Here is a 288,358-nt window from a genome sequence, read left to right as displayed (position 1 = left end):
GTATGGCGACTGGGCATGCGTGGAGGCAATGCTCTAGGTTTGCGTAAGGTCAAGGGCAGTTGGGGCAGGCTGGGACAGCTCGGAGATGATGTAGGTAGGACCGGGCGGGGGTGTGTAATGTGGTTAGCTGTGTTTTGCAGAGTATGCGTAGAGACGGTCTTGGTAGCGCTGGATGAGGGAAGGCCTCCCTGACGTGGTCATAGTGGGTGTTAATATCGCGCTTGTATTCAAGGCTATCTTCCCATGTCGGTTGGAAAGGCCAGGGGACTGCAGATGCCCGGTGACCGAGGGCGCGGGCGAGCAGGTGTACCAGCTCGTTTCCGGCAATTCCAGCGTGGCCAGGGACCCACCGGAGCATGACAGTGTGAGGTCGTAGGTATTCTAGCGCAGTGTGCAGGAAGAGAGGAGGGTATGTGTCTATTCTGGAGAGCCCTTATGGCCGCTGTAGAATCTGTGCACAGTGTACAACCATGTGTGGTGCGATGGCTGTGAAGTCTTCTATGCTCGCCACAATGGGAAGGAGTTCAAGATTGGGTGTTCGAGGGGTAGAAGAGAAAGGTCCAAGAGCTTGCGTAATGACGGCGTTTGTATTGTTTGGGTGGGGGGGATTATCGCGTATGCCGCTGCCCCTGTGGAGGAGCGGGCGGCATCTGTGGCTTAGATGGGCACTGGGAGTTGCTCTGGTCCTTTTCACTAGTAAATCGAGGCACGTCAGAAACGAAAACACGTGGGCACGCAAAGCGCGTAGCCGGGAAGCACCAAAACATTCCGAAAATCAGCTGGCTGCCTGTTGCGTCACCAAGTATAGGTTTTGTTTGGATTCCGACATCCCGGTTGTCTTTTTTTCCGTCTTTCTCGTGTGATAAAAGTGCAGCAGTGGTTTCAAAGCAAATCTTACATGCTTCAGTTTTGATCCATTACGTAACCTTCATGCACGTTTGTCAGCCTCACTAGTAAGTGGTTTTTATTAAAATAATAATAAAAAGTAAGGAAAGATTTTTCCCAGCACCGGCATCTGCCATTGATACTAAAGCATCTGAGCTCGGGCAGCGGAAGTAAAGGATAGCAGGCAGAACGGAGAAATGAAATGAAAGAGGTGAGGGGACAGCAAGAGGATAGGGGGAGAGGTAATATACACAAACTATTTACACAATAAGGAATGTGTACAAGTTATGCGCGTGGTTAGTTCATGATGGAGCAGCAGCCTCAAAGATAGGTTGCGTTTTTCGGCTATTTCGTCATTGTGCTTGTACTTGCGAGATTGCCCAGTAGCGGCGATGCCTGTATTTTTAGTTCTTGCTATTTTATACCTTACAAGAACTTTTTCGTTTCGGTGGAGTGGTCATTTTGTGATAAGGGGCTGGTATTCTTTCGATACTAACCAGCTTCAATTTCTCCTCAGTGTCTCTTTTAGTGTATTTTTCTTTTACTTTTCAGCCTCTTGGTTTTAACAACGGGGAAGGAGTGATGTCTGTAAGTGGGAATCCCGCTGTAATGACATACATTAGGGTACACGTTGGCAATCACGGGATCTGATTTCAACGCTGTCAGGTTCGTGCGAGCAGTATGCTCTAAAATTTGTCCGTATCTTGGTGCGCCTATCATCGGGCGTACCTTAGGCTGCCATCACATTTTGAAGAAATCTGAAGAAGTCGGCGCTGTGACACGTGCCTGCGGGGCTCAGCTGCTGAGCGAAAAGTCGCGCAGGAATCCTGGCCACGGCAACCGCATTTGCCAAAAATGCTCGTGTGGTGTGTGATGCCCGTGCACGTTAAATGAGAACGGCGACCGCACTTTGTTTAAATTGTTTTCCCTATTCATTCCTTTGCCCTGATGCTATTTGAAGCCGCGGCTTGTGACATCGTCGTGAGTGACAGATAAGCGAGAAGCGCCAGTCGTCGGCTCAGGTATCGAAGTCGGGTCTGACCTTTCGCAAGAAAACAGAAGAAATAATTGCTGCAAGAATCGTTACAGAATATGCCCCTAAGTGTGCGAAATTAATCCGGAGCCCTACTCTATGGCTTCTCTCACAGCCCGCAAGCAAGTTTGGGATGCTGAACCCCATATACTTATACCATATCCACCTAATGTTATGACTAGACATTTGGCATTTGCAAATATGTTAAAAAGGCTATGTATAGGACTGTGGCCGTCGCTTCCGCTTTAGAGCCTCTACACTAACCCTGTGCGGCGAATTCCGTGCTGAAATAAGCTTCAGTTGAGACCTCGCCTTATTTTTTCATTCACTAAATAGTCAAGGGTCTTCACGAAAGTGAAACAGTCTAGGACAAAGACTTGTCTGATGACCAGAGGTGAGCAACTGCCCTCATTTTTACTTTTCCTCCCTCACCCTCACTTTTGAATCCATCGCCCTCACTTTGAAAAGTTATCCGGCCGCTTCGCCCTCACCCTCACCTCGTCGGACCCCCCTCACCCTCAGTAATAGTAATTTTAAAATTCGAGTTGTATTTTCTAGTCTGCAACTTCTGCTGATATTACTGAGTAATAAACGTACAAGACAAGCCCTCAAGGCTATGTTGAACGAGAGGCTAGATGCTTATACTGTTGTGTGTGTGCGGGTACTTGTGTGTGTGAGCTGATTGAGCTAATACGGGAGACAAAACCGAGACAGTTACGACTAGGGCAACCACCGGCGCAAAACGCCGCGAAAAAGATCCAAGAAGAGAACGGGGTGGTAAAAGCCCTAAGAGACGAGAACGAGAAGCTAAAGCGGAGAATCGCCGAACAGGACGCAACCATCAAGGAAATCAGCGAGAAGCTAACGACATTAGTTGCGATGCAGCAACAGCAGCAGCTGCTGCCGAAGCCCGCACAAGAGAGGAAACAAGAAGAGATAACCGAGGACGAACCGGAGGTAGAGGTGGACCCGAGAGCCACGAAAGCGCCGGAACCGGCTCCCAAGAGGAGAGCCATAGAGGGCGCCAAGGAACGAATAACGGAGAGAATAAAAAAACAGGACGACAAACTCGACCATCTTGAGGCGACTAGCCAGATAACCAACGACCGCCTCACTGCGCTTGCGCAAACGGTTCAGCAGCTGACAACGAACATACAGAGCACGATCCAGAACATGGTGGCGCAGATGCAGGCATAGCTGCAGACGCAGATAGGGGCACAACTACAAGGTATGGAAGCACAGATCATCGCCAAACTGCAGTAATCATGGACGGGACACCACATACAGCAGCATCCACACCGCCAGTGAGAGACCTCTTGGTCTGGCACTGGAACTGCAACGGCTTTACCGGCAAGAGAGCGGTGCTGCAGCAACACTTGCAGCAACTAACGAGGAAACCAGACGTCATAATGATTAAAGAAACACACAGCGAAGAGACGCCGAGACTACCGGGCTACCGGTCGCATGACTGTCCGCCGAGCAAAAGGGACACGTCCAAGGGCAGAGGGGTCTGCACCTTCGTCAGGAAAGGGATCACTTTCATGGAACACGAAATGATCTGCAGAAGCGGCATCGAACACTGCACGGTGGAAGTAATCACAGGCAAGAAGAGGAAGGAGAGCCCTTTCCTGGTGTACGTCTAAAGCAATCCGTCCCACGGACAACAGATGTTCAAGGCACTATTCCACAAGGCGACTTCAGGCGCGGGGAACAGAACGCTCCTAGGGTGCGGAGACTTTAACGCTCCGAGCCAAGACTGGGGCTACCACAGAACGACGGCCAAGAGGAGAGAGCGGATGCAAGATGCCACCGACGTGGGACTGAACCTAATCACGGATCCGGCATTTCCCACCAGGATCGGCACATCGGTTACGAGAGACACCACTCCGGACCTTACCTTCGTCAAAACCGATGGAGGATCGAGAGAAGCGAAATGGAGAAACACGGGCCAAGAGCTGGGCAGCGATCACTACATCGTGGAGGTCGTCGTACCGCTCGAAGGCCAAGGCAACACCGGCATAAGGAAGCATCGCATTACGGACTGGGACGCCTTTCGAAAGGCGCTACCCGCGGTGCAACTGGACATTACGGAAATCGAGCAATGGGCGGCTAACGTCGTTGAGACGACGGAAGGAGCCACCAAAGAGCTGGAGACAGACGAACAGATAGATAAGATGGACAGTCAGCTGGCCCATTTGATAGAAGCCAAGCAGTCCATAAAGGCGAGGTGGCAGAAGCGACGAACTAACCGAAGTCTAAGGAAGAAGATCGCCGAGCTCAACAGGCAGATCGAGGTTCACTGCAGGGTGCTATGCACCCACCCAACAACCTGGCCAGAATCCTACAGAAGGCAATCTGCGAACACGTGGAGGACAAGGTCAAGCGACACTTGGACGCCAAGTACCTACCGGCCACACCCACGGAAAGACACCCGGATTACCAAGGCAACGAAAACGAGACGCTAGATCGCGACATCCAGACGTGGGAAGTCAGAGTTTCGCTGCAGGATCTCAATAGCAGGTCCGCCGCGGGTTCTGATCGAGTGACCAACAGAGCACTCAAGAACCTCGACGAAGCGGCCATCGAAACACTCACGAACTTCTACAAGTGCTGGCAAGAAGGAAGCCTGCCAAAGCAATGGAAAGCAGCCAAGACGATCCTCATCCCCAAGCCTGGCAGGCCACCCAACGTAGAGAACCTCAGGCCGATCTCACTCACTTCGTGCGTGGGAAAGGTCCTCGAGCACGTTTTCATGAACAGGTTGCAGCGTTACCTGGAAGAATCAGAGCTTTACCAAAATTCCATCATCGGGTTTCAGAACAAGCTCGGGACGCAAGACCCCATGATTTTACTGAAGAACGAGATCATCGGCGATACGACGGGCACCAAGGACAAAAGAGCCATACTCGGACTGGACTTGCAGAGTGCCTTCGATAAAGTAAGGCACTCGGCTATCCTGGCCCAAGTATCCAGGCTAAACATGGGCAGGAGGACATACCAGTACATCAAAGACTTCCTGATGGAACGGACCACCGATATCTGCGCGGGAGACCTGCAGCTCGAAGAGAAGCAGCTGGGCAGCGTCGGAACTCCGCAGGGCTCGGTGATCTCCCCGCTACTCTTCAACCTCGTGATGATCGGGGTGGCCAACCGGCTAGAAAGAGTACCGGGCGTCCGGCACACCATCTACGCCGACGACGTTACGCTATGTGTACCGGGAGGAAGCGACGGACACATCGAGACAACGCTGCAAGAAGTGGTCAACGCCATCGAGGAGCAGCTCGACGGGTCTGGACTCGTTTGCTCTCCGGCCAAGTCAGAACAGCTGGTGATTCCACCGAAAGGAGCGGGCAGGAAAAGAAAGAATATGGAAGTCAAGTACAAGCGTCCCAAGATCACGGTCAAGCCGGTGGGAGGCCAAGTAATACCGGAGGTCGAGAAGATTCCAGTGCTCGGGCTGCTCATCCAGCGAAACCGAGTCAACGGTGAAACGGTTAACAAGCTCGCGGGCAAAGCGACCACGGCAATAAGACTCATCAGGAGAGTGTCCAACAGAAAAGCGGGGATGAAGGAGGAGAGCCTGACTAGGCTCGTTCAATCCTTCGCAGTTAGCCACATGACGTACGTGGCCGCCTTCCACAACTGGAGGCCGAGCGAACGTAACAAGACAGACGCCACCATACGCAAGGCGTATAAGGCGGCACTCGGTCTCCTCGGGAGCGCGAGCACCGAAAAGTTCATGGCGCTGGGAGTACACAACACGCTGGACGAAATAGCCGAAGCACAGAGAACGGCGCTACTCGAGCGTCTCTCTGAAACGAGAACCGGAAGACAGATACTGGGGGACCTTGGCCTCGAGCCGAGGGAAGGCACGCAGCAGAAAGGCGTACCTATACCAGATAGCATCAACAGAAAGCTAAGGGTCTGTCCGATCCCGAGGAAGGTGAACCCCGAGCACAACAAAGAGCGGAGGCTGGCGAGGGCCAGGGCTCTCGTGGTCCTCCACGCCAGAGAAGAAGGCGCCGTCTACGTGGACGCGGCGGAGTATCGAGGGAGCAGCAACGCATACGCGGCGGTGGCTGTCGGGGCATCGACGGGTGCAACGAAGACCACGGCGAGCGTCCGGACTCGAGAAGCGCACCGGGCGGAGGAGGTGGCCATCGCCTTGGCCGTCTCCGACCCCGGATGCACTACAGTGTTGTGTGACTCCAGAACGGCCGTGAAGAACTACGCCAAGGGTAGGGTATGTAGTGAGGCCGCGCGCATACTGCGCAAGGCCGAAGACATCGGACGCAAAAGTGCTGTGGTGATCAAGTGGTTTCCGGCCCACATGGGCAGTGACGTGTCGGAACGCGGGAACGTGTACCACAACGAGACGGCCAACTCGGCCGCGCGAGGACTAACCATCCGCGCGGCTGCAAGCACGACCGACTCGGAGTGTTGGTAGCGGTGCAGTGCCAAAGACAAGATGACCACCTTCAACGAAATAGTGAAATGGTACAGACTTAACTGACAGACTATGCCACCACCTCACCCGGGGCTTACCCGGAAGGAGGCAGTGTTATACAGACAGTTACAGACGGGGTCCCTGCTCACCCCGGTGTTAGCTAAGCACGCGTGTCCGAGTGTGTACGCGAGTGACGTGTGTAGACTGTGCACGAAGGAGAGAGCCACCGCGGCTCACATCCTTTGGGACTGTAGCGTAAATCCGCGAGAAGCCAGCGAGAAGACGACGATCCCGCCGCAGCTAGAGGCTGCAACGAGGAGCTATGATCAAGAGACAGAACTCAAGGCCGTCCAGCAGGTCTCGGCAGCTCTAGAAAGGCAGCGACCGAGCGAAACCGAGGAGAAGGGGGGAAGCACCCCCAGGAAGGGGCCGGCGGCCCTCTCGGACCCGCGGAAGTAGCGAGGGACCAAGAGCTCGAGGAGCACAACGCACGAGACTGACGTAGTGGCCGCGTCGCGGTAAAAGCTTGTCCTCCCTGCGTGGAGGAAGCCTAACCGATTCTACAGGCATTTTCATTAAAGTTGTTCTCTCTCTCTCTCTACGACTAGGGCCCTAAAAATCACTCTGGATTTACTTCTGGCACGCACTGCATGCATACATGTGCCCTGCACTTATAACATTTCATTGTTGTCGATATTTATTTTGCTTATACTGCAATCCCCATTGGGGATTTTAGCAAGGTGGGATACAAAAGAAGTAAACACAACGAATAACACAGACAATGAACACAAGAAAAAAGTAGAATAACGTAGCTTGAAAATTTCAGAAAATAAGCATACACAACAGATTGTTATACAATACTGGAAAGAAATGTCGACATAGATGACTTCGAAACGTGGTCATTGGTTGGTTAAGAGATTCCCTTCAATTACTGTTCGTGGAAAGAATACTTAAAACGGTTATTACGCGTGGTAAATGGCCTTACTGTGCGTGTTTGCCTAGTGGCGTAACCAGATGAAAAATAAATTATTCTCGTCAAATCTGTCTTACAGTGGCCGTAATAAATTGAAAGACAAATTTTAGCCGTGACACACGGTTTCATTGCCTTAATGAAGGCAAGTCCGTTTTGGTTAACAGTTCTGTCACTTACGTACGTCCAAATCTATTTTAAATGAAACGAGCTGCTTTTCTTGGCACCATTTCTATCTTATTAGTGTAAGTTTAAGTGAAAGTGTCCCAAATAACGCATGCATAGTCTAGTATCGGCAGATGTATGTTTTTGTATGCGAGCAGTCGGACAGAAGCAGTAGGAAGTCTCAAAGCTCCCCTCAGAAAGAACAACTTGCGCTTAAAATTCGCCATTATATAGTCAATGTGCTTTGTCCAAGTGACGTCATTAGTGATCAAGAGTCCAAGATACTTATAATGTATCTCAAGAAAAGTTTCGATGGAATGAATGTTAAGGCTTCTTATCTAAAGCGGCGTCTTCAGTAGTGAGCAGTACAGCTTTGTGGTCCGATATTCTATCTACTATCTGGATATTTGCTTTGGCAGTAATTGATCCGCTAACAAAAAAGAGGTCGAGCATTGATTGAAAATTGCCCTGAAATATTGTATTTTCTTCTACAATCTGCAAGTCGAAGCCAAAAGCACTGCCCAACATAGCTTCGCCTTGGGGGTCGTGCTTTTTAACTGAAAAATTTGACCAGTCTACTTCAGGCAAATTAAAATATCCTGACAGTATAATACGATTATCAGGTTTAACATTCGTGCACAAATATTCTTTAGTTCCTATAATACGGCAAACGGTAGAGTTGCGGGGGGGGGGGGGGGGGGGCTGTACATATCTCCAATAATATAACTAACGTTTCCATAGTACGTTTTGCAAAAAAAAATGCACTCTACATTGAGTACATCAGGCATTGGTAATAGAATTCACAGGGGTGATTTAAACCGAATGCTGACATCTACACCTCTACCATCGCGATCCTTTCGGTACAAACTGTAGCCAGGGGTAACGAACTCGCTTCAAACACTGTATTGTTAAGCCAAGTTTCTGTCAAAACTACTTTTTCAGGGTCGTGCAAAAGCAAAAGTGCCTCAAACTCAGTTGTCTTGTTTATGACACTTCTGCAGTTAACATTGAGTATTTTCAGGTTCAGAAGTCTTTTGTTTGATTTCTTTCTAAGCCTAAAGCAAGGAGCTGTTGTTTCATCCCAGCCATACGGCACGCTATTAGCGCTTAGCTTATTGTAGATTAGTTTAAAAGATTGGCGCCCTCTTTCCTTTCTTCCTCACAGCTTTTCCACACATGTTTTCGTATTTCCATAACTCGTTTAGAAAAGTCCTCAGCTAATGATTTTGAGCTTTTTGGTGTTTGGATATTGAGCCGATTTAGGTGTTTTTCAGTAAATAGCATGATTGTAATATTGAAATTTTTTCACAGAAGTCGAGGAGTTTCAAAACGACTGGTCACGCTTTATTTATTTCTTTTTACCCACCCTGTGGCATCTTTCGGCACCACTCACTGTTAAACCTTGTTCCAGAAAAAAAACAACATCAATTACTTCCTTGCCCAGTTCCTCGCTAGTCTCCTCGCTACGCTATTGTATTCCGTAAATGATCAGATTATTTCTTATGGCTATGTTTTCTAAATCTTCTATCTGGTTCCTGACTTTACTAAGCCGCTCCCGAAGTTCCGATATTGCCGATTCCATGTCTTTTACCTTCGTGGCTAAGCCATTTAGGCACGACAACCGCTTCTCAGTGCCATCAATTCGCAGAGTTAAACAGGAAAGTTTATTCTCAGTTATGTTTTAAGACGCCTTCAGGCTCCCCATTGTTGAATTAATCTTGCTTCGGTCTTCTAGCAATTCCGATAGCATTTCTTTTTCAATCAGGCCAGGATTTGTTTCAACACCGCCACAAGACAGCAAATCTTTTGATAACGCGATCACGCAAGAATGGAAACGCTGAACACACAGTGGGCAGGGCAGCAGCACTAGAAAGCGATCGTCACTCCTGCAGCAATGTGCAGATTTCGAATCACTAATCTGGATGGCAAAGCAAAAAGGATTCCTTAGCATGCTGCCCCGTTTGCTGCTGCCATGCCCACTTTGCTAAAATAGACTGCTAAAAGCAGTCTGTGCGTTGTTGTGTATATATGTGTACAAAACTAATGCACGCCTAGAGAAGTTAGAAAACAATTCAGTAGCGTTCACCACGATAACTACAATAAGTGCTAAGCACAGAATAGACTCAGAACGAGCAAATTTTGTGGGTCGCTAAATTACCATTACCCGATGACACTGCGATTGCACTAGGTCTTTTCAATTTCGCTGCTTCTAATCTTCCGCATTTCGTGCGGTTTGCTACATGTTCGCCTGATGACGCTTCCACGCGCGCACGGACGGAAAATGATGAGGACCCCGCTTTCAAACTACAGCGTGAAAGACTGGCACTTTCAACAACTCTCGTGAACGCAGCTATGTGACGAAGACGACGACATTGCAAGCACAGCTCGAGAGCTTGGCAGTTCGTACAGGCAGGATGTTAGGATTTCTTCCAACTGATTTTTCAAATTAGGGAAATGTATGAACCGGCCGACTTAAAAACGGAGTGGCAATCCTACTTGGTGATGCGCACAGCCTATACCTCGCGTCTACTGCTCTGTTGCTGTATTTTTGCGATGTGTTTCGTGGCGTATCCTAAAAGCTTTGTAAATAATTTAGTTAATGTGAATAGAATATATTTTCATTCTTACAAATGTCATACTTAAAAAAAAGTTGTGGTGACGGCGCAATGGTCTGAAGTAATGGCCAGCGGAACTGATTTTTTAGTGCCGCCGCGAGTTCGCATCCCGCTCCCCGAGCTTTAACTTTTTTTATTACTTTAGTGTCTTTCCCCGGTGCGGTGGCGGCTTTCCGCTGCAGTGAGACCCTTATGCAGTCGCTTAAAATAAAACATTATTGAGGCCACTCGAAAATCAAACGGCTCGCTAAAATGCAGCATTTGGGCTGAACAATAGTAATCACTAACTCCCCGAGTCTGGAGTGAACGATTCCTGTGGTTGCCATTTTAGTGCTCTATTGCTTCCAATCCGTTGAAAAGTGGTTGTCTGTCTGTCCGAAGCCTTCTTCTAGCACGTGAGCCACTCTGGTCACGTGATGTTGTGACGTCATAACAAGCCCATCGAATTGTGAGCAAACTGCCCACCGTGGCAGTTCAATTTATTGATTAGTCGCGAGACATTTTTCAGAAACAACATAGGTCTCACAATCCCCACCGATTGCAGCACCTGCCATCGCAGGGCAGTGGCGCGTAGCTTAACCGCTGCACCTCTGCGCCTGGAGTGGAGTTAGGACTCCCAGGTATCTATGAATGTAAAGAATGACCAATTCTACCACAGCACAAGTCTAAAATGATGCAATAACACGCAAACTTATATCATATGATATATCAACCAAAGTAGGCATGTTCAGGCAGAGCAACAGCATAGAAAGTCAAGCTAAACCATGCGAAACAGGACTAATGGCGCTAGCGCACGATAATTCATGGTCAACCCCAAGCGAAACCGCCCGTGATTTTTTCGCTTGCACATCTACGCCTTACTAAAACGCTGAGTGTCAATTACCTACCATGTCTGCCAGAAATTTGGTTCATAATATCAGGCGCGCGATTACGTGGTCACAGGTCTTACCAGCGACAAGAGATGTTGACGGTATTCGGATTGGATTGGAAAACATTTAATTCTTCAGAAAAGGCAGAATGCAGACGATCCGTGCTAGGTGGCTATCAGTCCACGGCTGACAGCGACCTGGGTAGCCCATTCAATGACCCGGGTTTGAACTCCCAAGTCTGAGCTGACCAACACGGCCTCCCACTGCTCGAGAGTAGGAATCTGTATTAGAGATTTCGGGGGCGGCTCCTCTTTACAATTCCACAATAGGTGATCATAAGTGGCTAAATCACCACATAATGTACATGCAGGGTCGTATTCACCGGGGTAGAATTTTGACAACAGGTAAGGCGTCATGAAGGATCGCGTCTGGAGTCGCCTCCAAGTGGTCTCCTGCTCCTTATTGAAGGCTTTGTCTGGAGGAGGGAATATCCTCCTTTCAAGTTTAAAATGATTAGTAATATCGTGAAAAGATGATAGGCCGTCCTTCGAAAAACTCTCAGCAACGACAGCGTCCCCTGCTCGGCTGACGAATCCTCGAGCTGTTATGTGTGCCGCTTCGTTACTAGGGTTCCCTGAGTGAGCCGGGACCCATATCAATTCAATAATTCTGTCTAAGTCTTTGGTTTGACCCAATATGCTCGTTGCTGCCTGAGAAATTCTGCCCCTCGCATAATTGCGTATGGCAAATTTAGAGTCGCTGAGTATGGTAGTAGCTTCTGTGTTAATGATAGCAAGGGCAATTGTCGCCTCTTCTACTGTTTCCGAGGATTTCGTTATGGTAGTGCCGGAGACTATCAGTCTACCTTGCGTATCCACCGCCGTTAGTGCGAACGCTTGTTTCTGGGGATATTCTGCGGCATCTACATATACTGCATGTTCATCTTGGTTGTATATGTTGTGTAAAGCTTTTGCCCTAGCCCTTCTTCTCCCCTCGTGGTGAGCAGGATGCATATTCTTAGCTAGTGGCTTAACTCTTATTACCTTAGCGATGCGTTTAGGTATCTGTGTTTTGGTATCTTGGGGTGGCAACTGTATGCCTAGTCCTAAACGATCAAGTATGGTTCTTCCTGCTTTGGTGCGGGAAAGCCGGCCTCTCTGCATTAAGTGTGCCTCTGTAAGCTCGTCTAAGGTGTTGTGTACTCCCAAGCCCAGAAAACTTTCGGTGGGGGTACAGTTCGGTAGCCCTAATGCTACCTTGTATGCTGATCTAATCATAGACTCTACTTTGGCTTTTTCACTACTGTCTAATTTTAAGTATGGGAGTGCGTAGACAAGCCTGCTTATTACAAATGCTTGTACTATTTTGCAAAGTTCTGTCTCCTTCACTCCCTTCCGTTTGCTTGCAATTTGTCTAATTAGTCTTACCGTCATATTGACGGTTGTCTGGAGTTTTTCTAGTGTTTCCTTGTTCTTCAGGTTCGAATGAAGGAAGAGTCCTAGGATTCTTATAGTTTGAACTTCCTTTACAGGGAGCCCTTCCACCCAGATTTCAGTGGAGGCGGAGGTTTGTAATTTTTTGCTCGAGGGCCCTTTGGTTTGTATCTGATTAGAAATAATTCGGACTTGGAGGGCGAGCAGGTGAGCCCTGCTTTACCTGCCAGGTCTTGTATTATGTCTACAGCTTGTCGCGGGGTATCCTCGGGTTAATGACATCCTAGTCGAAATCAAGAGAAAGAAATGGGCTTGGGCAGGGCATGTAATGCGAAGGAGAGATAACCGCTGGTCCTTAAGGGTAACGGAGTGGATTCCAAGAGAAAGTAAGCGTAGCAGGGGGCGGCAGAAGGTTAGGTGGACGGATGAGATCAAGAAGTTTGCAGGCAAAGGGTGGATGCAGCTGGCAAAGGATAGGGTTAATTGGAGAGACATGGGAGAGGCCTTTGCCCTGCAGTGGGTGTAGTAAGGCTGATGATGATGATGATGATCCTCTATCTGACCATCGCTGCCAGTTGTGGTCTATAAAGTGATATCATCTGCGTAGAATGTGTGTTGCAGCCCCGGGATGGCTGCTAATTTAGAAGGAATTTTATTAATTAGTGAGAGATTAAAAAGGAAGGGTGACAGGACTGAGCCCTGTGGCGTTCCTTTACCTCCAAGTGAGATAGAGTCTGATTTAATCTCTCCCACTGCTATCTCTGCCGTTCTGTGGCGTTCCTTTACCTCCAAGTGAGATAGAGTCTGATTTAATCTCTCCCACTGCTATCTCTGCCGTTCTGTTACTGAGAAATGACTTGATGTACTGGAAAGTTCTTTCCCCTGGGTTGATGTCCGAGAGATTCCTTAAGATATCATCGTGCGTGACATTATCAAACGCCTTGTTCAAATCTAAGCCTAATATGGCTTTAGTTCCTCTGCTGCGTTCCATGTCTATTATGTCTGCCTTGAGTTGCAGCATAACATCTTGGGTAGAAAGATTAGCCCTGAAGCCTAGCATGGAGTTAGGGAGTAAGTTATTGTCCTCAGCGTATTGTTGTAGCCGATTGAGAATTATATGTTCCATTAACTTTCCTAAGCAGGATGTTAAAGAGATTGGGCGTAGATTCTCTATACACAATTTCTTGCCTGGCTTTGGAATGAATGTAATCTTTGCATGTTTCCATTCTTGTGGAATGTTTCCGTCTGTCCAGTATTTGTTCATGAGATCAGTGAGTGCTGTCGCGGTATTTGGAGAGCAGTGCAACTATTTCTTTTTTAGCACATCGTACAACGCAAGGCGGAGCGAGCGATAATTCAGACCAAGGTGGTTAAGGTGCTGCTTTATTATCATGGTAAGTCTACAGTGATCGCCTTTTCCCACCACATTGCGGCACCGCTTTCCTATACAGGCTTTGCAGCGCGGTACCATGGGGCTGCCATCCTTGATCACGTGATCACGTCGCCATTAGACGCCTCCTGACTGCTCGAAGCGCGCCTCTCGGCGACGGCTCCTGCGCCCGATGGTTCGGTTTTGACGGGCAGTGTTTCGGCTGTAAAGGAGTGGGCAGACGACACTGGGGTTTGGACAAAGCTTCGAAGGACATGTGAGAGCCCTAGTTTGATCCCTTGAGGCGTGAAAACGTGATCGGGCTTCATGTCGCGGGGAGCCGCTCAGCTCTCCCTCCACGAGCCAAGGGATGGATCGCCTAAATGCTTGTCTTTGCATCCGCTGAAAGCTATTCTGAATGTTTTTTATTGTTATTATCTAAAACGGCAAGGTTTATTGCTCGCAGATCGTTGTCGTGTTGTGTACATGCATGCAGACACCGCTCTAAAACGCTCACATATACCTCGTACGCATACGCATTTGTTTGCAACCTGTTAAAGGTGCTTAGGAAACCTAAAATATTTTGCTACTGGTTTGTTAAACAAAGAAAGGAGACAAAAATAAATAGACACAGAAATGTTAACAACCATGGCGGCAGCACCATGCATCGAGCAGTCTCCACGAGCCGGGGTGCGTTTCGAAGGATTCCGAGATATTGTTGTTAGAAAGGGCGCATGGAAACGCGTTAATACTACACGAAGTTCAGAATTATGTCAGCCTGACATATAAAATTGTGCTACGTTCTACGCTCGATAGACAGACAATAAAATGATAGAGGTCTCGTTGGTGGTAAGTAATCAGCTTTACTCTGTGCGCTGGCCTGCGGAGTCACTTTTAGTGACTGTCCCGCATAGACCGCGAGGAAGTGACAACCACCCAGCACACCAGCCGCAATGCAAATGCTTTATTCCGAATATGGTCCACGAAAACCGCGCTACTTGGACCGAAGATCAACAGTAGCACAAAGACGTCATTTAACACACGGACTTACGGTAAGCGTTGTCCGCTCGCGCGGCTGTGCACTGCATAATCTTCAGTAGCGGTATGTTTGATCGTAATTCATCTTTCCTTTCCGTTCCTAATTCGTCCTCGGGCTCTCCTGTTACTAATGGTCGCATACGAGCAATCGCGTCTTGCTACACACGCAGCCGCAACTGCACAGCATCTGAAAGCACGAAGTGACGGCATGGGTGGCTGAACACCTTGCTCATGCGGCTATGTAGTGCACTTACCACTGCAGATTTTCTAAGATCGAAACCTTTCTTCCTATATTGGATATCTAGCTCCGGCGAACGTATTTGCTGCGTTCGCCCGCTCGGAAAGGGTGCGTGCCGAACGGGCGCTATAGGGGCAGTACGTCTTTGTGCAGCTCAGATCCATGGTCGCAAAATATCGCATGCCGCACCTCTAACTCTCTCTCTCTCGCAATTCTTGTAATCCAGAGCACAGCACGTATTTCTTCTGCCTTTCCGCATATTCGTAGAAAGAACACGTTCGGCAGCCACCCGCAATATTTATTTATTTATTTATTTATTCATTTATTCACGTTGCCTCACAGGCTCCAAGCATGGAGTATTGTGTGAGGGGGGGATTACATAAATAGGGGTAATAACAGGAGCATGAATGACATGATTATATAATGCTGATTGACTGTTAGTACTCATTAAACAGTAAGAACATCATTATACAATAGTTATTGACGCGTCAGTAATTAGAAAAAATGGCTGTTATTTCGGTCCTAAAAGAAGCTGGATCATGAATGAGCATGAATGACATGATTATATAATGCTGATTGACTGTTAGTACTCATTAAACAGTAAGAACATCATTATACAATAGTTATTGACGCGTCAGTAATTAGAAAAAATGGCTGTTATTTCGGTCCTAAAAGAAGCTGGATCACGAATATTGACGATGTGTTCCGGAAGACCATTCCAGTGAACAATAGCCTGCGGCAAAGCGGATGAATTGAATGCAACGGTTTTACCTGAAAGGCGTTTGAAGCTGAGATGGTTGTTTAAACGGCGCGAGGTGCGGTGAGGTTGGGCAAGAGGGAGAGTCGAAAGATTAGTGCTATAGACTATCTTGTGAAATAAGCAGATTAGGGCAATTAATCTTCGTGATTGCAAGGTACAAAGAGAGAGCGATAATTTAATGTTTGTGACGCTTGAGTGACGGTCATAGTTTCTGGAGATGAAACGCGCAGCACGATTTTGGACTGATTCAAGGGAGTTAATTAAATAAGCCTGGTGAGGTGACCAAATGGATGATGCATACTCGAGTTGCGGACGAACAAATGTTTGATAGGCGAGCTTACGGGTAGTAGCAGGACTTCCATGAAGATTCCGTTTTAGGTATCCTAAGGTCCGGGATGCTTTAGCTGTTATTTTCTGTATATGAGTGGACCAGGACAAGTTACATGAAAAATGGACACCGAGGTATTTGTAAGAAGACACCTGAGAGACTAAGCTGTTATCGAGCATGTAATTGAACGAAGAGTTAGATTTTTTGCGGCTGAATGTCATTAACTTGCATTTTTCAGTGTTAAGTGACATTTGCCATGATGAACACCAAGCGGTTACATGATCGAGGTCCCTTTGAAGTGCAAGAAGGTCTGCAGGTGATCGGATTTTGCGGTAAATTATGCAGTCATCTGCGAACAAGCGAATGGTTGATGTAATGTTAGATGGCAGATCATTAATGTAAATCAGGAACAGCAACGGGCCCAGGACGCTTCCTTGAGGAACACCAGATAGAACATCGCTAAACGGAGATGAGTGGCCGTTAACAACCGTGAACTGTTTACGAAAAGACAAGAAATTCCTTAGCCATGAGGTTGTTAGTGAGTCTAGGTTGAGGGAAGTAATTTTACCTATTAAGCGTGAGTGCGCAACGCGGTCGAATGCTTTTGAGAAATCTAAGAATATGCAGTCTGTTTGGAAGTTCTCGTCCATGTTGTGTAGTAGCTAGTTAGTAAATTCCAGTAGTTGGGTCTCACAAGAGAAGCCTTTCCTGAACCCGTGCTGGTTAGAAAAAAAGAAATTATTACTATCTAGATGCTGCGCCACTGCTGATACGATGATGTGTTCGAGGATCTTACATGGGACAGATGTCAATGATATGGGGCGATAATTTTGCGCGTTCGTTTTATCACCTGATTTGAAGATGGGGATGATTTTACCAATTTTCCAATCCCTTGGAATTTCACCAGTTGATAGCGACTGACGAAATATATGGAAGAGAATATTGCTTGAATGGATCACTGTGCTTTTGAGAATTTTTGTATTAATATCATCAATGCCAGCAGAAGTCGAAATCTTAAGATTGTTTATTAATGCTGCAATACCGGAGACACTTATTTCTATGGGACTCATGTACTGGTAATCGGCATCTACTAATGGTGGAGTAGTGGAATGGTCTTCCTGTGTGAACACTGAAGAAAAATAATTATTAAATATAAGTGGGCATTCTTCTTCTATAGCTGGAGCACCAGTGTTATCCAACAACGAAACATGAACCGGAGTGTCAATAGGTGATATCGTTTTCCAAAATTTTTTAGGGTTGTGTGTCATAAGGGATTGAAGGTCATGGGAATAATATTTAAGCTTTGCTTTGCGGATGGCACTACAATATGTTTTTTCGGCGGTTTTGTGTTTCTGCCATGAAGCCGGTGTGCCAAGGCGTTTGGCAGCTTTGAATAGTCGCTTTTTCTTGTTTTTTAATGCATGTAACATCCTGTTGAACCATGGTTTAGACGCGTTCGTGCGGAGGGTGAGCAGTGGTATATGACGGTGTACTAATTCCAGTAAACTATTTTTGAACAAAACCCAGTTATCGTTGGCCGAACGCTGAGAAAAAGTCGGAAGATATGTGTCACAAAAGGATTGTAACCCGATATTAATGGCATTGTAGTCAGCGCGGTTATAATCAAAAATACGTTTATGTGTTTGTGCACGTGCGCATGAAGGCAAGGAAATCGTGAAATTAAGCAGTTCGTGATCACTGAAGCCATCAGAATAAGAGATAGGGCTTATATTGTCTGGGACTGACGAGAAGACGAGGTCAAGCTTATTGTTTCCTCGGGTAGGTTTTTCGACTAATTGTACCAAAGAGAAATCGAGAGTTAGTTGAACAAAATTAGTGCCATCACGTGTTCTCGAACTTAAGCTCTGCCAGTCAATTTCGGGAAAGTTGAAGTCACCAAGTAGACAAATACTTGCTTTTGGAAATTTAGCTTTTGCTTCAGTTAGGTTATCATGTAGATCAGAGACGAATGATTGCGGACTATCTGGTGGTCTGTAACAAACTCCAAGAAGATGCTTGGAAGATGGCGATGTGATGCAAACCCACAAAATTTCTAATTTACTAGGAATATCAATGGGAAAAGAAGTTATATGCTTTTTAGCAGCAATCAACACCCCTCCTCCCCTTCTGTCGCTCCTATCGTTTCTGTAGATAGTGAAACTGTCCATATCAGGCAAGATTTCATCGTTCCTAATATCTTTATGGAGCCACGTTTCGGTTAGTATTAAAATGTCGCATTCACAATTGTCAAGGTATGAACAAAGTTCGATGCGCTTAGGAAGAATGCTGCGTATGTTAGTGAAAAGTAAGGAGAGCTGCGATTGCGCGGTGTTATTGCGGTAAGATGTTTGTTCATTCCTGATGACACGTGTAGCCGAGCAACACCTTACCTATGCGGAAGATAGTTTTACGGTGTCAGTAGCGGCGTCGTACACGTAAACACTATCGTTTATTCTCAGCTTATCGACATTCCACTGCTGCGTCGAGGCGTACACGCAGCACTTACGAGGCCCTTAATGACGCAGTGTTCCTATCTCACCTGTGGCGCCATCTGGTCTGAAACGGAAGAACCGCGCGCTGTAAATGGTCTATACCGCAGTTAAAGCGAAAATAGAAGATAGAAAGAAAATATGACTGCATTGAACTACTCGCAGCATAAAAAAAAGCTTCCCCACCACCGCCGCCAACAGGCTTTGATTTGACAGTGGAATTTCTCAAAAGCATTTTTTGCGCTGCAGCCAATTCTGTGAAACCTCACTGAGCTGAAATCTGACGGCGTTCCGGCAAAGAAGGCCTAGAACTTGGGAATTCAACAGCCTTACTAGGTATAATTTCTACGTGTTTTGCTCTACACTCTGATCGTCCGACAGACTCGGGGCTGATAATGAAAATGTTCACTGCGGTACCATGGTTCCCATTGGACTGGCAGCCAACCGCACGGTCCCGCCAGTGGCCCCTTGTTATCGCACTATGAAGAGTGTTTCACCGAATGCTTTACACAATTTTTTGAAAAAAGGTTTGAGTTAGAAGAGCGCTTTTTTTCGGTGGTGTACTACATCAAGACAACAAAGAAGGTGTGCTGCACCTGCGTTTCGTGCTCACCTCGTGTACCTCCAGAATGCAGAAACTACGTCTTCCCCAGGATCTTCCCCCTAAGAAGTAGCGCTTTAAAATGGGAATTTATAACGGGCGGCACAGGCAAAAGCGTTAGCCCGGAGTACGGTTTGGGCCACCACCCTCGCCCTTGAATAGTGAATTCTGCCCTCCCTCACCCTCTCCTAACGTATTTGCATCCGCCAAACCTCCCTCACCCTCACCTTACCGAGTGAAATCTTCATGAGGTGAGGGTGAGAACGCCCTCATGAGGGTTCGCCCTCGTAAGGATGCCCATCTCTGCTAATGACACATTTTTGAGGAATCTAAGCGTACTCGTGTCGGCGAGTGAGTTGTGTACTTAAGTATTCGTGCCCGCATTCTGCAATTAAGCAGCTCTAGAGTGCAGAAACAGCTAAGAACAAGGTCATTTTAAGCGTAAGCAAGGCAGCAATGTGGGCTAGTTGGTTGTATATTTAGTGTGAATAACACGACACACTAACAAAAACGACAACTGGAACGGGGGGCACAGGACAAGCGCGCACCACGAACTTCCCTGTTTTATCCGAAAGTAGCAACGCTAAGTTGTTTAACTTCAAAAAGTCAAGCGTCTCCTTGGTGGCGCACCTTCTCATGTTTGGAGTTGAGTACCTCATGACACACCGCACACCTTCAGCCGCACAAGCCAAGGAGACGCTTGACTTTTTGAAGTCAAACAACTTAGCTTTACTACTGGCGGATAAAACAGGGAAGTTCGTGGTGCACGCTTGTCGTGTGTCCCCCGTTCCAGTTGTCGTTTTTGTTAGTGTGTAGCGGGTTATTCACACCAAAGGTAATTTTCTCGCATTACTGTTTTGCCTGCAATAAAGCGAGTTTGAAGGCCAGAAACAATCGGGTTGAACAAGTACCCACTGCCCAGCTGCGCTGAGCAGTGGCCGCTCCTCCAAGAAAAACGAGTGACTTTCTCACAGAACTGGAATGCCTTGGAGAGGAAGCCCAGTCTCATCTACGTGCAGACAGCTCCCGTAGAGAAAGCAGAAAGGAATTGTTCATTCACGCACTCACTCTTCTGCTCTTTTTCCTGCCACCGCTGTCTACCTCTGTCGGTGGTTCCCACTCAGCCTCACAGAGGGCGTCACGGGTCACGAACTCGTAGGGTGCCTCGATGTCAACGGCGGTGCTGGCATCGAGGCACTCTACGCATTCGCAAAGACGCGTTCCGCGCTCTCATTTCTCAGCGGGAGCTACGATGCTATTGTACGGGGCGTCGAGACTGCTTTTTCGAGGTTTCGAGTTACAACAGGGTGACTCGTGCTTATTGCCGTACGGCAGAACACAAACCACAAAAAGCGAGAGAATGAACAGTTTCTTCATACTCGCCCCAAAATGAGCTTCAGATCATTCGTGGGTAGTCTCCATGGGGTACAACTGGATAGGTCTTCTGAGGACGGTTTCACCAGGTAGGCGGACCGTGCAGGCTCTAACGAGCCCATCTTGCCCGGCGAGCACATCGAACACTTTCCCTGTTCGCCACAGTTGTCTTCGCGGAGTAGGCTGATGAAGTAACGCGAGTGTTCCGTTCTTCAAGGCACAGGATGAGCTTGGCGCCGCAAAACGTGCAGAACAGAGAACGATGAGATATTCTTGGTACCAGCTACGCCAGAAGCGATTAGGCATGAAGACAGAAATCTGGGCTAGTTGGTGGTTCATGATTAATTAAAAAGACTAGCGCATATAGAACCAAACGGCCTCTGTCTTGAGGTCTTTGGCACACACTCATCTTGTCGGCAGGTCGGCGGCATTGTCTCCTCTAGGACACTGATTTAAGAGTTTTGGATGCGCCCGCTGTTGAATTTCTAGCGTCTGATTGGTCACAAATGGTTTCCACTGCTGCGTAGACGGACGAATCCAGTGTAGTGCAATGTAGAATCACTCCACAAATATCATTCGGAAACTGGTAGATCCAGTGACTGCATCAAATATTCCGTCAGTTTTGCGCCTACCAGCAATCCAATGAACTCCAATCTAGGAAGCGCGAGGATTTTAATCTGTTCCACTCGGCCGTGACTTTGATAAGACCAGAGCCATGGCTGGTGCGCACCGTAAGCCTTCGAGCTTGCGTTCATGAAAATCTGAACCTCCATGATAACATCGTTGGGGAGACCGTCGTATCTTCTGGGTACGGTTACCTCAGGGAAATGGCAGAGCTGTGAATGCCGTTGCTTCCAAGCTAATTGGACCTCTTCAGGCAGCGTGCATCCCGTTCCACACCCAGTTCCTAGAGGGTTGAAATACCAACTTCGATGTCGGTGAACTGGTGAGACAGCCCAAGCGGATCGTATAATCGCGCCGACGCCTGGAGGATGAAGCCTGTTGTTTTGCTGTTTTGGTTCAAAATGTCCAATACGGCTTTCAAGGAAAATCCCAAGTTGCCGTCATGCTTGTTGTCGTCCTGCCCAGCACTCTTGACACGTTGCTGTCGACATTCTACCGGACTTAGGGCGCACTTTGTCCCTTCGCCGTCGAACAGCTGCTGAAATTTCTGCGAATTATAGTTCCACTTGCGCAGTGACATGCTGGCCAGATTCATATCTTCCAGTGCCTATCGTTAAATGTCTTGTGCCTCTTGTTGAGAGTGTGTTCCGGTGATTAGAGGATACACGTAGAGATTATCTGGCCTTGTTGACGTTGACTTGAAATGACCACCTGTTGTCGCCAAGTGGTGATTTTGGGTAGCGGCGCGAAGAAACGAACTGCTCGTCGCTAAGGGCACCCTTGTCATTATCCAGATCTGAACCGGTTGTCTTCAGTCTTGCATTGTCGGCATGTGTTCACATCACAAGAACCTCAGCGCACCGCGGTCGTCGGGATGGACCGATACCTGATGGATTTTTTTTTATGTCGGTGGTTATGCCGATAAAATAGAACATGAAGTTCAACAGACACAACAACTGCGCTATCCATTTCTTGTCCTTGTCCGTCGTCTGCAAGCGCTGCATTTCTAAGAGCTTTAATGGGGGTACTCACGTGTCTTGTTAAGGCGAAAACAGAAGCTAGTTAGAAAGCATCAGGTACCACACCATCACATTGTTCATCATCTCTCAGCTTCTTCATGAGGTTCACCAAACACCTCTCTGCAATTACCTTGTTATGGTCAAGGTCGAGTTAAATCTGCCTCCATGCTAAGGCAGTTTCATATCCCCTGTCAACGAGCTTGACGGATGATGAAAAATATCGAATAACGTCCATCTTCTTCGTTTTGTTGGGAAGCAGGCTCGACAGTGCCCATACTCTCAGCTCCCAGAATGACATAAGGTCAGCAGAAAGACACTGCGTCTCTTCACCCACGCTGGCTCACAGCACAGCCAGAAACGAATGGCTGGCGGACACTAACTGAAGGTTTATCTTGGCCCTTGCAACGTCCATCAAAATTTTTTCTTGAATTCCCCTCATGAGTCTCGCAATTCCCGCGCATTGCCAGGTGTGGGATTCCAATAATAATAATAATCGATCCAATAAGGACGTCGATCTCTTTTATCGTTTGGGGAGCTAGTGGCGCAGTTAGATCATCAAGGTCTGTTATCTTCCCTTGAAAAACTTGAATTACCTTTCTGGAAGAATCACCTGATTGTAGCAGATCTCGGGTATCTCTAGAGCTTCGATTTAGTTCACCTTTTAGTTGTGTTGGCTTCTGAACCAAATATGTGCACGCTTTCGTGTCTGCTTAATAATGTTTCGGGATCCTCAGAAATGGCTAAATGGTGATGTCCTCTTCCCTCACACGCTCTAATTCAGAGCTCTTCGATCACAAAGCTGCACTGGCTACCCCAACCCAGCAGCGCATGAGTGAGAGTACTTCGCTGCTGTCCCTAAACCCATGCTTGGCGCGCGCACGCACGTGCGATGACGTTACAAGGTGACGTAACCTATGTGGAAGGTGGGCCGCCTACTTTTTCGTTCACAACGTCGCCAACGACGACGCGGGAGTTTCTTCAGAACGGAAGCCGTGGATGATATGCATAGATATAACGACTGTAATCATCATTTTGTGATGCGTATACTGTCCTTCATTCATACCATGCAAACACACACAGAACAAACTTATATACCACTTCAATCACATGCCAATATAACATCCCCCTCGTCCTTTCACAATTTCTCTGAACTAGTATCCCCCCCCCCCCCCATTCCCATGTTTTCTCTTTTCCCTTCATTTTTCCTTCCGGTATTTCGTTCCACCAAACTGCCTAATTATTTTGTCTGAGTTTTTCAGGTCAACGCAGCCAGTCATGCCAATCCATCTGTCGCAGATTCACAAGATTCACACTCCCTATCCTAGCACCCTTCCCACTTCACACCCTCCTTCCCCCCAGCGGTCCTTTCTCCTCGGACTGAAGACCCTATATAAGCCCCGCCAATGATGAACGCTCTGCCCAGACGAAGACAAGTCTTCTTGTCGAAGCAGCACCCTGAGGCTTTCCCCTTCCTTGTTCACTTGCTGATTAGTTTCAGTTTCAGTTTGTTTCATTTTGATTTACAGAAACCGGAGCAAAGGCAAAAGGCGAGAAGCCTGACAAAGGCCTCTGCTTCGTACGCAGTCAGCAGACAGACATCAGAAACATACAATTGATTCCCTTTTTAGGGGAAAAAAGGGATAATACAAGCACCGTTACAAGCACCGTGGCTACAAGCGCCGTTTCTTGGCTAAGTTCGAGGTGGTTCTGGTATACTGTAAATCCTATCAAAAACCATTCTTTATCATGGGTGATATTAACATTAATACAGTGCCTCAAGAGATTTATTCACACGACTTCAACAATCTTGTTGCATCGTACGGATGTGAAAACACTATACCAGGGCCAACTCGAATCACCCCCAGTTGCTCTACATCTATTGACGTTTGTGTCACCAACCACAACACTTCAGAGTTCGTTTCTGGCACGATCTCCTGTGACATCAGTGATCACCTCCCTCCTTTTTTCGCCACGCATCGGCTATCCCATGAGGCTCATAACGGCAATTGTTTTTAACATAGAAGTATCAATGAGGTATCAATGAATAATTTCAAAGCTTTAATCCAGCAAGCGGACTGGCATCCCGTATACCTAGAATATGAAGCAAACAGAGCATATGAAACGTTCTTAAAAATATTCAGAAATTGCTATGATTCTGCGTTTCCCCTTGAGAAATAAAAAAAACGTAACAAGAAAATAAAGAAACCATGGATTAATAATGCACCATACAAAAGAATTGCAGCTAAGAACAAAATGTTTCACAGATTTCTTGCCACTAAAGACGGAAACATTTTTGCTGATTTCAAGAAAATCCGAAATAAATTAAATGCCGACATCAAACAGGCTAAGTTAAAATATTATGAAACTATGTTTTCAAAAATAAAGAGCAATCCAGCAAAAATATGGAAACAAGTCAACGCCCTCAGAGGAAAAGGCCTAAATTCCGACCCAGTAGAACAGATGTTTGTGAATAATGCTGTTCTCCGCGGGAAAGAGTTAGCAGATGAAATGAATAAGTACTTCATAAATACAGCATTGTGCCTTCAATCCCTAGCCAACAAAAGAACACAGGTAGGCTCACAAACAAACTCTATAGTCCTAAGTGCCGTCACACCTCCAGAAATTGACAAAATCATAAAGCAACTGAAGCCAAATGCGGCGAGCGGTTATGATGACATCCAAGTCTCAACTGTCAAGTATGTGTCATCTGAAATAAGTCCTCTATTGTCACATTTAATAAACATATCTCTATCAACAGTAACTTTTCCTGACCAGCTTAAAATAGCTAAAGTGGTACCTATACACAAAGGAGGAACACGAAATGATTTTCTTAATTATAGGCCAATTTCAGTGTTACCGGTTTTCTCAAAGGTATACGAAAAGTCTATAAATAATCGGTTGACTATGTTCCTGCAAAAATATAATATAATCTCACCATTTCAATTTGGGTTCCAAAAAAACAAGACACCTGAAGAGGCCCTGCTTAATGTAAAATCATTAATTATAAAGAATTTTGAAGCAAAAATGTTTACTTCGGGAATTTTTCTTGATTTAAGGAAGGCCTTTGATTATGTCAACCATGAAATTTTGCTTCACAAACTTCACGGGTATGGAATTCGAGGCGTTGCACCAGACCTTATAAAGAGCTATTTGTCATTAAGATACCAGTTCATAAACCTCAATGGAGAGCACTCTGAAAACTTGTAAATAAAACTCAAGGTTCCATACTAGGTCCCACGCTCTTTTTGTTGTATATAAATGATATCAGAGGTGTTAAGTACACACCTGATATAACTGTCTTTGCTGATGAAACTAGTTTATTTTTTACAAGTAAACACGCAAATGACCTAGAAAAAGCAGCTCATATTTACCTGTCTCAGCTATCTATTTGGCTCGAGGACAATAGTCCGCAACTAAATACGCGTAAAACAAAGTTCATACTTTTCAAACCAGTCAACAAAGTTACTAAAGAAAGCCTCACACTTAAATTCAGAATGGAACATATTGAACAGGTACATTTTCAGAAATTTCTAGGTGTCTGGTTCAGTGAAGATCTATCCTGAACTCCACATATTAATCACCTTCTAACTGATCTTTCCCTTGCTGTGGGCTGTATGAGCCGTATAGCTCCACTTATCCCTCTCTGGCTTAAAAAGACCTTGTATTATACGTTATTTTACTCATGGCTACTTTACGCAATATTAGTGTGGGGCACTACAACTAAAGGAAATTGCGACAGGCTGCTTGTACTGCAAAAACCCGTTCTACGTCTATTTAAGCATTGTAGAGGTAGAATACGTGACCTACCAACCCAGCCACTCTTGTTAAGATATGATATATTACCGGCCAACAAAGTGTATTACTCTCAACTGATGCAATTAATCCATAAAAAAACTTTACACTAGATTTACAGATATATCGCCACACTATAGCTTTCGAACCGATACACATAAAACAAGAAAAGTGAGAACAAATTATGGGAGACCGGATGCTGATTAACAAGCAACAAAGTTATTTAACCATCATGAGTCCTACATTGATATTACGCTACCCTTTAAGCCCTTCAAATTACAGTACAAAGGATTCCTAATGATCACTGATGATATCTTATGTATATAGCTGAACTCATATGCCCATGCAAATTACCACTCTTGCGAAAAAGTTTTTATTTTCCATGTTTCTGTCAACATGTTATCCAGCGGTTTCTTTTTTTCGCCAGTGTGTTGTCGCGGATCCTCTGGTGTTCTTTCGAAAGTTGCGTTAATCGACAGCCAGCATTTTATGTTCAAATGTACATTATATTTTATGTCTTTGTGTACCCCGTTTCATCAGGAGAAATCCCTGCTAATGTATTGAAGTTTTGCCTCCTCCGAACTAAAGATGGGAGTCGAGGCCTTGTCAGGCTCCATGCTTTTGCCTCGTCTTCCACTTTCAACTGAAAGGAAATAAAATGGTCTGAATCTGAAAACACTGAAAGGCTATAAATGCTAGCCAAAAATTAACAAGAACTACATATAGAACTACAAATAGAACAAGAACTATATATAGAACTAAAATTTCGAACAATTGATTCCCTCTTTAGGGGACAAAAAGGATAAAACAAGCAACACTGAAAGGCCATAAATGCTAGCAAAAAACAAGAAAATAAATCAAATGAATTCAATTGTTTCTTTCAATATTACATTCTTAAGGAACTTTTTGGGAATTGGCTTGCTGAAATCAGGTAGTTTTTCAGTGCGATTTAGTAGAGACGGTATTTTGAACTGTACGTGTTGCCTACCGTAGTTAGTCCTGACTATAGGGATTTTTCTGCTATGTGACGGAAGCAGTACTCTGCAGCAGGGATTGCTGCGCTGTAAAGTTTCTGGTTCTGAACATGTTGCAAGAGCCTATAACAGTATAATTGGTTAGCCTTTATGAGGGAATACATTCTGAATAATGGATCTGTCGGTAAATATTGTGGTTTCCCGTGGTAGTTTTCAAACATGCGCAGGACTCGTTTCTGTGCAGTAATTAGCTTATGAAAATTGCCCTGCGTGGTTGTTCCTCAGATTAGCGAGCAATAAGACATTCTGAAGTAGAAAATCGTATAATATAGCGAGGTTTCAAGCCATTGTGGTACCAATGGGCTTAGTTTATGCTTAACCCGGCCGACAGTTTCGACACGTGAAAGTTCTATGAAAAGGTGTCCTGAAACCACACACCCAAAAATTTTTGTATCTTAACCCACTCTAGACGGACAGCATGAAAATTAAGCTGAATATTAGTGGTGATTGGTTTATTTATGGGTGCAAATATAATATACTTTGTCTTGCTTGTATTCAGCTGCAAGTTATTCTTGTTAAGCCAGCCCGAAATGAGTTTCAAGTAATAATTAACATCATATTGAAGTTGAATAAGTAAATCACTCAAGAAAAAGATGTTAGTGTCGTCTGCGTACATAATTATTTTCGGGGAGTTTAGTATGCTGCAAAGATTATTTACATAGATTAAAAACAACAGCGGTCCGATAATGGACCCCTGGGGAACACCATTCTTTACTTTGGCATATGAAGAAGATTCTTGATTAACGCTGACGTATTGATACCGGTCGGACAAGTAGCTGTGCAAGAAACCTAGAGCGATTCCGCGCACCCCATAGTATTTAGTTTACATAAGAGAATGGTGTGAGACACAGAATCGAATGCTTTCTTGAAGTCAAGAAATAAGCCAAGTGTATAAAGTCTACGCTCGAAATTACTGATTATGTCATGTTTGATGTCTAGTAATGCTAGTTCTGACGATCGTTTCTTTCGAAACCTGTATTGCATGTCATTTACTACATTATATTTACTGAAAAAACCTTCCAGCCTATTGTTCAAAGCACTTTCAAACACTTTGGAAATGACGAGCAATACAGATATAGGTCTGTAGTTATTGACTGCTTGTTTATTACCACCTTTAAAAATCAGACAAACGCGTGTTTTTTTTTAAATATTCAGGAAAAACTCCAACTTCAAATATTCTGTTGATAATATGAGATAAAATTGGAGATATTATATATCAGACATATTTTATAGGTACAGGTTTTATGTCGTCGAAACCAGCAGCAACATTGTTTTTTCTTGCTTATCAATCGTTCTACTTCAACTGGAGTGACGGTGATTAAATGTATAGAATTTGCAACACCAGGCTCCTGCAGCACAAGTTATTCCGCGTGATCTACATTCGTGCCGATGTTCTCACAACTATTCAGGAAATAATCGTTCAGTGCAGATGCGGCTTCCTTCCCGCTTACCAAACCTGACGGCGTTATAACGCTTACAATTGGACTTGTATTTCCACGACTAATGTTTTTAACCTCATCCCAAATCTTTCTGGGATCGTTTCTTACTCTTGCGAACAGTTTTTCAATATAGGTTAGTCTTGCTTTCCTAACCTCGCTGTTAACTTCATTTCTGTATTTCTTGAAAGCAGCGAACGTGCTCAAATCCCGCGATTTTAAAAAAGCGTGATACATATTGTTTTTCATTGTTATCTTTTTAACAGGGAAGAAGTAATCCATGGTTTATGATTTTTTTTCCCAGGTCTATTTTGCCTTAACGGAAATGCTTCAACATAACATAGGATAATATCAAAAAACAAGTTGTACGCGCTGTTTGGGTTGCATTAATGCAGTACAGGACTCCTCTCAGTGGCCTCGACAAGGGAACGAAAATTCTGTAGCGCTCGGCCGCTGATAGCGCGGTAACAACGTTTATCTTGCAGTTTACGGTTTCTGCATGTGTGCTGGATGAGCAGAAAGTCGGAAGATAATCGCTTATCTCTAGCGATAGCAGTCCATTGATACTGTCAGGCATAATCGTGATACAAATATCAAGCAATGTTGCAGTTTGTGCTGTTAACCTTATAGGTTTCGTGATGACATTTTCACATGCAAATGAAGCTACGAGCTCATTCAGTTTTTTGCATGGAACATCATCAGATAACATGATGTTTATGTCACCCATTACCACAAACGGGAAACCTGAACTGCTTAGGTAAGAGAGCATGTCGGCCAGGAAGTCAAAGAAATGCAGTTTGTTGCCTGTTGGAGGCCTATAAATGGCAACGACAAAAGCTGCATCTAGACGAACCAATTTACTTTCGAAATGGCTATTTATTATGGAGAATTCTTGAATTACCATACTTTGCTGGCTGCTTAACATAGCCACACCGCCTCCTCGGCCACAAGACAGCACTAACTCGTTTTACACATAATTTTAAAAAAATAAGGAGGATTATCATCTTTCGTGAGCCATGTTTCCGTGAATCGCAGGATGTCAAATCCAGGTAGGTAGGTAGGAAAAACTTTATTGAAAATGCCGGCAACCGACGGTTTGACGCGTCGTGACGTTGACCAAGCGTCGACCCGGGGTTATGCCCTCCTCTGCACTACCCCCGTTCGGCCCGTTTGTGGTGGGTCGTGAGGCTTGTGCTTTTCGAGCGCACCCCGGGCCTGCTGGACGGCCCATAGTTGAATGTCCTTGTCTGCAGACTGCACTGCACTTTGAAGTTCGGGCGGGTATATCCTGGAGGTAGCCTCGGTCGGGAACCTGGCACAGTCCCACATGATGTGCCATTGGTCCGCCGGACCAGCTGCACAAACATTGCACACATCGCTCGGATATAGTTCTGGGTGAAGTACGTGTAGCACTGCCGGGGCGAGGAGTGACCCGGTCTGTATCTGTCTTAGGATGACGGCCTCCTCCCGACTGAGTGCCGGGTGGGGAGGCGGCATTGTCCGTCGAGCTAGGCGGTAACACATGGTAACTTCGCCATAACTGGTTACGCGGTCCTTGGTTTCGAACCACCACACGGAACGGTCACTCTCGGGGGCGCGGAGGGTAAGCGCTCGCGCCGCCGAATGGGCCGTCTCGTTGTGGTTCGGCGAGGATGCACACTCGCCCGCGTGCGCCGGGAACCACTTGATACGGATGGTGCTGCGGCGGTCTTGGGGCTGGAGCTTGCCGATGATGGCGGCCGCCGGCGCGCTCACTCGCCCCTTGGCAAAGTTGCGCACGGCGTTCCTCGAGTCACTGAGCACGGTGTGACACTCGGCCTCGGAGATCGCCAGAGCGATGGCAACCTCCTCGGCGTCTGTGGCGTCCGTGCACCGCACGCTCGCTGCCGTTGTCGTGGTGCCGGTAGCCGCCGCAACGACCACTGCCGCGAAGCCTTCTCGTTTGTATTCCGCTGCGTCCACGTACCGGGCGTGCGGGTCTTGGGCGTGTTTCTCGATGAGGGCCTGGGCCCGTGCCTGCCGCCGTTCTTGGTTGTATTCGGGGTGCACGTTCTTCGGGATGGGGTCCACATGGATGTGAGCCCGCGCCTCCTCGCTGATCTCGCATGGTTGCCGGCTGGGGGTTCGGGGGTTGTAACCCAGGGATGTCAGTATACTGCGCCCCGTCTTGGTGGTAGAGAGGCGCTCCATTTGCGCGGTGAGCTGCGCCTCGGCTATTTCTTCTAGGGTGTTATGGACGCCGAGCTGCAGGAGCCGAGCCGTACTCGTGGTCTCCGTTAAGCCCAGCGCCGTCTTGTAAGCCCGTCTGATCAGCGTGTTGATCTTGTTCCTGTCAGTGACCTGCCAGTTGAGGTAGGCCGCAACGTAGGCGATGTGACTGATCACGAACGACTGGACGAGGCGCACGAGACTGTCTTCACGCATGCCCGCCCGTCGTGTCGAGACTCGGTGTATGAGCCGGATGGCGTCCATTGCCTTGGTGGTAAGTTTGTTGATGGTCTTGTCGTTGCGACCGCTCTTGTTTAGCAGCAGGCCCAGGACTCTGATCTTGGGAACTTCGGGGATGCGTTGCCCCGATGCGGTCATGATCTTGATGTGATCGCACTCCCGAGGGGGAGCGCGTTTCCGTCCCGGTCGTAATGGTGTGAGGACGAACAGCTCGGATTTGGCGGGCGAGCACACTAGGCCGGTGCCGTCAAGGTGCTGCTCGATGGCGGTAACCGCGGCTTGTAGCTGTTGCTCGATGCTGGCGTCGGTGCCGCCGGCCGCCCACAGGGTAATGTCGTCGGCGTAGATCGTATGCCGGACGCCGGTCCCCGCTACTGCCCTCGCTACCCCGATCATAACGAGGTTGAAGAGCAACGGCGAGATGACCGAACCCTGCGGGGTACCCGTGCTACCGAGCTTGCGTTCGGGGAGTCTGAGGTCTCCGGCGTGCAGTTCCACCGTGCGGTTGGTCAAGAAGTCTTGGATGTAATTGTAGCTCGTTACCCCCATGTTGAGTCGTGATACTTGTGCTAATATGGCTGAGTGTTTGACTTTGTCGAATGCGCTTTGTAGATCGAGCCCCAGAATTACTTTGCTGTCTTGTGTCTTGTTGTCGATGATTTCTTGTTTTAGTTGTAGCATGGCGTCTTGTGTGCTGAGTCTGTGTCGGAAGCCGATCATCGTGTCCGGATAGAGGCCTTCCTTCTCCAGGTATTCCTGCCACCGGTTGGCCACCACGTGCTCCAGCACCTTGCCCACGCAGGATGTAAGCGAGATGGGACGCAGGTTGCCGATGTCCGGTGGTTTGCCCGGTTTCGGGATCAGGATTGTTCTTGCCGTTTTCCACTGCCCGGGGAGCTTGCCCGAACGCCAGCATTCGTTGAAGTAACGGGTTAGTGCCTCGATCGATGCATTGTCGAGGTTTCGTAGCATCTTGTTGGTAACGAGATCGGGGCCGGCTGCTGAGCGGGTGTTGAGCTCGTGCAGCGCTACTCGTACCTCTGACACGGTAATGTCTCGGTCGAGCCACGCGTTGGGCAGCCCCCCGTACGGCGGGTGGATTTCCGTTGGCGTGTCCGGCAGATACTTGGCTTCCAGGCTCTTGATAACGGCGTCTTTTCCTTGTTGTTGTGTGGTGGTGTGCAGGAGGCGGGCGAGGCGGTCGCGCTGGTGTGACTTGGTCTTGGTTTCGTTTAGGAGGTGCCGAAATAGATTCCAGGTGCAACCGCGATGCAGTTGCCTGTCAGCTCGGTTGCAGATTTCGTTCCATTGCTGACGGCACAGGACCTTGCAGTGGTGTTCAATGGCCCTGTTTAGGTCGGCTACCTTCTTTCTCAATTTGCGATTCCACCGTTGCCGCTTCCAGCGCGCCTGTATCGAACGTTTGGCCTCGAACAGATGGGCCAGGCGGCTATCCATGGCGATGACGTCCTCGTCCGTTTCGATGGTTTTGGTGGCCGAGTGCACAGCATCGCAAAGCTCTTCCGTCCAGGTTTCGATGTCTGTGATGTCTTGTGCTGTGGTGGGACGTCCCTTACGGAAGCCGTCCCAGTCCGTCCACTTGTGCATAATGGTGTTGCCCCGAAATTGGTTCGGTATCGTAATTTCGAGGATGTAGTGGTCGCTGCCCAGGTCGACGCCGGTGTTGTGCCACGTTACTTTGCACGTGTGGTCGTTCTTGATGAACGTAAGGTCTGGTGTGGTGTCTCGTGCTACGGAGTTGCCGATGCGGGTGGGACGAGCGGGGTCCGTGATCAGGGCACAGTTGTGGTCCAGGATATCTTGTAATAGGTCCCGTCCCTTGGCTGTATCCTTCACGTAACCCCACGCTCGATGGGCGGCGTTGAAGTCCCCTCCGATCAGCAACGTGTTGTCTTTGGCTTGGGTGCTGGCTGTGTGTAGTAGGGTCTTGAATTTCTGTGTTTGGTGCTTGGGGTTACTGTAGATGTTGGCGATGAACAGGCTGCCTTTCCGTTGTTTGTTTGGGATGATTTCGGTGAAGGTATATTCCACCCTGCTGCGGCCGTGTTTGAGTTGGTGCTCGATGAACGTGAGCCCTTTGCGGACGAACGTGCAGACGCCCCGTCCCTCCGCCGGGCTAACATGAGCGCGATACCCAGGGAGGGTGGGGGTCACCGTCACCGTTTCTTGCAGCAGGATGTCGGGTTTCTTGGTTACTGTGGTGATGTGTTGTTGCAGCACTGCTCTCTTGCTGTTGTAACTGTTGCAGTTCCACTGCCAGACCGTAAGGCCCGGTAGCGATCCTATTGTGGCTTGGGGCTGGGACATGATTGTGTCGGAGTTGGGGCTTGCGTCTCTTCTTGAAGGTATGGGTGGTTGGAGAATTGCGCCACAAAGGTGGGGCTGCGTACTATGGGCTTAAGGGTCTGTTCAATGAAGGCGAAACGCTCTTGTATGGTGCAGAAGGACGTGGTGATCAGCTCCTCCAGCCGCGCCAGGCGTTGGTCGGTGACGGCAGCCGTGCTGGCGTAGGTGTTGGCGAACGCTTCGATTTTTGCTTCGAGCTGAGTTTCCAATTGGGTCAGGTCCTTGTACTGTCGTGATGAGGTGCGTGCTCGTTTCTTGGGGGTTGGGTCAGTGGTCTGCTCCGGCTGGGGCTCGTCTTGGGTTATATCCATTGATTGTGTGCCTTGGTGTGATAGCGTGTCGGTTTTCTGCTCGGTGATAACGGCGGGTGTACGTGTCTCGGATGACTGAGCTGGGACAGTGGCTGGCTGGGCTCGCTGTGCTTGGAGTTCTTTCTTGGCCTCGGCTAGTTCTTGGGCGAGCCGGCGCGTGGTTTCTACCAGCGTCGCGTTGGTTGCGCGGAGTTGTTCGAGTTCCTTGTAGTAGGGGCTGGTAATCCACGCCTGCCAGCTGCTCGGCGTGGTTCGGCCACTAGTGGCGCTGCTGGAGCTAGCGCTGCTGCTTTTAACTCCGCCCTTTGCGGCGTCGGCCCAGCTGACTCTGTCACGGGAGCGCGATCGCTGAACGCCGAAGCTGTTCCCGTCAGATGAGTCACGGCCGCGGGATGCGCTGCGCGAGGCATGACGGGAAGCGTGGCGTGAGGCATGGCGCGACGCGCTGCGGGATCCACTACGGGACGCACTGCGCGAGCGGGAGCGTCCGAGGCGTGGAAACGAGCTTGATTCGAGTGCTTGCTTTTGCTCTTCTTCGGCGTTACGGCGTTCCCATCGCCGTCGCCGTACGACGTATGGAACCTTGTATTTGGCTCTGCAGAGGCGGTCCCTGGTGGGGTGTTCTTCGCCGCAGAGCTTGCACTTGGGGACACACTTGTGGCCCTCTCTTGGATTAGAAACACCGCAGGCAAGGCAAACGCGAACGCGAACGTCCGGTATGGGGCACACGTCGCGCCTGTGGCCGACCTTGCCGCATACCTTGCAAACTTCTATTTGCGTCCTGTAGAGACTGCACGGGTAGAGCGTGGATCCGTAACGCACATACTTGGGAACCTTGATACCGTTGAACACTACGATTACTGTCGTCGTGTTTCCGATACGCTTCGCCCCCGTGGCGAGGGGGTTGTACTTGGTAACAATCTGCTGCATTATTTCGGCTTCGCTGTCCTCGAGTGCTATGCCCCTGATCACGCCCTTGACTGTGTCGTGGGCGGTCGTTCCGTACGCGCGCACCTCGTATATTTTGCCTCGGACGTTGATAGCTTGAATTCGAGCATACTTCTCCGCTCGTTCCTCGCTCGGAGTGCTGAGCACCATAATGTTCTGCTGGGTATTGGGACACGCCATATCCTCAGCTCGGTCTGCCGTCTCAATTCCCGCTGCCGCCATGATGGCATTAGCCACGCATGCAGCTCCTGCCTTGAAAATATCGAGCCCATCGCGGGGCCGCACGACGATCTTAATTTCTTCTACAGGCATGGCGGGCATGCGAGCCGCCCGAATAACTGCGCTCCTAACGTTCTTGTTGAATTTAGGCTTCTGTCGAGAGCTCAAAGTATCGGCACGAGAAGTCGACTCACCCTGCGTTCCTTGCAGGCGTGTTCGGCTCGTGTGCCCGCCGATGTGCAGCCATCCGGGCGAGCGTCGAAATTCCTCGGGCGTGATTTCTTCTCCTTCTACTTGCACGCACATTTGGGAAACCTGGGAACCGTGCGTCAAAGCGGCGGCGGAACCCTCCATGTTGTGGCAGAAGAACAGCTGGCTAGGCCTAGCGAGCCCTGGGTTCGCTTCGGCCTAGCGTCTCCTCTTGGCGGTGAACCAGGAAAAGTCCGATGAATCGATGAAAAACGCACCTTGGATGGAAAGTCGGGTATCGGATGATAGCGGATACCTTCACGAACACAGTGGTAATAAAATCTTCGTAATCCAAACTAATCAGCACTGCCAAAGCGGGCATTAACGACGGAGCCGATATGAGCACCGATGTCAAATCCAATTTCCAGTGATTGGAATAAGTCTCTTATATCATCTTGCTTGTTTCGTATACTACGCGTGTTCATGTGAAATATGGCGAAATGCTTGTGGGCGTCCTTCGCTAATTTGTTAAAACTGCAGTTGTCATGGTAGTTGCATCCATTGTGAGCAAAAATTTTCGCTTTTAAGCTATCTGGGTTTGAGCCTTGGTTTCAGCAATTCAATCTCCTCCGACAGTCATTTTGTTCAGATCATCTTTGCTTGTGAGCTTGAGGACCGTTGACTGCTCATCTTGTTTTGCGAAGATCTTGCCACCGTTTGTCCAAACAAACATCCATTGCATTTCCTTTTTTTTTTGCTATGGCCGCACCATGGAGTTGTTTTCCGAGTCTAGTAAGGTGCTCGTTAACGTAGACAGTGTCCGACACCTCAAAACCAAATTGCTAAGCGTTCATCCTAACCATTCTGGCCATGGTTAGCACGGCGTTCCTCTTGGCCCTACGGGCAAACTGGACGATTATGTTGGATTCATTGTGCCGAGCAGTGGAAACCCTGTGCAGATGTCGATGTTAGCATCGGTGACCTCTTCTTCAATTATCTCCCCAATTTTCTAAATCACAGTTATTGGTTCGAGCGCTGGTACTGCTCTAACTCTTCAATCTTACGCGACGGCTTTGCGTTTTCCACTTTTAGCTCACGATTTTCTTTTATCAGCTCCTCCTGGTTTTTATGGTTTTATGGGGGTTTAACGTCCCAAAGCGACACAGGTTGTGAGAGACGCCGTAGTGAAGGGCTCCGGGAATTTCGGCCACCTGGGGTTCTTTAGCGTGCACTGACATCGCACAGTACACGGGCCTCTAGAATTTCGCCTCCATCGAAATTCGACCGCCGCGGCCGGGATCGAACCCGTGTCTTTCGGGCCAGCAGCCGAGCGCCATAACCACTCAGCCACCGCGGCGGCCTTATCAGCTCCTCAATGTTATCTTTCAGTTGCTTCCCATCATTAAGACCGTCTTTTATACTTCTAAGTTCTGCCCTTAGTACTCGCCGAAGGTCTTCAATTGCTTTGGCAGTTTCACGCCCCTCTCCCGGCAGCGTGTATTCAGGCAAATGTTTCACAGATTACAAGAAGCACAAAACTAGAGAAATAACCAGTACCGTTCGGCAACGGTGCACAGTTCGCAGGAGGAAAGCGCAGTATCAAATTTTCTTACCTGCAAAAGCAGTTCACTTAGCACATGTGAAGCGATGGTGCACTGCTGCCGAAATGCAGTCGTCGGTGGTTCCGCAGGCGCTTTTAACAAGGCGGATGACGCTTGCAGCCCTCTGGCGGTTACAGGCGGAGTGTTGCTGCCGGTGATATCGCGTCCAGGCGATGGCGTCCAGGTGATAGCGTCCAAGAAACGACGTGAGCGGCACAGTGGGCTTCAAAAGCAGTTCACTTAGCACATGTGAAGCGATAGTGCACTGCTGCTTAAAGCTTAATCATGGCAAACAATGCAAAACTAAGATAAACAATGCAAGACAATAGTCACACAGTGTTGGCGCACCTAATTTGCATTTAGCCGAACTACGCAAATCGGCAGTCAATTTTTTTTGCACTGTAGATCTTTTATTCAGATCTTTGTCGCATCATATTTTTTATGTGTATCCTTTTAAAGAACATCACAGACATCGATAAGCTTTACGGGGTGCTCTTTTCTTTTCTTCGACAGATATCGACGTCTGGCAGCCCTTGGTCACATGATCCTTAGCTGCACCGAAAATGCACAGGTCTCATTCTACTTCAAATTACTTGTGGAAAAGAGCGAAGCCGCTGATGCCTTCGAAGCTCTGGACTTTCCGTTCTCGAGGCGGGGTTTTGTACTGGAGCTCTTGCCTTCTCGTTGACCAGTCTGCACGCCTTCTCCCTACCTTTCACTTTGTTATTTAGATAACCTTCCAGATTCGCTTTGCAAAGGCTGTTTTCGTCTTTGTCTGCTGGCAACGCTTGTGGTGCTCAATGGCAAGGTACCTTGACAGCAATCATAGCAGTTGCTCCGTAGCTGTCTGTTTCAACGCCAAGCGCCGTGAAAGCGCCCGTGTTGCGCAGCACGTGGTCATAGAAGCAACGTAGACCTCTTACCACCTTTCCGCTTCGTACCGTCGGCGAGTCCAGCAGTTGATCAGGTGCTCCTAGGCTAGCACATCAGTAGGTCCGAAAAGTTCCTTCAGAAGATCCATGGCGGTGTTGCAATTTTCTCCTCTTTCCCCAATACTTGTCACCACAGATGCAACCGTGCCAGTAAGCGCAGACTGCAGATATAGAAACTTTACCCTGTTGGACAGGGCTTTCGCGGCCGTGGATGGCTTGATGGTACAATTGCGAATCGAATGTTCTTCTATTCGATTCGCTTATTTAATCAAATTGTGCATGTTTCAAATTATTCGAAACGAATCGAATCGATTCGCAAGTTTCGAATAGTTTTTCAATAAGTGGCTCGAAATTCGAATAGGGCGCGCCGTAGTTTTTTTCGACAACTGTATCAAAAACACTTTCCACTGTGACACTGTACAGAATGCTGCCGCGATCAGTCGATGCAGAAAGGACGGTTCAGCACCGCGACGCGGTCCATTCGTGTGGCGGCGTTCTGCTCATAGATATGACCTCAAAGATTGGACGATGCGAGTGTGGTGCAGCCAAATTTAACAAACTCTACCTTCAAGTCTAGAGTCTGACGGAAACCCGTCTGGTCGGGATGGTACATGACGAAAGAAGAAGGCGCCGACCAAAAGAAAAAGATTGGATGACGTTTCGACTCCCCCACGGGAGCCTTGTTCACAGTGAGGCATAACGTAGCTTCGTCCTTTATTTATACACGGCGCATGAGCGACCCCAGACACCTGGCGTAGATTGGGGGCAAGTTCCCGTCATTTGAATTGAGCGTGTGCGCTGTCGTCTGAATAATCAGTGATTCCAGATAGAGCCGTGACTTGCTGTCCCTTTCTTTTGCAATCACACGTGCCTCGGCCCAGTCTATGTTGTGTGCGGCGGAAACCGAGTGCTCGGCAAGCGCATTTTGACCTGTGCGCCGGTTTCTGACGTCACTCTGGTGATCCCGTATTCTTCGTTCAAAGTCACCCGACTCGCCGATATACACAGATGGACAGTCCGCACAGGGTATCGAATACACGACACCTGGGAACTTCTCTTTCTTTAGCTTGTCTTTGACGTGCACAGGCTGACTCCTCAGTTTTCGAGCTGGCACATGCGCGGTCTTAACTTCGTAGGACCGTAATATGCGCGCCAAAGGTTCGCTGATGCCAGGAACGTAGGGAATCGCGGCTCGTTTCTGGGTAGCGGGACTAGCTTGAAGCCCAGGACGTTCCATTTGGCGCTGTACGGAGTCCATCACGTGTACAGGACAGCCAAATGTGGACAAGTCACGCCGTACACGCACATCTTCAGCAATCTGGTCTTCTCCTCTGGAACACATTTCTTTTCGTCGGAGGAGCGATGACACCACAGAACGTTTCTGGCAATCAGGGTGAACGGACTTAAAATGTAGGTACCGGCCGGTGTGCGTGGGTTTTCTGTAAATGGTGAAATTTAGACGTGAGGACTGTCTGGAAACAAGTATATCTAAAAATGGGAGGCGGCCGTTGATTTCCTCTTCAACGGTGAACTGTATGCTAGGCTCCAAACTGTTGAGGTGAGTAGTAAAGTCATGCAATGCTTCTTTCTTCAGGATGCAAAAGCAGTCGTCCACGTACCTCAGGAATACTTTTGGGGCAGGCGTGAAGGACGCAAGAGCACGGCCTTCGATTTCTTCCATGGCCAAGTTCGCAACTGTCACAGAAATCGATGCACCCATGGCGGCTCCGTGAATCTGCCTGAACGGGACATCCTCAAAAGTGAAGTACGTGTTTGACAGGCAAAATCTCAGAAGGCGGGTCAGGTCATGCACATCTATCGGGGTTCTTTCTGGCAGTGATGGGTCTGATTCAAGGGCAGCGGTGCATGCTTCCACGGTAAGGTCAGTCGGCACACTTGTGAAGAGTGACTTTACGTCGAATGAAACCATGATTTCTCCGGCGTTGATTTTAAGGCTTTGAACCTTTTCGATGAAGTGCTGGGTGTTGCGCAGGTGCGTAGGGCTCCTGCCGACGAGAGGAGAGATAACTCTGTGCAGAAACTTGGACAGATTCTGAAGCGGCGAGCGCGTAACATCCACTATAGGGCGCAGAGGGACGTCAAGCTTGTGAATCTTTGGCAGGCCGTAGATCGCCGGGGTTGAACCATTGTGGCACAATAGGTAGAAATACAGCGACCTGTGCTGCGGGGGCACTACTCGAAAAACGTCGGCCAGCAATTTTTGTAGTTCTCTCTGCACCTTGGCCGTCGGATCTCGAGCGAGACGAGAGTAAGTATTAGCGTCTTCCAAGAGGATCAGCACTTTCTTTTTGTAATCTACGCCCTCAATCTACGCCAGGTGTCTGGGGTCGCTCATGCGCCGTGTATAAATAAAGGACGAAGCTACGTGATGCCTCATTGTGAACAAGGCTCCCGTGGGGGAGCCGAAACGTCATCCCATCTTTTTCTTTTTGTCGGCGCCTTCTTCTTACGTCAAACTCTACCTTCATGCCCAATATCGGAGGCCAAGGTTCAAACTATCGTCCCTCTCATCAAACGAGACTGGGCGCTAGTTAATTCGTTGCCATCAGCAGCAAAGACAAATATTTCCTGGGCGCATGGCTTGACAGTCATAGAATTGATGCACTTTCGTGCTGCATGCCCCCTCGTAGAGATCTGTGTCGGGTCTTACAACGGCTGCAGCTTCAAATTCCATCACTTATAGCGGCTCCGCTAGGCAGTTAGCTGTTTAGATGCATATTTGTTTTGTGCGAATATTTATACAAGTAGGGAATGAGCACAGCATATTCGATTCGCATTGAATTCGGTTCTTTATACATTGGATTCGTATTCAGTTCAACTTTTTACTTCACTCTTCATATTCGATTAGGTAGCAAACTCTAGCCTCTTAGTATTCGAGTATCGAAAATTTACTATTTTCGCATCCTTACGTGCTGGTACTGCTCCCACAAGGGCTCCGTGGCCTCACCGTTATGTAGCTGCAGGTTGACCCTCGCCAACTTGACCTTTTGAGCCGGCAGTGCTCCGCTTGCCATCGCGAGGAGGTCGCGTAGCATCCGCTCTTGGACCGGCGTTCGGAAAATCAAGTGATTCACCCCCCCCCCCCCCCCCCCCCCCCCCCTGCCCCTTCAGGTGGCGCCTCTAGTTCGGGGCCGCATATGTGTCGTGGCCACCGCCACCATACACCGCACCAGCCATTGCTGACCAGTGGCCGTGGGGTCCAGCAGCCTCTTCTTCAAATGGAATGGGAGGTCAGGAATGGTCTGGTATTGCAAGATTGTATGGCAGATGGAGGGATGCTGTCCGCGCTGAGAGCACCGCGGTGGGCCAAGTGTAGGGTGGACGTAGGAATGCAGTTATTGGATTGGGAAAGATAGTCTGCAGCAGTCGCCTCAAGACAGCCTCTTTACGGGTAAGGTTGCGATGAGTGGGCAGTTTATGAATAGTGCGTGTACGCTTACGTACGCTAAAAGCAAGCATTTTGCAGTGCGTTGCGCTCTTTGTCACATCTGTGTCTTTAATGCGAAACCATTTTTGTCTCATGAGTGGCGTGTACAAGACCTATCAGCAGAGCGTGTCATCAGAGCGCGTCCGCTCACGTGACCTCATTCGAAAAAAGAAATCTGCCGGCATTGTGGTTCGAACCCAGATAGAGCCCTGCACGGGCTCGGGCCGGAAATTGTGCGGTTTCGCCGCCGGGCCTGGGCCGGGTCCAAGCTTGAAGTCACGGGCCTGGGCCAGGCCCGAGCTTGAAGACCCGGGCCGGGCTCGGTCCCGTACATAGAGGGGCTGCGTACGGCTTTTCATTCATTATTGTAGGGTAAAATACACTCCTAATGTTCTCGCAACGACAGAGATGAAATCGGGCCGTGGTGCTAATTGAGCAAAAGATTACTCGACCCTTACTTACTTATTTTTGAATCTACTATGGTCATGTTCTTCACACGAAAAAAATTAAAGTAATTTCGATTTTTTCGACTGTTCCCTGAAGCATCTCGAAAATTAAAGAATCCGAAGCTAAAATCTCTCCAATGGTTTATTGAAAACCACTGCTATTACTTTTGTTCCGCCCACGCGGAATGAGGAAAAGCTCAGCTCATTTGTACACCGACTTTAAACGTCACTCGCTGTGCTATTAATAATTTCATAAAGAGATATTTGTCCGTACATAGATATTTGAATCACGGTATTATCATACCCACAGAGTGGCTGCCGTTCTGCAGCTTAGTGGCTCCGAAAATTAATGTTTAATGTTTTCGGAATACTATACTAAAACTTTCTATGGGGATAAGTTGCTTTCGTCACGCTAACGCAATTTCCCCCAGGTCTGCTATCCTGCTAATGCTGTACTGAAACTCTCTAATAAAGGTAATTTATCGCTCATACTTTTTGTCGCATACAAGATGAGACAAAGCGAAGGCCCGGTGCCCATTTATAGTCAGCGAACGTGCACTGAAAATCGCTGTCACGACAAATTCACCCCGAAGCGAAGGGGTCCTGAATCCAAGCGCGCCGCTATGTTGGAAACTATTTTTGCGTACGCAAGAGCAACGCGCGTTAAACGCAGGCAGTAGCGTACATAACGGGAGTGCACTGTAAGGCTCCATATAAAACATCGTCTGGGACGTGGGCATGACAAAGAACGCTATTTTTTTTTCTTTTTGCGAAGGACGCAATCCCTTTGCCTATGCGGAATCTCGGCCAACTGGACGGAGGAGAAAGGCTCCATCAGAGGTGAGCCGCGTGCGTGCACGGCAGCCCGGTACGAGTACTCTTGGCCAAGCGCGTGAGCGCGCTCGTTAGCTGGGGCGTCCACATGGCCGGGCACACAGGCGACCGGAAAAAAAACATTAGAGATAGAGGGGGAGAAAAAACATTTTTTTTTCAAGATTACTAACGCGTGGTGACCCTGAGTCGATGAACTGGAGAAGGGCTCTAGAAGAGAGGCAGTAGAGACAGAGAGAGTGTTCGGAGGTGTGGGGATTGCCCCGCAGCATCCCCTTGTGGTTTGCTTTCCCGCGGTGCACCTTCCCACGGCTTCGCCTCAGGAGGGGCGCGCCACGGGACTTTCTTTGGTTAGTTACCTTAACCACGGCCGGTCTCGAGAGGGGCGCGCGCGCTCTTTCATACGGCCGTCGCATTCGCCGCGGAAGCAATGCGAGTTTTTCTCCGGGAGTTATGCCCTCCGCAGCCGCAAGAGGCGCGACGACCCTACCTCTGGCCCCACGCTTGCATCTGCGGCGGCGGGTGGCTTTTGTCTGGTTTTGCGCTGTAGCCAGCTGGTTCATGGTGCGCGCAGCACCGAAATCAAAGAAAACAAAATGCAGATGCTTAAAGCCGCGTATCATCAACACAGTCCACATGTGCACAGATTATTCTTCACGAACTTTGCTCGATGAAAACATTTAAAATGGGGCACCACTCTCCGCTCTTTCCGCTTTTGTTTGTCAAACCAGAGTTCTCTGGAATGACTGTAGCCGCGCGCAAGTCTCTCTTCATGTTCAAAACAGTCGTAAGCGCATTAGGCGTCTGTTTCAAGTTCATTGCCACCTTCAAATTTTGCAAGGCCGAGAGCGACCGTTCTTCTGACTTGCGTTGACCGAGCACATGTTTTATCGTTGCGCCGCCGAGCTGCTTTCTGTTTAAGGACACGAGTTCGCCCCAATAAATAGTTTTCGAGTTGGACGCACGCTTCCTTGTCGTTGTTCTGGGCTGACTAACCTTACCAGAACGTAACAAAAGCAACCAGTACTAGCTAAATATGCTGGCATAGATATTGACGCGTAGTGAATATTGCAATTTCAGAAATTATGTATGTCCAATGAGTGGCTTCAGCTACCATAAAGAGCGCCATTTTTTGTTGTCCACGTATTTTCCAGCTGCGACGTGTCCGGAAGCTAACTAAACATATTTGGTTTAAATTTCTTTGCAAAAGATCTCAGATTATGCAGTTGAATGTCCAATGCCCTCTATTTTCTTCAATTAAGGGACATTTATTAACACGTGAGCATCGCAAATCTTAATTTCTAGTTCCTTACATTGTAAGCTAATTAAGCCAGCTGTATCGCGCATTGCTGTGAGGTGTAGTGGAGCTCCGTTAGATAGCGGAAAACTTTTTTGGGGTGCTACTTCGTTTCCTGAATGACGTGAGAAAAGTTAATGCTCTCGGGAGGCTTATCGAAAGCGATGACGAGGCTGCAGAAATGCAGGAGAATAATGCAAAGCTGGTAGTCATCGCCTCTCAGATAAGTCTGTTCGCTAGTGAAGGCTGAATTTATTGAGACAGAGCGCTGTTCAGAACTAATTTTGCTTTGCTGGCAGTTAATTCGTGCTTACAGTTACTGTTAACAACTTCATTTATGCGTTGCCATCGGTTAAGATGGGGGTCGTGAGACGCCGCCAAACTTAAAAATGATTTTCCAAGAGGACATCTTAGAGGTCGCGTGCGTGCAACGTGCTCTACTGCTGCGGCCAGGGTTGGTTTCCGTCTATACCCGTTCATTTCGCGAATGATACGTTTTCCTGGGGAGCATCATGATTTCTTGCTAGTTCCACTGTTGTGCAAAACTAAAACAACTGCGCTTGAAATTTTCGGAGATATATTTAGGCTGCAGAATCCTTTACTCTTTAAAACTTGCCATCCAAGTGTTACACGTAGCATATCATTCTACACACTGATTCACACCTGCCGGAAGATGAACTGCAGAGGCTGATTGCATTGCTTTATAGCCATATATAAGGGCAGAACGCGTTGTCATGTGTTCTCGAAGCATACATTCGACCATACACAGTCGGGCTAAAAGAGAGAGGGCGCAAATGTGAATCTGTGTTTTCAGATTTCTGCCTAGGCAAATGGGCTGACTATGCGGTCTTTACGTAAAGCGTAAGAGGTAAAATATAAAGGCTTGACGGTTACCACTGGCGCGGGCCGAACTGGAACCGAGCGCGCGTTCTCCTTCCGTTCAACGGCGGTCGCAGCGATGGAGCGGTGAAGCAGTGGCGACCCCACCTAGGTGCGGCGGGAGGCGGAAACACACCCCTTTGCGAAGGCCGTAAGAAGAAAAGCGCGCGCTCGCCTCGATATCGGCCGTGCCTTAACTAACAAGAGAGGGCGCTAGAGTTGCAGCGGCAGAGACTACGCGCGCGCGGGACGTAGTTTACAGCATTAGGCTCTTCGGCTGGGATCATCGGCGTCAGCGAACGTTTCGCACGCGGCTCCGCTCTTCGCCAGCGGGGCGAGGAAGTGGCGGGGAGACAGGCTCCCGTATCTCGTCCCGTCCGGCCTCGGAGTATCCCTTGCCGTAGAGTGGGCGAACATTCGCTCGTAACCTTGCTGGTAAGTCGGACGACCTCGATTCATTAGCGTATTTTGTTGCTAGCTGACTTTATCGTTGTAGCAATAAATGCCTGTTTGTGTCAGCCAGTGTGTCGTTCCTTTGTTCCCTCAGAGCAGGGCCCGCCGTGGTCGGTGTGCCCTCAGGAGCGTACGCGATCACAGGGTGGGGTCCAGGCGGCTTTGAACTCTGTCAGCCGCGGTTAAGTGGGGAAACGTATTTATCTTCCCCAATCAAAACCCCACAGCAGAAAGTGTCTCACGCCGCCAGCGAGTTCGAGAGAACGTGGAACATTTGAGGCGGAATGAAGGTGGCAGTAGAAAGGATGGCTAGAGCGACTGCGCGAATTCCAACGTCGCTAAGAGTGAATGTGCGAAGCTCGGTAGCCATGTGTACGGAACAACGGCTTGTGTTGTGTACTTCTCATTCATCGTACTGACCCTTGTTTGCGCTGTGTTTTTTTCCTTCAAAATGCGCGTCAATCGCTGCGGAAACGCCTTTGCCCTTGGGACTCAGACCGGCGCCGTATACAGGACCTACAGGCCAGTGGCTTCGGCGCAGTAGATGCGTTGGAGGAGGTGCGCGGTGATCGTGCAAAGCTTAATGGCGGTTATAGGGTTCATATTGCGGGGTAGGGGAGTGTAAAACACGTGCCACCGTGCTTGGTGTGAAGGAGATGTAGGGGGTTCGAAGAGAAGCGAGGAATTCGGTGGCCTAGTTTGGCGATATTCACTGGCCCTGAGTGGTGGTACAGAGGCATGCAAGCTGTGCTGCCCGATGCGTCCCATTGAGCTCCTCGAGGCTGCTGGTGACAAGGAGTTCAAGGAGTCTTTGGCCGGAAGTGCGGAGGGGAGGCCTAGAGCAAGTTTGTTCGCATGACGCAAGAGAGTGGAAATTCGGGCCCTCTCGGTCCGCGTGAGGTTGATGTAAGTGATATGGTAGAGCAGGTGAGGGCCTATCAGGGCTCACTGACAAAAAGTGCCGGCTTTGCGAAGACCACGTCACAGATACGTTACGCGAGCAAACATCTGCAGCACTTGAATGCACTGGTTGATGAGCGCGTGCACGGTATGGTAGGTTGACCCGTGTACCCAGGATGCGTATGGAAGACCGAGCAGGGACGGATTGACCGCTGAAGGAGACTGAGACGGGAGGAGACGGAGGCCCGCGGCCGCACCTGTACACCACAAGAAACTCCGACTTCGCAGGGAGCCGGTAAGACCCCCACGCAAGACATCTATCTCTATGCTGGAGGTGGCCTGTCGCAGTTGGGTTTTAATGTGACCGACCGAGCTTCGAGCGATCCACATTGTGATGTCGGCTTAAATCGCGTGGCGAATGTCCTCGATCCCACCAAGGAGGGGTGGAAGTGTGCGTAGTGCGAGGTTGAAGAGTGGGGAGAGGGCCGATCCTTATTATAGTGTACGCGATTGGAAAGCGAGTTACTGTTCGAGCGGGGATGGCCGAGTGTCAAGGAAGTGGCGCGGTTGCGCACGAAGCTGTGAACATAGTTGCACATCTTTTCGCCGCAGCTCGCAGGGGCCAACTGCTAAAGAACCAGGCCGCGCGACAGGTTTTGAACGGGGCCGTTCAGGAACTTGCCGAATAACCTGGTGGATCACGAGAACGACGCGAAGTTGGGCTGAGTTCGGAGAGTCAAGAATTTCAAAGTGGAGTTGAAGTAGAATGTTCTGCATGGAGATACCCGCCCGGTATCCGTATAGGGTGTCAGGTGAGGCGTGAGTATCGCGCAGGAATTTGAGAAGGTGGGGTTGTACAACCTTTTCCATCTGTTTGCCGATGCAAGACTTAAATGAGATTGGACAGAGGTTTTCTAGAGAAAGGGCTTTACCAGGCTTGGGAATGAGAATCACGGTGGCCTCCTTCCAAGTAGAAGGGAGGACCCCCGTTTTCCAAACCTCATTCAGGAAGGCAATGAGTTGCTGGAGGTCGCGTTCGGTAAAATTGCGGATGAGGGGTAACGGACTGAATCGGGGCCCGGAGCGGTGTTGTGCTGGCTGTTCTGAACCACGGCCTGATCCTCGGGAAGATTAATAGGAGAGTTCAGGTGCTCGAGGTGGTTGTAAGCGCCTGAGTAATCCGTAGTTCGGGGTATCGAGGGAAGGGAGGTAGTGGTTTGCAAGCTGTGCAAGGCACTTGTCGTCGGTGAAGGCAGTGGTGTGCCGGAGACAGTCTACCTCGTGGCCTCGGACTGCTTCGACCTGACCCGGTTTTAATAGGTGGCTCAGAAAGTGCCGCGTGTGGGCAGTGCTTAGCGTGCTGTTGAGTTGTCGCAGAGAGAATGCCAATTGCTGCAGGTAAGTTGGTTGACATATCAAGTAGACTAGCGGTAAGGAGGGTGATACATTTATTGAGCCGCATATGGCGTCGCTGACGGCGTTTGGTTAGCCCCTGCCTCGCCTCCCACAAGTGGAGTAGATGGAGAACCATGTTTGGAGTTTCCGGTGCAGCCTTAGCAGTCTGAGTGTGCACAGAAAGTTTACGGGTAAGGTCTCACATCTAATCGTACAGGCAGTCGGCTGGCGGCGGAGTAGCGTGCCCTGGGAACGCCAGCCAGTTGGTCAGTTTAAGGGAGTATTCATCTCAAAAGAAGTCGCGAGTGTGGAGGGTATACAGTAGTTAAAATACTGTGGTCACTACCCAGCTGCTCCGGGCAGTTCGTCCTCGCACACGTATGGGGTCACCAATGCAGGGTTATGTCTGGGCAGGTGTCGCGGACCACGCTATCACCGATTCGAGCTAGGGGGAGGGGATTAGTGAGGAGTGCTAGGTGTTGGGTCTGAATGAGAGTACTGAAAAGTCTGCGATTGCGGTCTGCCGCCGTGTACCGTTTGCAGGCCGGTACGCAGACCGCTTTGCTGTACGCAGGATGAGGGGCGTTGAAGTCGCCACAGAAGAGGTGCGTGCGGCCTCTGCAACGCGCGGCCCCGAAAACGACGTTAAACATCGTTATTCTAGAGGCAGGGCACTTGCCCCTGCACGGCGACCGATAGCGAAGAGGAGTTCCAGAAGGACATGGGGGATTGTCAAAAAATTCGGCGCACATTCGGAAGACCGGTAGCGCGGAAGCAATCTCGCCAGTGCGCGCCGTAGAAAATTCTCGAACAGTGGAAGAAAGAACCCCGAAGAGCGCCTAACCTTGTGTGTTTTGCGGCCTTTCCACTTCGCTCGCCGGCGCGGCGCCAACGGAAACATGTCCGCGCACGCCATCCAAAACTCGAGACGGTTGGACAAATTGCTAGTCATTGTCGACGGAGAGGGCGTAGCCTTAAGCATGCTGAGTGATGACCGCTCCACTCCACTCAAGCTCCGGCAGCGGCGCAACGCAAGAAAGAACCAGGATGTTCTGGAAGCCGGTCTCCGTGCACGCCTCACCAACGGGGACGCGCGCCCAGTGCGAGAATGAGGAGGGCATTGTACCGCTAATACTGTGTGTATGTGCGCACATACCTTGGCGCGAAGAACGAACAGACGCGGAGCGCGCCTATATACGAAGGGCGTTGACCGCTGTCTGTCAGACCGTGCCCCCGTTTAAGCTTCAGAGAAGCGCGCCAGTACGACTCCCGGGTAAGCAACACTCGCCCAGCCACGGGCCAGCGAGACAGCGTGCGCCAGTCTTCGGGACGGTTCTGTCGTCATTCTCCGGTCGTCGGACTGTCGCAGTGCCCGGTGAACAAATTTTGTTTTGTTTATCTCTATCTTGTGTTAGTGCACTTTAGGTGGAAGGTTTTGGTTGTATGTAATTTCTCGAGCGTCACTTTGCATGCGTTGCATTGTATTGTAAATCATGTTGTATGTGCTCATACGGGTGATTAGGGAATCCTCTGTGTCATCTCTTGGCTTTATAAAGTTTGTTTTGTTTGTAAACCTTTGGCTCCGACTCATTCTCTGGCCTGCGACCGGGGAAAGCTGGGCACCAAACCACCACCCTCCTTGTCACTTGGTAGCTGGTTTCTGGCGGAGCTGTCCACGCCGAGTCGAGGCCATCTCCTCTGTGACCGAGACCGCTACCCCCACACGCTCCAAGGGTGTCTGGGTGCGCACGCACAAGTGTGCGACAAGGTGACAGGGACCTACTGGCCGTCGAGAATAAGCTCGACCACAACATAAGATTTTCGGATCAAGGTGGCTTGAGAGATGGTCCCTCTTAGGGTTGGTGTGGGCGATGTACGCTACATGGCTAGGTAGGGTGATTAGCATGTGGTGCTATTGCAAGTGGACTGCATCGGGCAGCACAGCGCAGAAGGAAAGATATTGAAGAAGGCTACTTCTCTTTTGGCGGAAGCTCTGGCAGTTACACTGCCAGACGACCAGGCCCCGCTCACAAACGAGTCGAAGGAGAGGCGGCGACGGGAGAATTAGTGCCCGTCATATTCAGGGAGAGGACGGGCTGCGTTTGACGAGGAGATGCTGATACTTTCAACTGTGCAGCGTCGCTCGTGGGCTCGAGCCGTCGCTTTGTTCGCGGCCTCCTGCACCAGGCAGGTAGGACCCGCGGTGCTGTGCGCACCATCAAAGTTGGTACAAGGGAGTGCACACAGATTCTGTGCATTGGCTTGCGGTAAGGTGGCACTGCATGTGAAGCAGGGGATGGTTTTCAGTCGTCGGACCGGTGACCCATGCGCAGCAAGATGGTAAATTTCTGCGCCCTTGGGCCATGGACCTGGCACCGGTGCACAGATTGGCTGTAAAGGATGTGGATATGACGACGAACAGCCGAAGTGCGGCGAGGATGGTTTCCGTTCGGCCCATCATATGAGCCCCGAGGATTGCACAATCGGAGGCTTCGAAATAGGGAGAGCAGTTCTTGAGGTGGGGTGCACAACTTGTACGATGCACGACTTCCTTGCAGAATCAGGTGGGCTGGCTTCTTAGATGGATACTTAGCGGGTAATGCTTTGGATGGTGAGGTCCTGAAGTGCAGTTAACCTCTCTAACACACATGCGCGGTCGGTGCATAATGGCTGCTAGGAAAAAGACATTCCGTACTAATCCGTCCTGTGGGCGAAGGATGATCTTCCGGCCTTTGAAGCACGACAGCTGGCTCGAGGGGGAACGAGGGATGGCGTTGGCCGGTTTGTGGCGGCGGCTGACGGGTCTCCAGCTGGCTGAGTCAGAGGTAAAAATTCTTGCTAGGCGTGGCTTTATCAAACTATGGGGTCAAGACGTGGTGCTATGATAAAGGCGCGACGAGGCAGACAGCTCACGGAGCAATCACGACGGGGCGAGCCAGCTGAGCCGGGAGGCAGCACATTGGCCAGGAATTCAGGGCTCGCCATGTACGGTGCGGCGCCTAGGGATGCCCATTTTGGGGGCTTCGCGGTCGACGTTCAGTGCGTCCTGAGAATGGTCAATAGGCACGTCTGGTCTGCAGCCCGGCTGAGAGGAGACTCCCGCTTGCTGGCAAAGTCATGCGGCGATGCACCGTGTGACCAACCGTGCACCCGACAAGAGTGGTGCCACACGAAGGAAGAGCTAGCCGGGGGCTTGCCGCGCTTCGCTCGACGCAAGAGTCCTTGGAGAGGGGCGCCCGGTGATGGCGGTGGACTGTCGTACTCAGGAAAGAGCGGCCGTTCTAAAGAAGAAGGGAACCGGGCCATAACGCCATCACACGACCCCTCCCCCCCCCCCCCCCCCCCCCCCGCTTTCGAGGGCAATCCTCCTGCACCACCATTGCTGCACTACAGCAACCGGCGCAGAGAGAAATAAAGAAGAAAGGACGTGTGTGTTGTCCGTTTTATTCTTTGTCCCTGCGCTGGTTGCCTGAATAATCACTTATGCTGCTGCTACGCTGTGCTTGACTGGCGGCCGTCTTGGAGGGAGGTGTGCTGTTTGATTGGCTACCATCCCCGTAGGAGGGATGAACATGATGTGTTTTAAGGACGATGCTAGGAAAGAAACGGCACTCTCGGACCTGGGAAAGAGTATCATCCAGCCGATCACTGCAGTGAACTCTTAGCTCTTGCCGATTGTTCTTGAAACTTTTCATTGCTCATGTAAATTAGTTCCCGTAGCGGCGCCACTAAACCTTCTTTTCGTTTTCTCAATTTCAAAGTTTGTTTTTCCTCAACCCGAAGACTCAGACGAACAACCAAATGGAGCCCCGCTTTGAACTACCCTGAGCACCACGACACGACGCAAGGGACAATTCGGTCGTTGTACTCGACTGTACGCGTGTAGCTCTCCTCGGCTTCATCAGGCAGAAGCGGCTCGATAGCAGCGTCCATATCCTTAAGCTGTGCTTGCAGGGCGCTAAATTTGATTGACAGTATACCTACAGTATTTTAGTTCGCGTGTGTTTCTAGCGATGAATCTGCCCTAGAAACCAGTTTATTCACCTTAGATCTCAAAGCACCTCGATTCTTCTCTAGCCGATCCATTGCAGTCCCGTCGTAGTGTCAGTCATGGTCGTAGCGTCAAGCTTGGCTTCGGGTTTGACGTCTCTAGACTTCGTCCGTTGAGCGTCGGGAGCGGCTTCTCTAGGCTGCATGCTTTCATGGAACCGTTCAAATTATTATTATTATTATTAGTAGAGAACAACGTGGGAGGTCATCTGGCGCATTGTGGTAAGAAGTGTGAAGGGAAGGGTAAGTGCAAGAAAAAAGTTTCTTCCACCGAAGTTTGACGCAACACTACTTTTTTCTTTAATCAAGAGACAAGACGGAAAGGGAGGTCGCAGAAGCCTTTCATATCACAAAAAAAAAAAATGTGTCAGCACTCCGTCTATTTCGCTTTCAATGAGTGAAATCGCGTTTTTAGAGGGCCACCTACAAGTTTAAGACGCCGCGGTGGCTCAGTGGTTATGGCGCTCGGCTGCTGACCCGAAATACACGGGTTTGATCCCGGCCGCGACGGTCGAATTTCGATGGAGGCAAAATTCTAGAGGCCCGTGTACTGTGCTATGTCAGTGCACGTTAAAAAACCCTAAGTGGTCGAAATTTCCGGAGCCCTTCACTACGGCGTCCCTCATAGCCTGAGTTGCTTTGGGACGTTAAACCCCCCAAAACCAAACCAAATCCTATAAGTGTATCTCTACTGTGTCCCAATGTTATTCGCAAGCTGTACTTTAAGGCTCGAAATGTATTTTTATCTTGTTTTATGATCACCTTTACACTTGTTCTTCGTTGTTTTTCATCACGTCATGGTTGTTTTTTCATAGCTGATTTCGTTCTTTTATCTGGTTTTAATGTTCACCTTCACACTTTTCTTTGTTGTTTCTGACCTCTCATGCCTGTTTTCCCATACGTCACATGATGATTTTATCGCATTTTCTTCCCTTTTTACCCCTGTTGTCTGTTGGGTTGCCTGCATTGCCACTTCGTTTATTTTCCACCTCATCTGTACTCAGATTTATTGTTAGGTTCCTTGCTTTTTTTTTAATCGTTTTCTTGACATGAAGTTTCTGGGGAAATGCTGACTGAGTGCTCTCTGGTTTATCGACCCTTCCACAGCGTAAAAGTTTGGTCACTATGTTCTAGATTTTATCAGGTCTTGTGTGAATGACAGTGATGGTTATGAGCATGGTTAATCGCTTATGTAGCGTGTGCTTTTTGGTCTTGAATAAATAGTTGAAAGTCTGCGCCAGTGTTTGTCCTTTTCGTTCCTCTCTCACCTGTCCTGTCCCATTCGCGCAGTCATACCTTTTTTTCTGTAGACAAGCAGTCTGGCAAAGAGTGAAACAAAAATTCAGGCCAAAGGGTTTGCTGCAAACCGCTTTAAGAGGATTTTTGTAAGGGGTGCTCTTTCTTTCGGCCTGCATGAGAACAAGATACAAGGGTTCCAAGCGGTGTTCCTTGGTTGGTAGATGAGGTTGAAGCAGGAGGAGGTGTGCCCTGCTGTTACCGCGATGGAAACCAGGTTGTATCCGCTCTCCGAAAGCCTAGATATGCACCAAGAGGGAAGTGTGAATCCTGAATCCAATTAGGGAGGGTAGGCAACGTCTCCGTATGGCCTTTGCAGTGATTAAAACAGGGTAAACGCAATGCGTCTTCTAGTATTGCTGCGAGTGCTTTCAGCCGCATCTGCCGCTATCCTCTTCCGTGCCACACCTGCTGCTAGAAGCAACAGGAGCTGCTTCATTAGTGAAGTTATGTTAACCGAAAGTCCACTTAGAAAATCACTTCCTTCACAGCTTTGAAACTCTAGACTGAACCCTGATACTTAGCGATGGCTCAAGTGATATGAGCCCGTATGAAAGCGGATTTCAGCTCTTCAGGCTTGAACTTTTCTGCTTCTTAATAAGATGAAAAGGCACACCTATTGCTGTTGCTTTTCAATGTCCGGTTCTTCTGAGTTACTTTTTGCTAACAAATCAAAAAATCTCGCATCCTCGCCTTCCAGCGAGGCGAAGAACTGCCAACGGTAACTGTACATACCACATCCTTGCCACCAGAAGTGCAGACATTTACGGGCCCGCCTGGGCAGCAGCCTCTCTGGGCAGCAAGTGAAACTGGGAACAAACGTCATACTACTACGCAGACGCCATTTGCCTCTTTAGAAAGTTCTTCATAGCGCTATCGCTGCAACAATTTATTGTACAAAAATGAAACTGGTGGACGCTCTCGTGAGAAAAAGGTGTGGGTGCGCACACATGTGCATCTCACAACCGGCACCAAAAGCGCTAGGCTCTTTTGCGTTCCTCATTTTTGGCCCCGTTAGTTTTAACCTTCGCAGGGACGCATATCGGCACCGCGTTCTCAGACCACCGGTCGCCCAAGCAGAGGAGCCTCTCGATGCGAGGTTGCAGCTCTGTCCCGTTCTTGCAGGAGAGCGTGATGCTGTCGCCCAGGTCGTAGGATTCCTTGCGCCCTTCCAATGCGGGTCCGCCCGGTCCAGCGTCAAAGTTCCCGCAGGCTTCGATACCTGCGGGTAGAATATCGATTGCGCATAAGGCACAGAATATGCAACGACATACAACATACATTGCATACAACAGATACTTTGCGGATTCCAGGAAAACTGCAACAAGAACGCGCCACCCATTTTTATCGAGTGGTACGTATTTCAAGTAACCAAGCGACGTTAACCGCAGCTGGCTTGGGAGGTAGGACAATTTATGACAAAAAGTTTCAGCGGAAAGTTCGAAGGGAGCTTTTGCTCGAGTCTCGAGCCAGAGTTTGACGTCTTGACGCAAGTTTCTGTGCAGAGTTCCAAGGAGTAATTAAACAATAGAGCTAAGGCGTCCCATGCTTTGAATTAGGCGAGAGTGAGTTAATGCGCCAGGAAGAAATGACACCACCGAGAAGTGCACGTAACACAGGACACAACAGGCAACGCATCTTTCTCAACAAAAAATATCGCTAAGCAGATCTCGGATAAGAGCATGCTAGAAACGTTTTTGTAGCGATAGCTACACTACGACACCTCCACCTCTTCGACCGTTCAGAGTGGAACCACTTGAGCTCCATGGCGGTGCCGCTGGTCACGTGGATGATGACGTGGTGCGGCCGTTGGTCACGTAGGTTGGTCAAATGGTGCGGAGCAGCGGCAGCTGCCGGCGGCGCGGCGCGCAACAGCTGCAACAGCTGTGCGCATGCGTCGTGTCAAATGGGACGAAGATGAAGAAAGAACGCCCAGCGAAACGGAGCGGCGAAAGACTGACTTTGAAATTTGACTGAGCGAGTTGCACTCGGCCAGATGTAGCCACCACGTCACTCCAAGTTTAACCAGAGCAAAACCACAGCTATTTTTTTTGTACTGAGTTTTGTGCTGTGTAGGTACACATTACTCAAGGTGTAAAGTTGATTAAAGCACACTAAAGAATGCCGTGCTCTTTAGAACAGCCTTTTCGGTCCTGGGTTCCATTTTCTAGGTGTATACAACACTGAAGGCGCGCAGTTTATTAAAAACCGAGTAAATATACGCTGTGCTGCTTATGTATGTAGCTGGCCACTTCATACCTGCGAATTATGAATGAAGTCAGAAGAAGCGAGAAAAAAATGAACTTTTGTCACGAGGACGCAGAAAAAGAGTTGTCTCCAGAAACAAGCTTTTATGCAGAGATATTAAAGAGTCATAAGAGTGCTCGACTAAAGTGGTATTGGTGCCTGACGGAACAGTCAAATCAGGAAGAGTTACCAATTAAGAAGTATGAAGTCTGAAGTCATCAATGGAGTATGCTGTGCCCTGCCTCAAACCACGCACTGGCACTTGTATATTAACTATAAGCTTCACAACACTGCATAAAGTTTGACTACCTACTGATGATTAGAATAGATCTGCCATGCGCTGAGTGCGTACTTTCTCATTCTAGAATATGCTCCACTTATGAACAAGGAAAACTACGACCGAGACGAACTCGCCCAACGTTTCTGGGCAACACGTATACAAATCGCTTCCTGAGTCCCATGCTCTTCCTTTGTTTGTCCTTGCTAACTATACGACGAAAAGGCAGTGTCTATTTAGTTTCCAAAGCAACAGTTTTCAAAAAAAATTCGAACGATTAGACACCTGATGTTCCCATTTTTTGAAAGCAGTTGGATTTACTCTCGATGATGACTTCGATGCTCTGATGGCTCATTCGCACACGCACACACGCGCAGGCACACGCGCGCGCACTGTTGTGCTCGCGCTCCCTTCCTGCTGTTGAGTTCGGCGAAGTTGGACATAGGGGAGTATTCCCTGAAAACCACCGCGAATGTGAATGAGCCCTCTGGAAGAAACGTGGCTGCAGGAACATCGGGTGCAGCGACGATAATAGCGTCCCCATGTATTCCGGTCATCAGACGACGAAGTACAAGATCAGTGTTGCCCTCTTGAGTCATGCTGGGGTTGAACAATTGCCGAGTGCCGCGCCTTCGACAGAGGTTCCGCGTTCCGGTCATCAGTACAAGATCTTTCAACCCCTGCTGGGAGACAGCCTGCGTTCCTGTGTCACGCAGGCGGCTTCCGGGTCCACATGGGCGCAGTCCGGACACACGTGCGCGCCTACCTGGAGGCCGCGTTGACGACAACGTGACCGGATCCTCTTCCCTTTCCCTCGACCGAGCTTCGAGAGAACATCAGGACCACCCTGCCGTGGGTGGTACCACCAGCGCCATCGTGTGATTGGACATCATACTTCGAATTGTATTCCCCAGCTAGGGATCTGGGGAATCATCATCATCATCAGCCTTACTACACCCACTGCAGGGCAAAGGCCTCTCCAATGTCTCTTCAATTAAGGCTTGCAGCGATGGCGTAGAGGTAGAACATCCGCATCGCGTGCAAGAGGACCGGGGCTCAAATCCTGGTGCCGCGCAATTCTCCACCGTGTTAAAAAAATCCGCGTGTCAATGGAATTGCATAACCAGGCATGGAGGGCGGCCTGCTCTTGGTAACCAGAACCGACAACGCACTCTCTCACCAGAGCAGGATTTGGCCACCCTGGTGTAGTACTTGGCCACAACCTTCTATGATCAAACCAATTAACTGGGGAATACGAAGAGTATTTAACGAGCTGCTGGCTTGGTACCAAGGAGAGCCCCCCTCTTGAGAGATACACTTTGCTGGGAGAGACTCCCGACTGTTAAGAAGCTCCCTTTACTGAGAGGCACTCTCAGTTGCCCTTACTTATACATTATGTAAATAGTCTTTGTTTAAAGTTTTCCAAGATTTCTTCCTCCGATCGTCCTCGTCTCTTCTCCGGCCCAGTCACGCTACCTGAATCCCAACAACTGGATGGCAACGGTGGGACGTCCACGTGAAGTTACCGGCTCCAACGGACCTCGCCAGCTACGGGACTGACAGGCGTCAGCTATACCTTGGCCGGGGGAGTGCCCAAAGTTTTCCGTTCATTTCGCCAGACCGTACTAGCACAGGCAGATGCTAGATGCGGATTCCTGTTGTCTGGGAAATTGATTTAGGGAAAGTGTTCTGTTCCCTTCAAGCTAGGGCTTTTGTTTTAGTGGGCTTGCTAACGCATGGTGGAACTCACGATGTAGAAGTTAAAAGTGCAAGAGCTGCTCGAAATTTCCCAGGATCTGGGGATTTCGCTACGTTCTGCGAAAAGAAAAATAGAAATTCTCGAGGTTATGCGGCAGGAGGAGGTGACTACTGAGGAGGTCGACGAGGCTAGGGAAACGATCGTTGGACGCAAAGAAGAGCAGAAAAGACGGGAGTTGTGCGAGCAGAAAGAAAAAGAAGAGCTTCGGTTGGCTCAAGAAAGACGGGTATCGTTCGAGCAGAAAGAAAAAGAACTTCGGTTGGCTCAATAGAGACGCTTTCTGAGGTCAAGGAACAGGCTGCCACCGCCTAACAACATTCCCTCTAATGTGCTGCCTCCAGTAGAGCTTGCCAGGTCATTAGAAGAAATTGGCAAAGGCTTGAAACACCGTTTTTCGGCTGCGCTCTCTCGCCCACAACTGCTTGGGAATCACTATGATGGTTTCCTTAATGTCTCGGTTTCTGAGCTCTCCCAGGTGATAAATCGGTTACCTTCTGCAGCTCCTGGTCCTGACCGTGTCACCTCTGCGATGATTAAAATACTGTTCGACGAATCCCCCAATGCTATATTGGAGCTGGTAAATTACTCTATTAGAACCCCATGGATCCCGGATGTATGGCGTGTTTCCAAAATTATCCCGGTGCTTAAAAAGCCAGGCGAAGGGTTGGTCTTAGACAACATTCGACCAATTTCATTGACATCGAATCTGGTGAAATTGGTTGAACGCGTGCTGTATGGACGAATCATGCCCATTATTACTGAAAAGGGACTACTTAACCCCTGTCAGATTGGTTTCAAGCCTGGGTGCTCTATATGGTGTGCGCATACTGACCTCGAAAGCCGTGTCCGACTAGCGCGCCGGCGTCGACAGTATGCTGCGCTGGTAACTCTAGACATCTCGAAACCATATGACAGTGTCGAACATGGGCCTCTGATGTACAGACTACGGGCTCTGGGCTTGCCAAGTTATTTTGTGGAATGGGTGTCAGCTTTCCTGGCTGACAGAGAATTTTATTGTTGTCAACGCGGAGTTTCTACAAGGAAATTTCATCAATCTAGAGGTATGCCTCAAGGTGCAGTCCTCTCCCCTGTTCTATTCAACCTCTTACTCAGTTCGATTCCGACTTCCCCTGACGTGACTACGTACGTGTATGCAGACGATATAGCTTTCTTTGCTGCTGCGAGTGATTTACATTCTGTGTATATGGTTTTACAGTCATATTTAAATTCCCTTGACCGATGGTTATCTGAATTACACTTAAGTCTTAATGTAAACAAGTGCGCTTTGTTACCTTTTCCGGTTACTCAACAGGTACATATTTCATTGTCTTATCGTCATCATGTCATTCCTCAGGTATGTTCCCTAAAGTATCTAGGGGTAACTTATGACTCCTCTCTCTCTTGGCGGTCACATATAGATCAGGTTGCTGCGAAAGGGATTCGGGCGGTAGGCCTTCTGCGAAGGATGAGTAGCCCTCGCTGCGGTATGCGCAGACATGCTCTTCTGCTGATTTACAAAATGTATATCCGGCCAATCTTGGAATTCGGTTGCGTTTTGTTTTCTGGAGCTGCTGCATACAAACTGCGCCCACTTCTGCTCTTAGAGCGAGAAGCTCTGCGCCTGTGTTTGGGTCTCCCTAAATACGTGGCAAACAATGTTTTGTATCTGGAAGCGCGGGTGCCGTCTCTTACTGCAAGGTTTCGCCTTTTGACAGTACAAACGTTTTCAAAGTTTTGCAACTCGGAGCAGCATGCATCCGAGTTGATCTTCCTAGGGAAGCGAGCGGAGTTCTTGGGTGTCGGATGGTCTCGCCTTCAAACTCCCCAAATCTGTTTCGTTGAATCTTTGCTGGGCCCACTCAACGTGCGAATACCTGAAATTGTTCCGGTGCGGTCCATCCCTGCAAATGTGTCTATCATCTACGATGACATTTATCTATGTAATGCAAAATTACTGCCTTTCTCATGGTTAAATGGTATGTTGCAGGATTATTTGTCGATCTTCAGCTCACATGTTGCAATTGCGACTGATGGCTCGGTGTGTGCAGAAAAGGCAGGTGTAGGTATTTACTCCCAGTCCCTTGACTGGTCTTTTTCTCTCCGTCTCCAAGATTTCACTCCTATCTATCTGGCTGAGTTTCTAGCAGTGGTTCTCGCTCTGCGCAAGGTACCAATTTCTTTATCAGCAGAAATAATAATTACGGACTCGTTATCTTTATGCACTTCCCTCTCGGCGTCCACTGAATCGCAGCTCTTTCGGATACTAAAATTCCTGATTCCTCCACACATCACATCAATTCGACTTCTTTGGGTTCCTGGGCACAGGGGTCTTCTATTAAATGAATCAGCTGATGCTTTAGCGAAGGCAGCCCTGCGTGGACCGATTGTTGACCCGCTTCCAACAACTGCTTGCATCACGGCGGCACGCTTTCGACGGTACACTGTAATGAACGAGTTGGGCGCATCAGCGCTTACTTCCTTGGACGACTTCCAGCACCTACTGTTCCCATGGAGAAGCTCAGTCTGGCGATCGCGCAATCTTGAAGTTTCCTTCACGAGGCTTCGTTGCCGGGTGCCGCATATAAATTTTTACCTATACAGGCCTGGTCTGGCGTTCTCCCCATTGTGTCCGTATTGTGCGGAGCCGGAGACAATAGAGCACTTTCTTCTTTTTTGCTGTCGCTACTCATCGATTAGGAGGCGACTATTAGAAGTTCCAATACAGAATCTCAGTTTGCGCCCGTCTTCTGCGGTTGTTCTGTCTCTTGGCGCTTCTATGCTTGGCCATACCAATGGGAATGTTTGCTCTGCCGTTCAAAATTATCTCCTAGAATAAAAACGTCTACCATCATGAACTTTCGTCCTGCCCATCCCATTATCAGCTTCTCTATTTCGGTTTTTACAACCACTTATAGTAATCCCTACCCCTTCTTTGCCTAAATTTTAGTTTGTATGACCCCCCTAACCTCCTGCAACCACCTCGGCTACGGAAACTGTGCGATCCAAATTTTGGTAGGTAATACCATGCTTGCCACATGCAACTGGTCATTTAAATAGTCACCGCCTGGTTATGGCCAATCCCCCTTGTGGGTATGTGCCATTGTGTGAGGTCAACAACAACAACAAAGAGAGCCGGGAGGTCCGTGGGGCTGAGGAAAAAGCGAGAGAACATGCTGGAAAAAATGAACGAGCTCGAAATCGCGTCGAACGGAGGGAATTTGGCGCGTCTTAGCCCTGTAGGTTCGGTAGAGGAGCAAGGGAGGCAGAGATTGCAGGATCTCGTCTCACCATACCGCGTGGGAGGCGATATTGCACTCCTTTTGGTAAATTTCGAACGTGCATGCGGGAAGGTGCACATCGACAAGAGCGCTTGGTCGGAGAAGTTACTTCTTCTCCTTCCGTGTGAGGCGGCCGAAGTGGTGGCTCGCCTCTCACGGGAAGAGTGTGATGACTACGACAAGGTAAAGAGCGCACTGCATAGGAAGTCCCGGCTTTTTTGCTGAAGCCTTTAGGCAGCAATTCAGGCAGGCAAAGAAAGGCGGATAGTCGCGTACTGACTTCGCGTACCGGCTTAAAGTCAACTTAAAAGAGTGGCTTAAGACCGCTGAGGTGCACGGAAGTCGTGACAAGGTACTGGAGTGCATCGCCCTAGAGCAGTACTATAGCGCGATTCCAGAAGATCTGAGGATATGGCTGCAAGATAAGCTAACAGATATAGACCTAGACACAGCGGCACAGCTCGCAGACAAGTATTACGATCGCCGAAACCTCCAAAGCAAGGCAGGGTACGATAACTGGTTAGGAAAGGGAGAAACCTATTTACAGAGAATCCCCGAAAGAAGGATGCCACCAGCACGCCGGGATCACCGAGCAGAGGATGCGGGATCAAAAGGAGGAGGTAGCGAAAAAAAGATTGGGTCATCCAAATCTGCTGATTCGCCGAAACAGCAGGCACCTGGAGCTCGCGCATTTTAGCGCGAAAGCCCATTTTCTGCTATAATTCCAACAAGGGTGGTCACATCTCATTGAACTGCAAACAGCAAAAGATGGCGCTCGCGTGCATGCTAGAGTCGGAGGAAAACCTTAAATTGCTGGAGCCATATATGCGGGACGTGGTGATAAATGGCAAGAAATTCAGAGCACTGCGGGATTCAGCGGCTACAATGGATGTTGCTCACCCGTCTTGTGTTTCCTCCACGGATTACACCAGCGAATGCGCCTGGAATAAGCAGGTCGCCGAAGAACAGAGTGCATGCTTGCCTATAGCGAAGGTGACTATAAAGGGGACTTTTGTCAGGCTAGACACAGAAGCGGCAGTTAGCGCAAACTTGCAGACACAGTTGCCCTACCTGTTTTCGAACAAATCCGAGCAGCTGCTGAAAGAGAAAGGTCTCCATTTCACCTCAGGCTTGGCTTGCATGGCGCTAACACGTTCTCGAGCGCGAGAGCTCGCAAAGAAACTCGACTACGCTCCGATAAATGAGCAGGCACCGAACCATTCTCCCGACCAGCCGGGGGATCCTTGCAGGAAAACTGATCCGTCTAATCCACATGAGCATGATCATGATAGTGTTCCCGAACCAGCGGTAACTCATGAAATGCAAGGAACTGCCGATTCCGTAGAAAATGCGGCAACAGGAACCAACGCGAAAGGTTCGACATTAACACCTGCTTCTACTAGTTGGGAGGATTTGACTAACGTTGATAGGAAAGCACTCATTGCAGAGCAGAAAAGCGACCCATCGTTAAGCGAGAGAGGGAGTCGCCAGAAAGAACTTCAGCTTTCATGAAAAATCTGGAAATATTGCGACTCAAAGGGACGCGCATATGAGCAACTCCTGGTGCCTGAGAAGTACCGGCGGCAGCTTCTAGAGCTCGCGCGCGCGCGCGCGCGCGCGCGCGCGCCACACACACACACACACACACACACACACACACACACACACACACACACACACACACACACACACACACACACACACACACACACACACACACACACACACACACACACACACACACACACACACACACACACACACACACACACACACACACACACACACACACACACACACACACACACACACACACACACACACACACACACACACACACACACACACACACACACACACACACACACACACACACACACACACACACACACACACACACACACACACACACACACACACACACACACACACACACACACACACACACACACACACACACACACACACACACACACACACACACACACACACACACACACACACACACACACACACACACACACACACACACACACACACACACACACACACACACACACACACACACACACACACACACACACACACACACACACACACACACACACACACACACACACACACACACACACACACACACACACACACACACACACACACACACACACACACACACACACACACACACACACACACACACACACACACACACACACACACACACACACACACACACACACACACACACACACACACACACACACACACACACACACACACACACACACACACACACACACACACACACACACACACACACACACACACACACACACACACACACACACACACACACACACACACACACACACACACACACACACACACACACACACACACACACACACACACACACACACACACACACACACACACACACACACACACACACACACACACACACACACACACACACACACACACACACACACACACACACACACACACACACACACACACACACACACACACACACACACACACACACACACACACACACACACACACACACACACACACACACACACACACACACACACACACACACACACACACACACACACACACACACACACACACACACACACACACACACACACACACACACACACACACACACACACACACACACACACACACACACACACACACACACACACACACACACACACACACACACACACACACACACACACACACACACACACACACACACACACACACACACACACACACACACACACACACACACACACACACACACACACACACACACACACACACACACACACACACGCCATTTTACGGGACGTTGCGCCGTTACTCACATTAGCGCTTTTAGTTGAACGCATGCAAAGCGTCTCGGCTGCTGACGTGGAAGACGCGGGCTCAATCCCGGCCGTGGCGGTCGCATTTCGATGGAGGCGAAATACTAGAACCCTACGTATTGTGCGATTTCAGTGCACGTTAAGGAGCCCCAGGTGGTCCAAATTATCCAGAGTCCTCTACTACGGCGTCCCTCATTGACTGAATTTTTGGGACGTTAAACCCCGTAAACTAAACTAAACTATGCAAACAGAGACGCAGCGATAAGCTCAGCTTTTTTGCAGCTACTGGTTTTCGGAATGGCAGCCATCGTTGTCAACAAACTGACACTCTTGTTCAGGCTAGAAGCGCCGGAATTGTCACTGTGAATAAAAAATAAAATTTATAAATAAAAAATTATCGCTACACGTTTTGTTACAGGCGAGGTGAAAGAAAACGAAAGTCCTATGCCCCAGTTACCGCCAATCAACGTACTCAAAATGGCAGTATCGATGAATTCAGCTCACTTTTATGCCCTGAGGCAATAAATATCGCTTAAAAATACAGTCAAAAGCTAGGGGTCGTGCTTCAATGGGCGCTGCCATGGATGTCACCGCGGGAACGCAGATCGCTCCTTCCTGTCCTATTGGCCGATCGGTCCTGGTCCGATCGTACTTCCCGCTGGGTATTTCGGCGCAATTTCTGCCGCAGCGGCCGATTCCGCTCGCTCTCGTAGCCGAATGCCGAAGTTTGGATGAGCCATCGCTGTAATGAATGCTTTTATCTTATTTATTTATTTATTTGGGAGATACTGCAGTCTCAGAAGACCAAGCAGGTGGGAGCATACAGATACAAATTTTATTATAGAAGTGCTTTCAGAAGCATACCTGAAACGTGAGCTTGGTTCAAGAGAAGCAGGCACTAAAAAAATGGCATGCACAACGGTTTATCAAAGGCACCAAAAACACATCAAAAGTGTAAAATTATGATAACATTATACATTCGTAACAAACGGTTACGAACAAAAACGATAAACACAGTAAAAAGTTGAACACGGAACTGTGCTTGCGCAAAATAATCACAGTTGTATCACAAAGAAACCTAAAGCATGCATCAAGATTGAAACACAGTGGTTAAAGCACACTCATAATTTTCCGAAGAAAAAACTGTTGGATGCAGATCATTACACTCGGTTATTGTTCGTGGAAAGAATGAAGACTTGAACAAATTTGTGGGCGTGGCATATGGGAGCAAATTGCGGACGTGAGACGTGACTATGCCTGGATCAACGCGATGGAAACGGCATGATGTAAGTGTTTGAGTTAAGATTTTGGCGCTTTGTGTAAATGGCAAATAAGAACTTAAGTCCCGCAATTTTCCTTCTGATTTCAAGAGTTTGGACGTTATTGTCTGCGAGGACCTCTGATATAGAATGCGTAGTCTCATATTTATTAAATACTAAACTAACTGCGCGTCTTTGAACCATTTCCAGCATTTTCTTGTCTTTTATGCAGAAGAAATCCCATACCACTGAAGCGTACTTGAGTTTTTGTAATATAAATGTTTATAGGCTTGGAGTATTTATTTCGAGGGTGCCTGTTTTAACTCATGTCGCAGAAAGCCAAGTCTGCGTGTAGCAGAAGCACAAATGTTACTAATATGTGTAGATTAAGAAAGGATGTTATTAAGTGTAATCCCCAGGTATTTGTATTCGTTAACTTTCTTTGCAGGGCTGCTATTAACTTGGCATGAAAAGAGATAGGGACCTTTTTTCTTTGTGACACGAAGCATCACTATTTTTTGGAGTTTAACGTTATACCCGACTTCACACACCATTCATTAATTTTTCTCAAACTGGTCAATAGGCGTTTTGATAATTTTTTATCATTTTCGCATGTTATGTGCTTATAAATACGCCAATAATCTGTAAACAGGCGGATGTTGACATCAGGATGAATTTCAGTAGTAATGTCGTTAACGTATACTAGGAAAAGAATAGGCCCTAATACACTTCCCCGAGAAACTCCCGATGAAACTGGTAACGTTTTTTCAGCTACGTACAGATATTCCGCTTGTGACGTGGAGTAAGACCACAAGGAAGAGGCAATAAATCACAACCATTATAATCATCGAGAGTGTAATTGAAGCAAGAGGTATGGTAGCTAGGGAGGATGCTGGCAAGCTCTAGCAAGAAGCAAATGATCCCATTAAAAATTGCTAGAGCATGGAAGGCTCAAGTCGCGCAAATAAAATAGGGCTAGCGGTACTGTCAAAATTTTCCTATGAGCATAAAGGGACCCAGAAAGGGGGTCTAAAAAAAATGTGATATTTTAATGCGTTTTGTGGAAGCTGAGTTATATGCAGACAAAATTTGAACTTCTGCGTCCTCGCGCCTTTTCCTCTCCTCTCGCACGCCAAAACGGCGGTGCTCCTCCGCCGGCCCCACGCACTCGGCCCCTCTCCTACCTCCGCCGGCTGCGGCGCGCGCGGAGTGGCCACGGCCGCAGTAGCGCGTGACGTCTGGAAGAGTTTGGCGCTGTGAACCAATGATAACCCCCCGCTGCTGACGTCATTTGTAAGACATGACGTCGTCTGCCAGGTTTCCGTGTGAAAGCCCGGCACCGCGCGTCACCGCGAGGTGCGAAAGCGGGAATTTTTAAAAATGTTTTGTAAATTTCCCGCGCCCGCTTCTGAGGTCTCGTGCGCGGCATTTACGCTCGGTGGCCTGTACTCTACATAGTGCAAGCATTTTAAAGCCAAGCTCAAACACCCCTTTCTGTGGCCCTTTAAGGTTGCCTGCATAAGAAAGAATAATACGGGCGGGCACTAAAGTATAAACTATAAGCACTGAAGTATTCACGTACTAAAGTAAAGGGCACTGAAGCATGGGCGAACACTAGATTACGGAAGAAGCATGAGAGCAGTAAACAGGAATCAGGCACGGAGGGAAACCACATGGGCCGTCTTTGCCAAAAGTATGCTACACAACGCTTTGAATTCCAGCCGTATGGTGGAGCACCTACAGCCCCCCTGAAGAGCAAACGGTCTTGAAAGGTGCAGGAAATGGTTACTGCTTACTTGAGACAGATATATAGCTTAAGAGGTTCCATGCGTGCTCCACCATATGGCTAAGAAACAAACCCTGTTGCCTGGTTGCTTTAGGAAAGACAGTGCGTCATACGTGCCAACGTGGCTAATGCCGTTGGCACTTCTGGGTAAAATATAGTCAAACTATTTTGTAGACAACCGACATATCCATGTCACGATGGGTGAAAGTAGTGGCGTAGAGTAAATAGAAATTCCAGTGGTAACGACAGAAAGTAAAGAAAGCCATAAAAGCTATGAGAGTTGAAAAACGGCACGTCAAAACGAAGTAACAGCAGATCTGTTGAAGGACACCGGAGGCGGTGCGATAAAACAAAAAAAGCTCGCAGCCTAGTGCGAACGATGTCTCTTAACTTTTGAAGAGTACCAGAACCATAGAAGATTGCTAACACATAGATAATCCACAAGATAGGAGGCACCAAAATCTTGAAAAATTATATTCCGATTAACTCACTGTCCGTTTATACAAGGTATAAGCGATTGCTGATACGAGTAGCATCAGAACGGGATAGGTTAGTTCCCCGAGAAGGTCTTAAAATATAAACTGGGGCACCACACCGTGCTATGGAAACAAAAATAATATGTGTAGGCTTGAGAAGTAGAAACAGCAACGTGGATAAGGGGCACAACTCCAATTCATGATATCCTAGCTGGAATCAAGGCGAACAAAAAGTGGCGGAGACAGGACATAACAGATCGATTGTGAGGGTAAAAAAATGGATTCATGGAAAGCAAAACATTTTCGAGGGCGGCCGAAATCCGGGTATTGAGATAAGGTGAGGAAGCTGGCTGAGATAGAATGACTGTGTTTAGCGTAGGTAACAGATAATTGGAGATGACTGGTAGAGGCGCTATCACGCATTGGACGTGATGCAGCTGATCATGACGGCGATGATAGCAAACCAAAACTTCAGTGACATTTAGCCATCTGTGCCGAACTCGACTTCCTTCTTGACAAGCGGACCTGGAGGCTTAAAACGCAGAGAAAGGATTAAGACTGTGTAAACCTGAACAATTTTGAATGAAGTTTTACTTCCTCTACCCGGATGCGGGCACTGCGCGGTAAACCATGAGCATAAGCGGCAGCGTAAGTGGCATATTGCGCAAAAAACAGCTGCAGTGACTTACATGTAATGTTCGGCGGAAGGCTCCAAGTGCCGTCGTGGAGGCAGCTTACGGCGGTCACATTTCCCACCAAGGTAAAGCCGTCGTCGCAGAACGCCCAGAAGGTGCTGTTTTCCGGTACTTGAGTCTCGTTCAGAGCAATGACTAGCCCAGGAGGGGCGATTTCAAAAAACTTTTTCCCCAAGCAGTACTTTTCTGAAAAAAAGCGAAGACTCTGCTCAGAAAACCTACAAACGTGTAGCCTCAACTTTCCTCGCCCTAGCGCAGGTGACCGGCGCAGTCTTTAGACCTTCTGACTGACTTGGCACCCGCAGTAGCGTCCCGCATGCGCCGCCACTGAGTGCAGAGACAACACTATTTTTGTTGTGAGACGTGGCCAGGCATCACTGCGCTATCAGGCGCTGGCTCTGCCAGGCGCTCTTTGGCCGTCGCGGTGAAAATAGAAAAAAAAAGACGTTCTTTTTTCCAAGATTGCGGAGAAAGACGGGTTTGGTTCCATTCCGATTCCGGGCAAAATACTGGTGCGGTTCCGATCCTCGGTTGGTTCCGGTTCCAGGGCGGTACCCTGGTTGATTTGATTTGAAAGCGACTCACGCTATGAGGGACGCTGTAGTAGAGGGCTGCTGATAATTTATACCACCTGGGGTTCCTTAGCATGCACTGAAGTTCCACAATATACGGGTCTCTAGCATTCAGCCTCCATCGAAATGCGACCGCTGCGGCCGGGATCGGACTAGCATCTTTCGGGTCAGTAACCGAGCACCATGACCACTGAGCCACCATGGTGGCGGAAAGAAAGAGTAATTTACTCATTGCTTATTGCAATTCACAGGACAGGATATAGACGAGGTGTTATAAATGATAGAAAAATATAGCCTCACCCTTGTTGACAGTCGCTTCGTTCAAGTAGGATTGCTTTTTTTACGAATGCACATATTTAACGAAAAGGTTAGATGGAACGATGTCCATTTGAGTCGCTGAAAACAGGCGAAAATATTACAGCTGGAAATCAGGAGAACATCCAAGAAAGCCACCAGTGGGGCTGTTTTCGTTTTCGCAAAGGCAGTTTTATTTACAAGACTTTACAAAGCAGGAATGCAAGGTTTACGTAGTACCGGAATCAATTTAGACTCCTGCACTTGGCATTGGTTGTGCCTTTGTATAAGCGCACCATGTTGACGCAGCCACAGTCACAGCCATGGTGTAGGTACCAGCGCTCACTAGAGAGCTTGATTTCGCATCACTGAATAGTTTTATGCGCCTTTGGCAGGGCGTGCAAGTTTTTTAAATAAAGAAGTGCAAGTTCAGAATTACGATATATTTTCAGCTATTACGCCAATCCATGCTTCTTATGATGCCCTACAATTCTGCCTTTTAAACTATAAGCACATCTTTGGAGCAATGGTAGGCGACGCTGGCCAGTGGCACCCTGGAAGACCAGAGGGCACTAGTCGTCATTGCTAAAGCGTTGGCGGACGCTACTGGAGTCCTGGACTGAGGACCCCGCCCACAATCCGCTCCGGTCTCCTTTTACATAATAAATGTTTATTCTCTCTCGCTCTACCCTACTGAAAATGTATATAGGTTTGAACGGGTCAGCAAATAGGATTATGGCACATTTGGTTTGGCTTTATAGGATGGACGTCCCAAAGCGGCTCACTCTATGAGGGACGCCGTAGTGGAGGGCTCCGGATAATTTCGACCACCTGGGGGTTCTTAACGGGCACTAACAATGCACAGTACGCTAAATTTTCACTATTTTCCCTCCATCGAAGTGATACCGTAGTGGGCGGGTTCGAAACCACGACTTGCATGTACTGTGTGATGTAAGTGCACGGTAATTAACCCCGGGTAATAGTAGTTATACGGAGCCCTCCACTAAGGAGTCACTCAAAGGCTGAATCGGTTTGGAAGCTTCATCCTATAATGTTAAACGAAATGTGCCATAATCATATTTGTCTCCTATTCAAACCTGTGCACATTTTTCAATAGGGTAACGAAAGAAAATCTGCTAATAATAAGCAATTTGCAGGATAAAAAATGAATACACTACAGTTTGCAGGATGCGCTGTACACCGTAACGACGCGACAGCTAATAGAAATGTCCAGCTTTGTTCTTGTATTGTATTAATCATGATAATCAGCCTGACTGCGCCCATTGCAGGGCAAAGACCTCTCTTTTACCCCTCCAATTAACCCAGACCTGTGCCAACTGCGGCCGCCTATCTCTGCAAACTTCTTAATCTCATCCGCCACCTAACCTTCTGCCGCCCCCTGCTGCGCCTGCCTTCTGTTGGAATCCACTCCGTTACCCTTGATGGCCAGCGGTTGCCCTGCCCAAGCCCAATTCTTCCTCTTGATTTCGACTAGGATATCATCAACCCGCGTTTGTTTCCTCACTCACTCCGCGCGCTTCCGGTCTCTTAACGTTACACATATCATTATACTTTACATAGCTCGCTGCATTCTCCATAACTTAAGTTGAACCCTTTTGGTTAGCGTCCACGCAGCTGCCACATAGGTGAGTACCGTAAGGTACAGCTGTTATAGTATACTTTTCTCTTTATGGATATTAGTCAACTGCCATTCATGATCTGAGGAGAACCTTCCCAATGCGCTCCACCCCATTCTTACTCTTCTGGTTATTTCACTATCGAGATCCGGATCAGCGGTCGCTGCCTGCCCTAAGGAGACGTATTCCCTTACCACTTACAGCCACTAGCTACCAATTCTAAACTGCGCTTTCCTTCCGAGAATGTTGAACATTACTTTGGTTTTCTGCATATAAACTGTTAGACCGACCGTTCTGCTCTGCTTGTCTGGGTCATTGATCATGCTTTGCAGTTCAACTCCTTAGTGACATAGCAAGGCAATGTCAGGACCGAATCGCAGATTACTAAGGTATTTTTCATTAACTCTTATCACCAATTGCTCTCCATCCAGGCATCTGAATAGCTTCTGCAAACAAGCGGTGAATAGAATTGTCGAGATTGTGTCTCCCTGCCTGGCACCATTCTTTATTGAGCGTACAAGTGAAGGGAAAATAGGTGCTCGTTATGGCATACATGACGGAAGCCAACAGCCACCGACCATGTTTCTACGTGGCACTCGCAGTAATGCAGGACGTACTACGTCCGCCGCTATGGACGAGCGTGGCGCTGGTGAACACTCTCAAGGTTCGCTTATACTACACATAAACCCCCGAAAGCAGCAGATTGGACCGTCGTTGCCGTAGCTCAGTTGGTAGAGCACCGGACGCGAAATTCGAAGGTCGTGGGTTCGGATTCCACCTGCGGTATCTAGTTGTTTTTTTCTCATGCTTTGATTAATCTCCGACTGATGAAATACTACAAATGAAAAAAAATACGTCTCCTATGCTCTTTGGTTTCGGTGGCTGTTGGCTTCCGTCATGTGTACCATTCCTTACTGGGTTTTTATCGCTACTTTATGGACGACTTTGGTGGCTGTGCAGGAGTTATATATATATTCCAGTGTTTTTGCATGAGGTCTTTTTACCCCTTGATTCCTCAATGACTACATGAATGGTAACTTCAACGGAAGCTGCTCTACACATGGTTCAAGCAGAACGCGCGTACGACCCCGAAGCAGCACGGATATATGTGCGGAAGTGCCACGGATTTGCAGTGTGCATAGAGCGATCCAGTACCACGTTTCCTGGCACAGCTGCATGCCCACCAGCAGGCCCAAACCCCTACCCCGGCACCAGCGACCCCGGCCGCTCCTACCCCCACTCTTCCACCGCCACCTCTCCCTACTCGCGAACCGCCGGCTAAGAATCGGGCCGCAACATTCACTACCTCCCTGACCACACCAACCCCGACCAAGGGAACGCCAGCCATGCCTCCCAATTGCGAACAACTCATGGAGGCGAGAATTCAGGCGGCGGTGCAGACGGCCATCCAGGCCTTCACAATTCAATTCGCCAACCTCACTACCTGTCTAGACGAATTTGCTCGCCAAATTGACGAGCGATTTAAGGAGCAAGAGGCTCGCCACGCGACAGCCTGTGCTGCCGTGCGGCCTAAAAAGAAAGCCCGGCTCCACTCCGTCTCCAACTCCTCCACGGCAAACGACAGCTTCAGTGATGGCGAGACCACGCACTAGCCTCACCATCTGGCAGTGGAACTGTCGAGGCTTTGATTCCAAGCGGGGGCTGCTTCACCAGTTCCTAGCTCGGGCAGACGGCCCCGACGTGCTCGCGCTGCAAGAGTCCTATAATCCCCTCACCCTAACCAACTACGTACCCATCGTCCCGTTTTCTCCTATACCCCCTCGGATTGCATTTCTTGTACGCCGTGCGCTCACTACTATATCCCACCCCTTAGACGTCCCCGAAATAGATCATCTCCTCATCGAACTCGTGTCGCAGCGCACTCGAGACACTAGTCTCTTCATCCTCAACATATACAGCCACTTGAAGTGCCTGCAGCACAACTTCGACCGACCATTCAAGCTTGCCAAGCGAGCCGCACACAAATACCCGCTCCTGATTGTAGGGGACTTCAATACCCCGCACACGGCCTGGGGCTACACAGCCGACACCTCCAAGGTGCACAGGGTATGGCTCGCAGCTCAGCAAGCCGGCTTCTCCCTCCTCACAGACCCCACCACCCCTACTCGCACAGGAAACAGCGTCTGCGCACACACTACTCCTGACCTCACCTTCACCCACCGCCTCCTTCACGCTGCGTGGTGTAACACCCAGGAGAATTTGGGTAGTGATCACTACATTATCGAGATTCTCCTGCAAGCAGGCCCAACACGTAGACCCTCTCGTGATACTACCATCGCGAAGTGGGACTCGTTGCGCACCTCCCGAGCAGCTCACACTCTACACACTATCTTAGGCATAGCTACTTGGTGCGACCAACTCCAGCGTGACGTCCGTGCCGTGACTTGCCAACTCCCAGAGGACTGCACTGCAGACACGATGGATTCCCATCTCCTGTACCTATGGGAGGCCAAGGCGGGTCTCGAACGGAGGTGGCGGCGTCAGCGCTGGAATAGAATACTCAGACGCCGGCTGGCCCGGCTCAACAAGAATATTGAGACGCATGCTGCAACTCTGTCTCGCCAAAATTGGGAATCCCCCTGTAACAGGCTGGACGGCAACATGAGCCTGCTCCAGACTTGGATCCTAATCTGCCACCGCATTGAATCGACTCAGTCTAAGACACACCAGAAACACAACCTCATGAAGCTCATAAACACATCCGAGGCCTCCCTGCAGGAACTCCTCGAGGAGCTTCGTGATCTCAACTTCCCCGCATATCCCACCGCAGACTACGCTGACTACACAGGCTCCCCCAACGACCTTGTCGACCAACCCATCCCCGAGGCGGAATTGAGGGCAGAACTTCAACGCCTCAACGTGTCCTCAGCGCCTGGCCCCGACGGAGTGCTAAACAAGGCACTCCGCAACCTCGATTCTTCCTCCGTCAAAGCCCTAACAGACTACGTCAACGAATGCTTGCTGCGCGGCGCCCTCCAACCTCAGTGCAAAGACGCTACGTAAGTCTTTATTCCCAAATCCGGCAAACCACTTCTCCCCGCTAACCTCCGTTCCATCTCTCTTACGTCGTGTGTGGGCAAGCTCATGGAGCACGTCCTCCAGACCCGGCCGAGCCGGTATTTGGAGAACAACAACCTTATGCCTTCGTGCATGTTTGATTTCCGCCTGGGTTTATCCACCCAGGACGTCGTTCTACAACACAAGCAACACATCCTTGGCTCCCCCGCGGGCGACACCAATGCTATCCTCGGCGTCGACCTAACAAAAGCATTCGACAACGTTACCCACGCAGCCATCCTAGAAGGCCTCCACGCCCTAGGCGTAGGCCCGGGGATGTACAATTACTTCCGCGATTTCCTCTCCGAACGCACAGCCACACTCACTATGGGCGACCGCCGGCTGTCCGGTGTCTCATTGGGAGCACGGGGAACTCCTCAGGGTGCTGTACTGTCTCCTGTCCTCTTTCCTTCTCCAACTCCCCCACCAACTCGCCCAAATACCCGACATATATTTCAGCCTCTATGCTGACGACATCACTGTCCGGGTTAATCGAGGCCGTGATGCCGACATAGAACACAACCTACAGTCGGCCCTCAGCATCATCGACTCATACGCTCGCGCGCGCGGCCTAGTCTGCTCCCCTTCTAAATCAGAACTATTCTTCTATAGTCCCAGGCCATACGACCCCGCCAACCCTCCCATTTCACTCACTCTAGGGAACCACCCCATTCCCCTGGTCTCCAAGATTCGCATCCTGGGCCTCGTCCTTCACTCCCACGGCGCGCATGGCAACGTTATCCAAACTCTCCAGACCCAAGCCCAGCAAGCCACCCGTCTCATTCAGTGCGTGGCGAACTTGGCCACGGGTCTGCGAAAGCGGAACTCTCCGCCTCACCCAAGCCTACTTATTCCCCTACCTCCCTCTAAAGCAGAAGGAGCGGGACCACATCAACGCGCTCCTCAGGAGCTGCACGAAGGTCGCCCTCCGCCTACCCCCAGCACCACTACTGCCCGGCTCCTCAACCTCGGTACCCACAACACGTTTGAGGAGCTGACAGAAGCCACCCTAACAGCACAGTTGACTCGACTGTCGAGTACCGCGGCAGGCCGCACTCTACTTTGTCAGCTAGGCATCGTCCCGATCACCCATCCTACCGAGGGGGTTCCCCTACCTCCAGACCTACCCTCCCGTCTCATCATTCTTCTAAACCGTAAGAACATGCACTCCGAGCACGATGGAGAACGCAGGGCAGCCCGCGCCAAAGCCCTGCACAAGCTCTATGGTAACAGTTCCGAGGTAGCCTACGTGGACGCGGCAGCATACTCGTCGGGCTCCCGCATGGTTCTCGTCGTCGCTAATAATTAGGCCCGATTAATCGCATCAGGATCCGTCGCCACAGACTAATCGGAAATTGCAGAGGAAGCGGCAATTGCACTCGCTCTCATCTCCACCTCTGCCACCAAAATTCTCTCCGACTCAAAATCCGCCCTATCCAATTTCGTCACAGGCCTGATATCCCGCATCGCGGCTCGGCTTCTACGCTTCTGGCACCCCACCCAGCCCGTAACCCTTATCTGGACCCCCGCACACGCAGGCTCTCGGGTAACGAGGAGGTCCACTCCCTCGCCCGAGGTCTCACTTTCCGGGCCGGAGTTGGACCTCCTCCGCCATCCCAGGAGCGTCTGCTTACGCTCAAAGTTATTCTTACCTGCTACCGAGATAGCCGGCGAGTTTACGCACCGCCGACTCCCTCCCTAACCTTAACCCAGGCCTCCCACTGCCGCCGACTCCGGAACCCAACTGCTCCCTACCCTATTCTCCTTCATGCCTGCTACCCCGATCAGTTCTTCGCTTCCTGTAAGCTCTGCGGGAAACCGGGAGACTTTCTTCACGTCCTCCTCTCAAGTCCTACACTCCCACACCCTCCATCCCCAACCACGGCGGAGTCATACTGGGAGACTCTCCTGGCCAGCTCCGCTGCTGTTGACCAGCGCTGGATAATTACCGACGCCCTGAAGCGGATAGCCCTCCAAGGGCTGTCCTTTGCCCTGTAAGGGCAGCTCCCTAAGGGTTGCCTCATGCCATGTTAAGGGGTTTTGCCCCCATTTGTTTTGGCAATAAATGTTTCCACCACCACTACCACGTTTCCTGCATTCCAGAGGTGGGCATTTGACCTCAAAATCTGGACCTCACCTCAACCTCAAAAAGAATTTGTCGACCTCACTCAACCTCAACCTCAACTGATGAGGTTGAGGTCTCCTTAAACGCCCTCACCTCACTTTTCCTGAGGCCACTGCTGACCTCACTCAACATCACCTCAACCTCAAATTGTGAGGTTGAGGTCGGCTGCTCGACCTCAGAAAGCAAACGAAAACAAAAGGAAATGCGATTAAGAAGTTTTTCAGTTAAAAACAATTCTTGTGAGTGAGACAGGAAAGCCAAAATAATTATGGTATTATTTAATAAGGTGTGTACAGACACTATTGATGTGCACGCAAAAGGAGAAGCTTATAATCCGGGATGAACCCTCAGAGAGTATATGGCCTGCGGGCAGGGGTGTCCCATACGCGGTTACCCCCAGTACGTCGGTGAGTACTTCATATGTGTCAATATTTGGCAACCTGCTTTGTGTATACTTGTTCGCATTGGAAGCCTCAAGCTCATTTACGCACGAACTGGCAATTGACAAACACGGACCTTCTACACCATCTACCAGAAATTGGTAGGAGTGGAGGGGGGGGGGGACGTATTCACGGTACCCTTTTCAGGCGTGAGAATAGTTACCGAATATAAAGAAACTGGTCGTCGATGTACTTTCCAGTGCGACGGTTATACAGACGCATATCAGTATATTTCGATTTTCTAGCTCTACCCGGAATAGCGAGAATGCTCTTTTCATGCCTCTGTATGTTGCCTTCGAAAACACTTAACAACCTGCGACTGCAGTGCACCAACAGAGGCACGTTGTATTTATGTCTGTGTAGACGCGAGCAGCTTCTTTTAATAATGCGAAAACATTAGATGGCTCACTTTCAAGGTCATATACGCAAAAAAGTGTCCGCAAGAAACGGCACAATGTGACGTCACGAGCCGACGAGTCACGCGACGAAGATTATGACGTCACATAATTAGTCCATGCTAATTAATATAATTAGGTAACGCTAAGGCTAATTAGTATAATTCGTGACGACATCATATGAATGTGACGTCATACCAGGTCACGTGACAGCGATATAATGTGCCATAAACCTATTCACGTGACGACGCTGTAATATGACATCACGCTTACTCACGTGACAACGATGTAATTTTCGTCATACGAGGCCCCCATCCACCCCGCTTCCACCCCCCTTGCAAGATCGATATGAATCCCACGTTACTACACATATGCGCATCACGCATATGTGACGCATATGGCTCTCGAGATGATGGCGATGATGGTGATGTTAACAGTGTATTCTTATGAGCCCAGGGAAGTGTGATATACTGCTAGCAAATTTAAAGTTGCCAGAATATTGATTAAATAATGTACATTACCCAGCAACCGACGAAAATTATTGTTCGGGAAAATAAGAATACCCGCAGCTAATAATTAATGATGATGGTGTTGACGTTCCTGGGAGGTCAAGACCCTCCCCCGTTTCCGCCACTTCCCTGCAGGCGGCGATGGTAATGGTTTCGAAATCCTGGGAATTCTCCGATGACTCGGTGATCCCGCGACATTTTGCAAGAAAGGGCTAAATTACGTCTTCGAACACTGTGCCAACTATTAAAATCACACGGGTCAAAAACAACTGGTCTAGAGTGGGCAGCATGAACACCGCTCTCTCTGTAAAGAGCACCATGGCTCTCCTCTCAAATTTCCCCGCAGCGAAATCTTTTTCCGAGCCCCCCCCCCCCCCCCGACACCGAGGGGAAAAAAACCACCAAAATACTCATGCGCCTCAAGAGATTCTGGGTACATTTCGTCAACCAGTCTAAGACAAGCTGCTTTAAGTCAATCCCTTGTTTTCCTTCAAAACTGAACTAATCAATGGTACGCCAGCATCCTCGACGTTTTTTTACCGACGAGCACCGCGCGAGCATTCTGCGAAGCCGTTTAAGGTGAACGATAGGTCTGTGCAAAATAGTTAAAGGAAAGATAACGTGTAGTGCCTGGTCGTCTGCAAGGCAGGCGTCTCAACCTGACTGATCCCATACAGAGAAAAAATAGAGATGATTAGAACGATACAAAAAAAAATCGCACATTAAAAACAGAAGTGAACAACAGTGTCATATTAGAACGATTGAAACATCGACTCGGCAGCACAGCACGATCATGTAATCAGTTCTATTCGCACATCTTCATAAAAAAGCAAAGGAATCAGGCTACCACATCACCATACATCCATTATAGTTTTCATTTTTCGCCGCTGTAACACATTATGCTGGTGCGTTCGCCTCGTGTTGTGGTGTTTCGCATAATAAGCGAATTTCCGAGAAGGAACAAGGAACCGGAGACAGAAGAGAGGTTATTCGGAAGAATAAAGAGTGAAATTATATTTGCGTCTGCTTTCATTACGGAACGGGAATATACAGAAGTAGTGTGAGATTCGAAAGGGGAAGACACCGATCAAAAGCTTCGAAGATGTTATGCAGGTTTTTCTGGCTTCGTGCTTTTTTTAATCAAATGAGCAGGTGTCCCTTGTTAGGAACGGCCTGAATCACATTCTCTCGCTTCTGCCGACTACTACAGTTTCTGTTAAGTCAGCTTGTAATGTTCAGCACGATCCTCTTTATTCGACTGTAAGGCAAGAGCCATGACGTCAGCGCCGGCAACGAGCATGAACACGAAGTGGTCCTCCTTGGGATCATCCGCGCTGCGACGAATTTATTGCGTGCCTGTTGGACTGAACTTGTTTGTTTGCGACATCAAACAAAGCTACTCCGGGTCAACGTGAGTTACGTGCTTTGCGCGCTCCCGGGAGTTTGAGCCGGCCGGCAGGCAGCTACGGGTGCTACGCCAGCGGGGCAAGGGGGAGGGAGAGTGGCGTGCTGTGACAGCAGCACTCCATTCAGGAAGACCACAGAGGTGCGTCTTCCTGTAGGCTCGGACTGGACGGACATTACGTCGCAGCACCAAAAGCTAAGAGGGAACTGTGGCATCCGGTTGTCCAAACAGGAGAAACCGAACACCAAGCGTCATTGCATGAACACTGCGGTGATGCGCTGCAACGCCGCTTCGGAAGCGGAACTTGTCCGAGTAAGACGTGGCAACTGCAAAAAGCCTCGACCTCAAAACTTCGATCTCACTGAATGACGACCTCACTCAACCTCAAACTCATGCGTGAGGTTGAGGTCTAATTTGTTGACCTCACTCACAAAATTTCGAGCCGTCGCCGACCTCACCTCACGACGTGAGTTTGAGGTCATTTTGAGGTTGAGGTCGACCTCATGTGGTTGCCCACCTCTTCTGCATTGAGATAATGGCTGTCTGGTCACCTTAGCAAGTTTTGTTCCATTGAAATTAGCAGAGCAAAATATTTGTTGCGATTTTTGGGAGAGAGTTAGTGGTCAGCGAGCCGTCTATGTTTCTATACTGAGGAAGGAGAGAGCAGCGGCTGCGAGAAGTGCAATCCGAACCAAGCCCAAAGGATTAAAAAAGCAGGAAAGGAAGCTCACTTTATGGCGGCATGACAAATATTCCAACCATAAACCCAAGGTATATTGCCGACAAGATGAGAAAAAATATGACATACTCATCCACTGCAATCTAGGCAGTTGTGTGATACGCAATAAAAAGCAGAGAACCGGAAACGTTAGTATATACTGTGCGGTTCGCGAATCCTTGACGATCGTAATGAACCGATATCTCAGATAAGCTATGTTGAATTCTAGCGTGTTAAATGCCACCAAGGAATACTGCTCACGCGTAGCAAAGCGAAATACGTCGTGCCCCAGACAACACAGGCTGTATTATTCTGCCATAGAATTCAGAAAAACAGGTGTGACGGCGTGCTTTTTTCCGTCGGTTAGGGCTGAGCGCACTTACCATTGGATGACAAAGGCATTGTGGCTTCAGTCGAACTGCTCATGGTAGGTTTGACAGTAGTCGTTGTAGAGGTAGAGAGGTACTGCTCCTCGTGTGGCTCCTGGCGATTGGAAAGCTTCCCAGGTACTTGTGCTGGCGGCGCAGTCGTGTTTGCGTCTTGCCACGGTCCACCCGTTGAGTGCTCATGGTCAGTTGCTCTGCTGCCTGAGGCGTCCCTTGTGCTTTCTTTGTCACGCTTTCTAGTAGCGCTTGCATTATTAGCAGTAATACTTTCGGCTATCGGGGGTTCTTCGTCACAACCTTCACAGCTTTCCACTGGTGGGCCATTCCTGTTTCCAAGATCTGTACAGCTGTCTGAAGTGGTATTTTGCCTACAAGTTTGTGAGTTCATGCGCTTAGAATGAGATGTTTGGTTGACGTCCTGCGGTGGCGCCCGAGCTCTCTGTCCAGGAATTGGTTTGGGTTCCATCGTCGAACCATTGTTGCTACCAGCATTTAAATCTTTACTCACACCGCTTTGTGTGCCTATTTGCTCTTGCGTAGAATATCGAGGATTCAAAACAGGACTATCAGTCGCTCTGTTTCCATGCTCTCCTTCAGTTTTCGGCGCTTCGTTTTCGTTAACTACATGTGGAGGTGATGGATCGGCGGCAACTTTGGCGGTTGAATGCGGAGTTTCAGCTGGCGCACGTTCCGTAGACTGAGAGTCTGCAAACAAACAAACAAACAAACAAACAAACAAACAAACAAACAAAACAAAACAAACAAACAAACTAACTAACTAACTAACTAGCTAACTAAATTTAATTAAAACGTAAATGGCACAAAAACAGTTGTTCACGCTTTCGCAAAAATTAATTTGTGGGGTCTGCGAATATTCGAAATTATTGAATACAGTATATTCGAAATTATTGAATACAGTATTGAATATCCTCCCATTGGATTAGATAAACAAACCGAATACTGTAAGGTTTATGGTTTATGGGGGTTTAACGTCCCAAAGCGAAAAGGAAAAGAATCGAGTTATTCGAAGGCTTATAGTGTAGCGCAATCCCCTACCGTGATCCGCTTTAGTGGGGACTCTGCTACACCTATGCAGTGGCAGCCAGGTGTGTGCTCCTCGGAGCCATCTGCGCATGCGCGGATGGCTCCGAGGAAACGGAAGCGGTTCATCGTGGCAGAACGCGCATCACGCTATCCTAAACTGTGCTTTTAAAATGTTATCCCACGGGGAAAATGACAATAGTCTCGCAACAGTCGCGCTCCGCTGCCGGATCCAGTAGAGTCATATTCTCTAAAGTTTTGATTTCTGCGTCCTATTTTCATGCCGTTTCGTGCGTCGTGCGTTGTTTTCAACGTGACACCAGCAGCGAGGCGAAACTACCGAGCAGAACTGAAGTTACGTGCCGTTGAATATGAGCTGCAGAATGGGAACCGGGTAGCTGGGATATAGTTCGACGCGAGTGAAAAAACTAACCGGTACTGGCGCAAGCCCGCAAGAATGATCCTGTCGATGAAGCCAACAAAAAAGGATAGCCTGAGGAAGAAGTGAGGCGCGCTTTTCAGAGCTCGAGGATCATCTGCGCACAGCAGCTGCCGCACGCGCGCGTCTATTTTCGTTACGCTCACTGCGTCTTCATAACGCTCACCGAATTTTGTACACACTCATTTTTTTCACGCGGATCACAGAGGCTGCACTCACCCGCCACTCCCGTCAAATCGGTGGCAACCGGTTCTCTTAGTTAAGGACGTCCGAAGTTTGAATCGACTGGCGGGAGCAATTTTAAATACAATTTTGTCGGCGATAAATGTGTCTTTTGCTCCCGGACAAATGCATAGCCAGAAAGAGGCACATAATCCATTCATTTTTTTTTACTGGTAAAAATAATTGCATGGTGTTGTTCTCAGTGTCCATTCAAGTTGGCTTTCCGTCATTGCACACATGCACGCCACACACGGCTTAACCGCCTCTTTTTGATGGGGCAGCGAAGTGAACCCCAAAACCGACGCCCAGTGGGAACTTCGCGGTCGCGTGCTGCTTCCCCACTTCGGCCGACGAAGGACCTGAGAGTGAAAAGCGGCGCCGTTTGTGAATGCCTGTGTGCTGCACTTTTTCCGTCACGCCACGGGATGACCAGAGTAAATCCCTGCACGCGGAAGGCCTGTTTCCACGGCAAAGCCGGCGTCGGCGTTGCCGTCGTTGTCACCGAAAAATCCCGATTGGTCGAAAGGTGACTGTTAAAAGAGGCGCCAGCCACACCAGTGACGCATCGGATCTTCAGCGATCGGAGCAACCGCGAGCAACGCGCAAAGCGCACGGGCCGTCGGCCGCCGTCTTCCTCCTTGCCCTCATATAAATAACACGTAGTAGACACGACTCACGTTACCAGCGTCGCCTCTCAGCCTGCTACTCAGCCGACCCACCTCTGTACCCCCTGACCTTTGGGTTGGCAGTGAGACACGCTATACCGTTAGGCCACGCGGGCACGTTCGTACGACTTGGTTAAAGCGGGCATCTATAGACCGTTTACAGCGCGCAGTTCTTCCGTTTGAGACCAGATGGCGCCACAGACGCGCTCGGAACACGGCGCCATTACGGACCTCGTAAGTCGCCGGAGTGTACGCCTCGATGCAGTAATGGAAATATCGCGGGTGGCTGCCGAAGTGTTCTTTCTGCGAAGATGGGGAAAGGCAGAGGAAATACGTGCTTTATTGTGGATTGCAAGAATTGCGACAGAGAGTTAAAGGTGCAGGATGCGATCGTTTGCGAGCCTCACGGAACCGAACTGCACAAGGAAGTACTGCCCCTGTTCGCGCCCGTTTGCCATGCATCATTTCCGAACGGGCGAACGCGACAAACACGTCCGCCAGTGCTAGATGGCCAATATAGAAAGAAAGGTTACGATCTTGGAAAATCTGCGAGGGTAAGTGCGCAACATTGCTTCATGATCAAAGTGTTCCGCCACCGAAACCGTCACTTCGTGCTTTCAGTTGCTGTGCAGTTGCGCCTACGTGTGTAGTGAGGCCCCATTGCTCGTAAGTTAAGGTGTTCGGCAATTGTAGTAACAGCAGCGCCGGAGGCCAGATCAGGTACGGAAAAGAAGGACGACTTATGCTCCTACATGCCGCTACTGTAGATCGTGCGCTGCACAGCCGTACGAACGGACAACGCTTACCGTCCGTGTATTGTATGCCGTCTTGGTGCTACTCTTGAACTTCGCTCCAAGTAGAGCGCTTTTCGTGGACCAGATTCGGAATACAGCATTTGCGTTACGGCTGCTGGGCTGGATGATTGCCACTTCCTCGCGGTCCATGCGAGACAGCCACTAAAAGTTACCCCGCAGGCCAGCGCTCAGAGAGAAGCTGATTACTTACCACCAACGAGACCTCGAGCATTTTCATGTCCGCATATCGAGAGTGGAGCGTACCGCAATTTCATATGTGAGACTGACATAATTATGAACTTCGTGTAGTGTGAATGCGTTGCTGTGCGCGTTATAACAATTATATCGCGGAATCCTTCGAAACAATTGCGCGCCAGATTGTGAAGGCTGCTTGATGAATGGTACTGCTATACATGGTAGTTAACATTTGTGTGTCTATTTATTTTTGTCACCTTTGTGTGCTTAACAAACCAATAGAAAATATTTTCGGTTTCCTAAGCACCGTTAACAGGTTGCAAACAAATGCGTACGATGTGCATGCGAGCGTTTTAGAGCGGTGTCTGCGTGCATGTACAGAATACTACAACGACCTGCGCTGCCGCAGAAGCATTAAACCTTGCCGTTTAAGATAACAATAAAAAAACATTCAGCAAAGCCTTCTGCGGACGCAAAGACAAGTATCAGGAAATCCATCCATTGGCTGGCTATGAAACCGGACACCGTTTTCAAGGCCACAAGAGATCAAATTAGAGTTCTCACGTGTCCTTAGAATCTTTGGCCAAACCATACTGTCTCCTTCCCACTATTTTACAACCGTATCAGCCGAAACACAGCCTGTTGGAACCGAACCATCAGACGCGGCAGCCGTCGCGACGAGGCGCGCTCGGAGCAGTCAGGAGGCGTGCAATGGCGGCGTGCTCACGTGACCAAAGATGGCAACCCCCATGATACGGCGCTGTAAAGCGTCTATATGCACGTCGTGTAGTCTTTCACGTAATGATTGTGAAAGAGGAAAAAATATCTGCGTCTGCGCAACACACCCTTACAGGTGGAGTCTAAATGTCCCCATATTTTCATTACAAGTCCAATGCTTAGAAGGATCCCCCAACGTGGAGATTTGTAATATGGGAGAAATTACTGATTGGCGTCCACTCAAGCGCAGCCGTACGGCTACAGAGGAAAGCAATACACATTCCGCAGAAACTTCGTACTTTTAAAGAAAAAGTCGTCTTGGCCCGGGATCCGAATCCGGGACCATCGCTTCACCTAAGCATCGCTCTACAAACTCAGCTAACGCGCACTGCTGCATATACTTGGGCGAGAGAGAATTGATCAATAACTCGAAGTGGAAACAGTGTTGATCCAATATTTAGGGGAATCCCCCGAGGTGCGTTATATTTATAATAAAGGAGTAATTACTTACTGGCATCCACCGAAGCGCAGATATATGGCTACAAAGGAAAGCTACCCTTTGTAGCTGTACGACTGCGCTTGGGTGGATACCAATGGGCAATTACTCTCTGATTACAGTTTTCATTATGCCGGCTTACAAACAGCCCGGCCAGCATGCATGATGCTCGACCGCATATATCTACATGCTAAAGGATGCATGACTGAAGGATTCCCAGCAAAATTAAGTTTTTCGCTAGTGCCGCTCCTAACGCAGAAGTAGGATTACGCGCGGCCACCGAGTACTTTATTCTCAAGGAAATGCGGACTTCTGGCACAGGCTTGGCGAAGATTACTCGTATTTTGTAATAATGTAGCAGCATGTAGCAGGCTTTGCCTTTTGGCGCGGTTTGGCGCAATTGGCCCGGAAATCATATCCCTGCATACGTATGTACGGAAGTGCATGCATTCTCTGAATGGTACACATTCAGAACCTTTGCTCAAGCAGGCCGTTTTTTTCGTGCAGCACAACATGCGAGCTCTTTATTTACTTTCAGAGGAATCTGGGACGGAACTAGTTGGCGTGAGATGCGGGTCACGGGTGAGTGTTTCGCCTAAGGCTTTATACAGTTTTTAAAAATGGCTTTTTGAGTTAAAAGAGCACTTTTTTCCGCATAACGTTGTTAGCGGTATAGCACGCCAGAATACAGCTAAGACGTGCTAACTAGCAGGCTACTTAACTAATATTCAAAAGTTAAGTTTTTAACTATTACTGTTGGGCTTATTAATTATTGGGGGGCGTGTAGGTCACCGTAAGTAATACACGTATCAGTTTTTCGAACTTCGAAAATGCGGTTACCCTCAGTGCTGTAGAACAACAAATTTTGGCTATTTCGACGAGTTACATCAACTGGAGAGGTTTCTTTGCCTGCAAGCTTCTCGACAGTGTATGCATTTTGGCGTGATGTAGGCCGAATTTGTTGGGTCACAGCGCCGAGGGTAACCGCGCTTTCGAAGTTATAAAAGCTGATATGGATATTGCTTACGGTGGGCTACACGCCTCTCAATGATCAAGGAGCGTACCAGCAATAGTTAAAAAGGCAACTATTCAATATTAGTTAACCAGCCTGATAGCTGACACATAATTGCTGATTTGTGATGTACTACGCTGCTTACAATGCTATGGCGAAAAAAGTGCTCTTCTAATTAAACAAACTCCGCTGCATGAGAAAAGCGAACAAAATAAACAACCCCGAACTCATGGAGGAAGGTAAGAATTCAGAAGAGGCCGCTAAGTAACATTTTTTTGAAGCCAGACGTGAAGACACTGGCATACGCTTCGTCTCAGAAAAGAGAACTCCAACGACTTATAGGAAGGTATGCGCAGACGTAATATTTCAGACAAGCCATATACTGCCGGAAGTAGAAGCCATTATCTCAATATCTACAGCAGTCACAAAGGGATAATATTAATTGTGCTGTCTGCTGAGCAATGAATGGAACGCCGTGGCTCAGTCATTTGATGTGCTGGCCTCCAGTTTTGGAATAGCCTACGCATGCTTACGTACCTTAAATGCAAGCATTTTGTGGGACATTACGCTGTTTGTACGATCCACACCTTTAGTTAAACGTGCTTCTGCTCATGCTAACAGAGACGCAACGGTAACTTCTACCTGGTGGCTTTATCTGGTTGTTAGAAAGGCAGCAATCTTTGTAAACAAACCGAGGCTCCTTTTTAAGCCTAGTAGTGGTAGAATGGTCACTGAAAATAAAAAAATAAAACAGTTTTCATTCACACGTTTTGTTATAGGAGAGATGCGAAGCAGCGAAAGCCCGGCGCCGCACGCATGGTCTGCGAATGTACCTAAGACTCAGTGACAGCGACGAATTGACGAATTACTCCGAAGCGAGGAGCCCTGCTTCGAGGCCCGCCGCCATGTTGGAAGCGCTATTTTACCGTACGCAAGAGATAGCACGCTAAATTTGGGACGTGGCCTACGTAGCGCGAGCGTACGGCAAGGCTCTTGGCACATGCGCACAACGAAGAACGCTGTTAAGCGTACGCTACCACTTTCTGTAAGTCTGTGTGCACTATGCTAAAACTGCCGACTGTGTGAAAGAGAATTCGCGCTCGTTGTGATTTCCATCAGCGGTGCTTGAGCGACGGAAGCCATACAGTTGCGGCCTCTGTTGGCATGGCACATACCAACGGTGTGGAATTATACTGGGTGACTGCGATATAATAAAATTCACTGCAACCCTTACGCCAGCCTGGCCCAAGAGCCGAAAGGACAGCAAATGAACCAGCAGCATTATGATTGCTCCCAAATGCGAGGCGGATGCTCCAGCACATGGCCACCGCTTCGGTGTCGCAAGTGGCTTCTACCGCACGAGGCGGATTGAGAGTTGCTTGACGGTAGAACGAATCACTCACCCGTCAACGCAACGGTTTGGTGCAAAACCCGTTTCACAAGCATCTCTCGCCAGAAGAGCCGAGCACCTGGCCGGGAGAAATCTTGTAACCACTCGAAAACCGGTGTGTGCCCGGCGGCACTGGGGATCGAGCCCAGCACCTCCCAAATGCTAGGCGGATCCTCCAACACATGCATGGCCACCGCTTCGATGCCGCAAGTGGGCTTCTACCGCACGAGGCGGATTGAGAGTTGCTTGACGGTGGAACGAATCACTCACCCGCCAACGCAACGGTTTGGTGCTAAACCCTATTCACAAGCATTTCACGCCAGAAGAGCCGAGCACCTGGCCGGGAGAAATCTTGTACCCATTAGAAAACCGGTGGGTGCCCGGCGGCACTGGGGATCAAGCCCAGCACCTCCAAAATGCGAGGCGGATCCTCCAACACATGCATGGCCACCGCTTCGATGCCGCAAGTGGGCTTCTACCGCACGAGGCGGATTGAGAGTTGCTTGACGGTGGAACGAATCACTCACCCGTCAACGCAACGGTTTCGTGCTAAACCCTATTCACAAGCATCTCACGCCAGAAGAGCCGAGCACCTGGCCGGTAGAAATCTTGTACCCATTAGAAAACCGGTGGGTGCCCGGCGGCACTGGGGATCGAGCCCAGCACCTCCAAAATGCGAGGCGGATCCTCCAACACATGCATGGCGACCGCTTCGATGCCGCAAGTGGGCTTCTACCGCACGAGGCGGATTGAGAGTTGCTTGACGGTGGAACGAATCACTCACCCCCGTCAACGCAACGGTTTGGTGCTAAACCCTATTCACAAGCATCTCACGCCAGAAGAGCCGAGCACCTGGCCGGGAGAAATCTTGTACCCATTAGAAAACCGGTGGGTGCCCGGCGGCACTGGGGATCGAGCCCAGCACCTCCAAAATGCGAGGCGGATCCTCCAACACATGCATGACCACCGCTTCGATGCCGCAAGTGGGCTTCTACCGCACGAGGCGGATTGAGAGTTGCTTGACGGTGGAACGAATCACTCACCCGCCAACGCAACGGTTTGGTGCTAAACCCTATTCACAAGCATTTCACGCCAGAAGAGCCGAGCACCTGGCCGGGAGAAATCTTGTACCCATTAGAAAACCGGTGGGTGCCCGGCGGCACTGGGGATCAAGCCCAGCACCTCCAAAATGCGAGGCGGATCCTCCAACACATGCATGGCCACCGCTTCGATGCCGCAAGTGGGCTTCTACCGCACGAGGCGGATTGAGAGTTGCTTGACGGTGGAACGAATCACTCACCCGTCAACGCAACGGTTTCGTGCTAAACCCTATTCACAAGCATCTCACGCCAGAAGAGCCGAGCACCTGGCCGGTAGAAATCTTGTACCCATTAGAAAACCGGTGGGTGCCCGGCGGCACTGGGGATCGAGCCCAGCACCTCCAAAATGCGAGGCGGATCCTCCAACACATGCATGGCGACCGCTTCGATGCCGCAAGTGGGCTTCTACCGCACGAGGCGGATTGAGAGTTGCTTGACGGTGGAACGAATCACTCACCCCCGTCAACGCAACGGTTTGGTGCTAAACCCTTTTCACAAGCATCTCACGCCAGAAGAGCCGAGCACCTGGCCGGGAGAAATCTTGTACCCATTAGAAAACCGGTGGGTGCCCGGCGGCACTGGGGATCGAGCCCAGCACCTCCAAAATGCGAGGCGGATCCTCCAACACATGCATGACCACCGCTTCGATGCCGCAAGTGGGCTTCTACCGCACGAGGCGGATTGAGAGTTGCTTGACGGTGGAACGAATCACTCACCCGTCAACGCAACGGTTTCGTGCTAAACCCTATTCACAAGCATCTCACGCCAGAAGAGCCGAGCACCTGGCCGGTAGAAATCTTGTACTCATTAGAAAACCGGTTGGTGCCCGGCGGCACTGGGGATCGAGCCCAGCACCTCCAAAATGCGAGGTGGATCCTCCAACACATCCATGGCCACAGCTTCGGTGCCGTAAGTGGGCTTCTACAGCACGAGGCGAGTGTTGCTTGACGGTGGAGCGAATCACTCACCCGCCAACGCAATGGTTTGGGGCAAAACCCGTTTTCCAAGCATGTCACCCCAGAAGAGCCGAGCACCTGGCTGGGGGAAATCTTATACCCATTAGAAAACCGGTGGGTGCCCGGCGGAACTGGGGATCGAGTCAAGCAACTCCCGAATGCGAGGCGGACACTCTACCACGCTGCCACCGCTTCGGTGCCACCGCATCCAGTCTGGCTGAGTCACCCGGATCCGGTTTCTTTTCCGAGGCTGAATTAGCGTCGAGAAAGATCGTCAGGCGACTTGTCGCCGTTCTTTGGCACTCGTAGGCGGCAAAGCCGGCGAGAGCGATATGGGTTCGATAGGCGTTAATTCAAGCAGGTGGCATCTTGGGCGTGAGCCTGTCGCGGCAAGCGTGAGTTCTGAACAGCGACCAATGGCACTAGACAAATTGGGTTTGAGAGGAAATGGATGATTACAGAACACGGCCCCAGGCCGAGGTATGCCGCGATTCGAACCCACTTTATGATGCCAGAACATGGGGGCATGTTCTTGAGCCTCGGCATAACGAACGACGACAGAAGAAAAGCGGCTCAGATATATCACAGCTGGCCCCCAGGAACTCCAGCAAGTGGAATACCATATTCCGCAGCTGTGGCACACGAAGAGAAACTGGTACCGTCAGGAAAGTGGAAGTCAGCGCAGTATACGAGGGTCAGCCTAAGAAGCGACGAAAACAGCTATTCTGGCTTTCAAGGCACTCATTTCCATGTAAGCACGCGTGACGTGACCACCCATACAAGATTTTCGTCGACAAAGCTAGCGCTTGATTAGAGCTGAAGAGCGTACCTCGGGCAATATACGCATTTGAAGACAGGGATCTCCTTACCCGCCTTGACCACTTGTATTAGATCTTCACAGACAGGAGAGCAGTCTGGCTTCCTGAAAACGCAATCTGGTAAGGCTAAGGGAGCTTTTCCCGCCCTGCTCAAGTCAATCTTCACAATGCCAACTAGCAGTGTGCCTCAGCGTCAGGTACCCTTCGCTGCATCGCGTGCGGCTGCGACTCGTTGCAATATACCTTATGTGGCCTATTACATGGATTTTTTTTCCCGCTAATGAACTAAAAAGCCATGAAGTGTCATTTCGCGATTTCTGTGGTGCCGGCAATACAGAAGGTATGAGAAAAGGGGGCCTCGGTTTTTTGGAAAACTTGCAGAACCATGGAGCGTACTTCTTGTCACGCACTAAGCCTACATTTAAAAAGAAAAGATTTCGCTGGGGTACAGCGGCCTCTGTAAATAAGGGCGCCCTTTGTTAATCAAAGTCGCTGTGAACTCATTAAGGAGGGGCACATCTCAAGAACGAAGAGATTGTTCCCGGAGCGACTCTAATGAGAGGCCGTATTACGGCTGCGTGTACGGTTCTTTATTATCCATGACAAGTGGGGTTGAGTGATATGATTCCGTTTCAATCTGATTTGTTTTGCACACCGTTATTGTCGCATGCCCACGCTGCGAGTGGAATTAGTCAGTCAGAACGGTGGATGATAGGATGGAATCGAACAAAAACTAACGGCTAAACAAGGCGACGGCCTTTCCAAACGATCGGCGTTAGCCGGCGGAGGCAGCGGCCGCAGCTCCGCGCTGACGCTTCCGACGCTGTCGCTCCGGCGCGGCCTTCCTATAGCCCGTACCTCGTCCGAAACGGCAGTTGCGGAAGTTGAAGGTTCGCATTGCCGCCGGCGCCGCTCTCGCTACTGCCAGGACTTCGTCATCCGCAGTTCCTCGGTCTGCCTATCACCGATCGGCTTCTCGTTAGGCGGCGAGAACCGGAGGGGGGGTCTTGTGGAAGGCGAGTTTCGCGAGCATGAGTGTGATGAGGGTCCTTTTCCTTTATTTTGTATTGATTTTCAGCCTGGAAAGGCTCAGTTGGTCCTGGTTTCCTCTTTCTCTCAGGCTGGTAATAAAAGGGTAATAAGTGGGCTGCTGCTGCGCCATCCACGCGCGCTGGTTTTTTGTATATTTTGTTTCTACGGCCAACGCAGAGGGAATTTTGGAGGGAATTCCGCAGCAAGGACCTCGCTTCCGAGCTGTAGCCGCTCAGGGAGAGAGAAAACGCAAAACCCATTAGACAGGGTCACATAGGCCCATTGCATTCGATGCTCCGATATTGAGTCGTGTGCGGCATCACTGCGTTTATCTCTTCTTTCACTATCTCTGTCGGCAACAGCGTCCCTCCCTTTTCTACACCTACTTCTTCCCTCCTTCTCCAATCGTTGCCCCTCCAATCGATGTCTTTTTTTTTTCCTGGCCGCTAAGATCCGTGGTCTTGGGAGGGCTTCATCCATGCGAAGGCTCGAGGTCGGCTTATGACGGCTCCCATTGTAAAAAATGCGCTATAGTAGCTTCACATTCATTACATGCCCTCCATCAACTGCTTACAAATTGAAAATAAAAGGTGAAGTTAATTTCTCCGAGATAACAGCGCGCGGAAAAGGCGATCTCATTGTTCTAGCCTTACATACGATTGCACCAATATATTTGTATTGAAAGTAGCATGTGGTAAATACAATTTTCTAAACGCAAGTGGGCGCACCTTTGAAATGAAATCTCGAGCTACGATGAATGGAAACTCTTCAGCTTCGTTTCAAGCAGCCCATGACAGTCGCTGGGTCTTACTTACCAATAGTGCTAAATGCAGAAAATTGGACGTATGTAGCTCTGCCGTTGCCCAAGAGTCTTCACGGTTGATGTCGATTTAAATGCTTTCTGAACCGCGCGTGGACAGTCTGCCACTCCGCTTTCCCGGCGGCTGTTTAGAAACGCCAGACAGCGGTTTTCTCCCTTGTCTCTCGTTTACTCTTTCACATTCTCGAGAAACAGAAGAGTAGCTTACACGAGGTTTTCACCGTCGACAAGCAAGCGCCAGTTTATTCAGAAATTTAAAGCAAACACGATTCAACATATAGGCTGCCCATACGAGGAGCCCTCCATAACGCCGCAATATCGGATTACTCGAAGCAAGCCTTCTAGGCTGTGGAAATCGCCAATATGTAGTACACGTATGGGCATAGTCAGAAAGAAGCATCATGCTCGGCAGGAAGTTGCACGCCAGCAGGGAGGGGGAGGGGGGGGCGCAGAGACCGCAAATGGAAGGATGAACGCGCTCGGAACACTGGCCGCAACCGCGCAGCGCGGTACTCTGCTGCATATTCGAATATCCAAATCTATCTGAAGCCCACATCTAAGCAAGGCGACGTGGGCGTGGACATTCAGCCCTGCGTGCCGCCGAATCTGTCGCGGCAATTCACGTTATAGGTGGGAACCGTTCTGTGAGTTCTTTTGCTGGCAGTGACGGCCAACTTGGAATCGTTGTTGTACAGCTGTTAATCCGATCGCGGATGTGAGTGGCTTTCCGTGAGGGCATAGACGCTGAGCAGGTGCGGAAACGAAGAAAGGTTCAACGTGCTGCCGTGCACAGCCGCTGCTCCGTCCAAACTCCAAGGCACTCACCGCTGGACCTCTGTTCCTCAAGCGCGTGGTCTGCTTTGGCTGTGAAGTAATTAATAAACATCTTTTTCTATGCAAACTGTCTAGCTCTGCACTGCCGGTGGCCGATTTTTTCGCCTGGCTGCGCGGGCGCGTCGCCCGCCTCACAGCTTGTTTCACCGGCATTCCAGAGGGAAGACATCGCGCTTCTCGGAAAGCGGAGGAAGCGAACACCGCGGGTGATAGATTCGCAGCTCACCGTCACTGGAGCCAGACATGGCTGTTGTGTGTGCGAGACCTTCGTACCGGGACCAGGCCGGCGAGGGAGTTCTCCTGGTACTGTATACTGGTGCCGACATCCCTATAGACACGCGTCGGGCCGTGACGTGAAGGAGATGCGGTGGCGCTGGCGTCAGTGGTGACTTTCCTTGTGTATACGAAAGGCGGGACCGTCTGCATTGGGCTCGCAACGCTTCAGTCTTTTTTGGGCATAATTCACGGCATGCCGATAAATTGTGGTGCGGTTGCTTGAGCCGCAATGCAGAAGAAAGGAAGCGGTTTAGGTTTGCTCAAGTTTATTGCAGTCAGGCGCGAAAGCAACGGGCAGCGGCCGACAAGCAGGACAAGTTCGGGGACAGATCGGCTTCATGGCTACCATTGCGTTTCTGCATTGAAATCTAATCAGTTAGTTCGCGTCTCTTAATCTGCATCGTTGCCCGGTCACGTGACGAACAGTGCAAGAATCGAGTAACGCCTGCAACTCGTTCACATTCTGTCGTGCTGTCGGCCTAAGTTTAGGCGCGATATTCCGCTTGCTTCTGATGGTAAGTTGAACGCAGGGGGCCATTTTCAGTTGCTTATCGTCCGGACATCGTCCCGAGCACCACTTCGCGCAAAAAAAGACAAAAAATTGCTGTGGCTCAACTCAGCTGAGACAGGTTACAGGGAGCGGTAGCTCGGATAAACGAGGTTACACACAGTTAGGCCTGCGCTCATGTTTATTGCAGCACATAGTTATTCTTTACTGCTTACACTTGGCAAGTCTTGGTTTTTTCTGCAAAGTAAGGTAAAGACAGTCTTATGGTGCTCGAAGTAGTTTCCCAGAGTTTCAATTCGGGAAACTTAATTTCCAGGTCACTTGAAGGCGGAAACTTGTAGAACACCAAGTCTAAGGCAGTGTTCCACTCAGTGGTTGACACCGCAAGGTCGGAGGCGAGAGGCAGACCAAAGTCGAATTCTTCCATCTTAAATGGGAAACTAGGCTCAGTTTTGTTGGTCTCCGAAGAGTAGTATAGGGCAGTCTCTGTGCTGGTAGTAGTGCATACACGTAGCCACAACATCCAGGGTGTCCACGACGAAGGTGTTAGGTGCTATGTATAACCCTGTTGTTATTGCACGGGCCTTCCAACTGGCTCTATGTTGAGCTTCCTCCGCTGTCTCTTGCGGATAGAGAAGTTAGAAAATAGGGGAGCGAGGGGAAAGAGAGGAGGAAAGAGAAAGGAGACGCGCCTCGCAACAGCGATCGTCCAGATGGCGAAAGCGGCAAGGGCGACGACGGCATGAACAACAGATACACCTGGTTGCAAGAGGACCCCCGCCACAAGCAGCGCGGGCTCTCCAAGTTCCCAGCCCCGTAGGGCCAGGAGCAGCAGCCCTCCCCGATTGTCCCTCTCGCGTTATCTAGGCGGTGAGCGTTGCCCTTTTATCTAGCAAGAGCTAGTCAGCGGGTGAACCACGTGACACAACTGGCAAGAGCGAACCGTTGGAGCGACGGTCGGCGTAGCCGCGGACGTGACTGCGAAGCGCACAGCTGTGGCGGCGGCGCGCTTCCCGTTCGAGGTCATTTCAGGAACAGATTTGACCTTCAGCTCTGCATGCGAGAAGTGGTGCTTCGCTCCAAGAGCTGTCAACAGTCGCCTTCGGCGTTCACAGCGTGCCGCTAAACGCACGACGTTTGAAGCAGCACCAGACTCAGGTAGAAGTAGCACGCACGACGCGTACTTTTTCACTTGTGTCGTTTTAAAACGAAGTGTTATTTCGCAGATTATTTTAATTTTCCCACTGTACCTCGATCATAAACTGGCGAACACAGCAAATATACCCCACCAAATGCCACTCCTATCAAGCGGAATGGGCACATATGAATGTAAATTCTAAAACAAGGAGCAAGTTGATTTATTTATAGCTTAGCAGAGTAAGCGTAAATTTCGGTTAGAGCTCGACGAAAACGTCTATGCATGCGGTTGTGCAGCTTTCGGATCGCATTCGTATTATTCCAAGCAGCTATATGACTTACGTGTTAATTTTTGTGGTCTCCGAAGTGACGCCGCTCGGTGAAAATAGGTTCGCCATGTGGAAAAGCTGCATCGCGTCGTGCATCGCGTCGTTTTTATCTTGCACTAACAATCGGATGTGCTGTACCGGCCCAGAAGTTGCGAACTGTAGATGATTATAGTTTCTCCCCATACCTCGCGCTTTCGCCCGCCGTAGCCGCTCTGTTACTTGTCGCCAACCAGCTAGGAGCGGAGGAGCACCGAATGCAGCGCGGCGCCTATTAATTCCTTCTGGCGAATAGCTTGGAAAAGTGGAGAACTACTCTCCGGGCATCAACAAAACTGTTTATAACCTCAAGCGACGCGCAGGCTTTGAAATATTCGCATTCGCGAGTTGTTTGTCTATACCCCGCGAGGCTCTGGAAGCTGTTTTATTTTGGAAAAAGTGTTGCAGAAAGAAGCGGAGTACCACGTCTGTCAAGCGGCGATGGGGCACATTCAGAACCTAATAAGCCGACCGAGGTGTGGTAATTTGTTTTCTTTAACTTGACGTCGCATCCATCATCCGAGATGGCCTCATCGAGACCCTCTTGCAGACGTTGCTATTCGCGCCGTTCAATCTCACACAGTCAATCCACATAGCGGTCCCACCAGCTAGGGCTTGAACCAGCTATAACTGGTACGCAAGCCCTTGCTAATAAATGACATTTTTTTCTACCCTGCGATCTGTACCACGTACGAAATATGTGTAGGATGTCACATGCGCATGTCCCATCGCTTTTCCTCGCCTGTGTGCTGTCATTTGTTTCTTTTGCGCTTCGTCTCCTCTAAGCTATGCACCGATTTGCACCTCAGGTCGTTTGATTAAAGAGGATGCGCCTGTAATACTTGCGAACATCATTACCACGGCCACCTGTCAGTCACGTGTACTGGCGTGCGCTACAGCGAGTCATGTGGGTGTTTGCGGTTTTGGTTATTTCTTTCCCCTGCGTATACCGCTGCCTGGCATGTCACTCACCAGTTCTTTCCGGAGTCGATAAGGTTGCACCCGATGGTCCTGCCGGGTGCGCCGTCTGGGCCACAGTCTGCTCAGTTTGGTGCGAGGCGCCATTAATATTTGAGGCTCCGGATATGGGCTCGCATTTCGGAATGGGATCGCTCCATCCGTGCTTTTGACAGTGCAGGTCAGGTTCTCCCACTATTTGGTACCCCTCCATACATGTGAAGTAGTAGCTGCGTTCAGTCCTTCGCTTCATTCGCAGGCCTTGAGAATTGCTTGAGAGGGGGGGACACCAAAATTGTGCTGGCGTAATAGAGAAAAAGAAAAGAAAGAAATAAAGGTCTCAGAAACATAACCTCATAAAGAAATAACGCGGTAGTTTGGGCCTGCTTGTTTGTCATGACGGAAGAGTACAGCGCACCAAGGGGACGAGGACACAAGGAAGACACAAGAGACACACGAGCGCTGTCTTACAAATGCCGCTGTAAGTCAGCGCTCGTGTGTCTCTTGTGTCTTCCTTACTTGTGTCTTCGTCCCTTTGATGCACTGTACGCGCCCGTCACAAAAGCAGCTTTGATTTAGATCATCATTATACAAAGATACGCCTCAATTCCAGATCTGCTCTCAGTACTCCACTGCTAACGCTGTCTGGAAAGAAGCATTGCACTCAACAGTGAAATGAGAGCGGTGTGTGACGCAATAGACCTAGTGCTAATGCTGACGAGCGATCAAAATTTTGCTGATCGTTTACACTTGGGCTGCTGTGTGTGAATTACCGAAAAAAAAAAATGTTGGTTCATTGCCATGTGCAGTATCGGTATAGTTAAAGGGACACGAGAATCCGGCTCTTAACACGAGGAAAAGTCGGTTTCACTGTGGAGCGGAAAAAAGGAGCGAGAGCTCGAAAGGAGGAGCCTGAAGCTGCAATCCTACTCCTCGGTAAAACCTCCTTTTCTCCGCGTTAAGAGCCGGTTTAAAGGGGCTCTCGGAAAGGTGCGGTATTCGTGGGATGTTAAGGGACGGAACTTCACGAATATTATTTAGCAAGAATTTCTTTAATGCGTTTTGTAGAAGCTTAGATATCTGCAGTTAAAATTTTAGCGTCAGCGTCCTCGCGCCTTTCCATCGCCTCTCGTCACTTTTGCATGCTCAAAGGTCGGCGTTGCTGGTGCCGGGATTCCCGGAGAGCAGAGCTTCCTGACCCACCGAAGCGTCGCTGCATGCAGACTGGACGCCGCCATGGTAGCTGCGTGGCGCCTGAAACAATCTAACCAATGGCCATATCTGAGCAGAATTACGCAGGAGCATGCGACAGAGGAGGGCGCGAGCATGAAAGAGTAGCCGGGAAGGACTCGCCTACTTTCGCGTGCGATTGCCGATTCTCAGTTGCGTGTAGAGGTGTATTGTTTGGCTCAGGCGTTCATGAGGAGAGAACGTAAAGATTGAGAGATTTATACACTCTCTGCAGAAGATGTTCCGGAGCGCTTCGAACCACTTCTCGTGTTTCCATAAAGTATGACACGTAATCTACACATACTGCAGAAATTTAACCCATAAAGACTAAAAGTTAGCAGTTTTATGTCGTCGGCTATGTTTTTCTTCGTCTCTTTATGCGCTTGCGCTAGCATGATATAGTCTGAGCGCAAACGGACTGCTTGCCACTCTTGTCGGAAGCACAGGAAACGCGATATCTGAAGCTAATAGGAGGGTAGCAAGATGGAGGGAGCAACGTTGTAGCATTTGGCTGAAAAGGTGGATTCCGACCAAGGCGGTCGTTTTGTGCGGAGCGAGCAAGCTGCAGCAATGAGAGCGCAACGGAGTCGGAGCCCCATAAATTAATACTGCGGCGGCCATCATATGGGCTGTTTCTGCGTAGGTGACCCAGAATATTTAAATATAAGCTTTCCGACGTATAGAGATGACATCTGCGGCATTGTAATACCTGTACTGTCGCGAGTGAAAAAAATTTAGCACAGTGACGTCACGGGAGGGGTGAAAATAAGACCTCGCGGCTGGCGCGGCGCCGTGCTTTGCGAACACACCTGGCACTTTTGTTATCGGCGTGTTCGCAACCGCAGCGCCGAGCGGTGCTATCTACCGCTCCAGTGGTACGTCACTAGTGCTAATCTTTTTTACTCGCGACGGTACTTGTGGACGAAAACAGAAAACTCACTTGACTAATTTCTAATAGTCAACTTTTTAACGATAACATTTCGGTTCATGTTTTCAATTAGAGTTGTGTAGCTGGCAGTTTGTAAGAGCGATATCACTTTATTGAATTAGAAAAACGCCATTACCTTTGGTACTGTAACTAACAAAAATAATGGCCTTTGCGTGCGTGCTTCAAGCGTTGCACGTCGTTGGCCCCCAATGCTTTTTCCTACCCGTGCAGCTGCAGTGCCCGCCTCTGCCCGCTGCTGCTGAGCAGACGGGAGATAGAAGGCCACGTGACGCTTGCGTCACGTGGCCTTTTACATTAAGAGCCCAGAGCCTTGTCCACGAGCGCGGGGATTTCCTATGACGCCCGTCGGTCCTGCTTCTGGTTGAATGACAACTGCATACGCGGAGCCGTGTCCACGCGTCTGCACGCTTCATGCGCCCCTTCCGGCTGTCGCGGTACCGCCTTGCCCGCCACGGAGCTGCCAGGGCTGCCACCGCCTCCGCTGATCGCGTGGTGCATCACGTAACGCCCTGGCATTTTTTCGGACTGTCGACGCCGGCTTATTTCTGCGATGAGACTTCGATGCTATCGGATAAAAAGCGCTATGAACGAAACGCGCGCGCGAAAGGCAAATTTTTTTGAGCCACAGAGCCGAAGGTATTCGCGTTTTCGAAATTCTAAAAAGGGGTGGGCCATTATTATGCCTACAGCCAGCTATCTGCAATTGCTACCAAGTCCCTATATGTAATAGTTTAAAAGTTGCCCACTAGAAGCTAGTTCACATGATTATACTAAATCCGATTCACCTGTTTTCCGATGTCCGCCGACAATAGTACTACAAGGCTTCAGGCGGCCATGGCTACACTTTAAAAAAGCCTATTATTAAATATTAATCCGGGTGCGTTACTTGGCTCATTGTGCGAAAACCCCGCCGTCGACAGATACCCGTGGCCGAAACGCGGCCCGCAAATGACGCCATTCACCCCTCCTGGAGCAATAGGCCGCCAGCGACCCCATCGCCACGACCCCCAAAGCGCGACTGAAGTGTCTACTTACCCATGGAGCCTGTTATGCGCCTTTCTTTTCCTCAAAATCAACGCAGTCTAAACGATTCGCTGGTTTTGAGATAAAGAAAGGTCGCCGCCACTTCCTACTCATAGCGCGATTGAGGTGTTCATTGACTCAGTGAACCAGTGACAATTGCTCCCGCATTTACACGTCATAAGAATTGCTTAGGGTCCCCCATAATTTTTCTGGTTCACCTTCGATGAAACAGCTTGCATACCTTCTAATTTGGCTCTAGGACGTTCATTTCATTGCACTGCTACAAATATTTTGATGCGAAAAACATCTGCCACCGCATGTTGCACAGCCGGCGACAAAATAATATGGGCCACGCGACCGCTCGCAACAACTGGTAAAACTGCATCGCCGCGCCATCTAATGCTGCCCTTGCTCGCATACGTATTTTTTCCTGGCTTCCGGCGAACGCGCTGGCGATATGCAATGCTAAGCGTGAGGGGTGGCTGTTTCTTAACCATCATGTTGTGCGCGCTGTTCGGCGGGCACGACGGGCGACGAAGCTGGCGCTGCAAAGTGTTGATTAGGCAGAACACGCATCTCACCTGTCTCGGCAACGAACGGTTGCAGCATGCATTATTGCCTCTCCTCACTGCCGTTTACGTGGGCTTAAAAAGAGCGTCTTATCTGCAAATGAGAGCGAGTGCCCCGAAAAGAAGCCATAAAGGCGAAAATCATTTTTTTTTCCTCTCGAATAGTCTTATATATTACTGACGCTGTCACACGTGAACGCGATTCCTTCAGAGTAAGTGGACCGTGTCTGGCGAAAATGAACTGCAATGCGTCCCGTGTGGCTAACAAAAAAAAAAGATATGGCCGCTTGCGAGCGACGACAAATACTAGCGGCAGTGAAGGGAGAAATGTCAGAAAACGGGATTTAGTTCGAGAGTGGTGTGGGAGAGAGATGACGATGTGTAGTGTGTTCGATGTCCTTGACTAATTCTCGCCGTCTGGAATTCGTGTGACGTAGACACGGTCTCTGCTGGGGAGAGTGGGTCTTCTGCGGGAGGGGGGGGGGGGTGCTGTTTACCTGCAGACGATCTGCACCATAAAACTGGGGTAAAGGGAGTGACGGGTGGTGTGCAATAACAGGTAGGGGGAGTGAAGAGTAGTGGAGGGAGCGGGGAGTGCTTATGTGTTCAATTTGCTTGACTAACTCTCGATGTCATGACTGCAAACTCTCAAGACGTGGCGACGGCTTCTGCGGGACGGTGCAGGGGTGGTCCGTTCATCATTTTCAGCTGGCCTGCGCTGTAAAACTGGCGTGAAATCTATAAACAAAGGCGGACGCTGTAGAACATAGGACAGTCTGGCGACAATATACTATATAATCTACTGTTGTGAGCCGGGTCAGCAGTGGTTACCCCGCAGAATAGGATGATAAGAAAAGGGAGGCTCAGAAGTAAATCAACAAGACATATCTATTTACACTAATTACATCATTGACCAAATAAAAAGGCTGTACAGGATCAAACAACACGATGAGGGAAGTACGACGGGTGAAGCAGTCGGGCGCTCTTAAATAGCCTTTTTGTCTGCAGTTCCTGCCTTCTCCGCCAATGAGCAGGGCTTCTTCGTGGGCGTTGCCTTTGGGTCGTGACGTTGAAAATTATCCCAGAGCTGTAGCTTGGGGGCCTTCCTTTTTCCCCTTGACCTTCGCGAACATCAGACGCGAGCGCGGTTGTTCTTGGAACCGCCTCGAGCCTCCAGGCAGCACCACGTTGGTTATCGAAGAAAGGCCATGCTTGGTTCGACGAAACCACAGCGTAGGATGCTCACGTGACGGCAGGCTCTCGCGGGGGTGGGGGGGGGGGAGGGGGGGAGTTGACGTGTCTACCTAACCTGGACAGACGTAGTGCGGCACGGTGTGCGCTGCTCTGAGGTGAGAGAAGTGAAATGAAAAGAGGGACTCGTTGTGACATACATGACTCAAGCCAAGTCACCGAGATCAAGGAGCATAGGAGACGTTAGTGCGCTAACACTTATAGTGGGTATTCTCGCATTTGGGCGTTGTGTGTTTAACTGTCTGCCTGAAGCCCGTTTTTTTGGCAGGCTGCTCACCTGCCCGCCGTGTAATGCGACAGCCATTTTGATCGTGAGAGGCTACTCGGGGAGAGCAGCCTGGGTCGCAACCCAACCCATGCAACCCAAGTCCCAACGATGGCAACACCTGCCACAGCACCTATCCACCGGGTGGCTTACTTGCCAAGGTGTAGCCGGTGGTCGCCAGGCGAAAACCTGGGTCGCTAATTAGGCGACACCGCTGCTAAGCGCACCAAGCTAAGCGGAATGAGCAGCAGCGGTTAGGGGGAGAACGTGATGCGAATGATGCTTTCACAGTAGTTAAACGGAAGGAGAAGTTGGGGTGGTAATTAGGTGGCAGCCTTGCACCACCTAGTAGGTCGTAGCTCCAACCGACAATTGACGTCATGCTAGCGCTCATATCCGCATTCGGCCTAGTTACCTAAATCGACTGCCATTTTCAAAATTTTACTTCATTTTCAATATTTTTTATTTGTGGTGCTCATCTGTGAGAGATTAAAACAACCACATGCCGCCGGCGTGAATCCGGCGGCATGATATAAAATAAAACAAAATCCCCCATGTTCCTTGGTCTCGGTGTCTGCCGGTCTGAGATGGGCTCTCGTGGCTATTTTGTGGCACTCCGCAGGTGCAGAAATCTCTCGCACGGGGGTGACAAGCGGGTTTTTCTGTAGAAGCGGTGCCCCGTGACTCACCAGTCGTCGGCTAAGTGGGTATATTGTCTTTTCATACGATAAGGCAACCCGGGCGAAGGCAGTGTCACAACACTACCTACTCACCACAAAGCGAACAGCGCACGCGTCACCACTCGTCTTGCCTTGTCGAATTGCGCCAATGAAATGGCGGTTAATAAACAGCAACTCCTCGCGTTTAGCGCTGAATATCAACAACTTGCCCGCTGGAAGCGAAGAAACAGTCACTGCTATGAGCCCGAAAGGGCGTGCATGCGTACACGAAGTACTCAACGCCACAAGTGCACCGTTAGAAGCGCGGCGATGCAGTTCGGCCTGTTTTAGCCAGCTCTCGCGTACCCTGCCTTATTTTGTCGCCGGTAGTATAATGTTTTCTGCTTAGATGTCGCAGATAAACTCTGGTTTCTTGTTACCTTCTCGCGCGAATCCAGCGCGAATCCAGCGCGCACCATGTATATTGGAATGCTTCAAAAAAAAAAAAACATTTCGAGACATCATTTCCAGACTCATTTCGGTATCGCGCGAAAGAGGTGCACAGACCACAATCGGTACGTCCCTACTAGAGAGCAGGTAGATGTGAAGAAAGACATGTCCTGTGCTCGCCGAGCTGGTTTCGCCGACTGCTTGTAAATCCGGAAAACAAGTGCTCTGAACGTAACTAATCCTGCGCCTGTAAGTTGTTACAAACCCACGAAGTCTGGAGTTCCTCCAAACTTACCTGAGCACGCCTTCTCGCAACACAGATGCGTCGCCACCACATGTCTGCGTGCCTGCCTGGGGCTTTTTTGAGCTCACCGTAAACCACCGAACCAGTACGGCAGGGCTACTGCGCAGCCTGTTGCATCTCTGCAGTTGTCGGGGGTGCTTACAGACCCACCACTGACCCTTGTTATAGAGGCGTAATTAATAAACAACTATCACATCACTTTGCGCCCTTGGCATGTCGTTGCGCGCTCGAGCTACCCCTCCTGCACGGTTTTTCCACCCGGCATGACACAGCCACCGCGCTCCCCTCAGCTCTCACTTCTTCCCTCACGCGATCTGTGCCGCCGTACTTTGCGACGCCACGTCGGCAGTGATCCGCTGCTTGAGTGTGCCTGTTACGGGTTAATATTTATCATCATCACCAGCCTGACTACATTCACGGCAAGGCAAAAGCCGCTCCCACTGATCTTAAATAATCCCGTCCTGCGAAAGCTGTGGTCGCCTCATTCCAGCCACGCAAACTTCCGTATCTCGTCCGCCGAGTATTGCCTACGACGATTCAGGTTGCCTGGTGCGTTTCTGCTCAAACGACTGTCTGGTTGGCACGTCGTCCTCTGAAAGCTGTCGTCCTGTGGACAAAGTGTGTAGCAAGGTGTAAAATGATGCGCATACTTACGCTGGCCTCGCACAATGATAGACCGTGGATTGTCCGGTGTTACTTGACGGCGGCAGATGACGCTAGCCGACTTGCCCAGGGCAAGCCAGAATTTCATCCGCATGAAATTTTGTCGAATCCGGGTTGACGAGATAACTAGGAGAAGTAAGTTTGTGCAAGCATAAGCAACCACTTCAGAACGAAAAGAGCAAAGTCATATCACTAATTTTTTCTCTTTTCAGGCAGATAAGCACAGATGAACGTCGCTATAACGAGCTTATGGGAAAGTATCTTCGTTTTTTCGTTGTGACCGTATCTTGCTCACTGCTGGCAGGGTGCTGATCGCCGCACGTAGTTGATTTCTTGCATTTTAGATATGACTTCAAAGTTAGGAATAGTCTCACTGTCACTCTCGGTTATCATGATTTTAATATTCGCGTGTGTTATCGACCACCCTGTACCTCTATGACAGTTGGTTCGGAGCTACACGGTTTATTAAATGAGCTAAATGTCCGGTTGCCTTGAACTTGCCTTCTTTTTTCATCGTTATTTTATTTTGCTGCCATTAACTTGAATGACTCTTCTCCGAAATCCGATGGCTAATCCAAGGGCTTTTTCTTCATTAACATTTGCCTGGATTTTAATTTCAAGTATCTTGTCTTCACTCTAGACGATCTACACTTCAATCTGCTAGCGCCCTTTACCTCATTCTCTTTACCACACCTCAGCTTGTTTCCTGCGTTTATGATATATGACCGGTTTAAGTGATCATTGCCTCATTTATTTCGAACTGGACACTTCAGTTCCCGCTACCAAAACGTAACAAAGTTATCCGTGATTACAAAACAGACTAACTCTATAAGCCGTAAACTTCTGGCTTCATTCAGTTTCCAAACTTGCTGTGCTGCCGAAAATGGGGCTTTGTTAAAGGAAAAATTTGATTTCTTAATTAATGAGCTGATCCCTCAGAAACGCAATATAGCAAGCTCTCATGCTCCGTGGGTTAACGCGCGCCTCTGATGCCTGCTGAACAGATAGAAAAGGCTATATCGGCGGCCCAAGGCAAGAGAAGCATCCGAAAGCAGGCACGCTTACGTTACTGTCACCACTGAGTACCAAAATGTTATGTCCGAGACAGATAATTAATTCTATGAGCTCATGCTCCCATCTATTCTTAGAGATACCTATTCCGAGAAAAAATTGGAATGTGGTCGACGGGGATAAGCCGATTACAGTAGATCTCTCCGATGGTAGCAACCTTCCAATAAATACACCAGAGTGACTGTTGCAAAGTGTTGAATGAATTTTTCGCCTGGTGTCTTTCTTCCACTTTGCCGACCTCTTGCCCTAATCCTTGTACTTTTGACGTTCTTTCCATGGATGAGACAATCATTTATTCCACTGGTGTATTATTCTTAACTGAAAAAAGGATATTTCAGCTTGCTCCGGTATCGACGACATAACAACGCTGTTCTCTAAACATGCATCTACCTGTTCGTCACAGACTCTTCGTGAAATGTTTGTGCAGCTATTACACAGTTCTTGCATTCGAAATGAATGCAAGCTTATTGCAGTGGGAATGTTTGGCCCATTTCAGTACCCAGAGCACCCTACAAACTTCTTGAGCACATAATTAAATTTCACCTTGTTGCTTTCCGCGAACCTAGCAATTTTTTCAATTCATCAACAAGGATCCATAGTTTTTTATCGTGCGAAACGTACCTCCTATCTTCAACTAATTATGTATTTAGCGATGAAAAATGCTAACATAGTTGTGGACTATTTTTTTTTATTTTGCTAAGGCGTTTGACACTGTTTGTAATCACTTGCTGCTATTTAAACTCAGTGCTCTCAAAATTTACGACCAGGTATTAGGCCGAAACAAATATTTCCATTCCAACGGTAGCCAGTATTTCCCAGTCAATGATTATGATTTCCATAACATCTGGAGTACTTCAAGGTTCTGTGTTAGTAAAACACGTCGTTCGGCTAGTTGCTGCATTGCATTAAGGGAAATAGCCCCAGCCAAAAGGACACGCACACTGGGAACTGGGAACAAGACAGGACAGAGGCTGTACGGAGAACTGCTTATTTAAGATCGGGGGTCAAATATATACAGGGCACTAAGTCCCATGATCATCCCACAATCACCACACTACTCAACCTTTCGTTGTGAAAGAAATAATTTTTTTATTACCAAGACCGCAATCACCTTCTGTCTTCCATGGTACTCCACAGCTACTTTGCCTAATCTCAGTGCAGAAAATCTTTGCATAATCAGGTAATCAATGCAAAAGTAGAGTCGTTACTGAAACAAGAAAAAAAGCAAAAACGAAAACTTTCCCGCCTAACAAACCCAACATCAAGCAGAAATGAATTTCACTCTTCGAAAGGAAACGTGACTGTTTCCTATCAAGGCCCTCATGATTATGAGAGAGATTGCATGAAGGCAGCTTCCTTTCTTCGAAGAGTACCACAGCAGTCGTTTCAAAATGCTTCGCTCGTTTTTTTCCGATCAGAAAGGCCTCAAGTACTTCACGAGCCATCTTATTGCGACTCCTGCTCAGAATCCCGATACCACCAAGTACCGGCTCACGTTTTCACTTTTAGCAGTGAAGGGGCAGATGAGACCCAGTTCCATTTTAAAACAATTTATGGTGCTCCCATGTTCTACAACACAACCCAACACAACACAACACAACACAGCACAGCACAGCACAGCACAGCACAGCACAGCACAGCGCCAACCGCGCAGTCCGCAAAAGTTTCGCCATGCCTCTTTTCGCAATGGGGCTCCTTTCGCCCGATGCGTGCGCCCAGTCCACTCGGCTTTCATGGCGCTGAGAAACCGACAGGTACGTCATACCTGACCGCAACTTTTTTCAGGCTGCGCCACTCTGTGCGTATAGGGGACCACTTGTGGTCGCCTTTGTCCTGGCTTGGCTCTGGTGCTTCTCCCCCCCCTTTTTTTGTAACAGAATCTCTGCTATTGCAGACATGACAGAGCATGGGAATTCCCCCTTTTGAAGTCTGTCAGGCCGAATAATAAAAATACCCTCAACCATGTGAGCTTAAGACTTGATCAATGCGTATTCCAGGCAATGACAGGCGATAGCCCTCTTGTCTCTCTTGGAATGCGTGGAAACATACGGCAGAAATTCTTTGTTTACGCTGGGAAAATGTGTTCCTTTTTATTTTTGTTGTTTTACTGTTAATGACTCTGTTTTTAAAATGGTTGCCACCGCTTTTCCATTAAAGGGTTTCTCTCTCTTTCTCTCTCTCGATTTGGACTGGAAACGGAAGAAAGAAGGTGAATGCGGTCTTAGTAACAATAAATGACTTTTGTTATTTGTTCCACGACGGGTTGCTGAGTAATATGGTGATTGTGCGATGGTCATATGTCACTGAGGGCCCTGTATATATTCTAGCCCCGATATATTGAATAAACATCTGGCAGTCCAGCCTCTGTCCTGCCTTCTTACCATTTTGCTGTGTGCGTTTTCTTTTGCGTGGTGTAAGTTCCCTCAGTTCTGTGTTAGGTCCTCTCTTGTTTCTAATTTGACATTCAATGGTCTATCTAATGATGTTATGTCCCATATAAAAATTGCGTGCTATATCGTTAATTATTAATCTCTGCGATGAAGAATGCTTACAGTCTGACTTACAATTTCTTCATGGCGCAGCGACTGGCTTATAATACTTAACGCTACTAAATGAAAATGCATGCGTATTCGTAGGCCCACTCGCGTTAGCAACTCTCGCTATCTTCCTAATAACGCGCAGTTATCGGCTGTTTCATCGCACAAATATCTGGTGTTCACACAACACAAAACCTGTCTTAAAAAATGCCCGTTAACTACGTATCTAACCAGGATGGCCTCACACTCGGATTCTTACGCCCCCATTTCATACCTGTAAACAGCTCCGTCAAGCTTCATTTGAATATGAAATCAAGAAAACAGAAACTAGAATATACGTACTCTATTTGGGATCCTAATCAGTCCAATTTAATCAACACTTTATGTATATGTTTATGGGATTTAATGTCCCAAACTGACTCAGGCTAAGAGGGATGCCGTAGTGAAGGGCTCCGGAAATTTCGACCACCTGGGCTTCTTTAACATGCGCTTATATCGCACAGTACACGTGCCTCTAGCATTTTGCCTCCGTCGAAATTCAACCGCCGTGGCCGGGATCGAAGCCGCGTCCTTCGGGTCATCAACCGAGCACCATAACCATTGAGCCACCGCGACGGCTTAATAAACACTTTAGTACACGTCTAAAACCGTGCTGCTATCTGCTGTATTGATTCAAGTTCCTCTCGAACAGCAAGCGTGCCTGCATTAATATGAACACTTGGTTTTCCGGTTATTTCTCAGCGCCATAAATATTTTCGCTGATGCCTTTTCCACAGGATTTACTATACTAACCCTATTCTTAAAGATCAATTTCTCCTACAACTTATATATATACACGCATAGATCCCAACTTCAAGGTAAGGATCCCGCACTGTCGACCAGCATTTGTACAATTCATTTCTTCCTCGAAGTGCAAATGACTGCAAACTCCTCCCTGCCTTCATCGCTACAGTCACCGACGCCGAAAAATACAAGAAAACCGCTGCCGATTTTGTATGCATTTCTTCTCTGTAATACCAAATAAATAAATAAATAAATAAATAAATAAATAAATAAATAAATAAGTAAATAAATAAATAAATAAATAAATAAATAAATAAATCCAAGGGTTCCTGCGATCACTTCGTTATAGCCGTTGCTTGGTTACAGCCGTAAGTGACCTTGACCGAAAACGTCGCATTGCATACGAAAAGGCTTACGTCCCACTGTTGAGACCGTGGACAACCTTACTGGGCCACCGATGTGTGCTAATGGAGCCCTCATCACGCAGAATGAGCGCTCCAACGCAGCCGAACGTCGGGGCAGACAGAAACCGAATATGTCAGCATCGCCAACGCGCCTCTGTTTCTTTTGTGGGGCGCCGTGGATTCAACGTCTAGGAAATGGGTCTTGGATGAATAATGTCGCTGACGATGGGGAGAAACCTGTCCAGATTATTTAGCCCCCTTTTCTGGGCACTCGAGTTGATCCGGGCTGCTGTGACATGGAGCACGCGGCGGTGATTTTTTCAACTCTGAAACTATGCAACTATGCATATTTATTTATTTAATTTCTTTCTCTACAGAGAAAATGGAGCAGGGGCTAAAGGCACATCGCCTGACAGAGGCTCCTGCCCCAATAGTAAAATTCGGCATTCAGTGTACACTGGTCACAAAAATAATAGGTACAATGCTTAAACACATGCACATAAATTTGTGGTCGAACCAAGAATCAACATGATATTACAAATGAATATAAGAAATGCAAAATTACTATCTACAATGAACTTTATGCATCTGCATACACAATACGGACACACCTAAACATGCGTACAGAATATAATGGACAATAAAAGGTATTTACACTTTGGCTTGCCAGAAACGATATCAGACAGCGGGTATTATGACAAAGAAACGGGTCTGCTTAGTAAATAAGTTTTCACAGATTTCTTAAATATGGGTAGTTGGAATTGAATCCCGCCCTCTACGGTATTTAGCAAGTAAGGAACTTAAAAGCTGTGGCTCTGTCTTCCACAGTTCGTTCTGGTGAGGGGTATTCTTCTTCTTTGTTTGCGCATGGTGTACTTCGATTTAAGATCTGTTGTGCAATTTATTGTTATTAATATGTTGTAATAATTTGTAGTGGTATATTTGGGTGGCAAGAAGCATCACATGTTTAATAAAGAGCTTGTCTGCTTGAAGGTCGACCGCATAGTTTTCCTTGATAGTTCTCAAATATTCTTAAAATCTTTTTTTGCAAGACCAGTAATTTGTTATAGTTTTGCGCTGTAGTTGTTTCCCACACTAGTCCACAATACGATAACTTTGAGAAGAGAAGTGCATAATACGATGTTTGTTTTAACCATAAGGAAATAAGTTTACTTATTCTGTATATACAGCTCACAGTTTTTCCTTGTTCTGCAGCTAAGTCATTTACATGCGTGTTCCAGGACATATCATTTTGGAGCCATACCTCCAAGAATGTTTAGGCTGCGACCTCTGTAATCGTGTCTTGCGGTGAAGTATTACAATATTAGCACTAATTGGCTTGTTTGTGGGTTTAAAGGATGGCTCCATTCGTTTCTGCGTGGATTACCGTGCCCTTAACAAGATAACCCATAAAGATGTCTACCCGCTGCCTCGCATCGACGGCGCGTTGGACTGCCTCCAAGGCGCTGAGTACTTTTCAAGCCTCAACCTCTGCTCAGGATATTGGCAAATCCCCATGCACGAACGAGACAAGGAGAAGACCGCCTTTGTTACCCCTGACGGTCTTTACGAATTCAGTGTGATGCTTTTCGGACTGTGCAATGCCCCGGCCACATTTTAGCGCATGATCGGCACCGTGGTATGCGGAATGAAATGGACGACCTTTCTTTGCTATCTGGACAATATTATCATCTTTTCGTTCGACTTCTCCCAGCACTTGCACCATCTCAACGAAGTTCTCACGTCTCTTGCGAAAGCCGGTCTTCAATTAAATACCAAGAAGTTCCACTTTGCCAGCAAGTCTATCAAAGTACATGGCCACGTCATTAGTAAGGCCGGAATCCGACCCGATCCTGAAAAAATTGCCGCTGTTCTCAGTTTTCCTCGCCCTCAACGCCTGAAAGAACTACGAAGTTTCCTGGGCTTATCGTCCTGCTTCCGCCGTTTTATCCGTAATTTCGCATCCATAGCGTCCCCACTCCACAACCTGTTTACTTCCGAGGCGCTTTACTTGTGGTACACTGAGTGCGAAGAGGCCTTCCAAGTTCTCAAGCAGGAGCTCACTTCAACGCCTGTGCTTCGCCATTTTGATGAGGCCGCGCCAGCTATTCTTCCTACCGACGCCAGTGGACAAGGCCTTGGCGCTGTTCTCTTCCAACACAACGAGGCGTCCCAAGAGCAGATTGTTGCATACGCCAGCCGTTCTCTTACTGCCGTTGAGCGTAACTACACTATCACAGAGAAAGAATGTCTCGCCGTTGTTTGGGCTATCCAGAAATTTCGTCCCTACTTGTACGGCCATCATTTCACCATCGTCACCGATCATCACCCGCTCTGTTGGCTGTCTACATTGAAGAACTTGACCGGCCGTTTGGGTCGCTGGGTGCTACGTCTTCAGGAGTACACCTTCACTATAACCTACAAATCCGGGAGAAAACACCTCGACGCTGACGCCCTCTCTCGTTGCCCGTTCCCTGATTCCCAGACTCACGCTGCGGCCCCTTCGACAACGTGCCCTTCCCTTCAGGCGTCCCAGCTCCCTCTGGATTTTGTACACGTTGCTGTTGCACCACTCGACGTCTACACCGATTTCCCCTCCCATCAGCTGGCTGATCTATACTGCCGCACAATCATCGCTCGTCTCCGTGGTCATTCAGCGGCACCCAACAGTCGGTCGCGCAGGCAGCTTCGCCAGTTCAGATTTCAGCACGGCACACTCTATCGCACCTCCTACCACCCTACAGGTCACAGGCGGGTTCCCGTTGTGCTTCGCTCCCTTCGTCTTCAAGTTTTGGGGGCTTACCACGACGACGCCTTTGCCGGTCATTTAGGTCACCTGAAGACGTATGACCGTGTCAAGAGCCGCTACTTCTGGCCTGGGATTTCTACTAGCGTCGCCAAATACGTATCCTCCTGCGTGTCTTGTCAGCGTCGCAAGCGGTCAACATCTGTTCCTGCCAGCCCCCTACAGCCTCTTCCCTGCCCATCCGTGCCTTTTGACACCGTCGCCATCGACTTGTTTGGTCCCTTTCCTCTTACGCCAGCCGGCAACCATTGGGTTGTCACCGCCATTGACCACCTGACGCGGTATGCTGAAACAGCCCCGCTTCACTCCGGTGCCACTTCTGAAGTCGCCGACTTTTTCTTGCGTGCGATAGTGTTGCGCCATGGTGCTCCTCGTATCCTGATTTGCGACCGTGGGAAGACATTTTTGTCCCATGTGCTTGAAGAGGTCCTCCGCGCCACCAACACTATCCATAAGACATCTTCTAGCTGTCATCCTGAAACCAACGGTCTCATCGAGCGCTTTCACCGCACATTGCCTGACATGATATCTATGTACATTCGGTCTGACCATAAGAACTGGGACAACATTTTGCCCTTCGTCACATTTGCTCACAATTCCGCAGTTCAGCGCACCACTGCAGCTACAGCCCTTTCTTCTTAGTTTATGGCCGTGTCCCATCCTCATTGCTTGATACCGCCCTCTTTTCTGCGCCCGCATCTCCGTCTGCGTCTCTGGGCGACGAGTTCCCTTCTCGGATGGCCCATTGTCTCCACCTCGCTCGCGTCAACACCGAAGCCGCTCAGCAAGACCGCAAAAAGCGCTATGACCTGCAGCACCGTACTGTCTCCTTCAGACCCGGTGATAAGGTCCTCCTGTGGACACCCGTACGCACGCCTGGATTGTGCGAAAAGTTTCTCCGGCGCTTCATCGGACCTTATACTGTAGTCCAGGAAACGTCTCCCGTCAGCTCTCCCGTCAATTTTTTGTCCTCTGCTGCCAGTTCGCTCGCTACCCCAAAAAGAAGAGTGAGCATTAAAGTCCTCGACTGCCAGGTATGCTTCTGGTAGTTGTTCAAAAAGGTCTTCCAGATCTTGAATTCGTATTGTGAGGTTTAGTGGGATGTACAAAGAGCATATTGTCACTGTTGTGGCTGATGACTCTGACCGCAATGGCCTCGAATTTTGTTTTTAGATATACTTGTGCTTGGACGTCACTTCGTGTCATGATTGAGACCCCACCTGAAAGTCTATCAGCTTGTTCTCGGTCTCGACGGAACGTTTTGTATTTTTTTCAGGATTTTCTTGTGCCGTGGACCTAGATTGGTTTCCTGGAGACACAAATCTATAGGTAGCTTTTGGTGTGAATAACGCGCTACACACTAACAAAACGACAACTGGAAAAACGGGGGACACAGTACAAGGTAGCATTGATCCTATTATATAAATCTGTTATGTTGGTGTAGTTTTTTAAAAGACGTCTACAATTCCACTGAACTAAAAAATCCATATTTGTGTTTTCCGGGATTAAATAAAGGGGTTATTTATCTTCTCGGACAGTTTTCCGAGCTTTATCCTTCTTTGCGCGCTCCAGGGTGGTGTGCCGCCCCTGCAGAGCGGATCTTCTGGGGCTTGCATCCACCACCTCGCTCGAGGAGCTGGATGCCCGCGAGGATGTTCTGGGTGTAAGAAATTCAGGCCTCCTCTGAAGTGGAAAAGAGGTCTGGTTGTTTGCCACCCCAAGGTATGGAGGGACCTTCTTGGTAGAAGACAGGGCAACCTTCGCTGTCTTTGCCAGAGGCTTTGCCTTGGCAGTGGCCGAAGCCCGGTGTGGTGCAGCGCCCCCACGCAGCACATCGGCGAAATTCGTTTTCGCTGTTAATGAGAATGCATATTTAGACGAGTTGGTATGTATTCATTTTGGGCAGAAACAGCGCGAACGAACGAAGGACCGAGCATGATGGTTTACGGGTATTTAACATCCCAAAGCGACGCAGGCTATGAGGGACACCGTCGTGAAGGGCTCCAGAAATTTTGACCACCTGGGGTTCTTTAACGTGCACTGACATCGTACAGTACACGGACCTGTAGAATTTCGTCTCCATCGAGATTCGACCGCCGCGGCCGAGATCGAACCCGCGTCTTTCGGGGCAGGAGCCGAGTGCCGGACCTTGAATGAGGAAGCACACAGACAAGCGCTGTGACAGTGACATTTGGAGTATGTTCTTTCTCAAAGCTATATGTCTTCGTGCCTCTTTAAACGAGATGCCTTCTTTGGTCTTAAGAGTTATAACTGTTTCTCGGTCTTCCACGTCGGGCGAGCCCTTGAGTATCCAGGTGTTCCCGTGCATTGGAACTTCACAGTTTTCGGAATGATCATCTTTAGAGGCGCATTTGGCACATGTTTTGTGGCTGCGACAGCTCTGCGAGCCGGGACCGAACCTTTGGCTGTTAAGCATTGTGTAGGGTTAGGTGTCTCACACTTATTTTAGAGGTAATTAACCGACTTCAATTGAGCCAGGGAGAGTACTTTGCGCAAAAGTCAAGACTATGTGTTTTGTCAGGATTTCTTTGTCTTCTTTTTTATTTTGAATCTATGAACACCAATGACGTTTTGCACAGGAAGAACTTTCATTTGTTTTAGTGACGTTGAGGAAATAATTTTCTGAAACAACACCACGGACAGTGTATAGCGATCGGTGAGCAGTGATAGAGACAGTGATGCCCCTCATGGACATGTTTGGAGTTTGGAGTGTTGAGCATTATCTCTGAGTTCGAACAAGAGGTCTCCACTTGCCATTTTTGTAACCTTGTAGCTTAAGCCTAAGGCACCCGTAAGACATTTCTCAACAATGAATGGACAGATTATTCTAGTGGACTTTTCTGTTTCTTACTATGTATAACATGAAATTCTGCGAAACTTTGCCTGTTCTGCAGGAACTGTTGGGTGATATCGGTACGCCCACTCTTGAGAGGGCGATCATTTGACGAAGCAGGGAGAGCCATAGAATATGTATGTTTTTCGGCTACGATGCCAGCCACCCGCAATGGAGACCAATGAGGGGACAGGAACTTCCTATAGCAAGCCCTGCCCGCGCCAGCCCTGCCCAATCCCTGCCGATGCCAACCCAATATGACGAAGCGCAGTGTAGTCCGCCACACAAGGTTTACCCTAGCCGCCAGGAAAAAAGAAAAAAAAAACAAAGAAAGGATGAGGAGACGGGGAAGTTGTAAGAAAGAAGATAGGAAAGTTAAAAATGAAGGGGAGGACAGGAAAAGGCGACTGCCGATTTCCCCCGGCCGGGTCGGGCCGGGGGTGCCGTCTACGGAAGTTGGGACCAAAGTGGTGTGTCGTCTCCGCCGAGGTGCCTTAAAGGCCCAAACGCTCGGCATCGCCTCAACCACCAGGATCGCCTTTCCCCCGGACGCGGCTGAGACACGCACGGCTAAGCGCGGGTGCTCGGGTCCGCGGTGACGCACTGTTCACCATCATCCCCCTGCGGGGATGTCCCTGCGGATGCTCAGGAACCACTGGTGTCGCAGGAAACTACAGCGTTAACGGGATACCGAGGACACAAGGCGCAAGAGTAGACAGGACGAAGGAAGAACGAACACGGACAACGCGATTCGTTCGTCCTGTCTACTCTTGCGCCTTGTATCTTCGAGCCACGCACCAACTCGCCCAACAGTCGATTCTTCTGTACTGAGGGCTAGATCTTATTTCTGTTCCTAGTAAAGACTGATGGCATGACTCTTGCTTGAGTGTTGGACACATTTGTTGCTGAAAAAATTGTATTTGAATATACATTCTTTTTGCCCGCACTCGATTCATACTCATGATGGCGAAGTCAAAAAGTACTCCGTGATTCCCAGTCAAAGTGAATGGCGGTGCAGCCTATCCCCAGGAATCCGCGAAAAAAGTAATACCGTCCCTGCAGTTTGCTCGCGAAAGCAGCCGCTGGCGGTGATATCCGTATTTCGTTTCGTGACCATATCTAGTTCACACAAATGCTCTTTGCTCAGTGAAAGTGGCTTCTTCGGCATTATAATGCCATCATATATCAATGCAGGTCAACTTCATTTTGCCCTCAGTGTCCTTTCAGGCTAGCCGAAAAGAAACAATACTTCGGAGACGCTGCTAAACATTGGATACATTTAGAGCTTGAATTGGACTTTAAACGAAAGAATAAGCCGATTAGCTGAGCCACCTCTTCAAAAGAGTGTGCGTGTAGTTGGGATAGTTTGTGCCGATTCAAGAACACGAGGAGGAAAGAGCGCGTTCACACGAAACAGAAGAAGAGGCGACATGTTGTTTCTTGTGTCCTGTGTCAGCCAGGTGTTCTTTTTTGGTTTTTACAACGTCCCAAGAATACCATCTCTTCTGAATTGCATGCGACGGTTCTTGTTGAAACATGGATGTCAGAAAAGGGCATCTTTGCAACGTGCGTCGTAAATTATTTTCCCTATGCATTGAGCTGGAGATCGCTGAACATTTTTAGTGCGTTAGCAGTAAGAACTACGTTCTCCGAAATGGCGGCGGCGTGTGAAGCCTCCACCCTGGAGAAGCGCCACCCACCCAATTCCATCCTCAAGTAGGCTTTCCATACAACCTACCTCCATCCAACGGAGTGGACCGTGTGACGCCGAAGCAATGCCCTCAGAGAAGTAGTGAGAGAAGCCGCCACCCACCCAACCCTGAAATCGGTTGACTATTGAGATTCGAAGTTAGAACATTTTATGGTTTTGCTTGACAGGGACACTTATTAGGGTCTGAACACGCGTTACGCGGATTCCATTTCGCCGACGTCAACAGCGCGTGGACGCATAGCACATAATCGCATAACGAATCGCACAAAGCTACGAGAGAAGGCATGCACATCAGATGGCTTGCGCGCGCAAGTTTTTTCACTGCGGGGCACGTTAAGCCTCGCCAGCAAGTGCTGGTAGACTGACCGACCACCTGCGCAGGATTTCCCCCTGCCATGTGCAATGAAAAAGCCGGCGATAATGGACGCTTCCGCAATGTACGATTTACGGCAAATAAAGCAGCGAGCCTTCCAATAACCCGCACTCTGCGCAGAGCACAATGTGAGGACCACAGGCGTCAGCGCCGAGACCCCGCATTGCGTGCCGCCGAAGCGGTCGCAAAGAGGATGCGGCGTTAAGACCCTGTGGTGAGTGTCGCCGACGCAAGGCAAGGCGGCTTCAATGTCAGGACCCCGCCGTGCGCGCCGCACAAGCTGAGCAAGGAGGCGTCGGAGGGAATATGCGAAAGTCGAAGGAACCACGAAGGCGTTTCCCGGGACAACCCGTTTGCTTATGGCGGGAGCGCCTGCCGCTCCACAACGACCTTACGACATTACCATTGGCTTGCGACTTGACTCTGCTAGAGGCGTTTCCGACCGCTGACTTCACAGCATTCCAGTTGCGTACCACCTGTCACTAAACTTCGCGTTATATTGCCGTAACTGTGGCGTGAATTCCAAAGCATGATTTTGTATGGTGTTGTGTTACTGTGAAATGTACAGATATGCAGTGTATTATCGATACACCACGATAGTGCCTCGTTATCGACTGGGAGGGCTGCATTTCGAATCTTCATATGTCGCAGGATTTTTAAATTATATTTTCTTGCAATCTTCTGTGGGCGTGGTTGACCTTTAGGTCAAATATTAACGCGACAGCCTTAAAGACCCCGTAACCCAGAAAATCCTTCGCTGGCGTTTGCAGCGAAAATCACGAGCATGACTCTGGGAGGAGGTGACAAGAGAGCAGCTTGGGAAGCAGGTAAGCCATGTAGGTCACGTGACCTTGCGGCGTCATCACAGCCTACCCACCGAACGGTGAGCAAACTGCGCACCGTGGCAGGTGGCAGTTAATTTAATGATTGGTGGCTCGGGAAGAGCAACCAGGGTCTCACAAGGCCCACCGCTGGGAGCACCTGTCGTCGCAGGACAGTGGCGCATCGCATAACCGCTGCACCACTGCGCCAGGAGGGGTATGAGGACTCCCACGGATCTATGAATGTAAAGTATATGGTTTAAAGTGGTTTAACGTCCAAAAGCGACTCGGGCTATGAGGGACGCCTTAGTGAAAGGCTCCGGATAATTTCGACCACCTGTGGTTTTTTAACGTGCATTGACATCGCACAGTACACTGGCCTCTAAAATTTCGCCCCCATCGAAATTCAACCGCCACGGCCGGGATCAAACCCGCGTCTTTCGGGTCAGCAGCCGTGCCCACAAACCACTGAGCCACCGCGGCGGTCTAATGCAAAGTAGAGAACGACCTTCTGCATATATGGCAATTCACCATACACTATTGCGTCATACCCTTAAGGCGGAGATTAAGTGTCTCCACCAATTTTTTGATAAGAGCGCTGCCCCGAAAAGCTGGACAGGTTGCAGTTTAGGCGTATTGGTATTACAAGAAATGACAGTTGAAACGCACAACGAGACGAGAACGGTAAAGAAAGACAGGTAAGATACGAGCGCTAACTTGCAACAGTTTGCGTACCTGAGATACGCAAATTTTTGCAAGTTACCACTCGTCTGTTACCTGTCTTTCCTCACCGTCCGCATCTTATTGTGTGCTTAAACACTCATGTCTGTACACGTGCTGGCCTCGTTACACGTTGGGATTGTGTACCACAGGGAAGTATGCATAAAGACGAAATGCACTGTAAGCACCACGAAGAACAAAATAGAAGTTTTGCACTTACCATTCGATTGATCATCCGACTTCAAGGAGAGCTCAACTGAGGAATTACTCCAGCAGTCCACGACAACATACGAATTCGGATCCACATAAACTATACCACGAGGGGCAGTGTAGATAGCGTTAAGAAAGCGTACTGCTATATCACTTGGTTTTAACGGGTAGCAGAGCGGCACCTGTGGATCCCATTTTCCATCGATGCACCGAGCTGTGCGGGGCCCTTCGAAACGCACCTCCCCAACAGGTTCACAGTGAAACACGAGCTCGGTTCCATGCTCGAAAGGGCCTTCAGGCGTCACGGGTATGCCCTTATGGTAAGCCTTGAAGCGGCTGTGTTTGTTCTCCAATTTGCAGACCTTTCTTTTACGGTTGCTTTCATCCTCTGCAAAGAAAAAGAAACAATCTTTTGTTAGTTCACTGCCAAATTCTCTCACATTGGTATGTGCGATGTCTGAGGTGGTGAGCAGCAGCAACAACAAGAGCAACAACCGTCAAAAAAACAACAGCAATAACGACCCGCATATATATTACAGGTAACTAATGGTAAATAACGAAATAAAAGGCAATAAATTAGTTTTTAGTTTATAGGAGTTTAGCGTCCAAAAGTGACTCAGGCTATCAGAGACGCCGTAGTGAAGGGCTCCGGAAATTTCTACCACCTGGGGTTCTTTAACGTGCACTGACATCGCACAGTACACGGGCCTACAGAATTTTGCCTCCATCGAAATTAGACCGCCGCGGCCGGGATCGAATCCGCGTCTTTCGGGCCTGCAGCCGAGCACCATACCCACTCAGCCACCGCGGCGGCAAATGGAAATAAATGGTCGAGTGCAGTCATTTGCATAAACGTCTTATTCTACGTTGAATCGGACAGCGCTAACTCGGACAAATCTGGACGGAGGGCAGAGAAACAAACAGGAGGAGGTGCGATTCAACAAGTTGCGATTCAACAGGTCGCACCAAATGTCCTCAGTCGTCGGTGTTTTACTGTAGTTTGTCTTTTGTTGAAAGAATTTCTGTACATCTCATTACAAGAAATATATATATATATATATATATATAGCAGATAAGTTAAAGGAAATGAGGGGCCCGTTTGACAAACTTATGAAGGGAGCCAACAGTCACCGAAACCAAGGTGCATAGGGGTGCACAGCCAAGGTGCGCAACCAAGGTGCACAACCAAAGTGCACAGCCGTCGCCGTAGCCCAGTTGGTAAGAGCACCGGACGCGATATTCGAAGGTCGTGGGTTCGGATCCCACCGGCGGCATGGTTGTTTTTTCTGCTGCTTTATATGTAATTTTATTTAAGCGATTTGTTAATCTAAGTACTATAATATCCCACTGATAAGCACAACAGATAAAAAAAAACATTCCCCTATGCACCTTGGTTTCGGTGACTGTTGGTTCCCTTATATATATATATATATATATATATATATATATATATATATATATATATATATATATATATATATATATATATATATATATATATATAAGTGGGTTGCGTTGGCTCTGCAGGATAAAGGTTTAAGAGAAGTGGGCACTCCTACAGGAACACATTTATTTATCAACGTTTCGACCGCGGTGCGGTCTTGTTTGCAGCTCGCTCTAGACCACACCGCGGTCGAAACTTTGATAAATAAATGCGTCTCTCTGTAGAAGAGCCCACTTATCTTATATATATATATATATATATATATATATATATATATATATATATATATATATATATATATATATATATATATATATATATATATATATATATATATATATATTACCGACTAATTTGTCTAAGGACCAAGTCTGTGCATGCGCCTCAATAGTGTCCCGTGGTGGTGACAACGGCGTGAACAATGAACGATGCAGAGTAGCGTAGCTTCAATCTCTTTACTAAGCGGACCTGCGGCCACAAAGAACTGAACAGCTCGACGGTTGCGGTAGGAACAAGCGTGCTCGGCGGCCATCGAACAGAATTCCTGGTGCTCTCAGCCGCGCTAAATTTATAGCTGGCAGGGAATTTTCTAGATAAGGCACCAAAAGCGACTACAATAATCTGGAACTATGTGGAACCATATGCGCGTGGCTGCTATCATTCGAGATGAATCTGGTCGCATCTCGCGTCACAAACTAAACGATAAAGCCGAGTGCCGGTGTCTTTGAACTGAACAGACAGAGTACAAAGCTTCGCGGCATTTCTCCGCTCTCAAAGAAGCATCGGCCCGATGCTTTAAAACGATAAGAAAGGTGGTAAAAAATAAACCCGGATACTATGAAATAAACACCAAGAATGTAAATACAAATTGTTATTTAACGCGCCTAATACGCATTTTCAAGGCGCACTTCTTTTTAGCGCAGCACATACAGAAGACAAGGCAGGCGCAGGAATTCGGCCTTGAAAACATGAACCAACTACCCGCCCAGCAAGGACTGCTGAGTTAATACGGCTTGCGAGGCATTACACTGGCAACTTCTTGTCGTGCGCAGCTTTGCTGAGATGCTGTCATACCACCAGAGACGACTGCACAGTCCAGTTCAGCTAATCGACGAAGATCCCTCTGCGGGCCAAAATAGCGGTGCAAAAGTTTTTCACTCAATCCCTGGCGGCGGGTGTCCAAAGCCAGGCTCGGTTTGCTGGCTTGTATTCCGCGTGGCGCCTTCGTAGGTTGCAGCGTCTTTTCGTAGTCAGGCTTCCTCTTCACGCAGAAGGTAGGTCGCGTAGTCGAGGTTGTATTCTTCGGTGATGATTCTTCGGAGCGGCGTCGATGTTGTCGTTGGTCCCTCTGTGAATTAACCTAAAAGGCGTCATATGGATTGTTTCCTGTACTGCGGTGTTGAGGCGAAGACGACGTAGCGAAGAATGGCGTCCCAGGTCTGGTGTCCGGCGTCCACATACTGTACATGACGAGCATGTCGGAGATCGTTTTGTTTAGACGCTCCGTTAGCCCATTGGATGACACGCAGTCGTGTTTCGGTGGCCGTCCCACTGTACTGCAGGATGGCTTGAGTGATCTCGGCGCAGTTCCTCTGTCCGTAATGAAAATTTCGGGGGCACCGTGGTGAAAGAGAACGTTTTCAACTAAAAACCTGGAATCTTCTGCGGCGTTAATCCGGGACAGGACTTGTGCTGCGGGGTAACGGGTTAAGTAGTCAGCTGCTACTTTTATCAACTCGTTACCGGATGCCGACATGGCAAAAGGGGCCACGAAGGTCCATGCTGATCTAATAAAACGGCTTTGTTGGCAGTTTAATTGGCTATAGAAATCCTGCACATCTCGTGGCGATGTTTCAAGACGTTGACAGTTACAACTTTTGACGTACTGTGCGACGTCAGCGGAAAGACAGGGCCACTAATATTTGTCAAGAATCCGGCGGAGGCTGCGAGTAAAGCCGAGGTGCCCAGCTGTCGGTTCGTGGTGTAAAGCCTGCAGAATTTCAACTCGAAGTCTGTTAGAAACCACGAGGAGATAAGCGGCCTTGTTGGGCACGAGATTCTTCACGCCGATCCTGCTCTGTAGGCAGAAGGAGGATAACCCACGCTTGAACACTGGATGAGACGAAGAAGTCCTGCCTTCCAGGTACTCGAAACGGTAGGGAAGGTCGGGGTCTGTGCGTGATAAGTCTAATGATAAGTCTAAGGAAGGCGTCGTAATTGTGTTTTTGAGACGCGTCGACAGGGGCTCATGACTGGCAGTCGGTGTCGGAGTGCTTGCGTCCAGACTTGTAGACCACGCTAACGACCAATTCTTGAAGCCGTAAGCTCCATCGAGTTAGCCGGCCGGAAGGGTCTTTCCAATCGGCAAGCCAGCACAGCGCGTGGTGATCACTGAGAGCCTTGAAAGGCCTGCCATACAAGCCGGAATTTCGATGTGTCCCATCCATTGCAAGGCACTCCTTCTTTGTCGTTTGGATAGGTTGCCCCTGCCTTTGACAAAGAGTCGCTGGCATACGCTATGACTCTCTCGCGGCCATCAATCTTCTGCACGAGAACTGGCACCTAATGGCCGCTTTACGATCGTTTTTGAGCCGCACGCGAACGCGTCTTTACGACCGTGAGCACGGGCCGAATGATGTCGAACATTCATATAGCAAAAATTTTGAAAATTAGAAAATTGTAAGACTGTGTTATGGAAATATTTCAGGTAATAGTACATTCTTCTGGCATGAAGCAAAATCTTTGTTTTAAATTGTTTCCATCGATCACATCGAACAGTTAAGACTGCCATAGAAAACCAATGGGGAACACTTTTGACGATCGAAAAAACGTTCTTAAAAAATATACATGACTGCCGTCGGTTGATCTGCGGATATATTTATTGTTATAGTAAAATCTCACGTGATGCAAAAAATTGCGTTCATAAACGGTTTCCCGCTCTAAAATGCTTTTGTCCAGGATTGTTGGGTATGAATGGGGCAGCTGCCCATGAATGGGGTCCACCAAGGCGGGCCAAAGTGGCTAACTTCAACTTTCGGGTGCACGAGCGGATGGTCGCATCGCATCTATTGGCTGCTGTCCCGTGACGTCCCAGGACCCACCTCCTGATTTTTACCTGTGCACGATGGCCGCTCGCAAAGCGATCTGAGAAACCAGGCCTAGATGGTAGTAGCTGTGCCGAGAAACACATAATATTGGCCGCATGTAGCAGTTACGAGTGTTGACGGCGACTTCGAACTTCCCCGTGTGCAAGTGTGGCGGGCGACAGTTTCCCCAAGTTCTTCTGTCGCCGTCTCACTGAGTTGACTGAGTAGCCTTCAAACCTACGCAAGACATACACAGCGGCGGGGTCGCGGTGTGGTTATTTGGAGCTGTTTGTGATTGTTACAAGTGTTCATTATTCCCGCGAGGATAATCGCGAACAGCAGCAAAAAACAACTCCCCAGGGTGAATTTTCAGTGCATGCAATAAGGTTTACAGCACAGTGACGAGTGCGAGTGTAGTAAAAGTGATTACGGTCGGAAAGAGTGCTTTTTCGAAAGTTAGTAAAATCGTCTGCAAACGAATATTACATTTGAAAAACTCGCCACGCACGCCTTGTTTTCCCAATGTTGAAATGAACTTCGAGCTGTATGGCTAGTCGCATTCGATGCGATGGTTGCAGTGATCGCGAGCACAAGTCATTCCTGCGACGTAGCCATCATTGATATTGATCGTGGTTCGTGTTTGTACTGTGTTAGAGAACCGCTGCGAGTGCGACGTGATCATTCTGAAAGCTGTGTTTTGCGTATGCAAAAAGACCTCGGCTGCATGGCCGCTGAGCTGTTCTCTGCCGGGGCAACAAAAGCGTCGCCACCATTATGCGGCATTGTGCTCTATAAAGTGCATTTGGCTACTATGGGTGGCCGAATTACCATGGTCTGCCGGCGGCACTGTGTAATCTGTGCGAAACATTGGTGGCATGGCGGCTGTCACTTCGGGAGCGTCTTTTTTTGTTTCCTCAAGGCTATGATGGCCTATATCCGCAATAATTAATTGTGTGACGAATTCAATGGATCGGACTTCCCCTGTATGATATGATGGGCTGAGTTAAAGCAGTAGTGTTACGTTTTGGTTGTGCCATATGTTATCACCAGATCACCTCTTCAATGTTTTCAACGCCAGCGCATATTGCTCTAGTGACCTGTTTCTGCCACAAAATTGTCCACGCCAACGCATGCAGCGCACATCTCTCTGTCACTACTGGCACATAGCTCGAAGCACGAATATTAGATTGATAGTAGTATTTGTTGGTGAAAAAGACGATGTGAAATAAAGAGCGCGACAGTGTGTTGTGGTTTAACACGAGGCGTGTTCGTTTCTGCCGACAGCATGGGGCTCTCGTGCACTGGCAAGCCAAGATGATCTGTTCGCCCCACTGCGGATCAAATTACAGTCGCGGATGGTTATTTGATTTATTTTTATTTATTTATTTCGCTTGGGACAAACTCACAAACACCGCAATATATAGCTCGGTGTTTACCCATCGGAATAGTATTTTTACCAATAATAGATTTATATTAGGAAAATTACGCCAGGAGGCCATCCAGAAGCTTGGCATGGTATCCGGCTTGAGGTTCAGTGTCTTGCGCTGCAACGTGACAGCAGTACCTTGGATAACCCATTCATCAATACGAACGATGTCACCGATGTTAAATATTCTTCACAAACGCATACATGCAGGTAGATGAACGGAAAGTTTCCCTTCAACTGCGCGGTTTTTTAGTGCGGTTCGGCCCGCTTCAACATCTCGCGCCGTTCGGTGTCACTAGGAAAGAACAACTTTCATTGCGTTCCTCTGCATCCGGAACGGCAGTCTGACGTACTAGACAGTAGGTCTTCAGCATCCTTCTAGTCGCAACATGCAGCACGAAGGGCAAAAGCTATGTGCCCATCCGTCACGATATCAATCATTGATGACAGCCGCGCCCTCATAGAGCACCCAGCGCAGCGGCACGTTCGCCCCCGTCAACGCACATGCCGTGTTTTTGCGATTCGAGGTCCCCCCTGCGATTTTAAGCACCCATACCCTCTTTAAACAGTTTTGAAAAAAAAAAGGTCGTACGAGAACCTAAGGAGCCCCTTTTTTGAGAAGAGCGCGGAGCCATGCCAGCGCACGTCTCTTCTACTTCTTTCACCTGTACATATTCATCAAATTGAAATGTATATTTCTTGTAAAACTGAAATATATATTTGACTTTATATTTAAATGATAAAGATTCAGTTTGCTTGAAATGACTTGGAAGCTGCCAAAGCAAAAAGCCAAATCGCCGCCCACTTTCACGGATTCGGCGTTATCGACGGTTCAGAGAGGCGCCGGGAAATGCTGGCTGATGCCCTGCAACGAAGCAGGTGGCATCTCAACTCACTTGAAACACATGATGGCGGTGAGCCAAGCCACTGTCCTTGATGGCAACGAATCCTTCCTGCCGCGTGAAGTTCAAACGCGGGGTCGCATGCATACGTGCCCAAAAAGATGGGCGCGACGATTCCATCTCCTAGGGGACGGCCATTCTTCACGGGAGGAAGGTCCGCTATACGACAGCCATCTGCAGGGAGAAAGAAGACCACATAAGGAGAAACGGTCAACTGGATCTGTGAGCACTCGACTCGTGCACACTCCATTGACACAGATGTTTTTCTTTTTCAGAGAGACAGACAAGAGAGGCCTTTCCCTGGCCTCCTACTCCCTACGCGGGAAGGGGAATAAAAGGAAGGGGGTCGCGACACACTATAATCACTCCAGGCGACTGTGCACATTGAAGAGATTCGAGGTTGACCCGACTTCTACTCTTACCTGAAGCAGTCGTATGTGAATTGTTGTCCTGCGTTTACAAGAGGACGACACGCGCAAACTGGCAATGATTTTGTAGCGAGAGATGCATCTGCCATGTCCCCCGAAACCGACGCGAAAGTCTGTGCGCAATCATGCGGTCCCTCGTGCACGTGCCTCTCGCTGCGTTTGTCGCCTTCTGGTGGAGGCGCGCTCACCCGCGATCTAGCGACTATGCGTAGCTCTTCCCAACGATCAGGTGACCAGCCCTTCGATGCGTATTATACCTCGCACCTCATGCAACCTTCACTGTCATCGGGTGAAACGTGCGGTAGGAATTAATAATAATTGTTTTTTTGGGGAAAGGTAATGGCGCAGTATCTGTCTCATATATCGTTGGACACCTGAACCGCGCCGTATGGGAAGAGATAAAGGAGGGAGTGAAAGAAGAAAGAGGTGTCCGTAGTGGAGGGCTCCGGAATAATTTCGACCACTTGGGGATCTTTAACGTGCACTGACATCGCACAGCACACGGGCGCCTTAGCGTTTTTCCTCCGGTAGGAAGACACCGCCAAACTCTTCGAAACGCCTATAGCACGCTCTGTGCGCGTCTGTGTATGGGGCTGTAACTGGTTATAAGGAACGCCGCAGAAGCAGACTTACACGTGGTGGACAGCTGGAACGTATAGTGAAGAAAGGAATTAAGGAAACGATGAAAGGGGCAGGGATGTATAAAAAAAACATACAACGTCCAACTTCAGACGGTTATCACGCTTGTTCAAGCTATATGGTGACATTCACAACGTGCGCAAAATTGGCCTAGTTTTTGAGTATTATTTTATTTTCCCGATAATATCCTTCCTTTAACTCTATGCATCACTGAATTAACCTCATTTCTGGCGAGAGCAATGGTGGTCTTATTGCGCAAAAAAAAATAAATAACCGGAGTGGAAAGGTGTGGGGGGGGGGCATGAAAAGGGGCGCGTTTCGAAAGAAAGCACTTACCGCGGCACCCTGGAGGTCACGTTTCATTACTGCTATCTGTGTGCTCCTCCTGCTTGAATACTGTTTTTTTATCAACTCTTTACACGACCTACAGGCTGTTGCATAGCTCAGAGCGCCTAGGCCGTAATTTTAAAGCGAAAGATTTACTTGCGTAGCGGCGCGGATTTCGCCGTGGGGTTTAGTTTGACCTTCATTTGACCGGAGCAGCACCGCTGCCGCCGCCGCCGGCTTGGTGCATGCGCTCTCCGCAGCTGGGTCACCGCCTAGCCGACTACGTCACTCGCCGCACGCCTGGCTAAGAGGAGCGCCGCGCCGGCCTAGTCAGTGCAAGCTTGTCCATGCATGAGAGTGAGGCCGGGCCCTCTTTGAGCGTTGCGCGGGAGCGGGAGGCTTTGAGCCGTCGTCGCAAAGCGGCATCTGACCACCCCACGGATATCACGCGGCGAGCTGCTTCAGTGGATACGGTCCGTAATGCCAAGCGCGCGAATCAAGCGTCAGAGACTGAGGAAGAGCGAGCTGGAGCGCCGGGGCCTGCGAGCACAGACGACATGTAGAAGAACGCCGAGGAGCCTGCGTGTTGTGCACGCGTGCTGTACTATCGGAACCAGGCAGAGTCCGATCATTAAGCCGACAAAACTACTTCACCGATCATAGGGCAGTCTTCGTAGCAATAAAAAGAGCAAAAATAAAGAGTGATACCACAGCACAACGACTGTGTCTCTCTGTCAACAATACTCTTGCAACTGTGATTAACCAGTTTTAACCACAGCATAATTGGTGCTTTCGCTTTTATATCCAGGCTTAGCCACAGTTAGGATACAGCCATTTTTTTTTGTTTTACACAACGTTTAGGACGACCACTCGCCTCATTCGGTGATAATTTATGGAAATTCCGTATCGCATGCCGCGATGCCAGACAGAAAAAGAAGCTTTCACAACACTTGTCCGGCAGCGCCATTCCTCACCACCTGAGGTTTCGGGAGAACTCGCAGTTTTGCCTCTCGGGTTCGTCTGCTGTCGTCATTCTGCGGTTGACAAGATTTGGTGCTAGAGTACAGTTGTTGCATAAGCATCTTTTTTTTGACCCGGTATCGCCGCACGTGATATTAACTTTTGAATATTTGTCTCTGAATCATGCAAGTACCCGACCCAAACTAGAACATCCTTAGAATGAACATCCATCTTGTACCATTTTTAGACGTAGAGCTCCCATTGAGTGAAGGTAGCATTGCCCGGCTTAACGTCCTGTGATATCCCAAGGCATTTTGAATATCCTCAGGACGCTACATTAGGGAGATATAGCATAGCGGATACCGGTTTACAGGACGCCTCCTGCGCACGCCCAGTGCAGTGGCGCGGCCAGGTAGGGCCAGCGCGTGCGCAGAAGGCGTTTTGCAAACCGGTATCCGTCTCGGCTATTAGGTTTCGTCACCATGATCATCAGCCTGACTACACCCATTGTAGGGCCTCTCCCATGTATCTCTAATTAACCCTGTCCTTTGCCCGCTGCACCCACCCTATTTACCTCATCCGCCCAACTAACCTTCCGCATGTTAGGCAGAAAGGTGGATGCTAACGAAAGGGTTCAGCTTAAGTGAAGGATAACGCAGCGAGCCATGGAAAGAAAAATGATAGGCGTAACGTTAAGCGTGGCCCGCATGGAGCGTTTTTTGCCCGCGAAATCGCGTCGCGCGCCCGACGCCCGCGCCGGCGTCAACGAATTGACTCCCGCATGGTCAGCAGCCGAGCGGCGTTTTTTGCCGCCCAGTTGTGCGATCCGCGCGCCCCCATCTATACTGAAATCCGACGGATGCGCAGGAAGGGAAGCCGCTGGCTCTCGCGCGCAAAATGCTCGCGAGCGCGCATTCTCAATGCGAGCCCGTCTCTATCAGCAGGCGTGGCTCCGTCCAGAATCACGTGACGCCCACTCAGGCTCTCATTGTCCCTTTGTCACTGCTCACTCCCGGTGTCGGCGTTTTTTGCTGTTCCGCCAGAACCCGACGATTTGGCAAAACCGTCATCTCCGACGGCAAAAAAAACGCTCCGTTGCCGTCGACGCAGACGAATCGCCCGGAAAAACGCTCCATGCGGGCCACGCTTTAGTTGACCGGAAGCGGGCAGAGTGGGTGAGGGAACAATCGCGGGTTAATGACATCCTAGTTCGAAATCAAGAGGAAGAAATTGGCTTTGGTAGCGTATGTGATGCGAAGGCAAGATAACCGCTGGTCCTCGATGGTAACGGAGTGGCTTCCAAGACAAGGCAAGCGTAGCAGTAGGTATCCGCTGTGCTAGATCTCCATAATATATGTTTTTAGCATACCGAAGATGTACTATCGAAGACGTATGCTGGTTTACCAGATGCATCCCGCGCAGCGACATGCGTGCGGCCTGACGGGGCCCTGGTGAGTGCGCAGGAAGCGTCCGGTAAACCGGTATACGTCTCCGCTAGTACGTCTCCAGTATGTTAACGTCTGTTGTGATATGCTAGCGTGGTTGACCGTCGTCTGCAGTACTTTTCTGGGAGAGATGCAAGGGAGGTCACAGAGGAGGCCACAGGAACAAACCAACACGAAAAGAAGCGTAAAAGTGATACCTGGTACGACTACCTGGATGGTGTGCAGTAAACAGACATTTCAGTGCATGTAGTTTATATAAAAATACAATTATGTATGTTTTGCATATGCCCACGCATTGGAAATACTGGTTAAAAGTTATGAATTTGCAGGATATCATCAGAAATAGCCCCTCAGTGCAAAAATACAAAAAAGAAAAACGGGGACATTTTTATGAAATAGCTAATCATTCCATACCTAAATGTAAGTAACCGTATCATTTGTTAACTACCAACTAACATAAGATTGGAGCAAATACTCCGGCGCATGCAGCTGATCATGAGCAAATTTCAAATCAACTACACCTCTTGACAATGTAGCATTACAACCACAAAAAGTTTGGGCTGTTTTCCCACTATAGGGTTAGCTTTTGGGTGAATTTACCTTTCAGCGGGATTTGTGCACTTATTTCTGGAAGCTGACATTATGACATTGCTTAGAAAAAGATGTTGGAACAGGCAGTTTCTTTAAAGGGACAGTGAGGAGAACTCTATAAATTTTTTTTTGTTAGCAAAATCTGATTGTTCGGCATTTCATGGCTTGGTTGCCGCTTGTCCGGGAGCGAAAGATGCATTTATTTCAAATAAATTTAGATTCGAACTTGAAAAAATTTTTCCCGCCGCGCCGATTCAAACTCGGCAACTCTTATGACGTCACGGCGCACTCCTATGACGTCATAGGACGGAGTGACGTGAAACGTGTTGTAAACGCAGACTCAGTGACTTCTGGCGGCTAGTGGTGCGGGCTAGCAGCAGCCGTAATGAATGCTACCGCCGCACGTTGAATTCATCTGTGGCGATACACTCTGCGCACATTTCCGCGCAGCCTCTGCCTTAAATTGTTATCATCCGGCGCAGCGTAACGCGGCCACACGCTGGATTGCGTTACCGATAAAGCACAGCGCCACCGGTGCGTCACCCGAGGCATGCGTCACGGACAGTGGCTTCAAAAACAGGCTGCCCGGCTGGGAAGATCGCTAGACTACCTTCCGCTACCGACACGAGCGTAGACTGCTTCGCCAATTTTTTTTGCACCAGTTGTTTCGAGATTTCCTTATTTGCTATCCGGGTATAATTATTGTCTGGTGTACTAATAAATTCTCTTTGTGACCACCGCGCACTGAGATGTATGTTGGATTAGAAAAAAGAGGCCGTGCCATGGTGTTTACTGTACCTAGAATTTTTGGCCTGTTCGGTACCTGTTTCTTTCTGTCCGAATTTGTGACTGCTTTGACAATTTTTTTTGCTCCTGTGGTTTCGAGATTATCTTATGTACTATTCGTGTCTAAATATTGTCTGGTGTACAAATAAATTCTCTTTGTCGGCGTGGGTGTGACTGTCCGGTGTGAGTAGGAAGCCCGTCACGCTACCCAGCGACTCCGCAGGCCCTGCTGCTCGTGCCCCGGTGCCCGGCCTGCTGCCGCGGCGTACAGGGCTTGGTGAAGATGGACCTTCCGCCGCCTGTGACGCGCCCCACAAGGGCGCAATCATTTCAACTTCAACTTGACGGTACCCGTTCCAGCGGACGACCTGATCGATGCCATCGAGGAGGCCGTCGGTGTCGGGGGGCTGCAGTATTTGCCTCACCTCGGCGGAACGAAGTTCCTAGCAGCTGTCAGTTCGATGGCGCAGGCCACGAAAATGTTGGCCGCGGGCTCTCTGCTCGTGGCCGGTCATCAAGTGCCGCGGGTTCAGCTCGCTGCGCCAGTGGTGTTCGTAACGGTCCGGCGACTTCCACCAAGCGTCAGTGACGACGCCCTCGCAGCCGCCCTGCGCCCCTTTGGCAAGATCACGGCAGTCACGGAACCCGTTATTAAGTCAAGGAGCCATGTTCGTAGCGGCGCTCGCCTGGTGAAGCTCGACATGCAGCGGGCGCCACCGAATTTTATTACCGTTGTGGGTCACCGCGTTATGTTGGAATACCGTGGAATGTGCAAGGTGTGCGCCCGTTGTGGCGCGGAAGGTCACATCGGCGCCACCTGCACCGCCACTCGCTGCGGCCGCTGTGCTGCGTACGGCCACGGGCGGACTCGTGCCACGCGGGCTGCAAGCGGTGTGGCGGGAAACACGTCACCTCGGACTGCATTGCGCCGCGTCCCTACGCGGCCGCCCTCGCAGCTCCGGGAAATACGCGTCAAGCCCTGCTCGAGGCAACCCCGGCTCCATGCTGGGACGAAGTGGACGACTCCACCTCGGCAACCATCCTCGTTGAGGGCTCGGGGGAGCCCGGGTCGCCCGGCACTCTAGTGACGGACGAGGCGGAACCACACTTCGCCGAAGAGGTCGCGAAGGACTTCACGTCGTAAGACGCCCTGTCTAACCTGGAAAATCTAGAAGCTGCCTTGTTTCACTAGCAGCCAACGTCAGCTCAAGGACAGCAAAGCGGTACGGAGACGGAGTCGACGCCTCCAGAGGTCACCCAACAGGCCCCTCGCCTGGTCAACGCTACCAGCCAGGTAGCGGACCTGGAGAGGGCAGCCAATGGGCCACAGGGCGCCAGCTCCGAAGCCCTATCTCAGGTGAACACTTGTGTCCCAAAGACACAACGCTCGGGCACCCGAGCGACCACCGTGTGCTCATCCCAGAAGGGCCAAGAGCCCGACGAACCGAAGCGTCAGCGCTCCTCGTCAGACAGGGGGCCCTCGTCGAGAGTTACCGCTGCTCCAAAGAAAAAGGCAAAAACAACGGAAGAGGGTGGAGCCCAGATGGACTTCTACGATTCCGACGAGTAGCTGCCATGGCTGCGCCGAAGAATCTCACCGGCCGTCTCGGCCGCCCGACCCTTATCGCCGCCGCCCTTATCGCGGTGGACGCGTTAGAGCCGCGCACCCGGCTCGCGCCGATAGCAGCCTGCTCCCGTCGACACCAGCAGCAGTTCGGCGCACCTTCATCAACGATGGACGCGATAAAGTGCCAGTGCTGTGCGAATAGTGTTAAGCTGTGCAGCATAGACGACTGTGTCGATGTGTCCCTGCAGCGTGTGTTTTCGCCACAAGTTCCTCGGTTGGTGCAAGCGCAGTTGGGGGCGACATGCGCAGGTGTGAGTGGTATTTTTGGTGTGTTCACCATGAACCAGATCGCTCTGCGCTCCACCCGAACTATGCGTGCTACGGACACTTTTTACAGCGGAGTCAAGGAAAGACACTTGACGCACCACAACTACATTGTCTGCGCCTTAGCGTCTACAGGGACTTACCTGCTGCGGCAGCGTCTTCGAGCCACCCGGTTCCATCGCCCGTTCTGCGACCACCGCCGCACCACACGACTTGTGAGTCGGTACGCGCTACAGTTTTGTTGTTTTTACGCTTTCCCAAGTGTTAATGCTTTCGTTTCTTTATCTAAAGATGGCTGGGATTCATTTCATTACCTTTAATGTCAGAGGTTTTCGAGCTCTAGCCAAGCAGCTAGAAGTTATTCACCTCGCTCGCTCAGTAGGTGCAGACTTACTTTTCTTGCAAGGATGCAATTTTGTCAGCATTTCGCAGGCGATTTCATCTCGACGCTTTCATCTCGACGCTTTTTTCTCGTTGAGCACCTCTCGATCACGTGGTGTCGGTGTGGTTTTTATCAAACACCTACAGGACGAGCGCACATTGCACTTTCGGTCTCTATGGTCGCGCCAGAATTATAGACATATTCTTGGAAAATCGGAAAACTCGTCTCAACGTATACGCGCCTGCCAGAAACAGTCAGACGAATGGTTTTTTTAAAGTAATTGGTACCTATCTAGACCAGAATGTGCCGTGTGTGCTTATCGGCGACTTCAATTGCGTGCTAGATTCTTGGCGAGATGTACACGGCCCAGGGCAGGGGACATCTATGTACTATTCCAGGGAACTAGGGTGTTTAGTGAGACGCTTTCAGCTCATGGATGCATGGGTTGCTGTTAATGATGAAGACTTTGTGGCCACATGGAAGCGAGGCTCCTCTGCTAGCCACCTTGAAAGAGTTTATCTCCCCCCTGCTCTCGTACCACTTCTCCGCGCATGCGAGACTGTAAGCCTTCCGCCCGACGCCCAGGGCATCAGCGACCACGCACCCGTGTCAGTGCGCGTGAACGCGTCACCCGGAAGGTCGGCAGACCAGAATAGGTGGAGGATGGACCCCGCGCTTCTGCATGATGAAGTTAGTTTGGCCTCCATTCGCCAAGCACTAGCGGGAACCCCCCCCCCCCCCCCCCAAAGGTTGAAGACCTTTCTCGGGACGGGTGGGACGACCTAAAAACCAATTGGCGCAAGATTCTAGTAAGAGAAGGCAAAGCCAGGCGCGTTAGAATAACTGCCGAACTTAAAGACTTGATGCGGCGCATTCGCATCGTTGAGGCCGGAGGCACTCTGACGCTCTTCATGAGCGAGTACCTTGAATCGCAGCGCGTGCGATATTACGGGCTCCTAGCTCGGAGCTCTATTAAATCGCCGGACCCAACAACGTCCCCCCAAATAGCGGCAGAAGAACTCCGTCGCGCCCGAGAGGGGGAACACGACAACAAAGGACTGTCACGAATCGAAAGCATGGTCTTGCCTGACGGCCGGCACTCCAGTGCTCATTCAGATATCGCTCAAGTTTTCACGGCCCACTACGCCTCGTTGTTCTACTCTGAACACGCCAGCAGAAATGCGAATTTAAGAAGTAGGGTTCTAGAACTGGTGTGGGCGATACACGTCCCGGGAAATAAATGGGGCAGCTATCTGCGGCCCAGTTGGTAAGGAAGAAGTGCGAGCGGCGCTAGCTCGTATGAGGGCGTCCGCAGCTCCCGGCCCAGACGGAATTCTTGCCGGGTTCTACTCGGCGTTCTTTGAGATTCTCGGCGAACACTTAACAGTAATAGTCAATTCTGTGCTTCTGGAAGGTGTGAAGCCGTCATCTTTTTCATTGGGGCACGTAATTCTCATCCCCAAGCCCGGTATGACCCTCTCGGACCCAGGTTCATGGAGACCAATAACGTTGATTAACACAGACTACAAAGTGGTCGCTACGGTTTTAACCGACCGTTTGAAGCCTTCTTAGGCGACGTGGTCAGCCCGCTCCAGAGCTCGTCAGTCTTGTGTAGACCAATCTTCTCTTTACTGGCTCTCACACGCGACCTTTTTGCGTACGCTCAGGCAAAAAAACTGAATGGTTGTTTTATCTCCCTCTATCAAAGCGAAGCCTTTGATTGAGTGGAGCACGACTACTTGTTGACAGTCTTGTCATGTCTGGGCCTTCCGGACAAATTTACTAACAGAGTATGTGCCCTATTTTCGGGGCTGTCGAATAATAATAATAATTGGTTTTCTGGGGAAAGGAAATGGCGCAGTATCTGTCTCATATATCGTTGGACACCTGAACCGCGCCGTAAGGGAGGGAGTGAAAGAAGAAAGAGAAATAGGTGCCTTAGTGGAGGGCTCCGGCATAATTTCGACCACCTGGGGATCTTTAACGTGCACTGACATCGCACAGCACACGGGCGGCTTAGCGTTTTTCCTCCACAAAAACGCAGCCGCTGCGGTCGGGATCGAACCCGGGAACTCCGGATCAGTAGTCGAGCGCCCTAACCACTGAGCCACCGCGGCGGGTACGGGCTGTCGAGTCAGCTGGTTTTGAATGGGGCGTTGAGCGGGATGATTTGCGTGTCGCGAGGAGTTAGACAGGGTTGTCCCCTCTCGCCCGCTCTCTTCGTGCTCTCACTGGACCCCCTGCTCCGTGCAGTTGAGGACCACCCAGCTATCCGAGGCTTCCCCCTTCCGGGGCAGGGAAGAGTTTTTGTGTCCGCTTACGCGGACGACATCTTGCTGTTCTCTCGAGATGCGGACAGTTTCCTTGCCTTCTTGAAGGTTTTCAACGAATATGCGGCCCTTTCAGGGGCTCAGTTGAACACCGCGAAGAGCCAAGTACTGAGCTTTGGCACGTTTCAGGAATCGTTGCCTGGGGGAGTCCAGTTCGTCGATGGCGTGCAAGTGCTATTAATCATTTTTGAGTCAGAAGGTGTGTCGCCAAAATCGTGGGACGACGCCATCACTCGAGCGCGATGGGCCATAAACTCGATTGCACACCTCGAACTTTCTTTGAGTGCCAAAGCCCTGTTCTTTCGTACCTGCGCAGCTGCCTACGCTTGTTTCGTTGCGCGTATTGCTCCGATGCCGCGTCGCGTGGCAGGGAAGCTGAACTCGCTCGCAGGCCAAGTACTGTGGAACGGAAAGCTGGCCCCAGTATCACGGCAAGTTTTGTCCGCGCATTCCGACAGAGGAGGTTTGAACCTGCCATCCTGGCAGGCAACAGCGCGAGCTTTCGCCGCAAAAGCAGTTCTTGACCTGCTGGCGGCCCAGGCGCACAGGGGTCGATCACTAGTCCTGCATTGGTTGGGTACCGGGAGTCGGCTCTTCCTAACGCAGCGACACACGGGACCTCTGGCAGATCAACCTATGCCCTTTTACAATGTGGCAACTGATTTTTCCGTTTCTGGCTCCGCCAGTTTCCGGACCTTGATATTCGCGAAACACCAGTGGCACGTGTTAGTGCGGCGTTTGCTGTTTTAGAGCTTAGTGCTGACCAGCTACAATAAACATCTCCTAGAAAGTGGCAGTCTTTCGTTTATGGCGTCGCCGTTGGCAAGTACTGCCAACGAAGGAGCGTCTCGCAAGATGGGGCGTCGTACCAAATGCGCGCTGCACCAATTGCGGCGCTGTTGAGACACAACGGCACGCCCTGGAAGACTGCGTCGTAGAACGTACTTTGTGGCTCCTGATCTACAGGTTGTTTAGGGTGCGCCCGCGCCAGCGAAACTCGCGAAGGCGCTCAATCTTTGTGCGCCTCGTGGTCACAGTAGTGATGTAAGTGCTTTGGAAGCGACGTAACTTGGCCGAAGTGCGCGGAAGACGGCACCGTGCCATGTTTCCGGTTTTGCAGAGCGTGTGCTTCATTGTGTGGGAATTCCTAGAAGAAGACCTGACAGTAGGCGGCGAAGCGCTGTTCTTGCGGCGCTGGTCGACCCAGTTTATTTCCGTACATGGGAACACAGTCGTGTCCCACCCATGCAGTACTAGATAATATTCGATGCGTATGCCCTGAGTTTGTCGTGGTCACGGGCACCACCCCCTGTTGCAAATGGGTTGCAAGCTCCAAGGGTAGCGTTGGCCTGGCGGCCTGGGGCACAGCTGGAAACATCCGAAGGTCCTGGCAAAGGATGAGTCGACTGGCAACAGAACAACTTGTTTATTCTGGCATCGCAAAAGAGCAGCCGGTCAGGGCGACCACGTTACTCGACGGAAGAAATCGAAGTCTCTCTTTGGCGTCCGGGGCAGCTGACTTTATACCCTCGGAGTCGAGGGCAAGAAGGAACGGCTCGGGATGAGGCGCCCGATACGGCGACGCTCGGACATGTTGAGACGTGACGTGCGCGTCCGCCGGGCCGGCGCCGGTCAGACCTCCTCGCCTCCCAGTTGGGGAGCTCCTCTCCCCGGCTCCCGCGCTTTGACAAGCGTGGGCACCAACATGCACACACACACACGCACACACGAAGACACGTGGCATTGAAACCTGCCTGGACGCGCTTGGCGGGAGGCGTTGCGGCAGCGATGAACGGGTCAAAATGACCGCCACTTTGAACGAAGCCCCGGCGTCCGTTGCATCCGCGCCGGCTATACCGCGCGTCGTAGGCGAAACGTAACAGACCGCCCCGCCGGGAGAAGGAGATCCCGATGTTCAGGGGACTGCATCCGCTGTCCAGAGGGATGTCGCTCGATGATGCTCGTAATCGAAATCGGTCGTCCCTCGGCGTTGCTTGAGCGCAGCGCACAGAGAAGGCCTCGTTCTCAGGTTCAGGTTCACACAGGACACTGCAAAGTGACTTCGGCAGAGTTGCCACTTTTGTTCTCGTTCCCAGCAAGCGTTAGAACTACGCCGAAACGCAACCGCTCAGTCAGCAAGCACGAGACAACCCTAAGCTCTGCCAGGCTCTTTCCCCTTTTATACTACTGCCTAGTTCCTTACAGTAGTCAAGCAGCACTCAGAACGCGTCCACAAATGGGAAAATTGCACAAGAAAGCACGTCCTCACTTTGAAACACTAAACAAAAGCAATATGTTAAAAATCCTGCCTCAGGAAGAAAACATCAGTAACAAACAACTTTGAGGCGGATTCCTACGTTAGGGGCCTCGACTTAAGCCATCGGCGTTACCGTTGAGACTCCCCTTTTTGTAACGCACCTCAAAGGAATATTGTTGCAAAGCGACGCTCCAGCGCAGGAGGCGGCCATTTTTGGGAGAGATGGTCTGCAGCCATTGGAGAGGGCAGTGATCCGTCTCAATGATAAACCTCGAGCCGGCTAGGTAGCATGACAATTTCTGAACGGCCCACACGAGACACGCACACTCTTTCTCGGTGGCGCTGTACGCCTGCTCACGACAGGTCAGCTTACGACTAGCATACAGGACTGGGTGTTCCACTTCTCCATTGTCCCTTTGGCACAGTACAACGCCCATGCCTCGCTCACTAGCATCGCACTCAACAACGAACCCTTTTGTGTAGTCTGGCGATCGTAGCACAGGCTGGCTTGTTAGGGCGCTCTTTAGGGCGCTAAAAGCTCTTTCCTTTGTCTCGCCCCAGACGACTGTTTGGGGCTCTGTTTTTCTTAGAGCATCCGTCAGGGGAGCCGCGATATCGGAGTACCTGGGGATGTACCTCTAATAGTAGCCGGCGACACCTAAGAACGACCGAATATCGGTCTTCGTGCGCGGTTGCGGGAAGTCTCGCACAGCGGCCACCTTTATTTCAGAGGGGCGGCGACGACCCTGTCCAATCACGTGACCGAGGTAGACAACCTCGGCCTGTGCTAATTGGCACTTGGGAGCCTTGACTGTCAAGCCCGCTTCGCGCAGGCGGGTTAGCACTGCCCGCAAGTGTGCCATATGCTCAGACCAGGATGCGGAGAATATCGCTACGTCGTCTAAATACGGTAAAGCGAATTCTTCCTGTCCCCGCAACACTTTGTCCATGAGGCTTGAAAAGCAGTATGGCGCGTTCTTCAAACCAAAACTCAAAACTTTAGGACGGAATGTTCCCATTGGTGAAATGAACGCCGCATACCTACTAGCCTCTTCTGTAAGTGGAACCTGCCAATAACCCCTGACAAGATCTAGGGTGGAAAAAAACTGAGCGCTACTAACTTTCTCAAGGCGCTCCTCGATGTTAGGGATCGGATAAATTTGATCCTTAGTGATGGAATTAAGCCTGCGGTAGTCGACGCAAAGACGAGGTTCCTTGCCCGGTACCTCAACTAAAATCAAAGGGGAGGTATAATCACTCTCACCCGCCTCAATAACACCGAGCTGTAGCATTTTCTTTACCTCAGCCTCCATAATATCGCGCTGGCGGGGTGACACCCGGTACGCCTTGGATCGTACTGGCTCTGGGGAGGTAAGTTCTATTTCATGAGTAAGGACAGAAGTCCTACCAGGCCTCTCAGAGAACTGACCTTGAAACTCTTGTAAGAGTTGGTGTAGTTCGGTTTTCTGCTCAGTCGACAGCTGTGCTTTACCGATTAAGTCACTAATGACCTGATCGGTGTCTTCCCTGTTCGTCACTGAGCTTAGTCCCGGAAGCTCGACCGGAAGCTCTTCTAACTTTCCCGTGTCGGGCATTTCCTCTCCAGTACCTGGTGCCTTCAACGCTACAGGCTCAATTTTATCCAGTTCGGACGTGCTCGGAATTTCAGCTTGCTGCGCCTCCGATCCTTTTTCATTGTTCGACAACGTCGGCCCTGCAACTACCGCCTTTGCAGCGAGCTTCCGAACTCTCGATCTGGTTAAGGCCTGAACGCTAGCCTCACCAAACAAAAGCCCCTTCTCGCGCAGGAGGTGATCGGACCTGTTCGAAAATAGGTACAGGTACTGGGGGGGCAGCAGAGATGACACCGCGGCCTCTGTCTCAAGTGCTCCGAAAGGTCCTTCAATAAGCACTTTTGCTACGGGCAGACACACGCTATGAGCTTCCACGGCTTGCTTGATCCATGCGCACTCGCCCGTGAACATATCGGGTTCTACGTAAGAGGGGTGAACTACATCCATTGTAGCTGCGGAATCACGAAGCACTCGGCACTCTTTCCCGTTCACGAGGAAGTCTCGCATGTAAGGCTCGAGAAGCTTCATGTTCTCGTCAGTGCTACATAATGACAAACACACGACTTCTCTTTTTGTTTCTGGACACTGCACCGAAAAGTGACCCGGCTTCTGGCACGTATAACACACGCGCGCTTGCCTCGTCTCGAACCGCTTTCTGCGTTCGGCTTCGGCTGCCGCCGTCTCCTTACGTTCGGTCGGACTGCTTTCACTTGCATCCGCACTACGTGTGTCCCCCCTTGCTCTCAGGGGTGTGAACTTCGGCCTCTCAGACTTGGAGCCAAATTCACCCTTTTGACCGTCCTTAGCTCCGCGAGCCCGACGCGTCACAAACTCCTCGGCTAGCTCGGCGGCTTTAGCCACTGTACTAACGTCTGGCCTATCCAAGACCCAGTACCGCACGTTCTCAGGTAACCGACTATAAAATTGTTCCAGCCCGAAACACTGCAGAATTTTCTCGTGGTCACCAAACGCTTTCTCTTCTTTGAGCCACTCCTGCATGTTTGACATAAGCCTGTAGGCAAACTCTGTATATGACTCACTTCTGCCTTTTTCGTTTTCCCGAAACTTCCGACGGAACGCCTCCGCTGACAGCCTGTACTTTTTTAGCAGACTCGATTTCACTTGGTCGAAATCTTCTGCCTCCTCTCTCTTCAAGCGAGCGACTACGTCGGCCGCCTCGCCGGGTAACAAAGTGAGCAAGCGCTGTGGCCACGTTTCCCGAGAGAACCCCTGCTTCTCGCACGTTCGCTCAAAGTTAACCAGGAACAAACCAATGTCCTCTCCAAGCTTAAACGGCCGCATCAGGTCAGTCATTTTGAACGATACCCGTTCTCCTGCACCGTGTGCCTGACTTCCATTACGAGCGCGTTCCATCTCTACCTCGAGACGCTTCATTTCCAAAGCGTGTTGACGGTCGCGCTCTTCTTTCTCTTTTTGTTCTTTACGTTCGCGCTCGTCTTTCTCTTTTTGTTCTTTACGGTCGCGCTCTTCTTTCTCTTTCTCTTTTTGTTCTTTACGTTCGCGCTCGTCTTTCTCTTTTTGCTCTTTACGTTCGCGCTCGTCTTTCTCTTTTTGCTCCCTCTCCTCAATGGTCTCAAGGCATTCCGACAGCTCGTCATCCTCAGCCTCCAACTCAAGAATAGCCCTTAGCAGTTCTGGTTTTCTGAGTTTGTCTGAGACATTCAGACCCAACTCTCTTGCAAGCTCCAGCAATTTCGGTTTGCGCAACGACTTCAAATCCATGGCTGCTCCGAATGCTGCTTTCTCTACTGCCTACTATTGTCTTGCCGCAAACTAACCCGGCAGCAACGACAACACAATTACAAGCTCTGTTTCTGACACTAACAAAAGCCTGGCAAAACTCAGAAGAAGAAAGTCCCGCACTCACCAAACCTCGCAGCCAAGAATTCAGCGCAGTCGTTCCGCTGCAGGCAACCAGTCATCACACAGGGCTCGTTGCACTGCTCCCGGATGGTCGTTGTGCTGCTCAGCATACAGTTGACCGCATATCTTCGCTGCTGGCCTCCGTTGTCGCGATCTCACCGCTGGCAACCAGTTGTTGCAAATGGGTTGCAAGCCCCAAGGGTAGCGTTGTCCTGGCGGCCTGGGGCACAGCTGGAAACATCCGAAGGTCCTGGCAAAGGATGAGTCGACTGGCAACAGAACAACTTGTTTATTCTGGCATCGCAAAAGAGCAGCCGGTCAGGGCGACCACGTTACTCGACGGAAGAAATCGAAGTCTCTCTTTGGCGTCCTTGGCAGCTGAATTTATACCCTCGGAGTCGAGGGCAAGAAGGAACGGCTCGGGATGTGGCGCCCGATACGGCGACGCTCGGACATGTTGAGACGTGACGTGCGCGTCCGCCGGGCCGGCGCCGGTCAGACCTCCTCGCCTCCCAGTTGGGGAGCTCCTCTCCCCGGCTACCGCGCTTTGACAAGCGTGGGCACCAACATGCACACACACACACGCACACACGAAGACGCGTGGCATTGAAACCTGCCTGGACGCGCTTGGCGGGAGGCGTTGCTGCAGCGATGAACGGGTCAAAATGACCGCCACTTTGAACGAAGCCCCGGCGTCCGTTGCATCCGCGCCGGCTATACCGCGCGTCGTAGGCGAAACGTAACACCCCTTACCTATTTATGCCTATATATGGGAACAAGTGTAGTGCGCAGATGGTAACTTTCCCCCGCCCTTGCCCCTCACTCCACCCTTCTCCTTTGCCTAACCACCGCGTACTGAGATGTATGTTTGATTTGCAAAGAGTCTGTGCCATGGTATTTGCTGTACACAAATTTTTGGCCTGTTCGGTACGTGTTTCTTTCTGTTCAAGTTGGTGACTGCTCCGCCAGTTTTTCTAACACCTGTTGTTTCGAGATTACCTTATGCGCTATTCGGGTCTTATCATTGTCTGGTGTACTAATAAATTCTCTTTGTAACCACCGCGTACTGAGATGTATGTTGGATTTGGAAAGAGGCCGTGCCATGGTGTTTACTGTACATAGATTTCTTGGCCTGTCCGGTACCTGTTTCTTTCGGTCCGAATTGGTGACTGCTTTGACCATTTCTTATTGCTCTTGTGGTTTCGAGATTACATTATGCACTATTCGTGTCTAAATATTGTCTGGTGTACAAATAAATTCTCTTTGTCAGTGTCGGTATGCTCGTCCTCTGCCATCGAAAATCGAATAAACCCTTGTTACGTTTTTATGTTGGGATTCGTCCTTCTACCGACGGATGTTCCACATCTGGTGACCCGGACAACGGACAAGAACGCACCGCCATGGAGAAGCAAGACCAAGAGCTTCAGGAAGTGCAAAACGGCCAATTTAATGCTTCCGTGCAGCAGCATCCTGTCGGCTCCACCGAGGGCATCAGAACCCCGGCAGACGGCATCCCGCATGCTGCCCCGCACGACGTCTGGCGTGTCGCTGTGAAGCTTTCGACGTTTTGGGCCGACTCGCCCGAGGTATGGTTCGCCCAAGTCGAGGCCCAGTTCTCCCTCACGCACATCACGCAAGACCTGACCCGCTACGATTATGTCGTCGCCCACCTCGATTCCCGCTACGCCAACGAGGTCCGGGATATCCTTGCCAAAACGCCAACAGCCAACCTCTACGAACATCTCAAGACTGATCTCATCGCCGCCTTTCACTCTCGGAAGACAAGAAGGTGCGACAACTACTGTCAGCAGAACTTGCAGAGCGCAAGCCTTCGCAGCTTCTCCGCCACATGCGTGCTCTCGCGGGAGACATGGAAGTCCAGGATACCTTTCTGCTAGCACTGTGGCTTCAACGACTTCCACCGCAGGTCCAGGCAATTCTGCAGGCTCAGCTTACGCTGCCTCTCGACCAACTTGCCGAGATCGCTGATCGCGTCATCGAGGTCCCTTTGCCGCAGTTGTCGCCTACCGTCCTGGCTGTCGCCGCCCCCCAGAACACCACAGAGCTTTCGCGCCGTATCGATGACACCAATCGACAGCTCAGCTCCATTCAACGACGCCTGGATCAACATCTGCTGACGCGCCACCCGCAAAGCCGTGACCGTAACACCACCCCGCCGCAGCAGCCTGGTGACGATGACCGGTGCTACTACCATCGACGCTTCGGGGACAGAGTACGAAAATGTCGACCACCCTGCTCCGCTGGACATAAGGGAAACGGTAACGGCAGCTCGTAGACACGGCCGCGAGCTGCCAACCTGGAGGCCATCGCATCTTCGTCACCGACCAAATTAAAAACAGCGGTTCCTTGTCGACAGCCATTCCGAAATCTGCTGCTACCCACGAGCCCACCTTCAAGGTACCCGTCCTCCTACGTCTTTTGAGCTAAGCGCGGCAAACCGGTCAACAATCAAGACTTACGGCTCGCTCCGTCTGCACGTCCAGTTTAAAAACCTACGCCGTGGCCTTCATTGGAATTTTGTCATCGCCGACGTCAACGAGCCAATCATCGGCTCAGACGTTTTGGCATACTACAACCTCCTTCTGGACTGTCGCCACGACCGCCTCATCGACGCGACGAAGGGGCATTCTTCGCCAGGACAGCGAACGACTACCCACCAGCCGAGCATCAAAGTACTCGGTGTTTAAAATCATTCACCGTACCACGCAATCCTCGCCGAATTTCCCGGTTTGACGCGCCCTAGCAGGCTGGCATGGGATGTGCAGCGCACCACTGTGCACTACATCTGGACCACCCCAGGCCCTCCGGTTTTCTTCCGCGCCCTTCGCCTTGCCCCGGACCGCAAGCGCATAGCCAAAGCAGAGTTTGAGGCCATGCTCCGTGAGGGAATCGCCTGCCGCTCCGACGGCCTATGGGCCTCGCCACTTCACCTTGTCCTGAAGACCGAACGCTTGCGGCCCTGTGGGGACTACCGTGACCTCAACACCCGCACCATTCCGGATAGGTACCCCGTTCACCACATACAGGACTTCGCCCATCGCATTTATGGCTGCCACGTTTTCTCCGTGCTAGACCTGGTGAAGGCCTACATGCAGATACCCGTCAATCCGTACGACGTCCTGAAAACTGCAATCATTACCCCTTTCGGCTTGTTCGAGTTTCCCTTCATGAGGTTTGGCCCCAGGAACGCTGGACAAACCTTGCAACGCTTCATCGACGAAGTCGTCCGCGGCCTCGACTTCTGCTTCGTCTATCTTGACGACATATTGGTCTTTTCCCGTAACGCCGACGAACACCACACGCACCTTCGTCTTCTTTTCCAACGCCTCGATGACCACGGGCTACTCGCCAATGTCCCAATGAGCACACTCGGTGCTTCAGTCGTCAAATTCCTCGGCCATGAAGTTTCATCAGAGGGAACTCGACCTTTGCCTCAACGCATCTCACACGTGCAAAATTACCACCAACCCACCACCTCTAAAGACCTTCGCCGTTTCCTCGGCACGCTGAACTTTTACAGGCGTTCCTTGCCACATGCAGCCGACTATCAGGCTCCCCTCTATGATGCCTTCGCTGGAATACGAGGAAACCAACCTGTCACGTGGACACCGGCTTTACGCAACTTTTCGAAGAATGCAAAGCTGCTCTCTGCAACGCCCCACTTCTCTCACATCCCGTGGCAGACGCTCCCTTGGGGCTCTTCACGGACGCCTTTAACTTCGCCGTCGGCGCTGCCCTTATGCAACGCGTAGACAACACCTGGCATCCCTTGGCATTCTTCTCCAAGAAACTCTCAGCTCGTAAAACGACGGCCAGTCCCACCAACGAAACCACGACCCCCCCCCCCCCCCCCCGTCGAGTTCGCCAGCCTACTACAGAGAACTTCTGGCGATATACGAAGCAGTTCAACACTTTCGCCACATTCTCGAAGCACAGCACTGCACTATCTACACCGACCATAAACCTCTGACCTACGCGTTCCATCAACGCCGCGACAAACTCCCGCCGGTCCAGCAGATCCAGCTTTCGTTCATTGCTCAGTTTACCACCAACATCCAACATGTCAGCGGGAAAGATAACGTGGTCGCCGACGCGCTTTCACGTGTGGCAGCTATCAGCTCTTCGCAGATAACCGCTGACGTCCTCGCCAAGGCTCAGACTACGGACGTCGAACTGCAAGTACTTCTTAAGGGCGGGTCCTCGCTACAGCTGCAACAAGTCCCCATACCTGGATCGACAACGACTATATACTGCGACTTGTCAACAGCACGAAGCAGGCCTTACGTGCCCCTTTCCCATCGCCGTGGCCTCTTCAACCAGCTGCATAATCTCAGCCATCCCGGCATACGCGCCTCTACACGCCTCGTGGCCGACCGCTATGTCTGGACCTGCATGCAGCGGGATTGCCGCACCTGGGCGCGCTCCTGCATTCAATGACAGCGCTCTAAAGTGACCAGGCATGCCATTTCACCGCTCAGAGCATTCCCGCAGCCCTTTGGTCGGTTTCAACACGTCCACCTTGATATCATAGGGCCCTTTTCCCCAGCTGGACAATATCGCTACTGCCTCACCGCCATCGCTCGGTATACTCGATGGCCAGAGGCATGACTCCTCGAGGGAATCACCGCCGAAGACGTCGCCTCGGCCTTCTTCGCCGGCTGGATTGCTCGCTTCGGGCCCCCTCGCCGCGTCACCACCGACCAGGGATGGCAGTTCGAATCCCACCTTTTCAGGCTCCTCGGGCTGACCATCAGGTTCGAGCGCTCGAGGACCACCAGCTACCATCCCTGCGCCAACGGGATGATCGAGCGTTTCCACCGTCAGTTCAAAGCAGCCATCATGTGCCACCCGGACTCAACCTGGCTCGAAGCCATCCCAGCCGTCGCCCTAGGCCTTCGCGCCACCTTCAAGCCGAACATTCAGGCTACACACGTAGAGCTCGTCTACGGGGAACCCCTCCGTCTCCCAGGCGAATTTTTTGCTTCCCCGCCGTCCACCACCGCCACGTCAGATCCCAACGATTTTGTCGCCCGGCTCCGACGCACGATCCCTGCCTCCGCCCGTCACCTGCAGCTCACCACTGTAAGACTGCCCCTTTCGTCTTCAAGGATCTGGCAATGTGCACGCACACTTTTCTCCGCGACGACACCATCCTCAGGCCTTTCCAGCCGCCTTACAGCGGACCCTATCCAGCTCTCCGCCGCGACGACAAAACCTTCACCCTGCGGGTTAACGGGAACGACGTGCGAGTCTCTATCGACCGGCTGAAGCCAGCCTACATAGACTGCGCCAAACCAGGAAATACCAGCGCATCCACAGGCGTCCATCCACCGCCACCGACATCGAAGCCTGCTTCTGTCACTACACGCTATGAACGTCGGGTACGCTGCGCAGATTTTTACAAGCCCTGAGGGCTCTCCACTCCACGGGTGGGGGGGGGGGGTGATGTGGCGACACACTCTGCGCACATTTCCGCGCAGCCTCTGCCTTGATATCCGGCCCGGCGTAACACGGCCACGCGCTAGATTGCGTTACCGACAAAGCACAGCGCCACCGCTACGTCACCCTAGGCATGCGTCCCCGACAGTGGCTGCAAAAACAGGCTGCCCGGCTGGGAAGATCGCTAGTCTACCTTCCGCTACCAAGACGAGCGTAGCGTCGGTATGCTCGTACGCTCCAATCAGCAATCGAATAAACCCTTGTTACGTTTTTATGTTGGTATTCGTGCTTCGGTAGAAACGACCTCCCACACATCTATCGGGGGTCGCTACCGTCGCTTCGTTTACGTTTGCACCGGCGTCTTGTCAGCGTTACGATGGATGCCGTTCCCGAACCCGACGACGTAGTCCTCGCAAAAACTCCGGCCTGCATTTTAGCGACCTCAGCCCCACAGAGCGTGCGATGCTTTTGAGGGAGCACGGTTAGGTTAGGCGCCGGCGGTTTGTTTCCCCCTTCCGCCGTGAGCAGCCGTTGCAAATTCAATATCATAACCCCAGTGCGAGAAGTCGCGAGGGGCCAGGACAAGGTCGGAGCGTCGCGCCCATCGGAGGCTGGCCGGGGCTTTGGGGCCAACGGATTGTGATTCCTTGAGCAGCGTGGTTGCATGGTGCAGCAGGCGGCGTCGAGGTCTCCCACGGTTGCAAGGGACAGGTTATTTATTTATTTTTTTTTGCCACAAAAAACGGATGGGTGCTCAAAGGCCCTCGCGTTTAAAGTTGGCGGCTTGAAAGTAAAGCCGACGCACGACGCTTCAACGGCTTCCGCGCGTTTCCGGAGGCACGAGGTCCACTGGATCGGGCTCTCTCGCCCACTTGCATGTACCTTCAGATGTGTACTGTGAATGGATTAAATTAGCCGGGAGCTCGAAAAGAACAGCTCCGCCCAACTGCCGAAGCTATTGAATAACGTCACAACGCGCACCTCGCCGCGGAGCCGAATCCGTCTGGACGGGCCGGGCAGGCTTCGGCTGGCGCACTCGGCGCGAAATAGACATGCTCCAAGTCTCCGCCAGTGCGGTTTGAGTGCGACGAAGCCGCTTAACGCGTCGGCGGCCAAACGCAGTTGGAGCATAGAGGGTCTCGCTTCGGCCGACGTGACGTCGCCGTGCAGCGAGCGCGCGCGCGCTACGCCGGAGTACTAACGCGCCTTAAAGGAGCCTGCACTTAACCGCTAACCAATGTGTTCGGTGGCGGCATCTATGTGAGCCACTGAAACCCCCGCCCACGCACTGAATAAAAAAGAAAACCTGTGCCGAGGCTCGGGATCGAACCAGGCAGGGCCTTTGGCGTTTGAGGCGGAGACGCTACCACTCCGCCACAACGGCTAGAACTTAACCATGAATAAAGGCGCATCTAGTGAATGCACTCTTCCGATGCAGAAGTCTCAGCGCTTTCGCTACGTGTATCCTGGCCTGACAGAGCTAGGCCATCAGAATTTTTTCTTAACTGCCTTGTACCTTGTCTCCCGTCCATAATAAACGATTTCCGCTAAGTAGTTTGAAGTTGACTGGCACAGCCGGGAATGTTTCGCCGGGTGAGCGTGCGAAGAGACAAGTGCTCCTTATACTGCGAACTGCCTTGTACGATCACCGACCATCGTGCCATCATAGTTTTTCATCGACCGTGGCGATCATCTGACTAGCCTTAACAGGCTCCTTCAAAGGTTATCTAGCACTTGACGCGGCACTTGGAGTTCCTCTGCTGTTCGGCGCTTGTAAATCGAGGTGCGACAAAAATAAAAAACCATGGGCACGCAAAGCTCATAGACGCGAAGCGCCATAGCAAATCGACACTCTCCCGGCCGCCTGTTGCGCCGCCAAGCATCGCTTTTCTTTGCTTCCAACATTCAGGTTGTCTTTTGTCTGCCTTCCTTGTGTGGTAAAAGTGCACTATCGGTTTTAAAACAAAACTTACTTACATATTGAACCCCGCAACCTTCCTTTGTCAGCCTCAGAGATTCGCGGCTTCCATATAGGAAGGAAAATTCCTCCAAGGTGGCGTCTCTTGTCCTAGGATGTCATCACGCTTGTAATTTCAAGATTGGCCTGTAGCGGCGATACCTGTATTTTGGTTCTTGCTATTTTCTACCTTACAAGAGCTTTGTTTTCAGTAAGTGTGGCGTTTTTGTGATCAGGAGCTGGTATTCTATCGATACAAGCCGACTTCAATTTCTCCTCAGAGTCCCTTTAAGTATGTTTGGAATTCATGTAATTCTGGGAGGAAAATGAAAAGTATTCACATTTGTACATTTTATATCAGATTTGATACGCCAGGAATGGCAGGGTAAATATGTTAGAATGTCATTTTTGTGTCACATTTAAACCATTATCAGAAAAACGAACGCCGATAAAAGGCTGATCTTTGCCCCAGCTCAATATGCACAGAAGCTGCACTGCCACTTGGGGCGCTGCAGATCGATTAAGGGCATAAGAGTATTCGCGGAATTTATTTATTTATTTGTTCCTCAAAGGTCCACAAGCGACATTACATGAGAGGTGGGCTGAGAAGACAATTAGTATGAATACAGATGATGTTCGAGGGCGGTTTTGAACCTGCTGTAGTCGAGGATAATTGCCACTTCGGATGGAAGGTCATTCCAGTTTCGGGCTGTTTTCAGGAAAAAAGACTGGTGATATGTTTCGGTGCGGGCTTTCACAGGGTAGACGGCGTTAGGGTGACAATTACGGGAAATACGATGAGCGCGTGTGAGAGGAATTACTTCGTGATTAAAGGTATGGAAAAATTTATGATATAAGTAAAGATGGGTGACCTTGCGACGACATTCCAATGTGGGGAGATTAAGCGGAGACTTTAGTGCGGAAACGCTAGTGTGGTATGCAAAATTGGAACAAAAATCTTGCAGCGCGATTTTGGACTGATTCGAGTGTGTCAATCACGTTAGCAAAGTTAGGATCATAGGCGGAGCATGAAAACTCCAATTTCGACCGTACAAATGTTAAGTAAGCAAGGAATTTTATGGAACGCGGTGCTAAGGCAAGGTTACGGCGCAGGTACCCTAAATTTTGATTAACTGAATTTGTTACATGGTTAACGTGTTGCGACCAGGTTAGATTTTTACTGAAATGAATACCGAGATATTTATAAGAATCTACTGATTTAATGGGAAGGTTGTTAATTCTATAAATTGCATCCTGGTGGTTGCGCCGGCGGTGGAATGAAAGAAGGGGAGTTTTAGAAGAATTTAATGACATTAGCCAGGTTTTACACCACTCTTGTACGCGTAGCAGGTCTTCTTGGAGGATGGTAATGTCGGACTGGTTGACTATTGGGCGATAGATGACACAGCGCTTTACGGTGCACATCGCAGCTTAGATAGTTTATGACATTTTTCGATCGAGATTATGTGCGTGCCATTAGTGTGCAACAGTATTTACGGAACTTAACAGCAAAATTATATCTTGGGGAAAATCTTTTGGCAACAAAAAAACGGATGCTATTTCTGCGGTGCGGTGCTGTGGATGCATAATTTTTTTTTCTGGCGTCCATTGCACATTGTGCGATTTAGCTATAGCTGACAATCGTACGTGCGAGTTCAACTCGAAATGGCAGCGGTCTAGGCGGAAACACTGCGTCAGATAGCTGAGTTGTGCCTCTCGCACCGCTCTTCCCTTTGAGAATCCGAAGGGGAAGCGTTCTCGAGAAATAGTGCAAAAATGAAGCTGCTGTCAGATAGCCGCGGGTGAAAATGCTGCTCCATCCTGGCGACGCAGCTAACTACTGGGCACGTGACCATGTATGCAAACGTCTCGCATAAAACCGCCGTGAAAGCACATGCCGCGCTTTTCGTCTCTAAACACGGTCGAATCTTCATGGTTTATTAGTGTACGCTCCGTCTCGAGTAAGGGAATGCTTTGCGACCACATTTTGTATGGGGGCCATCGCACGGGAAATGGTACGCGAAGCAATTCAAAAGCGCCAAAAAAAAAAGAAAAATTTCCAGCTGACCTGAAGCACCCGAGCGTCTCATGAAAGGCTTGCGTCTTTAGTTTCACGATGTAGGTAGTTACAAATACGGCAGCAATGAATTATCAATCAATTTATTTCGCCTCATACACGAGTTACAACATAGTAAATGCAAGATGCCATCCGAAATCCCATGTCTGCAAAATGTCCATGCCTAAAACTATTATTTAGAGCCGCCGCGGCGGCATAGCGGTTATGGCGCTCGGCTGCTGACCCGAAAGACGAGCTTTCGATCTCAGCCGCTGCGATCGAATTTGGATGGAGGCGAAATTCTAGAGGCCCGTGTACTGTGCGGGGTCAGTCCACGTTAAAGAACCCCTGGTGGGGTTATTTAACGTGGTCTTTGGGACGTTAAACCTCATAAGCCAAATCTGAATATTAGTTTGGTTTATGCTTTGGTTTATGGTTTGGTTATTTTGCCTCCATTGAAATGCAATTGCAGCGGCCGAGACCGAACCCTCGTCTTTCGGGTCAGCAGCCGAGCGCCATAAACACTGAGCCACCTCGGCGACCTAAAACTAATATTGAATGTACAGAGGTATTTAATCAGAACATGCAGGTTATGAAACAAAAATTTGGGGCGACACTTTCTTCCCTGCTCCTAGGTCATTATATGCCAATAGATGTATTTCACCGCACCCATCATCTCTGATGGCGTCTCCCTTTCGGCACTTCATTACGTTTGTGGGCCTAGCGCTCTCGTTTCCTGTTTAGGAATTTTTACGTTCTCGTAGAATACTCTTCTATAGTTTATATCAAGAGCCCAGCCTTGCCATCAGCTGTCACTTCATCCTCAACCTTTCTTACAATTCTTGCTGCTGTTCGATGCGGGTTTGCTCTCTGCTCGTGTGAGATACATGTGCAGCAACGCTCGGCCCGGTTTATAAAGGACACGTGCGTACTCTGTTACAAAATTCGTGCCAGTCAGTGCTTCCCCTTCATGTGCGGGGTTGCGGCAGCCCTTCATTCGCAAAATCTTTGGAACCAGCAGCTGCGCCGGAGAGGCTCGTGAGAAAGAACGGCATAGTATTCGCTTCCTTGTTGTGCAATGGTCGGTCTTTTTGGATGTTTTGAACGTTTGCGCTGTTATCGGCCAAATAAAAATAGGTGGCGGTGTAGCATTGCTAAGGACGAAATATTGTGCAAAAGCATATTTTTTTTTTGCTGGTGGACACCACCGCCATGAACCCAAAAGCGCGATTGAGGTGTCCACTGACCCAGAGTGCCAGTTTTGCTCATCTTCCACTTTTTGATCGTCAATGCCAATTTACCCAATGTACGCTGGCGGCCTATGCTCCAGTGCGGTATTGCTGCATAAGTGTTCTCAACGCCAATGCGTATTGCTCTTGTACTGCTCCCGTGCATGCAGCGCACATCTCTCTGTCACTACCACCCCATAGCTCTAATCACGATTATCAGTTCGATAGCAGTTTAGTTGATGAAGACGATGTTCAATGAACAGCGCGCGCGACAGTGTGTTGCAGTTTAACATGAGGCGTGTTCGGCTGCGGCGAGACACTAGTGCTCTCGTACAATGGCCATCGAAGATGGTCTGTTTGCCCCACTGCGGATAGTTATTTGATTTATTTTTATTCATTTATTCCACTTGGCACAAACCCACAAACAACGCAAGATCTTTCTCGGGGTTTACCCGATTGGAATAGTGTTTTCGCACTGATAGATTTAGATTTGGAAAATTATGTCAGGATACCATCGAGGAGCTCGATATGGTGTCCGGTTTGAGCTTAAGTATCTGGCGCTGCGACGCGACAACAGGACCTTGAATGACCCATTCATCAACACGAACGATGTCACCGATGTTTTAATGTGTTCCACAAACGCGTACATGCGGGGAGATGTAAAGTTCCCTTTTAACTGCGCGGTTTGGCCCGCTTCAACTACCCTCGCTATTCGATGCCACTAGGCAAGAACACCTTTAACAGCGCTCCTCTGCATCCGGAAAGGCAGCCGGGCACTACAGAGTAGGTCTTCGGCATCCTACTTTGCACACGCACACAGCATACTAGTCGCAACATGCAGCACGAAGGGCAAAACCTATTTGCCCATCTGTCACGATAACAGTCATTGATGATAGCGGCGCCTTTAGACGGCACCAAGCTCCGCTTCGCGGTTGCCCCAGGCAATGTAGTACATACCGTATTTTCAAGGTTTTAAGCCCCCCCCCCCCACGATTTTAAGCACCCACCCATCATTAAAAATATTCTAAAAAAAAAAGGTCGTACGCGAATCTAAGCGGCGAGACGTCCCTGGCGCCACCTCCAGCTTATTGTGTTGCAGCCGTCCGACACCACGCGAAAGATGATGGCACAGAACGCCAAAAACTGGCCAAAAGCGCATTACCAGTGACCCCCATAACGCTATTGGTTCATTGTGACGTAGGCCTGGTATTGGTGGCGCTCGGCAGGATTAGGTGTCACGGACGCCCGTTGCTTTGTTTGGTGTCAGTTGTTTGGCAGCCCTAATGGGAGCCGGCATGAGTTCGAAGAAGGCTGCCAACATGTTAAAGCTCAAGCGAACAGTAATCACGTTTTCTAAAGACAATGGCAGCCACAGAGCAGCCGCAGTCCGATCCTGCCACAGGAGCGGGGGAGGAGGGGTCATTTAAAATTTTTCAAAGCTAAGCACCCCCCCCCCCCCCCCCCCGCTTCCTTTGGGCATCGCGATCGTGAAAAAGAAAACGGGTGCTTAGAATCGAGCGAATACGGTAGTTCCCACAGCGTTACGATGAATCTTCGTGACCAGTAAAAGTAAAGAAGGGTTATGGTAGTGTAGTTTTTGTTTAAACGAAATGACTCACCTTCAGCGCACCAAGGTGGTGGTGGCTGCCATGCACCACTTTTGCAGAGGACTTGAGTCTCCGGTTCTCTGGTGTTTAATAAATGATACCCTTGTCTGCACTTCACAAAGAGGTTTTGGTCCCCATCAGTCACTTCTGCACCGGGCAGAACTTCAGTGGTCCAATAGGTAAGCTGGGAGGGAAAACAAGACCAAGAAATGGAGATTGCGTTATCACTGAACACAAAAACTGAATAGCACCTAAAGATGTCCGTCAGCTAGAGAGTACTAAATTGTTGCTCCGAAAATAATGTTTTCCGAGCCTACAGAAGACACGCACTATAAAGGGAAAAGGCACCCAACTCACTATTTACATGAATTGAAGGCTTTGCTGCGGGAGTAAACGCGAAAATAAAGCACGAAAAACAACAAAAGACAGAACGCTACTATTACCCGGTTTTAAGTTTGTTGGTTTCCGTATCTATATATGCTCACTTGAAGATGCCCATCGCAGATGAGACTGCTCTAGAATTACGGCTTCGTCTCAAGACGTGCCATTCTTGAAATTAAACTTTATCTCTCTGGTTTCGAGAATGACTGAAGGGATGCTTACGCATCTTCTATTTCTCTGGTTTGCGATATCTATCCCTCATCCTATTTTGCAGCGTGCGCGGGCAGCACAGCCTGCCCAATTTAACTTTCTTCTGAGACAGCGGAGATTGTTTACTGCCTTCCATTGTCATGCGGCCACCTTTACACTGGAAAGAGCGGAAGTTGTTTGAATGAAATAATGGTTGAGCAATGATATGCCTGATTGCACTTTATTGAAAAAAAAAACCCGTCACATTATGTTTAAGATATGTGTTTATTTTCCACATAGTCCCCATTCCTAAGCACACACTTTCCCCACAGATTGGGAAGCTTGAAAATGCCCCTCCGATGAAACTTCGTTCCAGCCTGCTCAAAATAGTGTAAAGGATGCGGATGAAGACTCAACGGGACGCACACTCCAGCCTTGCAGAGACAGAGGCACATCGCTGCACGGATAGCCGCTTTCGCCTCGTTTCTCTGGGCTCAAATTTTTTACCTCAAATATTTTTATAGATTGCAGAGATCTGCATAGATTTCTATAGAAGTTCGGAAGAACCAAATCGGACTGTGAGGCTGGTGTAGAAGAACTTGTCATTCTATTCTGTCAATTTCTCCACTGTTAACCGAGCAGTGTGCTTCAAGATCACTGTTTTTCAGGTCGCTTATTGCCCATTGCGACGTATCGACGTATCGTTTCGACGTATCGAGTGGAATTTATTATACGCCAAAGTTCAAGAAAATCAACCAAAAGCAGTCCTTCTTTGTTCCAGAAAAGAGTGTCCACGTCTTTGGCTCCTGACGCCACAGTTTCTGCTACCGTGTTGCCTGAGAATTTCAATGGTGTCATTCCTTGCTCTGCCGTTTCATTTCACGCTGAAAGTAGTGAAACTGACTTTCGTCACCTTCCACAGTGCAATGCAAAAGATCGTCTCCTTCTTTTCGATATTGTTGGAGCAGTTCTGAAATGACGGTTTTGCACTGAAATTTGTGGTCCGTGGGCAATATTCGCGGAACCCAGCGGGCACAAAGCTTTTCGTAACCGAAGGCATCAACCATCTCGAGAATGAAACCGTGCCCTATTTTAAGCATTTTCTCTATTACATCTATTGTTACTCGCCCGTCTTGATGAGGTCCTGGACGGTCTGTTGGCTGCCGTCGCGACCTCCTGACAGCGCGACTCTGAGATTGGCCTTTGATGCTCGCATGGCCGTCTTTAAGATGTCTGACACATCTTCGGCCTTTTTTCCAGCCGTGCACGCGTCCCTCACAGGCAAGCTGAAGTGTTTCATGAATTTCTATGGCTTCTCTTTCCTCTTTGGCGAAACATTCTGTCACCACACGTTCACAGAACGAGATGTCGTGGACTGCCGCTTTGTTTAGCGTACTAATGCATAGATGACGTAACCTGTTGATGCCAAATGACATCTCATGATTCCGCAAGCGATGGCGCTACGTGCCACAAAACACCAATGCTTGAGTGCTTTTAGACTTCCGCACAAACAAAATTGTTATGAGGGAGTAATTACTCATCGGCATCCACCCAAGCCCAGCCATACGGCTACTACTCCCTTATTACAAGTCTACTTCACCTGGGGGGATTACTCTAAATATTTGACCAACACTTGTCCACCTCGAGTTATCGATCAATCCGCTCGCCCTACCATGACCGTGCCGTCAATGTTAGCTAAGTTGGTAGAGCGACTGCTCCGGTGTAGCGGTGGCCCCGGGTTCAAACCCCAGACCAGGACGAATTTTTCTTCAACTGCGAAGCTTCTGAGAAAACTGTACACATTTTCTTTGAAGCCGTATGGGCGCGTTTGGGTGGATACCAATGAGTAATTACTCCCTTATTGCAAATCTACTTCAAATTGGGGGATTCCATAAACATTTGACTAAAAAACTTGATGAACATTACTTTCAGTACGTCCTTTATATTTGCGTCCGTCCCTACCTGAGTTAAATTTTGGCGTGCAAAAAAAACGCTTACATCATTTACTTATACAAGAATTTTTTCGTGTTTAAAGCATCGCAGATGTCGTTAATGCGAAGCAGAAAGAGGAGCGTCCCAAGGATGCAGTCCTGAGGTTTCCCGTTCCGAGTATTTTCTGGTCGACACATCAGTTCTTCGCATACATACAGGTTTCGGTTACTAAGGTATATTTATACGATTGTAAGCATGAACTATATTACCATAACTATTGATTAGAGCAGGTGGTGCTCTCTGTGGTGCAAGGTTTTTTCGAGCATTCATCATCCTGTCCAAGAAGCCGCCGCGTCTACCATAAAACTTCAGTCAGTGCTGTGCATGGCCTTATATTGCAGAGCTGGTACACCGACTTTTCAACCCGTGCAGACAACGCCACAACGCGGTGTGGTAGGAACATGTGTTGTAAAAAGGTCCTGCTTGAAGTGGATGACGTCGCTACCGTTAACCTGCAGCGGGGCGGTCTAAAGCAGTGTCTCGTTCTTTTCTTTTTATCAAGTTAAAGAAGGAGAAGGAGAGGTGTTGCATATTATACCATTTTGTTCTTTGGCGCGCTACTGCAGTGCCCTAGGACGAGGTGAGAGGCACGCATGCCTGCAGGCGTGGCTAGGATATAATAGCATATTCCAACTCCTGCTGCCCCAACCTGGACCTTTTTGCCGCTCTGTGCTCCCTCGGTGCCCGTCACCCGAGTTCAGTTGCGTCTTTATTTTACGCTTTCCCCCAGCTTTGTAGTTTTTTCTGCATTTACAGGAGGGGTTTTTATGGTTTATGGAGTTTAACATTCCAAAGTGACTCACGCTATGACGGACGTCGTAGTTAATGGCCCCTGAAATTTCGACTATCTGGGGTTCTTTCTAGTGCACTGATATCGCACAGTACACAGGCATCTAGAATTTCGCCTCCATCGAAATTCGACCGCCGCGGCTGGGACCGAACCCGCGACTTTCGGGTCAGCAGCCGAGCGCCATAACCACTGAGCCGCAGGGGTGGCGGAGATTCTTTTGTTTTACATTTTCCAATTTCCTATCAAGCCGATATGTTCTCACCGCCCGTCACTGTTGGGGATTCTGCTGCATCTTTCTCCAACCGTTCCGCAATGTCCGCCAGTTGTTTACAGGCGAGAAAAGTTTGTCATTGGGACTAAATAACTCTTGCCTACTACTTTCGTTGCCCCAGTAGAAGGTAGGCCATTTATGGTCAGTCCTATTGTGTACAGCCTGCCTTCATTTATTTTCATTTTTCATAATTTTTTATAGTATGTGCGCTGAAAATGTTGCAGTCGATGCTCGACTGTCCGTTACATGATTCCCACACTAGTTCCCCCCACATTTGCCTTCTTTATTAGCTACAACGAGGTCTTGTTGCTCGCATAGTTAAAAAAGTAGTGCGCTGTTGTGGTCTGTGTGCCCATGAAGTTCCTCAAAGTGGGCATTCACATGCCTTATCGAGATGATCTATCATTTTAATTTAAATTCCTCTATGTTCTGTCTTAAACAGATCATGAAATTTTGTATGTTCTGCATCATTCTCTACTTTTTCAGAAATAAACTACCCATCCACATGGTCTTTCACGCAACAGTGTATGCTATAAATCCGTAAATATTCCTTAGAAGCGTCTTTTATCCGCCCCTAACATTCGCCTTGTCTAACAAGTACGAATATTCCTGCACCCTTCTTGATACTGCACTTCTGTTGTACCGTTCCAAGACGTAATTTTGTATGATTGTCGGTTCCGCCGTATCTCAGAGCTGTGCTTCTGTAAAAACGTATATACTAATTTCTTCTTTCATCAGACGCTTCTTGATCTCTGTCTACTTACAGTGACTTCTATCGTCCTGCTTATTTGTGTATATAGGTTAAAAGTTCACTTTTTTTCTTTCCTAGCGTCATTTCTGTGCTCATGTATCTTTACTGATCTTGATTGACCGTCCTATCATGAGGGGTTTTCGCTACCCACATTACACTCTAGGCACCTTCAACTTTTGGGGCCCATCAAAAAGATTCCTGGGTCATCTTCATATCCAGCACAGGGCCCTGCGGTGGCAGCCGCTGCACTGCAGGCTGTGCTGTGGGCTATACCTCATACATGCTATGAACACAGTTCCAGTGTCAGCGCACATACTCCACCACTATGCAAAATTTATCACTGCACTTAGTAGGCATATAATCAATAACGTTTTCCACAAAATTTAGGCAGCCGATACTACAAACATCTTTTGCAAACACCAATTCCAACAATGTACTATCCTTCGTGGTTGGTTTTAGTGTCAGCCTGTTAAGTGCCGTTGAAGCTCGCTGCCTCCACGGCAGCGTCCTCTGCGGCATCCAGCTGCTGCGCAGGAGGACGCGGCAGGAATTTGTTCTTAGCGGTTTATTTGAAAATAATATATAATAAGGAAGGAAAAGATTTGCGATGTTCGCGTCTTCTGGCTTTTGCGTATTTGCCTGCTGACCATAAGTGAACCTGATGAAGTAACGGCCGTGGCGGTCGCGTCTCGATGGTAAGAGAGAATAGCATCTATTGTAGCCGACGGCTGACGGCCGTAAAGAAAAAAGAAAGGAGAGAAACCGTCTTTGGAACCGCCTAGCACCACTGCAAGCGTAAGTCACACAAGCAAGGACGAGATCTCAAATCTAGGGGTCAGAAGTGGCGTATGTAGACCGCATGTCCCCGAGGTCGCGGTTAAATCGTTCGGTGAGGCCGTTGGACTCCGTATGATAGGCGCAGGTGGTTCGATGAGTCATGTTCCACTGGGTGAGTAGGGCTTTTAAAATATGGGATAAGAAGAGGCGGAATCTATCACTGAGCAATTCACGAGGGGCACCGTTACGAAGGACGAACTGCTGCAAAAGGAAGGACGCGACGTCTGTCGCTGTGGCAGCTTGAAGGGTGACCGTTTCTGCATATCTCCCGAGGTGATCAATCGCCACTATAGCCCAACGGTTGTCGGCCGCACTGTACGGAAGCGGGCTGTAGAAAACATTGCCGACGCGGTCGAAAGGACGCGATGGGCAAGGGAGAGGCTGCTCCTGTCCAGCTGAACGGTGAGATGGCTTGCGACGTTGACAGGCGAGGCATCAGCCGACGTAATTGAGGACCAAAGTGTATACATGCCTCTCCAGTACTAGAGCAGCCGGATTCACGTGTATATCTTGAAAAGTACCGCGTGACATCACTGAGAGTCAGCGTGGAAAAAGGCGCATATCTGCGTGTGCAAGTGGCGAGAAATAACGAGCAACCCTTTTAGGCCGCCTAAGCTGTAGTGGCGGCGATAGAGAAGTGGGAAGCATGGGGGTGAAGAGCACGTAACTGAGACGTAGCCATTGGGTTGGAAAGTCGACAAAATAAGCGATCCAGGGGCTTCTAAGAAGCGCTGAGGGCATGTCGCTGATGTTAAGCGATGGCGTTGAGGGGTAAGTGGTTGAAAGGCGGGAGATCTCAGCTAAATGTGGGCGGTTGGACAGGAGATCAGCGTCTTGATGCTTGCGGCAGGAGAGATAGGCTATGTGGACATCATATTTCTGCAGACCAAGAACCAACCTGGCAAGGCGCCCGGATGGGTATTTCAAGGAGGAAAGCCAACAAAGCGCATGGTGATTCGTCACACCGTCAAAAGGGCGGCCATATAGGTAGGGACAGAATTTGGCTAGGGCCCTAATGTATACAGAGAAACTCTACTGTATACAGGAGCTCCTGAATCACGTATCGAACGGTACACGTTGCGGATGGCTTGATGTACCGAGCGTTGGCCGTGCGTAGTGACAGTCCAGCAATGGCGTCTTTAGTTTCCTTAAGGAGAGGCAAAGCTTTTTGTCCATTACAGAAACCGCAGCACCGGCCTTCACAAGTGCATTGACGGAAATGCCCTCGCTAGAAACTTCATTAAGATTCACAGGTGATAAATGAGGCCTTTGAAAGTTCGACGAGGACGCAGTTCTCGCTCCAGGAACTGCGGCACCTAGTTTCCTCTCGAGGAGCCATGAGTCGTCGTCGCATAAGAGAGATAGAATAGAGTGCGTCGCGGCGAATGTGAACGGCAGCTAGAGGGCCGAGCGGTCAGGGGAAAAAGGGTGTCTTGGAGGCGGCTCAACAGGCACTGAGCACTGACTCGTGGAAGGCGAGCATCCGGGAGCGGGAGTAGGTGGTGCTGAGACTTAGAGACGACGACGACTGTGCCGTGCCACATGACCATGCATTCCGCAACAGTAGCAAATAGCCCGTTGTCGATGGTATATCAGGGACTGCTGACTTGTGGAGCAGGTCGAAGATATGGTGTCGGCACTCGCACAGATTTTGGAGGCGAAGGGTAAGTAAGCGCTTTGTATCTGGCGACGATGACGTATGTCAGCGGAGCGGTGACAGGTGGTCGCGGGTAGGTGTGCGGAATACCCTCAGCCACCTTCTCTTGAATGACATAGTGGAGAGGTGCAGCCAAATATGGTGCTGACTCTTGAGGACTCGGCAGAACGGAGAGCTGACGCGCCACTTTGCGAACGAAGTCTTTGACCTGCTGCAGCAGCGAGGTGGTGTGAGGTGTATGAGTCAGTCCAGCAAGCGACTCAGCCTGCCTTGGGTGCTGACGAGTCAGGATCTTCTGCTCCCGCAGCTTCACGCAGGAAGCGTTGGCCTCGTTTTGAATTAATTGGTAGCACAGCGTAACCCCTGGGACACACGGTAAAAAATAGGCGTTGACGTACACATTTTACTTGCCAAACCGGCCGCTGATAAAGACAGCTAGATTTCGCTTTTTGGTCTCTTTTCTAGATTATAAAAAAAAACCGCTTTTGGTGAGAGTGGCCTCTTCGTGACTAGGAAGTGGTGCCCTATCGCCTGCGGGTATATGGTGCCCGCGGCTGGCACAGGACAATGTTAATTGGAGAGATATTCGAGAGGCCTTCCTGCAGGGGGCGTAGTCTGGCTGATGATGGTGACTCGATCGATACAGGCCGAGTTTCATTTGTCCTCAGTGTCTCCTTTAAGAACCCCAGGTGGTGGAAATTCACCCGGAACCTTCTAGTATAGCGTCCCTCACAGCGGACGTGTCGGTTTAAAACGCTAAACCACGTACGCCATGCACCACGATGCGGGTCATTACAAACTTCGAGTCTGGGCATTGTGGTCAGCCAAACGTCGAACTGGAAGTCACTTCTTGAAAACAGCATAGCCTCCCGATGAACTCAGGTTCGCACCATTGATGTCCCTGGGCATTTAGACAGTAGGGGCTGCACAGTGGTCACCGTGGTAAGTTTGCGCCTTCATGGTTTAAAATCTACCACTGGAAAGGTTACCCCATTTGTTGTGGCTGTTACGATTAGAGGGGGGGTATGGACGCTATTTCCTGCTTCCCTTGTTCTAGAACAGTACCCCAGGCAAGGATTTGGATGGTAGTTAGATCCATGTCAAGTTTGGGATATGGCGATTTACAGGCCGTGTGTAGGCTAACAAAATCGCAGACAGCTCAATCGTGTCCAAGCTGTACGCAAAGAGTCGAAAGGCTGGGAGGTGTCTTCATCTGGTGAACATGAGGGGTAGTTCTGTATTGGCATGTAGGCCCAGGTTTTGGACGCAAGGACCTATGGCGGTGTTCGTTCGCACGAGAGTGGCAGAGGAGGCGGTCAGTGGTCTCGTTCTGGCTGCAAGCAGTGGAGGTTTGTGGATGGGCTCTCCCACGGAGGTGGCTCCTGGCCCCTGTCTGAGAACAGCCGAAGCACAAGAGGAGAGATCGTTTCCATCAGATCAACTTACCAGGTACCCATTTCCAGCAGGTACGGGATTAAATCCGATGAGTGGATGCTGCATGATGATGGATTTCTTGATGGCAGCCCTAGAGTAGTCGAAGGCCATCACCGCTGTAGAAACGGGGGGGGGGGGTCAAGACCATGAGCTGCTCGGGCAAGCTTGTCGGCTTTCTCTTAGCCAGTGACGCCGGTAAGTCATGACAACCAGTTGAGGGAGAGTCTGTGGCCACTGTTTTTCAGGGAATGTGCTCTGGAGAGTGGCCTTTGCGCTCATGATGGTGTCGTGATGCTTGAAGTTTTCGACTGCGGTCCCGGTGACATACAATGGTGACTGGTCGTCTGGGTAGGTTGTCGGCCAGAACGTCTGCCGCATGGTGTAGTCCTGCTAGTTATGCAGCTATCGAGCTCTGAAGAGGGTCCAGTCGGGCAGCTCTTGAAGAAGTTAAGCTCTCGGGATGGTACAAGCTGCGGCCGCCTGCCCAGTGCTTAGGACATCCAAGCCTTCCGTAAACACCCAAGGACTGCCAGATAGGGTCTCCTCCACAAGGTATGTGGTTGCTTGCTGCCTTGCAGGCAGGGGAATGTGACATTTTAATAGGCCCTGGAGATCCAAGTGGACCGGGATTGAAGGCCTTCCTCCCTTCCTCCCCATCCTTTCTCATCCTTCCAACTTGAAGAAGGAAGATGTCACAGTCTAGCCAGGAGCGAAGAACCATCAGCGACATGCCGCAGCCTTTCTATGAAGAGGAGGCCAGTTTGGAATAGGAGGAGAAGCATTTATTGAAACCAAGGAGATTATTCATCTCGTTCGAGTGGGTGGCTTCTTCGTTCCAGGACTCAGATGGCCATGGCTGCTCGACGAACTTGCTGGACGAGTGCTTCTTGTCCCGCCAGGGTGTCGTCGGGCAGCTGTACCTCCAACCGCTGAAACGACGTGCTAGGCGTTTTTTAAGTGTCAGGTTTGCACCCGCACACACGCGAGATGTGGAAGTGTGGGACGTGTGTCGGTGCACCAGGGGCAGATGCGACGAAATGTCAGTGGGCACATTTTGCTGTATCTGATTGGGTTTCGGAATGTATTTGTTTGAATACATCTGAGAGCTATGATGTCTTCAGTGCTAGGGTTAAATCGCTGAATCTCGAGCCTTTCGCCGCAATTGGATGCCAGGTGCACAAAGGTGATCAAATGATTGGTTTTGCCCCGCTCGGAAGGTTTATTCTCGAGCTAAGGCGTTTGCCCTTTCGTTTCCCTCCAGTCCCGCGTGGCCCTGAGTTCACGTGATTTGATAGTATTCTTCCAGCTTTGGCCAAGGATGTGAGCTGCCAGCAGTGGCGTTCGTCCTTTCGTAAATTGCAGCAGGCCTGTTGCGAGTAGGTGACATGAACTTCCTTGCCCACCCTCTCGTGCTACTTGATGGCAAGCGCCGCGGCTAATGTTCCAGCCGCTGCTTGTCTCTCTTCGCTGAAAGAGGCCGCGAGGGTCAAGGAGTTATCTCTTCCGTTTACGGCCGCTACCCCAAAGAGACCCCCCAGGGACAGGCCGCCACGTCTTCGTGCGTTATGTGCGCGTCACACTTGAACAGCCGCCGCGGTCGGACGTCGTGAGCCTTGCGCCGATATTCATGTAGTTGGTGGTTCATGCGGTTAGGGATGGGGCTCGCCTAGATCCTGCTTCCGACCTTGGGCGGGAGCGATCGTTGCCCATGGAGAGCGTGGAGCTAGGTTACCATTCCGCATCGGTGAAAGATTGCTCTGCCTGCCGCCGTGTTCTGCAGTCTTGCCTTCTGCGAAGCCAGGAAAGAGTTCGACTGCGCGGTTAAGGTGCTGTGGGTCAAGAGAGCCGCCAAATTCTCGTTCGAGGTGGTGACGTGGAGGCCCAGCGCCGTTTTGTAGGCTTTTTTGATAATGTCCTCGACTTGTTTGGTGGTACGGCATGCCGTACGTCACTCTGATGATCACCAGGGCCTGGACTAGGTGGAGCGTGTCCTTTTGTCGTTTGCCCTTGCGGCTCGTTATTCTCTTGATCATCCGCGAGATCTCCTCGTGGCGGACCTTAGGGTCTGGATGGTGGGGGAGACCCAAAAACCCAGAGTACTGGGCTTATTGTTGCTATCTGGGATATTCTGGCCTTCTAGACAGAAGTATATCGGGCCGAGAGACATGCAGATACCTCCTCCGTGCACCCGGATCACACCAGAATTTTCGGGTGCGCAACGTAACCCGCTTGCGGCCGCAGACCACTCCACTGCCGTCGCGGCATCCTGAAGTGTCGCCTCTTTTTTGCGTGAGGGATCCCTTGGTGGCCCAGAGAGCGATGTCGTTGGTGTACCGGGCATAACCTAAGTCCGGCATCTTCCGCAGCTCTTTAGTCAGTGCCAGCTTAGCGATGATAAAGAGGATAGGAGATACTGTCGCTCCTTGTGGGATTTCTTTGTTCGACACCTCGATCCTGTCTGATCGAGTCTAGCCTATTCCGATGGTCGCCGTCCGGCTCAGAAAGAAGGCGAAGGGAAGTGCTCCCGCCTCGGGCGAGATGGCAGAGACCGGGAAGGACTTCACAATCTCCAGGAAACTTCGGATAATAGAGCAATATTGGGTTCCCAGCCTCTTCATCTGGGAGGGACGGCGGAAGACCAGAGACAAGGCATGTAGCCCTAGGCTGGTCGCCGCGACATTACAGAGCTTGAGGGCCGAGGTGGGTGTGCAGCCTTTCCCGCTTACAAATATCTGGGGAACTGCCGGACCACGAAAGGTTATCTCCCCTTGAAGCACAGGACGCCGCGTCCAAGACTAACGCTGTTCCATGCCGTAACGAAAATTCACAAAATGAGACCCAGAAATCTCTAATTCAGACCTTTTTACTCTGCACCAGCTTCAAAACTCCTGCAGCCTAGAACATTGACAGAGTTTTTCTTGAAAATTTTCTGAAGTATGAAAATTCTTTCTTCGACGAATTTTCCCTTTTCAGGATATTGAAGGGGTAAAATTTGACTCTTAAATTTCCTGCGAAAAGGAAAACTCCGGAACCAAACTGCGGCGACTGGCGGGCCTTGCATCAGCTGCCAAAGATGAAAATCACAATCGGCCAGTACGAGCGTGTTAGTGCAAAAAAGAGAAAGCTCCTGAAGATGTGCATACTGGACATAAATAGCCCCACCAGCCTCGCAGGAAAAAAACAATAACAAAACTGCTGGCGGTCAACCTTCTGCGGCTGATAGCCAAGTCTAGGCAGGAAAAGAAAGAAGACTGGCCTTTGTCGCCCTGCTTTGTGAGTGTGCCTTGTAGTCAGGGTAGTACACAAAGAAAGAGACCACATTCTTCTTGGCCAGTTACTGTACAAAAGCATTCTTCCCCACACCCGCCGTGCCTTAAACGCCTTTGCTCTCAGCCACTTAGTCAATACCCCTGTCACGCGGGCATTTCGAAGGCCCTCGAACCGATCGTCTATCGACTCAAATGCGATCGAGCGCTGCTACACGGGCAGTTTAAATGGCCATCGAGTTAATAGTCCATCGAGTCAACGGAGCAGCGCGGAACTCCATCGAGACTTCGAGGGCCTTAGAGCGCTGCCCAATGTGGTTAGCGTTGCTTCGAGCGGCGCCAAGCGCACTTTCGAGAGCAGGGCCGATTCTTTTCTGTTAACTTGTTGGCCTTGGCCCTGTGGTCTTTAGGACTACATTCTGTTGTGGAGTGACACTTGCGCTTCGGTGCTCCAGCCTTCGGAAGACAAAGGCCCGTCTCCTTCCCTTTTCTGCTGCTGGTACACAGTGTTACTGCTTGGCCGAAGGTGGCACCGTAAGGCTCGAAGTATCGTCAGAATCCTTGAACAATAAGGGAAGGTCATCGCTTCTCCTCTTGTTCTCTCTGCTCGTTGCTTTTAAGAAGAAAAAGGGGGTTAGAAAGATCTCACAATCAAGCCGTTTGCAGCACTGTGAAGGGTAGAACTCACTCGTCCAATCAAGGCCAAGGAGGAAAGCAAATAGTCCTTAAATTTTTGAGCGGTTTTGATGCTATTTTTCAAACAATTATTGCAGTAACAGAAAACCTATTGAATGCAACGCTCCCTGTACTTCTAAAACACAATCCTGAACTGATTAAATTAACAGAGAAAGTCTGCACGAACAAAGCACTGTGCAGGCTTGTTCCGAAGTTGTCCGCCGTCATTCGTAAGCATGGCGTCCGCCGAGTCAGCCAAGTATCCTGTTCAAGTCTGTAGCGCTCAGCAGCTGCACACTTATACTCTTTCCTTCCAGTGATCGAGCTACCAGTCGCAGGGTAACGGTCGCGGAAGAACACGTTTTGCAGCGCACGCTATTTTCATCGGCCCAGATCGCCGCACCCTTCACAGCGCTGCAAACGAATTGCGAGATGGAGTATAGCTTGTGTTGGGAGGCAGGGGTAAATGGCCCAGCAATTATCCAATTTTCAGGAAAGGTCATCCGGCCGACTCACACTCCGCTCGCGCATATCCCCGCCCTAAAAAGAGAGAAAAAAATGAATAGCGACGCGCTCAGCTGAGGAAGAGTTTAGAATTGCTTTAAGTATCGATCGCAAAACACATTACCTTTGCAATACTTTTCTTGCGCTGTAAAATCGTGCCGGTGAGTTCGGGCGCGATACATTTCTCTGAAAAGAATATTGAGGCAATTAGTTTATTCCGAAAAGATTTTTTAACTTTGCATTTCTTATAAATAGCAACACTATAACGGCAGGACAATGCCTTTTATATTCCGTGTGTGTGTGTAGTGGCACTGGGACACATTCATCATTATAACAAAAAATTGGTTGGTGGTTTAGCATTGCTAAGTAAGAAATATTGTGCGAAAGCACAGTTTTCTTGCAGGTGGACACCACCGCCACGTACCTGAAAACACGATTGAGGTGTCCACTGAACAAGGGAGCCAGTAATGCGCGTCTTCGACTTTTTCATCCTGAATGCCAATTTGCCCAATCTACGCCAATGGCCTATGCTCCACTGCCGCGTTTCTGCAGCAGTGTTGTCAACGCCAATGCATATTGCTCTAGTGCCGTGCTTCCACCACAACCTTGTCTGTGCCAACTAATGCAGCACGCACCTGTTTGTCACTACTACCACATAGCTCCAAGCGAGGCTACTAGTTTGATAGCAGTATTAGTTGGTGAAGAAGACGATATGCAATGCACAGCGCGAGAGTGTTGCAGTTTAACGCGAGGCGTCATCGACTGCGGCCAAGCCACTTCGGTGGTATATGCTGGAACTGTAGCCCTCTTGAGTACCTAGGCGTTCCGCTGCACCAAGTTCGCAACAGTACAGCCTACTGGGATTCACAAACTGTAACTCTACGGCGGCAAACACAGGCTTGGATGGGTAGGGAACTCTCAGTGTTTGCGAGGGCACAGGTCTGTAACATTTTTTTTGTTTGCAAAGCTCGCGTATGTCCTTCAAGTCCTGCATTGTGCGAGGAGGAAGGTGCAAGCAATACATATAATATTTGCAGCATTCGTTTGGCGCTCTCAATGGGAGCCGATGAGGCGTGACAACTTGTTCCTTCCCTTAGAGGGTGGTGGAGTGGGCCTTGTTCACCTGTTCGTGCATCAACTCGTTTCCCGTTTTTTCTTTTTCAAATCGGCAAACGACCCGTTTCTGGTAGCTGTGCTCATTAGGCGGCTTAGTTTTCATTTGCCTTACTTATTCGCACCGACTGTGCAGGCTCGTGAGGGGACTTTATGGGGATTTCTTAAGGAGGTTGCTGACACTTTCAATTTTCTCACTGTGCGCTTCTCTTTAGATTACCTGTATAGCCTCTCGAGAAAGCAGATGACCCAGGCTCTCACTGAGTCTTTGTTCCCTACACCATTGTATCGGCAGCCTTATCTGGGGTCTTTGGACATCAGTGTTCTACAGCGTGTTAGGCGGATGTGCATTCAGGCAGCCGTCTAAAACGTTCTTTTTCAAACTACACACAGCGACGCTGCCTGTCAAGACATTTCTTAATGACAAGGAGATGTTTGTACCCTGGAATGTGAATTGTCGTCTGTGTAACGTGCCTGAGACAATTGATCATTGCTTCATCCTGTGCCGTGATGCAATGTTCTTTTGGGACATACTACAACGAACTCTTAAGAAGGACATTGAAATTACACCATACACTATTAGATTTCTGCCTGTTGACAAAAACTCTGTTGTGCCTTATGACGTGTTTGTGTTGATGGGACTATTCAGTCTTTGGAAAAGCCGTATGATGGACAGACATGCCGAGCCACCAAGATCGTCCAAATCTGTGTTTCGGGAACAGTGTGCGTTGGTGAGGAGTGTATATGCTGCTCGCGACGAACCTCCAAACTGGCTGCCGTGCCTAGATGCTTGTGTGTGCCTCCCTGAATTTTGATGTTTTGATGGGGATGCAGTGGTGAGTTAGGGCTATGGGGGGCTCATATTATGCAGCCCGGTAACTTGAGACGCGAACTAGTCTGATTGAAGTTTCCTCCTTTCTACAGAAGTTCTTCCATGCAATAAAGAAAAAAAAACTGCGGCGATAGCATAGTGTTCTCGTTCAGTGGCCAGCGAAGCTGATCTATTCGCACCGCCGCGGGTTCGAATCCCAGTCGTGTCAATAATAATCTGATTTATTTATTAATTTATTTATCTATTTTTAATGTGCCCAAGGTTACCCTCAAAGTCAAGCATCACACAAATCGGCGAGCCGGTTTGACCGGGTGAAGAGCGCTGAAATCACTCGGCCTTTGCGCACGTTTCCCTGCATCATGTTATTGAATAGAAGATTCTATTAGCAAAACTCTAAAATAGAATATATACTAAGCCTCACACCGGCTCCAGTCACGGACACAATCGGTTACGCAGGAAATTAATGAACTATGATAGATGTGATGACAGCGTGGCATCACGCGCGATGTGGCCTTGTGCATACGTTTTCCTCCCGCTGCATTCTCAACCTTGCGAGCACTTCTCGTACCCGCCTCCACTGACTCGCGGTGACTCCTCGCTTTGCGGCCATGTCGGGCTGCGGCGGTCGGCTGTACAGTAGTTGGATGTTCCTGCTGCATGTGCCGCAGTTCGCTAGATGGCTCTGAGGTCCGGTATGCCTGCAGCGAACTGAAGGGCAAGCCAATGCCAGCGTCATCACCGCGACTCGGACAGAGCCACACTTCAGCCACCGGGCTTGAGCTTGGCGATTCTTCTCCGGTCGCCTGGGCGCGCAGCCCCGTCGCGGTGACCACTTCTTTTAGGCACTTGTCGGACAGCGCAGTCCCTCTTTTTCACTACACCAAATCCGCTAACAATGCCCCCCTCCTTGAACAATCTGAATTATTCAAGCGCGCGCACGAGAGAAACACACGTCCGTGTAAGTAGTAGACGCGTGCTCATACGTAGCCTGCACCCCATGACCACAGGAGTTTGTCCGCGAGCATTCTCTCACGCATAATAGTGTGAGGCTTTAGCTCTCGTGTTGACAACGTTAATTTTTTTACATGCGTTTGTGTGCAAAGTGCTATCGCGATCGAATGAATAGCGCTGTTGGAATTTGTTTTCATCGCGATGTTACCTGAGTGGTACGAAAGAGACGTAGAGTCGTCGTGGAATGTGTCACGGACGACTCTGGCGTCTTTCTGCCATCACCGAAGCAAAAGCGCGATGAAGAGAAATTCCAACAGCGGAGCGTGTAGGCGCCGCGTTCGCATTTCTCTCGATCGCGATAGTACGTCGCTGCTGCGCCAGTGAAATCGAAGGCGTTGCGCAGTGTCCTCTTAGAGAACGACCTACGACCAAAGCAACCACGCGGGCAAGTCATAGTGGTTTTAGAACGTTCTTTCGGACACAGGCCCAAGCACGTGGAGAGATCTGTGCATCAGTAATGTCTTACCAGAAGCTTCTTTCTTTCTATAGGTCGCCACTGTTGGTATTCTGCGTGTCGCCATCGCTTTGCTCTCATAGCCTTCTATATCCTAGATCCAAAATGCGCAGTAATGGTGGCTCTACCTTAGGTACCATTAAACCCAATTCGTTAGGGCATTTCATTTTCTATAATTGCTCCAACTATTTCTCTCTATCATGCAGAGATCATTAAATGTGTTCCCACTCTTCCTTTATTTTAAGCATAGTTTAGGAATTGTTGCATCGCTTGTTAATTTTCAGTGTGCAGCTGAAACGACACTCACGGATTACCGCCTTTTTGTTATAAGTGGGAAATTATTTAATTCGCAGAACTTTTACTCAAACATGGTTTGTGCAGTATATTCTGTAATGACATATTTACCTCACTTTATGGAACCAGCACTCTCACTAGAAAGAGATGCCCGAAATCAAGGAAGGCAAGCTATACTACGCTGGGAGGCTTCGATGCTCGGTCAGCTTGAGGTTGAACTGAATGTGATCCATGATACCATAAATGTGTCCCCAAGTCCGGCGTATGCTGCATACCATTCGGCAAGTGGAATCGAGGCACGTCAAAAACAAAACCACGGGGCACGCAGAGCTCGTAGACGCGAAGCGCCATAACAAATCGAAACTCTCCTGGCCGCCTGTGGTGCCGCCAAGCATCGGTTTTCTTTTCTTCGAACATTCAGTTTGTCTTTTGTCTGTCTTCCTTATGTGATAAAAGTGCACTATCTGTTTTCCTTTTTTCGAACATTCAGGTTGTCTTTTGTCCGTCTTCCTTGTGTGATAAAAGTGCACTATGTTTCAAAACAAAACTTACTTCAGTATTGAACCTCGCAACCTTCCTTTGTTAGCCTGAGAGATTTGTGGCCTCCATGTAGGAAGGAAAATTCCTCCAAGGTGGCGTCTCTTGTCCTCTGACGTTATCACGCTTGCACTTGCGAGATTGGCCTGTGGCGGCGATACCCGTATTTTGGTTCTTGCTATTTTCTACCTTACAGGAGCCTTGTTTTCATTAAGAGTAGCGTTTTTGCGATCAGGAGCTGGTATTCTATCGATACAAGCCAACTTCAATTTCTGATCAGTGTCCCTTTAAATATATCGAGAATCATACTGCAGTTTAGTCTGCATGCTGGCAGGCCTACATAAACTGTTCCCAAAAATGCTCAATTTCTATATGCAAGTAATTTTGCCAAAGCTGCCTCCTAATTGAAACACCGTTATTCTGGACTGTCAGACAGGTTATTTTTGCGTGATTTTCAAGTAAGATTTCCGCTTTATATGTAACGTGTATGCGAAACGATACCGATGAACAGTTTAATTTGATTCCTTTTTTAACCAAACGGGCCCTCAGTTTCCTGGTTCCAGCTTATTTCTGAAAACTGTGAGTCTGCTATGCACGTTGTTTTGTACCCCAATGGCAGAAAAAAACTTTGTTCATAGATGCTATTTTGATGTTTATGTGGAGGAGATGTTACCACCTTTGCCATAACTTCGCTTAAATAAAACGGGTGAGAATATAGGGGCAATAAATTACATTGATGAGGAGGAAATGAAAAAGCATTTTTTTCCCTCTCCATTCTATTCTAATTCTGCTTCTATTTCAATTACGGCTTCATTGACTTTCACACAAAAATATGTTCCAATTCTGATTTTCTTTCAATTCTGGTTTATTCAATTTTTGCTTACCCTCCGCGGTGGCTAAGTGGTTAGAGCGCTCGGCTACTGTGCCGGAGTATCCGGGTTCGAACCCGACCGCGGCGGCCGCGTTTCGATGGAGGCAAAACAAAAAGGCGCCCGTGTGCGGTGCGATGTCAGTGCCCGTTAGAGATCCCCAGGTGGTCGAAATTATTCCGGAGCACTCCACTACGGCACCTCTTTCTTCCTTTCTTCTCTCAGTTCCTCCTTTATCCCTTCCCTTACAGCGCGGTCCAGGGGTCCACCGAGAAGTGAGACAGACAGATACTGCGCCATTTCCTTTCCCCAACAACCAATTTACAATTTACAATTTTTGCGTGTAATCGCTTTTTTGCTGCATTTTTGCCGAGTAATTCTTAGTCTGGCGTCTCCCTTCTGTCCTCTACACGGCGCAGGAATAGAGGAGAACGTGCCCCGAAACACCATTGTCATGGTTGGCCGGTAGAGACTTCAAACACTTTAATGGCCCTCCTGTGCGGACGTATTAAGACAAGCTCGTAATTTATACATCCGCAGTAATGACATTAGAACAAGAAAATGCTTTTATTTGTGCTAAATATCAGAATAATTTGCTTTTGTCCCTATGAACCCTTATGAACCCTTTCAATATGTTTTTTGGGGGCGCCGCAGAGCGCATTACGATTAGAAATGAGAGCCACTTGATATAAGGTAAATTCAGTAAATTCCATTCCATGTTTTACAGGCTATGTTAAAGTGTCCTTAAGCGTCAACAACAAATTATCCAGCAAAATTTCTTGTTAGTACCTTAACGCACACAAAATTCGTCGTGTTTTTTTAATAAATGCTGTCTTTACTCCGCTGGTCGTAATTAGATTGATAATCACGATATCATGCATTTCCTTGCAGGTGAAAATGTATTCGAGGTCATCGTGCAAGAGCTGGGTGAGGAATTGGTTTCAAGACAGTCCAACAGTTTTCTTTCAAGAGGAGTGCAAAGATTAGTTCCGATATGGCGCATCAGTTCACAGGAGGACAGCTCCACGCAGTATTTAATCCTTGCCACATCAGCGTACCAAGCAGAGTTGTCAGACCGTAGTCATACACGCCAACGACCAAAAGCACCGAATTGCACTCAAGCCCCGGCCAGCACCCAAGCTATGGCGAGCACCCCACCATAATCCTCGTACCCTAGCTCTCCATGCACGGCTTCTGGCCCTATTCGGCTACAGTAAAAAAAAATTAAATCGACAGCGTTAAAGGCCTCGTTCACCAGAAAATCGGGTGTCGGCGCTGGCGTTGGCGCTGTGAGCGAAAAAAATTAGTTGCGGTTTAACTACTGCTGAACCTAGTTAGAGAGCGAAAGCTGTGGTGTATCGGGAAAGTAAACGTGGCTTGGCGTCTGCGTTCCGCACGCCGGATAGGCAGTGCGCCAACCCTACCACCCTGGCAGGTGGCATAAAAATGAATGGTTGATCGCGAGAGGTTGGTCACCCAAAGAACATTGCGGCTTATTGCTGCTCTGCCGCGTGTGTGCCACAACGTTGTCAGCGCTAATGCATGCAGCCCACATCTATTTCTCACCACCGCCACGTACCTCAAAGCGCGATTGATGCTACGACTGACCCAGGCAGCAAGTTGTGTGCCCTTCCTTTCCGTAAAATCTTCGGAGTCTAGAATGTTGTCAACTCCAACGCCAATGAACACAATGAATGCCGACGGCCTATGGAAACAGATGCGAGCGCTCGGTTTCGGCGGCGGCCGCTGAGCGACGTCACAGCTGTCAAGTGGTTCAAGGTCAAATGCGCGCACATGGCGCACGCGGCGAAGAAGCTACGGAGGGGAGTAGTAAATCTTTCGCTTTAAAATCACGGGCGTGGCTCTGGCACGTGGTCCTCAGAGAGCAACCTAGGAGGCAGATGGACCACCAAGGTCATGTGATCCTGCGGCGTAGTCACAACATGCCCACCGGATGGTGAACAAACTGCCAACTGTGGCAGGTGGGAGTTAAATTTATGATTGGTCGCCCGGGAATAGCAACCTGGGTCCCACAAGGCCCAGCGCTGGGAGCACCTGCCTGAGCATGGCAGTGCTCATCGCTTAACAGCGGCACCGCTGCGCCAGGAGGGGTATGAGGACTCCCAGAGATCTATGAATGGAAGATGGAGAATGACCTTCCCCATATGTGAAAGTTAGCCCATTACGCTGTCGCGCCGTACCCTTATGGCGGAGCTGAAGCGTGCGCTCAAACTTTTTTTGTAAATACTTTTGTTTGCCTCATTTGTGGCATATCTTCCTCGTGGGTTGCTTATAGGTAAGAGGTACATCCAAGATGTTGGTCATTAGCAAATGAGTTGCCTGTGGTGCATGTGCCGAAGTGCTGTTCGTAGTAATTTTGCCAATGCTAGCCCGGCGTTGGTACAATGCTGGTGTGCTTCTTGGGAATTTGTGTCGCGAATGATATGGCATACGCAGCGCAACATCTGACGATTCCTCAAGGCAGCGGACGCGACGGACACCGCGAGCGGCTTTTCAGCGGCCTCCAACTGCATGGGGAAGAATTGAAAAAGGGAAAAGGCAAACGCTCACCCCAGTTTTCAATGACAGAAGCCGAGTAGAGTCTGTCTCCAGCCATCAATCTGCACTGTCGGTTTATGGTGCGCCTCATTTTGCACTTCAAGACAGTGTTGTAGAAGAGCCGCAAAGCATGCAACTAGAAGGGGTAATTACACCCGTCAGAACGTAAGGCTGGGCTACCCCAATTGTTGCTGTGCTCAAGCTAGACTGCCGCGTGCGCATATGTGGCGACTGCAAGGTCACAGTTAATGCTGCCATAGTACTAGAAAAGTAAACCGTGCCGAGATCGAGGAAGTCTGGGCGAAGCTTTCAGGAGACCAAAAGTTTACTAGGCCGCACATGGATGACCCTTACCAGCGTGTAGAGCTTGACACCATCACTCATAGGCTTGTGATAATCAACAAGCATCACTGACTTTTTCAGTACACCTGACTTTATCTTTCGGAGTAGATTCCACACCAGCCATATTCTAAAGAGAAATGAAAAACTTGCTACAAGACATGCGCCATGTCACCGTATACTTTGATGACATCTTGGTAACAGGACTGGACGAAGCAGACCATTCGAATAACGCAGCCAGTGTAGCATCTACAGGAAACAGCCCTCAAGCTCAAGCTAAATAAATGTTCATTTCTAGCGACAGAAGTTGCGCATCTGGTCTATTGCAAAAGCGCAAACGGACTGAGGCCAACATCAAAGAAGATAAATGATGTCATGAATGTTCCATGTCCCAAGAACTTCAAGTAACTTCAAAGGCACCTTGGACTCATTAATTTCTACAGGCGTTTTCTGCTTAGCGTGTCGACAGTTCTCCGGCCCTTCAATCTCCTATATACGAGCTAAAGAAACTATATGAAACTGGACAAGCTCAGAAGAACAAGTTTTCAGAAAAAATAAGAATCTAACAACTTCTGCACACGTCCTACGTCACTTAGATTCTTCAAAAAAAAATCGTTCTCAGCTGAGACGCCTCAGTTTAAGCAATCAGATCTCTGCACACCGGGAGGAAACAGGGGAACATGTATTGCCTTCGCATCAAGAAGCCTTCTTCCGGCAGAAAAGAATTTCAGTCAGCTGTACAAAGAAGCCCTTGCCCTAATTTTCGGTGTATCGGAGTTCTAACAGTAACTCTGTGGTGAAGATTTCGGAGTGGCAACTGATCACGAATGGCTTCTGGGATTTCTCGGGCAAGACATAGCATCATACCTCCCAATAATACACCGGGAAATTATATATATCTATATATATATATATATATATATATATATATATATATATATATATATATATATATATATATATATATATATATATATATTCGCCCGCAAGGGCATTACAGCAGGGGGGTGTACCACAGTATTCTTTATACATTAGTGCCGGGGAAACAAATATATAAACAAGTAAAACAATAATAAAGGATAATGCAAGCACTCCGATAGGACATAGAAAGAGCATGCGACAAAATATCAGCGTAAATGAACACTGTGAATTGGACGGAAATACGTTGTAATGTCGCCGTGCCTACTAAAAATTTGCTAAGTTTAAAACGTGGAAAGGGAAAAAATGTTTTTCCCACTATGTCGATATACAGACCACGACATACATACAGACAGAAAGTCGACATACTGACCACGGAAATCAGTGTTAATCCAGAGCAGGCTTGAGCGCAACTGAAAATTCTGAATCGGATGTAGCCACAGCCTTATCGCGGGGAAGGTTATGCCATGTACTGATTGTGCGTGGAAAAAATGTATGTGCAATAACTGAGGTACTCACTGATATTTTTTTAATCATTTTATGCGGGTGATCTCGACGCTAGGAAATTACGTGGGTGGTAAAAGATAAGCATCTTTGTTCAGTACGGTGCGACAATGAAATATGTCTTGTAAAAACACCAGTCGAAAAAATTCCCGATGTGAGGATAGAAGAGGCCATTCTAAGCTACTTTTGAGGTCAGTGATACTGCTGCGATGCGAATAGTTGTGGGATACAAAACGGGCGGCTCGGTTGGGAATTTTTTTCCAATCCGTTGTTAAGAACTTGCGTGTACGGGTCCCATATGACACAAGCATATTCTACGATTGGGCGGACGTTTGTTACGTAGAGCAATTTTTTCACATTTTGTGGAGCATATTTAAAGTTTTGATTGATAAAATATAAAGAGCAGGCAGCCTTCAGAGTTAGTGTCTACATGGCGGTTCCATATCAAGTCGGAACTAAATGTTACTCCGAGGTATTTTGCCTCGATTACTTGAGAGATAATTTCATTGTTTAAATAGTATTGTGTATTGATCGGTTCATGCTTTCAGCTAAAACGAACATGCTTGCATTTAGACACATTTAGATTCATAAGAGTAGCCGCCGCGGTGGCGGAGTGGTTATAGCGCTCGACTGCCGGCCCGAAAAACGCGGGTACGATCCCGGCTGCGGCGGTCGAATTTCGATGGAGGCGAAATTCTAGAGGCCCGTGCACTGTGCGATGTAAGTGCCCCCAGAACCCCAGGTGGTCGAAATTTCCGGAGCCCTTCACTATGGCGTCTCTCATAGCCTGGGTTTCTCTGGGACATTAAACCCCTATAAACCAAACCAAACCAGATTCATAAGCAAGGAACGACACCAGGATGAAATACTGTTGAGGTCATTTTGAAGTTCTATCCTGTCGGAATCATGTCTTATTTCTCAGTACAAGACACAATCATCAATGTACAATCTAATTTTGGAGGTTATACTGTAGCCAATGTCATTTACGTAGATCAGAAACAGTAGTGGGCCGAGCACTGACCCCTGGCGCACGCCTGAAAGTACGGAAACGTCTGTCGATTGGGAGCCATTAATGAAGATCTTTTGACTGCGTCCTATCAAATAATTTTGTATTCAGCAAAGTATAATGTGCGGCAAGCCGAGAAAGGATAACTTGTGCAGAAGAAGAATGTAGGAGACCGTATCGAACGCCTTTTGGAAATCAAGTAATAAGCAATCCGTCTTTAGGCCCATATCATGGGAAGCGTAAATGTCATGCGCAAATTCGATGAACTGCGTAACACAAGACCGGCCAGAACGGAACCCATGCTGGTAGCCAACAAGAAAGTTATTACTATTAAGGTGTTTAAGTTTGAGTCGATAACATGTTTCAATGTCTTGCAGCAAACACTAGTAAAGATATCGGCCTGCAGTTTACCACTTGGTTCCGAAGTCCACCCTTGTGAACAGGCACAGCGTTACCCATATTCCAGTCTGCTGGTAAATCACAATTATTAACAGAGAGGTTAAAAATTATGGCTAGATATTCGAAAATAATTGTTGCGCATTTTTTGAGAACGAAGTTTCAAATACCATCAGGGCCTGGAGTTGAATTCGGCTGTATTTTTTTAAGCAATTTGGATATTCCGAACTTGTCAATGAAGATGTCCGGCATAGGTTCACAATTACAGCTTCAGTAAACCGGCAGTTGGCTAGGTACGGTTCTTGCAAAAACTCATTCGAAATATTCATTAAAGCGCTTTGCCTTATCTGTATCGTTATTTATTGTGGTATTATTAAGGGTAACTGCCGGAATGCCGACGTCGTCCTTACGGTTTGACTTAACCCACTTCAATAGTCCTTTAGGGTTTTTCTTCACCTTTGAGCCAAGTTTGCAAAAGTAATTTTTCTCGGGTGCTTTGATTTGAATTGTAATTTCATCACCCAAGTCCTTTAGCAATTTATATAGGCGTTGATCTGGACATTGCATATATCATTTATATTTATGTTTCCTCGTCTTAATAAGTGATTTGTCAGTGTTCGTGAACCATGGCTTATTATGTCCTAATCTTTGAGTAAGAGTCTTGTACGGGATATACTGCTCAGGAAGAAGCAAGACCTTCTGTTTGAATATCGACCATAAATCAATGACGTTACACGTAGTGCTGCTAAATACAAATGGTTCCAAGGATTGTTCTGATTCCAGTGCAATTTGAGCATAGTTTCCGCGCTCGAAGAAATGAATTTTACGTGTTTTTTTTTTACTGAACAATCAGCTCGCGCAACTACTGTATAGTGATCGCTTATGCCGGGAAACATGGAAACCAAATTTATCAGACAATTTGTATTTGAAAACAAAAGACCTAGGGTATTAGAAGAGCCGCCATATCGTCGAGTGGGAGTATCAACAAACTGGAATAAACGGTGCGTGGTTGTGAGTTCGCTAAAAACCAGAGATAAAGAGCCCTGCGGTCAAAATACAGGCACTTTGTTAACCCAGCGAACATCGGGCATATTATAATTTCCTCCGAGCAAGAAGTAATCTGTTGTCACTTTATCTAAAATACCTGAAAGAGAAGTAAATGAATGACTGTTTCTATCGCTAGGTGGACGGTAAAATGCTCCAATTGTTAGGTGTTCTCTATTCTGAAGCACAACTTTGCACCAAGCAGTTTCACAATCGGATCCAGTGAAGTCGAGCATCAAGCTCGGAATAAGCTTCTTTAAGAGCAGAAAGACGCCTCCACCATGTGTATTTCTGTCCTTACGATAGGCTTCATAATCAGCAAGAAACACTTCGGAACTCGTGATAGTATCATCCAGCCAAGACTCAGTTCCGATGACAATATTCGAGTTTAAGGTTGATTACAGAGCTGCTAGTTCTTCCATTTTATTTTTGATGCTGCGGCAGTTGATACGCGTTACATCAAATTCAGAAACAGCGGTCGGCCGGAGACAAAGATTGCTGACCGAAGATCGGCGAACAGTCACATGCTTTGTCGAGATTACTTTTTGATTTCTTTACCGCATCAGTTTAAGCATCATAAAAATATGTACAACCACCAATAGTCAGCTGATCTGCTTCATGAAACCGAGCCAGCGTGGAGAAAATGAAAGCAGTCGCAAGGAGCCATATCTGCTGGGAAGGAATCGGCAGCAGCATTTCATTTCATTTCATTTTTACTTCCTTAAATGCCCATTTTCAGGTGCATTACATAAACGGTGGGTACAATGTTTTTCATGTCATACATAGTAGTCATGTGGTATAATGATAATAGATAACTGTTGTCTCTGCACGCGAATTTCGCCGAACAGGATGTTGCTCAAATGTCGTCGGGAAGGTCATTCCAGTTGACGGGGGTACGAGAGAATGAAGACGCAAAGGTGACGGTGCGTGCATGAGGACGGCAGATCTGGAGTTGATGGCGAGTGCAGCTATATATGCGTGCTTGTGGGGCCATGTAGTGTGGAGCTCGTACAGGGCTGTAAAAAAACTTGCGAAATAACACATGGATTGCTGTGCGGTTACGCAACTTAAGTGGCTGTAAGCCCGAAATGGATTTCGAATATGATACGCTCATGGTGTAATGGTATAAGGGGTGAATAAATCTAGCGGCGCGGTTCTGCAGAACTTCTAGAGCATTAGTCAGATAACTTTGATGTGGGTTCCAAATGGGTGATGCATATTGTAATTTTGATTTCACAAGTTACTCATAAGCAAATAAGATGACATGCTTGGGCGCGGTGCGAAGATGACGTCTTAGAAAACCAAGCGGTTTGTTAGCTGAAGAAATGATGCTAGTTATACGCGTTTTCTAGGACAGACCAGCGCGTAAGGTTACGCCCATATGTAAGAATGCACTGGCAGCATGAGAACTGAGGCTATGGGATCAAGGGACACGAGCGGGTTACGGCAACGATGAAAAGTCGGCACATTGCATCCTTGTCGCGAGCAGAGTTACCAAATGATTGGAAATATGCCAAGATTACACCAATACCCAAAACAGGAGACCGCTCATTAATTACTTCATACAGGCCCATCTCAATACTCTGCACATGCGCTAAGACATTCGAGCATATTATCTTCAAGCATATTATGACGTTTGTCGAAATTAATAACATCATAGATTATAGGCAGCACGGGTTCCGTAAAGGGCTATCGACTACAACGCAGCTAGTCGAAACTGTTCACGACATCGCAGCAGTTCTAGATAGGCAAGGCCAAGTTGATATGATTTTCTTAGATTTCGAAAAGGCATTTGACCGCGTGTCACCAAAAGTTGCTTATAAAATTAAAACCGATATTAAAAAATGAGTCACTGCTACAATGGATAGAGGCATATCTTTCATCAACGAAACAAAGCGTGTTCATTGCTGGAATGTGTTCAAGGCCGGCACTTGTTCGTTCCGGCATCCCACAGGGATCTGTTCTCGGCCCGTTATTTTTTCTTATTTTTATTAACGACATAGTAACGAATATACCGGTGAAAATCAGGTTGTTTGCAGACGACTGCATCCTTTATAATGATATTAACAGCCCAAGAGACCAGGCCGTATTAAATTCTTCACTTACCGCTATCGAAACATGGTGCTTGACATGGCAAATGAAGATAAATACAAAGAAAACAGTAGCAATGACAGTCACCAGGAAACGGCAACCATTACCCTTTAAATACTGCATCAATGGACAGGTTCTCTCTTCTGTACTAAGTTACAAATAGTTAGGTGTAATTCTAACATCCGACCTCAGATGGAATGAACACTTAACCTACATCACAAAAAAGTCCATGCAGAAACTGGGATATCTGAGGAGATGTTTGCGACAGTCAACAGAAGAAATAAAACTTATAGCGTATAAAACCTACATTAGACCAATCCTTGAATATTGCTGTATTGTATGGGATCCATGGACCCAGCAAAATATCAATAAGTTGGAGAGCATCCAAAGAAAATCGGTAAGATTTATATTCAGTTCCTATAGCTGGCGCACTTCACCAAGCCTACTTGTTAAACAGGCTGGCTTAGACCCACTACGAATCAGACGCTATCGGGAAAGGTTGAAGATCTTGTATTTACTGTACCATGACAAACTAGGAGTAGAAAAGAATAAGTACATTGAACAAGTCACTAGACGCCCAACGCGATCGCATCACTCAAAAAATTAAAGGAATATTGTAGTAAAACCGATGGTTTCAAAAATTCATATTTCCCACGAACGGTCCGAGATTGGAACTTGCTGTCTCCAAACACAGTGGAAAGTCGATCCGCCGAGTCATTCTGCAGCGCGCTAAAGAAAAACATAGGTATGTAAATTTTTTATTGGAAACAGATGAAGTATAACCTGTCTTATTTATTTGTTGTGATTTTTCCTATCACAGCGATGGTCTAAAATTAGCATTCATGTGCCTACATTTCTTTTTACTTTTTTATGCGAAAACTGTGCTAAAAATGTTTTGCAGTGATTTTTATGCTGTGTTATGTTTGTTTCTATCTTATTTCCCACTCCTGCCTAAGGCCTCAAATAAGGCTGGCAGTATCTTCGAAATAAATAAATAAACTCCATTAACCAAATTTTACACCAATCATGAATGGCGTTAAGGTCGCTTTGGAGGGAGAATTGATCAGATGTGCTATAATAGTTTGATAAACACAATCATCAACAGGCATGCGGATTTTATAGAACACAAAGGAGGGAAAATCATTTACGTATATTAAAAACAGAAGAAGGCATAGGACGGAACCCTGAGGGACGCCAGAAAACAGAGAAAGTGCAACTTTGCAAAAGCTGCCAAAGACATCAGAGAATGGAACGGAAAGCACAGTGGAATCCGTGGTCGTTTCCAAAGAAGCCATAGACTAGACTTCATGATGATATTGGTGGTCAATTTCAAGGACAACACTTTTGCGTCCGAGTCAATGCCCACCATGAATGAGTAGAGGTGGTTCCCGTTCATGCGCCCTCAGCGGACGCCACGACTGGATGCCCGCGAAGCATATATTCCACACATGGCGTTCCAGACATCATAGTCCCCGACAACGGCACCGCATTCATCAGCGAAAAATACGCTAACCTCTTCAACAAGAACGGCATTCGGCGAATCCTTATCCCGCCATACCGCCCAGCATCTAACAGAGCAGCAGAACGCGTCGTGCAGACAATTAAGGGGAAATTCAAGAAGACAGTGTCTGGAGGTATCCAAACAAACATTGAGAGGCTCCTGCTGTCCTAGAGAAACTGCAACGCACGCGTTTACTACGTTCCCACCCTGCTAAGCTCCTAATGGGCTGCTAGCTGCAAACTCCCATTCGACGAATGCACCTCGGCTTAAGGGCGCATGGAACTCAAGTAACTGAAGCAAAATATGCGCTGCGTTAGTAACTCACGGAAAAGATCTCCGCCTTCGTCTGGCGAGCCCGTCTTTGTTCGAAACTTCCGACCAGGCCCGGTTTGGATTCCCGGAACGGTTCGCCATGCCACAAGTTTTCGTCACTTTAAACACAATTCGAAGACGGACCGCTGTGGTACCGGCACGCGGACCACTTGCGAGGAGCCTCTCCCTGCACCAGCTGCGACAGCGGACGCTCCCCGCTTCTTTTCAAACAGAGGAGACAATCTGTCTCCAGCCAGCACGTGTACTGCTGTGCGGCGCGCCTCTTCCGGGGCCCTCCTCAGGACACGTCTGAGACCATTTTTTTTGGGTTAGTCTCAGGACTCGCCCATTTACAATGTCATTACACAACTGCACCCCGAAAAGCATCGCGTCGCAGAGAAAGGTACCTAGAGCGCCACGACTAAATTTAAGGCTTCCTCAGGATTTGATGTGAAAGTGTAACTGTCATTTGCCAAGATCAAGGAACAAAGGTCTATTCCTCCCTTCCTCCCTCTCTAACTCCCTTTAGCGACCCTCAGAAACGTTCGCACTTTATTTGATGCCGTACTCAAACTTCACCCAGTCCAAGCTGTCATACCTGTACATAATCATGCTTTATAGCGAAAGCTTTGTTAGCTCTGTATAAGCCATTTAGAACTCAGAGTTCACTTTGTTCTTGGTAGAAAGCAGGTATACACCATGAGCAAGGAAGTTTGAAAGAGGAATATTCTACAAAGGAAGACGACGCAAAAGGCGTTTTGTGTACGCCTGACAAGGCCTCGCCTACTGGCGAGAAACATTGCACTCTGTACGCTACAAAATCTGTTGAAAAATATACATTGCACCTTTCATTACATGCAGAAAACAGAAGTATTGTGAACAGGGCATTGTATGAAATTAAAACTGTAAGTATTACAAATTACAAGACAATTTTTCTCCCAACAAAAGATTCCGTCACAAGCAGTTAAGTTATTGTAGTGCCAAAAGGGAAGAAGTATCAGCAGTTCCGTAAATAATAATGACAACAAAAGATTACTTCCTAACCAGTCAAGTTATTACAGTGTCAAAAAGCATGAAGCAACAGTTGTATGGATATATACCAATAATATAACAAGAAACACAGATATACAAACGAAGCACTAACATGAATGAGATAACTAGAAAGAGGCAGGCTATTTTGGTTCGACCAGAAGTGCATTTTTACCCGTGATTTTTAAATGCATGGTGTCTCTACAGCCACTGCGATATCAATAAGATCTGGAATCAAGATTAAAAGGACAGGTATCTGGTAGTCTAACCATTGTGTCCCGTAGGAAGTTGTAACTTTTTATCTTAGAAAATTAATTTTCCCTAAAATTATACCTTCATTCCTGACGTTGGTGCATCCCAAGAAACTAATTTAGGTAAATTTTTATATGGGTGAATATGTTCAGTGCCAGGCGCTGGCAGGGGGTACAACCGCAGCCGTAACGCGTTAGGCGTAACGCCTTTGAGGTTGAGGTGTCCACCGTGAAACTAGACAGCTACTGGGCCGTTCCTTTCTTCAAAACTAACCAGCGGCTCTCCCGCCATTCACTCTCTCCCGTCTAACAGAAAGAGTGAAAGAAATAGGCGTCTTTCGCCTGCTTCATAGGGCGGCCGCTCGAACACAGGTACTGCAGCTCAGTGTCCGAGCGCAGAAACACCACCGCGGAGCCCAAAGGTGCTATGTTGCCAAACTAGCAGACACCATCATATGCGTGCAACTTCCATAGAGCGGAGGGCTTCCAAAGCCTCGGGACTTTCCTCCAGGACCCGCTACATGCGCGAGATGTTGCTTAAACGAGCTTCAAAAAGAGTAGTGTTTGCCGTCTATTATGAGTGTCCGTTAACGCTATCTCCGAAGTTAGCTTTGCAAACTATGCGCAGAAATTTTATTTCACTTATAACAATGACAATGTGAAATCGGAATCACGGAGAAAAACTTATGCGATTGCAGGGCTGAGAACATCAGTCGGAGTCAGCCGTGAACCTTCCAAATGACGCAGAACAGCGCCTTGAAGAAAAGGATAAAGGAGGGAGTGAAAGAAGGAAGGAAGAAAGAGGTGTCGTAGTGGAGGGCTCCGCTGGAGCCTCGGCAAACCCGAAGCAGCTTTCTCTCTCTTTCTTCTTCACTCCCACTTTACTGCCTACATCATCATCGCTGTTTTGCGTTTTACTGCCAAAGCACTACTTCACAAGGCCTAACCACCTCATCGAGTTTGCGTGAAGGTTGACTTTCAGGGTAACCTTGGGAAAACAATAAATAAATAAATAAGTAAGCAAATAAATAAATAAAAAAATAAATTAATAAATATTGATGCAACCGAAACTGGAACTCGCGTCGTCGCGAACAGATCAGTTTCGGTGGCCAGCGCACGAGAGCATTATGTTATCGCGGCAGCCGATCACGACTCGTGTTAAACTGACACACACTCTCGCGCTGTGCATTGAGCATCATTGTATTCATCAAGTAATACTACTACTGAGCTAATGTCGTCACCAAACGTGCCGACAACCAAGCAAAGCACTACCATGAACTAACCAAGCTAAACACATGCTTTCGAACGTCTATTCGGTTTAACTACGTTAAAACCCTGACAATTTTTTCCTTTCGTCCCTGTCCTCCTCGCCACGCCAGCTGTGGCTGAGGTTAAGGTGTCCACCAAGATATGAGGCAGTTACTGCGCCATTTATTTTCGTCAAAAGACGCAGCTGCAGAGTTCAATGCCGCGTTGACGAGGTGCGAAGAAGAGGAGTTCGCTACGGATGTTCTCAAAAAGTGTGCGCCGTGAGATGCTCGTGGGTTCGCTATGCCGGCGGGAGTAGATATTCTCCATTCTGAAAAGCAAGTCGGAAGCGTATTCATGCCAGAGCAGAACGTGCCAGAGCGCACTGCTAATGGCGGGGCTGACACATGAAGCGGTGAAGCCCAGTGGCCAAACGAGTTCGGAACACACAGGCTAAGGCAAATACCTAAACGTGCTCGAAAAAAGCAGGCCAAAGCCAAGTAGATAAACATGCTCGAAAAGAGGTGCAAAGCCAAGTAGCTAACCGTGCGCGAAATAGAAAAGCAAAGCCAAGTCGCCATTTGTGTCTCAGGTTGGCTCGTCAAGTGTGCATAAAATGTCTGCGAAATACTTGGTCAGCGCTGCGGTCCTCGTTGCATGCATGCACCAGACCGACCTTACCTGCCGGAAACTCCGCTAATTCCAACCAGCTTTTCCTGAATAATGCGCTAAGCCAGCAAGCTTAGCTCTACTATTTGTTTTTCGTTTCTTGTCTCAGTGAGAAGTATTGCTCCTTATGTGATATTAAGCGCCGTTTATAGTACTGCGCTGCTCGCAGAGTGAACAGTGCACACATACGGTCTGCTCGGCATATAGCACTCATACTCCAAGTGGGATTTGATACAGTCCAGAGGATGAGATCGAGCAGAAAGAAAAGTAAACTTCCATACTGGGGAATTAAATTGTTTAGTTCGGGGGGTGGGGGGGCGAGGGTGTAGTACAGTAATTACAATGCCCTGGTCACTATAACGTACCAAGAAGTCTTAACATGGCGTTACATGAATTCGTGCTTCTCATATCATAGGGCATGCGTAATAGGAGCTCAATCACGCAGTGGCAACAGAGTAGTTGAGTACCGGAGCTTCCGAGGTGGTAACGTGGTACATTCATTGAATTATCTGTGTTTTGAATGGTCTAATGCACATTTTTTACTGGCAAGAGATATGCAAAAATGCAAAAACACCCTCAGCAAAGCAGGGGGCGTTAGTACTCACTCGGAACACAGAGTGGCGACGTGCCAATCCACTGTCCAAAATGGCAGCGAACCCCTCCTCCTCGTTGTTGAAGCTCCAGCGAGGGGTTGCATTCGTAGATTGCGAGAGACCCATGAGAGACGCTCTGACCTGCCCGGAGCCGCCCGTTTTCCACGAAAGGGAGGTCCTCGATGCGACAGTCGTCTGCAGGAAGAAAGGAGGCCGTGCACGAACAAAAGACACCCAACGCACAAGAGGGACTGCTTTCAGCACTCTGGTCCTACATATTGATAGCCTCCTTGAGCTTTGCCAGTGCTTCACGTTCGAGGCTGATGCAGCTTCTTCTATCACCCGCCGGCAGCTGCCGACCGCGTCGTGCAGCTTTATGTTGCACAAGGAATCGCACTATTCGCATTGTTCGTAACTCGTGATGAAGAGCATTGTTTGTGTTTTCAAGCTTTGTTTCGTTGCTTCCTTTTCGTGGCAATATAATGAATGATATTCGGCGCACAGGAATGCGTTTTATGATGAGAAACTAAACCATTTAAGTTTGTTAAAAGGGCACCACGCTTTTTGTTTTTCCTGCGTTGGCGAGGCTATTGCTAAGAGCGTTGTAGAAATTGGCGCGCACAAACAACATTTGTTAAGGCATAAAATTCAACAGCAGAACTCAAGGTCGCAGGTATGACGCGGCCACCGCTACATCTCCTTTTCTGTATGAACGATATCAAAAACTCTCTCTTGAACTGAGATTTCGGTGATGTCGAAGTTAATCCGGAGCACACCGCTACGGTGTGCTTCACGCGTGGATGCAGTGTCGCTATGGCGTAGAAGAAATGCACCCGCTGACAATAAGATGAAATTATGCGATGTAATCACACTCTGCTTGTCCACTTTACTCAACCAGTGATGGAGTTGGCCGCTACCACTTCGTACCAAACCTCGTATACTCACACAACAAAAGAGTGCATGTTGGTGAAGACGGCTGCAGTCAAAGCCATGTGTGCACTAATTGACGGCGCCATCGATCCGACCCCGGCAATGCATTCAACACGTACAGATTCTGCCAACCTGTCTTTGCGCGCTCAACGTTTCCCTGTGGTCTCTCGCTGATGCGTCCGTGTGCACGCCTTTTAACACTCACCCCCCTCTGCACATAGACGATCAAAATTTCGTGATGCATGAAAATAGCGAAATCCTCCTTGGTGTCCTCGTTTTCTTCCTTGGTTCTCCTCGTTCGCCCAGGGCACGCACTGCGCACGGCACGATTTCAAGGCCACGGCGCACTTCCCGTCCCTATGCATTGATTCGAACCAGTAAGCGCGCCTTTGTTCATGCTCATTTACCGCTTTCATTATTAAAGAAAACTGTAATAAACTGATGTGACGTTTTAAAAAAACACAGTATATTTATTGCTCACGGAGAAAAATATATTTCAGTGGCAAAATTTTGGACACTTGCCACAAGGATTATAATATTATAGGAGAAAAAATCTATAAATAAAAATCTAGAACATATGTTTTATACGTAGCTATGTCACAGATGACTATTCAAAGTTACCGAACTCTATATGCTAACCTTTCCGATTAGTAACAAAAAATATGCTGTGGCATAACTAATGTTGAACCTCGTTAGAGAGCGAAAGCTCTGGTGTATCGGGCAACTGGAAGCGGCTTGACGTCTGTAACATTCCGTGCGTTCCGGGCAACTGACAGCACCGGAGCTTGTCGGAGCGACTGCGTATTCATTCCCGTCCATGTCGCCACCGTCTGTGGCGACAGCAACCCCGGTAGGCGCGTTTTCAACGCGCCGACTAACGGCATGCAAATCACGTGACTTACATTGCATTATATCGTATATTTCGTCATCCGTTCACCCACTGTTATTCTTGCATTTTACTGAATTCTTTTTCAAGGTCAAGCTTAAGGTCACGTCACGTGTTTAGCAGTTGGAGTTATCCATTTCTATAGCAACATATATATCAACTGATTAATTGCGGTAATTAACCTGTCTAAATAGTGTTACCTAACAAGGCTAAACTTCCTCTTTTCAATGATGTATTACATGTGGACATTATTATGTTTACCACTAATTATGCTTCTTACTATACTATGACGTCATCATGGTTAACCACCTCACGAAGGCCTTCGACAGCGTCCGACACGAGGCGGTTTTCAGAGGTCTGGAGTAGGTAAACGTGGGCAAGAGAACATACGAGTACATCAAGGACTTTCTCCGAGGGAGGAAGGCGGAGATTAAATTCCAGGGTGCAGAGTCCCCCAGCATAGGGCTGCGAAGCAAAGGTACCCCGCAAGGAGCCGTACTGTCCCCCTTACAATTTACCATAGCGATGAGAGGTCTTCCGGCAATGCTGAACAAGATCCCCGATCTAAAATTCAGCATGTACGTGGATGACGTAAACATGTGGATGAATAGCGGAAGCGACGCGGAAATTGAGTGGAGTCTGCCAAGGGCAGCAGACGTAGTGGTGAAGTACGCGGCAGAAAGAGGCCTGGCGTACTAACCGCACAAGTTAGAGCTGTTTGCATATAATAGCGGTGGGAGGCCTGGAAGTTGCAGGGTCGAGGAAGTGAGGATCCTCGGCATGTTTATCAACAATGAAAGGCAACAACACCAAGAGCGTAAAGAAATTAGCCACATCTGCAGACCAAGTGGTAGGCATATTCAGGAGGGTAGCGGTAAAAGGGAGAGGCCTAAGAGAAAGGAATCTCCTGAGAATGTCGCAGGCGTACGTAATAAGCCGGATCTCCTGCGCGACGCCGTACCTAAACATGAGCAAGGCAGAAATTGAGAAGGTAGACAGAATATTGAGGAAATGCTCCAAGCCAGCTTTGGGACTGCCCATATCCACGTCGACGGAGCAGCTTGAGAAAATGGGGGTAGACAAAAGATGGGTTGAGCTGGCAGAGGGGGTGAGAATATCGCTATTAGAACGGCTCGGAAATACTGAAACGGGCAGGAAAATACTCGAATGGGTAGGAATCCGGCCAGAAAGTCGCATGCGCAAGATGGTAAACATCCCGGCAGGAATCAAAGCCAAGATGTAAGACCCATCTGTTAAGTGGAAGCCCACATGGCCGATGGGACCCCCCCCCCCCCGCCCCGCACCTGTTACCAGGAGCGGTCATGCCCGGGGGGGAATCGAGGAATGTACGTCGAGGCGTGACGCCCGCTTAGGGTGAGAGCTGCGCATTCCACTGGGCTCGCGACAGCCCACGGGGACAATGCCCCCCCCCCCCCCGCACCTGCTACCAGGAGCGATCATGCCTGGGGCGGGCCCTGGGCTCCACCCACTAGTACATACGATGCAATTGCTTTGCTATTGGTCTAAATTGGGCAAGAGCTAGATTACTCAAGCTCCGCCCAATTATCGAAGGGGTTAAAACCCGCGGAAAACGACGACTTGGGACGAGCGCGCCGAGTCTCAAGCTCGGCCGTTTTTAACAGCCTTTTTTTTTCAGTGATTTCTTTAACTGCCTTGTCATCATCACCTTGTATTTTCATCCCGTCTTTAATAAATAAGTTTTGCTTTGAGAAGTTGGAATTTCTGCCCCAACCGGCAACGTGTCGCCGGACGACGACCTGAAGTACTCTTCGTACTGCTAACTGCCGTTCCCTTCAGTAGGAGGGCAGTGCCGTGACTGGTGCCGTGACCAGGATCGTCTGAGCGGCTTCCTGGAGAGCGGTTGAAGGCAGTACTTTCCTGAAGATTGACGGAGCACAAAATCTTGGGGAGAAGCCCCGGGGACCAAAGTCCAGGCGAGGTCTCGGAGTCAAGGCTCCACGTCACTGCCGAGGAGCGAGAGAAGCGGACCGACGGAGCGAAGCGCGGTGTCTTCGGCGGCATCTGTGGCTGGCGACTTCATCGGCTTGGAGGACGCGATAGGTCTACGGCGGGCTCTGGATTCCGGCAACACGTCTGCGACTCAGGACGTGACTTGCTGCTGCCACGAAGCAAGTGACATGGCCGACAGCCCGACAATGGAGTGAGTTTCCCCATTCTCACTTTACTTGCCTCGGGAGTGCTTGAGCCGCAGGGTTAGACGTAAACAAGGCACAATGGCTACTATAGGCTGGGTAGGTCGATACGACTATGAGTATGGCGCTGAGCGCGCAGAAATGTCAGAGGCCAAGCGGGCCTTAAAAAAGGAGCGAGGTGACGCTATCATTCGAGAGCTCAAGCGCCAGTTAGCTATTGCCGAAGAGAAGCTCCGGCAGGAGAGGAAGAGAATTGAGGAGGAGGAACACTCACGGAGAGCTGCGCGTGCATTGCCGAAGACGGCACAGACACAGTCATGCACTACCATCGAAAACGGCGCTGATCAAACGCTGATCGGTGCGACGATTAAAGAGGATAGCGGCATTCATTCGGTGCCTATTCAGGACAGTCAGGAGGAGAATCAGGTTCCTCCAGACGGTGCAGCGATCAGTAGAGTCGAGGAGCCGCACGTTGTGCAGTCAACCACGGGTGTTGACACACACCAGCACCCCTTGATCCCTAGAGCGGAGGTGGGCTCTGCGCACGTGCCCGGGAAAAAATTCGACCAGCGATCAGACCATGCAGGCCGAATATTGCGAAGCAGCCGAGCATGTGGTTAGTAAGGCTAATGGCGCTGATGAGCGAAACGGCACGGACTGCCTTGCCGGACGGGTTGCCCAGTGTGACACGTTGTTGCCAGTAGAAGCGCCAGTAGGCCAGACAGCGTTTGGCGAAAGCGGCGTGTGCGTGCAAACAGCATGCGCATCATTCACAGCTGCGTTGGAGAAGCCAGCCCCACAGCTGGGTAGTCGCGACTGTTTGGAGCCGGAAAACTCGTCTAACGCGGCGATAAGTTGGGCGGAAGATAAGTGGAGTCCCAGCAGCGACGACGGTAAAATTGCTCCACGCCCTGAGAGAAGCAAAGTTACAATGCCGCTTACAGCGGCGAACCGCGACCCATGCTGCGATCTCATTACGGGTCTGGGCAACTGGCGGGTCGCAAACCTAGAGGCCGGTGATGATGAATGCAATGAGCCGACCATGCCACATTCTAAAAGGCTCTCTCGATATGAGCATTTAGAGCCGTTCGCGGAAGCTTGCGCCCCATATGCGCAGACTGTCGGCGGCTCCACCGAGGTAGAAGATGAGCAATGCAACCGGAGAGCAGGACAAATGCCAGAATGGTGCACGCTGCATCAAGTAATCTCCAGTTTTATGCCATCGGGCCACGTGTTCGATCCTGGTGGATAAAGACAAACGCCTAAAGATCCCAGCCTTAACTCACTCTGCCGGGTGGCGATAGGTGTAAAAATGTACTTGTGGCTCGAGCACACAACGAGGAAGGGGGTGAGAGTGGGGGAACATGAGCACAAAAGACACTGAAGATGGTTGGACAGGCTCATGCCAGTGGGCTTATTCGGTCCTTTGCGAAATGTTTTCCTTTCTGAGGACATATAATCCATGTCTGGCGAATAGCGCCGCGTCACAATGTCTGTATTGCCCTCATTTGGATCGGGTTGCGGTGTATATGCATGAGAGCTGGAGTTATTGTATGTTTTCTTCATTCGGTATGCCGTTCCATGTTGTTGCGTGTGAAATTTTTGTAATGCTTTTATGAGAGGATTTCATTTCTGCTTGTCGTCCTGTACTTGAAATGTGTTAACTAAGAATCGTGCTTGCGTCCGCATGCCTGAAGGTATCTTCCCTAGCATGTTTTTTTCTTTCAATTGTTAGTAGGATGCAGAAGGCTATTTTTTTTGTGCTGGTACAGCGGCCAGTGGGGGCCCGGACCCTTTTGCTTTCGCGCATTTTGTATGTTGTTGAAGGCCGGATTTTTTTGTTGTGCTATTGTGGGCTTCGGTATGTTGTTTGTAGAGCAAGTGTCCCTCCAACATTCTTGGTGGGGAGGTGTTAAGTGGAAGCCCACATGGCCGATGGGACCCCCCCCCCCCCCGCCCCGCACCTGTTACCAGGAGCGGTCATGCCCGGGGGGGAATCGAGGAATGTACGTCGAGGCGTGACGCCCGCTTAGGGTGAGAGCTGCGCATTCCACTGGGCTCGCGACAGCCCACGGGGACAATGCCCCCCCCGCACCTGCTACCAGGAGCGATCATGCCTGGGGCGGGCCCTGGGCTCCACCCACTAGTACATACGATGCAATTGCTTTGCTATTGGTCTAAATTGGGCGAGAGCTAGATTACTCAAGCTCCGCCCAATTATCGAAGGGGTTAAAACCCGCGGAAAACGACGACTTGGGACGAGCGCGCCGAGTCTCAAGCTCGGCCGTTTTTAACAGCCTTTTTTTTCAGTCATTTCTTTAACTCCCTTGTCATCATCACCTTGTATTTCCATCCCGTCTTTAATAAATAAGTTTTGCTTTGAGAAGTTGGAATTTCTGCCCCAACCGGCAACGTGTCGCCGGACGACTACCTGAAGTACTCTTCGTACTGCTAACTGCCGTTCCCTTCAGTAGGAGGGCAGAGGAAAGTTTAACTCCATCTATGCCGCGGAACATGCACCCCGCGTATAACAAGGAAAGGCCAGAACATAGGGCTAAGGCTGTTACGGACGTTGAACGCCAACATGCCAAGAATGTTCAAGCGACTGGGAGTCATCAATCGACAGACGCTTCAAGGAGCCGTCGGCGTGAGGCGGCGCCACGAATGCAGGCAGCGGCGTCAACGACCCCCCTGTTTTTTACGGAGGTGAAATGGACATCCGCTGCCTGGGAACATTTCTCGGGACCGTGGTCCGCATTAGTTCACGGCGCCGGACCCACCCGGGACGCAAAGACCTCGTTTTCCCCTAAGTGTCGGCGGAGGCGGCGGCCAGCGCGGCGCGGCGAGTCACGGCAGACGCCGCTGTGTTTTCTTAAGCCAACGATGCCGTTCAGCTCGTGCTTCGGAAAAGACCTCGTCTTCCCCTAAGTGTCTTTCCCTAAGTGGAACCATCTGCGCAAGTGCAGCGGCGGTCTTTCGTTCCCACGGAGCGTTGTGCAGTGCAGGTGTCTGACCTTCGACGCCGTTTGGGCCTACATTCGGGCTTTTCATCACTGCTGCAGGATCAGCACGGACTATAACTTGCCAGGAGTGGCGAGAGTGTGTTGTTGGCGACGTCCTCGAAGGCGGATCCTAAAGACTGGACACGTGATTCACATCACAGTGATTGGACGCATTTTAAATGAACTAAATTCCCCAACTAGGGACCTGGGGGCAGAGGACCCTATTTAAGGAGCAGTTCGGCATGTGATCGACCAGCTACCAATTCACTCTTTAGAGCTCAATAAAAATGTAAATAAACCCTTTTCAGTCTCTTCTCCACCTCGAAGCCCATCTCGTCTCTTCGTCACCCCGTACTGCAGCAGACTCCCGATCCGGAACCCGTGGACATCGGCCTGGCGAGAGACGGCCCAGGCGAACCAGGCGCGAACATCTAACAACTGATGGCAGCAGTGGGATAGAAGCCCCACATCCTAACAAGTGGTGGCAGCAGTGGGATAGAAGCCCCATATCCTAACAACTGGTGGCAGTGGTGGGATAGAAGCCCCATATCCTAACTGGTGGCAGCGGTGGGATAGAAGCTCCATATCCTAACAAATGGTGGCAGCGGTGGGATAGAAGCTCCATATCCTAACAAATGGTGGCAGCAGTGAGATAGAAGCCCCATATCCTAACAACTGGTGGCAGCGGTGGGATAGAAGCCCCATATCCTAACTGGTGGCAGCGGTGGGATAGAAGCTCCATATCCTAACAAATGGTGGCAGCAGTGGGATAGAAGCCCCATATCCTAACAACTGGTGGCAGCGGTGGGATAGAAACCCATATCCTAACTGGTGGCAGCGGTGGGATAGAAGCTCCATATCCTAACAAATGGTTGCAGCAGTGGGATAGAAGCCCCATATCCTAACAACTGTTGGCAGCGGTGGGATAGAAGCCCCATATCCTAACTGGTGGCAGCGGTGGGATAGAAGCTCCATATCCTAACAAATGGTGGCATCAGTGAGATAGAAGCCCCATATCCTAACAACTGGTGGCAGCGGTGGGATAGAAGCCCCATATCCTAACTGGTGGCAGCGGTGGGATAGAAGCTCCATATCCTAACAAATGGTGGCATCAGTGAGATAGAAGCCCCATATCCTAACAACTGGTGGCAGCGGTGGGATAGAAGCCCCATATCCTAACTGGTGGCAGCGGTGGGATAGAAGCTCCATGTCCTAACAAATGGTGGCAGCAGTGGGATAGAAGCCCCATATCCTAACAAATGGTGGCAGCAGTGGGATAGAAGCCCCATATCCTAACAACTGGTGGCAGCGGTGGGATAGAAACCTATATCCTAACTGGTGGCAGCGGTGGGATAGAAGCTCCATATCCTAACAAATGGTTGCAGCAGTGGGATAGAAGCCCCATATCCTAACAACTGGTGGCAGCGGTGGGATAGAAGCCCCATATCCTAACTGGTGGCAGCGGTGGGATAGAAGCTCCATATCCTAACAAATGGTGGCAGCAGTGGGATAGAAGCCCCATATCCTAACAAATGGTGGCAGCAGTGGGATAGAAGTCCCATATCCTAACAACTGGTGGCAGCGGTGGGATAGAAGCCCCATATCCTAACTGGTGGCAGCGGTGGGATAGAAGCTCCATATCCTAACAAATGGTGGCAGCAGTGGGACAGAAGCCCCATACCCTAACAAATGGTGGCAGCAGTGGGATAGAAGCCCCATATCCTAACAACTCGTGGCAGCGGTGGGATAGAAGCCCCATATCCTAACTGGTGGCAGCGGTGGGATAGAAGCTCCATATCCTAACAAATGGTGGCAGCAGTGGGATAGAAACCCATATCCTAACTGGTGGCAGCGGTGGGATAGAAGCTCCATATCCTAACGAATGGTGGCAGCAGAGGGATAGAAGCCCCATATCCTAACAACTGGTGGCAGCGGTGGGATAGAAGCCCCATATCCTAACTGGTGGCAGCGGTGGGATAGAAGCCCCATATCCTAACTGGTGGCAGCGGTGGGATAGAAGCTCCATATCCTAACAAATGGTGGCAGCAGTGGGATAGAAGCCCCATATCCTAACAACTGGTGGCAGCGGTGGGATAGAAGCCCCATATCCTAACTGGTGGCAGCGGTGGGATAGAAGCTCCATATCCTAACAAATGGTGGCAGCAGTGGGATAGAAGCCCCATATCCTAACAACTGGTGGCAGTGGTGGGATAGAAGCCCCATATCCTAACTGGTGGCAGCGGTGGGATAGAAGCTCCATATCCTAACAAATGGTGGCAGCAGTGGGATAGAAGCCCCATATCCTAACAAATTGTGGCAGCAGTGGGATAGAAGCCCCATATCCTATCAACTGGTGGCAGCGGTGGGATAGAAGCCCCATATCCTAACTTGTGGCAGCGGTGGGATAGAAGCTCCATATCCTAACAAATGGTGGCAGCAGTGGGATAGAAGCCCCATATCCTAACAAATGTTGTCAGCAGTGGGATAAAAGCCCAATATCCTAACAACTGGTGGCAGCGGTGGGATAGAAACCCATATTCTAACAAGTGGTGGCAGCGGTGGGATAGAAACCCATATCCTAACAACTGGTGGCAGCGGTGGGATAGAAGCCCCATATCCAAACAAGTGGTGGCAGTGGTGGGGTAGAAGCCCCACATCCTAACAAGTGGTGGCAGCAGTGGGATAGAAGCCCCATATCCTAACAACTGGTGGCAGCGACGGGATAGAAGCCCATATCCTAACAAGTGGTGGCAGCGGTGGGATAGAAGCCCCATATCCTAACAACTGGTGGCAGCGGTGGGATAGAAGCCCCATATCCTAACAAGTGGTGTCAGCGGTGGGATAGAAGCCCCATATCCTAAAAAGTGGTTGCAGCGGTGGGATAGAAGCCCCATATCTTAACAAGTGGTGGCAGCGGTGGGATAGAAGCCCCATATCCTAACAAGTGGTGGCAGCGGTGGGATAGAAGCCCCATATCCTAACAAGGGGTGGCAGCGGTGGCATAGAAGCCCCATATCCTAACAAATGGTGGCAGCGGTGGGATAGAAGCCCCATATCCTAACAAGTGGTGGCAGCGGTGGGATAGAAGCCCCATATCCTAACAAGGGGTGGCAGCGGTGGCATAGAAGCCCCATATCCTAACAAATGGTGGCAGCGGTGGGATAGAAGCGCCATATCCTAACAAGTGGTGGCAGCGGTGGGATAGAAGCCCCATATCCTAACAAGTGGTGGCAGCGGTGGGATAGAAGCCCCATATCCTAACAAGTGGTTGCAGCGGTGGGATTGAAGCCCCATATCCTAACAAGTGGTGGCAGCGGTGGGATAGAAGCCCCATATCCTAACAAGCGGTGGCAGCGGTGGCATAGAAGCCCCATATCCTAACAAGTGGTGGCAGCGGTGGCATAGAAGCCCCATATCCTAACAAGTGGTGGCAGCGGTGGGATAGAAGCCCCATATCCTAACAAGTGGTGGCAGCGGTGGGATAGAAGCCCCACATCCTAACAAGTAGTGACAGCAGTGGGATAGAAGCCCATATCCTAACAAGTAGTGGCAGCAGTGGTATAGAAGCCCCATATCCTAACAAGTGGTGGCAGCGGTGGGATAGAAGCCCCATATCCTAAAAACTGGTGGCAGTGGTGGGTTAGAAACCCATATCTTAACAAGTGGTGGCAGCAGTGGGATAGAAGCCCCATATCCTAACAACTGGTGGCAGCGGTGGGATAGAAGCCCCATATCCTAAGAAGTGGTGGCAGCGGTGGGATAGAAGCCCCACATCCTAACTGGTGGCAGCGGTGGGATAGAAGCTCCATATCCTAACAACTGGTGGCAGCAGTGGGAGAGAAGCCCATATCCTAACAACTGGTGGCAGCGGTTGGATAGAAGCCCATATCCTGACAACTGGTGGCAGCGGTGGGATAGAAACTCCATATCCTAACAACTGGTGGCAGCGGTGGGATAGAAGCCCCATATCCTAACAACTGGTGGCAGCGGTGGGATAGAAGCTCCATATCCTAACAAATGGTGGCAGCAGTGGGATAGAAGCCCCATATCCTAACAAATGGTGGCAGCAGTGGGATAGAAGCCCCAAATCCTAACAACTGGTGGCAGCGATGGGATAGAAACCCATATCCTAACAAGTGGTGGCAGAGGTGGGATAGAAACCCTTATCCTAACAACTGGTGGCAACGGTGGGGTAGAAGCCCCATATCCTAACAAGTGGTGGCAGTGGTGGGATAGAAGCCCCACATCCTAACAAGAGGTGGCAGCAGTTTGATAGAAGCCCCATATCATAACTGGTGGCAGCGGCGGGATAGAAGCCCCATATCCTAAAAAGTGGTTGCAGCGGTGGGATAGAAGCCCCATATCTTAACAAGTGGTGGCAGCGGTGGGATAGAAGCCCCATATCCTAACAAGTGGTGGCAGCGGTGGGATAAAAGCCCCATATCCTAACAAGTGGTGGCAGCAGTGGGATAGAAGCTTCATATCCTAACAACTGGTGACAGCGGTGGGATAGAAGCCCCATATCCTAACAAGTGGTGGCAGCGGTGGGATAGAAGCCCCGTATCCTAACAAGTGGTGGCAGCGGTGGGATAGAAGCCCCCTATCCTAACAAGTGGTGGCAGCGGTGGGATAGAAGCCCCATATTCTAACAACTGGTGGCAGCGGTGGGATAGAAGCCCCATATCCTAACTGGTGGCAGCGGTGGGATAGAAGCTCCATATCCTAACAAATGGTGGCAGCAGTGGGATAGAAGCCCCATATCCTAACAACTGGTGGCAGTGGTGGGATAGAAGCCCCATATCCTAACTGGTGGCAGCGGTGGGATAGAAGCTCCATATCCTAACAAATGGTGGCAGCAGTGGGATAGAAGCCCCATATCCTAACAAATTGTGGCAGCAGTGGGATAGAAGCCCCATATCCTATCAACTGGTGGCAGCGGTGGGATAGAAGCCCCATATCCTAACTGGTGGCAGCGGTGGGATAGAAGCTCCATATCCTAACAAATGGTGGCAGCAGTGGGATAGAAGCCCCATATCCTAACAAATGTTGTCAGCAGTGGGATAGAAGCCCAATATCCTAACAACTGGTGGCAGCGGTGGGATAGAAACCCATATTCTAACAAGTGGTGGCAGCGGTGGGATAGAAACCCATATCCTAACAACTGGTGGCAGCGGTGGGATAGAAGCCCCATATCCAAACAAGTGGTGGCAGTGGTGGGGTAGAAGCCCCACATCCTAACAAGTGGTGGCAGCAGTGGGATAGAAGCCCCATATCCTAACAACTGGTGGCAGCGACGGGATAGAAGCCCATATCCTAACAAGTGGTGGCAGCGGTGGGATAGAAGCCCCATATCCTAAAAACTGGTGGCAGCGGTGGGATAGAAGCCCCATATCCTAACAAGTGGTGTCAGCGGTGGGATAGAAGCCCCATATCCTAAAAAGTGGTTGCAGCGGTGGGATAGAAGCCCCATATCTTAACAAGTGGTGGCAGCGGTGGGATAGAAGCCCCATATCCTAACAAGTGGTGGCAGCGGTGGGATAGAAGCCCCATATCCTAACAAGGGGTGGCAGCGGTGGCATAGAAGCCCCATATCCTAACAAATGGTGGCAGCGGTGGGATAGAAGCCTCATATCCTAACAAGTGGTGGCAGCGGTGGGATAGAAGCCCCATATCCTAACAAGGGGTGGCAGCGGTGGCATAGAAGCCCCATATCCTAACAAATGGTGGCAGCGGTGGGATAGAAGCGCCATATCCTAAAAAGTGGTGGCAGCGGTGGGATAGAAGCCCCATATCCTAACAAGTGGTGGCAGCGGTGGGATAGAAGCCCCATATCCTAACAAGTGGTGGCAGCGGTGGGATAGAAGCCCCATATCCTAACAAGTGGTGGCAGCGGTGGGATAGAAGCCCCATATCCTAACAAGCGGTGGCAGCGGTGGCATAGAAGCCCCATATCCTAACAAGTGGTGGCAGCGGTGGCATAGAAGCCCCATATCCTAACAAGTGGTGGCAGCGGTGGGATAGAAGCCCCATATCCTAACAAGTGGTGGCAGCGGTGGGATAGAAGCCCCACATCCTAACAAGTAGTGACAGCAGTGGGATAGAAGCCCATATCCTAACAAGTAGTGGCAGCAGTGGTATAGAAGCCCCATATCCTAACAAGTGGTGGCAGCGGTGGGATAGAAGCCCCATATCCTAAAAACTGGTGGCAGTGGTGGGTTAGAAACCCATATCTTAACAAGTGGTGGCAGCAGTGGGATAGAAGCCCCATATCCTAACAACTGGTGGCAGCGGTGGGATAGAAGCCCCATATCCTAAGAAGTGGTGGCAGCGGTGGGATAGAAGCCCCACATCCTAACTGGTGGCAGCGGTGGGATAGAAGCTCCATATCCTAACAACTGGTGGCAGCAGTGGGATAGAAGCCCATATCCTAACAACTGGTGGCAGCGGTTGGATAGAAGCCCATATCCTGACAACTGGTGGCAGCGGTGGGATAGAAACTCCATATCCTAACAACTGGTGGCAGCGGTGGGATAGAAGCCCCATATCCTAACAACTGGTGGCAGCGGTGGGATAGAAGCTCCATATCCTAACAAATGGTGGCAGCAGTGGGATAGAAGCCCCATATCCTAACAAATGGTGGCAGCAGTGGGATAGAAGCCCCAAATCCTAACAACTGGTGGCAGCGATGGGATAGAAACCCATATCCTAACAAGTGGTGGCAGAGGTGGGATAGAAACCCATATCCTAACAACTGGTGGCAGCGGTGGGGTAGAAGCCCCATATCCTAACAAGTGGTGGCAGTGGTGGGATAGAAGCCCCACATCCTAACAAGAGGTGGCAGCAGTGGGATAGAAGCCCCATATCATAACTGGTGGCAGCGGCGGGATAGAAGCCCCATATCCTAAAAAGTGGTTGTAGCGGTGGGATAGAAGCCCCATATCTTAACAAGTGGTGGCAGCGGTGGGATAGAAGCCCCATATCCTAACAAGTGGTGGCAGCGGTGGGATAGAAGCCCCATATCCTAACAAGTGGTGGCAGCAGTGGGATAGAAGCCCCATATCCTAACAACTGGTGACAGCGGTGGGATAGAAGCCCCATATCCTAACAAGTGGTGGCAGCGGTGGGATAGAAGCCCCGTATCCTAACAAGTGGTGGCAGCGGTGGGATAGAAGCCCCATATCCTAACAAGTGGTGGCAGCGGTGGGATAGAAGCCCCATATCCTAACAACTGGTGGCAGCGGTGGGATAGAAACCCATATCCTAACAAGTGTTGGCAGCAGTGGGATAGAAGCCCCATATCCTAACAACTGGTGGCAGCGGTGGGATAGAAGCCCCATATCCTAAGAAGTGGTGGCAGCGGTGGGATAGAAGCCCCACATCCTAACAACTGGTGGTAGCGGTGGGATAGAAGCTCCATATCCTAACAACTGGTGGCAGCGGTGGGATAGAAGCCCATATCCTAAGAACTGGTGGCAGCGGTGGGATAGAAGCCCATATCCTAACAACTGGTGGCAGAGGCGGGATAGAAGCCCATATCCTGACAACTGGTGGTAGCGGTGGGATAGAAGCTCCATATCCTAACAACTGGTGGCAGCGGTGGGATAGAAGCCCATATCCTAACAACTGGTGGCAGAGGCGGGATAGAAACCCATATCCTGACAACAGGTGGCAGCGGTGGGATAGAAGCTCCATATCCTAACAACTGGTGGCAGCGGTATGATAGAATCCCCACATCCAACAAGGCCTACGAGAGGAAGATGAGGGAGCCACCGGCAGACCTGGTGGCTTATGTAGACGCGGCGTGCGGACAGCCCGGGGCGGCCGTATCCGCGGTGGTCGACGGGGCAGGAATACCAACGGTAGCGGCTTCGAGCCGCACGAGAGATGCCAACGCGGCGGAAGAGTTGGCGATAGCGCTCGCTTGCGTCGGTACCAAGGCCACGACGATTTTAAGTGACAGCAAAAATGCAGTGAGGGACTTTGGGAAAGGAAGAATCTCGGAAGAGGCCAAACGCGTCCTCGAGGCGAGGCCGATAGAACGTAACATAGAGATAATATGGATTCCAGCTCAAGAGTCTATTGCAGGAAACGAGGCTGCACACGAGTTTGCCCGAGCTCTATATCACCGGGCGGCCGTAGACCAGCCCTCTCGCATAGACATGAATGATAGCTTGATTTCATACCACGAGATCACGAAACATTATAAGCTGATCAGGAAGATCTATCCGCCCCCTTACCGTTCTCTTGGAAACGAGGAATCAATTGCGTGGAGAAAATTACAAGGGGGAAATCGATAAGCCCCTTCTGGGTATACATAACAATCTCTAAAGAGTAGAAAGAGCAATATTGCATAACGTGCGGGGAAAGGACCACTCTCGACCACGTAGTATGGGAATGTGCTGGCAGCCCGGGCACCGAGAAAAATATAGAAGGTAGAGAAGCCTGGGAGACCTTGCTGCGGAGCGAGGACCCCGCTCAACAGCACCAAGCCATCCGCCTGGCGGCTGAGGCCGTGAAGCGACAATGTATCTCCCCAGAACTTAGTTTGCGGGGCTCCTGAGTAGGGCTCCTTAGGCCTGCGTGCCGGGGGGTCCATGAAGGAGTTTTATTTCGGTAGAAATAAAAGTTTTGATGACGATGATGATGACTAACTAGCACACGCCTGTATATTATCTTAGTCTAGCGATACAGTGGAGCTACGCCACGGCGAAGTGCGAAGCTCGGCGCAGCGACCACCTGTTTCTCGGCGCTGTTCCGGTTGCTGGGTCCGCCGTTGCTAACCACCTGCTATTCTGCTCGAGGCTCCTGCAACACGCAGCGAAAATTTGGGTGGGACTAGCGTATAGTTCAGCTTTCGCTAAAAAAAAGTATTAATTGCTCTCGCGAAACCTTTCGGGTTACACCGCAGTGCAGTGCGAAAGCCGACCCCGGGTCGTCTCGAAGAAAACTCGACGCGCTACACTGCTGTTGGCACGGAATCATTTACAACATGCCCAGTGCCTACAGAGAGGCTTGGCAAGCAGTGAATATCCTCCCCAAAAGCGAACATTAAAGGGGCTGTGAAAGTGGGTCTTAACAAAAATGCGATGTGCCTTGGATGCTAAGGGACGCCGCTTCACAAATATCCTCCAGCAAGAAATTTTTAGATGCGTTTTGTGGAAGCTGAGTTAGCAGAAGTCAAAAGTTGAATTTCCGCGTCTTCGTGCCTTTCCCTCTCCTCTCGTAACTTTCACGCTGAAATGTCGGCGCTCTTCCGCCGGCCCCTCGTACTCGCACCCTCCGCCGGCTGCCGACGCGCGCGAACAGATGCTAGCATCACGTAACAGATGCATCACGTAACGATAACGGACGCTGACGTAAGAAGCGCGGATTCGGGCGAAAGCCCAGCCCCGCAGGTCGCCTTTAGGCGTGGAAGCGGGAGTTTTAAAAATTGTAAATTATCGGCTCGCTTTTGAGGCCTTGTACGCGGCATGAACGCTCCTTGGCCTGTACTCTACATAATGCGAGCATTTTATACACAACCTCAAACACTTTTTTCAGGGACTTTTAAGTTACAGATGGTTATCAGTCGATATTCCTGGCTGGGCAGAGCAGTCATCTCTGTCGAAACGAAGATCAGACGAATGGACGTCATATTTTCAAACAAAGCTCTCGCTTGCATGAACACGCGAAGTGTCGTGGCTGCGGAATCGCGAGAACCCCACCGTTGCTGAGCAGGGTTGGCGTGAGACGAGGAAGTCCCCCTTAGATGCCATGCTCGCTGTGATCACTCCGCGTTGACAGCTTTTCGCAGAAACTAAAAAAAAAGATATTCCCTCATACGGCTGACGAGAAAAGGAGAATTTAAAACTGAAGTACGGTTCTTTTGCGACGCACTGAATAGGGTCACTTCTGCACAAGTGGCCCGGATCACGCAGAATATGGTCCATTCAGCGCAATCGTTCAAATTGAACGATTTGAGTAGGCCCGGTAAGGAAAGGGTTAATGGAAAAACAACTAATATTTTCCGGAAGCCATGCTCGCTTTCGTGAGCAAGTTCTTGCTTGCTGTGATATTATAATGTTTTGCACTGCACCCGTAGGAAGGTGATCCCAATGTTTAGAAAACTATAGTGGCGCGCTGTTCTACTCCTTCTTGTCGATACCATCAGCGTTTCAAAAAACACCAAAATCACCAACAGAAATACTAGTTGAACGCACCATTGGTGCTATCAAGCGGTGGCTAAGTGATTTAAGGCGCCAGTTAGCCGTGCTACTAGCTCCGCAACGTTGTAGGTTTGAATCAAGCTGGAAATAAGGCACTCTTCTGGCATATGAAAGCGTTTCGGATGGAAATTCGCTTTGGTTTTGAATTAACTTTCTTCGTCGAGTTCGGCTCGGTTTTGGGAAGATGTTTGACTAAAATTACCCAGAATTGGAGATAAAGGTATTTCTTGTATAAAAGTACAGGATCGGGCAGCTGGAAGCGGTGAAAAATAGTCAAAAAGCAAAGAAATCAAAACTTCGTGACACTATTGGCCGGATGTTAAGGTACTCGCCGCTTATACTGTCGGCTCTTGTGCGACGCGTTTACGCATTTACTTGCAGCTGAGGACGCATCAAAAGATCTATTCAGAGTTAGTATTGATCAACAAATTATGGCACCTAAGTTCATCAGTGAATGTACTGAAAAGGGCTGGTACCACCGCGGTTACAATGCGCATTCTACAGCACGGCTTGTTTCTAGCCACTTATTTATTGGGAAATAAACCACTTAACGGATATTCAAATGTTTGTTAAAAAAGTGCGGCTGCTTCCGCCTCAGCTCAGACATTCAATGTAAAAAAAACAATAGTTGTTTGTTTATTTTCAGTACGCCGTGCAGCGCCGAAGCATTGCAGCAGGGGAGCGTGTAAAACATCAAAGTGACGAGCAGTAAAATAAGATCACATGAAACGCATACGCTCGTATCGCAAACGGGATAAATCCTCAAGCGAACAGAAGGCTTTTGCCGACCGGAGTGTGTGCATATAGCAGTCTGCAATGTTTTTATTAGTAGACGTAGTGCTCAATTTTCGCTTTTACAAGCGGCAAACGCCAGCAATGCTTTTTACTTCTCAGATGTTTAAATCAAAAGTGGAGGCACCTTTCAGTGGAGACACAACTGAAGCGCCGAAAATTTTATTTACTTTAGCTACACGGCCATATGGTGATCGTATAAATGAGCGCTGCAACTAAGCACAAGAAGGAATATGGAAGCAACGGCGGACATCGGCAAAGCAATTTCGGCGCATCAAAAATTAAAAGGTCACTACTATCAGTGTTCGACTCCGTAACAAATTGAGAGGAACATTTTACACATCAAGCGTCCTGTATTTATAGTTGCTGTGAATTCATTCTGTGACTTAAATAATTTTGATATTGCCACACTGTTGGCCATTTACTGTGCCGCCATGCGGTGCGACAGCATTCGCCTGTCTTCCTTGTCGTCCCCTGCCGTGCTAGTCCTAGTGTGCCCTTCTGCCCTTCAAAAGCTTAGTGAGACTTTGGTGGAGCTACTGGGTACTTTCTGATGTACGAAGAGCTCCCGGGAGCCTCCCACACCCAGCTAAATCCCGTAGACACGACACCTGCCCATCAGGCAAGCAGCCACCTGCGACGCTTGTTTCCCGAATTGCGACCTCCCACGACACCACCCCGCACCATGACGACCACGGCGGCAAGCCAGACCATCAAGAACTCCGTCAGTTTCCCACCGCTGCTTCTCCATGCGCCTCGCACGCCCGTGTGATTTCATGGCGACAGGATTGAAGACGGGGAGGATTGGTTGGACAGCTACGACTGGGTCGCTGCGTTTAACCAGTGGGACAAGGACAGAAAGCTACGGAGTTTTTATTTTGCCTTCGAAGACGCCGTCAAGACGTTCTATGAAATCCACGAGTCCGCAATAACCATCTGGCCAGAGTTCCAAGAGCAGTCGGTCGACACCTTCGGTAGCAATGAATGGAAGGAGTGACCTCAACTTACCCTGCACTCCCGTGCGCAGCGGCTGAATTCTCGAGAGTGTCGCCATGCTCGAAGAATACATGACGCGGCTCTTCAATCGCGCAGATTCTTCCATGTCTGAAGCGAAAAAGGAGCGTCACCTTATGCAAGGAGTCAAAGAGCAGCTTTCCGTCGGACTTTTGCGCAACCCTCCTAGCACTGTGATCGATTTTGCTCGTAAGTTGAAAAGCATGGAGCGCTCCCTGAAGCAGAGGTTCACGCATTACGGCCGTCCGGCGCATATAACTGCTTTGGACGCCCACATGCTGTTTTCGGCACTGAGAGTGAGGCCCTCTGGGAAATTGTCAGGAGCATTGCGCACAACGAGGTACCCAAGCTTCGCTCGGTCGAGCAACTCCCGGGTGTCGGAGCCATCTCGTATGTCGTTCGTGACGAAGTAGTACGTCGAGCAGTGCAGGCATGCCATCTCCCCTGCCGCCGCCTGCGCCTTATGTCATGAGGTACTGCGAAACCTACGCAGCTGTGCACCAGTACCACGGGCATTTTACTGCCCTGCTTCTCCCGCACCGTACCAGAGATCCCCCACTTCGCCTGCTCCCCCTGACGCACGACCACCCGTCAGGAAAGCACACGTGTGGCGCACGTCGAACAACCGGACCCTGTGCTTCCATTGCGCTGAAGCTGGCCACATAGTGGGCCACTGCCTGTATCGTCGAATGGGCATGCGAGGGTTTTCACCAGACGCACCCCAGCCACGCTATGGTGAACGACTCACTGATAAGGACCTGTACCTGACCGCCAGCGTCCCCCCCGGCCTGCGCCGTCGCCACAACGCTACAGTTCAGGTCGCCGTTGCCCCGTCGGTTCTCGTCCCCAGGTCACCTGTCGTCCCTCCCGCAGTGCTGTAGTCCGCGCCGGGATAACTGAGGACGGCTTCCGCTGGTTGAAGGGCCGCCGTCTCTCCGCATATCGAACATACCCCGATCGCCGACTTGACCCTTCAACCCTGCCTTCCACCCTACTCTCCGACCCCCTTCCGACGCTCAGAGCAGCCTTTGCTCGGCGCCCCATTTCCACGAACACCGCGACTCTAAAGTTTGACTCCTTTCACGACACACGTTATAAAAAGTTCGCTCGTTTGAGCCGAAATCCCAGCCGTCGCTGACAACCACCATGTAACTGCCCTCATAGATACCGGCGCCGATTTCTCCGCTGTGAGTTGTGGTCTTGCTACTATCTCAAGAAAAGTCCTGACACTCCGGCACGGAACACAAATACGGACAGCAGGCAGCCATGTGGTGATGCTGTTCGGCGTCTGCACCGCTAGGCAAGAGATTCACGGTATCATCTTCACTGGCTGCTTCAGTGCTCCAAGGAGCTGGTCCTTGGCCTCGATTTTCTTCGCGAAAATGATGCTATCAGCGCCTTCCGCCATCTAATGATGATATTCTCCAGTCCGTGCACCATAGTCGAGGGCAGTGACCGGGCGGCCGTGAGTAACTGTGTTCTAATAAAGCATGGATTTCGATGGAACACAACTTGCATACTTGCATTACTATCACACCTTTGTGTCTTTAAGGAAATCACTCAATCAATATGATTCACTTTTATTGTGCGCTGCCTTCACGTTCACGTGCCTCAAAATTTGTAAAGACGCCTGCAGAAAAAAAATCCCCAGCTTGTGTTTACACGACTCGCGACGAACGCCAAGGCCAATGACGACAGAGGGAAAACGATGTTCGTGGAAGTGAACTAGCAATTACTTCAGTTGATTTTGTCACTTATAAGTTGACTTAACTTCGCAGTCAAATCGCCAGTCAAGTTAAGTCGGCTAAAGAATTAAGGTATCAGCTATTTGCAGGCTTGGGCGAGCACAGTGCTGTGTTCGTCCTCGTTGGCATTGGTATTGTCGTCGACATGAACAAAAAAAAATCAAAATTCGTGCCAAATACATTCGAACCTGGCTCTAACGAAATGGATTACGACGAAATATTGTATTCCAGATCAATGAATATTCCTCTTGAAAGCTCCCGGAGAAGCCTATGTATATGATATCTTGCTTTTACGAAAGGAAATTTCCTACAAAAGGATATAATGAACACTAAGCGAACCCCTTCGGCCATTTAGCGCTGAGAGTGTACATTGATTTGCTTCCGTGCTCACCATTTCTGTACACATTCGACGCGGCAAACTGAAATTACAGCACACATCCTCCTCTGCCCAGCAGTGCACAAAAAGCGCGGAAAAATGAGGGGCATACTTAAGCTTCGCCTATAAGGGTACGAAGCGTCAGCGGTTCCTCTTGCCCACCCAGACACGGACACCTGTTTCCTCTTTCACAACAACAATAATTATGTCAAAGACCACGCGACATACACATGCAAGCCGTACCAAGGTGCCTCCATGGCTTAGCGGTGGCGTGTCCGACTCGCAACCCGAGGGCAGGGGACCGACGCGCCTCTTGTGTGGCTGGCGCCATCTATGGGAGCCTCTTGTAACATACCGTTTTGACCAGTCCGGATTTTTCCCTCGCACCGATGGTAGTGTGTACTAGAAGTTTCTAGTACACTCTACCGATGGCAACACCGAGACCGGTTTTTCAGAGACACGGGGCCTTTACGGTTTCGTGTACATCTTTCCCCGCTCTAGCGGGGCGAACGTGGCGTGTTTCTTCGAATTATTGGTCAGCTTCGGCAGCACAGAATTCCGACGCTGTTGCCGCGACCTTCGCCAAAACTCGGGTACGCAGCTCGCTGAACGTTCTCGGGCAGACTAGTACGGTACATGTAGCTCGCGGCGCTATGCAGCAGGACGTGCTAATGATTACGCTACTTCCTACCAACATTTTTTTTTAATGCTATGCTGCGCCTCGACGGTAGCCAAGGTCATCGGAGTTCTCCCATTCTGCTACCTCCTCGCTGCACACGGTTCGCTGCGAGAGCGCTGTACTTCGCAGGAGCCATGTTCATTATAACTTCCGTTGTTACGGCTTGTGCGGCTTGGTTCGGCCGTTTGGCAGCGCGTTTCGTGCACCCCAAGATAGTAACAACTGTGGAAAACGAAGACGCGAGAGTTTCTGGTGGCCAGAAGGCGGCTATATAGCGACTGCATCGGGTGCTACGAAATGTCACGTAGAGAAGGACCTTGTTGTAATTCAGAGCACGTTGTCCACAAGCCACGGCAACAAAGAAGCTTTAACTAACGCCGTCGCTGGTGATGTGAAAGGGGCTAGAAAGAAGCTCGGTTCCCCTGTCTTCGAAGCATTTGAGAGTCCTTCGGTCTGGTGTGCCCCATCTCCATAAGGCACGACAGTCATCCAATGCTCATGCGTCGTGCGGGGAAGCCAACCAAAACTGATACTTGATCGTGTCGAAATCGCCGCCGCTTGCCCTCTTTCACAGCAGCTCGTATCGGCTTCACCACCTGTAAAGTGGGGCTAAATACTCCGAATAGATCTCTCCTTGCCAACTACAATACCATTTTCTTCAAATTTCAATTTCTAGGAGGGCCTCCTATTGCTGTAACAAGCAACGGCATGCCCAAGAAATTCTGGCGAAAAGCATATTTGAATGAAAAAGAGTTTATGAACACTATTTTTTTTATGCAGGGTGTTTCACGTAACTTGAACCAAGGATTAAAAAAAGTGGCGCACCGGAGCATTTTAAAAATTCCGCTTAGTTAGCTAATTAGCTTAGTTTAATTAGGCAAAAAATTATTTTTACTTTAGGGTCACGTGGTTTCGTTAGGTTGTAGAGGGGGAACGAAACAACGGATCCAGTTTTTGGTATCAACGTAACTTCTATGGTGACCGTAGCGGTGGCCAAGTGTTTGAGCATCCCCCTCGCATGGGGGAGGTGCGGGGTTCGATCCCCAGTGCCGCCGGGTACCCACCGGTGATACAATGGGTACAAGCTTTCCCCTGATCTGGTGCACGGCTTATTTAGGGTGAAATGCTTGGGAAGTGGTTCTTGACCCCACCTTGAGTAGTCGAAAATACCTTGTGCCATGGCGCTCTTTGGCCCTAGATGCCCTTGCGCCATAAAAATCCAAAATCAAATCCAGTATCTTCTAATTTGTCCTTTTTTTCCAGTATTTAAAGAAAGCCCGCGAAGTATGAAAAAAAAATCACGTGATTGCGCTCTTGCGCTACCGTACTGTAGCGCAGCGAAGCACCTCCTGAGCGAACGAAACGTGCGCGCTCCCCGCCTCGAAGTGAGCGGTCGACGCCGCTCGCAGCATAGTACTGAAAGTGAGTCACCACATTCTTGCTGAACTTTAGAAAGCGCGCGCTGTGATCTGAGATAATGATAGCCAGGCCATCGACAGCCAATGCAAACGGAGCTGCCATTAGGCCCCCGCATAAACAAAACAAAAAAGGAAGGAAAAGCAGTCAAGTCGCGTATTTCGATGTAGCCTCCGTTGATTTTTAATGATTATTTTGCAGCCCGCCGAACTGGGTGACGACCGCTCACTTTAGCACGGTCAGCGCGCACGTTTCGTTCATTCGAAACACGGTTGGGAGCGCTGGGATATGGAAGCGCATGAGCGCAGTCACGTTTTTTTTTTTTTAATGAGTAAGCATTGTACGGCTATGTTTGCGGTTTCGTGTCATAAGGGGCTTGTCCGCACGATTACGGCCGAACTAATGGGTTTATGCGAAAAAGAATCGGACCATCAAATAGAGCATAAATAATATCGTACGGGAAATTGTGGGGTTCAGGTGGGTTAATTAAATAATTAGAGCCAAAAAATGACCAAAATAGTGGGCGGAACCGAAGCAAAAGTGGTGCCAAATTTGAAAAACCGGAAGTGTGGCCCGAGCCAAGCGTGGCGCGAAATTTGAAAACGAAGCCTGCCGCCAAGTTTTGATAACTCAAAATGGGCAATTGATGGAAGAGGGGCGGCGAGGCGCCAACGCTTTCGCATTCCTCCAATGCGGATTACCGCAGTATTTCGCGGGCTTTCTTTAAATGTCGGAAAAAAGGAGCATGTAGGTGGCACGTTGCTACAAAAACTAGATCGGTTTTTATTACGATTAAGAGGAATTTAAAACTACCCTGTGGAGTGCCGCACGACGTGAAACAATATGACGTTGATTTCGCCCAACTCCGGTGAGCCACTTTAAAATTCTCGGTTCATGTTAGATTTAGTGTGCTTTGGTTTATGGGGGTTTAAGTTCCCAAAGTGACTCAGGCTTTGAGGAACGTGTTAGTGAAGGGCTCCGGAGATTTCGACCACCTGGGGTTCTTTAACGTTCACTGACGTCGCACAGTACACGGGCCTCTAGCTCCATTGAAATTTTACCGCGCGCGGCCGGGATCGAACCAACGTCTTCCGGGTCAGAAGCCGAGCGCCATCGCCACTGAGCCACAGCGGCGGCGCGGTTTAGGTTACGTGAAACACTTTGTATATTGGAAGGTTTCACTATAAGAATTAATATATGTCCAGATCTCCTTTCGGCAGGCTTGCATTTTTTTGCTATTAACGTTTTTGGTATTGTCAAGAGCGGTCCTCGTTGGTTTTCTATGAGAGTCTTAACAGCTCGATATGGGCGATGGGAAAATTTTGAAAGAAAGATTTTTGCCACACATCGAAGTATGGACCATTGCCTTCAATAGAGTGGGCACGGCGGGCCTGGCGAGAGCATGGCGTTACTCAAGCCCTTCTTTTACTTGGTGCAAGGATTCTTTCTCTGGCTTTCTGGAACGCCGATGCCATGCTCCTGCGCCGGTGACCCATTGTGCTTATATCAACCAGCTGTCTTCCACGTGCCAACAATACAGCTTAACAGTTGTGCGGTCGCCAACGATCCAAAGTTTTTTCAGCTTCATCACACCAACCATGGAACAGTGACGCTGCCGACCGCTCCTCACGAGGGATTCATGACGACACCGTCCGGCCGCTACTTGAAGGACTGTCTTCAACGCTTAACCTTCAGTGGGCACGGTGGGCCTGGCGAGAGCATGGCGTTACTCAAGCCCTTCTTTTACTTGGTGCAGGTTGGTTCGTTTTCTAGTTCTGTTAAAAGTGACTGCCGTTTTTTGCTTGTCCTGCTGTGTCCACAACGGTGTCTGCAGATTGCATATGAGTGCTGCCATGTTCTCGAGCTCCTTCTATGTGGGGACGTTGAATTAAACCCGGGTCCCATTTCTAACAACGGATTACTGCAAAGGGTACTTGAAGGTCAAAATTCACTGCGCGAAGAGATACTTGACCTAAAATAAAAAACAGATGGCATGATTACGGACATTCAAGCTCAGGTTTCCACTATTGAAGCCCACATTTCCTAACTTAGAGCTAAGACCCTGAAATTAGATCTTGAAAACGCGCTTCGTACATACCAAGCTTCTGTGGGAAATCAAGCTCGTAAGCTCGCAGATCTAGAAGACAGAAGTGGGCGCTCTAACCTTATCGTTTATGGCGTAACTGAAGAACCCAACGAAACTCAGTCCGATCTTAAGCGCAAAGTCATCACAGAAACCTTTGAGGAAAAACTTGGCGTAACATGTGTGTCAATTGGTCGCATTCACAGGCTGGGAAAGGGGACGTCAGCAAGACCAGTTATCGTCTTTTTCCAAGATTTCAATGAAAAAGAATCTCTCTTCAAAAATTGCACCAAACTTAAAGGCTTTAATATTTCTATCCAGAACGATTACTCGCAAGCTACTTTAAAAAAGACGGACGATGTTGTGGTAGAGTGAAAAATCCGAGAAATTGCAAGGCCGGAAAGTGTTTTTTGTTAATGACAAATTGCACGTCGACACCGATGTATTTATCTGGGACGAGACAAAACAAGAACGGCAGATAATTTCAAAACACCCCCTTGCACCTTCCACATGACCCATTCGGGATAAGCAGGTTAGGCTTCTGAACATAAACGCCAGGAGTGTTCTAAGTAAGACTATCCAACCTGAAGGAGTCCTTTTATCCTATAACCCACACATCACCGTCATTACTGAAACTTGGTTGAACAGTGCAGTCAGCAACGCTGATCTTGTTCCCCCAGCGTTCAAAATTTATTGTAAAGACAGGCCCACCAGGGGCGGTGGAGTAGTTGTAGTAATGAAATCAGGCCTAGAAACCGTTCTTCTTCCTTACCTAGATGACGTAGAATGTTTATGCTTAAATGTGAAACTATTAGTGCATGTCCTCTTATTGTATGCAGTATATAGACCACCAGAGTCGACGCCTGATCTTCCAATAAAACTAAGTTATCATATGGCGCTTTATAGCAAATATAAGATGGTAGTGGTTGGGGACTTCAGCTTTCCATGCATTGACTGGGACCGTTTGCTTTACAATGCCGACTCTGCAATTGATTCAAATACTATGTTTGATATCATGTTTGAGAATAATCTCGTTCAAATTGTCAGTAAGCCTACACGTGTAGGCAATTCATCTAGTTCCATTCTTGATTTAGTTTTTCCTCATCGTGCTTTTGATGATTATGAAGTGTTTGTGGATTCCGGCTAATACGATCATAAAATGGTATCTGTTTGCCTATCACTTGCTCCCAAATCTGTAAAAAATGATCCAGTGGTTAAAACAGTGAAAGATTTTGAGCATGCTGACGATGATTCCATTTTAGATTACTTAGATACTCAGTTTGCTGACTTCTCTGATTATGATGCTGCTGTTCTTTGGAACAAATTTAAGAATTTATGCCAATTTTGTTTGAGTAATTTTATACCTGACAAAATAAAAAAAACGGCCAAACTTACGCCATGGATGAACCGACATATAATACGTTTAAAACGGAAGGCCAAACGCCTACGCAAGAAAAGAACAGCATCACACGCTTTCTGCGAATCTCGCGCAGCTCTTTCCGACGCCATTATACGTGCAAAGTCTTTTTATTTTAACACCACTATCCCGAACTCCATTTCTGAGGGTTCTCAAGGCTTCTGGAACTTTATGAAGGAAAGCAAAAGGCATGTGCAACAAATATCTCATAACGGTGTAGTAATCACTAATCCCAAGATTATTGCAGAACACTTTAATCAATATTTACAGTGTTTTCTCCACGCCCGCTGAACCTTCATTTTTTTTTTATTTGTTGCTTAGACGTTTGCCTAAGAAGGGGCTGAGGCTAAAGGCACAATGTTGCCTGACAGGGCCTCAGCCCCCTACTACATGACAAACAACCATACAAATTACAAATTATAACAGTCCGGCGGGCCGGTAAAAAAAAAGTAGGCCAGATGTAAGCGTTATACAGAGGAAAATACATACGGAAAAAAAAAGACAGAAGCGCGTGACAAAAATTTGCATAATAAATGTACGATGAGTATATAAATAAGAAACAAGGACCAAGACATACATGAAACACTACATCAAATAACAAAGTTCTACTTAAGGCTTGTTCTAGCCTACTGAAAAACAAGACATTATGTACATATAAACACAAAAAAAGAGTACAGAGAGGCGAACACAGAATCAGTAAAAAAAAAGAAAAATAGACCACAACTTGCTCGCATAAGAAATTTTAGCGATTGCTATAGGTGACATCGCTGCAGAGAAGAGCTCCCTTACATTCGTTTTTGAAAGTGGAGAAGGGTTTACTGTAATTAATATTTATATCTCTTCTATTGAGAATTCTGATAACTTGAAAAGAAAGTGCTTGACGACCATAATTTGTCCTTATCCTCGGCATCTCTATTTTCGGGTCTCTGATAGCGTACAAGTTTATTCTGTCTGTGGATGTGACATACAAGCGATTTTTATGTATCCATTGTAGCAACTTAAAGTAGTATACCTTGTCTGCCCTCAGCATATTGTACTTTAAAAAAAGTGGATGCGTTCTTAGTTCCCTATTTTCGCCATGATAATTTTCGCATATGCGTAACACTTTCTTCTGTAAAGTAATTAATTTTTTGTAATTAGTTTCAGTTGTCGTACCCCAGACTAAAATACCATAACTAATTCTAGAATAGAATAGAGAATAATATAATGTCTGCTTCATCCAAGATGGAATCAAGTGCTGGATTCTGTAAAGACAACCAATGATCCGTGATAAATCAGACTTAAGGCAACTAACATGGGCGTTCCAGGACAGATCACTGCTGAACCATACACCCAAGAATTTTTGCTCAGTGACCTCCTCCAATAGGCTACCTTCATATCTGATGCTAATAGGGTTCTGATCCCTAACGCTTGTCGGTTTAAAAATTACGTATTTAGATTTTGTTGTGTTTAGAGTAATGCGATTGGCTTGTAGCCACCTGGAAAGTTTTAATAAGTAATCATTGACAGATTTTTCAAGGCATGTTTTTGTTGTTCCTGTAAAAAATATATTCGTGTCGTCAGCATACATGATTAACTGGGGGGATCCTGGTATCATAGTTATATTATTCACATATATAAGAAAGAGTAAAGGCCCCAAAATTGATCCTTGAGGGACGCCGTGTTCTATCTTCATTTTACTCGAAGTGCGATCGTTTATGACTACATACTGTAATCTGTCTTTCAGGTACGTTTGCAACAACCTCAGCGCAACGCCCCGAATCCCGCAGATCTCTAGCTTTTTTATCAATATGTCATGTTGCACAGTATCGAACGCTTTCCGAAGATCTATAAATAGACCAAGGGTTAAGAGTTTCTTCTCTATGTTTTCAATAATTTTGTCTTTTATATGTATAAGAGCTTGTTCCGTAGACTTATTTGCTTGAAAACCATACTGTGCATCAGCTATTATTTTATGTTTCTGAAAAAAGCTGTTAAGTCTATCATTAATGACGCGCTCAAATATTTTTGAGAATACAGTTAGAACAGAGATTGGCCGGTAGTTATTCATATTTGTTGCACCGCCGCCTTTATACACGGGTACTACTTTAGCTATCTTCAGGTCATCCGGAAACTCCCCAGTAAGAAGCATTAAGTTGATTATATAGGACAACACATGACTAATATGATTTGCAACATGTTTAATTGGCAAAGCCTTTATACCGTCATCTCCAGGCGCTACGTCACTTTTCAAGCTTCCGATTATTTTGCAAATTTCAGTTGGATTGCACGGAAAAAGCGAGATAGAGCTCATTGGACTGTTTGCATGTGTATAGTAGGACATGCTAGCAAGTTGGCCTGTATATTTCCCTGTGCTAATGAACCTAAGATTCATTTCTTCAGCAAGCTGATCATCAGACAGACGTTCGCCATCGACTGTGATATCTGTTACACAATGGCTTGAGCGCCTTTTGTTCATTAGGTCGTTAACCATCTCCCATAACCTTTTATAGTCGTTGCGAGAACGAAGAATTTGAGCCTGAAAGTACTCGATCTTTGCTTTTTTCAGGTCTGAGATCAATTTGTTTCTGTAGGATTTAAATTCTTTCAGTAACTGCAGATCACGACATTTAAGAAAAGCATGAAACTTCTTGTTTTTTTTTCTCTTATTCGTTTAAACAAGTCAACAGTCAGCCAGGGTTTCCGCATTCTTTTTCGTTTTGTTTTATGCTCGCGCAAGGGAAAAGCTTCATCGTAGCACTGTAGCAGCCTACTCAGGAACATTTTGTAGGCGACTGTAGCATTAGTTTCATTGTAAACGTCGTCCCAGCTTTCTTTCTTGATTAGGCTGCAAAAATGTCGCAGGCTTTGGTCATTAATTGTGCGATACCAGGTACTTTCTTTGCTACTTTTATATTTACCAGTCACAGGGGGTCCCAAGCAGAATACAGGAAGGTGATCACTGAGGTCGCATATCATGACACCAGCAGAAATATCCTCACAACTCATGTTGGTAACACAGATATCCAGGGACGTTGCGGTATCAATAGTCACCCTTGTAGGTATTGTCACAACATTAGTGCAAGCGTACAGGTGCATAATGTCGCGGAATTCGTTTGCATTCGTGCTGTCCGATATTGTATCAATATTCACATCTCCGAGAATAACAAACGACTTTGTAATGGCTCCAACATAACTCAGTGCACTTTCTAAATAGTCACAAAAATCGGACATGATACCAGATGGCGGTCTGTATATGGCTCCAATGGCCGTATCAGGTATTTTAACAAACAAGCTTTCTGTGTTTTGGTCACTCCTGGTCAAGTTATCTAGAACTTCATACCGCATACTTTCCTCGATATAAACAGCTACTCCACCTCCCCTTTTTTCCTCCCTGCATACGCTTTCGCACGTATAACCTGGCAAGTAAGGCGGAATGTCGTCCTTTGTTAACCAGGTTTCAGTTAAAACTATTACTTTAAATTCAATGGTCAGGGACTGCAGGAATATAGCTAGATCATCTGCTTTGTTTCTTATGCTGCGCATATTGAAATGAATACTTGTAAGCTCTCGTTCTCTTGTTTTATATGCTTTGTTGAAAGCTTCAGGGTCATAATAGCAACACTCGGCCATCTCCATTGCAAGCGTTCAGTGAGCGTTTGAAACATTCCTGTAGGATTCGCTTAGGTTCCTATTTTTTCCAGATCAGATGCACTGGCAATTCTAATGACATCTGCAGTTTCATCCCTGCGCGCATAAATTTTTCCATGGGAGGTCCACACGAACTTCCATCCCACCACTTTCTTGCGGGCAACCGCAGCACCCAAGAGCTTTTTGTTCGAGGCAGTTAAGTGCTCATTTACGTACACAGAACAGCTTTCCCCGCCGAAGTCAAGATCTTTAGTTGTTAGCCCCTTTTTGCGGAATTTCTGCAGAACCTTGTCGCGTTTAGTGCGCTGTACAAAACGAACAACAATATTTTTTTCTGTTTGCTTGAATGTTGGGACGCGGTGGCATACATCAATGTCGGAGTCAACTATTGGTTCATCTAGAAAGGCTCCAATTCTCTTGACAGCGTCGCATGGGTCGCCGGCATCTGGTACTCCTTTGATCTCAAGATTATTAGCTCTCTGGTACTGTTCCAACTCTTCTATCCTTTCACTCAGCCGTTTATTTTCTGCTGTCAGCTCATCGTTCTTCTTCGTCAGTACCTGAACTTCTTTTCGCAGCTCCCCTTCACATTTCCGGGATGTCACTGATTTGATTGCGCATGAAGGAGTGCTGAACGTGCTGCTCAGACTTAAAGTTAAATCTTCACCGGGACCTGATGGTATACCATGCGCATTCCTTCGCCGTTTCGCTGAAAGACTGAGCAAATTTCACGTTATATTTCAAGCTTCAATTAGAACTGCGTCCATACCTGATGATTGGAAGACTGCGCGTGTGGTGCGCGTCCTGAAGCAGGGTGACCCACTTTCTTTATCCAACTACCGCCTCATATCTATATTATGCTCTTCTTGCAAGTTCATGGAGCACATCGTGGCTAACCTCATTTCAAAGTTTCTTCAAGAAAAGAACATTCTGTCGTAACACCAGCATGGCTTTAGGAAAGGATTTTCTACGATTACTCAGTTAGTCACCATATTTCCCTTTCTTGCTTCCGTCGTGGTAGGGCCGGCCAGGTAGATTAAATTTTCTTGGATTTCAGCAAAGCTTTTGACCTACTACCCCATGATAAATTAATTGAGGAACTTCAACTGATAGAACTGACAGATTTTATTATTGCTTGGGTATCAATGTATTTCACAAAACGCAAAGAGTACGTAACTATTAACGGAGATGATTCTGGTGCTCTTCCAGCCACATCTGGTGTCCCTTAGGGCAGTGTGCTTGGGCCGCTGCTGTTTTTGTTATATTGCAACGACATTGTAGATGTGGTTCATGAACCTGGACAGGTTCGCATGTATGCTGATGACTCTATTATTTTCAATGAGATACGGTTAGCTGATGATCAGGCAGTACTAAACACGTCCCTTAATAATATCCTCGCATGGTGTAATCGATGGGGCACGAAACTTAACTTTGAAAAGACTGTCCTACTACGTGTTACAAGAAAACTTAATCCATTTATGTGCTCTTTTTTTCTGTGTTCCGGAGAAATTACTCAAGTAAACGAATATAAATATTTCGGTGTTACATTAACAAACAACCTAAGCTGGAACACTCATATTTCTAACACTTGCTCGTCTGCCTTACGCAAACTTTGTTGCGCCATAAAGTAAAAGATACACCACTTCATGTTAGGATACTGGCATACGAAACCTTTATAAAGACTAAATTGGAATATGCGTGCATTGTAAGGGATCAGTATACTGTCACTAACGTAAAAGCACTTGAGCGGATCCAAAGGAAACCTGTGCGATTCATGTTTACCCAATACAATCGAACTGCTTCCGTCTCTGCATTAATGCAGTCGAATTTAATACCAACCCTCAAGTCCCGGCGCAAGTTTATTCGGTTGAAATTCTTATTTTTGTTATTTAACCGTAAACTTGGAATAAATTCTTCACCGTATCTTATACTACAGAACATCAGACGAACTCGACACTCCCACCCCCTTTCTCTGACCCCATACTTTGCAAAGGCTAACTTATTTCAGCACTATTTCTTTCCGCAAACCATAAGTGATTGGAACAGCTTACCAGCTTCGTGTGTACGGTCTCTTGACCTGATAAGTGAATATTGCTAGTTTTCTTTTCTGCTTGTTTTGTTAGCTTGTTTTTTTTTTTGCCTTTTCATGTCATTTCCCGCTGCTCGTGTTCTCTTTGCATTTTGGTATTTTTGCTGAATTTGTGATCTGTTTCTGTAATACACTCCTGCTTGGGCCTCACGGCCTGCAGTATGTCATAAATAAAATAAATAAAAATAAATATTTCCATAAAAGCACCTTACAATTTTCTAATATTCAAAATTTTTGTCCGAGAATGTTGGTAATGGCTGAATGAAGAAACAGTGACACTGACGCAGAAATCGCTTAGCCTCTTCAACCTCGTTATAAGTGAGGATTGGACTTTTCGGTTTTATTTTTTGAAAACTCGGCGGTCTTCTTTCGACGTTTATTTGAGAAACCAAGGTTTGGCTTTTTTCGGCGAATATATTTTTGATGAGCGAGTTATTGAATTTTTTCGGTGGTTTAATGGCGCAGTGCTGTAGGGTAAAATTTCACTTAGTGTCTCCCGTTCGTCTTTATCAGCATAAGTTGGTCATTTTCAAGTAATTATCGTGCAAATGATATTACTTACTGTGCTCATAGAAGGAATTGCTATCGCCATTAAAAAAGTAGCGTAAGTAAATATAATAACCGGCATAAAAAAAATCGCAAGTGGAAATTTCACTTCTGAGAGCTTGGTTGACAAGTTATCTTTGAGGTGTCGCGCTGGGTTAAACGAGAGGGCGGGTCATCCCGTGGTGTGCTTGTTGACGGCGTGCAGCGATGCAACTTGCGTTCAGTAGTCGCGGTAGCCGCAAGGTAGTACTATTTCGTGACGCCCATGCACGGTTCCGTGTCAGTGTACTTAAGTGCAATTGATAACCCTACCTAACCAACTAACTGCCCTAAGCTTGTTATGATAGTGAACAAACGGTGCTTAGCTAGGAGGCGCGAGGAGGTGGTGCTTCCCGGTCTGAAGAGGCGTGTAATCAAGCGGAGCAAAGCCTCAAATTGGACAACTTCGCTGCTCATCAAACATCATCGCCGTCGCATCACGTCCCTGGCCTCGCTACTTAGCTGATTCAGAACTTCGACTGTGTGTAAATAATACTTAATAGCAAGCAAGCTGTACCTTGTATGCCAGGAATAGTGATATTTTTCGGTTAAAACCCAATTTCGAAAGCTGAATTCGGCATACTTTTATCAGATTTTTTTTTCATTTGACACCGAAAAGTGCAATGCCTAGTTACAGTTTTTCTTTTTTGCCTCAGACGTGATCACAACTCCCCTGCTCAGTCGGAACGTTGACGCCCCCTGGGGCTTGCGCTACCAGTTGACCTAAGTTGATCCACAGTGCAGCGCCAGCAAAGCCTTGGATATATACGACAGATGTCATCGGCGCGCTCCGGCGGACTGCTTTCGTGTGCTGCAAGCGGCTGCGGGGTCAATTATTGCTCCCGTAGGGGTGGCAGAAACATTGTTGTGTGGGGTCCTCGTATCAGACACGACAAACATATGTAGTGCTGATAAATAAGCGGGCAGGTGGAATGCACTGGTGGCGCAGAGGCCACTGTGATCACGCTTTGTAGCAGAGATCGGCCGGGCAATAACAATGGCGTCGGTTTGTCCACGAGAAGCCGGGCGGCCGCTCTGGCAACGAGTTATAGGTGTCGTAATAGTGCGCAGATGCGGGGCTGTTGCAGAGCTTTCAATCGCGTCGGCGGTGCCCACACGTGAGATGCTACGAAGCGAAGCGCGTATTGCTCCAGGTCCACTGAACATGGCGGCCTATGACGCCGTTTACAGACGACCGCAGGACTGTTTTAGAGTGTATATATGTTTCTAGAATAGTTGCATTGACCATTTGATAGCTAACCACTACTATTTACTTCAGAACATGTTTTCGGAGGAGCAGATTGTGGAATGGTGTAATTTTTTTTATTGCAAATTCGAAATTTCGCTGATGGGTTCTAAGACAGCAGGAAATGATTAACGCTCTCCTTGCTTTTAGGCTGACTACATTAAAGAACGAGTTAGCGATAAGAAGGAAAATAAAGGAATTCAGGATATCGCAGCAGAACAGATATTCAGCCTTAACTGAGGAAGACGATCTTAATGTCCATACAATGAACGATAACCTGACAGCCATCATTACGGAGTGCGCAGTAGAAGTAGGCAGGCGGCAGGACGGCTCGACAGGATACCGGCAAGCTATCACAGGAGACGAAAGATCTGATTAAGAAACGCCAAGGCATGAGGGCGTCTAACCCTACAGACACAATAGAACTAGCAGAACTATCGAAGTGGATAAATAAGCGCAAGGTAGCCGACATAAGGAAGTTCAACATGGAGAGGATCCAGCATCCTTTAAAGAACGGAGGTAGCCTGAAAGCGGTGAAGAAGAAACTAGCCATTGGTAAAAACCAGATGTATTCGTTAAGAGACAAGGAGGGCAATGTCATTAGCAATATGGATAAGATAGTTCATGTAGCCGAAGAGTTCTACACAAATCTATACAGTACTGAATGCAATCAGACCGTTAATGAGAGAGACAGTAGCGCTCAGCAATGTGCCATCCCGCCAGTAACGAAAAAGGAAGTAAAGAAAGCCTTAGGAGAAATGCAAAGGGGAAAAGCAGCTGGTGAAGATCAGGTAACAACAGATCTCTTGAAGGACGGATGGGAAATTGTGCTGTATACGCAATGCCTTATGACCTCGGCCGTACCAGAAGCTTAGAAGAACGCAAATATTGTCTTAATTTATAAGAAAAGAGACGCCAAGGACTTGAAAAATTACAGAGCGATCAGCTTATTGTCCGTTGCCTACAAGGTATTTACTAAGGTAATCGCTAATAGAGTCAGAGAAACCTTAGACTTTAATCAACCAAATGATCAGGCAGGCTTTCTTGAAAGGTATTCAACAATATATCATATTCACACTATCAATCAGGTGATAGAGAAATGCGCTGAATATAACCAACCCCTATATATAGCCTTAATTGATTACGAGAATGCATTCGACTCTGTGGAAACCTCCTCTGTCATACAGGCATTGCGGAATCAGGGTGTAGAAGAGCCTTATGTCAAAATACTAGAAGGTATATATATATATATATATATATATATATATATATATATATATATATATATATATATATATATATATATATATATATATATATATATATATATATATATATATATATATATATATATATATATATATATATATAGCAACTGCACAGCTACCGTAGTCCTCCATAAAGTCGGCAATAAAATTCCAATAAGGAATGGCGTCAGGCAAGGAGATTCGATCTCGCCAATGCGATTCACCGCCTGTTTACACGAGGTATTCAGAGGCCTGAATTGGGAACAGTTGGGGATATGAGTTAAATAAGCTGCGATTCGCTGATGACATTGCCTTGCTGAGTCACTCAGGAGATGAACTGCAGTGTATGATCAATGAGTTAGACAGGCAGAGCAGAACGCTGGGTCTAAAAATTAACATGCAGAAAACCAAAGTAATGTTCAACAGTTTAGCAAGAGAACAGCAGTTCACAATTGGAAGCGAGGTGCTGGAAGTGGTAAAAGAATACGTCTACTTAGGGCAGGTAGTGACAGCTGATCCGGATCATGAGAGGGAAATAACTAGAAGGATAAGAATGGGGTGGAGCGCTTATGGCAGGTTCTCTCAGATCATGAATAGCAGTTTGCCAATATCCCTCAAGAGAAGAATATACAACAGCTGTATCTTGCCGGCACTCACCTACGGGGCAGAAACGTGGAGGCTAACAAAAAGGGTTCAGCTTAAGTTGAGGACAACGCAGCGAGCCATGGAAAGGAAAATGATAGGTGCAACGTTAAGAGACCGGAAGCGGGCAGATTCGGTGAAGGAACAAACGCGGGTTAATGACATTCTAGTAGAAATCAAGGTGAAGACATGGGCTTGGGCAGGAAATGTGATGCGAAGGCCAGACAACCGCTGGTCCCTAAGGGTAACGGAGTGGATTCCAAGAGAAGGCAAGCATAGCAGGGAGCGGCAGATGGTTGGATGGGCAATTGAGATTAAGAAGCTCGCAGGGATAGGGTGGGCGCAGCTGGCAAAAGACCGGGTTAATTGGAGAAACATGGGAGAGGCCTTTGCCCTGCAGTGGGTGTAGTCAGGCTGATGATGATGATGATGACATGAAAGAAAACAATGTGTATCTCGTCGTCGTAAGCCATCGGCCATGCCATGCTGAATATGCAGGCTCTCGACCCATCGCCGCCCCGAGCAGGTATACGGAAGAAATACACTGCAGGAAATTTGGCGCAGCGCATTCTAGGAAGCCGCATAGAGGGCAGCCGCCCCCCAGTATTGGCCAGGGTCTGCGGCTGCTGAACGTGCCCCGCCTTCACCCGCTCTCATTCTTCGAACTAGGCAGCGCGCATTGACCTACTGGCTGCTGTCGCGGCTCAAGAAGTCTCGACCAGCAGCCGTTTTTCTTAGCTGAAATGCACACGTCGGCTTCCTTCGCCGCTTTTGCTGCTCTAGGTGCTGCCGCGTTCTGGCGGTTAGTTTTTTCATTCTGGGCAGCGCGCTCAGCGTCCCTCAGTGCTTTAGCTGTTTGACGCGCCAAAGCACTCGCCCGTTCTTAATCGCTGTTACCGATGTGTTCAGCCGCAGCGGTCACTTTTTCACCTTCGTGCGGGCTAAATTCAGCGACCAATGGTGACGCAGGCAGCCCTTCCATCTCTGTGGAAGCGCTAGCACGGTGGAAGCGGCAGCATAACCGGCTTGCGATCGTTCACAAAACAGGCGTTTCGACATCACCTTTGCCTGATGCAAAGGCCAATGGTATCGTAAAGTTTTTTTTTTTCTGCTTAGTGCCATTGCAAGGGAAAATTACGGGAAGTTCAAGAAATGTTAGGCTTCCTGTTCGATTTCAGGCTCGGCCTCAGGTTCGGCTTCAGGCTCACCTTCGTGTTCGGCTTCGTGTTCAGCCTCATATGCGGCCTCAGGTTCGCCGTAGTTTCAGGACGATGTCCGTCTGAGTTAGCCGAGAATGTGAGCTAAATGCATTTCATGGTAAGCAAATTTTTGGGGCTTCATTGCGTCCTATCGCATGAAAACAGCGACCTAATGCCAAAGGCAAGAAATATGGCTGATATGGAGTGCCTGAGGCAACCATGTTTCCTCTTTGTCGATGCATCTCTAACACAACTGGAGGGAATATATGTGCTTCCTAAATTAGCGCATATTTACCGACTTCCGTCTTAACCGTCACAGTTGTTGTTCACTAATTCCTACCGATACCAAAATGAAAACAAAAGAAAAGCTAGTGCCAACTGCAAACACGGTACTTTATAAAAAAAACGGTCCTTATTCCACGAATTGAATGGGGACTAGGTGTTGCACAAGCGATGTTGTTGGGATGCCCCACTAAAACAAGAGAGTGCTCACAATGTTTCACGGCAGTACAATACGGTCATAATTATCATACGGTTGCTTGTGCTAGCAGACATAACAGCAGCAAGGCGACAAGCATGCGGTAACCGCAGAATACACTCTCTCTTTGTGCACTCTAGTGTTGCTGGCATGCTCGCGATGTGATAACGTGCTTTGCTCACCAGGCTTGCAAGAAGGATAGCTGCCATCGATCCTTCCAAAGAGGCACCGAGGTTGATGCTGCTCGTTTTCAGTGTTCTGCATCATGTAGCCGCTCATGCACCTGAACCTCACCTCCTGGCCGTGAGGCACCTCCCCGTATTGTTCAGCTTCGACCCCTTCCGGGAAAGGTCCATGGATTGTACAAGGCTCTGCAACGGACAAGGTGAAAGTATCTTGCATATGCCTATTCAGTCTGCAAAAAAATTTTTTCGGAAAAACAGGTCGGTCAACCAGTTGTGTTAAAGACGATGTTTTAACGCTCAACATTGGGTCTTTTACCAGATGTATGTATGCTCACTGCGGCGATTATTCGACAAGGGTGGAAAGTTGGGCATGTCGGTATCTGTGATGCATGACATCAGTGGCAGCGTCAACCAATACGACGGACAAAACACGCGCCACAGGGCTAACTTCTGGCTGAAGGATTCCCAAACGCCCAAGGCTAGCGTGGCTTGGGAGGACTACCAGGCGTACGCGCCAGAAAAGAACCGTGAAACGAAGCAACAAGAGAATAAAATGCTGAATCACCGGTTTTCGGAACTTAAGAAGGCCACCTCTTTTTTGGACAGAGAGACAGAAGCCGCGCACATATCTATCATGAAAATCAATCATGTGCGCAGCTTCTATTGTTCAAGGCGATTGTTCAAGGCGATTGTTCAAGGCGATTGTTCAAGGCGATTGTTAAAGGCGATTGTTAAAGGCGATTGTTATAGGCGATTGCTCAAGGCGATGTAACAGTGATTTTCGGACATTTACTCGATGTGAATAAGGCCCCCGCGTTGGGAGCAGGAGCGTTTTATCTTAACACAACTGGCCATCGTCCGTGTTGTTTCCACTGCATCCTCCAATTCAGAGGGGCTTCCGCCACACACTCGGCTGAACAATAATAAGGAGTAGTGTGCACAATACAGAGCCATGTACGCATGCACAGAAATATATAGTAAGCATGCACAGCACTTCTTAGACTATTCTAACACATAATCATTCCGAAATTGGGAAATTTTGTGCGCGCTCGAGGGCACAGATATAGCGTGACTCTTTAATTTTGTTTTCAGGAAAGGCCGACCAGAAAGCGTGGATTGCGAAGTACGTTTATTATACCTCTGCCTACGCCGGTACTTGCATAAAAGTAATCAAAACGTTACCATTATGAGCCTGATTATGTCCATTCTAGGAGAGAGCCTCTCCGTTTGATTTATTATTAGCCATGCCCTGCGTTAGTTACGGCCAACTTATCCAGCCAAACTTTTTGATATCACCCGCCCAATCGGCTCTCTGCCGCCTGTCATGCTTTACTTTCCTTGCAATCCACTCTGTCGCTCTACGGACTATCAATTATCGCTTTCCCGCGTAACATGTCCCGCCCAAGTTCATTTTCTCATCTTGATTTCAACTAGGATGTCAACTCGAGTTTGTTTTCTGAACCACGCAGCACTCTTTCCGTCTTTTTTGAGATTGCCTCTATCATTGCATATTTATGCCTTTATGAAGACTGGTAGGCTACTGTTCATAACCGAGGAGTTCCAGCGAAATATACTCCACCTTGTTCTTATTGTCTTAGTTATTTCTCTCTATGGTGAGATTTAGGCGACATTTTGGACATGATGTACGTGCTACCTTACAATTTTTGATACCTCAACACCATTCCAAGGCGTTGTTCAGTTCCCAAACTATGGAACATTTGCTTTCTTGATGCCAATATCCGGGTCTGCTATTTAAATTTGCCAGTTTAGGTCCTCAGTCACGAGGCTAAGTAAACGTGAATGAATCGGCAGGCGGAACAGTCGAATTGTGCAGTTTCTCAACTTTCTAGGTATTCATTAACTCTAAAAGGTGTTCAGCGAAGGGAGGATTTATAAGGGGAGGCGGGGAAATGGTCTTATCTCCACAGGCGTGAAATTTAACAAAAGAAAAACATTCTGAACCCCATTTTTTTGAAGGAAAATGTCCAAGAAATACAAGGTTCAAATGGGGCAACCTCCACTCCAACCGTTGCTTCCAAAGGTGACCCACAAATCCGCACCTTTGTTCAAAGGTGAAAGTTGAAATATTGGGCCGCATGACAGAATACTTTTGATATTATCAAGCACGGGGGCACAAACCGTGGGTGACAGCAGGTGACAGTGATGTATTATTTTGCTTGTATCTACACGAGCTGTAACACTCCACGCCATGTGGTGCGCGGTAGCTTGGTCAAAATTAATTTTAGAAATAGTAAAATTGGCGTGCAGATTTCGGCGACTAGGATGATGAGCACTAGAAGTCTAGAACTGGGCTATTTTTCTTCAGTCTACGATCAGACATGAAACATTGAAATCGCCGCTTGGTGAGGGTTCCTTCTAAGCATCGCGGCGTGCATACCATCTGATCCAACTTCACCAAAACTTATTTATGACTCAGCACACAAAACGATGCTTTGTGAACTTTGTTGGGAAGTTATTTACGCATCGTTGGGCCCAATGTTTAAAACATACATAATTCTCGATAGGCTGAGTCGCTTGCAAAACGAAGCCAACGAAGCCGAGGTGTTGTTTATTTTGTAACGAAGAACTCTGAAATTAACGATTGCTGCTTTATGCAGCTATTTCTGCGTCAATTGTCTGTTAAGCACATTTTCAGAATTAAGGAACAGGGGTGAAACATTGCAGGTTGAGCTGCTTATGGTCTTTGTTCTCCACTATTTCATGTCAATCACTCCCACAGGCCGATAGTCTTTAATGTTTATCAGCTGTGGGGCCAAACTATCAGTAGCACTCTGAGCGCTGTTGGCATGTGTACCAGAAGGATAGATTCGATGTACCCACTTACTTTCGATGCACCAGGGTCCTGATGGTGTCCACACGCCATCCTTGCAGCTCAGTGGCAGTTCTACTTCCATTCTCCGTGAACGCAAGACATATCCGTTTACACATTCCACAAAGAGGTTGTGTTCGAATTCAGACACTTGGGTGCCGGATTCAACCACTGAGAACTGGAAAAAAAATTCATATATATCTATATGTAAAGAGATGCTAGGATCAGGTTGCAGGCGTAAAATTTTGAATTGTGGGGTTTACTGTCCCGAAGGGACCCATGGACTATGCGGGACTTTGGATTAATTTAGACCATCTGGGGTCATTTAACGTACACTGACATGGCGGAGCACATGGGCGTTTTTGTATTTCGCCTTCACCGAGATACAGCGATAGCGACCGCGATCGAACCCGCGAACTTGGGATCAGCAGCGAAACGCCAAAGTCACTGAGCCACAATGACAGGTGGAAGCAGAAATGCTGAGCTTACATTTTCCATACGGAAGGCTTTCCAGCCGCGGTACAAATGGTTACTCACATCGGTTGCACAGTGGCGGAACTTCACATCTGATGCGTTTATAATGGAAGGGGCACCCATTGAAGTTCAAATGATGCATCTTGGAAAGATTTCAAATTTTTTAGCAATAATTTTTTTCTTCCCAATGTGCGTTATGTAACACCAATGATGGCCTCACGCTGGCATTTTTTCGTTCCTTGAATTCACACTTGATATTCCTGTTAGCAGCCGCATACCAGTCCAGACCGAGGGTGGGACCGCTCTTTGTCTGCGGGGTCCACCTTGTAGTAGCGATCATATTATTGAAAGCAAGAGCTATCCAAAGGCAACCAACATGTTTATATTTCGGAGACTTTAACACAAGCCCAGAAATCGGAATGACAGAACAGCAGATTAGGTTTATATACGTAGTGCTTTAGGCCGGTTCCGTCCATACGCTAGCGGTTGTGGTGGACTACGCTCAGCGGCGCAGGGAGCATGGGTTGGTATAGCCGTATTGGAGCAATGCCCCCTGCATAAAAGAAGTAACACTTTGGTTCGTGGTAGTTGGCTCACAACTGTAAAGCATACTAAAGATGGCGCAAAAGGCAATAGTGACAGAGAAGGCAACATAAAAAACATGGCCCCGACGCCACTTACAACCCAGTTTTATTCGCACATGGCTGCGCATTTAAAATACACAAGAGTGATATCGCAGATACCCTTCCAAAAAACCATCAACTAACTATCAGAACACAAAATCTTGAAGGGTATCTGTGATATTGCTTGGTTGTATTTGAAATGGCCAGGCATGTGCGATTAAAGTTCAGCTTGAAGCAGCGCCGGTCCCGTCGTTTAGTGTGCCGTCTTTATCAGTGTTCTCTTTTGCGCAGTCTTCTGCTTTTAAGACTGCTGTGTGTGTTTTATGCTGTTTTTTATGGCACACAGGCAGCTAAGGCCACCGTGCGCCAAGCCCAGTTTTTAAGACTGCCACCTCTGCGTTGTATGTCCGCACGGAAGCGGCTTAAGTCGGATTCCATCTGCTTAGCTCCCATGTGTCAGTGCTTTAGAGGCCTAAGATAAGCTGCATTGTATACACAACGGATTATTCTAACAGAAGTGACTCGCAAGATGTGCATTTCAGGCCCTGAAAGAAGTACAGACTAAAGACATGGACATATGAGGAGCCGACAGAAATTGCATCATTAATCATTAAGTGGGGTGGAATTTTCTGTCTGGATCCTAGGCATATTTCTTGAATAAAAGCTGAAAATTTAACAAAGGAAACAGGCTACGATATTAGCAAAATCTTGAGGAAAATATTTGTAGAACACAGCTGATTTACAACATTATATCGTCACATTAAGTGAGTCACTGCATAGGGGATGACATGCGACATGAAGAGGTAATGTGTTCGGATCCCACTGGCGAAATGTGGTCTACTTCTTCTTCTACTTTCTGACCAAATACCTTTCAGGTGAAAAATGGTCACACTACTAACCTTTCAGACAGAGACAGAGACAGAGACAGAGACAGAGACAGAGACAGACAGACAGACAGACAGACAGACAGACAGACAGAGACAGAGACAGAGAGACGGACAGAGAGACAGACGGACAGAGACACAGACAGAGACAGACGGACAGAGACACAGACAGAGACAGACGGACAGAGACACAGACAGAGACAGACAGAGACAGACAGAGACAGAGACAGACAGACAGATGCCACCGCCTCTTGCACGGCAGACTGAAAGTTTTTCCGAAAATGGCAACGTCGTCTAGGTAGTACGCGCATATTTCCCATTTCAAACCGCGTAGTATTCGCGAGTAAACTCAACACTCATGGGGCGCGGCGAAGTCTGGCAATATGGCATGAGTGGAAGTCACCACATAGCTCTTCGCTTATGAATGTGTAGCGTTGCTTGCTTGGCCCGAAATTCTGGTGGTTTTGTGAGAGCGCACTTTTGTGCACTTAATTTTGGCATTCTCTGAGACCGCCAGAGACTCAGACCTTTGGGGTGACACTGTGGCTGTCGATACTAGCAAAATCATGTCAGCAGACGAACGTCCTTACGGAATCCGCCGTGGAGAAGGCGAAGCGTTCCTGTGTCGCCGCTGTCTGTGAAAAACTGAAACGTGTCGGCACCGTGTTTATCCATTACTACAGGTAAGTACCTTGGCCCCTTTGCCATTATTTAGCGGCACGAAAACGCCGCGTTCGCCGCAGGTGTCTCCGGTCGATGCGCTTATCTGCGGTGTTTGTTGCCTCTAACGTGGTAGCAGCCAGCAATGGACACGTCGAGCCGACGGTATGTTGTGTTCTCAAGTGATATTATGCAGCTATCTGTGTCGAGAAGGGGAAGCAAAATAAGTCGGAATGTAAATGTGCAACGCGATCGCACAAAGATAAACATGCTTTCCAAGATTGGGATTCAGTCTTGTGCATAGATAGATCGTTCACAGTGCATTTTCGCCGAAGTAGTCCCACAGAATGATTGCGTCATCGATCGTTTCGGGTGCCTCTCTGTGGCGTGAGTTTGCCTGTGCTAACACTAAATCCGAAATGTTTACCCTTCAGAGAAAGTTGAGAAAGCGGATGGTCAAAGCCTAGACCGTGTACGTGGGGCGTACCGTGACAACGCGGACGTGATAGGTGATACTTTCCAATAGTCCGCGTGCTGCGTAGCCTTTTTTTTTTGTTCGTGTATCCATCGCAGCTATCGGACACCTCGTTCCCTAGCGATCGAGAGCTTTGGGAGCTGTCGCTTACGCAGGCATTCTCCTGAGAAGCCCACCAGTAAACATGCTCACATGCTACTCGAACGACATACGTCGAAAGACCTGCCGAGACAAGCTTAGAGAAGCAGAAGTCGATTGTCGTCATCATGGGCCAGGGGGGGGGGCATAAGCTGTTGTTTTACTTTTCTGAAACTACACTTCTTTGCCGAGGCTGTCCTCACCCATAATTTTATTTCTATGCAATTTCGGCAAACCATAGTGCTCCTTCGTTTACAGCTAACAATTTTCACTGTTCTGAAGGTGTTTTTTTTCAACAGTGCAGCTGAAAACGCCTGTCATTCATGCTCAGCTACTTCGCTGGAGCTGCCTAGGCACCAAGCTAAAGATCTCATGCAGAAGGCTGGAAGACATTCTGATCGAAACATGTATGTGAAATATATAGTGCACAAACAGTGGTAAGAGACAAATCGAGTCTGTGACACGCAACGTTCTCTAGAATGACTCAGATATCAAAAGGGCCTCTTCACTGCAAGTATTGCGCGTACATCTGTAGTCTGTGCAAATACTCTTCATGCAAAATTCACATCACACATTTATTACTTACTCAAATCCTGAGAAGCAAACTTATCTCTACCCTAGCCATGGTTGCTTTAACCGGGAAAGATGAGAGTGAGTCGGTTTCATACAAAAATGACAAGAAATAGAGCCAAGGGCTTGAGACGTGCAAGACAGGTATCGCTTCACACCAGTTCTGTTTCATATTTAGGATGCTCTTCTTTTATTATTGTACTTTTCTCATGTAAGTGCTGTAGGGGGAGAGAGATGGTTTAGAGACCCTGCCCAATGAAGCCTCTAAATTTTTTTTGCAAATTATGAAGCATGACTTCAGTGGCAGGCAGATGACGCAGCTCACGTTAACACCATATAAAAGAGGCCGCTTCGCCTTTGCAGTTATGATTACTTTTGCTGTATTATTGCGTATTATGGGGCTACTGCTTTCCACGCATTCAAAGACGATTGATGAAATGTACATGGCACAAGTCATGTCACAGTTCCTACAGAAACTAAGGTGTTGGGCATTCCTAGTTGACACTGGCTTTTTCATACAGATAGTTCATCATCATCATCATCATCATCATCATCATCAGCCTGACTGCACCCACTGCAAGGCAAAAGCCTCTCCCAATTAACCCTGTCCTTTGCCAGCTGCGCCCACCCTATTCCTGCAAACTTCCTAAGCTCATCCGCCTAACTAACCTTCTGCCGCCCCATGCCGCCCCCTTCTCTGAATCCAATCCGTTACCCTTAGGGACCAGCGGTTATCTTGCCTTCGCATTACATGCCCTGCCCAAGCCCTATTCTTTCTCTTAATTTCGACTAGGATGTCATTAAAACGCGTTTGTTCCCACACCCACTTTGCCCGCTTCCGGTCTCTTAACGTTACGCCTATCATTTTTCTTTCCATGGCTCGCTGCGTTGCCATTAACTTCAGCTGAACACAGACAGTTCATAAATTATTAAATCGTCACTCACCATCCTGCAGCCTAGTATAGTATGCATCCAAAAAGGTAAATACTACATAAATTTGCCCTCATGTACAAAAATTAGTCACACTTCACGTAAGAGTTAAATGTGTACAATATACAGTGAAACACCAATATAATGAATGGCTGTTTATCAGTTAAACATTTTCCGAGGTACCGGATGCTCCTCTAAGACCGCTCCGTTAACGGCGGCTGCCGAAGGAGGGCGCGTGGCATACACGGGAGGGGAGCGCTGAGGAGCTCCCAGTGATTTCCAGCGACCTGGTCACTTCTTCGCTAAAGATCTGGCGGATCGTGCATGTCGAATCACAAGATGATGTTGTGGCAACAGCTGCCACCGTTGTCACTCCTGCCAAACGTCCGGATCTGGGGGTAATGCGACACATTTTCAGTGTATCAAACGGGCGGCAGTGCTGGATGAAGACAGACACGGACTCGAGACCTGCTTTGCCGATAAGGAAATTGTGGGTGTCTTCGGTAAAAAACTTTAAGCAAGTGGCCAACTTTTTCCTCTTCTGTAATGCGAGGACAGACAGCCTTGCATAACTTCAATATTTCCTCAGCATACTTCGTACATGTCTCACCGGGAAGCTGAGCCCTTTGCGCAAGCGCTTGTTCAGCCCACTTCTTCGCGACAGGGTCGCCGAAGCACTTCTCGAGCTCGTCTACAAAGTGATACAATTTGGCAAAAGAATCCTCGTGGTTGTGATACCCCGTTACGGCCACGTCGGTAAGGGAAAAGACGTCGGCGAGACGGGTGCAGGAGTCTCATTTATTGTAGCTGCTCACCCGTTGGTATCAGGTAAGCCATTCATCCACGTCTTCGCTGGTTGAGCCCGCGAACGACCGTGGCTCCCGGTGAAGCTGCCGCGAACTGCTGGTCACGGACCTCGGAGTGTATATCAGTCCAGAGACATCATCGGCATAGAAGGCGGCAGACCAACAAGGCAACAGATCCGGCGAAGTTGCAGCGGGGCATCCATCTTCGGTTAACCGTATACCCAGCACTTCCCCTAGATGTCACGAGCAGGGATTTATTCAGACAAGAACGGGCGACTGAAGCCATTTGCGTCTGCCTGCCGATTCCGGAACGCATATACCTGATTCTCTATCCTCTGCGTAGTCAGCGATGTTGACCACCACGCAGGAGAGGCATTGCCTCTTCATGGGCGTCACGATTTCATCACTTATCCTAATGCCAGTGGCCGTTCAGATGACAAGAAACACTACAGCAACGAATAAGGGAAGCATGTTACCCGCGTCCGCCAACCGGAAGTCCTGCGTTGAACTTGAGAACCAGGCCCAGGTTGTACGATACATTTTGCTGCAAAAGAAAAAGGAAACATTAGTTACCAAATTTTTCTCCAAACGATATTACCGCGAACCTTTGTCGTGTTTTTTTTTATGCTTCTTGTTCGAGGCCATCGGCACGCTCCTTGCCATTTTGTTTTCCATGCCACAGGCGACCAGATTCCTCTCGAAAGACTGTAGCCTACAGCCGTACAGATTTAAAATCTGCTGTGAAACGCCGCCCACATAGCACCATCACACAGAATTCCTTAGCGATAGAAACGTAGTCCGTTGTTAAACCTTTTCTTTTCACCTAAACGAGAAGCTAAAAAAAATTCGAAATTGTAAGCTTAACGATTTTGATTACTGTGGTTTGTCTGATATAGGCAAACATTAAAAAACTGATTTCGTTCAGTGTTTTGGCTTGGCAGCGGACTAATGTAGGACGCCACGGACCATGACTCACTGTTACCAGCTGCTGTTTTTAAGTTCTATCCTATTATGCCGATAATCGTTTTCGTTGCATTCACCCTCATTATTGCACTCTCTCGGAAAAACAAGACGAACCCACAACCGCCATTTCTCCTTTAGCTGTAATGCATGGCGACCGCAATCAAAAGCGCTCTGAATGGTTACTCCCGTGGAGCGCGAAAAGTGGTTCGGAATAATTAGTTTCTTAATAGCGAAAAAAGTAGGCACATGGAGCCTTTCCCGTTTCGCAGTCGCTATAACGGGATGCAGCGAAAGAAAGAAAGAGCGCTAATAAAAAAGTGAAAACATTTAGGAAAGGAAAACAAAAAAAAATTATTTTGTCGCACGTCTGCACAAGCATTATGATTAAACAAGTGAAGCTAGGGCTGTGCGAATAGTACTTACACAAAACCGAATCGAATACGTATATTTTAGCTTCGTTGGCGAATCGAATGTTGCTGAAAACCGAATCAAATAAGGATCGAATAGTGATAGAGAGGAGTCGAATACGATTAAAACATTTTTACCAATATTGGCTAGTTTTGCGAACATTCGTATAAAACGAAAAAAATAGTATCGCTAAGCACGAAAGCAGCGGGTGAGCACCACCGCCACATACCTGAAAGCACGATTAAGGAGGTCACTGACCCAGGGGGCCAGTTAGGCGCCTTCCCTTTCCTCAAAATAAATGGAGTCTACAAAGTTGTCAACGCCAGCGCCAATGAACCCAATGAACGCCGCAGCCTATTGCTCCAAAGCAGCGTTTGTGCCACAGCGTTGTTAACGCCAACGCAAGCAGCGCTCATCTTTCTGTCACTACCACCACGTAGCTCAAAGCACGATTGGGGTGACCGCTAACCCAGGGAGCCAGTTATGCGCGTTTCCGATTTTTGCGCAGAGATGGAAGTTGACGAAGACGACGACGTGCAATGCACAGCGCGAGAGTGTGGCTGTTGAACACTGGGCAGTTTAACATAGCGCTCTCGTGCAATAACCAGCAATGCTGATGTGTTCTCGATATTTATTTTTAATCTGCAGGTATCTCAGAGGCTTCAGACAAACCTTGCCTTTTACAGGATTTCTAGTGAAATATTGCTTGCTAACTAATAATATCGCAAAATTAACACCTATTTTTGGGCTAGTTGGTGCATACTTGAATTAGAGAAAACCTAGCGCCAAAACCATGCAAACCACTGGGGCGAACGATGACGAGACACAAGCACTATACTCACAGCTGATTTTATTGATGCCAGGATGCAGCTTATATAGGGTGAAGCTTCAAGGGGAGAGAAGGGTGACAAGGAGGAGAAGGTGAACAAAGGCAACATCGCTTCGCAGAAACGGGCAGGCAGCCAAAAATCACACAAGAAAAAGAAAAATTACATGATAACTGAATCCAAAAAGTTAAACTCTGAGGCAAAAAGAGATAAAGAAGGAGTACTGATGCACGTAGCACCAAATTTCTTTATGTAGAAAGCCTCCAGGCTAACACTAGCAGTCTTATCACTGCTCTTGCCAAGAACCTTCGTCTCATTCAAACGCTCCTCGCATTCGTCGCAGCTCATTACGTGCGCAACCAAATGTGCGTATTTATCTTTTAAGTCTGACAAATTTCGGGCATGGTCCCCCAAACGCTCGTTGATGCAGCGGCCAGTCTGACGGACATAAAACTTCCCACAAGTTAAGGGGATAGCGTAGACAACTCCTACGGAACACTTGATAAACGGAGTGTCCTGCTTTATCTGGCAACCCCGCTTCCTAGAGTTGCAGATTCGGGGGCACAACCTTTCCAGCTAGTTAGGAACCGAAACAACGAAATTCACGCCGTACCTGTTGGCCACTTTCCTCAAGGTGTGCGAGGTCTTGCGTACATAAGGCACAACTAGCGGCTTCTGTGTCCTGAAACGATCTTCTCCGGTGTTCGGGTTCCGTGCTTAAGTTTTTGAAGGAGGGTCTCGCAAACAGCAACCAACACAGATCAGGGGAATCCAGCTACCGAAAGTTGGCTCATCTGATTGTGAAAGCTTTCTTGCAACTGATGCGGGCACGATTTCTTGAGAGAAGTCTCCAGGCAATGCGACGCTATTGCTGTTTTCACAGTCTTGGAATGCTTAGAATCATAAGGTAAAAGATCTTTTTTTGCACGCGGGTAATAGCCCCAGTAGACGTGTCTTTCCAGGAAGGTTTGTTTCAAATCTAACAACTGTAAAACATTAGTGTCGGGTAGTTCATGCGTAAAAGTGAGCCCAAGACCATGTTTTTGAAAAGAATTTAAAACTTCACCTGCTGTAGAGGGGCAGGTGAAGGACGTCTGCTTTTGTAAAAGCACTAAAAAATCGTCCACATACCTAAAAACCTTTAAAACCACCCCTCCCCTATAAAAGAGTTTATCTAAAGATTGATCAATCTTTGTTAAAATTATGTCGCAAAGGATAGGGGCCACGCTGGACCCTATGCACACACTGTTGCGCTGCAAAAAGGCAGGTTGTCAAAATGTATAAAAGTAGCACTTAGGTAAAACTGTAATAGAGCGATAAAATTATCAACCGACAGTCCTGAAGAATTCTGGAAAGAGACGTCGCCGTTTGCTTCTATGCATTATTTTACAACCAACTAAAGCTGGTCTTGAGGTACAGAGTAAAACAAATCTTGCACATCTAACGAAAACCCAAAGCCGATGTCATCGGAACTCTGTAGGGACTCAGCGACAACTGCGGAATTTTTTGTGCGGAAGGGGTCGTCCAAAACAAGTAAATTAAGATGTTTTTGCAAAAAACTGCTGAAATTCTTTTGCCATGAACCTTCTTCGCTGACTATAGTTCGGAAAGGTATTTCTGGCTTGTGGGTCTTGGCTGTAATGAAAGCATTCAGGCTATTACCTCTACTCTTTTTTATATCCTTGGAAAGAGTTTGAGAATTTAAATCTTTGCAAACGTTAATGAATTTTGTCTTAACTCTAACAGCCCTTTTTTGGCCTGTACAAAGTTCTTATTGACCGCCGCGGTAGCCTTCTGGTCGTGCATTTCCTCAGGCAAAACAAAAAAACACAGTCTCTTTGTCAGCTTGAACAAGCTTAAGGCTGTTCTGCCTAAACAAGGAAACACCATTCAGTATCATGTGGCTCTGCGCACCTACGCAGCTTGGTGAACAGTTCCTCAAACAGTCCACTCCCTCTAGGAGGCACAGGTCCTGGTTCTCTCCATCTCTTACTTTGAGGGCCAATTTCCTCTTCGCGGCGATGAGTTCGTGTGGCTTAACACCAGGCTCCAAACTGTACTTCGGTCGTTTTTGAAGAAGCCAAATTACTTTGTCAGGCACAGAGACGTCGCCCAGGACTGTAGCATTTCTCTTTTTGTCTGGTGCAGTCCTCTTCCCCAAGCACAACAGCGGCTGGTTCGCGATGCCTCTCCAATGGAATTCAGCGAGTTGAGTAGCTGTTTTTTTCAAAGAAGAAAGCTTCCTCACGGCGAGTAAATCGAGGTGGTCATGGCAGCACACCATGCGCAGCCAATCCTGGAACAGACGAACTTGACGCCAAACTTGTCGTTGGGACATGTGAAAAGAATTTGCAAATTAATGCGCTCAGAACTTTGGCGACAAGTTCGTCTGTTCTATGATTGGCTGCGCATGGTGTGCTACCATGATCACCCCGATTGGCTCGCCGTGAGGAAGATTTCTTCTCTGAAGAAAACAGCTGCTCAACTCGCTGAATTCCATTGGAGAGGCATCGTGAACCAGCTGCTGTTGTGCTTGGGGAAGAGGACTGCACCAGACAAAAAGAGAAATGTTACAGCCCTGGGCGACGTCTCTGTGCCTGACAACATAATGCGGCTTCTTCAAAAACGACCGAAGTACAGTTTTGAGCCTGGTGTTAAGCCACACGAACTCATCGCTGCGAACAGGAAATTGGCCCTCAAAGTAAGAGATGGAGAGAACCAGGACCTGTGCCTCCCAGAGGGAGTGGACTGTTTGAGGAACTGTTCACCAGGCTTTGTAGGTGTGCACAGCCACATAATGCTTAATGGTGTTGTTTCCTTCTTTATGCAGAACAGCCTTAAGCTTGTTCAAGGTGACAAGGAGACTGGGTTTGTTGTTTTGCCTGAGGAAATGTACGACCAGAAAGCGCGTGCGGCTGTCAATAAGAACTCTGCACAGGTAAAAAAAAAGCGCTGTTAGAGCTAAGGCCAAATTCATTAACTTTTGCAAAGATTTAAATCTTCAAACTCTTGCCAAGGATATAAAAAGAATCAGAGGTAATAGCCTAAATGCTTTCTTTACTGCCAAGACCCACAAGCCAGAAATATCTTTCCGAACTATAGTCAGCGAAGAAAGTTCATGGCAAAAGAATGTCAGCAGTTTTTTGAAAAAAACATCTTAAATTACTTTTTTTGGACGACCCCTTTCTCACAAAAATTCCACAGCTGTCGCTGAGTACTTACAGAGTTCCGATGACATCGGCTTTAGGTTTTCGGTAGATGTGCAAGATTTGTTTTACTCTGTACCTCAAGACCAGCTTATGTTGGCTGCGAAGGAATGCATAGAAGCAAACGGCGACGTGTCTTTTCAGAATTCTTCAGGACTGTCGGTTGGTAATTTTATCGCTCCATTACAGTTTTACCTGAGTGCTGCTTTTATACATTTTGACAACCTGCCTTTTCTGCATCGCAACGGTGTCTGCATATACGGTCCTGCGTGGCCCCTATTCTTTGCGATATATTTTTAACAAAGGTTGATCAATCTTTAGAAAAACTCTTTTATAGGGGAGGGGTGGTTTTAAAGGTTTTTAGGTATGTGGACGATTTTTTAGTACTTTTAAAAAAGCAAACGTCCTTTACCTACTCCTCTACAGTAGGTGAAGTTTTAAATGCTGTTGACAAAGATGGTCTTGGGCTCACTTTTACGCATGAACTCCCCGACACTAATGTTTTACAGTTTTTAGATTTGAAACCAACCTTCCTGGAAAGACACGTCTGCTGGGGCTATTACCCGCAAGCAAAAAAAAAAGATCTTTTACCTTATGATTCTAAGCATTCCAAGACTAAACAGAGCAATAGCGTCGCATTGCCTGGAGACTTCTCTCAAGAAATCGTGCCCGCATCAGTTGCAAGATAGCTTTCACAATCAGATGAGCCGACTTTCGGCAGCTGGTTTCCCCTGCTCTGTGTTGGTTGCTGTTTGCGAGACCCTCCTTCAAGAACTTAAGCACGGAACCCGAAGAAATACCGGAAAAGATCGTTTCAGGACACAGAAGCCGCTAGTTGTGCCTTATGTTTGCAAGACCTCGCACAACTTGAGGAAAGTGGCCAACAGGTACGGCGTGAGTGTCGTTTTCTCGGTTCCTAACTAGCTGGAAAGGTTGTGCCCCCGAATCTGCAACTCTAGGAAGCGGGGTTGCCAGATAAAGCACGACACTCCGTTTATCAAGTGTTCCGTAGGAGTGGTCTACGCTATCCCCTTAACTTGTGGGAAGTTTTATATCGGTCAGACTGGCCGCTGCATCAATGAGCGTCTCGGGGACTATGCCCGAAATTTGTCAGACTTAAAAGACTAATACGCACATTTGGTTGCGCACGTAATGAGCCGCGACGGGTGAGAGGAGCGTTTGATTGAGACGAAGGTTCTCGGCAAGAGCAGTGATAAGACTGCTAGTGTTAGCCTGGAGGCTTTCTACATAAAGAAATTTGGTGCTACGTGCATCAGTACTCCTTCTTTATCTCTTTTTGCCTCAGAGTTTAACTTTTTGGATTCAGTTATCATGTAATTTTTCTTTTTCTTGTGTGATTTTTGGCTGCCTGCCCGTTTCTGCGAAGCGATGTTGCCTTTGTTAACCTTCTCCTCCTTGTCACCCTTTTGTACCCTTGAAGCTTCACCCTATATAAGCTGCATCCTGGCATCAATAAATTTCAGTTGTGAGTATAGCGCTTGTGTCTCGTCATCGTTCGCCCCTGTGGTTTGCATGGTTTTGGCGCTAGGTTTTCTCTAATTCAAATATCGCAAAATATTGAAGCACCAGCGGCGGCACTGTGTAAAGCGCTGTAACTTTTCGAATCGAAGCTTGTGGGGCTCTACGGACCCTTTTAGACATTAAAGCGGCGCGCAATGCTCACGCGCAGCAGTTTTCCGCCATTTTTCTGGTCGCTTCATTGTTAATGGGGAGTGGCTCCAGGTGCGTGCGGGTGCAGCACGAGCAAACTGCTACTCGGGGGCTGCGGAGCGCGATCAAAGCGGCGAGGCCTGGTAAGGGCTGCTGAAGCGGTGCAGAGGAGGATCCAGGCGGGAACGTTGCTTAGGCGCTGTCTCCCTGTCGGCTGCCAGCGCGAACGGTCTCTATGTGAACGGCACCTTTCTATGCAGAACACACACACAAAAAAATAGAGTGGTGTCTCTGAAGATGGGATAGATTTTTGACCTGAGTGGCTGCTACGTGGGCAGGCTGGTTTCTTGCAGCGCTTCGAGCCTTTATTTGTGGCACAACGTCCCATTCGCGCCGCAGTGGTTTTGTATTGCCACGTTCGGATGCTACCACCCGTTTACCTGTAACCATAGCATTGCGGGCTCGACAGCCTAAACCGCATTCTCAGCTCCACCGCTACGTTTCATGTTCTGCTGTTTGGAAGCCTTCACTGGTCCGGAATAAACTGTGTCTTTCACACTGACTGTGGATGTGTCACTCGCCGGGCCAGACCGTCTCGTGGACTTGCTCCCTAGAAGGGGTGACCTTAATTTCACAGCCCTCGTTGGGTGCCAGTGAAGATCTCTACCTTCGCTAAAGTGTCCGCGAGCCGCTACCCCCAAGGCAAACCGGCAACTCAAGGAATAGAGACCGGTTTTATCTCGGGGAGCAACACAGCAATTCTCGCAACCTGTAGGTTAAGAAAAGCACAGGTCAATCGAAAACGCAAGCGCCTGGACTGCGAGGTAAATAAGCTTGCTGTAAAAGAAGATAAACGGCAGAACAAACCTTCACGAGCCCTCACGAAGTAAGCGTCGTCACCACACATGAGAATACGCTCGGGAAAACTCTCGGTGGCTCAACGCTGTCGAACGCCAACTACGACAAACAAAAAGCCTCGCGCCCACACTCCGCTCTATATTATACCTGGCGTTCAGAGGAAAGCCAACACCCTCAGACCAGCATTTAAATACTTTTCCCTTGAGCACAGCTTTGGATGCTACAGTGGGCACTGCCACATTTAGACTGCTGGTTCTGTCACGCACGTCTCATCAGCAGTCGGTGTCTGGACGCCATCAACGTGCACCACAATCTCGGCGACGCTCAGTCTCCGCGCTTTGACTTCTGCTACCGAGATGCTTTTGCTTATATTCTGCAACAAACCCCTACAGCATGGGTTATCTTCAGGGACTGTCGCGCTGCACTTAGTATCGTTAAAGTCTTCGCGCATTCAGGAGAAGCTATGACACTCGCCTTTTACGGCACTCGCTATGGCACTCGCCTTTTAGATGCCGTAGGGAACGTGACCTCAGCTTTTCTGTTACAGTATCCTCGATCCAGCGTCGTCAAACTTGCTCTTCGCCTGCAACACGCACGTTCCCGAGCGGCATAACGTCACCAAGCCACACGTTCATTAGCCCTAGGAAGTCCCTTTCGAAGGCATCAAACGCCACAGCAAACACTACAGTTTCCTCCTGGATGACCGTAAGGACTCTTGGTCAATAGAGCGCCTCCAATATCTGCACACACCTACTCATAACTTGTCTTCGAGACCTGCAGTCAGCCCCCGACTTCACATCGAGTTCGGTTCACTTCGACGTAGCGGCCGCTTCCGCAACTATACAGACAGGGCCGTTCGTTCAATCTGTGGCCGCTTCTCTGGTCGGAGGGCCCTCAACTATCTCTGCATAAGGCTTGGAGGCAGAAAATGAAGCGCTTCGGCGCGCTTTCCGGGCCTGTCGCCTATCTTTGCGCGTCTTCCTTCCTTCCTTCGTTTCGCAATAATGACTGAAGGAAGTCATGTGCGGCTCACTCGCCCGAGACACCCATTTAACCAAGCAGCACTGACACAGACGGTTGGCTAACCTTCCTTCCTTCTTGGGAGATAGGCTTCTCGAATTTCCCGTGGACGACTTGTCCTATCTCTTCAGATGCCTCTGTCTGCTTGCGTTTAATTATTTTGGCGATAAAAGAAACTAAGCAGCATCTTCAGGTTGCTTAATATTCTCAAGCGGCAATAGTTTACGCTACGTGCTGGTGGTTAAGCTTTCACGATATAACAACCAGGACGCTGTAGAAGCGAAAAAAGAAATTTTACATATATATAGCTCCCTCCTTCAAACAACTGTCCTCGGTCGAAGTGATTGTCGAGACTCGAAACATTGCGGGCGCGCCAAGCTCTGCAGGACACCAGAGCTTGCCAGACCTGTGCTCCCAAGAAAGCGAAGTAGGCCAAGTTATTGCAAATAGGCTTGATGACGGTGAGCCTAGAACCTTAACTGAATGAAGCGAGAATGCAGGAAAAGAACTGCGCTAACTTTTCATTGTTTCTTTTTAGTTAGTTTAGTTTATGGGGTTTAACATCCCAAAGCGACTAAGGCTAGGAGAGACACTCATCGTTTCTTTTATGCAACATCAAAGCCAGGCGGAGACAAATCAATGCAAATCCATCTAACAAATTCTTCGCTACACTCAAACATGCAATTAGGGGCAATGCCTATTGGTGTGATAAGTCCTTATTTTGCCGCCTAGTTAACGCCCATAGAGAAACTGAAACTACGGCTATTGCCGTCATTTGCGACCGATTTTATGATCATAATGAGCACTGTTCGTATCTGTCCGTTCCCCATGTGTGGTGGCGAACAGAGATCGGAAGCTAAATGAGCCAGAAAACACTGCGACGTAAACGAGTTGTGCCTGCACAACGCTTGTCACTCTTATGTAGTCCCTCATCCCCAGTTCTCTCCTGGCATACGCGGCTGCGTTTTCTCGTTAAGAGGATCAGCTCGGCCTGGTGCGGCAGGCGAAGCACGTTTTGAGCACTTTATTTGTGCTATGAAATAAAGGGTTTACCTACCGCTACTACTACTAGTCTGGAAAGGCATCCCTGTTCTTAATATTTGTCTGCAGCTGCGCAGAATACTAGGTAATCGAGCTTTCAGATCGCGTTCCACGGAATATGACATGTAGTTGCTCTTCTTAAAACTCTCATCCTAGCAGTACTTACCCTTGCAAGCCGGGGGATCGAAGAGCCAGGCACCGTTTTCTTGGCAGGTGTTAATTTCGGAGCCGACCAGGTCAGTGTTCGGAGGGCAGATGTGTGTTACCCTGGTGTTACTCCGCTGGCGCCCGGAGATAGGTTGGTCGCCCACCACCACTGTGCCATTTCGCTGGGCGAACTCAAGAAGCATCTCTTCCGAGCACCACACTTCTGCGCACCGAAAGTAGACAAGCCCCGTTAAATGGACGAAATTTCATGGGAATTGAAGCTGCCGGTTATCGGAAGATGCTGAACGCCTTCCAAAGTGTTGGACGACATTTTATTTTGCATTTAGAAACATGTGTTCTGAGTTATAACATTGAAACCTATCTAGTACTTAATTTGAATTTTGACCCTCCGTGCTATTCTTCTAGGTTAATACATCATAGTAGCATTTGATTTCTGGTTAGTTGGCCCAAGGCTCTGAAGGTTATGCTCGACGCTGTAGCGCCAAGGGATCTGGCCTTCCCAGCGCGTCAAACCAAATCCGCGAGGATGAAGTACACCCAGCCACGCACACAAACACGCATCAGTCGGAGGTGCGCATGTTTCTTTATCATCATCTCTGTTCGATCCTGCTGCCCTGCTTCGTCGGAGGGGAGGAGGGGGCGGGGAAGTCACGTGACACGCACGCCGCCGTTTGACGTGCGCTGGCAGCCGACGCGCGTTCTATGATGATCGAGCGCCGGAGGCGTGAAAATAATCGCGCGCCCGACGACCGAGATGCGCTGTCATTGCCCGATGCTGGACTCGGGTGTTTCTGATGGAGCCGATCCTGGATCACCTCGCGGACGTCCTCCAAGGCGAGCGGAACGTCGGTAGGCGGAAGAACGGCGGTGGCGAGATGGTCGGCATCCTCGTTGCCACCGTGACCGGGCGCCAACTGCGCACGAATACTGCAACCGCGCTCTGCGCTCAGTCTCGAAGTAGCGGTTCGTGGCTGCGCCGATTTGTGCCGCAAGCCACGCGCTCCGTGTAGCATTTTATTTCATCGTGATAGTATCCTTGCTTGACAGTCACTTGGTACTAAAAATACGTTCGCAGTGCGTGCCGTATCTTTATTTTAGCGTGTGCTTTAGAAGCTGACTCGAGGACGCAAGCACAATGTTAAGACACGTGGACCCGCTATAATTCGCATGCACGAACATTTTAGACTGTACGAGTGCTTTATTCGGAAAGTTATGTTGATGGAAGAAAAGTTCCGTTGAAGATCCACAAACGCTTCGGGAGCTTTTGCATATCCTGTCTACATGTTTCCTTCCTTCTTTGTGACTTGAACTTGCAGCGTGGGTCGTTGGATGCAACCGACGCGCTAGCCGGGTTTCCATCGCAACGCAGCGCATGCGCAGAGGGCAATGGGAGTGAGATCAAGTGGTAAAAACCTCTCCCTTGGCGGATGTGGGTGAGTGCGCTCCAAAGCAATACGATTTTCGTTTGACGCGCCGGGGTGGCAAGAACTCGTGGCGCTACAGCGTCGAGAATATTAGCGTTTTTGAAATTTTAAAAGTTCTTGTGGCTATTATTAATGACTGACTAGAAATATCTAATCACAAGCAGGCGCCTCACTGTAATAGTTGAAATTTAACTACAAAAAATTAGGTAATCAGCATACCAGGTGACCTGATTCCTCAGTTTTCTGATGTCCGCCATTACTGGTATCTCTGCCCTGCAAAAGCTGTCTTTATGCTTCAAATAACCTGCTTCTAAATATTGCTAGCGCCCTTCAATAAAGTATTCTGTATAATGTAAAGTGCACGAAACATCACCCACCTGGTACGTGACAAGAATAATTTTTAACTGCCTTTTGCAAAGAGCCGCTCCGTCAAGAGAGCTTGAAGCAAGCCTCTCGTGTTTAGCACGGATGGGAATGCACACCCACCTTCACAGTGCGGAGATTCGTCGCTCCACTGACCATCGGCGCCGCACGTGCGGGCGCTGTTGCCGACCAGCTTGAAACCGTGGTTGCACGAGAACTCGGCCTTCGATCCAAACACGGTTCCCGAAAGGCGCACAGTGCCGTTACCGATGCTTTCCAGGGGACCGCATTCCACGACTGCGGTAAAGAACGTAGCTCGGCTGAGAACGAATGAGTAGGAATGAGGCAGCTTCACAGTCCGCCCCAGAACAATGCTTGGTAGTTCACTACAAAAAAAAAAAACAAGAGAAGAGAAGAACTGCCTCATGTTGCCACACTGGCGCGCAGTCTAGCTGGATTTCGCGCAGTACATCATTTCAATGCACACTAAAGGGAAATAGTAAGTCAAGCTAGAAAGAGATTATTCTTCGGGAGTAGCACCAACGTTTTCTTCTGCCTGCTTGAATAGGTGGCAGCGTTCTTGAGAAAATCGCAAATGAAGTTCTCGATTTACTAATTTCCCGTGGTGATGACGTAACCTTACCTGGTTTCAACAATTTGGTGACATGTTCTAGCCCGTGACGTCACGGAGAGCACTCCGCAGGTCGCAAGGTGAGACTGTACAAAGAGAAGCACGCGGATGTAAACTACAAATATGGCAGATGGGTGGCTTTATTATTTTATGCGCATACACTGGCTTTTTTTTTTAATCCTGAAGCGCAGTTCACGGACAGTGTGGATAAAGTGATCGACGAATGAGTATCCCACCCGCCGCGGTGTCTGAGTGGCCTTGGTGTTGTGCTGCTGATCGCAAGATCGCGGTTTCGATCCCGTTCGCGGCGGCAGTATTTCGACCGAGGCAAGACTGACAGAAATTCATAGACCATTAGTGCGATTCGTGAGGAAGCGTATGCGTTATAGTCGGATAAACTCTAGAACGAAGCGGCTTTTCCCCGTCAAACGGCCCCCCTTCCAGCCAATGGCGTCGGCCGATTCTCATGAGCCTGCTAGCGTGACAATGCAAGGAGGATACTAGCTGCTTTCATCTGCCACTCCCTGCATTGTCACGCTAGCAGGCTCATGAGAATTGGCCGACGCCATCGGCTGGAAGGGGGGTCGTTTGACGGGGAAAAGCCGCTCCGTTCCAGAGTTCTATCGGACTATACCATCAGAAGCCGCTGCCGGGTTCTGAGCGTGCGAACGGTTGGCGTAATCCATTCCAACAATCACCGTGTGACACGCCGTACCCCTGTCCTCTCTCTCCGTCCCTTGACCCTGATTGGCGAAAGCGGAGTTCCCATCTCCACCCGTCGCCGCCCACCCTCTATTCTTCTCTCTCTTCCCCCTCTTCCTGAAAGAGCCGAGTGCTGAATAATCGTACCTTCCATAGTTTTTGCTGGTCGCGACGCGTGCGAGCATACAGCCGCGAATCTTTTCAGTGCTTCTTTCTTCACACTGAAAGCGGCCGGCACGCGGCTTTGACACTTCGTCGCGCGACAAGTGACGAGATTTGTCTTGAATTACTGTCCTCAGTAGAAGACAGCGTCATTGGCCATGCTGAATAGCTGCCTCTCTGACACAAGGGGGGTCACAGCAAAATATTTATTTTGCTCTGACAGCAAAATAAATATTAAGTCCTTTTTCTGTGTCATTCTTTGGTCTTTCTGCTAAAGTTCGTAGCACCAACTATCACCTCCCCCTCCTTATTTTTCCCATTGCTCGGTTCGTTGCAAATATAGAACAATGTGAACGAAACAAAGGAAACATAAGCACGCTCAAGTGCTGGTCTTTTTCACTGTGCCAAGGCAGAAAAGGAGGCCGAACCCAGGGCCATGCTTCCCGGGTCTGGCTGCTTCGTTTGAAGCCTCTGGGGCAGCTCCTAATTGCTTCGGCGGTACAATAGGAATCCACAGCTTCCACTCAGGAAAGCTCCCGCCGTGCACGTTTCTGCTTATTCCTCGTGCCCAGCGGAGACAAGTACAACTGGGTACCGCTGTGCCCTTGGCCGTCGTAACCTTGGGGGCGCTTCTAATGACTTGTTCTGAACTCGGAAGTGCGCCATCTGCTCCTTCGGCCTCTTGAGCGATGCCTGAAACCTTGCAGCTTCGGAGATTCTCGTGACACGTGCACTCCTGCCTATAGTCCTCGTATACCCGCGGGCAGCGACAGAGAATACCAGCAATCTCGGACACACGGCCGTTACTTAACTGTGTCCGCACTTGCCAACCCGGACCCAGGTACAGCGCGTCGTCCCTGCTTTCAAGGCGCCCCACAAAGAATGTGAGAGACGAAAGATTTGCCGATAAAAGCAGCAGTGGCCCATTTTTTAAAAGTAATTTCGAGGTAATTTCTTACTTTTGCAGCGAAATTACTCTCCCGAAGTATTTCATTGCAATACAAAATTAGTAAACCGAAAAATTGATTCATTAAATCACAAATCATCAAGAAGACTAAATTTCAGTAATTTAATCCTGCATGTCTGGTACTGGCAGATCGAAGTTAACGAGAGAAATCGAGAGAAGACGGCTTTCACCGCACTGGACACGTTATTAGATTTTAAGGTCATGCCTTTTGGACTTTCCACTGCACCAGCGACATTTCAGCAGGTTATGGGCAAGGTGTTGGCAGGCCTGAAGTGGCGAAGGCGTCTCTTTTACATGGACGACGTCGTACCCATATTCAATTGGCCAACAGATTTTCTATAGACTTCATAACTTCCCACAGACTCTATTGCCTTCCTAAAAATATTTAATTTTTTATTCGTCGTCTATGGACTGTCTATAAAAGAAATACGATTGAGAGTCCATAAGACATTTGTCTATTCATGATATATAAACTCTGTATGGACGAAAGTAGATTGAGAGTTTTAGTAGTTTCTCAATTATAATCTGTGTACTGCCAATTGACGCAAGCCGACATTCATAGTCGACATTCAACTTTAGAGATCTGTCTATATATAATTTAAAGACTGTATATAGACCCAAGTCAACTGAAAAGTTTAGACTTGTCAATCATGCTGTTAAAGGAGCAGGGACGGCAGATTTTTCTTCCATGCATGGCTTTTTTTTAAGTGGCGCGTGAGGCATTGGTATATGTAGATCACCACGTGAAATTTACCTGCGCCCGCTAAATAAATTATAAATAAGTTGCTTCAGATTCAGTCTCAACCGACAAATGGTGGCCATGATGTCGCAAACGAGCTGGGACAACACTGAAGTCACGTGAGGCATGCAAACACTGATAAAATCGCTGCTTTTGTCGTTTTAACTCACCCCAGCTCTTACTCGTCTTTTTTTCGTATTGATAACAATGACCAAACAGCTAATACATCCCGATTTCTGAATGCCTCCCGTTACCTCAGCCTCGTCTGAATTGGTCTGCGACGTCATAGTCGCCGTTCGGCTGCTCAAACCGAAACGATCAGAGGGAAACGACCGAATTATAAATAATCTACAGTGAGTAGGCGAACTTCCCGTGGCGATCCATCCTTACTGACGTCTTGTGCCGCATTGCAAAGAGAGAACACAAGAAATTTTGGCGCCTCCACTCCTTTATTAAGCACCTACAGCGGACCGACGCCCGACGCCACAACTTATGCCGACGACGGCACACGGAATACGAGAGAGGTGAGCGTTTATGATTATGCGGAGCTGGGCGAGTTGGAGAGGATGCATCTTGGAAAATTCAGCGCAACAAAGGACGAGTACAACTGCGGAGGACAGAGACGACTCACGAACGCTGTGGCTGTCTATGGGTGTGGATGCCCATTCGCCGCCGCGGACTGTGTGAGAAGCTTTTGTGCCGCTACTTCGGTTCGTACAAGTTCCTCCGTCGAATTGACTTGACTGCGTAGTTGTCCCCGACGGAGTGACAGCATCCCAGAGGCGCCGCACGCGCCCTGTTGTGCATGTCGTGCGCCTCAAGCCCTATTATGCGCGCTTATGGACATTTCGCTGAAGAAGTTTCGATGTTTATTTCTTCTACTTTACTTTTCGTTGCAAATCATCGCGCAGATGCTTCTTTGAGAATGGGTAATGGTGTGAACCTCTGTAATATTTGTTCGTGCGCGAAGACGCCTCGCGGCTTTGCCACTTTCTGGTGCGAGAAACGACGAGATTTATTTTGAATGATTGTAGCCGCTCTCATCTGCTTGTTTGAAGCTGCCTTAGGTGCTTTCAGCGCCTTATCTCGAAAGTTCGTCGTCTTCGAATTGAGCGCTACTCGAAAGCCACGGTGACTCAGATCTGCGAAGCTGGCTAGTGCAGTGGCGCAATAAACAGTTTTCTTTAGAAGTCTTTCGCTGTCTCTCTGCCTGCCCGACTACCGTCACAACTCTGTGACAATATGTCTCAGCCCTGTATGTGAGACGTGTGTAAAGATCGTTGGTACTTTACTTGACATCAGTGGAAGAAGCGGCTGCGAGGTTGCACTGCGCTCGCTCTCTGCGATGGTATGTTTTGCTTGATAAAAGTATTGTGCGGTGTCCGGCTGCCCTGCTGCTGACGCCCGCGACGAGGGGGGCGCGCTTCGCGCGAAAGATATCCCAGAACGTGGCGCTGTTGCTCTGTAGGAGAAAGTGGAGGGTCGCTCGTAGTTGAACCGCTACGTTGTGGAGTGCTAAGCCCCGTAGGTTTTCACCGCACCGCGGCTATATATTTTCTTCCCATTAAAAAAAGCACGGTTTGTCTTTCCTTGACTCTAGAGGTGCGATCTCAGTGCTCTTTACATCAGTGCTCTTTTCGGTGTTTTTTAAGGTGCTCTTTTCGGTGCTCTTTTGAGTACCCGCGAACTTTGTGTAGCCCAAATGGTTTCAGTCCTATAGACAATCTGCAGTACCAAGGCGTTATGGTAATTGTTCTACTGTGCGCCTAAAAACTACTGCGATCAGCCACTTGGATCGGGATAAATGCGAGACAGTAGTCTGAACGATTAGAGCCACGCGTTTGGCTGATCACGTTGCTTGCCTATAGGTGCTCTCGATATAGCCCAGTTGGCTGATGCATTTCACACGTGACTTCGACAGGGCACGCCCGCTCACGCCTATAAGCGCAAGCCGGTGGCGTGATAATGAACTGCGGGTCCGCCTAATAAATGATTGCTGCTCTTCCCAATGATTTCCAAGCTTCATGGCAGGATTCCTATGCACAGGCGCAGCAAAGAAAATCTTTCCTCACAGGAGCGCCGTTGTTGTTCGTGCGTTGTTTGGTATCCTAGAGTCCGATCCCAGTGTTTCAGCTTTGTAGCTTTTCTGCAGCATCGTCACCTGAATTTCATTTTGTTTCATTCACACATTGGAAGCTACTAAACTCAGTTTGCATTGTCTTTCACCAAACTTTGTAGAACCGTGAAAACGCTGCAGAACAAGAACATGATCAACCGCGTAGAGGAGACCAAATACTCTAATTCATTTGCACATGCAGTCATGACCGCGAGCACTCAGGTGCATCTTGAGTCTTGAAGGCATTTATATGCATTTCAACGCCCTTTTTGCGTTTTTTTCCTCAAAGTGCGTGCCCTCTCTAAAAACCTCACCATCGGTGTTTTTTTGCGCTTTATGCGACATAGACAACCCATGGTGCGGCAGTTAGGCTAAATAATAATAATAATAATAATAATAATAATAATAATAATAATAATAATTGGTTTTGGGGGAAAGGAAATGGCGCAGTATCTGTCTCATATATCGTTGGACACCTGAACCGCGCCGTAAGGGAAGGGTAAAAGAGGGAGTGAAAGGAGAAAGGAAGAGAGAGGTGGCGTAGTGGAGGGCTCCGGAATAATTTCGACCACCTGGGGATCTTTGGGGGAGGAAAAACACTAAGGCGCCCGTGTGCTGTGCGATGTCAGTGCACGTTAAAGATCCCCAGGTGGTCGAAATTATTCCGGAGCCCTCCACTACGGCACCTCTCTCTTCCTTTCTCCTTTCACTCCCTCCATTACCCTACCCTTACGGCGCGGTTCAGGTGTCCAACGATATATGAGACAGATACTGCGCCATTTCCTTCCCCCCAAAACCAATTATTATTATTATTATTACTATTATTTAGCCTAACTGCCGCACCATGGGTTGTCTATGCCGCATAAAGCGCAAAAAAACACCGATGGTGAGGTTTTTAGAGAGGGCACGAATAATAACAATAATCAGGTCGTTAGCTTCAATACAGTGCTCACAAATTATCCGAGGTTGTCGTCTGAATTCTGCAACGCCAAGAAGAGAGATAGGAATCAATGCAAAAGAAAGAAAAAAAAATTCTTCAAGGGGCATTTACAAAAAAAAAAAGAAGCGTCATCACCTGTGACCAGCTTGGGTGATCTGACACATGTGCAATGTGCTGCAAATTTTTTATCCTTAGTGTCTTTTGTCATGCACCAGAGCGAACAGGAAGCTCAAATAGGCGTGCAGCTGTTTGGAACGCGCTGCTGCCTTCTAATGGGGCAGCGAGTTAGTATGTTAAGAATTGTCGTAAAAGAATTCACGCATTTTTAAGGCGATAGCCTTTACAGGCTCATACTCGCGGTGTCCGTCCGTCCATCCGTGACACTCGTCAACTGGATCAGACAAAAAATATTTGTGCACAATGGGATTCGAACCACCATCCTTCCATTCCGCAGCTGAACGTGCTAACGACTACGGTATACTTCTTTTTTTTTCTTTATAGACTACGGTATACTTCCAGCCAACGCATATGTAGTTCTTCTTTTTTAGGACGCTGTAGAGTGCAGAAAGGCGCCGAATCAGATGGATGCCTCCAAAATGCCCTCTAGTGTCTCCAGTATTTAAGATTAACAAACATCTGTGTACTTAACATATTAAGCACATATCAGTGACACAAGCAGCAACACCGCGCTAAAGGCTTTCGCGTCACCGCACTTAAGGTCAACAAAGTGTTCCTGAATTCTTGAATACATGATGTAGAGAGCCTTGCGCTTTTTGTGGTTTGTGGTGAGAGCGCGGTACTGGAATGGCTGCTCATCCGATCAGCGACGGCAGCTGACTACCAGACTGACGCATTACATTCGCACCCCGCGCGGCCGTTTCCGCTACTGTTGATGGCGTTGATAAGAGGATAAACGTAGGAGTAGCAGATTTTTTTAAACGGAAATAGTACAGATATCAACGATGAATAGTGAGAAGGACTTGCGATGTGGACGCCGCGCGGCGTTCCGCTTGCTCTGCAGCGCGCCATATACCAGAGTATTTTCAACTAGAAGCACGCTCTGTTGATTTGTAATGAGTTACCTTCCACAAATAATAGGAAAAAGTTCGCTGCTCGAATTTAGTAATAAGGCTGTAAATTTTGAAGAAAACTGAAAGGAAGAGGAAAGTTTCTCTTAACAAGGGAAGTTTAGGTTCGAGGCGCAGTCCAACGGCTCAAATCGTCTTTGAGACCGTTATACCATTTGATAAAAGGTTAAAATGTTAGAATTGCTTCGTAGACATTTTGGGAGCCCCCTTGGTGCCTCGCAACAAAGAGTTGAAGGGGAAAGGAGCACAAGCACTGCGCAACCAGCCATGAAGAAGGGAGCGAACCGGGCCGCGGTGAAATGCAGAAAGATTGGAGCATGGAATAAACGGTCAACAAAGTTCAGTTAATTATATTCTTGCTGATATCGCGAAGATAAATTTTTCTTGGCTAGGGCATGTAAGCACAGAAGAGATAACCGATGGCTCGTCAGGTGAACACGTTGCAAGAAACTGCACATGGTTTAGTTGCGCAGTGAAATTAAGAAACCTGCGGGGATACGGTGTACGCACCTGACGCCGAGCAGGACTAATAGAAGATAAATATAAAGTGTTTTTGTCTGGACGTGACTGAGATGCTGACGATAATAGAGAGATTTGACATAGCGCAGACGTACTAGCGAACACGTATGCAGGATTATCTAAAGCTGACTGCGCACACACAGTGGTCCCACCTGGCCCCGCCCCTTGACACTGCGTGTGCGCAGGGGGCGGCCCGCATTGCGGTTTACGCTTCTGCTAGTAAGTCTCCGCTGTAGTAAATGTTCCTATTGATATTGATCCCACAGTACAAGCAACATCATCTGCGTCAGTCCTCGAGAAACCGCATCACTACACAATCGTTTGATACGGGGCATCTACACTCCGGATCGATCTATTGAGAGATGAGCCACGTAAAGGTCACTGTTGAATTCCTGAACACAAGAAGAGGAAATAATTTCACTGCTGCTTTTGGTGGAGTTTTTAATTTTTAAGGCAGTTTAATTTTTGCGAATATTTTGTTGGTCACAAAGTGGCCTTGACGCCACGCGTTCTTTACTGGTGTTACAAATCTCTCACCCCCGTACTGGGTTTGTTTTAGAAGTGACACCAAGGACAAATAGAAGCTGGGCTGTTTTAACAGACTACCGCATTTAAACGAAAAAGACACCAATCTCACCGAAAGCGTAGCTTTTAAAAGGTTTAAAAGCGTTTACGGCGCCTTACGGTTCAAAACGGCGGCAACTAGTCATTCCCGGTGTAAGCGCTCTGAGTCGAGTGATGCGAAAATTTGTAAATTCCATTTTCTAAGCCATAAATGAGTCTTGCTGCCGGTCGGATGTCAGCACTGCATGCCAGAAAGAGCCGAAGAATGAATTATTACTGAAAAAACAATTCAGTGGAGTTCTCCTCAAGGTCTCTAATAAATTTAACCCCTACCATCCGCCTTAAGGGTCCAAGACGGTGGTCAGTGAAAAACCGGTCAGCTCAAAGGGCTTACTATTTGTTTTCACTGTGGACCTACCATCGGCCTCGCTGGCAGCATCGCAGCGGATTACCTTGCACAATAAACCTAGTAACATGTTTATGTCAGTGATATTTAAAAGACGCTATCCTAACAAAGCAGCACTTGGCGAGCCGCATCTACCACCTTCCACCCTCCCTTGTGCTACAAGAGGTCTCCGGCCTTGCAGTGAAGCCTCGAAAGGGGAGGTATACAATTAAACAGCGTCTTAGGTGCAATATTCATTAAAAAATCGCTCACTGAGAGGCATGTGGTAGCTCAGCGACTTCTGATGTTTCGAGAGGACGCTTGCTTTCCAAGTTAGAAGTGGCAGAGGTAATCTTTTCTTTTTAATGCCAGTCACAGGTGAAACAATTGCCGTCATGAGCAGAGAAATGACATCGCCGCCTGCATCTTAACATCACCAGCGTAACAGGCCCAGTCTAAGCCTGCAGATAAAACGCGGTTTCTGTGGCCGTAGTACAACACCTCTTATCAATGTAAAAGACAGCACAACTCGAGCAACTCTTTTAACAGCTCTATCACTCATACCACACAACCACTACTGCGGTCGTAGTTTGCCTGGACAGTACAAAGTAACTTTGGGGTTACCCATGACAGCCGTCATTCCATTGTTGTCGGCCGCTAAAGCGAACAATCCTGAAGAGGACTTTTGCCCCAGATGGGTACTCACTGCGACACTCTGGCTTCGGTGCGCTCCACTGGGCGTCGCTCTGGCAGTAAAGCTCTTCCCTTCCCTCCAGCCGGTAGCCCCTGTTGCACTGGTAGCGCACGCGCCTTGGGAACACGAACACAGCGTCCAACAGGCGGCCATAGCGGACGTCTCCCGGATAGCCGCACGACACCGCTGCAGGAGTGCAATGCAGCTTAATTGAACATAGTCTGCCTGTATTTGAGCGAACCCTACTTGTCGATATTGCCCCTGATATAGCAATATTCCCGCTATCTTTGTGTTATGCTGAGCTGTGGGTGCTATAACACTTCTTTAGCGTGCCTTAGTTCCAAGTCGTAATGGCATTGTTCAGGCCAAGATGGCGAAAGGCTCTCCTCATTACGCAATACGACGTCAGTGCTTTTATAACTTTTTTCATGCGAAGGTGCTCTTCTGACAAATTCGAGCTCATTACTGTCTACATCTGAATTACATAGCGGTGCCGGTCGTGACAGAAAGGTGCTGCACGTAAAGGGTGCGTCTAAAGTTCCCCGGCAACAGAGTCTGCTTTTTGGCTTTCACGACACCATTGATCGAAGCTGAAAATCTCTATTGAGAGCAGCAGAAGTATGATTACCATATCTGATAGCCTTTGTAGCTTCAAAGGTGTCTTAAGTGCCCGAACATAACTGCTAAAAACCAGACCTTGTGGCTTGGGTATTTTTTACGCACTCTGTACCTGACTCTGTGGAAAATGTACAGGCGCAGGCCAAGGGGTTTACTCAGCTGAGCCCTGCAGCGTCGCACGCTTTGCGTCCTCAGCGACATTAGTCTCTCGAAGGCAAGTGGAACTCGCTGCCTCAACCCACCCAAGCATAACACTGCCAAGTGTGCTACGGAGCCCCGCTACGTGGCTTATAAGCAAACCCCTTTGGCTGTATATTTTTTTACAAAGGCTGTACTTGAATATGTCAGCAGCCGCCAGACGACATCAGTAACGAGGTTTGCCCAGATTGGCAGAAAAAAAATTGAATTTTTAGTGAATTCATTGATTGCATTTTTTCATAGCAATAGGCAGTGGCCAATTTGCAACACTTGTGACAAAAGTGGACACCGGATGGTGCATGCGTTTACTGCATTTTTCTTCCTTGCAAGGGTTCTTGAACAGTTGTGGAAACCCGTACTTTAAGTGAAGTCAGGCACAGCTCTGTCATAAATATACACACTCATGGACTGATGCCCATACAGAAGAATTTAGAAACTGAGGACTATTATAAGGATACTTTCAGGGTCGTTATATCGGATGTCACTGCCAGCATAGCTGCTGCAAGCAGAGCCTGGGGAAGGAGTAAACACCCGTTCCCTCTCTCCTCGCTTAACATCCACTGCGACGCAACATACTCCCAAGTTTTCTGGTCTTTGTTGGGTACTTAACTTCCAGCTGATACCTCTAACACAAAAAATGGCGTCACATATTAGTGAAGTCGCAATTCCTGCAGTGCCCGCTGGCAAGTTTGAGCTGATGCGAGACTGCAACCTTCGTTAATGTGAAGTTTCAGCCCTTCCACTGCCTACTAGGAGCAATGGGTGTAGAGAGAAGGTGTAAACTTTTTTTTGAACGGTGTGCTAGTGGGAGGATTAAAACGCTAATGCTCTTAGGTATTATCTCTAAGGACTGTGAAAAGACATCGATGTGACCCGTCATTGAAGAAGATTTGTTATGTAAAAACATGAATGACTCAAAGTGCTCCCTAAACCTGAACCGAAAACGATGAGGGATTATTATCTGCTTCCAAGCGGTGTTCGCACTTAATTACGGCCTCATGAGCAGTAAACACGATGCGTGCAGAGGTTGATCTCAAACCCGAGGTATGTCTGGAAGCTTGTCTCTCGCCGGCAGAATATCTTAGGTCTGTACTGTTCTGTCCCGTGGAAGCACACAACGCGCTGACGCTAAGAACATCACAGTGAGCTGAAAGCAATTTAATATTGCCGCGATTTTAAGAAATAAGATGGAACCATTCCACCAGTACTTACAGTAGTCATGCGTGCAACTATACGACCGCATGTTAAGTAAACAATGGGTTATTAGGCGTTCAGCTACAATGTTTCTTATTTGTTTATATGGTCAATCGCATCCAATGGAAAAATGTCAAATATATTAGGTCCTACTGCGTTCTCGCTGCCTTTGCAAAATTTGTCTCGCTCCATGATCAAAAAGTCAAAGGAGTATAGACACCAAATTTTTAATTGGTTCCGTGTTTTTTGTTTTCTTTCCAACAGCGCGTAAGACCTTAGTGTACATGGATCCCAACGTGGAATTCGCCTGCAACGGGTAAATAATTTTTTATTGACTTCCTTCTCTTATGCACATTCGGTTTCGGCTTTAGCAGCCGAGGGATTGCTGTGACGTCAAAGTTCAGTATTGATCACGTGACCATATTGCAAAATTCAGTGCCACTAAAACCCGGTGCCCTAGCGCCATGCGTGAGCGTGGGGACAGTCTGCCGGTAGGTACTGAGACGTGGCTAGTGAATTAACTCTGGTTTTGTAACGCTGTAGATTTTTTGGAAAAAGTAGTATACAGGCGTGCCGCGTAAGTATGTACTATCGGAGACAGAAGTGCCCAGGACGCGCCGCCGCTGGCTCAGATGCATCGCTGCTTCACCGGAGTCACCTAGTGGTCCGAGAAGGGCGTGTCCATTGCTCGCGCCGCGGGTTACTCGCCTGGAAGCGTTTGCTTTTGGGCTTGGTGCGAAAAGCAGCCCATACGATGAGTCGACACGCTGACGCGCTTTCCGGCGTATGCGGCCGCTCTAATGACTCGCGAGCAAGCTGCATTTCGTTTTGGATTTTACTAGCAGCTCGGGCTGCCGGAGCGTTGATTCGCGTATCAAAAGGTTGGAACACCGCTCTGGGGACATTCTGCGAAGTGCACCCCTTCTAGCAGGAAACGGCACGGCGATAAAAATTGTACCGCCGCCGGCGGTATTCTTTTTGCAGGTGCGCGCGCGTCCTGGGGACGTCTGACCCCGGTGTACACTTTGGTTACCGAGCAAATCTTTGTATCAAGAGAGTCGTCCGTAATAACGCATCGCGAAGAAACGATATTGAGAAAAAAAACTTCGTGATCTAGATCTGCTTCTCTGAATAGTGGTGAACAGGAAAGTGGAGATTAGAGAAAACCACAGTAGCTCCATGTGTGCTATCTTGCTCGCCATTATCTTTCAATTAAATTTGGTGCCGTCTAAAACACTTAGTGGTCTACGAGACACTTGATAGCATTTCATGGCGTGCTGACGTCTCTCCTATTTTGACTGCTCACATACCTCGAACCGCTAGTGCATATCTCTACTTAATCGGCTGACAGCTCTTAAAGACGGCTTTCAGCGTTGCGTAAGCTTCTCAACCATTCATGCAGTTGGAAGAATTGCAGGCGCGTCGACGGGGCACCGTGACACCGAAAACCATGAAACCACAAAACAAATCCACCATTTTCGCATTTGCATTGTCCCACTGCCATTCGCTTGTGTCAATCACTCAAAATACAGGAAATGAGATATCCGGTCGTGGAAACTGATATGTTGGGCTCATCGCTCTCCTTGTTAACGCGACAAAAATACATGGACTCTAATAGGCACTGTGCATTTTCGCCCTGTCCGTTGTCCGGACAGCTAGCTTCCATATTAGCGAGGCGCAAATACATGAAAAATGTTTGGTACACGAAAAACTTCTTCGCAGTTCGAGACATCCGTGTTAACGAGGTTTGTATTAAAGGGGCACGATTGTATCACAGGTGGTACATAACGTCGCTTTTGCGATTTCGCAAAATCACAAGTTTGGGTCACCGAAGAAAGAAAACGACAGTTTTGAGGAATCTGAATATTTTGCTGCAAATATAAGGAACTATTCCGTCGGCAGCAGTGCAAAAATATTTTTTAGCTCTTATGGTTTGGGCCGCCGTGGTGGCTCAGTAGGCATGGTTCTCGACTGGTGACCCCAAAGACGCTGTTTCAATCCCGGCCTCGGAGGTCGCATTTCAATGCAAGCGAAGCGCTTGAGGCCCGTGTACTGTGCGATGCCAGTGATACGTGTGGTCGAAATTATCCGAAGTCCCCCACCATGGCGTTCCTCAGAGGGCGTTATACCCCAGGAACCAAACCAAAGCATCTTATAGTTTGAACCCCCCCCCCCCCCCCAAAAAAAAAATGACGGTCGATTTGGGTCGATAGGCCAAATGAGAATTAAGTGCGCTAGCACATCGGTTTTCAGTTCGGTTCCGGTGTTCGGATAACGATAATGAGTTAATACTAAGATACGCGGAATTCGTCATTCCTTACATTCTATCTCCGTAGGAGTCCTCGTACCACTACTTTCCTGGGAGTTCCTTTACACAGGGCATTGGCAGCCCACATCAGCTCACTAACGCTATCGTCTCTTACGTGTAGGCAAATTGTTTTAGAGCTGTGGTCATCTTAGATGGCAAAACATTTCATTTTCAATGTCTTAGACAAAGAAGCCGTACAGAAAACGCGAACATCTCCGTATGAAAAGCATTTTCAGGCGCAAGACCCCGTTTTTCGTAAAGAGTGTTTTACTAAATAAAGAGGATCCAATCAAGCTGCTGTTCCCACAGGGAATGGCCTCGCACAAAAACCATAAACTAGTCCAGAACTGATCCCCCGCAGAAGAGCAACGTAGGCCGCACAAGCATTGCTTACAGCGGGTTTAATATCCCTATATTATCGCGTACTTTCTTTTCCCTCTTCCACCTTTCCATCCTGTCCTAAAGGTGAGTAAGCTGACTGTGCGGAAGGTCCTAACTGCTGATATCGTTAAGCTCTCCTTTGAGTACGCCTAAGATGCCACTCGCTGTTTCTGTGGTAGAACTTTCCGGCGGGCTAGTTGGTACATTTCAATTGAATAGCGTGCGCTAAAAGGTCGAACACACGAAACTTGGAGAAGACGAAAGAAGCGAAACTTCCAACTTTAATATCAGGAAAAAGATGCCAGACGCTCTTTTATAGCTGCTGGAGTGTGAGGGAGTACGATATGATTAACAGAGGCAAGCAACTTCAGCAAAAGAAAACACGTGGCGCAACATGGCTCATCATGCAGTCCAAAACGCGGGATGTAACAACATGTGACCAAAGATTGATAACGGTTGATATGATGTTCGACAACATGGGCAGAGAAAACGTAAGGAACAACACGATGCGAAGGACAAAACTTAAAAAGGCACATAAAGCGGCGTGTAAAAGGCACCTAAAACAGTAAAAAAGAAGAAAAAGAAAGAACATAGGGGAATACAGAGAAGAAAGTATACTACTAAAAACATAAGAAAAGAATCTAAGCGAAACCATATAAAAAGGATAGTTCCTTTCTAGAAAGAAGAATAGAAGGCATGCTAACGCACTTGTCTTTTCTTTGGTCAATGTAGAAGGCCTCAATGATTACTCTTTCAGTCTTGTCTGGTGCCTTGGCTAGGAACCTTGTTTCATGGAACTTGGGACGGCAATCTTTACATTGGCTACAGTGTATAGGAAGGTTACCTCCCGTCTTACTATTCAAGGTCACATTGTGTTTTCGGGCACTCTCATTAAACCATTTTCCTGTTTGTCCCACGTAAGCTCTGCCGCACGTAAAAGGGACCTCGTAAACCACATTGGCAGTACACTCTGTGAACTTTTTTTTTTATGTTTGATGGGACAGGACTTCTTAAATCGCTTACTGGAAACCATAGGGCATAGTTTTGTCAGCTTGTAGGGAGCTGAAAAAACCAGCTGCACCCCATGCCTGGGAGCTACTTTATTCAAATTGTGCGAAAAACCATGCAGGTAGGGTGTGACCTGCAAAGGTTTCTTTTGAAACTCGTTTGTCACCTGCATGGTTTCTTCATTTTTTGAAGAAGGCCTTCACACACGCTGGTAACCAAATGCGCTGGGTAGCCTGCTGACAGAATTCTTCCAATTTGGCACGGGATATATCTTATGCGGAAAAGATTTGTCTAGGGCTGATCTCATGCAGGGGGACAATATGCCACGCTTAATTAACTTGGAGTGGGAACTATCTTAGGCCAAAAGTGACTTTTTTGATCGAGGTTGATACATCCAACACACGTGCTTGTAGGCGAAGGAAAGTTGCCGATCAAGAAACTGCCCTCAGTTTCAATCGTGAGCAAGTTCTCTAGCGTTTCTCATCCAGCCCGCCGTCGCAAGCACTTTTGCTGTGCTCAGCGGTCGGAAACACCGGCTTTGTAAGTCGACAACCCTTGTATTGGGGGTCATGAAACTTATATTAACGCGACAGCGTTAAAGGCCCCATTAGACAGAAAATCCGGCGTCGGCGTTGTGAGCGAAAATAGGGTGGCCCAGATGGCCACCCGCCGGGGATGCAACCTAGGTGGGCCACTTAGGTCACGTGATCTTGTGGCGTCGTCACAACCACCGTGGCAGGTGGCAGTTAAATGAATGACTGATCGCGAGAGGTTGCTCGGGAAGAGCAACTCGGGTCGCACAAGCCCCACCGGTGGCACACCGACTGCCAGTGCAGGGCAGTGGCGCATCCCTTTACTACTGCACCATTGGGGAATAAATGGTGTGAGGACTGCCAGGAACCTATGAATGTAAAGTTGAGAATCACCAATTCCGCATATATGAGGACTAACTCATCAACGCTATCGCGTCATATTCTTAGCGGAGCTTAAAGGGGCTCTGAAACGCCTTCCGAGAAGAGCACATTAACTCACTTTATCACTGCATTGTGTTGCCATGAAAACCAGAGCCAAATAATACTCTTCTACACGCAGCAGACGACCCACAGTCACGCGTCAAAGTTGGCGAGCCCTTCCCGGCGACTCTCTCATTCTCGCGCCCTCCTCCGTTCCCCGCACCTGCGTAGACATGGTGAGAGGTGGCCATTGGTTAGATTCTTTCAGACGTCAGGCAGCGACCGTGGCCGCGGCCAATAAGCCGCCTAGCTCCGGTGGGTCGGGAAGCTCCGCTCCCAGAGGGGGGGGGGGGGGGGGGGGGGGGGGGGGGCTGCGAAGGAGCGCCTACTTTCCAGCGTGCAAAAAGTGACGAGAGGAGAGGGAAAGGCGCGAAGACGTTGAAATTCAAATTTTAACTACAGATAACTCAGCTTCTACAAAGAACATTGAAAAAATTATTGCTGGACACTATTCGTGAAGCGGCGTGCTTCAATATCCCAGACATGCCGCAACTTTATTAGAGCCCCCTTCACCGCCCCTTTAAGTGCCCCTCCAATTTTTTGTTCTTACAGTGAGTGCGAGTATTGTTATTGGGAAAATTGCCTTGGCACGTACACAGCCACGTTGTGTTGATGGCATGGCTTGATTTCAGCTGAGCCAAGCACGCATGTGCCAGCTTGTGAGAGTTCTCGGAAATATTTGCGAATCTCCGCGTACTTTTTTGATATTACTGCATTTGGAACCCTGTCTATTGAATACTGGACAAAGGAATAATGCAGAAACAATATTTTCTAAACATAACTCTGCCTTCTTTTATGCATATACCCTGCTAGAAAACCTCTTGCGTAGATTTTTGGTGTAATTATGTTGCCTTCCTTTTAAGTTATTTTAGTAACAATGAAGAAGTAGGGGCTTCTTTATCATCTCATTCGGCTCCAAGTTGCCGTTAGCTTTCCGTGCTCACTTGTGAATTTAAATTTCTTTGTGGAAAAAATTACATCATTCTGGCAATGCTTGCACTTGCACGCCAGCACCAATAGCTTACTGACATATGGAGATAATTAATTTTCACATTTCCTAGATTAAGAGGCTTTCCTGGGTACCAGAAGTACAAACTACACCGGTTCATGCACCTTTAGTCTAAGTATTAATAAAAGGGTTATACTTGATCAAAAGGCTCCGAAAATTGGAGCTGAGTGTTTTATAATCCTGAATCCATGGCAAAGTACCTGGAAACACTCTCGAAGCACGGCAAAACTCTGATTCTCATTAGCCAGACCTCTAGAAGCCACGCGAAGAAGTAAATTGATGTTTTGATTTGTTAAAGAAGTTTACAAGCAAAAATATGCTTCCAAAGTATTTTCTGAGCTTGTGCAATTACGTTATTTAAAATGCCACCACATACACGGCTAATTCGTGGCCGTTACTCTCTGTGGCGTTGTGGAAACTGAACGAAATGTGGTCTGTATTAGTCATTTATTTTACAGTTTAAAGCAATATAATGCATCACTTGAGGGCTGGGCTATAATTACAAGGTGCTAAAGGTTTTTCAGAGAATTTTTAAAGGAAATGAGCAATGATTTTTTTTTAAATCAGTCAAAGTTAGCAATTTTTCGAAATTTTTGAATTCCAGAGGATTTCAATGCATAACTAAAAAGAGAACCTTACCGGTATAGGAGTACGAATTTTCTACCGCAGTAGTATCCAGAATCTACAAATACTCCTAAAAAAGTTCAGCCGCAAGTTCTCCCTCTTTCTTGTCTCATTATCGTGCTGAAAAGTGCCCTTCTTGGAACGTATAACTTTTTGAACGATGTTTGCAATTTCAGTTCTGACGAATTATAAGAGCCAAAAAATATATTTGCACTGCTGCCAACAGAAGCACTTGCATGTATTTACTGCTGAAATAGGTACCTTCCACAGCATTTTAGTTTTCTTTCTTCGGTGATCCAAGTTCGCGATTGTGCGAAACCGCAAAAGCGACGTTTTTCACCGGTTGTGATATATGATTTTTTCCCAAGAAAATTGCAACCTTTAATGCAAAACCAAGGTTTATTGTCTTCTGTGGACACAATTTTGAATCTTATGTGAATATTTTATTGAAGACGAAAAATGTTCATGGGATCTCGATTACCGTCATTATCTGAACAGGCCCATATTAATTTCTTCTATGGATTTCTTCCACACAATAAATTATTCATTTCAGAATGCGGCCTTAAAAACATGCATTATAGCATAAACTAATTCTTCATTTAATTTTGTATTTCAGAAGAGTTATTATTCTGGCTTAGTGTTACCCTTAGTTCCCCTTGCATAAATTCCACTAAAAAGGGATGTTCAGTAAAATATTAAGGAACCACAAAGCTGAGTAGCAGGCTCACGAAGTCAATCCGCGGATATGCAGAAATAACTGGATGAGACTAAACCCAGTCTGCCCGAACAAACAGAGCTGAAAAGATTATCCCGTCGCATCGGCTCGAAACGGGATGCCTCTATAGACATCGCAATTTCTAAGGGGAAGTGCTGGTGTAATGTCTAGCGCATTGGAGGTCCTGCAGCACATAAACTTTTATTTTTGACAAAAATATATTACACGCCTGGCCTCGACCAAACATGATATGGCTATGCCTAACAAAATTCATAGCATAACGCTAAACAGCCGGGTCCCGTTGGTGGCGGTAGTGGAGCGCCTACTCTATTTTTACAATATCAGCCTAATTGCCCGCTTCGCAATGGGAGCCACCGGTACGCCTCACTTCAGCTAGTTGCCGCGCTGCGGCGCTGCCCAGATGGTTGGACGGCTTGCGTCATGCTTGCCAGCGGTCGCGCGGTGCTGGCGTTATCTGTCCTACTCCTATACTACAGACCTTTACCACGCGTCTGTCAGATTCCTGCTTCGTAGCCCTTCTTGCGTAGCTCTCGATTCATCCGCGGCGCAGCGCTTTTTCCAACAATCGGCTGGAGCAGCAGCTTTGCTCGCCGTTTGCAGAGGTGGGCCCACTCAGGCGTTCGCTCCGCCTATCACTTGAGGATGCCGTTCCTTGCCAGACAATTATAGCGTTGTAAGCTGTTACGTTTGTTCGTTTCGTTGCACCATGATTAACGAAAATTGTTTTGCGCGGATAAATGGTGTGGTCCGCGATGCTGACGAGGTGTCCTGCCAGCAGCACTAAAATGGCACCAATTAATTATGGCAAGCACGACTGCTGCTTTCAGTTTTGTGCGAAGTGCGGGAAATTTTAAGCTCGTTTGCAGAAAAGAAGGGGAAGTTCACGTGGATTTGTTTATTTGTATTTACAACTCTTTACAGCAATAGCATATACAATAATTTGCATTTGTCTGCTGCTCTATATATTACAACTCTGTTTATAGCCATTTACATTTCTAGTATTTGTGTATTTGCTTGTATTGACACTTGTTTACAGATATAAGAAATATGCATTGTAGCGCAACCACATCTGTACGCTCGAGGAGAACAAAGCATCTCGGGCGCGAGCGGAGCGTAACAGTGAACGAAACAAAACACGCCTAACGCCCGTCTGGACAACCAGTTCGTACGCCTTCCTGCGTTTGATCGCCCTCTCCTGCGGCCTGAAGCGACAACGACGGTAGAATAAACGCTGATGCTGCGCCGAAGAAACGCTGCCTTGTGGTTCGGCCTTTACGGTGACTGCGCCTGAAGACGTGCTCAAGCGGACTTGATTTCAATTTTATCTGCCTCCTTTCCTTCAAGCGCGTTTTTTTTTAGTTTTGCATCGTTTTATTAGCGCCTGGTTGTAGTCAAGGCCAGGCAGAACGTCCGAAATGCTTCAGCATCAGCTGCTGCGCCGTGCATTTGCGACTGGAGTTCTTTTCGCTTCTTAAAACATTCGTAGCTGTAGTCTGCCACGCAGAGAGAAAAATCTTTATCTTGTTTTCGCAACGACGACAGCTTAGCCTGCAAAAAGTACAGTTACGACTTGAAAGCTACTGCTACTTGACAGTTCCGAAAAATGCCTTTTCAGGAAGATCTATTATTCCTTCTTTATTTCATTCTCCCATTTACCTTACTCAACATTATTGAATCGCAAATGAATAGAGTGAAACGTATTCCTAACTACTTTTACCCTCTGACTTCATATCTCTGCCAAGCAGTTTCACTACCTCTCCCGGAATGTTTCAGCGTTGTAGCTAAAAGACAAACTTGTTTCGAACAAGTCGCCACAGCCTATCGTAACAATGCCAACGCATCTGCACCGCACTCTGTGTGGCTCCTTTTAAAAGCAGCGCCTGCAGCGGCTCCGCGGTGATCAGCGCCACTAAACGTGCTCTATGAAGGGTCAATACCTGACAGGCAGCCTGATTACAATGGAATTTTTATCTAATATCTTAAGCACCCGTGGTGCAGCCGGCCGAAGTAAAAGGGAAAGGATAGCGAGAAGTACCTTCCAGTAATGTGCACTTCACTAGAATGCGTGAAGCGGAGCGTCAAGGTATTTGGGTAAAGTGACCAGACGTCCCGATTTAGGCGGGACAGTCCCGCTTTTGCAGTCATGGTCCCGGTGTCCCACCGAGGTACTTGTGGTACGGCGTTTTGACCCGCTTTGGCTTTCCCGAACGAAGCTTTGTTTGATAAATAGCTCTCAGGATCATCTCCTTTGAAACATGGCGGTGCGAGCAACGCGAGCAAGTTTATTTTTTCCTTTTTCTGCTTTCCAAATCGCATGTTTTCGGAACGGCCTAGAAAGATACCTTGTCTCCATCACTAGCGGCTTTATCCGCTGTATCCATCACAGTACGGCAGCACCACCTGACCAACGTTTCACCTGAACGTGGCCTCCACAAACTCGCGTTACAGCCTTCTAGAACACTGTACTCGCGTCTGCTTGCATGGTTGGCTGGATACTGGATAGGCCGGAGAAGGCTTGCCTCTGTGCTGGCTCGGAGGTCTGCGTTGTCCAGCGAGGCGAAGCCATAATCAAAGTTAAATGTCCCGATTTGTTGACGGCGCCTCGTAGGGGCTTTGTCAGCTTTGTTTTTGGGTTTTCGACTTGTTTCGTCGTCTTGCCGGCGACAATGCCGAAACGCAAGTGCAAAATCACGGAACAGCTGGGAAAATAGAACCCGTTCATGAAGCAAACTAAGCCAGAGGCGGATGCATGTGGGGCAGACTTTTCAGTCACTCACGGATATAGTAAAACACATCAGCTCTGTCAAGCACAAGCAGAGTGTGTCGGCTGCTGCTAGTTCCAGTGCAGTAACCCGTTTCTTCAGATAGGAACGTGCCGTGTAAAAGGAGCTCCAACTTGCTGTATCAGAGGGTGTATTCGCCATCCAAACGATCACTCACAACCATAGCTTCCGATCAGTGTACTGCACTTCAAAGCTTCTGCAGAAATTGTTCAATAAAAAATTGTCCTGCACTCGCACAAAGGCAGAAGAGATTGCTTTGAACGTGCTTGCTCCGTCTGCAGACGAAGAATTGAAGACTGACCTGCAGGAGGCTAAGTTTATCTGAGTGTTCTGTGATGCTTCCAACCACAAGGATTTGAAGGTGCTCCCGATAATGGTGCGCTATTTCACAGCTGCTGCAGGAGTGCAAACGAAGCTCCTTCAGATTAACACCTTGCTAGGTGAGACTTCAGCTATGGTGAGCCAATATATAATGGATGCACTCGAAGCCAACCAATTTACACCAAAGCTCGTTGCTTTCAGTGCCGACAACGCAAATTTCAACTTTGGTGGTGCTGCGCGGAACGGGAAGAACAATGTGTTCTCGAGATAGCAAGATTCTATGGATCACAACATCCTTGGAATTGGCTGCGTTGCGCACATAGTGCACAGCACCGTTCAAACTGCTGCCGATTGCCTGCCATTGGATATTGAAGCCGTGATTGTGAAAATCTACTCGTACTTTTACATTTACACGGTCAAGGTGGTCTTTCAAAGAGCTTTGTGATTTTGCATCAGTGGAGTACCAGCGGCTTCTGGCCTATAGCAAGACCAGGTGGTTGGCATTGATGCCAGCTGTTGAGAGGGTCCTAAAGCTCTATACAGCTTTAAAGGCAGCTTTAAAGGCATATATTTCAAGGCGTATTTTTAAAGGCATATTTTTTTACTCTATATTCTGCATAGTCAAGCTGCTATGTTTGAAGCTACTGTACTCCAAATTGAAGGAGACACGAAGACAGCTGTGCAAGTCTACAGCGCCTTAAGCCAGCTGCAGACCAAAGTGCGAGAAAGATTTGAGCAATCATTTCTGCCATCAAGTGTGCGCTCAAGGGCAACAGAGCTCGAAGAACAGGGACAAGTTCGAAGAGAACAGGTTGTGAATACTGTGGTGAATTTTTATGCAACCTGCGCGTCATACCTCGACCGATGGTGCTAGCAGTTTGATGAAGTCAGAATCCTTCTATGGGTCTCGCTTGGGTCATCCCCATGCTGGGATGACGTGCAGAAAACTGCAGAACTCATAACCCCAGAGTTCAATTATGACACTGTTGATGAGAATGCCATGTTTGATGAAATCAGTGATGTTTCACATTATGTGACTGCTGAAAAAAATTAAGAAATGGAAGGCACAGAAAATATCTGTTGGCGAACGCTGGGTGGAGATTCTCAGGCACTTCGAGGAGAATGATGTGCCTTGTGAGAACCTGATAACCGTGCTGGAATATTGCATGTGCCTGCCAGGTACAAATACACCGGTATAGAGGGTGTTTTCTCTCATGAACAAGATATAGACCGCAGAGAAGGCACAGCTTAAAGTGGCGACATTAAAAGCCATGCTTGTGCTGAAGGTAAATGTACGCATGACGTGCGAGCAATACTTCGCGCATCTTTGCAAAAAGGAACATTTGGTAAAGAAAATAGATTCTAGCCAGAAGTATTAAAGAAGGAGAAACTTTTCGCACAGGTTGATTTAGAAAAACGAAAATGGCTTTTGCGTGTTTGAAATAAAAATGTATGATTGAATGGTCTCTTCGTGCCTACCTACCTGCCTACCCCCCCCCCCCCCCCCCCGTCCCACTTTGGGTTCCATAGAATATGGTGACATTATATTTGGGGGCACATAAGACCATTTTATTCCAGAATTACAGGGCAATGTTGTGCCCCATGAACAAAACCACTGACCCGAGCTTTACAGGAATTTATCTGAGCGCCTGAGACGACGCCAAAGTGATTTATCGTGGTTATAGTTGCCTTAATGATGGGTTTTGCAATGCAGAAAAACAAAAGGTCATGAACGTAGGCAAGGATATCGACTCTTCGGGAGTAAGAACGTGAGATTTTTTTGCAACACACTGAGGAAAAGCCGCTAGACCGATACTGAAGGATATATTTAAAAGCTTTGTAAAATTCGCATGAAACGCCATCAGGGCGAGGTGTTTCAGAAAGAGGTAATTGATGAGGTTTACGTCTAGATCTCGCCGTGTGAAAGGGCCACTACTCTTGTGATAAAGATGTGAGAAGGGTCGTAAAATGCGTTAGAAGGTTAGAATGAGGAAGAGCAGGTGCACCGCTGGACCTCTTCTAGCCGCAGGATAACTGAAACGTGGTGGTTCACCTTCATGGCGATTTTCAAAGGCCGCAGAATTACGTGCTTTCATAAGCGCCTGTGTTATCTCCATCACTGCTGCCGGCATCCATAAAGCAGCTGATGTCTTACGTACAGCGCGTTGCCTATACTAAAATCACCTTTCTGCCGCTACCAGAACACCGCTTTTGAGCTGCCTATAGCGATCGGCGCATGTATCTGTGGTGACGACATAATCTCGTTTCCCTACGCCATACGTACTCAGCCACTGCGATTAAGCCGTCGTGTGACGGTAGTCATGGCACTCTGTACCGGTTTTTATTTTTCAGCCGGCCCACACTCCCGCTTCTTTGTCGACACAGAGCACTCTGGAGCGCTCTTCATCTCTTTAATGTTTACAGCAGCGCGCTTCCCGAGTAGCACGTGACCCTCGGGAACCGGCGACAGCATGCCGCGCAGTGAAGTGGCGGTACGGGGCAGCCATGGCTCGAGGTACGGCACTGAACTTCAAAAATGTTTTCTCGCTTAAAACTATAAAAGACCCAGATAAATATCGCTGAGAGAAGTTTCAATGCAACTAGCTATCATTTGGGCTACATTTCATAATTTTACTAGGAACGCCGCTGTAAGAAATTTATGTCATGGTCCCTATAACAATGACATTTGGAGGGGCAAACGTGCTTAAAAATTATTGACGTTTTCAGAAGAAACAACTTTCAATTTTGGCACATAAAATTACCGGACAAACTGCATGCAACGGTTCAGTTAAATTAATCGGTGAGAGCGTGCAGGCGCCAGATGCATACCGCTGACGCTTCCTACGCTCTCACTGCTGCATGCATATTCTTCCCAACACGAACCTCGTCCGAGATATCATTTCAAGTTACGGCCACTTCGGCTAAGGAGCTTGTATGTGTGTGTGTTTTTGTGCGTGCGTGCGTGTGTGTAGAATCTGCCATCAATCCAAGCGGTCAAGCTAGAGTAGGGAGGAGGTGGGTGATGAACACGTGATCAGCCCACCCAGCGCCCAGGAAGCGCAGCGGATCGCGGTAACTGTCGGGCATCTGCCAAATTCTACGAATCACGGTTGCATGAATGCCCAGGGTGGGCTCTGTACAACGGCTCTCGCCGTAATAAGAAATCCCGTGTGTAGTACAACACACTGATTTCACGAAGACATTCACGTGCCCAAAACGGCACAGCGTGGGGCTTTAAATGATTCTCTTGTTGGCAACAATTGTGGCGCAGGTGACGTAGTTATGGCGGACGAATATTTTTTTTTGCCTTTCGATGCATTCGGAATCACTCGTCGATAGATATTTTGCAATCCGTTGTACTTACGCCTGCAGTCATGTTTGCCGATGTTCCAGTCCACTGATCCGTCATAATTTTGATAGCAGGTTGCATTCCAGGTTTTAATCTCTCTTGGAATGTATCCAGGCCCGCAACGGTACCTGCACAACAAAAATAGGACGCTTGCACTAATGAGAGAATAGGGACTCTGCATATAACTAGACGCACTGTGGTGTGTTCCTGTAAAACTGAAAATGTTTTAGCCGCGCCTGCTTGTTATGTACCTAAGACGAACTCAGAAACGGGATGCAAAGGGGGGCCTGTTGTAGGATCCGTTGAGAAATGCGTTACGCAAGAAGCGTGGGACCTCAGATAGAGCAGTGATGTACGTCAACGGTCGCTAGAATTGTGCTGAAATGCACATCTCTGAAAGACGCAAATAATGCTCTTGTTTGGGCGAGTTGGTTCATCTTTGAACGGGTACGTACTTGCGCGAAGTAGACGGGACGCAACAAAGGAACACACACGACATGTACAGAGCGCAACTTCCAACTAGTTTATTTTCGTAGAAGGCAGATACATTTATAGCCGCACTGGGCGACCACAAGATTAACAGACAAAGACACGCACTGTTCATGTCAGCATACCGCCGCCAAGTGTGCCACCAGATAGCAATACATGTTAAATTGATACAAAAACCTTTAATACGATAATGAAAAAAAGAGAAGAAAAAGACGAAAGGAATATTTATGCATGAGGTGAACGATGAACATAGCTTTAAAACATGCCTTAGCAAAAGCAGTGTCAAAGTAAATAAAACAATAAAACGGTCAATGCGTAAAATTTACTCATCGTAGCAAAAGCAGTGTCAATAAAGCAGGAAACGTAACAGCTAAAACCAAAAGGCCAGTAACAAGATAAAAAGGTGGAGAAATGCTGATTTAAAGAAACACGAATCGAAGGATACGCCAACAGAAAACTGCCACAATACCAAGTTAAGGCAAACAAGAGATACGGGAAATCGCACGTGTCCATGTAAGAATGCTATCTCTTTGTCCAGCAGTACAACAGAAGCAATGCTATTGCATTTGTCACCAGTGTTAGTAATATGAAAGGCTTCAATTATTTCTCTCCTTAATTTAGTTTTAGCATGTGCCAGGATCGAGGTACTTCTAAATCAAAATTTAGGAGAGAAACAATTGAAGCCTTTCATATTACTAACACTGGTGACAAATGCATTAGCACTGCTTCTGTTGTACTGCTCGACAAAGAGATAGCATTCTTACATGGACACGTGCGATTTTCCGTATCTCTTGTTTGCCTTACCTTGGTTTTCGTGGCAGTTTTCTGTTGGCGTATCCTTCGATTCGTGTTCTTTAAATCAGCATTTCTCCACCTTTTTATCTTGTTAATGGCCTTTTAGTTTTAGCTGTTACGTTTCCTGCTTTATTGACACTGCTTTTGCTACGATGAGTAAATTTTACGACTTGACCATTTTAGTGTTTTAGTTACTTTGACACTGCTTTTGCTAAGGCATGTTTTAAAGCTATGTTCATCGTTCACCTGATGCATCATCATTCATTTTGTCTTTTTGTTTTCCTTTTTTTATTATGGTATTGAAGGTTTTTGTATCAATTAACATGTATTGCTATTTGGTGGCACACTTGGCGGCGGTATGCTGACATGAACAGTGCGTGTCTTTGTCTGTTAATCTTGTGACTGCCCTGTGCGGCTATAAATGTATCTGCCTTCTACGAAAATAAACTAGTTGGAATTTGCGCTCTGCACGTGTTGTGTGTTCCTTTGTTGTGTCCCGTCTACTTCGTGCAAGTACGCACCCCTTCATGAAAGACGCAGAATCGACACTGGGGCGCTTACGCTACAAATACCGGTGGTTTCTGCTGTATTATAAGTATGGCCAGCAATAAAAATAAAGAACGCGCTCTGCGAAGATTCAACTAAAACAGGGTTGTATGCCAGCGTCTTGTCAATGTCAGCATATTTTTAATGCGTGACTAAATTGATACTTAACAAATAGAACTTGCATAATTATGCATCGCTGTTTTGAGCGCAAAATATTTAACGTAAAAGTTTTAGAGAGTAGTAAAAATACAGCTTTCGATTGTTTTCTTCAAAGTAGCTTTAGGTTGGCTGTTATTTTCTTTTAACTGAAAATAAAATGCCTGAAATTTAAATATTATCACGTGACTACGAGCTCTCACGTTACGATGTTACCACCCTCAAACGCGTTTCGATGAAAGGAACTTGCTTACATGAAACGGCACTCAATAAGCAAACCACTGGCGACATCGACGCTAGTGCAGTGAGCGTGGGCACTTCGCTTTCTTACACTTGCGTTGCTGCAGCCCGAGCCCTACCACGCTGTTCTTGAGTTGGTGGGCCGTGGAAACCAATGAATTTGTGTTAAAGTGCGGGCGATATTTTCTTGCAGTTTAACCTAGTCGCGCCAACGTGGAGTGCTGCGGCTCACGCACGAAGGCTCAGCACCAGCGCATACGCACATCTAACGACGCGCTTTTTCGGCTTATGTTTATAAATGTGTGCCACAAAGACGAGAGAAAAAGCGCAGAAATTGAAAAGAAAAGCGGTTTTCAAGGTGCCTCGTCCGCAGCAAGCGCCATTATTCTGTCAAGTGGCTACAGTCTCAAGCGAGACAACGTCACACGCCCCAAATGCACGTGAGATCAAAGAGACGCTGCGGGACTATTTAGAAGCCTACCGCGGCACTCTCGTTTCCTGAATATTTCAATTTTTCAGGTTGATGTGGCATTGCTCAGAAGGGAACAAATTAAACTTTGCCCAAAGTCACGCTGCAGCACGTGAGTTGTCCGTGAACTAATGACAAACAATTTTTGTGTGAAATCGAATGACTGGACTTGCGCTGGCGCAGATGCATTTAACGGTGCTTGGGCGAGGCTGCATGAAATGACAAGTTTTCGTCTTTACTTCCCCGAAGCGAAATGTCTTATTCTACTCGCTATGTTTCGACTGCTCCTTGGATAAATATAAACAATGAGAAGGTGAGTTTTGGAGGCGTAGTTTTAGATGAGCAAAGGTCCATTTTTCTTCAAGCACGGTGGCATGATACGGGTAGTAAGAGTGAAATTCCCTCTTTCAACCTCCGAAATTAAAATGATGTGTTAATTTTTGGTGACAAATCCTTCACTTGGGATTTTGAAAACACGTGTCAATTTTTTCGCAAAATAACATCAGTTCGCTCATGAGATCATAAGAAAATCGTTTTTGTAGCGCCCTAATTTCGGTTCAATCTCCCCGTAAAGGCACTCTCGGGCCGGACGAAATAAGTAGACAGACACAGTGCTGACTCACGACTGATGACCTTTACTTCTGTCGCGCAATACTCTGTCACGCACTATGTAGGACAAAAACACTGGTGAACGAAAACAAGCAAAAAATGTATAAAAACCATCACGCTGTCGTCTTAGCTGTTGAGATGGTCTAGTTCTTGCGCTCTTGTGTTGCCCCCGATGAATCAGAAACGATTCAACGATTTTTTGCGAGTGCTGGTCCTTATGCTTTGTGGGGTTTAATTGGGGAGATAAGTACTTTCTCCCCACTCAATCGCGGCTGACACGGTTCAAAGCCGCCCGGACCCCACCCCGTGATCGCGTACGCTACCGAGCGCTCGCCGACCACGGCGGGCCTTGCTCTGGGGGAACAAAGGAACGACACATTGGCTGACACAAACAGGCATTTATTGCTACAGAAACAATAACGCCAGCTAGCAACAAGGTACGCTAATGAATCAAGGTCGTCCGACTCACCAGCTAGGTTCCGAGCGAATGTTCGCCCGCGCTAGGGCAAGGGATATAAACTCCGCAGGCCGGACGGGACGAGTACGGGAGCCTGTCTCCCCGTCGCTTCTTCGCCCCGCCGGCGAAGAGCGGAGCCGCCAGCGACGCGTCCGATCGCGGCGATTATCCCGGCCCAAGAGACCCCATCTCCCGCGGGCGGGCTTCAGCAGTCTCCCGCGCAGCGACGCTGGCGCCCTCTCTTGCCAGTTAATGTAACTGGCAAGGGAACGCGCTCATCCTCGGGGTGACTGCTGCTGCACGGTGCCTCGCGGGAAAGCAAACTCAGGGGGCTGCAGGGCAGGTCCCCACAGCTTGTAGGTACTCTATGGTTGTCTGGCTGAAAGAAGGGGTGCAGTTTTTGCCCGACAGCCAGTGTGTGACCAGATTGCTTTTGGCAGGTGGTTTCAAGGAGCGCTCGTGTTCTCTCAGGCCATCATTTATGCATCTTCCTGTTTGGCCGATATATATCATAGCCCACAGGATAGCTCAATTTCCTGATGAACATGTGCCGACTATCTCATGAAAGTGCCCCTTTTCAATCTTCCCATCCCAAGGGAAACAAAAAAGAATTGATAATGTATAGTTACGTGAGCGTGGTGCCTACGGGAAACTCCTCCTGGAACTCCTCTCCTCCTTGCACTCGGTAGTGGACGTACATGTTTTTCGGCTCCGGACATTCTGCACGGGAGGAACAGCGGTTCACACGCGCACAGCAGCAGCTTTATAAGAAGAAGAAAACTCTCCTGACCGCTCTCTTACATCTTTCGTGGCAAACCATCGTTTCTGATGAACCAGCGCAGTGCTCGATCTCATCCATATTATGCTTCCTGATGTTGTGTAGCGCACGCTTATTGATTACCTTTGACGGTTGTGCCAGTTACGTTCTACCTACGGCTACGGGTGGAAAGGTCTTATCAAATCGTCTGGTGATCTCGTGTATTGACCACATCAATGTTCATGCTCACAATCTGGCAACGCGATCAGTTCTAGTGTGACAAAAACTTGGTGACCACAATTTATCTGCTGCGACTTCACTCAGCCGTCAAGCCTGCCATCTACTACGAAATGCAAAAGAAAAAAATTCCTTCGCATACGCTAAAATATTGGGCCAATTATTAGCACAATACGACTGGCAGAATTTCTTTGAAACTGTGCCTCGAGGCGAGATGTACGAGATATTCGTTAAAGTTTTCAATGAATTTCAGCAGTCAAGCATGCGGGCTTTCCAAATCAAACAGCGTGATCGGCAGATGGATGTCAGCAGGAACGCTTGCAGCAATTAAAGAAAAAATAATTACTCTGGACGAAAGTAAGGCGTGCGTCATCTTGCGACAAGTTGCGACTCAACTTTAAGATGCGCAGAAACAGAGTTAATGGAATGATTAGGCTCGCCGAGCGAATGCACTGTCGTAAAATGTTTTTTTTTTTTTTTGACGCACGCTATCATAGCAGACGAGCCTGGAGGCTGGTCAGTACCCTACGAGACGAAAGCACTGCCACAAGCAAGGACAGGCCTATTCTGGGACATATTTCAAGCGATGGTGAGACTGTTCTACAAAGAATTTACCAGTTATATTTCTCCCCCCGAACACCTCACCCCAACATAAAATCCCTGCAACATTCCTTGGCTGACTCTTCACACCTACCTTTGATTACCTAACATGACTTTCAACCTCTACTTGCTAGCCTGAAGTCTATTAAATCTTTTGGAATCAATGGAAACTTAATTGACGACTTATGCAGAAAATTTCATGTACTTAAATACGGGTTACTGACGCTTCTTTATCATATTATCGCCACTGACTAAATATCGGCTCTAAAGAAAACCGCCATTATAATTCCATGTTTTAAAAGCGGGGCGTGCAATAAGACAAAATTAGACCAATTTCAATTTTTGCCAACGGTATTCAAAATACTCGAAAAACATTTAGTTCTTAGTATGCAGGGATTTTTAGATAAAGCTGCCCAGTATAGATTGGGGCAGGGAAGAGGGGCCCAAGTTCTTCCTGAAGATTTTGCTGATTCTCTGAATTTTACTTTTGAACCTAACCAAGTCACATGTGCGCTATTTCTTGATGTAAGCAAAGCGTTTGACACTGTTTGCCAAAGCCTACTTTTAACTAAACGTCATATGTTAGGATTTATAGGCTCGTTTCTGCTATTAATATTTACGAATTTCTTACAGATCAGAAGGCAGCTAGATTTAGTCCCTAATTTTTGCAGAATTTTTACTTATATTAATGCTGGTATTCCTCAACGCTCTATTCTTAGCCCTTTGCTATTTAATTTATTAGTTAATGACTTCGTTGACTCCGTTCCTCGGCGTTTATTTCAATGTGCTGACTATGCGGTTATCATTTGCTGTGCAAAGCACTCCTCTGACGCTATTAATGATCTCAAAAGTACTTCAATAAAAGTTGCGGACTGGTTCGTACACAATCTTATCGACATTAGTGCATCCAAAGCTCAGCTGATATGCTTCTGTAACCCATTAAAGAAACCGAGGCATGACAGTTCTATACTTCTACATACATCTGACTGTGCCCCCTGATTTTGTGCAGCCCCGGTTTATGCCTCCCGTGTAAAATATCTTGGTGTGCTGTTTGATAGTGACTTGTCATGGAATTCTCACTTTAACCATATCTGTCAAAAACTGCAGGTTGTTTCTTGTCTGCTGTTCAATGTTGGATACCACATTCCATTTTCGGTTATAAAAACGGTCATACTAGTCTTGGGCTACAATGTTTAAAGAAGTGGTATAACAGCTTACGGGCACTGTCCACTTCACTCGAAAAAAAGACATAACACCATATTGCACTCAATCTTAAAAAACAGTCCTTAACATTTGCTACTTGCAAATGAATAGGATGTTTTTTTTTTAATTTTCGAAGGCTTCCAAACATTAATTCTTCCCTATATGCAACAATGGCGCTAAGACATTTTTGGTCAAGTGTGTATAAAGTTGAGTATATTCCGAGTAGATGCCTCAGGCAGAAAGATAGATATATCATTCTGCGCTGTTCCGCTCGTTACGGAAATAGTACTTGTGCATTCTATGTACCGTCATTCTTAAATATGCTGCTGAAAAATTCACCCTGTCTCAGTATCAATCATAAACTAAAAAGAAAACTATTGTGTTCACCTCTTTTCACCTGACCTTTCAATTTTTGTTTGGAATTTTCGCAATGCAGCATTTTATCGCATTTTCAGTATCGTCAGCCCTTTCGCCCTTTCGTGGTCACTTTTCCCGGTGCTTTTAATCCACTGGAGGTGTTGACATACTGTTGGTGTTGATACGGTTTGATGCATCCGTCTCTTTTTTCTAATTACCTGTTAACATTTATCAGGTAAATTTTGTGTTTTTTATCCTAATTTCATTTTTTTTCTTTTGTTATTTACTTATTTATCCCTTTATGTGTATAAAGCACTGCACGCAACTTTTCGCTCTCTGCCAGGCGCTGGCATATACAAGCCCAATGAGGCTTTGGCAGGCCTGAACTTGTAAAGTGTTTTCCTGAGTGCGGAATAAATTGATTGATTGATTGACTGATTGATGCTGTGTAGCTTGTTAATCAGGACTTTCGTCTCCTGAAAGAGCTTAGTGGTATCGTGTCTGGCTACACTGCCCCCGACTTCTATTGCGCACATGGCAGTGAGATTATCAGTAATCTCCTGAACAACAAGTTCATTGCCCTCCGTTAAACGGAGTATCTGTTCTCCAGAGTGATTCTGAATTCACGGACCTCACAGACTTCATTTTTTTGCCCTCTTCACTGCTTCGCACTGTGGCAGCTGCAGGACTTCGGTTTTGCGCTCAGACAACCGGTTCGCGTGCCTAGGAGTGCAGGTCATACGCCTGTCGCTGTAAAAAAATATTTGTGAGGGCCCTTTTGATTTATCTGTCAAATTTAACAAGCCACAGAGCATGCAGTTAGGCGCTGCTTCAGCTGTATGCAGGGCCGATAAAAACTTTTGAGCCTGTGCGCCATATTCCTTGGGAACACAAAAAATAGGAACGGCCTCGCCATAACTATTTGGTTGGAAATGGCAGGAGAGCCTTCGCCGCTCGCAAGTTTTGTCTTTAGCAGTGACGCCCTGCGAGATGCGTCTACAAAGTAACATGAATGGTTACCAAAAACTGATCGAAAATGAATTGTATTAAGGGATGTTATATCCCTCGAAGCATGGCCATTGGGAAAACGCAAAGCGTGTCTAGCATTTCATCAGTTTTTGGCAGCCCAGCTAGAAATGTTTAATGCCGAGCTTGTTCAGGCCCTGTGCTGTGGCTTTTTTGGATCTCCTCCAGTCACACTAAATGCTGACCTTTTAAGTACGTCCAAAGCTTCGGATGGAAATGAAAGTTCGCTGAACGAAGTTCTCGGTGTGGAGTGGATTCGAATTTGCTGGAATTTTCTTTTCAGCCAAAAAATGTTGGAGCGAGCGAAACGGGAATAACTGCGCTATAATAATGAAGAATTCATGAATTCGCAATGTGACCGAGGACGCGCACAGCTCCTTTCTTAGACGGCCAAGAATTGGCAAGTTGGATCCTTAATGCCATTTTTGACAAAGGTTTATCTCGAGTGATCATCACACCCGTGATATATGCTTTACTTATCGAATATTTCAATACACTATCGCCTATTTTCCTTGCAGCACTTCTGCCACCGTTCCCATTTATAGGCTGCATTTTTTTCGCAGTAGAAAATTTTAAGGGGGCTGACACCTTAAGAAACATCTCTCAACTGATGGTGACCGAACGCAACACGAAAAGGTCCTCAATTTTCTCTGGAACACTTACGCAGCAGATCTCCCTGCATTTCTTGCCAGACAAAGCGGATAATGAGGTAGAAATTTTAAGCTCACTACCTTCTGGCCACACTCTGCATCTCATCTTTCGCTTTGAATAGTGATCAACGCCTTGGAATTTTTATTTTAGGCTTGAACAAGTTCACTATAATTTGTTTCTGATTTTCATGACCTCTTCTCTCTGCGTCACTTGCAAGATTTTAAAGGTCCGCTGGCTACAAAACGGAACTGTTGCTCATAACGCATGTAGCTCAACATTCAGATTTGGATTATCATCATCATTTATTTACCCTTAAGGGCCCCGTTGAGGCATTAAATAAGCAGTGGCGGGGGGGGGGGGGGACAGATGGTAATAACAGGTAAGCAAAAGATAAAAACAAAGTGCATAAACATAAATTGCAAGCACAACTAGACATAGTTGTTTACACTATTAGACATGGAAGTGAAGGAAGGCAATAAACAGGAACTAAAAAGAGAAGTAGTCTAACAATGACTGTTTAAAGTTTATGGGCTTTTTTTACGTAGAGTTAGGCTCTCACGCAGCTGGGGGGAAAATATGAAATACTTTATTAACTAGGCAAAGTCTTGCTACCTTACGACGAGCTGCCAGCGGAGTTAGACCAATGGAAGTATTGAACTTAGTAACGCTAGGCCGGGAATCATGCTGGGATATTATAAAACGAGCTGCTTGATTTTGCACTGCCTCTAACGCCTGGAATAATAACTCTTGATCGGGGTTCCAGACAGTCGATGCATATTCTAATTTAGTGCGGATGAATGCTTGGTACGCGATTAGTCTAACCGTGGGCGAGGGGAGTTTGAGTGACCGTCAAATGAAACATAGTGATTTAGAAGAAGCAAGCCATCAGAACAACTAGGCTCGTGTAGCTGCAGTGTTCCACGTCTCTGAACCGTCTTCTCGCGTAAAGAACCAAGAGTCTCCTATTTGTCTGATTATAGGCACTCGCGTGTGAGCCGAGGAAGTTCTCGAATGGACTTTGCCTGATAGAGCTGGCCGAAACGTACGACAGGATTTTAGCCCACTTACTTCACGCTCTCTGTGTCACATTTTCTCGTTCAAAACTAATGCAATGCTTTTCTCAGACACCGCGAAAATGCAACGACTTAGGCGTCTAGAGCAGACTGGCGTTGCGAAGGATGAATCCTATTGATACCTGTCTAGTCATTCCACTTATGTGCTTGCCAAGCACTTGGATCACTGCTCTACTTGCTAAAAAGTCTGGCCACTCCTCCAGCGGTGCGAATGCGAATCGTCGATGACTCAGGGCTGCGCAGTGTACCATTATAGTCTAAAGCGGGACCGTTCTATCATTTCACACTGCAAAACCTCTACGGATTTGAGCGCGGATTGCGATAGAGGCAACCTCTCACTCGTTGCACCATGGGGTGACAACGACAGGCATTATCAGCGAGATTACTCATATGCGCTCTAGCGGGAGCCGTGGGCACGCGCTCTAACATTTCAATCAAGGTCACGGAAAGGTCAGCTGCGTTTGTCGCGATAAACGCCCAACAACACATGGTGGATGAGTAGTAATCTTTTACGGTGTGTTGCGCCTGCAATTGGTCGAAACGATTCATCGCTATTTTTGCATGCTCATGTGCGAACCCCACATTTGGTGTTAAACCATTCGTGGCGCAGCATGCACTTTTGTGGACGCAGCTTTTCGAGCCTTGTTTCCTAGCGTCTAGACCTGTCTTCACGGAGTCAATAATGCCACTTGCATTTGAAATCCCTGCTGGCACGGGCTCTTTCATGCCTAGAAACAAAGGATCGCTTCTCAAAAACAAGAAAATCAGATGGACGTAGCGAAGTTCTGCGGTGCGCCCAATTAAAGTGCGGTCCGCTGCTGTAACATTTTTCGTTTTCGCACGCGGGGAAATCTTTTGCTAAATAATAATTTAGTTGAGTTTACTTTGCTAAAATAGCTCCGGATAACAAAAAAAATTAATTCGACATATACGTGCTCATTTAATAGGGCTGGAATTCCGTGAGCGTGAAAGTCTGCGCCGTTCGTGAATTTTTAACGTTGTGTCATTAGCGTTATTTTTGTGAAATAATAGGTTCAAAATAAGCAGAAAAATTTCAGGCTTTTCTCGATTGTAGAACATAATAAGTGTCTGAAAGGGATAAATATTGACGAAGTGAGTTCAGTGCACATCGCCGCTGGGCTCGCATGTGCAATATCTCTCTGTGACATTCCGTATTACAGGTTGCGGCATTCAGAAATACAGGAGCGCTGCTGAGAAGGGTATAAAGAATAGTTTACGCCAATCGTACATTGTACAAGGTATATGCATTTTCGACTCCACAGTATTTAGGCCCAGCCATTGGAAAATTGCGAGCGACATTCAAATGAACCGAGAAAACAGTTACCCTTCGTCAAGAGTGCCGCATGAACGGCTGGTATTTCAAGTGCCTTTTAATGTAAATTTCTTGCGCAAACAAAGAGAAAATGCTGTTAAACATTTGCGAAGATTGCTTTTTGAAGCGAGATTCGTACGAATTGAATGGACATGCCGATGTTCCGCATACTGGGTGTCTTAGGTCAATATAAGCTGATACACTGAAAGTTTTGCGAGTAATGAGCTGTTAATATTTAGAGGAAGAAGCGCCCCTGACTTCATTGGCAACATAATCTTCCGGACCACGGTAGAGAGAGCAGGAACATCTTATTTTTCTTGAAATACTTTTCTTCATGGCGTGATATTGCATGCTGGCTGACGAGATTGTAGTTCTCGTGTCAGTAACCACAAAAATGCGGGCGTTTACTTGAAATAAAATATCAGAACAGAGAAATCAAGCAGAAAAGTTAAGGTTATGCATGCAAACTAAATGTATGCAGTGGCCGTTGCAAGGCAGTAGGGGACGCTCAGGTAGCGGGACAGATTTACAAAGGTGTACGCATGCCACCAAAGCTAAGACCAGTAATGACTGTCCGCCGTCTCGGTCACCACCATACTGACTATCCTGAGTGGTCAGGGCACTGTAGCCGGCCAATCACTCACTATTCGAATTCTTCGTCTAAGCGCAAGTGGTGAGTCGTTCGATCAGAGGGAGAATACGGACATATCTGCGCCTCACAAGCTTTTCTACGAATATAAAATTGGGAATATTATAAACGGTGCTTGGTATCCTACACAAACATTATCACCCTCGGCAAGGCAACACGCCTTTGAGATTTCGTCTTGCCAAGCATAAGAAGTGCACAAGAAGCAATGCAGTCACTGACCGATTCAGGGGCAAGCATGACGCCTCGGAACTAGTACATGTTCTTTGATTTCACTAAGGTGGACATGACGAGAGCTTGAAAATAAATACGAAGCTTGTGATGTGATGTGAAGCGTGAGATGTCGCCTTGACTTGGTCAGTGACTGTCTCGCCTCGATGCAGCACTGCTTTTGCATAAATAAAGTGCATAGCAGTTGTATGACGCTGTAAATCTCCGAATATCTGTTTAAACTACGTCGTCGGAGCATGTCCTTGTGTTTTTGTATGCTAATTTTTCTTTTGTTCCTTTTTTCCTGTGAGAAAAAGGAAAAGACGGATGTCATGACTAGAAAAGGGATGGGGTGGGAAAGAGAATGGTAACTGTTTGAAAAAAATTGTTTTATAAAACTTCACATAATATTGAACAGTCCATGAGCAAATCAAGTACATGGCTACTCTCAGCATTTTCGAATATTAGTGAATACCTACTGTCCTGAAGACTACAAATATAAGTTTAAAGCATTTCAACACAGCACACAAAACCAAAAGCAGTGAGCTCCAGCAACCGCTATCGGTTCAAGCCGCGCCCTCATCGTACCGAGGCTTTTGGCTAGCGGCGTCACAACTTTGATTCACGTGCAATGCCATGTATTTCGCTTTGCTCGGGGCATCGTTGCGGGTGATGCGTTGCTATCTCTTTCATCTGTTCAGCTGCCGCGGTCAGCATTTGCCCAAGCGTACATATCCAGTGAGGAGCACGTAACCCTACTGCATTTTCATCAATTACACCACTTTAAAGTGTCAGTCATTCAAAAGGCGCTGAACATACAATTCCTCAGGTGCAAAACCGGCCTTAAGCCAGAGGCCGATTCAAGCAACATGGCGCTGTGTTGGGACATTTTCACAGCGGTCACGATAGTTCAGTACGCAAGATGCCATGTTGTTGTACGGGGCGCATACGCCTGCGTATGGTGTGGCTGACACCCGATTGTTAATAACACCTGACATATCGAAGCAAAAGTAGGAGTTAAGGTGCTCAATGCATTTTACACACTGCTTCCAAGGAGCTTCGGAGCGTATTCGCTGGTCACAGCGCCATATTCACACTATGGGCTTTCATTAAAATATAGATTGAACTACAAAAGCATAGCTGTTTGCGCCGCCGTGGAACAGTAACCACCGCGGCGTAAACGAGTACATGCTACAAGCGTAACGAGCAATAAAAAGAGAAAGCGACGGGCAACTTACTGGCTTCTTGGCAAAGCGCTGATTTGGCGCAGGCCAGGACTGCCATGGCGAGAAACAATGGAGGCCTCATGCTTATGCCGGGGCCACGGCAGCTAAGAGGGCTGAAAGAGTAGCTCGCGAGTGCGAGCCGTGCTCGAGACGGAGTTTCTTGGCTTTGCGTCCCGCAACGGACTGCGATATGAAGCAGCGAAACTCAACTCGTCGCCTCGGCGCCGAGATAACAAATACCCGAGGAGACTGCAACGCCTCGCCGGCTCTCATTTCAGACGGTTTGTTCCGCTTTTGCAACCATCAGCTTGGCGCTATGACTCCCCGACCACTACTGTTAAGACACGGACCTTTTCAAAAGAGCTCAACGATGGGCGGAAACAAATAGGCAACGTTGTTTAAAGAAGGGCAGAACTGGGAACTGCACGCAGAAAACCGTTAATCTTCGTAACAGATCGTTTCAAGTTGAGCGTGCTCGTATCAGGGTTCAATCGGCAAGGGTAAAGAATTTCTTGGAGACAAAAATGCACATTCTAACGTTCACGGGTCTTCATGTGCGCTAGAAATGATGAGGGACAAAAAAATGACGGTGACCATCAGCATTGACAGCAATGGTTCAGTATTAAGTGGCTGCAGAGACAACTGTGCATCAATCCGCATTCAGGCTTGCACCGGCTTGTTTCCTTCAAAAGCCTGGACTAAATAAAAAATACTTTCACTCATGTCCGCGCATGCAGGGTGATATAGCTGTGGTACAGCTGTACACCCTTCTTTCAAACGCAATTTCCTCCTCCACACTTTCATAGTGATTTCAATTTCCTGCTACTCTCTTTTCTCCTTCATTTTTTTATCCCCTCATCCCTTTCTCCCCGTGCGGGTTAGCAAACCGGTTACTCCTCCGGTCAACCTCCCTGACTTTCCTCCTCCTCCAATCACGGTCCACCACTGCGACTGAGGGACTGTATGGCGTTCGGCGATCCAGCACGAATTCGTGGGTGTTCTTTTTCCCTTGTTGACAATAATGTTTCTGTTATTCGCCTGTTTACACGACATTTATAGACTATGGAGATTTGCCATTGTTTCGCGATGAATGCCAAAGAAAATGATTGAAGTGATTTCAAATCTAAAGGAATATTTAAGCTTATATCAACAAGAACGAAATGAAAGGGAGCAAAACTAATAAGAAAAGAGCACTGAATAGATTGGTCATAACAAGAACAAGAAACAAGGCTCCCGGTGCGCCGAACGCCGTGCTTGGCGCTCCGTTCCCTTTTCTATCGCTCTTCAAACTCGTTCTCTTTTCAACTCCTTTACAATTTCCACCTCGCCGTTTTTTCGCTCGTTCTGCGTCCGCGTCCTTATATTAATCGGTCGCCTAAAGAAAATAACTTATAAAGCAGCAGAAAAAACAACCATGGCGCCAGTGGGATCCGCACCCACGACCTCTATTATTATTGTTGAGGCTTCGACGGAAACCCTTCTGGCGAGGGAAATTCAGCATATCCAGAAACAAACACTCGCCAAAGCCATATAAGAAAAAACATAAACATAAAAACATTGACGTTTCGGCACCACTATGGGTGCCTTGTTCACAAGAAGGCTCCCGTAGTGGTGCTGAAACGTCAATGCTTTTACGTTTTTTCTTATATGACTTTGGCGAGTGTTCGTTTCTGGATATGCTCTATTATTATTCTCCGTTGATTGGCACTAGGAATTAAAAAAAAATAGAAACATTCCCCTATGCACCTTGGTTTCGGTGAGTGTTAACTTCCTTCAAATGTTTGTCAAACGAGTCCGTCATTTCATTTGCCTTGTCTGCTAATAGCTTGACGAGCTCTCGGTTCTGGCCGTCTTGATGCCTTAGGTAGCATAAGAGGGCTCTTGCACAGTTTCCGCCCTCGCCGTTCGATGACGTTCCATGTCACGCTCACGGTATTACAGGACGTGCTGCGTCCGCCGCTATGGGCGAGGGTGGCGCTGGTGAACACTCTCAAGGTTCGCTTACACGCAAAACATAAATACCTACCAGAGCAGGTGATTCAACACCCACCGCCGTAGCTCAGTTCGTAGAGCACCGAACTCGAAATTCGGAGTTCGTGGCTTCGGATCCCACCGGCGGCATGTTTTTTTTTTCCGCTGCTTTGTAATTATATTCTTTTAAGCAACAAATTAATTCAATCATTATTCTCTTATCGTACGGTAGCACAAATTGAAAAGAAAAATAGAAAATATTACCCTATGTACCTTGCTTTCGGTGACTGTTAATTTCCTTCATATGTTTTTCAAACGAGCCCCTCATTTCGTATGCCTTGTCAACCATATATATATATATATATATATATATATATATATATATATATATATATATATATATATATATATATATATAGGTTTGTGTGTGTGTGTGTGTGTGTGTGTGTGTGTTGGAAAACTATTCATTCAGGTAGATATTTATTTTGAGTCGACGTTTCAGACAAAGGCTGTCCTTTCTCAAGTGTGAAGTTAGAGAGAGAGAGATCACCACTCTCTTCTTCAGGAGTTGGCATTGGCACAGATTGCCGACACATAAACAAAATAACAAGCAAACGGATGCGGAAAAGAAGATGCGCTTAGCAAAAAAAAATGTGAAAAGTCCTTTTCTCATTTTTTTGGGCTTTCTTTGCCTTTGGATTTTTTTTTGCTGTCTTTGGTGGCTTTTAATGTATGAAGTGAGTGACCTGGAGCATTTACATGCTTTTCTTAAGCGAAATTTATTGCCCCAGGGCATCAATGATGGGTGAATGTGTGATGAATGATGTAGTAGAGATTAAATGAATAGAAAGGGGTTAGCTGAGTCGATGAAGTCCTGTAGAGAACGATGATACGGTCGCTGCGTCCAGGCAATGTAAGAAGCAGGGTTGCTTGGTGAAAGACCTGCTACCATAAGGGGCCGGATCCTTGTAGGCTTGAGTGCTGGGCAGTCCCAGAGTAAGTGATGAATGTCGGCTTCAACGTCCTCGTGTTTACATATCGGACACCTTGGCCGAGGAAACAAATCTCGGTACTGAGGCCACTTCTGAGTGACGGCTGGTGTGAGGGCAACCCCGACCCGGAGCCTCCTAAGCGCAACCTCCTCTGCACGGGTAATACCGCGGTGGAGGTTTACCGCACACGGAGGGATGAGAGCACGTGTGCGGCGCCGGAGGACTCCCTTTCTTGATGAAAGGAGGGTAAAATTGTCCAAATGAAGGAGCCGGGGCGGTGATGAGTTTGTATTCGCAAGGCGGGTCGCTAAATCTGCCTGACTTTTATAGGTCAGCAGATCCCGTAGGACGCACTCAATACGTACTTGCTGCGGGATGCGTGCCGCGAGCCGGTGGATGTCCTGACATATCGTTGGACAGCAGCTAACACGTCGTAGCAACCGGACAACTTGAAAGGGGCCAGTGCGGATGAAAACGCGGGCCGCAGGGAGCCTAGTTATGTCGGCCACGGAGCAGAGTGCTTCTTGAACTGCAACGAGCTCAGCACAAAAAGACGAAGGGGGTTCCGTAAGCTGAAACCAAGAGGTTTGTTTCAGGGCAGGTCTGCACGGGCAGTAGATAGCTGTTGTTGCTTTGCAGTCTTTTATGCTTGCGTCTACGTAGACAACAATGGATCCTTCGGGCAGGCAAGCATCTTGTTCCTCAAATTTCTGGCGAAGCAACGATGCCGAATTAGCAGATGTTGGCCGGCGGTTATCTGTTGTCTTGTTGTCGCTGAGCTGTAAAAACTTCCATTGGGAAAGAACTGGCGTTGGCGGCTGAAGAATGGAGTGTGACATTGCATAAGTCCTCAGTGCATGCGTGGAGTGCGATAGACTGGCCTTAAGGCTGCGCGCATCGCGGCGCTGCTGCACTAGCTCATCAAGCTCATCAATGGTATTGAGCTGCGCATTCTCTTGTAAAGCTATGACCGATGTGATGCGTGGAAGGCACGTAATGGTCCTCATAGCCTCTCGGTTCACGGCTTCAAGGCGATCCCATTGGGCTCTTGTAAGATGTTGAAACTGGGCTTGATAAACAATACGTGGCTGCAGAACAGCCCTCACCAATTGTAGTGCGACGAACGAGCCTGCGCCACCAGTTTTACCCCCGTATTCTTAAACAGACCTCCACTTGAAATTTCACTCGAGTTGCTCCTCGAAGCCGGTTTCGTGCTTCTTAAACCCTCCTCCACTCCTACCGGCCCTCGAACGGAGGAACTCCTCCACGCTTTCCTCCAAAATCTCGAGGTGGCGCTGTTGCTACCTTGAACGCCTCCTCGACCGAAGCGTCCCCCCTCAACAGTGTCAAGATGGCTGCCGGCTCGCTCGCCGAGTTCGCCGAACATGTGCTACGTGTGGACGAACTGTTCCACGACGGCGCCGACGAAAGCGAAGCTGCAGTTGTGCCACGACGGGCGTTGCGGGACAGAATAAACCCGCTGGAGCATTTCAGCGATGGGGAGTTCCTATCCCGGTACCGGTTTTCCAAGGACACCGTGCGAGAGCTCCTGAAGTGCCTGCCCATGGAAGAAAGCGTCAGCAATCGCGGTCACACGCTACCACCGATGCTTCAGCTGGCCGTTGCGCTTCGATTTTATGGAAGTGGAACATTCCAAGTCGTCACCGGTGACTTGGTAAATGTTTCGCAACCGTCGGTGTGCCGTGCAGTGGAACGAGTATCCACGCTGATCGCGGCACATCTGTTCCCTAGAACTGTGAAGTTCCCCGCTACTGCGGCCGAGTTTCAAGCGGACACAAGAGACTTCTACCGCCTTGGCCGTTTCCCTGGGGTGACTGGGTGCTTAGACTGCACCCACATTAGAATCAAGTCTCCTGGCGGGCAGCTCGGAGAGGTGTACCGCAACCGGAAAGGCTACTTTTCGATCAATGTGCAGGTGAGCCCATTTTTCTTTTTGCAAAACTTTATCGCGTTCTAGGTGGCATTAAATTGTACTAACGCGCTTTGATATAGAACAAACTTGAGGGCCACTTTTCTTCACATTGCCCATCTTAGCTGTCGTCTTCTTCAAATAATGTTCATGTAAATATTGACCAAAAAAAAAAGGATCGATCTCTTGCAGTGCTGAACCTGCACTGCATCACTTTTCAAGATTGGAGGGTCTGGTTTAATTATTCCGTGTACGTATACGCAAACCCCTTTTACGTCCAAAGCGACTGCTATCAATTCATCAGTGATGCAGGTATTTTTTGTACAATATTTTTGTTATGCCTCAATATTTGCCTTGCGTTGTATAAACACCAGCACATCTAATAAATTTACTCTCTCTTTCTTAGCTAACATTGTATATATAGGAGCAATAATTTGTTTTTCTCATTGCTTGTTTTACATTTCATTCTTCCTGCACCCTTTTCAAATGCCTGTATGACCCCGAGGGTAAAAATAAATACTATGAATGTTACCTAGCGTTCCTGTTACATGATGCACCAAATTTTCACTCGCATTGAAAGTAAACAACTTGCACCATTTCAATGAAAGTGCTAATTTTTCTGGCTCTTGTTTCCTGTAAAACATAGAACGTAAGCTTTATGAATATATATTAATTGCTGAAGAGTAGAGTGATCTGACATGTAGGCACAAAAATTTATTTTCATTTCCTGAGAATATTTTCACGACAGATACATAATATTTTATCCTCAGGCAATCACGGGGCCAAGGCTTGAATTTTATGACTTGGTCGTCGGCTGGCCTGGATCAGTTCACGACAGCAGGATTTTTGACAACAGCCGTGCACGGGTCCTCTACGAGACAAAACGAGTTCCTGGGTTGCTGCTGGGAGACGCAGGTTATCCCTGCATGTCATTTTTAATGACACCTCTGGCAGATGCCAACCCGCCAAATACCCCAGAGGGCAGGTAAGTACAAGAGGGAACGTAGCACCATAGTTACTTTGATTGAAGGCAGCACAAACGTACGAATTTCATCTCCTTTTGTTGCTGTACTGCTCCGTAAACACTTTACATCAAAGAATGGAATCTTCATTTTTATTTGTTACTGAAACACAATTTTTCCATGCTTTTCCCATTTTTTCATTCAAATTCAACAAGAATTAAAATTCAGATTTAGTATACATTTGCCACCAGTTGACGGACAACGCCCCTGAAGCTGTCTTGCTACTTTCCGAGGCGTGCAAATGTAATTACAGCTTTATTATTAGCTGCAGAGGGGCCACTGAAAAAGTAATGCGCAGACTGCTGTGCTCTTCAATTTAGCACATCTATACAAATTTTTACTTCGAACTACTCGTCTTTCACGCAGGTATCAGGCGGCCCACATCAAAACGAGAAATAGTGCGGAGAGGGCTTTTGGAGTTTGGAAGCGCCGCTTCCCATGCCTAGATATGGGCCTCCAGAACCGCCCTGAGCGCTCAGTAGTTATAATAACTGCTTGCGGCGCCCTTCACAATCTCGCCGTTCTACGGAAGGACCCGGAGCCACCTGCTGTGGCCCTCCCCGTTATCCAGCAGCCACAGCCCAGCGTACAACCACAGCAGCTTCATGTGCCACCGCAGCTTTCTGCCGACACAGTGAATGGCTCTCGTGTCCGGGTGGGGCATATAGCCAGATCGTTCCGTTAAATGTCCCAATTACCTTCTCCAAAAATGTACACGATACTTTTCTAGTGTTAGAGAACCGCTATATTTATGGCATTTGCAGTGTTTTTGTCAATTTCTTTGAACTGGGTTCTCTTATAGCATATAACGTCATCATCAGCTGAACCTCGTCCATGGCAGGACGCAGGCCTCTCCTGTATCTTTCCAATTAACCCTGTGCTGTGCCAGCTGCGGCCACCTTGTTCTTGCAGAATTCCTAATCTCATCAGCCCACCGTACTTTCTGCCGCCTTCTGCTATGCTTACCTTCTTTTGGGATTCATTCCGTTACCAATGGCCCAACACTTATCTTGAATTCACATTACATTCCCTGCCCGTGCCCATTTCTTCGATTCCAGCTTGGATATTACCAACTCGCGTTTATTCCCTCATTCATTCTGCACTTAACCGCTACTTCTATCATTTTCCTTTCCATAGTTCGCTGCACTATATCTGCCCCATAGGTTATAGGCTTTGCCCCACAAGATATGGCTGTTGAGGAATACTAGTAAACTGCCATTCATGGCTGGAGAGTGCCTGGCAAATGTGCTGCACCATCATTCTTGCAAGAGTGGCAGATCGGGCTAGTTGGTAATTTTCCATAATGCGATACAGCGCGAATAAAGACGGGGACGAAGCGAGACAAGACACCACAGCGAGACAAGACACCACAGCGCTGTGGTGTCTTGTCTCGCTTCGTCCCCGTCTTTATTCGTGCTGTATCGCATTATGGACCATCATTCTTATTCTCCTAGTTAGTTTACACATGTGGTGCAGATCTGTGGCCACTATGCTCTAAATAGGTGCGTTTACCTTACAACTTTAATGCTTTACTGCCTCTTGTCGGCTGTTCCGTTCTGAGTGTTAACATTACTGAAGATCTCTATATGCATTTTTACTCCCACTGTTCTGCTTCCCTTGCTTTGCTTGTCTTCTATCATGTTTGGAAGTTTGTTCTCAGCTACTTAGCAGTGAAATATTTTTAGAAAATCTGAGATTATTAAGGCATTCGCATTCAATTTCATCCTCAGTTGTTTCCTCTCGAGTTCTTTGAAAATATCCTGGAAGCACGTGGCGAATAGCACTGGAGAGAACGTGTCTCCCTGCGTGACACCCTTCACAACTTGTATTTTGTCACTTTCCTCGTGAACCAATATGGCACCTTCCAATTTCTGCCAACGACAGATTTCCTTTTGGCTGCTTTTAGGCTACTTCCCTATTTTACTGCTTGATCTTTTCCATATTATATTTCCTTATGCTGTTTATACATGTGCAAGTGTGTTAAATAAAGAACATTGTTTTTAAGAAACTGAAGGAACATGCAAATACTGTACGACTGCATCAAAATGACGACAGTGTTGGTAATTGTACACAGAAGTGTTCCGAGACAAATATGTACAAGTTAATGTACAAGTTAATTTTATTTCTCTATTTACCGCTTCAGTGCTTCTAGCTGCCCTTTCTTGATTTTAACATCCAGAGAAAGCAGCTTGCGCTGGTTTTTTTGTTTTTGAGCCGCTGCTCGGCCAGCTGGCTCCTGCGGAGTTGTAGGTCGAGTCGGTGTAACTCTTCCTTGCGCCGGTCCTCAGCTTCAATAGCCTTAATTCTGGCTGCTACTTCAGGAGCCAGTGTCCGCTCCACCGCAGCAACACGGGGGCCACCTGCCCTCGTGCGAGCAATTTGTGCTGGTGCGATGTCCTCAGACACGCTCTGGCACGACAGGCACGAGCACTGTTGGTCTGCCTGCACTGAGGCACTCTTCCTGAACAGGAAGTGCCTCGTCAGTTAGTGGTCGGCTGTTTAGCATTGGTGACGGTGCTGCCTGCCTTGATGTGGATGCAGGAACCTCGCCTGCAAAAACATGCACACACCATAAACATAATAAGCCCATAAACAGAGGCTGTTCAGACCATAACAGGGAACCAAAAACAAATGCTTTACATGGTCGCGACTAGTGTAGACATCTAAAAACAAACTTCTCAACATATATGTGACATGGCGAAAAATGAACCCAGTACGAGCCCGCCAAGAAGTCCTGATAAATATGTGGCCCGCCTGCTTGAGCACGTGCACATACAACGAGCAGAAAATAACTAGT

General features: G+C 48.3%; 1 protein-coding gene and 2 pseudogenes across 7 annotated transcripts; 2 read left to right on the top strand and 1 right to left on the bottom strand.

Annotated features, from left to right (window-relative positions):
• The first annotated feature begins 4,092 nt into the window (after positions 1–4,092).
• On the top strand, positions 4,093–6,824 carry LOC144094170 (uncharacterized; annotated as a pseudogene).
• Positions 6,825–53,402: 46,578 nt separating this feature from the next.
• Positions 53,403–279,867, bottom strand: LOC144114394 (sushi, von Willebrand factor type A, EGF and pentraxin domain-containing protein 1-like). Of its 7 annotated transcripts, XM_077648114.1 has the most exons (20): positions 279,659–279,867; positions 270,957–271,047; positions 266,582–266,694; positions 251,037–251,210; positions 241,641–241,814; positions 239,729–239,932; positions 230,045–230,112; positions 224,024–224,186; positions 221,176–221,364; positions 183,171–183,353; positions 163,713–163,774; positions 163,601–163,624; positions 150,854–151,025; positions 123,033–123,212; positions 116,191–116,568; positions 101,882–102,016; positions 94,543–94,827; positions 78,751–79,458; positions 67,189–67,380; positions 53,403–53,751 (listed from the first exon to the last, which is right to left on the bottom strand). In XM_077648114.1, exons 1-20 carry the CDS (start codon positions 279,726–279,728, stop codon positions 53,510–53,512), a joined length of 3,807 nt encoding a protein of 1,268 aa, XP_077504240.1. In that variant the 5' UTR covers positions 279,729–279,867; the 3' UTR covers positions 53,403–53,509. The 7 variants fall into 7 exon arrangements, with proteins under 7 accessions (XP_077504240.1, XP_077504245.1, XP_077504247.1 ...); XM_077648119.1 differs by lacking the exon at positions 67,189–67,380; XM_077648121.1 differs by lacking the exon at positions 78,751–79,458.
• LOC144094163 (uncharacterized) lies at positions 262,308–264,073 on the top strand (annotated as a pseudogene).
• Positions 279,868–288,358: the final 8,491 nt, after the last annotated feature.

Source organism: Amblyomma americanum, chromosome 1 (genome assembly GCF_052857255.1).
Source record: "Amblyomma americanum isolate KBUSLIRL-KWMA chromosome 1, ASM5285725v1, whole genome shotgun sequence".
In the NCBI taxonomy this organism is placed as follows: Eukaryota; Metazoa; Arthropoda; class Arachnida; order Ixodida; family Ixodidae; genus Amblyomma; species Amblyomma americanum.
This window is presented reverse-complemented; position numbering and strand designations above follow the sequence as displayed.

Bases quoted from the DNA above. Each gene is read 5' to 3' on its own strand.
- LOC144114394 (XM_077648114.1), bottom strand. From the start codon at position 279,728: ATGAGGCCTCCATTGTTTCTCGCCATGGCAGTCCTGGCCTGCGCCAAA. The intron at 183,354-221,175 runs GTGAGCAAAGCA...TTCTTCCTGCAG, and splicing joins CTATCCTTCTTGCAAGCCTG to ACGACTGTCGCATCGAGGAC. The intron at 163,625-163,712 runs GTAATGTGTTTT...CTCTCTTTTTAG, and splicing joins GCAAGAAAAGTATTGCAAAG to GGCGGGGATATGCGCGAGCG.